The sequence below is a fragment of the Schistocerca nitens genome, chromosome 4 (genome assembly GCF_023898315.1).
Source record: "Schistocerca nitens isolate TAMUIC-IGC-003100 chromosome 4, iqSchNite1.1, whole genome shotgun sequence".
NCBI classification, from domain to species: Eukaryota; Metazoa; Arthropoda; class Insecta; order Orthoptera; family Acrididae; genus Schistocerca; species Schistocerca nitens.
The window spans coordinates 497388539-497676896 of record NC_064617.1 but is presented as its reverse complement, the minus strand read 5'-3'; the positions used below and the strand labels follow the sequence as shown (position 1 = coordinate 497676896).

Genomic DNA, 288358 nt, shown 5'->3' with positions numbered 1-288358 from the left:
TTAAGGAGGTCATCTCAAGGTAAGTAAGTGCCCTGTCTGGAGGTAAATAAACATTGAAATGATGATATCTGGGTTTCTTTTTACACTTGTACTATTATTGCTTCCAACAAGGTTCACAGGGGAATCCACTCTCTGACAACATATGTGCAAACAATAGTGAAGAGCCCTCCAGATGCTCTTTCAGGGCGAATGTAGTCTCATAAGAATGTACAATGTCCACAGTGTGTTGGGGGATGATCATCAGTGAAGTTCATTTTTTTTTGTAGAGCAACGCAATTTACAGAAGAGAAGGAAATAAATAAGATGTTGCAGTTCCAGCAGGTGATGGTAATATCTGTTATATTTCCATTGAATGATCAGGTCATAGACTTCAAGGTTAGACGTGAAGGGGGCAGGACTGGCCAGGCTCCAGGAGCACTACCTGTCACCAATGGGGATGGAACCACATCAATGACCACTGGCTTGTAATACGACAGCACCCAGATTGCCAGAGTAGCCTTGTGCTCATTTCTTCTTCGTCTTCTCCTCCTCCTCCTCCTTGACGCCCTTTGGTGACAGGGATCTGGTTCTATCTGTGATGAGCATGGGGATGGATGAAGAGTGAACAGCCCTGGAACCCATAGGTTCTTTCAGCCATTGACTGGTGTCAGGCCTCTCATCTGTGGGTTTACAGGGAGAGAGGCCCAAGAGAAAACTCTGTAACTGCTAGATGCTGGAGGAGGAAGCTGCTGCTCTGGCCAGGTGTGGAACTGGTTCCAGAAATGGGGCACGGGTGCCACAAGAAAGTAGGTTGGTGGGAGAACAAGTTTAGAAAAAGTGAGGTACTGGGAGCAATGCCTGTGATTTGTGCATAATTGGATGTCATATCAACAGAATGTAGGCATTCATATTTTTTACATCCTGGAAAGTGGATGAAGGAATGCCTTATAAATTCCAAATAAATTGTTGTCATGTAAGAATTGATTTTTTTTAAATTTCAGTAAAACAATGACACATCACGTGATTACATCTCTGTCAGCCAAAGATACTATTTCACAGCAAGGGTAGGTAATACCGAAATACATCATTTTAAACTGTGTCCCTGTTAAAATGACAGTACATATCTTCAATGGGAACGTAAGATCTGTTACTCTTTAAAACTTGTATGTCCACTTTTTTTATCAAATACATCTCTAACCTGAAACAATCACTAATTAAGCTTCACACAGTCTATTGTTGAAAGTAAAGTTCTTGTAATTGTATTGTTCTAAGATTGCTCTTGTATTACCATCAAGATCAAATTTACACTCAAGGAATAAAATTAAACTATTTTGCCATATTGTTCAAAGTTAGTCACTTTAAGGAAATAAAGTTTACACTCCTTCTAATGGTTCAGAATCCTAATTCAAACACTTCTTCTCAAATAAATGAAACTTCAGCACATATTTTGATGTGGTTAATATTTCCAAATTAATTTTCTCATTAACTACTTCAAAGCAGCATTCAATCATCATGAAAAGGTTAAAACTGCAGAACTATTCTTCCATCAAATGCATCAGTCATTGACTTTTAGATGTTATCTCAAAGTAAGTCAAATTGCAATAACTTCTGTCCTGTTTGTTGGTACAATTACTATGCTATTCAGTAGATGTAGTTATCACACATTTAAATAACACACTTTTTATTTACAAAATGTTGAGGTAACATACAATGGACATTACGAGCTCAAGACCTTTTGTAAACTGATACATTTACTTAGATTCACTTCAAACATCAATTTTTAGAGATATGCAGAAAAGATGCTGAAATTGGTGAGATGATGTTCTCACCACCAAGGGCTGGCAGCTTTCTTGTGGTAAGTGACTCACACTACTGATTTCCGTGTCAGTACAACACTAGTGGATCACCTGCCAGGATCTCCCACATGTGAAATGAAACAAATGGAGAAAGCAACATTTTAGTACACGCATGATATTAAAAAGTACACAATTAAATCATACATTTTATGTCCTACCTACTGTTGCTCAAGTGGAAAATAAGGAAGATACTGCTCACTAAAATCTGTAGCACCACAACATACAAAGATGTTTGTTCTCAAGAACTACTCTTACGGAGTGATCATCTGCAGTTACCATGTTTTGAGTTTGCTGTGCAATGTGTTGACATATGACCAAAGCACAAGCATTGGAAGCACCTCATGTGTGGTGAGATATAAAGTTTCACGTCACAGCTGTAGACCCTAACTTTAACTTTTTCCAGGAGAACATTCCTCTCAAAGGCTAAGATAAATGTGCCTGTACCTGTTTATTAGTCTTGGACTTTTCTGAATATATCACTCAAGAGTAGCCTGTAGGTCCTCATTTCTTTGGAGCATAAGGTCTCAGTGAAAGATGATTTCTTGGACCATATTCAAGTCTTGTATTGGTAATGGTCACTGGTATATCACCTAGATGTTCACATGCAAAAAGAACTGTAGACTGTGCCACCAGAGGAGGCTTTAATCAATAGTAATCCATTGCACATATTTCCCAATGACTCAACTTCTTCAAATTTGTCTTTAATATCTTGCACAAAAATAATGGCTTTGTTGTACTAAAAGAATCTTTATCAGTTTGAGTACATACCAAGTAAAAATTAGAAATTTGTGGTAAGGTCTTATGTGACAAAACTGCTGAGGTCATCGGTCCCTAAGCTTACACACTACTTAATCTAACTTAAACTAACGTACGCTAAGGACAACACACACACCCATGCCTGAGGGAGGACTTGAACCTCTGACGGGGGGAGCCGCGCGAACCGTGACAAGGCGCCTCAGAGTGCTCGGCTACCCCGCGTAACTACATGCTAAGTATTGGATAAATTGTTTCACTAGTAGATGTCTGGATTGTCTCTCTTTCCATGGGATAGCCAGGGTAGGGAAATCAGTAGGGTTATAACCAACTGCATTGAATTTTCTATACCTGTCTGATGAGATGGCCGGGCCAGAATGGCCAATGTTTCAGTGTACTTTAATATGTTTCACGTGCAAAATGTCCCACCTGATGCCACCTACCCCAGTTTCAGGCTCTCCCCAAGGGGGCCACCCAGGTGCAGTGAAGGCCTTCTGGCGCTATAGCCATTGCCAGGAGTTCTGATGCCCCAGGAAGATGGGCATCTACTCCTTGACATGCATGAGGAGCTAACAGCCTAGGCAACAGCAGTGTGATCCTGTGTTCCATGGGGGCTCAACAGCAAATGTACATAAGGACCCTACTACATCAGATTGGCTACTGCATCCACTTTGAAGTGCAAGTAAGAGTCTACACTGGTATTGTGCACGGATGATTTTTAACACTGCATACAGAAGGTGCTATTTAAAAATTTGTAAAATGAAAGTCAAACCCAGAACGAGACCACAAATTACTTCAGCCAAAAGGTGGTGAATGAAATAAGATTCCAAGGAGAAAAAGCAGAACAAAGGGAATAACCAGATCAATAACAAAGTTTGTCACTGTGAGAAAGAGAGCAACTATAATGTTGTGTGCGAGTAGTTAATCAGTTACTTTTCTTGTCAATGGGAATTAGTTTCAGTCACTCAAGCTCCCTAAATTCTGATGAGTACTGTGGTCAGTTTTGAATAAATGTCCTAATATATGCACACCCATTTAACTGGAGGACAAAGAGCCTCAGTAACATATTTGATTTTACTAAATTGTCATGTTCTTTCTTTAATGGTGTACTGACCCTTTCACAGGTGTACTGTTATATTCAATTAGTTCACATATTGAAGTTGAGCATGAGGACAACTGCAGCGCAGATAAGGGCAGGTAGGTTAACAGATGGACAACATGGGGCTGGACTTCAAGTATATGGCATCAGAAGATAGATTTGTGTTGTTACTAAGTCACATACCCCAGATGGACCACCACTTAATGTTCCAGGCAAGTTGTTCAGTGTTATATTCCAGAAGTGAGTTTTAGGCTATTTCTCCCTCCTGATGTAAACTGATGTATATACTAATCTCAAATTGTTAAATCATGAATTCTGAAACTTCCTGACATATTAAAACTGTGTGCCAGACCGAGACTCAAACTCAGGACCTTTGCCTTTTGTGGACAAGTGCTCTACCAACTGAGCTACTCAAGCACGACTCACGACCCATCCTCACAGTTTCAATTCTGACAGTACCTCGTCTCCTACCTTCCAAACTTCTCATTTTGCATATTAATTTTATAAACCACGTTCCACAAACGTGTTAAGAGAGCACACTAGTCCCTCTGGAGCACTGTAGATTGTGCACAGCTGGTACCAAATGGTCATGTGACCTTGCAATACCAATGTAAGTTTTAATGGCAGAAAGGAGCTCTCATGTTTGGATGTGCCCGTGACCACACCATGAATGATGTTGCCTGATTTGTTGGTGTATCAATGCACGCAGTCCAAAGTGTCTACAACTAATTGCGTACCATGTGTAAGAACAGTGTTTGTAAAAAGAGTCTAACCAACAGCGATCAGTCTTGTCAGCGAGAATCAGTTTCAAAGCCAAGACTAATCACCATTTTCAGTGAATGCAGGTCCATCTCAACCAGTTTTTGAGTGAACACTGGAAAGGGAACCGCATGTAATGGGCATTTTGAAACCCAGTAGTTCATGTAAGACCATTTCCAATAGCAACACATAAAGATTTAGATCTTCAATGGGAAAACAACACAAACTGGACAGCAGCTGACTGGAGGCATGCAGTGTGGTCCAACAAGTCATGGTTTCACCACTTTTCAAATGATTCAAGGCACTGAGTGCACCAATATTCCAATTAGGCATTTAACCCATAGTGGGTGGAATATATAGTTTACCCTGGTGATAGTATTGTGATGCTTTTTGTACCATGAGTTCAGTGCACTCATTAGGTTTATCACAAACATGAACCAGGACATTTATTTCAACAGTCTCAGTCAGCAACTATTGCTGTTTTTTCTACATCTTCATGATAGGTTCACTGTGGATGCTTCTGTCTTCCAGGGTGATGACAACCAAGTTTACATGGCTGCACACTCAGGTGTCCTACTGCACTCTAGTGGCCTACTGTATCACCCAAACTCAATCTGAGAAAAAATGTCTGTGACTATTTGGAGCAATGGGTGAAATGTAGCAATCAACATCTCCAACTTGGTTAACTCAATGAGATCTAATTGTCAATGAGTGGTTTCAGCTGGTTATGGCACACCTCAACAAATGAGGGAAGAGGCCATTATCAAGGTTAGATGGTGGCCCACGTGTTAGCATATCTTCTAGTGGTGACTATCTTTTCATCCAGTGACTTTGTACATTTATGATGCAATAAGTTAGTTAAAAAAACAAGGTGGCAAGCCCTGCCCACAAAAAGGCTTATTCAGGACACCAGGCATATCAGATTACTAAGTTACAGCATAAGCGTCCACAGGGAATGGTGGTCGTGGTGGACAGGGGCAGGAGGGGCGGGGGGAGAGGAGAAGGCACTTTCCCCCTTCTGGAGTCTGAGAATAGGATTTTTATTCACTCCAGAATTCTCTAGAATTTTTTTAGCAATGATTGTATGCTGTACAACTAAACTGTGCCATTATTGCCTGTTGTGACGGCATGTACTGTGACCTTAAAGACATCCTATCTTGAGAATTATTATTATTATTATTATTCACACCATTCATGAGAAATCATCCTGACAGCTAGGCATGGCAGCTGTTTCAGTGCTATTCTGCAGTCAAGATGGATGCGAACCTTTACATAACATTACTGAAATGGTGTCACAAAGGTTTCTTCTTTCCCTTCTTTTTACAGCTCTTTTCAAATAGAAGAAAGGGTTTGATTCAGTATTCTGTGGTATGGATTCAAGAAATACACAAGCATAGCAGTACTGCATATATCTGTCATCAACTTTTTGAAAAATGTTTCCACCCCTTATTGCGATCTCAACAATAGATTACGTTTTGTCTGTGGAGAAAGGTGACCAGTGAAGGCTTGCAAGTTCTAAACTGAGTTTAACATGGCAGAGCTACCGCAGTGGACTCCGAAGAACACAGCGTTCTGTGCTAAATCTGTGACACTAAATGCTTCTGTCAAAATAGAAATAATCTCATTTTATGCAGTAATAGTCCAATTTTTAAGATGAAAAGATGTCCTCTCCAGAAATTCGAACTTTCTGCAGGCTGTAATACAGCTTCTAATGCAGTCGTGGAGCAACGAATTCTGCGGTCCAGTTGGCCTGGCTGCACAATAATGTGACAGACTAAGAACAAGAAGTGTCTTGGTTCTGTTCTAGGCTGTTAAAAGTAGGTTTTACTGGACATCTGAGTGTGATTTTCAAGGATTTCTCATGTTCATCTAGTCACTTATAAGTCCTAGATTACACTTTACATCACAAACCCCAAAAACGTAGTTTTCAAAACACATTCTGTTCAGTTTCATTTATGTCAAACAGTAAAAAAAAAAAGTATGTCATGAAATAAAACCATTAACACAATCAAATGTGTTTTGTAAGCTAAGAAAATGTTACAGATGACATCAAACCTAAAAAGTCTTGTTTCAAAGGTTTTTTATTGATATTTAAAGGGTTTTCTCCGTTTCAGATTTTTTTTATTTTCATTTTGCACACTGTGGGCCTATAACTAAATTTTTTGCAAACATTTTCAAGCTGTACTTCATAACTTGTCAGGTAAACTGGATTTAATTATATAAGGATGGAATTTTTGAAGGTCAGAACAAAATACTGGCATCCATATTCAATTGACATAAAAGATGTACTTTGCATATTCAATTAAATATGGTTACATAAACATATCAACTTTATCTATCTTAAGAATGCTAATTATGTAATTATCAATCATTTGAAATATAATAAGTTTTGTGTAATTCTTGTAAAATTTAGTTCCCGGGGCACAGCACGTTTTATAGCTCACCTAATCAGTTATACAGTATGGTCCATTGATAGTGACCGGGCCAAATATCTCACAAAATAAGCATCATACAAAAAAACTACAAAGAACAAAACTCGTCTAGCTTGAAGGGGGACACCAGATGGCACTATGGCTGGCTCGCTGCCATAGGTCAAATGGATATCAACTGCATTTTTTAAATAGGAACCCCCATTTTTTATTACACATGCATGTAGTATGTAAAGAAAAATGAATGTTTTAGTTGTACCACTTTTTTCGCTTTGTGATAGATGGGGCTGTAATAGTCAGAAACATATAAGTACGTGGTATCACGTAACATTCCGCCAGTGTGGACGGTATTTGCTTCGTGATACATTGCCCGTGTTAAAATGGACCATTTACCAATTGCGGAAAAGGTTGATATCATGTTGATGTATGGCTATTGTGATCAAAATGCCCAATGGGCATGTGCTATGTATGCTGCTCGGTATCCTGGATGAGATCATCCAAGTGTCCGGACCGTTTGCTGTGAAACATCAACCACGACCTGCAACAAATGATGATGCCCAAGTATGTGTTTTAGCTGCTGTCGTGGCTAATTCGAACATCAGTAGCAGACAAATTGCATGAGAATCGGGAATCTCAAAAACATCGGTGTTGAGAATGCTACATCAACATCGATTGCACCCGTACCATATTTCTATGCACCAGGAAATGCATGGCGACGACTTTGAACGTCATGTACAGCTCTGCCACTGGACACATGAGAAATTACGGGCTGATGACAGATTTTTTGCACGCGTTCTATTTAGCGATGAAGCATCATTCACCAACAGCGGTAATGGAAACAGGTATAATATGTACTATTGGTGAACGGAAAATCCAAGATGGCTGCGACAAGTGGAACATCAGCGACCTTGACGGGTTAATGTATGGTATGGCATTATGGGAGGAAAGATAATTGGCCCCCATTTTATCGTTGGTAATCTAAATGTATGCTGATTTCCTACGTAATGTTCTACTGATGTTACTACAAGATGTTTCACTGCATGATAGAATGGCGATTTACTTCCAACTTGATGGATGTCCGGCACATAGCTTGCGTGCGGTTGAAGCGGTATTGAATAGCATATTTCACAGGTGCATTGGTCGTCGAAGCACCATACCATTGTCCGCATGTTCACTGGATCTGATGTCCCCGGATTTCTTTCTGTGGGGAAAGTTGAAGGATATTTGCTATTGTGATCTACCAACAACGCCTGACAACATGCGTCAGCACATTGTCAATGCATATGCGAACATTACGGAAGGCAAACTACTCGCTGTTGAGAGGAATATTGTTACACGTATTGCCAAATGCATTGAGGTTGACAGACATCATTTTGAGCATTTATTGCATTACTGTGGTATTTACAGGTAATCACGCTGTAACAGCACGCGTTATCAGAAATGATAAGCTCACAAAGGTACATGGATCTCATTGGAACAACCGAAATAAAATGTTCAAACGTACCTACATTCTGTATTTTAATTTAGAAACCTACCTATTACCAACTGTTCGTCTAAAACTTTGAGTCATTTATTTGTAACTATTACAGCACCATCTATCACAAAGCGAAAAAAGTGGTCCAACTAAAACATTCATATTTCTTTAAGTACTACACAAATATGTAATAAAAAATGGGGGTTCCTATTTAAAAAAATGCAGTTGATATCCGCTTGACCTATGGCAGCGCCACCTAGCGGGCAAACCATAGCGCCATCTGGTTTCCTCCTTCAAGCTAGACAAGTCTCATTCTTTGTAGTTTTTTCGTTTGACGCTTATTTCGTGAGATATTTGGCCCGGTCACGATCAATGGACCACCCTGTATATTAAAAATAGCTATTTCAGAATTTTGCTCCCCCCCCCCCCCTCCCTGCTCCTCTTGGAAAATTTTTTGTGTATGCTCATGAGGCACTGATAGATATTACTTTCCCCACAAGGTCGCCAAGGCTGTGCAAGCATTTGTTTCATCAGTAAACCAATCTGTCTCATAAACCAAAAATGCTAGTATATAATGCCAATTGAACAGTAAGTTTTTGCAAGATAATGCTGGGTACGACACTGATCAAAATGTGAAATTTCATCAGTGGCACTCAGCTGGAAGCTTGAGTGATCAGGGATATGGTAAAAAACTCAGATGTTGAATGTATTTTTCAAAAGTTTCCTAGACGAGTGATGAAAGTAGATCACTGTGTTCTATAATGTGACTCCTGGGGTTTCTCAGTGCTTTAGTGAAATCGTAGATTTCAGAAAAATTATGTGATGACACTTGTTTCCTTTCACTATAACTTGTTTGGTTGTCATCTACAGCCATATTTAGATCTTTGTTGTGGTGAAAGAACAGTTTCAGCACAGAGGTGCATGCCGTTTCATACAATGCTAGTGCCTCTGTGTTACTATGCTTCTTTGCCTCAACAATGATCTGGAGATGGCTGTATCACAACCAGGGCATGCTATAGAGAATATAAACCAGTGATTGTTGTATGAACCATTAAAGGATTATTCAATTTATCACTGATTTTATTCCATACAACATATGGTGACTTATGAAAAGGTTTTTCACTTCAAACTGATACTCTCTTTTTTGCTTACTTTTAATCCCGTTTCAGGATTTAAACTCCAAGGTCAAGTAATGACATTAGGGCTTTTGTTAATATTTGCTGGCCTGAGGATTTGGAGAGTACAGAATCTAAGAATACCTACATGCCACCATCCTCAATAATTTTAGGTACTATAATGTTATCAGATCATCATCTGGCACATAAATAGCAAGTTGCAAAAAGAAGGGTGCCAGAACCAACCCGTGTAGCAGTTTCTTTGTTGAGATATATCCATCGAGAGGATTCTGTGTAGAAAACTGATATTTATGCCAATATTTTAATCAACAACACATCAAGAACAGACTGAATGAAACTGAACTTCTAACAACACAGTAAAGATATGGTGCACAGTTAAGAATGCTACTCGCACGCACATGTGCACTGGGTCTGTGCACTAGCACCTGACGAACACGAGCAGCAGTCTAGCTCTGGTGAGTGGTGTGGGTAAGGAAGAGGCGTGGGTCAGAGAGAGGGACCGATAGCGAGACAGGTATGGGGAAACATGCTAGTTTTGCTTGAGGGAGTGTACGATCAGGGCTGCTAGGTGCGGATGCAGCAGTGGGGCCTCTATGCAGCGGAGAGGGGAGGGGGGGATAGAGATTGAGAAAGGACTATATACATGTGTTGGTCAGAGGGAAGGACTCTGTAGTACTGAAATGGAAGCAGGAAAGGGGATAGGCAGGAGGAGGACAGGGACTAGGGAAAGTCAGAGCTATGGGAACAAATGGTACATTGCACGGAGAGTTTCCACCTGTGCAGTTCATAAAATCTGGTTTGGATGGGAAGCATCCATATAGTACAGGTTATGAAACAGTCATTAAAGTCAAGTACATTGTGTTGGGTGGCATGTTCAGCAAATGGGTGGTCCACCTGTCTCTTGGCTACAGGTCAGCAGTGGCCATTCAGGCAGACAGACAGGCTGTCAGTTGTCATATCCATGTAGAATATGACAGAGTTATTGTTATTACATCCTAGTTTTTCCAATTGTTGATTTTGCTCAATGGAAAGATATTTCCAATGACAGATGTGGCTTACAGACACACAATGCCTTGATTAAATTGGGGAATTATGAAGTAACATCAGCGTTCAGTATCTTATCAATACTGGAAATTAACAACAGCTCATATAGCACAAAGATGGAAAAAAGAATTATTCTTTTCAAAGGCATAATTCGAGCATTCCTTTCAACCAGCTTATGAAAACCAAGAGAAACCCAAATTTGAATGAGGATTTGCACCCTAATTGTCTCAAATGTAAGTGAATTCTTAAGCTCTGTGCCACTTCAGTGTGGTCCAATAGTACAAGTCATGAGATATTTCTTGACAAAAATAGTAATTGCAGTAGAAAAAACTGCAATTTATATACAGCTGCTGCGAAAATGGCCACTAAAACAAACGTGTTAAAAATAGTAACTTCCATGTGCACAGACAACACACAAAAAATCTAGCACCCTGATTAATGGATCAGATGAGAAAAGAAGTAATAATGTTCAAACTGACACCAAGTTTCATTAAACTTTATCACAAAATGATCTTATCAGTGGAGAGCTGGACGACAGTTATATGAGTAAATTAGCTTGAAGAGTGATGCAAGTCGCATGTCAATCTACATCTCCTGGTGTTCTTTATTCTTAACTGTCATTAAGTAGTGTTCCTTGATTAGCTCAATGTTGCTTATGGTCTATTAATGTTGTGTCTGACAAGCTTTTACAGTTAAACACAAGATAAAACCGGTCATAAAACAGTGGCCAATCTATCTATCTATCTATATCCGAATCCCGCTCCAGCTACTGCCAGGTCGGGGTGCTGACGAGTCCTCTCCATTTGGCTCGGTCCTCCCACCACTTTTCTTCCTCCACTTGCTGCCAGGTCACACCTCTCCTTTCAACAGATATTCTCACTCCCATTTTCCACCGTGTTCTTGGGCGCCCTCTAGATCTTTTCCCATCCATCTTTAGTTCTTCCATAATTTTGGGGAGTCTCTGCCCATGCATCCTCTTAACATGCCCATACCATCTTAATCTCTTTCTTTCAATTTCTTCTCTCATACTTTTTTGTTTGAGGTCCTTTCTAATCTCTACATTCCTTACTCTGTCCATTCTTGTTTTTCCCTTAACTGCTCTGAGAAATTTCATTTCCCCTGCTTGCAGTCTGCTCCAGTCCCTTTCTGTCATTGTCCATGTTTCTCCACCATAGGTGACAATAGGGATGTAATAATTCTTATACATAAGGAGTTTTGCTCTTTCTGAAACTTCATTGTTCCAAATCAGATGTTTTATTGTTTGGTAGAAATTGCCTCCCTTCTGTAACCTCCTATTAATTTCGTTAGTTATTCTTCCATCCCTAGATATTTCCCTCCCTAAATAAGTGAAACTTTCTACCACTTTGAGGGGTTCTCTATTCAAGGTAATATTTCCGTTGATTCCTTTCTCCCTTCCAAATACCATTACTTCACTCTTATCTTTATTTATTTTTAATCCATACCTTTTCATTATTTCCTTCCACACATCAAGCTGTAACTGTACATCTACCTCTTTATCACCCCTTATTACCATATCATCTGCAAAAATCATCTTTTTGTCTTTTTCTTTTACTATATCTTTAACTGCCCTATTCATTCCCTCCATCACAACATTAAAAAGCACAGGAGATAGAATAATTCCTTGCTTAAGTCCTTGTCTTATTTCGAAGTATTCAGAGTTCCCCAATGGTGTTCTAATGGCCTCTGTACATTGTCTTTATAACATTAATGTATCCATCTTCTATATCTATCTTCTTCAGTTCTTCCCAGAGTCTTTCCCTGTCAACTGAGTCATATGCCTTTTCTATGTCTATAAAAACCATTATCATCCTTTTGTTATACTTCCAACTTTTTTCCATCAGTTGACGGATAGAAAATATCAGGTCGATCGTGCTCCTTCCTTTCCTAAACCCATGCTGTTCTTCACTCAGCTCCTTTTCTATCTTTTCACTTATTCGATTTAGTAAAATTCTTTCAAAAATCTTGGCTGTATGACTCATGAGGGTTATTCCTCTGTAGTTTTTACAAAGTCTTTTATTGCCTTTCTTGAAGATGGGAACAATGTCTCCTGTTCTCCAGTCGTCAGGTATTTTACTATTTCTCCACACACGTGATAGTACTCTATACAGCCACTGCATTCCCACTGGACCTGCTGCTCTTATGTCCACTGATACTTCATCAGGTCCTGGGGCTTTCCCCCCATTCATCTTCTTCACAGCTTTTTCCATTTCTTCCCGTGTAATTTGTCCTAATTCTGCTTCCCAACTTCTCTCAATTCCTTCATTATTTGTTGTTTCCTCATGTACCTGGCTCCTCAGCGTTTAACAGCTTCTTAAAATGTTCTTTCCAGAGATCTTTTATATTCCCTGGATCTTCAATAATGGTACCGTCCTATGTTTCCATCTTTACTGGTACTTCAGAAGCCTTCCTTTTATTTTTCATCGTTTTATAGAACATTTTCTTATTGCTTTTCACATCTTCAAGTTTTTTTGTAAACTCTTCCCATGCCTTTTTCTTTGCTGTTTCCACTATTTCTTTGCACTTCTTCTTTTCCTCTATATATCTTTTATGGTCTTCATCATTTTTTGTTTTCCACCATTTTCTCCATGCTCCATTTTTTCTACTAACTGCTTGGATTGTGGTATCATCCCAGCAACTTGTCTGTCTTATTTTTTCCTTTCCAGATGTTCTGCCACATACTTTTTGTGCTGCTTCGACTAAAGTGTCTTTGAATAAACTCCATTCTTTTTCTACATCGCAGAAAACTTCTTTTGGAAATTTTTGTGTTATTAATTCCCTGTACTTCTCAGCACATTCACTCTCCTTCAATTTCCAATCCCGTATCCTCATCACTTTCTTCTGTTTTCTATTTTTCACACACTGATTCATTTTCCATTGTCCCACCAGTAATCTATGGTCTCCATCTGCACTCACACTTGGAATTACCTTCACATTTGTTACTTTCTCTCCCCATTCCCTATCTACTAGAATATAATCAATTACACTCTTCGTTCTTCCATCCCAACTGTATCTGGTGATAACATGACTTTCTCTCTTCATAAACCAGCTGTTTGGCCAATGTAACGTAGAATTGTACTTAGACATACAGAGTAGCTCCAGTGTAGGTACTGATTATAGTTCTGGACAAATACTAGTGAGAACAGGATACAAGAAAGAGGAAAAGCCACAATCATAATAATGGCAATCAAGAAATATGACATCAACAGATGATGAAACAATGAATATCATTGATTGTGGATTAAAAGCAACATAAATTTATGCCAGACATTTGTTCAAATGGAAAACACAATTTCATGAAGTGTGAAATCCATTTTTGGCCTGAAAATGGTCCCTGCATGGAGAGATGGAAATATTCCTGTAACATAACCATCAAGGAGGAGAAGACAACTCTTTTAACTTATAGCATTTGTCTCAACAGGAGTCTGAACATTTGAAGATATTGAATATCCTGTAAAAGAAATGCCCACTACACAATCTATAGATAGATCTAGATCACAGAGAAAAATTTCTGTTATGAGGAGTTTGGGGAGCATACAAACATGGAGGAGAAACTGTCAGAATACCAGGTCAAACTATGCCTAATGACCCCATTCTTTCCATCCACAGTGAGCTGTAGACGATTTTTAAAAGCTTAGGCCCCTGGTAAGAAAACTTAGGTGCTTCCATAGAAGTTCTTCCTCTCCAACCATCCTCCAGTTATTTCCAAAAGTACACCAAAACACAGAGACTAACATCCTACATAAAAAAAAAAAAACACCAACCACTTCTGGGGATGTCTCAAATCAATTCCAAACCCTCTCCCACCTGAAGCCCTCCTTGTCACAAGCAATTTGATCTTGCTCTACATAAACATCCCCCACGCACATGGCCTCTCAACCCTGGAATGCTACCTCTGCCAATGGCCACCTGAAAGTCTTAGTATAGCTCTGACAGTTTCTATGACCTCTCAATGGAGCCAAGTGTTGATCCAGAAAATTTAGTTATGAATAAATTAGCAGCACTTACCGTTTAGGAGGCAGTTCAGCTGTGCATAAGTTTTGTTATAATTTGAAACTTACTTAGCTCTTAAAGTAAGTACATTATACTGGTACCTATGGCAGTTTGATGGCATCCCCATTGTAGTTTTAACACAATGGCAGCATGCATAGCAATGGATGTTTCACTGCTACGCCATACCAGGCGTGGCCAGGGCAGGACATAAGGCCCTGCTGTGATGGGAGGTGACCTTGTAACAGTCCATGTGCTAAACAAACCTACAGAGCCAAAAATCTGATTACAAACTGCACAAGTTGTGATAAAAAAAAAAAAATGGGAATTTTTTAACTACACTTGCTTTCTACATTTTGAATATTTAGTTTACTATTGACACTTGGAAAGGTTACAGCATTTTCGAGTGCTCAGAAAATTTTCACATTAAAAAAAGATGGTTCAAAGAATCTGCATTACATTTTGCTTGAAAAATGGAGTAAAGTGCAGCACTGCATTCGAATTACTGTCTGCAGCTTTTGGTGAATCTGCTATAAATACGAGAAGAGTTTACAAGTGGTATAAATGTTTCGAAGATGGTCGAGAAGACATTGAAGACAACCATCACCACAGACATCACAGCACAGGTTTGTTTTATTTATTATTTGGTAAGTTCCTACAGGACCAAATTGCTGAGGTCACTGGTTCCTAGGCTTACACAATACTTAATTTAACTTAAACTTAACTACACACACATCCATGTCCGAGGGAGGACTTGAACCTTCGACAGGGGGAGCTGCACGAACTGTGACTAGGTGCCTCAGACCGAGCAGCTACCCCATGCGGCCAGCACAGGGTTTCTTAAACATTTTCCATTGCACCCCCTTCTGAAACAAAAATTGTGACCCATTGCCCTATTTTTCTTTTCTTCTTCAACGCTTCTGTCTAATTATTTTATCTGTCAGTAACAAAGTGCATTAAACATCTTTTTAAACATTGTCATACATTAGTATTCAAAGGTAGTGAAAGTTAACAGTTACAACTAGTTTATAAATGACTATGGCTGTGTGTAATGTTATTGGAACTGAGCAAATGTGTGTATCTCACTACATATCTTTTTCTTAACAAATTAGTTAATTGTTTAATGTATCCATCTGTATTGCGTTCATTTCGAATGTTTCCATATTTGGAAGATCATGACACACAAATGATGATAGAACAACAGTCAACATTTAAATGTCCATTTAGAAATTGCTATATTCAAACTGGTGCTCAAGCATGTGGGACTTTCAGCAAATATGACTAACAAGGGGTTGGTTGGTTGATTTGAGGGAGGAGGCCAAACAGCAAGGTCATCAGTCCCGTTGGATTAGGGAAGGAAGTCTGCCGTGTCCTTTCAAAGGAACCGTCCCAGAATTTACCTGAAACAAATTTAGGCAAATCACAGAAAACCTAAATCAAGATGGCTGGACACGGGTTTGAACCTTCATCCTCCCAAATACGAGTCCAGTGCACCATCTTGCCCGGTATTAACATGGGATATTGAAGGTACGCAGAGAAAGGGAGCATAAATGTTCAGAGGTTGGTTTGACCCACGAGATAGTCACAGAGATGCTGAAGACACTGAACTGGCAAACTATCAAAGAGACATTAACTAACCTGAGAAAGCCTACTTACAAAGTTTCAATCACTGGCTTTAAATGACTCTAGGAATACAGTACAACCACTTACATGTCAATCCTGCATGGATCTTGACGAGATTAATTATAGCATGCTCAGAGCCATTTAAATAATGTTTCTTCTTGCTCTCCAAATGTGTATGGAAACAGGAAAACCAATAACTCTTACAATGTGATGTACCCTCTGCCATGCACTTCACAGTGGTTTGCAGATTATAAATGTAGAATCAGACTGTCGACTGGCAATGCACTTGAAAAGATCAAAAGAAATAACCAATTCCCTAATGCCAGAATTCTGGAGGCCAACTTCACATCTCTAATATGGAAGTTGATGAGAGGGAGATGAGTTTTGCACTTACAAATACCTATCCTGGTAACACGAAGCATCAGCAATACAGAAGAGTTACGTATATATTTGAAACAAATATCCATCATGCAAACTCGCCTTGAGGAATGGAACGAGACTCAGACTTGTGCCACAGCTATCAAACATTAGCAAGCTTCAAAGCAAATTATTTGGAACAAGGTCTCATCTAGAATTCAAATTGCAAGTGCGGTGTTACTTCTGTGATGTCACATGTTACCCAATGTCTGCCGAACCAATGAATAATTGCAGTAGTTTAAACCTTTTATTAGTTAGTCGAAAGCTGTTCGGAAGTTTTATTTTTTGCGCATGCAAACTAACACAGGTGGGCGTTGCGCATCTTCAAGGTGGGATGGCAACTGCAGTATTGCCAGAGTTAACACTGCTGGGAGTTGGGATTTTGTGTGTTTAGAATACTGGCTTTGAGAAGTGGGTCATGTCCCTCAGAAAAGGGCATTCTGTGACAGTGGCACTGATGTTACCGGAAAATGTAAGACAAGGATTTATCTGTCAAGTAGGTGGGTTTCTGTTGTTTCTCAAGCTGTCAACTGGAAATTTAGAATGAGAACAAACAATTATGTTATTTGTGATAAAATGTTAATTTGTAAGATTATTGTAATTGACTGCAAGAATGAATGTCACATTACTTGGAGAAGTACCACACTTATTTATAAAACTGGACCCTGTGCTGGGTCCGAGACTTCCAGCTTTTATTGTTAAACCTTAATTGTAAGCCAGAGCTTCATCCATGGTCAAGCACAAAGGTGAGCTTAGATCATAATATGAAATAACCATTCAAGAGAAAAAGCCAAGCTTCTACAAAAACTATGTATTAACATGAGAAACATACAATGTGAGGAACATATCTGTAGTAGAGAGGATTCCACCTTACTTCACTGCTGCAAAGGGTACATGTACTCAGTGACTATTGGGCTACAATGTATTTAGCATCACAGCAGTTCAATCCGAGTCAAGAATTTTCAGACATATACACTGAACCTTGGGAGTAGTGCACTGTGTATCCTGGGCAGAAGTCACTCTGAAGTATGTGTAACGGCAAATTCCCTGAGCAGTTCACTACCAGAAACCTAAAATCACAATTCTATTGCCACTGATGTGACAGAAGTCTACTCATTTTTTGGTGTCATCAATGTAGAATAATTCCATTTAACAGCAGAAGAAACTAACATTCAAATACTGACAAAAGTGGACATATTAAATCGATACAAATCTGAAGACTAAAGGTAAAATATCAATAATTGGGATCAGCCACGTATGATGTGTAACTGAGCTGTACGATGGAACAAAGCGAAGTTGCGACATTTAGCTCTTGCTAAAGATGAATAAAGGGGGCAAGCTAACTTTCATTACTGTACAAGACTTTGAAATAAAAACTGCAACTCAGTTGTGGATACACAAGCAAAGAGGTCAAAATTGATAAGACAGAATAAGACTTTCGAGATATTTTGCTAATGAACTGATCAATCACTGTTCAAATGGGTGATGAAATACCACATAACCATGCCAAGTTGATGAGCTGTCTGCTACTGGAATTATTTTGCCTTAAAAATTGCAGCTTTGAGTAGAATCCAAACAACCTAATGCCTGAATGAGTAGACTGCAGGTATTTCCCATTAATTTATGTTTTTAACACACTATTTTCAAAATCAATCTTCACTTGCACACCAATTTTTACTCTGACATTAAATTAAAGCACGAATCATGTTTATCTTATTTATTGACATCACAATATGTACAAATAAAATATTTTTATTAATCAAATTCTGAACAGGGCAAACCATCCACCCACAGTGAACACAAAAAAATACTGTGTAGGTATAATAATTTCTTTCATTGTACAATGTTCCCTTGTCTGTAGATTTTGGGCATATAAATACAATCACTCTAAAAAACTCAGTATCTTTTACCATTTTTACAACACATAAATACTGATGTTTATTACATATTAACATTTATATACATTTGTTCAGTAAGCCACATGTAAATGCAATGGAATGCTTAACATGAAGATTTATGATGGAGATCAAACAAGGCAATGGAAACTCATCCATCAAACTATGATGATGGCAGGTACTAACATCCCAAGGATCTGAAGGAGTATAGTATTGTCTTAATTTTTCAGCACGAGTAATTAATAGCTATCAACAACAATGCAATAAAATATCACATTTTTCCAAATGCACACAACAATGCTGAGACTTACTACATTTGTAAGGAAAAATGTAACTGGCATTTCTATTCTTGACATCTCATCTCATTGTACAGAATGATCTTTACTCCTGGCCACTTACAATTGAAATTAGTGGACCAAAGTTCCGTCTTACAGCAAAGTTCAATGTTCCCTACTCCCTCTACACAACCACCCTAAGATATTTTAAAACAGTGATGACAAGATGAATTCCAGACACCTTATATCTATTTAGTTTGTGGGTGTCGTGAATCACGTGGATAGAATTCTGCAAGTATTGCTGCTGGGATCCTCTTCAACATCTCCTTCGGGAAAATTCGTAGCAGTTGCCAACCAATATCCAATGACTCAAATACAGTACGATTTTCATAGTTACCTGTAAATAAACAGTTGTTACAAATGCTGTTCAGGACTGTAGCTAATAGAATGTTTTACATAATTTCAAATTGCATGGGGGTAAATGATCACCATATGCCATAATTATGGTTCACAGGCCAGTTTGTGGTAAACATTGATTTATGTTCATTATAAATTGTAGACACTGAAACCAACTGTTTCCTATATCATGAGTTCTGGAAGTGCAAATCAATCCACATTTCATTTGGCTCTCAGACACAAACTGAACAGGCACTTTTAAGATATCTATTTACAAACCAAAACCAGTAACTTTCATCCTTGTTAAACTAGCACTTTTTGAGTCTTACCTTGAGATATGAAATTTTTCTCAAATTTTGTGAGGAATTCAAGGTACAGAAGGTCATCAGGGGTAAGAGCTTCCTCACCAACAACAGCCTTCATTGCTTGCACATCTTTCCCAATTGCATAACAGGCATACTGCAAGAGACAATTAATGTAATTCTTTTTTTTCGACATAGATTACAGCAACCAGATAATTAAGACATTTTGTTGCTAACTGACCAGTTGGTTCGATACATCAGCATGGTCCTTGCGAGTCATGTTTTCGCCAATAGCCGACTTCATGAGACGACTAAGTGACGGCAACACATTGACTGGAGGATATATTTGTCTGTTGTGCAACTGACGATCTACGTATATTTGCCCTTCTGTGATGTATCCTGTCAGATCTGGGATAGGATGTGTAATATCTGTAACAAACGAAAGTTGCTTACCAGTTTTGCTAAAACAAGTGTACAAAAATGTGTGATTTCTGAACTTTGTCAAAAGAACAACTCTAAAATGACAAACAGTTACTAATTAATATTACAATTCTGCTTTTATTTAAGTTTGTTACTGAAGCTAGTGACTTATCTAGTTTCTCTTTGAATTCTAGTCATTTTTTTAACAGTGATTTAAGACATGAACTTGTTTTAAGGAAAAGGGAGAGTCAGCTGTATCCACTAGGAGCACTGAAACAAATGCTCTTTGAAATATCCCCTGTAACGCAGCAGCAACCAACAAGACAATTTTGGTTAAATAGGATGAACTTAAAATTGTCAAATCTTATCTATATAAATTGGGAAGCAAATACAAAGCTCTCAGTGACAAATCTAAAATAAATTCAGTGTATTCAGACACTAGAATCAACCATGTTCACTTCTTCAGATTTAATATCTTTAAAAGTTCAAATCTAACTCTGGAATTGTTTTTTTCTGTATAAATTGTATCATCCATACCATCATTAGGCATAGTTAGAATGGGTATCTGTGTAATGGAACCACTTCGACCTTCCACTCTCCCAGCTCTTTCGTATATGGTGGCAAGATCAGTGTACATGTAACCAGGGAAACCTCTTCGCCCCGGTACTTCCTCCCTAGCAGCTGAAACCTACAGAAAGGAAAGGAATTTTGTTAAATAGATCTCATGAGACAATTAAGTAAATAAGTCATACGCGGAAAATTACATGTTTTGTATAGTTCAATGTTTGTGAAAAATGTGTAAACTTGAGATATACAATGTCAAGTATTTATTATCAAACATTGTAAAACTGGCATCAACCATCTCACCTCTCGCAAAGCCTCAGCATATGAACTCATGTCAGTGAGAATAACCAGTACGTGTTTCTCACACTGATATGCTAGAAATTCAGCAGCTGTCAATGCAAGCCGGGGTGTGATGATACGTTCAATTGTTGGATCATTGGCCAAGTTCAAGAACAGACACACATTTTCCATAGAACCATTTTCCTGAAATATTTATTAATTTAGAGACCAGTAATAAAATTTGTTAAGTCAGAATATAAAGTGAAAATGATCACATGGAATGCTATTCAATACATTACACTTGCATAAAATTTACACATATACTGTACCTCGAAGTCTTGTTTGAAGAAACGAGCTGTCTCCATGTTAACACCCATAGCTGCAAATACAATAGCAAAGTTGTCCTCATGATCGTCCAGGACTGACTTCCCTGGGAGCTTAACAAGCCCAGCTTGACGACAGATCTGAGCAGCAATCTGCAGAGACGATAACAAGCATTATATATATATTTTTTTAATCTGGTGCATTATATTAACACACACACAAATCCTACTTTGAACAAAAGAATTGTTTTAATCCAATGAAAAGTTGATACGTGAACGTACCTGAACCCCACAATTTCAACTGCATTTGCCAGAGCACTGTTAGTTGTGTACTGTATTAGGAAGACTTAATTTGGTTTATGTCACTGCCTTACAAACTTTTTCCTTCTGGTGATGTCATTATGCTTCTCTCTCTCTCTCTCTCTCTCTCTCTCTCTCTCTCTCTCTCTCTCTCTCTCTCTCACACACACACACACACACACACACACACACACACACACACACACACACACACACACACCAAAATTAATAAATAAGCAGACAGTGTTACAAGATTCCTATTCCTACATACTTCATTGTGTGGCAGGCCAGCAGCAGAGAAGATTGGGATCTTTTGCCCACGGGCAATGGAATTCATCACATCAATGGCAGATATTCCTGTCTGGATCATTTCTTCAGGGTATATACGGGACCATGGATTAATAGGCTGACCTGAAATGTAGAGGAAAAAAAATTTAAAGCTCTGCAGTATGCTGAATATCTAAGCTATTAGATACAATCACTTCATCTCTCAAACAAATCTACCGCTGCACCCCCTCACAGATTCAGCCGACAGTACAAAATTCTATTTAAGCACTATATCAACTGTGGCAGTATGGAGGACAACAGAATCAGCCAAAACAGTACATACATAAGCTTACCTATCACATTTCCTAAACTTAAATCTGGTTGCATAATGAACTAAATACAGCATACTGAATACGTATGTGTGTGTAGGGAGGTGGCGGTGGGGGAGGGGGGGGGGGTGCAGGGAGAGGATGATAAGCATGTTGCCCAAAGTCTCAGTTGTTAAGCACTGTTTACGTTTCTGTTCATACTGAAATGGAATAATTCAGTGTTACATATAAATGGAATTACCATTAACACATCAATTCTGGGAACATGAGAAGATCTGTGTTAATGGAAATTTCCTAAAAGCTTAATAGTTGACTGTGTCTTTACACCTGCATGTACAAAAAAATTTCAGTGTTAAATGTCATTTGAAGGAGACCCTTCAAAGATCTAACAAAATATCAAAGTGATTTACATTTACAGAACATCTAAAGGGTAACTGCATCTGCAGTATTCCACACTTACTTGTGCCCAGCTTCCTACAGTTTTATCTGCAGATGTTAGAAGCTTCAGGCAAATTTTATAATTGTGAAAACCACAAAAGTATTCAGTGAAATTGTGCTTATGCCCAATACCAAAACTTATCTTTCTGGTTTCTTTCAATTTTCTAACTAAAATTTTAAGGGATATATCCATTCATTATTAGCATAGGCCAATTTATTACACCTTCCTTAAGTGAAAAGCATTTTATTTTCCTGAGTACTCAGCTCTACAGCTAAATCAGTACATTTTTCAAGACTTCAGACCTGCAGTATTCCATACAAGCATCCACTTTAAGTGATCAAAACAATTCCATTTAAGCTAATTACCGAGTTCCTTAACAGACAAAACTGAGCCTATTGCATTGTTTAACCTGCTATGAAATAGCACTATCTATTAAATGGAACAGGAAGAATGAAAATATAGCATTTCTATAATATTTTTAGTTTAATAACAATTCAGAAAGTATTATCCAATTTTATACTGACATATTAAAAATAAGACACTGTAACTAAGTTGCGTGTTAAAAGAGTGCACTGAAAAGTAATGCCACCTAATTGATATGAGCACTCAAATCACATTCCACATGCATATTATTCATGTCTATGTATCTGCAGCCCTCTGCAGCTAGAGGGGTTCAAATTGCAGTGTGTAACACAATGGTGTTTAAAGTAATTATGTCAGTGTGTGAGAAACAATGTGCTGTAATATAGTTTTGAATTTGAGGAATTTGTTCACTTATGGAGCATCCTCTCATTCTGCTTGACAGTAAATGACTATATATGAGCACCGAGGCACCTGAAAATTTGACAGCTTGGGCTCACTGTCACTGACCACCCTCCAAGTTCCAAATTGGCCCCACTCAAAGTTCATCTGCCCCAAAACGTAAAATACTTTTGAGGGCCTCACTCTGATGCCACTAAATTGGTGCAAGCAGAGGAAGTTCTGTCTCCATCAAGATTGACACACTACAGTGATGGAATCAACAAACTGGCCTCTCTTTGGGAGAAATGTGTTCATTGCCAGGGTGACTATGCTGAAAATTAAAGATGTAGAAGTGAAGAATAAAGAGGCCAAATGTTAATAACATGTTTTACTTAAAAAGCTTCAAGAGTTTACACTCAAGATTTCCGAGGCATTACTTTTCAGCATGCCCTCATACATATAAACGAAACCCAACTATAAGTAAGTTTTTTAAAACTTCCCGGGGAAGCAGCCTAAAACTGATTAATGTGTTCAAACTTTATACATAAAGTGGAAGAAAGAACCACTTAATACCCAATACAAAAGAAAAATACTCTAAATAATTATATTTAATTCCTACAGTTTTTCAGTACATGTAGGCTCTATTGACATTTATCCCCTGGATAAAACATACTGAAATTCTTGTCTTCATGAAACCTAAATCTAGTGATTTCAATGTGTCTTTCAGTGGCTAAAGTAAATTGTCCGTGCCACTTTTCCTGAGAAAGTGTCTACCTACAAAATGTCTATCAACGTCATTGAGCTTTTAAAACTCAATTCACCACATGTAACATGCTTAAGTAATATCGTTTCTTGGGTGGAACTTAACCCTAACAGTCAATGTACCAAATCAAAAAGTTTACATTTTAAACACATTAACGTTAACTACAACAACATTTGGAACAGAAGTTAGTGGTGGTTCCTAAACACACATCTTAAACTATTGCAAATTGCTGATTTGTGGACTTATAATTACTGTAAGATTTTTGCTTCTATCATCTTTTACCTATATCAATTTTCACTATTAGTATGATACACCCTGTGTGAAAAACTTCTCACTTTGGCAACACTGGTACTCTGCACTCACCATAAGCAGCTTGTATCAGTTGGGCTTTAAACCAGCCTTGGGTCTAGTAGTGGCTGCATGACATAAGTGTGCTGGACACAGCTTAAATCCTTAAGTTCCCTTTTCTCTTTAATTAGCACTCAAGGAAAAGTTCACATACTATTCATTATGTGAAATAAAGTAAAAAGAATGACATGGATATCACAATGCAAAACTTTGCAACATGTGTTTAAAGTAACATTTTATCAACCCATTTAATTTGGAAAATAATAAAAAGTATCAATAAGAAGGTGTTGGTTTCAGCCTGAAGGTTTGATGCAGCTCTTCAAGGTGTTTTAACATATATCTACAAAACTACTGCCCCAGCTAAAGAGAAATACTCAATATTGTCATCAGTTTTGTCCAATGATGGAGAAAACATGCAACATTGTTAACATGGTAACTTTAAGGTGATAAGAGTAGCAATTTTCTTCAAAAATGCTAAGCTTCAGTTCAGCGTGTCACCACAACCAGGTCTTTTGCTTCCACATTCATTGGCTTTGCCAACTAACCAAAGTAAGAAAATCTGCACCAGAAGGTGACACCAAACATCCATTTACATGTCAGTGGTCAAAGTCAACAATTAATATCTAATATTCCTCCTAGCCCACTACATACATACATTAGAACATGCTTAATGTACAAGCCTGATCACCCCTTACATTTTCCTCCATTACCAAAGTGAATTCCTTCACACCGCAATGCATCTTATCCACTGACTGTTTTACTGATGTGCCGCAAATCCATGTTTCCCAAGAGTCAATGCTGTATCTTTTTGTTGGTTAACCGAGACACCCATCTAATCTTCAGTATTTGTCTGTAACAACCTACTTCAAGATCATGTTACTTTCAAACTTGCCAGTACTGTTCATTGTTCATGTATCTTCTGCTACATGCTACACTCCAAACAAATACTTTCAGAAAATAATTGCTAGTGTTTGTATTGATGTTTGATGTTAAAAGAATACTAGATAGAAATTATTTGAAGTACTTTAGTGAATCCAGTTAACATGTTCCTAAGTAGATACAATCACTTCATCTCTCAAACAAGTCTACTGCTGCACCATCCCACAGACTACTAATGGTCAGAATTCAGTGTGCTAAGTTACTACAGATGGAGCACAACTTTAAAAGTATGACTAAGGAAATCAAACAGAACAGCAGTAAAGCGCATATTTCAAGTGACATTAAGAAATCACAGAAACTCTATACTTAACAGGCCAACACAGATTGCAGCTGTATTTCTTTCAATTACAATTACAGTGTGTCATATAGGGAGCTGAAGTTTTAACTGATCTGGGTATATTTGTGTAATATGTACCTGTACAAGTGAAAACCCACATCACTTAATGTTAACCTACACTAGACACAAAAGTTGGTTTCAACATCATATTATCAGTATAGTGTGAATATAAATATCAGGCTTCGCTACTGGTTAATTTGTTACCACAGTCAGATTTTCTGCTGTCACATTAGTTGGCTTTGCCAACTCACAACAAAACTGTCAGCTTCCAACCTAACCTAGACCTCAGGCTGCGCAACAGACCCGTCACACACGTTTGCTGAACATCACAGTAATTTACCATGCTTGGGCCTATTAGGGGTGGTATTCCACTGTCTTCTTCTGACCCACTGACTTGTTAAACTAGTTTTACACAAATCCTAAACCATGGCACTAATTGTTATTTCTTAGGGTTCCATGCCTTATCTGATAGCTTTGTTGCCCATCTGTCCGTCCTACTTAAGAACCCTTTTTATCAGCAATGGGTAGACATATCACATTCAAATTTATGCTGCATAAGGTCTACGGTCCCCTGTAGACGTAAAAGTTTTTAAGTAAATGCGATTAAAAGATACAGCCATTTATGCATAAAAGATATGGCCCTTTATGCCACACATTCTGACTCTAAAACCCACTCACAGAAACCTATAGCGTACCTCCCATCGACCTAGAATAATGAAATTTTGAGAAACAAAGTTTCACAGCATTGGTAAAAAAATCGAACTTGTTAAATTTTAATTATATCACTTATCTCTCGTCACTTGAACATACACTGCATTCATCATCCATCAAAAGCATAACAGATGAACATTACTGCATACTAACATACAATGTATGTAGGTAAGTGAAAAAGTTTTAATAAATTATCTCTCTTTACATATATATCTTCTTCTTCTTCTTCTTGTGTCTTTGTCCAATATTTATGCAGGGACGGTTGGCATGGTTATGGTCAGATTTGGCATGGTTAATTTAAGGGATGGCCGGATGCCCTTCCTGTCGCCACCCTGCTACGTGAATGATGCCCGACTGGGAATTGAACCCAGGACCCCGTGATCCAGAGGCAGCAACGCTAGCCACTAGACCACGAGCTGTAGATAACTTGCCCGTATCAATATCAAAACAGGTAAAAATCATTAAGATGATCTATTCCAAGGATGGGTGAACTACATAAATCCATAATGAAGTCTGTACCGAGCCCTCAGTCTGTGAGTCTTACCTGCACTTGACCAATTTCTTTTTCCACATTCAAGCTGTTGGCAGAGAAAGCATATGATCAACTGGCCCTGAACTCCAACTCTGACATTTATAATTATACTTACCCACTTGGCCTCACACTATTATTGTACACAAAGCTAAAATAATTTTATATTCAAAATGTTTCACAAAATTCAGGCAAGATTATACTGTCACACATCATCCATTCCATCGTTTTTTTTAAAGGCAAATCGCCTATCAAGTATTCAGATAATGAGTACCATTATACAAAATATTAAGCAAGTGTTACCCTGAATATCAAGGTAATCCTCAGCCAGAATAGGTGGTCCTTTATCAATGGGTTTCCCACTCCCATTGAATACTCTTCCCAACATATCTTCCGATACTGGTGTGCGCAGAATATCTCCTGTGAATTCACATAGTGTATTTTTGGCATCTATACCCGATGTGCCTTCAAAGACCTATAAAAGAAGAACAATGTTTAAAGAAATACACAAAAATTTCAGTAACACTCAGTGCACCATATACCTACACTTTGTCTATTGCAAGATTGCCCTATGTCGTTTCAACTGCCTCCCCCCCCCCCCCACCTCCCTCGCTAAAGGACATAGTTTTTTTTCCCCTTTTTAAAATAAATTATGCTGTTAACATTATATTTACGGAATTCTACCGAATAAGGCAGAACATTTGAAAAGTCTTGTAAAAGTTCATGAAAAACCTTACTTATCTAACGTACCTGCACAACGGCTTTGGATCCACTGACTTCCAAAACCTGCCCTGACCTGATGGTCCCATCTGCTAGTTTCAACTGCACTATTTCTGCAAACTTCGGAAACTTCACTTCATCAAGTATAACCAGTGGTCCATTGACACCAGATACAGTTTTATAAGCTGGAAAGATTTACAGGGCACTTGAAACACGAGAACTTGTAAAATACATAAATTGATGCAAGTAATCCTAATGACAGAATAAAATCTTAAACACGAAATAGTGAGCGGAACATCAGTCACCTGACCTCTTTCGGAGCTGCACATCGACCCGCCCACAAACTACGATCCTCCAAAACTTCCAATAAAGCATGATATTTAACGAAATTAACGTTACGAACGTTTTCGATACTTACTGAGGCGAGGCTGGGATATAAAATCTCTTGAAACTGCCAAAACATGTTCTTTATTCGCCTGATTAGGACTTATAACTTTGTTGTACGACATGATTCCCGTCTGCTTTCCCTGACCCTTCACGTGCCGTCACGTGATGAGTGTTGTATATATAATCTCTGGGTTGATGTAACCAGCGAGTATTATATTATGTAAAGTAATTGGAACTGCGAGCAGACTTCTCAGCAGCAGCTGGAGAGACTCGTTGTGACTACTTACATGAAGACTGAACAAAGCAGCGATCTGTCTGCTCAGATAAAAACAGTGTAGACTAATCGTAGCGTGTGAACTGGAAATCGCCGCAGTCTGGCGCGTGAAACGTGTTTGAGTCAGCTGTATGTTTCTTCACCGACCTAGTGTTTCTCCGTTGTGAGTTCACATTGAATTCTAAAAATGGCTCTGTGCTCTAAGATTAGGCTTAGTTGATTAATTTATTTAAATATATAGGAGTCATATATGTTCGTAGAAATTTAAGAACAAGAAATACAACGAGTGATATGACAGCTGCTTATAAATTAAAAAGCTGTAAAAGATTGCTAGTATACTCAGACAGGAAACAGAAAAATCCCCCTGGACTCAGAAGCAAAGTAAAAAATGTTTCATGTCGTCTCCTATAATTTATTAGAATACGCGGAGTTCCAAACACGTCCCAAAACGGAAAAAAGGTTATATGTCGCCTTATATTAACTAAACGGAACACTTTTTAAGTAGAATTGAAATCCTCTTTCTGGAAGTGTAAACGTTCGCCACTGAAATTACCATCATAGATCGGTAGATCGCGGGCCAGAAGCAGATTCCAGTCAGTTGTGTACTTGAAAATGGGTCAACAATCCCAAACAAAGGTGATACAAAATAATAAAATTTTATGAAACCAGGCAGAACAGTGTTTGAATTGGTCAGTACAATATACAATGTTTCACCAGGAACACACAGTTCAGTTAATTAAAGTTAATGGTAGCCTATCACAACTGAATTATTAAACAGCTGAAATAAATGTGAGAAGCATCGACTTGTGACAAAGATTTTTAGAGTATATTTTGTTCTTTGGTCTAGTGACCTAAATTTGCTGATGCCCATGTTTTCTTTTAGTTTTTTGGCAGTTCCTTGCTTACTTACCGTTGTCGAATACTGAATACAAAATCAGTTTTTTCGATTATGAGAGTATTAGTGCAATGTTACTGTGGGTATTATGGAAGATTCCTATAAAAGCTCGCCGAAACCGGCGTAGTATCCACTCTAGGAATGAAAGTACAAATCCTGGAATTCATACCAGAGAAACTAGAACTGCGGTTTGCGGTGTTAGATTTGGTGTTCACACAAAACGATGTTAACTAGGGAGTCACAAAGATTGCCATGGTAGTTAACAAATTAGGTGCCTGAGCAACTGCAGTTGCTTTGGACATAATATTAAAGCAACTCTCGCAACAGCAATATTCCTACTTGTGGAACATGTTAGCCAAATCTGTTAATCAGTGGGCCAATGCAGGCAACAAATATTGCAATCTGAACGTATCAGAGGTAGAACAACGTCGGAATTCTGGTGTCACTTGAAAAACATCGTCAAGGAAGAAGCATTTTCGGGTACAATATTACATCATGTTCAACTAACAAATCTATCATTACTAGTAAAACAGCTGTGGTCAAGTGTGAGAAAAGTGATATTAATTCTTTCCTGTCAGCAACAGACAAAGGTCATGAAATGTTGAAACAGGCAAACACTTTCGTGATGATTCAAGAAAGTAACGATGTCAGCTCACATGAGACTGCTGGTATGTGGCTTGAGCAGCCACAAAACATTAACAAACAGCTCCGAAGTCTAAAATGTTAAATGGACACACTTTAGAAGCAGTTACTGGTACTGACAGTAAACAAGTGGACTCACACCAGACAAATAAAGAAAACAGTTGCTCATTCTGTTAACAGAAATGGCCCAAGGGATGCAACCTCACATGATGAGCTGGTACTGCAGGCGTTTTGGCGTTTTCTGTTGTATCAGAATCCAGGCAGGAAGTATATATCTATTATGTAAACTACAGCATATCACAGTATACCATATTAAGGCAACACTCACCCAGCCAGTCTCTCAGTGACTACAGAGATTGGCACCCAATGTCTTTGTGCATGTTCCAAACGGCCTGCAGTATGTGCAACAGGCCGCACTAATCCACAAAAGTTCCAAGTCATAAACAAAGGAGCCATCATTAGTACAGGAAGCACTGCCTATCATATAACCAAAATTAACCAAAACAGCGCACTCAGAATTGGCCCAGTTATCAGCAACAAATCGACCACGGCCACACACACACTGCAAATCAAGCTTATCTGTTTACAACTTTATGCCATTTGTATTTTATTGTCTGACAAATAAACTGTTACAACCTTATCAATTAAGATTTAGATGTAAATACACTACCATACAAACAGAACGAAATTACACCAGTGGGCACACTTCTCCTCCTTATGGGGAATGTGAATTAAAAGTTGTCCTGGACTTCAGACGAAAGTTAAAATGGAGACTCATGCTAGGAAATATTATTGATCCTATATTTGGAGTAGATTTCATTCACCACCAAGGAATGGAAATAGAGCTCCATATGGCGCAGATCAAGACGGCCACTGAGGTGGACACAGGTGAAATAGACAAATGTATTATCAATACTGTCGTCACACCCAATAATTATGTTCTCCAGATGCCAGATAGAATGTAAAGCACAGCTTATGATGGTGCTCTATATTAAGGCAAAAATCACCCAGCCGGTCTGTCAATGGTTACGGAGATTGGCACCCATTTGCTTTCCTATCTCAAAAGCAGAATTTGAGAAAATGTTACAAAAGAGTATCATACATATATCCGACAGCCAATAGGCATGACCAATACATCTGGTGAAGAAAAAAGACATCTGGAGTTCCTGTGGAGATTACCATGATTTGAATGCACATACCATTCCCAACTGCTAACCATTCCTCAATATAAGGGGTTTCACCAATGTATTGGCCAAAGCTACAATTCTTAGCGTGATTGACTGTAAAAAATTTTATAAACTGATTCCAGTGTCAGAAGTAGACACCCATAAGTCTTTAATGATAACACCTTTAGTCTTTCTCAGTATATATACGAGCTACTCAGACTAAATATGCAGTGTGGTCATAGCAGCCTTTTGTAGAAGAAGTGCTATGAGGAATGAACTTCTCTTTTGTCTAACTGGACATCATTTTAGTGTTTATCTAGGCAGCAACATCACTTGAAAAACAACTCAGTGCAGTGTTTGACAGGATACAAAAAGACTGTTTGATAGTGAATGAAACAAAATGTATTCTGCACAAAGCAAGTAACATTCTTCAGCCATGCAATTTCTGCAGCCAATATTTCTCACTCAAAGAGAAGATAGTGGTCTTTACAAACAACTCACACCCAAAGGATTTTCAGCAGTTAAGAAGATTCCTAGGAATCGTTAACCTCTACTGCGAACACCTGCGTGGAACTCAAGGGATACAGGCGCCACTGACAGCAATAGTGACAGGTAACAACACCAGAAACCGACGCCCGTGCCACAGATGTCAGTGATGCAACACACCTTTGAGAAGATAAAAGCCAGCTTACAAAAAGTAGTTCACTTGTATGGCAATAGTGATAGATGCTAACCAACATGCTATTGGTACAGCTGTCCATCAGTATGCTAAGAAATGTTGGAAATCTTTTGATTTTTGTCCTGGAAACTGGCGGTGGCACATGACTGAGAGATGCATATGACTGAGAGATGCTGGCCATCTACGAAGCTTAGCATCAGCTCCACCCTTATCTGAAAACCAGACAATTTGTAGTCTGTACACATCATAAACCTATTACTTTTGCTTTTAAGAAATCCAAGGAGGGTTGTTCTCCATAATAATTGTGTCAACTAGAGTTCATTAGTCAATTAATGATGGACATAAGACACATAAATGGGCAGAAAACGATGTTACTGATTTTTTCTAGGGGATTGGTGCTGCCTCTTGTACAATATATTGCAGTTGGCCATTGACAAACAGTTGCAGGAGCTACAATTAATCTCAAAGCTCAAACAAATACAGTTAACTGGTACAAAAGACTTCATTTGATGTGATGTGCCTCGACCCTCTACCAGACCATTTGCGCCTGAAATTCTATGGAAAGCAGTATTCTGACAGCGCTCATAACCTCGCTCATCTCAACGCAAAAGCCAACAGGCTGTTTCTTCCATGTATGCATAGGTCTTGTGAGCCCACTTCCTGCATTAGGTGGGTATCGTGGCTATTGATAGATACATTTGTTGAGCTGATGCAATGCTAGCCACAGACATCTCAGTGGAAACAACAGCAAGCACATCATTAACAATGTGGATTTTCCAGTTAGGCTGTCCAGCTCATGTCACTATGGATCAAGTGCTTCAATTTGAGTCGATGTTGTTCCTCAAACTGCACAAGTTGTGTTGGTTCCAACACTACTATACGACTAGCCACGTTCCTGCAGACAACAAGATGGTCAAGGTCTGTCGTAAGACGTTAAAAGCAGCATTTACATGCCCAGAAAACAGCTATACCTCCACATTACCATTGGTCCTACTGTGTCTCCATACAAAAATCAGACCAGTCGTTAGAGCATTGCCAGCGAAATTGGTTTATGGGACCCGTTACTGCTGACATCGGAAATTTTTCAGCATAACAGCTATCAATTGAACTAGAATTGCCATTTTTACTGTAACAGATCAAGATCAAAATCTCTAAGCCATTTTTACCAGCATCCCACCATGAAGGACAGAAAGTTCATACCCGCAGTGATCTTAAAACATGCTTGCATGTGATGCTAAGGACAGGTGCAGTGCACCCACCATTACAACCGCCATGATTTGGACCTTTGCAACAACTCAAATGCGATTAACATACAATGCAAATTATGTTCAATGCAGACCACTAATGGCATCCCTGGAACAAGTCTAACTGGCATACTTGCTGACACCATATGCCCCTACACAACAACCAGAAACCTGGGACTCCAGAAACCAACCCATTAGTTGGCATAATCACTCACCCCTAGTGTCACCTTTGCCTCAGCAGAGAGATATCAGTCGAAAATTCTCAACTCATGTATACAGACAGTGAGTCAATTGGTTGGGATCAGCTGGCCTCTGGTCTGCAGCTCATAGCATTTTCTTGTGGCAAGAATCACAGCTTACATTCGCCTTTAGAGTAGGAGCTGTTTGATTCATTCTGCATGAAATTCAAAACGTTAATTGCTGGAGATTTTAATCTCATATACGTTGCCTAAGCTGCTTATGCAGTTTTTAGGACCTGAAGTTTACGGTACTGAAGGACTTCACAAAAAATTACTCTAAAATATATCCCACATATTATAACTAGGAGTAATTTTTCATGAGAAACATGTTCCAGTACTTATCTTCTTAACTGATCAGTACTATACGATTTTGACTGCAAAGGACTACACAGACATAGTATTCTGAATACCTTTTTTATCGCTGATGGCTGCACAAACGGCATGGACAACGGTTTCCTTCAGTAATCTGGAGCTTAATTTTATCTTTAAGTAGCGCAACTTTATGTAATTCCCTCGACAAGTTCGTATATAGCTACAACAGTTTACGAGTTTATAGTACTTACAGGAAACGGCCAAACCTTGTGACTTCGAAATAAAATATAGGGAAACTTCTGGTCCGCCTAACCGCAACAACAGCCAGAACTTAGAGGACCATTACATAAAATGTCAGAGGCTCCTAAATGCATCGGGGAAAATGATAACCACAGTCTTCAGGGTGCTGACGGCATGATAACACCATAAGTTGTAAAAACAAGAGTGATGTAACTGCAGACAAGGAGCAAGGGTAAGAGAGGAAGCATGGGAGAGAGTCTTTGGAAAGGGAACCTCTACGCCATGAAGAGCCCATAGCAGACGTAGACATGATTTAACGACAGGCACCTCCCTCCCTTCCTTCAGCTCCCAAGATTAGTGCACAGTTAGAGACAAAGAGAAGGTGTCATGACAGAGACTAATGGAAGAGTGAGAGAGGGGGGAACACAGCTGATGGAATCTTAGTCATTTAGATAGGGAATTCTGTATGTCGTGTTGTGGGTATGTGTTTAGTTAGTACTGACAGTTTCATTTTAAGTAGACATAACAGTGGTAGTTAGTCCCGTCTCTACATAAAGATGTAATCTGTTCGTGGATACAGTTCCTGTACAGAAGTATATTAGGAGATGATGCTGTTTTTGGAATAAAGTCAGAAACTGTAAACACTTATAGCGTTTGTCATTTCAGTACTTATTCGAAGCCTCACCATTCATAATAAGAGAATTTTAACAGCGTAATCAGGCCAAGACTCCCTCTCACTTCGGCCAGCTGATTACTTCCCTTCTTCCTGAACCCTGTCGCCCAGTCCCAAACACCACTCAAGCTTGGGACGCGACAGAAAAAGCTTAACTGGTGTCTGATGTGTGGCTAAACAAAATGTTACATAGAAGGTTTACTGTCAGACTGCTACACCTATTGTGGCAGATAGCAGGAAGTTGTGGCGACTCGTAACTTTCAGCCAAATAAAAATTTGCTCCACGAATGCAGAGTCTGCAACAGAGCCCGAAGAGAGTGCAGGTCAACATAGGGCAACAGCAACATGACGCAGAACCACGAGATACAAGGTGCCTGACCAACCAAGTGTCCGTGAGCTTGACACTGAGTGTTCAGTAGTGGCCACTAGAGACATCATCCCAGGCGAACAGCGAAGGGAGGGTGCAAGACCGTATCGTCACCAGCAAGTCCAAGGTGAAGGTTCAGCCTCATCAAGTAGCAGCAACAAGGTCGATACAATGCTGCCGACTCGTCACAGAGTACAGGAAGAAATCAGTGGGACACAGGTTGGAAGAATACGACTATTACTACTATTGGCAATTGCAGCAACAATGAACACATACTTATGAAGTTTAAAAAATAGGTAAGTCTGGATTATATATGGTAATTTAGGAGAAGTAGAAATATATAATACCATATGGAGGTATGTAACATATGTAAACAAAGATGCCATAACTGAACGTTCTCAGAAGGCGCAAATGTATGGAAAACTAACAGTACAGAGATGCAGGGACACTTTAAAAGAACTTAATGTACACACATAAAAAACTTGTTTTGCATCACCTCGGTTCCGAGAGTTCTGGAACCTGTACAGAAAATTGGAATAGATATCAACATAAACATCATTTCTGCCATTTTGATTGCTTATGAAAACCACACCCTACATGTTTCACTACCAAACAGTGACACCTTCATAGGTGATGGTCCAGATGGCTGTACATACCGGTACCTCTAATACCCAGTCGTCTTTCATTGATGTATACCTGTATTCGTCGTGGCATACTATCCCCAAATTCATCAAAGCACTGTTGGTCCAGATTGTCCCACTCCTCAACGGCGATTCGGCACAGATCCCTCAGAGTGGTTGGTGGGTCACATCGTCCATAAACAGCCGTTTTCAATGTATCCCAGCCATGTTCGTTAGGAGGTTAACGTCTGGAGAACATGCTGGCCACTCTAGTCGAGCGATGTCGTTATCCTTAAGGGAGTCATTCACGAGATGTGCACGCTTGGGGCGCGAATTGTCATACACGAAGACGAATGCCTCGCCAATATGGTGCCGATATGGTTGCACTATCGATTGGAGGATCGTATTCACATATCGTACAGCCATTATGGCTCCTTCCTTGATCACCAGTGGTGTACGTTGGCTCCACATGTTGCCACCCCAAAACAGCAAAGAACCTCCACCTTGCTGCAGTCGCTGGACAGTGTGTCTAAGGTGTTCAGCCTGACTGGGTTTCCTCCAAACATGTCTCCATCGATAGTCTGGTTGAAGGCATATGCGACATTCATCGGTGAAGAGAACGTGATGCCAATCCAGAGTGTCCATACGGCATGTTGTTGGGCCAATCTATACCACTCTGCCTGGCGTCGTGGTTGCAAAGATGGACCTCGTCATGGACGTCGCGAGTGAAGTTGTGCATCACACAGCCTATTGTGCACAGTTTGAGTTGCAACATGACGTCCTGTGGCTGCACGAAAAGCATCATTCAACATGGTGGCGTCTCTGTCTAGGTTTCTCCAAGGCATAATCCGTAGGTAGTGGTCATCCACTACAGTAGTAGCCCTTTGTCAGCCTGAGTGAGGCATCTCATCGACAGTTCCTGTCTCTCTGTATCTCCTCCATGTCCGAGAAACATTGCTTTTGTACACTCCGAGATGCCTGGACATTTCCCTTGTTGAGAGCCCTACCTGGCACAAAGTAACAATGTGGACATGATTGAACTGCAGTATTGACCATCTAGGCATGATTGAACTGGACAACAGGAGCCATGACCCTCCTTCCTGGTGGAATGCCTGGAACTGATCGGCTGTCGGGCCCCCTCCGTCTAATAGGAGCTGCTGATGCATGGTTGTTTACATCTTTGGGCGGGTTAAGTGACGTCTCTGAAAAGTTAAAGGTACTATGGCTTTGATACAATATCCACAGTCAACGTCTATCTGCAGGAACTCTGGGAACTGGAGTGATGCAAAACTTTTTTGATGTGTGTATGATTAATAAAACATCGCTTCCAATACGAACAGATGCCACATGACACAGAAAAGCTAATGAAGTTACAGAGATCGACACATCAGTTGAAAGGCATGAGACAAAAAAGAAGAAAAGCATATCTAACTTTATTGGTGAGGTAAGTAAGGTACTATTTGGTATGCTAGATGAAATCTGTGCAATGTGTTACAGGGAACAAATAGAGGAAAGAGAGATGGATTGCAAAGACCTTTTGAGGTTAACTAAGGAATAACTGCCAGTGGTAATAGCCCCATCATTATGGGTAAACAGAAAAGTAAGTGTGATAGGAAACGAAGACACTTTAATATTTGGGATGGAAAGGCTAGAGAGATTCATTAAGTCATACGTTAAGGAGGCAGACATAGGATTTAAAAGAGTTCTAACGTTTCTAACCATTTATGAATAAGAATTGAAACTAGTAAGAAAGTCATATTGAAGCCTTGCACAATAAACCCAATACAAATTGTGAAGTGTCTCAGTCTAACAAATGATGAATTGTTCCTCTAGCTGAATCATCAGCATACCTCTTGTTAAAGTTAATTGTTGTAGATGTATTTAAAGTAGGAAGCATATTAGGATACATGATAAATGCCACTTAGCAGATAATAACATATTTATCTTACACAGAATGTTTCCTTTACCACAATAAACCCCACAGTCGAAAGGTAAGTATATTCTCACTCAGCCAGAAAATGAATTTATACTTATAGACGATACAAAAAGACAGTACAGAAAACTATTGATTGTAAGGGATTAGGTAAGGAGACAAAAATTTTCAAAAGAACACTTGCACTGTTGTCAACATTCGATCCGGGAGAGTATGAAGAAAATTGCTTCAGCCAACGAGTGTAATGCCAAAAGACTGCGGAAAGAGAGTTGTAGTTTTACAGCGTTTTACAGCAAAGAATATGGACACACATAAATAACAATGAGTGGTTATACATAGTGCCTATGGAGGATAGATTGACTGTGTGGGAGACAAGCCTCAAAAGATGTACTACAAAGGAGAGTTGGAAAAATAAGCTTCTGAAGTAACGATGTACTACAAAGAGGAGTTCGAAAAATAAGCTTCTGAAGTAAATGTAAGGGATATGGAACAAGAGCTTTCATACAGAAAAACCGAACAATATGCACCAACGCAACTAACAAGGAAGTAATACAGCAAATAGAACTGCAGTAGTAGGTTTAATAATGAATAAAAAATAGGAATGCCGGTAAGCTACTCCAAACAGCATAGTGAACGCATTATTGTGGCCAAGATAGACACGAAGCCCACGCCTATTACAGTAGTACAAGTTTATATGCCAACTAGCTCTGCAGATGACGAAGAAATTGAAGAAATGTATGATGAAATAAAAGAAATTATTCAGATAGTGAAGGGAGACGAAAATTTAATAGTCATGGGTGACTGGAATTCGGTAGTAGGAAAGGGAGAGAAGGAAACGTAGTAGATGAATATGGATTGGGGGCAAGAAATGAAAGAGGAAGCCGCCTGGTAGGATTTTCCACAGAGCACAACTTAATCATAGCTAACACTTGGTTCAAGGTTAGGTTAGTGGTGTTTAACGTCCCGTCGACAACGAGGTCATTAGAGACGGAGCGCAAGCTCAGGTTAGGGAAGGATGGGGAAGGAAATCGGCCGTACCTTTTCAAAGGAACCATCCCGACATTTGCCTGAAACGATTTAGGGAAATCATGGGAAACCTAAATCAGTATGGCCAGAGGCGGGATTGAACCGTCGTCCTCCCCAATGCGAGTCCAGTGTGCTAACCACTGCGCCACCTCACTCGGTGGTTGGTTCAAGAATCATAAAAGAAGGTTGTATACATGGAAAAAGCCTGGAGATACTGACAGGTTTCAGATAGATTATATAATGGTACGACAGAGATTTAGGAACCAGGTTTTAAATTGTAAGACATTTCCAGGGGCATATGTGGACTCTGACCACAATCTATTGGTTATGAACTGTAGATTAAAACTCAAGAAACTGCAAAAAGGTGGGAATTTAAGGAGATGGGACCTGGATAAACTGACTAAACCAGAGGTTGTACAGAGTTTCAGGGAGAGCATAAGGGAACGATTGACAGGAATGGGGGAAAGAAATACAGCAGAAGAAGAATGGATAGCTTTGAGGGATGAAGTAGTGAAGGCAGCAGAGGATCAAGTAGGTTAAAAGACGAGGGCTGGTAGAAATCCTTGGGTAACAGAAGAAATACTGAATTTAATTGATGACAGGAGAAAATATAAAAATGCAGTAAATGAGACAGGCAAAAAGGAATACAAACGTCTCAAAAATGAGATCGACAGGAAGTGCAAAATGGCTAAGCAGGGATGGGTAGAAGACAAATGTAAGGATGTAGACGCTTATCTCACTAGGGGTAAGATAGATACTGCCTACAGGAAAATTAAAAGACTTTTGGAGAAAAGAGAACCACATGTATGAATATCAAGAGCTCAGATGGAAACCCAGTTCTAAGCAAAGAAGAGAAAGCAGAAAGGTGGAAGGAGTATATAGAGGGTCTATACAAGGGCGATGTATTTGAGGACAATATTATGGAAATGGAAAAGGATGTAGATGAAGATGAAGTGGGAGATATGATACTGCGTGAAGAGTTTGACAGAGCACTGAAAGACCTGAGTCAAAACAAGGCCCCAGGAATAGACAACAGTCCATTAGAACTACTGACAGCCTTTGGAGAGCCAGTCCTGACAAAACTCTACCATCTGGTCAGCAAGATGTATGAGACAGGCGAAATACCCTCAGACTTCAAGAAGAATATAATAATTCCAATCCCAAAGAAAGCAGGTGTTGACAGATGTGAAAATTACCGAACTATCAGTTTAATAAGTCACAGCTGCAAAATACTAACGCGAATTATTTACAGACGAATGGAAAAACTGGTAGAAGCCGACCTCGAGGAAGATCAGTTTTGATTCCATAGAAATATTGTAACACATGAGGCAATACTGACCGTACGACTTATCTTGGAAGCTAGATTAAGGAAAGGCAAACCTACGTTTCTAGCATTTGTAGACTTAGAGAAAGCTTTTGACAATGTTGACTGGAATACTCTCTTTCAGATTCTGAAGGAGGCAGGGGTAAAATACAGGGAACGAAAGGCTATTTACAATTTGTTCAGAAACCAGATGGCAGTTATAAGAGTTCAGGGGCATGAAAGGGAAGCAGTGGTTGGGAAGGGAGTGAGACAGGGCTGTAGCCTGTCCCCAATGTTATTCAATCTGTATACTGAGCAAGCAGTGAAGGAAACAAAAGAAAAATTCGGAGTAGGTATTAAAATCCATGGAGAAGAAATAAAAATTTTGAGGTTCGCTGATGACATTGTAATTCTGGCAGAGACAGCAAAGGACTTGGAAGAGCAGTTGAACGGAATGGATAGCGTCTTGAAAGGAGGATATAAGATGAACATCAACAAAAGCAAAAGGAGGATAATGGAATGTACTCGAATTAAGTCGGGAGATTTAAGTGTCAGGAAGTCATTTCTGAAAGCATTTGTATGGAGTGTAGCCATGCATGGAAGTGAAACATGGACGATAAATAGTTTGGACAAGAAGAGAATAGAAGCTTTCGAAATGTGGTGCTACAGAAGAATGCTGAAGATTAGATGGGTAGATCACATAACTAATGAGGAGGTATTGAATTAGATTGGGGAGAAGAGACGTTTGTGGCACAACTTGACTAGAAGAAGGGATCGGTTGGTAGGACATGTTCTGAGGCATCAAGGGATCACCAATTTAGCATTGGAGGACAGCGTGGAGGGTAAAAATCGTAGAGGGAGACCAAGAGATGAATACACTAAGCGGATTCAGAAGGATGTAGGTTGCAGTAGGTACTGGGAGATGAAGAAGCTTGCACAGGATAGAGTAGCATGGAGAGCTGCATCAAGCCAGTCTCAGGACTGAAGACCACAACAACAACAACAGAACTGGAAATCGATTGTTGTGCAGTAAATAAGGAAAACACAAACATTGATTTGCTAAACTTAAGTTTACCATTAGATCATGTCATACAACTAGATGAATTAAAGAAAAGGGAAGTGCCCTAGCGATTTAGATAAGATGATCACTGAACACCAAGAAAAGATGACACATACTGAATATGTCATGTATTCTTTCATCATTACATATGTGAACATAACATTAATTAAAGTAGTTATAATGACCTGTTATTGCAGACAATGTAAATGTTGTAGATAACGTTTTAGAATAATATGGAATTATTTCCACAACAATAACTACTGCGGCAGGATATGTATGTGAACTGCCATTGTAAATCAAGGTGGAGTGAATAAAATAGAATAAACATCCCTTGACAGCAGTGCTGAGGAGGTAATAATATACGAAGAAATCACAATGAGGTAGAAGACAGTATATAATTTACTCATTCCAGACTAACTAAAGAAAAATATGAAGTGGAAACGTCATTTTCCCAGTTTATAAAAGTATAAGTGCAAATTTATAGTATATATATAACTGCTTCATTTAATGAAGGAGAAAAGGACATGAAAATGCAAACCTCTGTTACAAAATTGGATGTAAAAGTAAAAAAAAACTTATTGTAAAGGTGAGTAAAAGTTATAAGTTGACGCTATGCTGAAGAGTAACACCAAATACATGGACAGGAAGATGTAGTACCCACAGGAAATGGCCAAACCTTGTGACTTTGAAAAGTAACAAAGGGAAAGCTGGGAGACAAGATTTACTTGTCGCCTAGGCGAAGAGAAAAGATGAATAAAACTCAGGAACAGGACGCTCTGAGACGTCTATTAGTCAGAATAGGAAGTTTGTACTAGTATCAGCAAGGGGCAGCTGGAGAGAGTAGCCAAGCTGGGTGAAGCAGAGTTTTCTGCAGCAGTTGCAACACAGCTGATAGAATCTCAGTCATTTAGCTAGGGACTTCTGTATTTTGTGTCACTGATGTGGGCTCAGATAGTACTGACAGTTTCATTGTAAGTAGACAGAACGGTACTAGTTAGTCAGGTCTCTGTGTAAAGACTTGGTCTTTGTGTGGGTACAATTCCTTTAGAGCAGGTATATCAGGAGTTGATATTATTTTTTGAGATAAGTCAGAAATTGTGAAACACTCTTAGTGTTTGTCATTTCAGTATTCATCCCAAGCCTTATCTATTGTAATAAGGGATTTTATCTTCATACTCAGGTCAACACTTCCTCTCACTTAGGCCAACAGACTATTTCTTTTCTTCTCAAACCCTGCCCCATTCCCAAGCAATACTCACATTTGGTATGTGACAGTATTTCTTACAGCAAAAATAGTGTACTCCTTAAACGCACATGTGATCTCTCTCATGCAAAGTAATCATATCATTCTGAATTTCATATGTCAAATGCTATACTCCTTAAACACACCAGTTATTTGTCTGACGAAAAGTAATAATTTCCTCTAGCTCTCTCTCTCTGTCTCTCTCTCTCTCTCTCTCTCTCTCACACACACACACACACAAATGCCCACCTCCTGAAATTTTTTCGTGAGTATTTCACAGACATGCATATAGTGCACATGCTATGAACAGTTTGTGAAGCTTCTCACCTGCTGCTGCTGTGAGATAGAGCCCAGTGCAGAGTGTTACCTCTAACATATCTCAGCTGCATTAATAATATATATCCTAGCCATCTCGGTTAAGACAGAGACACTCGCTAATGTTGTATGCTGTGTGAAGGAAACAAACTATATGGGAAGTAGGGAGGAGTATAAAAAGAACAGAAAATATACTCTACACATAAAACTAATTATAAAAAGTAGTTTTCTCATACAATGTTTTTCACTTACTATGTTTTTCAGATATTTATCTCTTTTGTAATTTTGTGTGTGTTTAAAATATTCACAGTACATTTTCTTGCTTTATTTATATTTTTTCACCATCATTTTTCGAGTATTTACATTACTTAGTATCATCATTTTTGATGCAGTGATATCCCCAAGTCAGATAATTTACATTGTCGGGAGGTACATATCTTTTGTCATCCTATGCAGATGAAGAAAGTTTATGTTTTTTGAAAGTTGCAACATTATTCTGCGTTGACTGAATGACAAACTGTACAGCATAACTGCATAGGCTTTCACGGCCAAAGTCAGTTGACATAAAAGTTTTGTGAGTATCGTACTGTGTCATAATGTGTGATGCAGCATATTTTCAGAAAACTTTTATGTATACTGCACAGCAGTTTTTTCTAATGAATCCAAGACGCAATGTCTGCAGTTATCAATAGTTAGCCTATGTGTAGATGATTATTTTACACGTTTTGCTCTGTACATTATGTGATGAGACTTGGTCTGAAGACCATACATCTTTGCATACAGGACCACAAATCCTGTAATAGGCTCACCACTCAGTTCATCCTTCATTTATTCCACCACCTTTTTATTCACCAGCGGAATACTGTATTCATTATTCGCTGGGAATCTCAAACTATCGAACCTTATACAGGGTGTTACAAAAAGGAACGGCCAAACTTTCAGGAAACATTCCTCACACACAAAGAAAGAAAATATGTTACGTGGACATGTGTCCGGAAACGCTTACTTTCCATGTTAGAGCTCATTTTATTACTTCTTTTCAAATCACTTTAATCATGGAATGGAAACACACAGCAACAGAACGTACCAGCGTGACTTCAAACACTTTGTTACAGGAAATGTTCAAAATGTCCTCGGTTAGCGAGGGTACATGCATCCACAGTCCGTCGCATGGAATCCCTGATGCGCTGATGCAGCCCTGAAGAATCGCGTATTGTATCACAGCCGTCCACAATACGAGCACGAAGAATCTCTACAATTGGTACCGGGGTTGCGTAGACAAGAGCTTTCAAATGCCCCCGTAAATGAAAGTCAAGAGGGTTGAGGTCAGGAGAGCGTGGAGGCCATGCAATTGGTCCGCCACTACCAATGCATCAGTCACCGAATCTGTTGTTGAGAAACGTACAAACACTTCGACTGAAATGTGCAGGAGCTCCATCGTGCATGAACCACATGTTGTGTCGTACTTGTAAAGGCACATGTTCTAGCAGCACAGGTAGAGTATCCTGTATGAAATCATGATAACGTGCTCCATTGAGCGTAGGTGGAAGAACATACTGACGAAACTAAAATGAGCTCTAACATGGAAATTAAGCGTTTCCGGACACATGTCCACATAACATCTTTTCTTTATTTTTGTGAGAGGAATGTTTCCTGAAAGTTTGGCCGTACCTTTCTGTAACACCCTGTATATACATCAAAATTAATATGTTTGTGGATTTCTGGAGTTTTTATATGGTATATGATGTGGTTTATCAGTATCTGTGTACAATATTTTTACACAATTTGGCGTGAATTTTTTCATTATATTTCCGTAACGAAAGTCGAAAAGGAGCATTTTCTAAATATCTAAGATCGTCATTCCACCTATGATCGGTTTATCGAAGACTAGACTAAATGTTTGTTAAGAATTACGTTCTGCAATTAATGCAGCTGGTCTGAATATGCCCTCCCAAATCTTTGTTAGTCTAATGTACCGCATCTTTCGCACATGTTGCATAGTATTGCCGAATATGGCATTATTCGTGCATTTGAAGAAACTCTTTTCACACTCATTGTGTGCACTAATGCTATTTTGTGTGTAAACATCTAGGTATGGTTTCATCCAGGGAGCTTTAAGAAACGTTAAGATTCAATAAATCGTTTTTAAAACAAATTTATTTTGTTTGTTGTTTTAGATTTACTTGACACTCAAGCTCAAAAACATTTTTTTGTGGTTATTTACTGTCTGAAAGTGGCACTACTTTTTTCGGACGTAGGGGTAAACCGAATAGATATTCAAGATATATTTCCAGCATTTACCCTGTGTTTGAATCGTCTGATGCACCCCCCATCCACTACCAAACTTTTTACACCCTCTGGAGGAAGTCATTCAAAATAGGATACATTGTCACCTAGATACAGGCTGTTCACATAGAGATAAATCATTTCAAATTCGTCAATTTTTCAGCATAATGAACCTATTATTATCAACAGCATGTCTACAAGAACAATGAATATTTCCGCTTCTGAAGCCTCGTTCCACAAACAGAAGTATTTAATATTGGTAATAATGTGCAATTCTGCTTTACCTATTTTCAGCAGTACAGCCCATGCCAAGAGAAGTGAGTTAACATAGTGCACAGGATCTAATTCTATGTCCTAGGCAAAGCCTGCAAAAGTTTCTGAAGGTGTCAGCAAGGAGCAGAACATCTATTTTGAAGTACAAAATGGAGTAATCTCTAACTAAATGCGCTCAATACACTGTAGGCTCTCTGGTATTCAGTCTTCGTTATCGTTCCGCTTGTTAGTAGACTTTCATTCTTATGAGTTGTGGGTAGGCTATCTTTCAGGAGAATCGATTTATTGCTTACATACTCATATGGGAAAATTCCATTCTGATTAACAAGGCTCAACTCAAGATTTTTAGGAAAATGTGTCCGAATTACCTCGAGTTCTTCTGGATTGGAATAGGATGCACATTTTTCAAGAAAACACATCAAAAAGTTTAATGAATCAGTAAATCTGAAATTCATGTTTTGGTGCCTTTATTGGTGCATAACTAGAAAAGTCTTTGTGAGTGATTTGCATTTTCCCATATTCAGTGGCAGAATAGAAACGCTATGTGGATTTAATGCAGTTTCTTTATTGCCATCTGTGTCTTTTGTTCACACGAGATCGTGATCAAGAAATTCCCATTGTAATTGAGCAAATTGTGGAATATGGTTGGCACTGTATAGTGAGGTCTGTAACTCAGATTGCACCCAAGATGTGCTGAGCCCTAGTATGCACTTGTGAAATGAAAATTATCTCAGAGCTTTATATTGTTTGCCTCAGGGGTTCCTCGCAAACATAACAGAATTTTGTTAAGCGACAAGCCAGTTCTTCCTCAGGTTTTAATATCATCGCGATATTTTGTAATAAAAAGTCACTTACACACTCAGCGACTGCATAGTGCTGTTCAATGAATCACTGTATGTAACCACTGCCTCTGTACAATTTAATTTCAGAACATTCTTGGCTATAGCAGCAGTGCACGTAATAAACAGAGCTGAATGGTTTACGTAAGTACATAAGATCAGAATATGAATCACAGCCAGTAGTACGATTACAACTAGCAACTGGCTCTGAGATGCATTCCGTATGAGCACAAACCAGAATGGCAGTTCAGTTTGTCACAAAATTTTTTTTGTCACTACGAAATACTCAGTTAACCTGTTTACACTCTGCACAGACAACTAAATGTGCATCTACTTATTCATGTGAACGAAAATAACTCAGGCAACGCTCATATAATACAATGGACTTAGTGCAAGCAGCCATACTACCCTATGAGATCCTCGACAAGTCTTTAATGTTATAGAAATGACGTAGCTGCGTAGCAACCTGCAACATTAATACAAGCACATGACCTCTCGCGATGGTGTTTTGCAATAGGCAGCGGTACAGCACGAAATTCCTTGTCTTTCCTTTGATCTTCCACAATTATTGATTCATAAATCTGAATACTGATTCGCATCTCGTGGTCGTGCGGTAGCGTTCTCGCTTCCCACGCCGGGGTTCCCGGGTTCGATTCCCGGCGGGGTCAGGGATTTTCTCTGCCTCGTGATGGCTGGGTGTTGTGTGATGTCCTTAGGTTGGTTAGGTTTAAGTAGTTCTAAGTTCTATGGGACTGATGACCATAGATGTTAAGTCCCATAGTGCTCAGAGCCATTTGAATACTGATTCTTCGTTCTGTTTCTCGAAAATATAAACATGATTGGGCTCTGCTGGTAACGGTATATTGGCAAAGTTTAATTTATCTTCATATGTAAAATGCACTGAAGTGCCAAAGAAAATGGTATGGGTATGCGTATTCAAATACCGAGATATGTAAACGGGTAGAATACGGCGCTGCGGTCGCCAGTGCCTATATAAGACAATAAGTGTCTGGTGCAGTTGTTAGATCGGTTACTGCTGCTACAATGGCAAGTTATCAAGATTTCAGTGAGTTTGAACGTGGTGTTATAATCGGCGCACGAGCGATGGGACACAGCATCTCCGAGGTAGCGATAAGGTACGGATTTTCCCGTACGACTACTTCGAGAGTGAACCGTGAATATCAGGAATCTGGTAAAACATCAGATCTCCGACATCGCTGCGGCCGGAAACAGATCCTGCAAGAACGGGAGCAATGAACTGAAGAGAATCGTTCAGCGTGACACAAGTGCAACCCTTCCACAAGCTGCTGCAGATTTCAGTGCTAGGCCATCAACAAATGTCAGCGTGCGAACCATTCAATGAAACATCATCGATATGGGCTTTCGGAGCCGCAGGCCCACTCAAATACCCTTGATGACTGCATGACACAAAGCTTTACACCTCGCCTGGGCCCATCAACACCGACATTGGACTGATGATAACTAGAAAAATGTTCCCTGATCGGACGAGTCTCGTTTCAAGTTGTATATAGCAGGTGGACATGTACGGGTATGGAGACTACCTCATGAATCCATGACCCCTGCGCATCTGCAGGGGACTGTTCAAGCAGGTGGAGGCTCTGTAATGGTGTGGTGTGTGTGCAGTCGTAGTGATTTGGAACCCCTGATACGTCTAGATACGATTCTGACAGGTAACACGTGCGTGAGCATCCTGTCTGATCACCTGCGTCCATTCATGTTCGTTAAGCATTCCGACGACCTCAGGCAGTTCCAGCAGGACCATGCGACACCCAAAACGTCCAGAACTGCTACAGAGTGACTCCAGGAACACTCGTCTGAGTTTAAACACTTCGCTGGCCACCAAACTCATCAGACATGACCATTATTGAGCATATCTGCGATGCCTTGCAACGTGCTACTCAAAAGAGATCTCCATCTCCTTGTGCTCTTCTGGACTTATGGACAGCCCTGCAGGATTCAAGCTTTCAGTTCCCTCCAGTACTACATCAGACAATAGTCGAGTCCATACCACGTCGTGTGGGGGCCCTACACGATATTAGGCAGAAGTACTAGTTTGTATGGCTCTACAGGGTATTTAGCTGCACATTGTGCATTCTTTTTTACAGAACAGAATGGTGCAAAAATTGACCACTTAAGATAGGCATTGTCATATGACTCGACGTTTATTACCATGATTTTATTTGCTGTTACCTTAGGCCGTTTCATGTGTGCTCCTGCATAAAATTCCTTTTTTTTCATTAAAATTAACTTGCAATTGAATTATTTCCTTTAGTGCCGAATCTGAATCGTGAACGTGGAAAGTTTGCAGATTTTTTAAAAATCTCTCTGTGTCACTGCTTGAGTACTATTAACTCACATTAGCAGATAGTGATAGATGTGTGTCCTTTGTATTGAGGTAAGTCTGTTTTTCCTCGCCTGAGTTTGGCAAGAGAAAGTTGGAGATTAACAACTAAATTATATTGACAAGTTGGTTAATTTGATGAAATTTTGTTCTAAAAATGTGAAAACAGGCGTCCAAGAAATGTGTAGGCTCCTTCAATCCAATACTGTTTCTACTGCAACAATGCGTATTCGTTTTCTAAATGTATACTCTGCATCAATCAATTAGATAGCATGTAATTTAATGTGGTTTGTGCCAAATCACCCATACTAATAATAGTAATAAAATAATAATAATAACAACAATAGTATGAATAATAGGTTAATCGATGAAAGTTCAGCCTACCAAGGTCGTCTTCTGTAGATTTCGTGCTGCTGTGGCTGCTGTTTTGTCTCTTTGCAGTTTTTTTCAGATTTTTTGAGAGCTGCACGATCATATCACAGAATCTCTGTTGTACAGTCAGGAGGACCACAGATTCTGTTATCTTAAACAAGGAAAAACCATTATTCGTAGATATGACAAAAAGTGCTTGAGTGATAGACTACATAAGAAGGCTTACATTTTTGGTGTATTTCCGACTCCCAGCTCCTTTTTATGTGGGAACTCTGTCCCTCCTCGCAGATTATTTTATATTCTAGCTACTGATCAGATTTCCAGGAGTTCAAAACTGTTTTACAGGTCTGAAGATGAAACAGAGATTACTTCAGCAAGTTTAAAGGCCTTTTTTATACCCTCAGAAAAAGTTCCAGATAGTTCTAAGAGAGCCTTCCTGCTGCTGCCAAGTCAGCATTCTTATCTCATGAACTCGATCAGGAAGACTGCAAGGTCTGTAAGATTAAATGAGAAAAATCATGTATTCATAGGTTTTACAAAAATGCTTGAATGACAGACTAGAGTAGAAGAAGAAGAAGATGAATTATATGTAGACTTTTTGTCTAATTTTGAACTATGTTCTCTCCCTCCCCCCCCCCCCACCCCCCTCTCTCTCTCTCTCTCTTTTTCTCTCTTTCCCCTTTCTTTGTCAGCTCCTAACGGATCAAGATGTTGACAGTTGGGTTGAGAAAATAGAAACTGTTTTAGCATTTTGGAAGCTCTGTTTTTACACCTTCTGAAAAGTTCCAATTGCTTCTGAATATTTCCAAATGCTTCTGAGAGAATCTTTCTGCTACTGCTGAGTCAGAGTTCTTATTTTGTGTACTAAATCAGAACATGTGCACCACAGATTCTCCATAGACTCTATAACATAAACCCTTGAGTTGTCACGCCTAAGTATAAAATGTGCCAATTACAAATCTTGTTCTCTTGTACCACAGCATTGTTATTTCATACTTATGAGCTCATAACAATTTCCTTCATTACTGCTTCAGCTAACACAGTGATAAGTTGCGTTTTCGTACTTACAAATGAAATAAACAGCCAGTTAGGTGGAGAAAAATTTACGATTCATGCAAGAAAATGACTCAGATTCCGAGCTAACATCATAGTCCTACAATGTCACAGTTGTTTACGAGATAAATAGTAATCAAATCAGCAGTTTTCAGGGCTCTGATGCAGCTGTGCAGTTTAACGCTTTGAGTGGGTTATTACTGTGGGATAACACTTGCACATGACAACAGGGTGATGTACTGAAAGTTTATTTTATTATTGTATAATTAAACAGTGATTTGGCTTGTTTAATGTAAGTTTATTTTATCGTTTTTTAATTAAATTAAGATTAAACTGTGATTTTGCTTATACATGATTACCTTGCTAACAGAAAGACAGATATCCTTTGCATGTGTACAAAGTACATCACGCACCCACTGATGTTATGAAAATGGGGCGCCCATTCGAGGGTTAAATTAGGAAAAACATGTATTCATAGATATGACAAATGATTGAATAACAGACTAGATAAGCATAAGAATACTTACATTTTTGCAAAGATAGCAAATGGAATGATGCGAGCTTCTTAGTGAGTCTTTCTACTTTTATATCCTTGCCTCAGTGATGTGGTAGCATGAAAAACGTGATTAGCAAGCAGCAACCAGCAAGTTTTTTTAATATCTTGTTGTTTACAATACCCCATTTCCTAAGGCGGATCATTTCATCCTCCTCAATATATTCCCAGAAATACAATCTCTTTGTGGATGTGTGTGAGTTTAGTCTCTTGAGGAAAAAACAGATAATCGGAACCCACATCTCCATTCCGCAGCTTTGCGATAAAAATAGTACTAAAAATATTCCTTAATGTGCGTTATAATAATCCCAAGGCAGCAGTGCTTCCTACAGTGCGGTAACACAACAAAAGTAGTCCCCAGGCCTTGTGAACCATATGATAATGAGTGTCCGTCTTGAAGTTATCTCTAGACATTGCTCTCCGCTGTATGCACCTCAGACGATGCAACATTTTGTGAGATACCTGGTACATTTTGCAATTGAGCCACCATAACCATTATCCAATAATCGAAGCTCCTATTCAATAGATATTATTGTCTATCGCTTTGATTGGTTCTTAGTATAGCAATAATGTAAAATTAGAATGTACATGCTCAGGCTCTGATTCACAAGCAGTTTCTGCAAGAGGAAACCCTCTTCACAATTTTACAGGGCATAAAAAGCAGCTCAGTCCCAGAAAAGTGATTTCGCTTTCAGCCTCTGAGCTGTAGACATTGTGAAAGGTTGGTATGAGACAGTTGCATTAATTATCAAACGGAATTTTCAATGAAGTGTGATTTTTAAGGAAAGTTTAGTCGCCATTGAACTAAGCAGATCAGTGTAGTCTTTGACAAACCAATTACAGTGGGACTGACGATTCTAGATGTTTCCTTTTCAACATCCACTCCTTCTATACATTCCAGCTCTCCCTATGTGAGGCAAATCTGAGGAGTTACCACGAATCGAACCCAAGGTCTTTTACACTAAAAATAGTGGTGTTACCCATTTGTCTGAGAATGTGGTTGACTTTATTGTGTACATGAAAATATGATAAGAATGAAAAAAAAGCCCTCTCTTTGATTTTTTTATTTTAATGAGATACAACTTTGTGATTTGAATTAAACACTGTAATTTTTACTTTAATGTGTGAACAAAGTTATACTATATTACACTTTTCCACTATGTAACAGCAGGAGATGACATTATAATTATCGATGCACTTTAGGTCAGATGTTTCACAAAGCACAAAACACCAGACTTCATAGAGAGAGTGTTTCATCTTAGTTCCTAGCTTGAGAATGTAACATTTAAGGAATAATAATCCTCGAATGTACTCATCTCTCTGTGTTGTCTCATGTTAGTAATATGCATCTAGTATAAAATCCTACAGCAAATATTAGTTCCAAAAAATTACAATACAGTTATCATTTTTCATGTATTGTATCTTGTAAAAATAGGTAACTTTTGTCTGAGATTTATTTTTCTGAAACTCATACAAATTTCTTTACACAATTGTAAATTCAGAGACATGAAGGTAGGATCCCCCTGATAGCTGACGTAAAACATAAACGAGTTTTTAAACTAAGAATTGGCATGTTTTCACCCATATATTTGTAGGAAGACTGTACAATAATTCTTGTATTACGACTATAGGCATTTGCTCCATAGGATAGGGCAATACTTCGCTAATATTGAATGGAGCACCTTCCTATCCATTCACTGTATAGTGCAGACTGCCAAGAGCTGAAGCCCATTTATATTGTTAGCAGAGAGAAACACAGCAATCAATGGTCTCTCTCGTAAGAATTAGATGTATTACAACAATCATCACAAACCATGGCGGGTGATGGGTTTCGTACCAAGAATGTTTACTGTAGATTGTGACTTGAGGTGAACAACATCTCTCTGATGTTACTCAATTGTATGTAACAAATGCAATTTTCAGCTTGGAGTCCTTTTACCACATTGATTACTATGCTCATACGCCAAATGGGAGTAGAGGAATTGACCGTGCGTACAGTGTCATATCCTGTACAGACGCAGCTTTTCCATTCACCGAATCTGTCGTGTGATATGTTACACGACTGCCGGCTGTGGAATAACAGTTGTACTTCACATTTTTTCCACTAGATACAGCAGCAGCAAATTTTTATTTTGAGAGCATTATAACTTCATAATTCTCTGAGAGCTTGTTCAGTAAAAATCCTGACTAGAGGCATCGATACATTAATCCTCGTTCCATAGATCATGAATACAACATTTCGTAATGATGTGGAACGTTTCACTTTAACATAAGTTTTCTTTACAAAAATTAATTCTTTTTTTGCAGTTACTTCTTCATATCTAAGAATTTATCTATTGAGTAGAAGGAGCTGTCATTCAGAAATTCTTTTAATTTGCTTTTAAATGTTGGTTGACAATCTGTCAGACTTTTAATACTATTTGGCAAATTACCAAAGATTTTTGGGGCAACAAAATTCACCCCTTTCTGTGCCAAAGTGAGATTTAATCCAGAATAGTGAAAAATCATACTTTCTTCCAGTGTTGTAGCTATGCACTTCGCTGTTGTTTTTGAATTGGGATGGCTTATTAATGACAAATTTCATAAGTGAATATATGTATTGTGAAGGTACTGTGAATATCCCGAGTTCTTTAAATAAATGTCTACAAGGTGATCTTGGGTGGGCTCCAGCTATTATTGTGATTACACGCGTTTGTGCAATGAATAGTTTCTCTCTTAACGACTAATTGCCCCAAAATACGATGCCATATAAAAGCAGTGAATGAAAATAGGCATAGTATGCTAATTTACTGATATGCTTATCACCAAAATTTGCAATAACCCTAATAGCATAAGTAGCTAATCCTAACTGTTTCAGCAGATCATCGATGTGTTTCTTCCAATTCAATTTCTCATCAATGCACATACCCAGAAATTTTGAGTATTCTGCCTTAGCAACAGACTTCTGTTCATGGTTTATATTTATCAATGGTGTTATGCCATTTACTGTACAGAATTGTATAAACTGTGTTTTCTCACAATTTAGTGAGAGTCCATTTGCAGAGACCCATTTAATAATTTTCTGAAAGACGTTATTTGCAATTTCCTCAGCTGATTCTTGCTTCTTGGGTGTGATTACTATACTTGTATCATGAGGAAAAAGAGCTAGCTTTGCATCTTCATGAATACACAGTGGCAAGTCCTTAATATATATTAAGAACAATAAGGGACCCAAGACTGAACCCTATGGGACACCATTCTTGATACCTCCCCAGTTAGAGGACTCTGCAGGTTTTTGCAGACTATCTGTACTGTTAATTTCAACCTTCTGCATTCTTCCAGTTAAGTATGAATTAAACCATTTGTGCACTGTCCCACTCATACCACAATACTTACGCTTATCTAGAAGAATTTCGTGATTCACATAACCAAAAGCCTTTGAGAGATCATAAAATATAGCAATGGGTGAAGTTCGGTCATTCAATTCATTTAAGATTTAATCAGTGAAAGCATATATAGCATTTACTATTGAAAAGACTTTCGGAAAACCAAACTGACATTTTGTTAGTACTTCATGTTTACAAATATGTAATGCTACTGTTGAATAAATTAATTTTTTAAGAATTTTGTATAAAGCTGTCAGAAGTGAGATTGAGCAGTAGTTGATAGCATCAGATCTATCCTTTTTTTATTCAATGGTTTAACAATAGCGTATTTCAGTCTGCCTGAAAAATGGCCTGTTTCAGTGTGCTACTAAATATGTAGCTGAGAGTCCTATTTATTTGTTGGGAACAAGCTTTTAGCACTCTGTTGGAAATGCCATCAGTTCCATGTGAGCTTTCACTTTTGAGTGATTTTCTTATTTTCCTAATTTCAGTAGGAAAGGTGGGTTGAAATTCAGTTTTATCAAATTGTAGAGGTACTGCATCTTCTATATACTACCTTGCATTTTCTAATGAATAGCTGGATCCTATTTTCTCTACAGCACTTAAAAATGATTATTAAAATGTTTTCTATCTCTGACTTCTTGTTAATAAACTTTTCATTATGTTTCATAGAAATACAGTCGTCCTATGGTCTCAGTTGCCCTGTTTCCCTTTTCACAATATTCCAAATTGTTTTAATTTTATTATCAGATGTGTCCATCTCAGACATAATGCACATACTTCTGGACTTTTTAATAACTTTTCTGAATACAGTGTAGTAGTTTTTATAATGTTTCACTGTTTTGGGATCAATAGTCCTCCTAGCTATAACATACATTTCCCTTTTCTGCTTACAAAATATTTTTATCCTTTCAGTAAGCCATGGCTTGTTACATGGTTTCTTACAATCATATTTCACAGTTTTCTTGGGGAAACTGTTTCCAAATATACTCACAAAGGTATCATGAAATTGGTTAAATTTTAAATTAGCATCATGTTCCCTGTACACCTCATTCCAGTCTGTTGCAAGCTTTCCCTAAAATTTAGAATTATTAAATCGTTAATGGAACACACTATTTTGGAGGACTGTTTTGGATTACTGTATGGGGCTATATCATGTGCTGAAACTAGCTGTGCATCATGATCAGACAGACTATTCTTAACAGGAAAAGTCTTTATTTGATTAAATTTATCTTGGTCTATGAAAACATTATCTACCAACGTGCTGCTTTCCTGTACCACCTGAGTAGGAAAATCAATGACTGATGCCAAATTGAAAGAACCAAGTAATACTTCAAGGCCAAGCTTTCTTTTGGACTCTTTCAGAAAATCTTTGTTGAAATCCCCACAAACAATAATTTACTTTCCTTTGTCTGACAGGTAGCACAACAAAGTATCCAAGTTCTTTGAAAATAGTTGAAAATTTCCCAATGGGGACCTATACACACCTACAATTATAAAAGTACCATTATTTAGTTTAAGCTCACATGCACATGCTTCTATATGTTGCTCTATGCAAAACTTTTTAGTTTCCAAATTTTTCACACTGTGATTGATTTTAACATATATGGCAACTACTCCTCTCTCCACAGTGCCTCTACTTACATGTGCTGAAAGCTTATATCCACTTACATTTACCATTCCCATACCTGTGACTATATGATGTTCAGACAGGCATAGTACATCTGTTCCACCCTACTTTCTAAATCTTCTAAACAAAGAAGAAGCTCATATACTTTGTTTTTTAATCCCCTTATATTCTGATGCAATATATTAACATTATTTTTCTCTGTGCTTTTATGTGAATCTTGTGACAACTAACAATGAGCAAAAACTATTGCAGCAAGTACCATATGACCACAGGTATTACATCAACTAATACTGGTGACTGGCAGAAACAATGTGCACAGTCTTAACATCCAATATTTCAACTGTCTCTGGAGCCACTTGTTTGGGAACAGGAAGCGACATGATGGATTTCTTCTGAACTTTTTTTAGCGAAAATGTTGTTTGAAGCATAAAGAGTGAGACAAGCCGATATGCAGGTACAAAACTGCACCAATGAGACGGCAGAATTAACTAAAAAAGAACTCTGAATGGTACAAATCGTCTCCTGTAAAAATACGTGAAATGTATTGGTTTATTAAAACAGTTCTGCGTACATATTTCGTGAAAACGCAGAAAATTTGTGACTGTTGGTCTGCTGACCCATTTTTAGGAACCGGATTTGCACATCGATCATGATAGGTTTGCATTTATTCTGTATGTGTTGCACCTGATCATAAAAAAGACAGGGAAACCACAATCCTTTTCATAAAATTAGACCTGTGTTTGACTTTTTATAGACAGTTGTAAAGCTAGTTTCATGCCTTATAAGAATCTTCCATTTTATTATATTTTATTTTATTTTAACTATTTATTCCTTCGAAGATCATTTGGTACAAGAGTATCGCATATGTCAGAAACAAGCAAAAATAATAAATACATACAAAACATTTACAAAATAGGGTAGGATAAGGTGAGGATAGGGCAGGAAATCGACCGTGGCCCAGTCGAAGGAGCCATCCCAGCATACACCTTTGCGACAAGGGGCATGCAAAACCCAAGTCATTTAATCCAATGGATAGGGACTGTCATCCCTGCATTCGGATGCATGCTGAGTTTATAACCATTTGCTCACAGCTGCTGGCGGTGCTGGATTCAGTCATGCATCTTGAGATTGTTGCCAGTGGACTTCCCTGAGGACAACAGGATGTGGGGATGCAATGTACATGAGCATTTCCCTCATGTCCCCCAATCCGTTCACTACTGTTACCGCCCCAATTAATTGCTGCATTGACAATGTCATCTCACTCGTGGTCGAGTGGGAGCCCATATTAATACAGCAAGCAGCAGAAGACTTTCTGTGGGCCAATCAAAGGGCTTCACCATTTCATCCGGTGAACATGTTTCAGGCACTATCTGTGGCTGATAAAATTCTGGTCCAGGCATAGTCCCTCACCCTGTTGCATAGGATGCCTCTTGGTCCACAAGATTTGGGCATTACCAAAGGGTGGGATTATTGGTAGTGGCAGGCTCCAATGTCAGGCGCATTATGTGACCCCTTAGGTATAGGACTGTCAAATATGGGAATAAATCCAGTGTGCATTCTGCCTGCATACTGGAAGGAGTCATTCTGGATGTAGATTGAGTGTTTCTGGATGCCATAAAGGGCACAGAGTGTAGTCAGCTGGAAGTGGTGGCTCATGCTGGTACTAAAGATGTGAGTCACTTTGGGGAAGAAGAGACTCTCTCTGGTTTCATGTGGCTAGCTGAAGTGGTAGACTGCCAGTATTGCTTTCAAGATGAAGACAGAGCTTTCTATTCCTAGCATCATCAAATGGATCAATTGCATACTTCTGATACAGGAGCTGAATGGCGGGGCCAAATCAGAGGCTCAGATGCCCTCTTAACATGTAGGCTGTAGATTCCTCGACTTGCGCCATAGGGTGGTGCGATTTCTGGTTTTACTTAACAGATCAGTGGCCTGCTCTACGTAGGAGGTGGCTACACGCGTAGTAGGGCTGTTTGGAATGGACTAGGACTTTTTTTTAGTTTCGAGTGTCTCTGGAAAGTACAGGAAGGGCTTCGCTCTCAAAGGCTGCAGGTGGAACACAGGAAGAGGAGGGACATAGTAACAGTCAGTAGTGTAGTTGTAAACTGTCATAGCTGTGATAGGAAAGAACCAGAGCTCCAGGCGTTAATAAGGAGCAACGTGCCAGAGACTGGCTAAGGCCAGCGTGAAGTTCAGAGATTTTTTTACAAAATTTTCAGGAAGGGTAAATTAAATGCACCTGGTGGCGGCGTGTTTGTTGTAGTGAAACTAAATTCGATAATTCCTGTGATGCAGTATGAGTAGAGGTTTTGCTTGACAACCGGAGTAAATTAATGATTGGTGCCTTTTACTGACCCCCAACTCGAATGATTCAGTTGTAAAACGGTTCAGAGAACACTAGGGCATCTTCTCAAATAGGTACACCGCTCATACAGTATTATTACAGTTGTTGATGACTTCAATTTACCCTCGATGTGTTTTTCGGAAATACAATTTGAAAGCTGGTGGTAGGTATAAAATATTGACAGAAATTGTACTGAATGGTTCCTCCGAAATGTGTTTTCGGTAATTAGTTCAGGAGCTCACTCTAAGGGCAAGTAATTGTAAAAACATACTTGGCCCCGTAGCAACAAATAATCCTGGGCAAATAGGGAGCGTAAGGACAGATACAGGGGTTAGTGATTATGAGGTCATTGTAGCGAGACTGACCATCGCAACGTCCAAATCCACCAAAGGTAAACGTAAAATATATCTATTTAAAAAGTTAGATAAAAATTCGTTTGATGCCTCGCTAAGTGGCAGTCTTCATTCCTTCCAAACTATGCAAGTGCAAACCAGATGTGGGTTAAATTCAAAGAAATAGTATCTGCAACTTTTGAGAAATTTATACCAAATAAATTAAGAAAAGATCATACTGATCTCCCACAGAACACAAAACTGTTCAGAACACTGTTGCATAAGCATTGAAGAAAGCACACCAATTTTAAAAGAACAAAAAATCTCGAAGATTTGCTGATGTTTTACGGAAGCTCGAAATTTAGCATAGATTCAACGTCAGATGCTTTAAATAGCGTTCACAACGAAACTTTGGCTCGAAATTTGACAGAAAATGCAAAGAGATTCTGATCATAAGTAAAGTTCACAAGCGGCAATTGCAATCAGTACCTTCACTGTACCGAGCGCGGTGGCGCAGTGGTTAGCACACTGGACTCGCATTCGGGAGGACGACGGTTCAATCCCGTCTCCGGCCATCCTGATTTAGGTTTTCCGTGATTTCCCTAAATCGTTTCAGGCAAATGCCGGGATGGTTCCTTTGAAAGGGCACGGCCGATTTCCTTCCCAATCCTTCCCTAACCCGAGCTTGCGCTCCGTCTCTAATGACCTCGTTGTCGACGGGACGTTAAACACTAACCACCACCACCACCTTCACTGTATGATATCAACGATAATATTACCGAAGATAGCACCACTAAAGTAGAGGTATTAAACTCAATTTTCCGAAATTCCTTTATGAAAGAAGGCGAAGAAAATGTTACAAAGTTTGAATTAAGAACAGTTACCAACATGAGTAACTCTGAAGTAAATATCCACGGTGTAGCAAAGCAACTTAAATCACCTAATAACGGCAAATTTTCTGGTCTATATAGTACACCAAGTAGGTTCCTTTCGGAGTATGCTGATACAATAACCTCATACATAGCAATCATACACAGCCACTCGCTCCATACCAAAAGACTGGAAAGTTGCACATTTCACACCAGCATGGAAGAAGGGAAATGGGAGTAAAGCGCTGAATTACAGATTCATTTGTAGAAGCATTTTGGAACATATACTTTGTTCGCACATTACGAGTTACCTCAAAGATAATGGTCTATTGACACATAGTCAGCAAAGATTTAAAAAATATTATTCTTGTGAAACACAACAAGCTATCCATTCACACAAAGCAACGAGTGCTGTTGATAGGGAATCTAAAACTGATTCCATATTTCTGGATTTCCAGAATTCTTTTGACACCGATCCTCACAAGAGACTTCTAATCAAATTGTATGCCTATGGAGTATCGCTTGAGTTGTGCTACTCGATTTACGATTCCCTAGCCGGCTGTAGTGGCCGTGCAGTTTTAGGCGCTACAGTCTTGAGCCGAGCGACTGCTACGGTCGCAGGTTCGAATCCTGCCTCGGGCATGGATGTGTGTGATGTCCTTAGGTTAGTTAGGTTTAATTAGTTCTAAGTTCTAGACGACTGATGAACTTAGAAGTTAAGTCACGTAGGGCTCAGAGCCATTTGAACCATTTGAGCCATATGATTCCCTATCAGAAAGGTCACAGTATGAAGGAAGTGATGGAACTTGTTATAGGATTGCTGCTGTTCATAATCCATATAAACGATTTAGGCGACTGTCTGAACAGCCCTTTTAAGTTGTTTGCAGATGATGCTGTCATTTACCGTCTAATAAAGTCATCAGAGAGGCAAGTTACAGATTGAATTTTATTGGCAGAACACTTAGGAGATGCAACAAGTCTACTAAAGGGACTGGCTGCACTACACTTGTCCATCCCTGCTAGAGTACTGTTGTGTGATATGGGTTCCTTACCAGATAGGATTGATGGAGGACATCGAAAAAGTCCAAAAAAGAAGCAACTCCTTTTGTATTATCGCGAAATAGAAGGGAGAGAATGATGTATATGATAAGCGAGTAGGAGTAATAATCGTTAAAACAAAGGCCTTTTTTGATGTGGTGAGGTCTTATTACGAAATTTCAATCACCAATTTTCTCCTCTGAATATGGAGATATTTTATTGTCTCCATCTACATAGGGAGAAATGATCATTGTAATAGAATACTAGAAATAAGAGCTTGTACGGAAAGATTTAAGTTTTCACTTTTCCCATTCACTGTTAGAGAGTGAAGTGGTAAAGTGATAGTGTGGAAGTGGTTCAAAGAATCCTCCGCCAGGCACTTACGTGTGCATTGCAGAGTAGTCATGTAGATGTAGATGTACTTGAAATATTTGTGAAGAAATGTAAATTTTTTCCAGGGGGAGTCTCTTCACGTTTTTTGGCAATGCTAATACGCGAGTACTGTTGCAGACATATATATATATATATATATATGTATAAGAAAGTATACTTCCTACTTTCTAAGGTACAGGCTTTCAAATGATGCAAGATATGTGCCTCTAAGATAATTGATTATTATGTAATTAGTCTTTAAATTTGCTAGAAATTCGCACAGTTCACCTGTGCAATAGAAGAGAAAGTACAGCAGTGTTTAATGTGTTAATATTACACCTGAGGTATGCATTATATGTTTAGACATTTTTTATTTTACATGTTAGTTATTAGGTATACAAATCACGAACGGGCTAGTTGGATTTTTTTCTGATAACTTTTATATTTCTCACAAATGCCTTCTTTGATTTTTTGAATTTCTTACAATTCTTCTTAATTTCCCACCACCTGCCCCCCCCCCCCCTGGATATTTTAAATTTTCGACCAATTTTAAAATTTCTCACCGTTTTCTTACATAGGGCATTTGGTCTATTTTGAATTTCCTGGAATTTCTTTAATGTCCCGGTGTGCACCAGCTTCGATTTTTTAATTGCCTCCAAAAGCGGCTGAAACTGGAACTTCAGGCTTGAACATAAGTAACGATACTACTGGCATGGAAATTTCGTTTTTGTAATGTAATATGTTATAGGATATTGAATTTTTTATTTATTTATATTACAGACTGCACAACATGGCTAGCACATTGGCAAGGGAGGAAAAGTTCATTTTAATAGAGGTAACGTAGGTATTTTACACGCATCCATTTTCGTAAACAAGCTGTGAGGTTTGCGAGACAGATAAACTAACAATTGCCGCTGGAGAGCGCTACAGTCGCAAATCGCGATAGCTAGAACGTTCCATGTGATGTTTGTACTGCGTTTCGTGCTGTTGGATTTCCTGCCCCTTTCCATGTCAACGTAAGCAGCCCCATCCCTCGTGAGGACGGTGTTAACGAAAGGAAATTAGTCTCCTCTCTAGTTCCTCCTCTTCCTGGTTTGCTCACCTTTTCTTGAGTGCCTTACTAATCTGTGCTTTACTGTGCCCATTTTTATGGAAAGCTTTCATCAGGCATTGCAGTTCGGCTGAGAGGCTTTTTTCATTGTAGTTGACGTATGCACTATGTGCCATGGTGGTTAGCACTGTCTGCCATTGTGCTGGATGGTGACAGCAAGTTGTATACAGGTAATGGTTTGTTCGGGCCTTCTTCCTGAAGATTACATGGCCTCGTGTACCATATGTGCTCTTCTTTGATAGTATGTCCAAGACAGGATGACAATCAATCTTCTTTATTCCTATGGGTGCTGTTAAGGTGGTTCAGAAACTCATCCAGAACCTGTCTGCGATGCTTCCACATAGCGAAAGTATCGTTGACATAGTGGAAGAAGTGCCTGGGATTTTGTTAAGCAGTTTGGTGGTCTGACTCTTCAAAGCGTTCCATCTAGAGATTTGCAATTTCAGGAGCCAGGGTGGATCCCATGGCAGTTCCACTGATCTGTTCACAAAACTCGCTGTTGTACCTCAAGTAGATGGTCGTCACTGCATGTTCAGAAAGTTCAACGATTTGCGGCTCGAAACGTTGAGTCAGGAGTACTAAGGAGTCTTAAAGAGATATTTTAGTGAAGAGTAATGTAGTGTCGAAGCTCGTAAGCAGATCATTCCTTGGTCGTCAAGTGAGAGGGGCGTTCTATATGCAATGCAACACATTTTTTCTCAGCCAATTTCGGTTGAAAAATGCAGAATTTATTAAGGGCCATCCTGCAATATTCTCGCTTCAGCTCCTATAGTTTCACGAGTTTCAGATAGTTCGCTGTGCTGTAAGTAGCCTTCAAAATGGCGTCTGTAATTGAGTTGCATTCCAGACAGAGAGCTGTCATTGAATTTCTTTTGGTGGAAAACCAGAGCATAGCACATAGAAAGTCCATCGAGATCTGGCAGTGAACATAAATACGGTGGGGCATTGGGCGAGGCGTTTGTCATCGTTGCGACCTGTCCGATCTCCTGTGTGCTGGATACCTGCACACAGCTGTGACTCCTGCAATCTTGGAATGTGCGGAAACTCCCAGTCGAGTTGATCGACATATCACAATCTAACACCTCGCTACTCAAATGGACGTCTCTGTTGGTACTGCTGGCACACTAGTCCACCAGCTGAGGTGCTCAAAGGTGTGTTCCGTTAGATTTCTCGCCGCCTGACAGAGGACCACAACGACCAACGAAGGAGAATCTGCGCAGAATTGCTTGTGCGTTACGAGGCAGATTGTTGTAATTTCTTATCGATCATCGACACAGGCAATGAAAAACAGGTTCATCAATTCGAACCGAAAACAAAATTGCAATCCATGGAGAGGCGCCACACCACTTCTCCTCTGAAGAAAAAGTTCAAATCCGCACCCTTGGCAAACTCTGAGGGTCTTCTCGGAATCTGAAGGCGTTATTCTGTTTGATGTTCTCCCTTATGATGCAACGATCAACTCTGAAGTGTATTGAGCTACCCTCAGGAAATTGCAAAAGAACTTCACCTACCCCATGACGACGCAAGGCCTCACAGAAGTCTACACACCCGAGAGGTGCATATGGAACTTCATTGGGCTGTTCTTCCTCATCCACCCTGTGGCCCAGATCAGTATTGGAACAACACCAATTGTGGAACAAAGTACCGTTATCCTACATGGCGGCGATGACTTAATACAAGATGGCGGATTTTGGTGGGAAGTTCGAATTTTGGAGGGAAAGTGCCACGCCCCTCTCCCCCAGAAAAATCACACGAAGTTCAAATTCCAACATGATAATGCGTCACAACTAGGAAAATGGCGGGAAAAATGGGCTTCTCTTTATTATTTAACCAATTTCAAGCATGTGCATTCGCCACTGGGTCTGGACTCCAACTGGCTTAGTTCATATCATCGCCACCAGAGAGCGCCACCGTGACGTCAGATCATGACGCAAGTACCGTTATTCAAGATGGCTGCACCCAGTGTATCCACCACGTGGCATGGTACACAGAGGACGCTGTCTTGACGTCAGCTGATGACGCGAGTACCGTTATCCAAGATGACGATAATTTTTTTTTTCGCCACTCAGATGACTGGAATTGGTGGTGCACATTCAGTCTTTGCTGAGCTGTCGTTGTCAAACCATCGCCATGTGTTCGATCATCGAGATGAATGTGAAGGATAGAGCAGCTTCCAATAGTTGCATTACATGTAGACATTCGAGGGAGGACTGTAGCTATAGTTCACTACATCACGTATGGAATGGTATGATAATGGAGGTGTGTAGGAGGAATAAGTACAAGAATTCTGTTCAGCAGATTTCGGCAATGCAGAGGGATGGAGCCAGGATGCATATCATAACCAGCACATACTCATGAGCATGCCCAAACTGCTGAGATATTCATCATGAAACATTCACTCTCCCAAAATTGAAAAGACGTCCAGCTGATTTCAGTTCGCTTCAGTCTAAGCATATTCGTATACTCTGTATATACCATTGAAGATCAGCTACCCCCCCCCCCCCCCCCCATCCTTCTGACCATGCCGAATGTGTTCTATCGAAGAGTTATTGGTGTTTGAGCGGAGTGAGTTTAACACCTACGTTGTTTGTAAGCATACAGTCGAGGACTGCCCCCATAGCCTCCTACATGTGGAATGGAAGCGCGCATTAATGCTCGAACATAATAAGAGGAAAAATACGGTCCTGTAAATAAATGCGTTCCAGTGAGATACTTTAAAGATGCATTACCCATCTCATGGAAACATCTGCTATTGTTTGAACTGTCTGCCTTTTCTAAAAGCACCATATAAGCTCCCAGTCCACAAGAGACGTCGCCTCCGATCCAGCAGACCGAAAACTGATCTAGTTCACGAGCTCACCGCTAGAGGGTGCTTCAATAGATCATGTAATCACACGATTCAGCCAATATGAATAAGGCATCATGATAACGTAGGTGGATGGTATATAAGGAGGACTCAGCAGCTGCTCGATCTCTGTTTAGGTCAGTCAGTCAGTCAGTCAAGATGAAATGTCAGGCACCACAGCAGCAGCAGCAGCAGAATAGGAGGAGGAAGCAGCAGAAAAGTATCTATTTCGCAAAATTACTATTATTATTATTATTTCTGTAGCAGCACACGTGGTGACCTCGGACTCTTCCACACAGGATCCTGTAGTACAGCTTCTCAGCATGCTAGAGCAGGATAGCGAGGTGCTAGTGTCGGTGCCAGAGACTGTGTTTGAGGTGGCTTCACAGTACTGGACTCCTTAGCACATGCCGTCCATTGATCATCGCACAAGAGACGTACAACCATCAGTGCAAGAACAGCAGGCTAAGCGTGCTGGTGTGGATGTTGAGGATGAGAAGAAACCGACCTCCAGTGCACCACAGCCTTTACCGTTCGCCTCATGCTGTGTGTTAACAGTTAGTGGTTCAAAACGTCTTCATGTACGACTTGAAGTTTCACAAGACGGGAGCCTGTCAACTGTGCTAGCGCTCGAAAATGTGCACAAAGATATTAAAGTTATGTTTTCTGGCTACAAGTGGGATGAACTCTGTCGTGTAGAAACATACATCAAGAAGCATATGACTACCGAATACGCTCCATCCCACTCCTACCAGGACATGTACTGCGGTAGTCTAACTGTAAGTATTCTATCAATGTATGACGGTGCTACACAAAGAATTGAAAGTGCTCAGGGTCATAGTATTTTCATTTAGACATGGCAGTAACTAGTGCAATAGAGAGACTAAATTGATGGCACCGATATGTTAAAGCTGTATACACTGACATCATTAACTGGCTCCACACATGTAGCATTCACATAAAATATACAGATCATTGTTTTAGTACCTGTGTAACTGCAGTGCCGAAGTCTTGTACTATTCCTCGAATAGGTGTTGAAAATGTTGAACTCAAATTTGCTGATGGAATACTAAACTATTGCAAGGCGCCTATAACATTACGAGATATACGTGCTGAATTTGAGGGATACAATAAGCAGCTATTTTCGAAATACTGTACTTCTGCTGCACCGCTTAAAAAAGAATGAACTTATTGTTTCCCATGCTGATCATAATTGTACATCTTGTAAATAAATATATTTATAATCTTAAATTTCTGTTTGTCTTTTTTATTTCTCTAGACAAAAATGTCACATACATTAACGCATGTTAGTATACGTTTATGTACGTCAATGTATGTGACACTCTTCCCTTTAAATGTACCGCTTGGAGTTCATTCTATCGTGTAGCCGTTGTAGCTCAGTTGGTAAGGTGACTGTGCTATAGTGGCTACACACACATATTATTTATGATGTTGTTGTTGTTGTGGTCTTCAGTCCTGAGACTGGTTTGATGCAGCTCTCCATGCTACTCTATCCTGTGCAAGCTTTTTCATCTCCCAGTACTTACTGCAACCTACATCCTTCTGAATCTGCTTAGTGTATTGATCTCTTGGTCTCCCTCTACGATTTTTACCCTCCACGCTGCCCTCCAATGCTAAATTTGTGATCCCTTGATGCCTTAAAACATGTCCTACCAACCGATCCCTTCTTTTAGTCAAGTTGTGCCACAAACTTCTCTTCTCCCCAATCCTATTCAATACCTCCTCATTAGTTACGTGATCTACCCACCTTATCTTCAGCATTCTTCTGTAGCACCACATTTCGAAAGCTTCTATTCTCTTCTTGTCCAAACTGGTTATCGTCCATGTTTCACTTCCATACATGGCTACACTCCGTACAAATACTTTCAGAAACGACTTCCTGACACTTAAATCTATACTTGATGTTAACAAATTTCTCTTCTTCAGAAATGATTTCCTTGTCATTGCCAGTCTACATTTTATATCCTCTCTACTTCGACCATCATCAGTTATTTTACTCCCTAAATAGCAAAACTCCTTTACTACTTTAAGTGTCTCATTTCCCAATCTAATTCCCTCAGCATCCCCCGATTTAATTTGACTACATTCCATTATCCTCGTTTTGCTTTTGTTGATGTTCATCTTATATCCTCCTTTCAAGACACTGTCCATTCCGTTCAACTGCTCTTCCAAGTCCCTTGCTGTGTCTGACAGAATTGCAATGTCATTGGCGAACCTCAAAGTTTTTACTTCTTCTCCCTGGATTTTAATACCTACTCCAAATTTTTCTTTTGTTTCCTTTACTGCTTGCTCAATATACAGATTGAATAACATCGGGGAGAGGCTACAACCCTGTCTCACTCCTTTCCCAATCACTGCTTCCTTTCATGCCCCTCGACTCTTATAACTGCCATCTGGTTTCTGTAAAAATTGTAAATAGCCTTTCGCTCCCTGTATTTTACCCCTGTCACCTTCAGAATTTGAAAGAGAGTATTCCAGTTAACGTTGTCAAAAGCTTTCTCTACGTCTACATATGCTAGAAAAGTAGGTTTGCCTTTTCTTAATCTTTCTTCTAAGATAAGTCGTAAGGTTAGTATTGCCTCACGTGTTCCAACATTTCTACGGAATCCAAACTGATCTTCCCCGAGGTCCGCTTCTACCAGTTTTTCCATTCGTCTGTAAAGAATTCGCGTTAGTATTTTGCAGCTGTGACTTATTAAACTGATGGTTCGGTAATTTTCACATCTGTCAACACCTGCTTTCTTTGGGATTGGAATTATTATATTCTTCTGGAAGACTGTAGGTATTTCGCCTGTCTCATACATCTTGCTCACCAGATGGTAGAGTTTTGTCATGACTGGCTCTCCCAAGGCCATCAGTAGTTCTAATGGAATGTTGTCTACTCCCGGGGCCTTGTTTCGACTCAGGTCTTTAAGTGCTCTGTCAAACTCTTCACGCAGTATCTTATCTCCCATTTCATCTTCATCTACATCCTCTCCCATTTCCATAATATTGTCCTCAAGTACATCGTCCTTGTATAAACCCTCTATATACTCCTTCCACCTTTCTGCCTTCCCTTCTTTGCTTAGAACTGGGTTTCCATCTGAGCTCTTGATATTCATACAAGTGGTTCTCTTCTCTCCAAAGGTCTCTTTAATTTTCCTGTAGGCAGTATCTATCTTACCCCTAGTGAGACAAGCCTCTACATCCTTACATTTGTCCTCTAGCCATCGCTGCTTAGCCACTTTGCACTTTCTGTCGATCTCATTTTTGAGACGTTTGTATTCCCTTTTGCCTGCTTCATTTACTGCATTTTTATATTTTCTCCTTTCATCAATTAAATTCAATATTTCTTCTGTTACCCAAGGATTTCTACACTCCTGGAAATTGAAATAAGAACACCGTGAATTCATTGTCCCAGGAAGGGGAAACTTTATTGACACATTCCTGGGGTCAGATACATCACATGATCACACTGACAGAACCACAGGCACATAGACACAGGCAACAGAGCATGCACAATGTCGGCACTAGTACAGTGTATATCCACCTTTCGCAGCAATGCAGGCTGCTATTCTCCCATGGAGACGATCTTAGAGATGCTGGATGTAGTACTGTGGAACGGCTTGCCATGCCATTTCCACCTGGCGCCTCAGTTGGACCAGCGTTCGTGCTGGACGTGCAGACCGCGTGAGACGACGCTTCATCCAGTCCCAAACATGCTCAATGGGGGACAGATCCGGAGGTCTTGCTGGCCAGGGTAGTTGACTTACACCTTCTAGAGCACGTTGGGTGGCACGGGATACATGCGGACGTGCATTGTCCTGTTGGAACAGCAAGTTCCCTTGCCGGTCTAGGAATGGTAGAACGATGGGTTCGATGACGGTTTGGATGTACCGTGCACTATTCAGTGTCCCCTCGACGATCACCAGTGGTGTACGGCCAGTGTAGGAGATCGCTCCCCACACCATGATGCCGGGTGTTGGCCCTGTGTGCCTCGGTCGTATGCAGTCCTGATTGTGGCGCTCACCTGCACGGCGCCAAACACGCATACGACCATCATTGGCACCAAGGCAGAAGCGACTCTCATCGCTGAAGACGACACGTCTCCATTCGTCCCTCCATTCACGCCTGTCGCGACACCACTGGAGGCGGGCTGCACGATGTTGGGGCGTGAGCGGAAGACGGCCTAACGGTGTGCGGGACCGTAGCCCAGCTTCATGGAGACGGTTGCGAATGGTCCTCGCCGATACCCCAGGAGCAACAGTGTCCCTAATTTGCTGGGAAGTGGCGGTGCGGTCCCCTACGGCACTGTGTAGGATCCTACGGTCTTGGCGTGCATCCGTGCGTCGCTGCGGTCCGGTCCCAGGTCGACGGGCACGTGCACCTTCCGCCGACCACTGGCGACAACATCGATGTACTGTGGAGACCTCACGCCCCACGTGTTGAGCAATTCGGCGGTACGTCCACCCGGCCTCCCGCATGCCCACTATACGCCCTCGCTCAAAGTCCGTCAACTGCACATACGGTTCACGTCCACGCTGTCGCGGCATGCTACCAGTGTTAAAGACTGCGATGGAGCTCCGTATGCCACGGCAAACTGGCTGACACTGACGGCGGCGGTGCACAAATGCTGCGCAGCTAGCGCCATTCGACGGCCAACACCGCGGTTCCTGGTGTGTCCGCTGTGCCGTGCGTGTGATCATTGCTTGTACAGCCCTCTCGCAGTGTCCGGAGCAAGTATGGTGGATCTGACACACCGGTGTCAATGTGTTCTTTTTTCCATTTCCAGGAGTGTATTAGCCCTCGTCTTTTTACCTACTTGATCCTCTGCTGCCTTCACTACTTCATCCCTCAGAGCTATCCATTCTTCTTCTACTGTATTTCTTTCCCCCATTCCTGTCAATTGCAACTACTGAAAAGGCTGCTGCCCCTCTTCAGGAACCACATGTTTGTCTGGCCTCTCAACAGATACCCCTCCGTTGTGGTTGCACCTACGGTACGGCCATCTGTATCGCTGAGGCACGCAAGCCTCCCCACCAACGACAAGGTCCATGGTTCATGGGGGAAGATTATTTATGATATAAAAGCCTATTCCACGCCAGTACCTAGCACAGTAGGTATCGTGGCAGGCTGGGTGAAGCACCCTCGCCGCAAGGTCTTTGTTGGAGGTGACTGGTCCTGTGATGATGACCAAGACCAGAAGACCAATAAGAAGAAGAAGAATGGAGCACTCCTTCCTGACAGCATACTAGCGATAATTGTAAGTCCTTCCAACTGTGGTAAAACAAATGTCCTCATGGCTCTGTTAACGCACATAGGCGGAGTCCGCTTCCAGCACCATTTCGTCTTCTCCAAAACACTCTTTCAACCCAAGTACCAGTTACAGCAGAAAATATTAGATGGGGTAGATGGTGTAATGTACAGAGCATTCAGTGAAAGCGACGACATCCCCCCACACGAAGAGGTGAAGCCTAACACTGTCTTCATATTTGACGATGTGGCTATTGAAAAACAGGATAAATCAGAAGATATTTCTGCTTTGGTCGTCATATTGGCGTTGCGTAATTTATCTGGGCCAGACATATTCCAGGATTCCAAAACAGTTGGTGAGGGATAACGTCAACCTCATTATAGCCTTCAAACAAGACAATCCCAATTTAAAACACATTTACCAGGCTCATGTAGGGACCGACATGTCATACAATGAATTTGTAAAGATATGTGCTGATTGTTGGAACCGCTCACAATATGGGTCTCTCGTTATTGATAAAAGTCGGAAACTGAATTATGCTAGGTGTAACCAGAACTTCCAGTAGTTTCTCCGTATATAAACGTACAAAATAGCTGAGTGTGTCAGTAGACACTACGCCATGGACAAATTCGCACGCATGGCGGACGCACAGTCTGAGAGGTTAGGTGTGCATAGACAGAATGCTCGCATGTACACCGATATGAAATTTAAGAATCTTGAGGGAAGACTCGATAAGGTTGTAAGGGAATTAAAGGACACGCAGAAACTTCTTGCGCTTAACCAAAATCGTCTAGAGAATACAATTAGCGCAATTGAGGGGAAGATAGAAGCTGAGGTTGTTGTTATTGAAGAAGGAGGTGTAGGAAACAAGAAGAAGAAGAGGAACAACAACAGAGCATATATAAAACCACGTGATATGCAGAGCTCTGATTAGTATGCTCCGAGATGTCGACAAAGCATGAAGCCATTCAGGCGCGCAAAGCATGAGAGGAATTACGTTTGCTGAGGTTGGGACATATGGATCACGTGTAAACACTATGAGAAACTTTTAAACCTGCTACCGAATCTAACAGTAAGATGGCTTCTCGTGATAATGATTCAATCGCAGAATTTATCAACCAGTATGGGGTGGGTAAGATAGATAGAACATTTGGTGTCAGCAGGGAGAGACCGTATAGGATAGGCTCTCAAACTATAAGCTTATGTGATGGCACAATATGCATCGAGGATACAGAGTTTAAAAGAACACCTGTCTTAATGAACCTTATCTTCCTAAGGCCCTCAAAAAACTTAAAAAAATGATCTCAGAGTGTATGGTGAAATACTACAACTGACTGAGCTGTATAAAAATCCTGACGGAACACTGAGAAACCCGCAAAACTCTAAATTCACAACCATTATAAAACCTTTACTGAATGAGCAACCTAAAAGCATTGATGAGGTTGTAGACTTTCAGCATAAATGCTTGAGCAATCACCTCCAGCAGTATATATATTACGATGAGCCGGATGAACTAATAGACAGACTTCGACTGTTGATGGCTTCGGCTGCTGCGGGCAATACAGCTCATTCGAATGAGGTTGTTTCGATAATCTCCGAGCTTCGAGAGAGAGGTATCATCGATTAAGTATGGAGACAGTAGTTCGAGAATTGCACAAGCCAGCGCGCAAAACATACCCTCGCAGGCATGTTATGATTATAGGGCTGGATGACTTATAGTAAGCCAATACTGTAGGTATGAATAAATATTCACATGAGAATAATGGATTCAAATACATTTTAATGGTTATTGATATATACTCTAAAGTCGCATGGGCATTAGGCTACCTGTGAAAACTAAAGCGGGTAGAGATGCTGCTGTAGTGTTTGAGCGTTTGCTGCAGACAGGAACGAATCGATACCAACACATCTTCAAACCGATCATGGTGGTGAGTTTTACAATGAACATTTCAAGACTGTCATGGAGCGGTACGGGATACACCACTACTCCACGTTTACCCACCTGAAAGCTATCATCGTGGAGCGTTTGAACAGAACAGTCAGAGAGTTTTAATCTTCGCGGTTCGCACAAGTGGCTAGATATCATTCCACAGATAACTGCAAGGTATAATCGAACCAAACATAGTACAATAAAAATGAGACCGATCGATGTTCGCGATAATTCACTCAATATATTTCCGCATTAAAATGCTGAACCCGCGCAAACAGAGGCTCAATGTAGGCGACTTAGTACGTATTTCAAAACACAAGACAGTGTTCGAGAAATCGTACTTACCAAACTGGTCGGCGGAGATATTCACAGTATCCAAATTGCAGAGAACGAACCCTAGGACATATATGTTAAAGGATAGCCAGGGTGAAAAAATTACAGGATCCTTTTACACAGAGGAATTGCAGAAGAGTCCTGAACCAGATGTAGTTCTCATCGAAAGCATGATAAGACGTCGCGGGAATAGAGCGCTAGTTAAATGGTTAGGATTTCCATCATCAGAAAACAGTTGGATTGACGCTGACCAGTCAGTATATAACAGGGAGCGTACCATGCATGATAGGAGGCACAGCATAATAAGAGGTGGAGGTGGTACTCTCGACAAATTGCCTGTTGAACTGCCCATTCCGGGATATAACTTCTGTGGGCCTGGAACAAAGCTTCAGAAACGCCTGGCACGCAGTGATAAAGGTATTAACCTACTAGACGAAGCCTGCCTTGAACACGACCTCGCATACGCTGCAAATAAAGATCTCCCAGCACGCCATGTTGCTGACCGAATATTAGCCGATAAAGCCAAGCAAATAAGACGAAGAAAAGATATCGGAATAGGTCAGCGCGTTGCTTCATTCGTAGTTGATAAAACCATGCGTGAAAAAATTAAGTTGGGCTAGGGGGTGATGAATTTCTAACGAATTATGAATGCAGCGCAAACAACTTTGGGGACGAAGAAGAAGAAACCCGGTTGTTTGAAAAACTGTATTCTCACTTCGATGAGTGCAGCTAAACGTACGTTGAAGGGCGGAGGAAGATGAACAAGAAGAAGAAGAAGACTGCAGTTACACAACCTGGGGTCCTACCACTACCAAAGAGATCAGGTGGATTTATTCCGTTCCTCGTTCCAGCCCTTGCAGATCTGTCGGCGGTAGGTTCACTTACAGGTGGGGCTGCAGCTATAGCCAAAACGGTCAAAAACGCACAGAATGCACAGGCGCAACTAGAGGAAGCCAGAAGACATAATCATGCCATGGAAGCAGCAGCTATCGGGAAGGGTCCGTACTTGATACCATACAGGAAAGGACTAGGTCTCTTCATAAATAAAAAAAAAGTCCATTAGTTATCCTACCTGATCGAGCGCTCACGAATACAGACCTGGTTAATATTGTTAAAGAAAAAGTTCACATTCCTGGATTCCGTGGCGTCTTTATGCTGGATACATTACCGAAGACCATGTGGTGGAGTAATGAGTAGGGATTTGTAAATTTAGATGTTGCTGGGGGTCCAGGGAACCATTGGGTGGCGTATGTTAAGAAAAGTGCAAATACCGTACAATATTTCGTTTGATTTGGAGATTTACAGCCGCCTGAAGAATTACAACGCTACTTCACCAGCAAAAGACGTATCTTCTACAATTTCCGGTGATATCAGGACTTTAACACATACCTGTGTGGGCATCTCTGCGTTATGTTCCTCATCACAGCCATGGCAAATTAGCCTTCGCCTGCATCAGCGAACCTCTGGAATGCGCGCTATATTTAGACCGAGTGGTGAGAAGTCTGGAATATGCGTTTCCTCCTCTCCTTGTCAGAGCAGTGGTGCGAACATCCACATATATAAAAGAGCCATCATTGAATGCACGCCCATCATTTGAGGTTTAGATGCAATGTCGTACACTCTGACTTCAAAAGAGCGAGGATCAGTATTAGGTGCAAATTACTTTCCGCCGCTTTATTTAAGTGCAAGGGACTGGAGTATTTCGCTGGAGACGTATAACAGCATTCCAAATATCACAAAGAACAACAATAAACTGCATCTGGAAACTGACGGTCGGAAGGAAATTCTACAAATACAACCTGGTGCCTACAATATTGATGATTTAAACGAAGTCTTAAAACAGTCAGGAAAAGGTATTGAACTACGGGCAAACATTAATACCCTTAAATCTGAAATACGGACAGAGAGTGCTAGAATCGACTTTAGACAGAGAGATGCAATAGGTCCACTGCTAGGTTTTGCAAAGGATCGTGATTTGGTGAAGGACACCAGTAAATTTTACGCATCGGATCAAGCTGTAGATATACTTCCAGTCTGCACAATCCACATTGAGGGCAATATTGCCACAAACTCATACCTCAACGGTAAGTTGATTCACTCAATTTACGGATTCTTCCCTATAGTCGGTACTGGGTGTAAAATAGTTCAAGCCCCCACAAACGCTATGTATCTCCCAGTGACATTGGATTACCTAGAACTGCGTTTTGTTGATCAGAATAATCAGCTTGTTAACTTTCGAGGAGAAGAGATCATTGTATGCTTGCATCTAAGGCGAGATGGGGGTAAGGTATAAAGCTAGCACATCGAGCTCACAATCCGTCAGTGCATCACGGAAGTGCAAGGTGATAACACGCCTTAATTACGAATTACTTATTTCAACAGGTTTCAAACCGCAAAATGACGTCGTTCAATGTAACTCAGTCAGTAGAGTATGATGATGGAATTATACGTCATGAATACCACTCACACAAACCCTACACTTCATGCACATTTAACAAAACTGATGAAATTAGGATTGTTATCCAGCACCCAGACGCTGTAACACTGTCTTGCAAGAGCTTCCTGTATCTGGACTGTGGTAACGCTCTCGAAGCTCACGCGAAATGCTCTAGCATTCCTGTCTCAAGAGATACGTTATGAACTTAGCGGTATCGAAATCGACTGCACACGCAATGTCGGCATAACATCAACCCTTAAGACGTACGTCTCTGCCTAAGCCTCTGATTCAAACAGCTTGGAAAATGTGGGATGGTTCATATATAGGCCAGATGGTGAGGGGGGATACAGCCGATTTACCACGTGCATGCCACTAAAAATGCTTATGGGTTATTTTGAGGACATGCAGCGAATTATTATGAACACTAAACAGGAGCTTATTTTGGTGCGGAGTGCAAGTGACACGAATTCATTCTTTCAAACAGCTGCAGAGAATGTTGAAATCAAGATTATTAGTATAGTATGGAAAATGCCTCACATCACTGTTGGTGACAAGGAACGCTTGAAGCTCTTAAAAGTTCTGATTGCCAGCACCTATATACCATTAACCTTCTGATCATGGGAACTTTTGAATACCCAGTCACACCTACAGAATCAACACATACTTGGGCTATTAAAACATCAGTGCAGTTGGAAGCACCTCGATTCATCATAATCGCATTTCAAGCTGAATGGCATGGAAATGTATCAAAGGGCTCAACTGAATTTGACCATTGCAAGTTAACTAACGCTAGAGTCTACCTGAATTCTGAATACTACCCATACGAGAATCTACATCTGCAGTGGGACAGCAATGTATACAGTCTGGCATTTGACATGTATGCGAGATTCCGAGCATCTTACTACAAGGGCGTTGAAAATGAAGGATGCCTACTCAGTCCACAGAGTTTCAACAAGCTAGCACCAATAATCGTGATTGACTGTTCAAAATAGAATGAGATAATTAAAACAGGGCCTGTAGATGTACAGATTGAATTTGAATCTTCAACAAACTTCCCAGATCACATTGCAGCGTATTGCATGTTGTTAACTACTGCCCGCTCACTGGTGTAGTGCAACGAGTTGTATAAATTAATAGGCGCTCTGCTGGCTCTAAGGCAGATCGTGATGTTACTGCAACGTGTGAGGATCGTAGCTGACGTTCAAGGATTTTACTGTGATGAACGCAGGCGATTCATAATTAGAAACTGTGCATTAATAGCACTCACACAAAGTGATGGAATAATAGGAACATTTCCATCAAGAGATGCATCGCCGAAATCATTCAAGGATGTGAAGTGCATTAAAACATGTAGAAATGCAATGTGGTTAACACACTTCTATCATGGAATTCACTGGGATGACCCTGGCATCTCTTATAAAGATTTGGTGCGAGTGCTCCGAGTATTTGATCACAAGGAGACAATCATCTACGTTAAAGGTGATGTGAAGATTACCTGGGTGTGTGGAACATTTAAATTTGCTTCTATTCAAGACCTGGAATTGTACAGATGTCCATCTATCCATCGACTGAAGAACATTTACCAAAAAAGTGCTTTTGTATCTGCATATGAGAATGTAAAATTACTTTTAAGTTGGATTGCAAATAAAGAATCATTTATAAAATTTGCTCTTTTTCTTTCTTTCCGTGTGACGCCCAACATCCGTAGAATGTAAGTTTATTGGGGGATATTGTATATGAAGCGAATTTCAATGGAACTGTCTGAGACACATACCTCAGCCTTGACGTGCTGAGTAACGTTACCTGAGTCAGTAATAGACCAGCTTTCATCTCAACTGTGTGGCGATGTGTCAGATGCCAGCCGCGTGGCTGCTGGTGCCAGGGGCTGAAAGAGAGTGCTGAGGCATACTGTGTGTTTGTGACTGCTGTACGATGTGTAGATTTGTCATTCAAAAATGATTTGATTTTAAAGCAGCAAACCTTATAGGTCTGTGCAGTGCAATGTAGCTTTATCCATGTCTTGTAGACACACAAAAATATATTTATAATATTTTTTTAATAAAAAGAATTATGGTGATTGAGGGGTGAAATAATAACAAAATTCGACATTTTTACAATAAAATAAGTGAATTTATTACTGAATTCAGATTTTTTAACAGTGTTTGCAAAATATCAGATTACAGTAACATGATTCAGTTTTCACATTTATATATGCGTTTACAGATAAATGATTGGTTTTTGATGAAAAATATCAACCTTATGCTGTTTGCAGATACGTGTTTAACATTTTACGTTATTGAGAAATATAAGCATTCTCCTCACATAAATTATATATATAATTTTACAACTAATGCAGAGGTACCACAACCTAATTACACTATCTTAAAAGGTAAATACTATGGCTGGTGAAGTTCCACCTGCAAAAGAAAAAGAAAACACTTTTAACTAAATGCAAAGGTAGTTACTTCAAGTGGGTGGCTCTAAAACATTTTCCACTACCACAAGCAATTGAAAATATATTTCTCTGAAGTAAGTGGCACTAAACATTTTTCACTACAAGAACAAGGTGAACATATATATATTTTTCGTTGAAGTCGATGGCTATAAACATTTTTCCACTACAACAAGCAAGTGAATATATATCAAAAATTTAATTGGTGGAAGTCACATTCTTATAGATAGTTCTGACTGGATGGCTAGTGGTAGGTGAAACTTACAAACTAAAATCTAATCTATATAACCACTCACACAGAAGCACATATGAAGTGCAAAAAGTTTATTTTTTCTTCATATAGAAAGTACAAGTCAAGTAGGAAAATTTATCTTTTGTTCATATATTATGTACTAATAATGGTCAAAATATATTTTCATAAATATTCTCTTGAAACTTCTCCCGAGTTCGAGTCTCGGTCGGGCACACAGTTTTAATCTGCCAGGAAGTTTCATATCAGCGCACACTCTGCTGCAGAGTGAAAATCTCATTCTGGAAACATCCCCCAGGCTGTGGCTAAGCCATGTCTCCGCAATATCCTTTCTTTCAGGAGTGCTAGTTCTGCAAGGTTCGCAGGAGAGCTTCTGTAAAGTTTGGAAGGTAGGAGACGAGGTACTGGCAGAAGTAAAGCTGTGAGTACCGGGCGTGAGTCGTGCTTCGGTAGCTCAGATGGTAGAGCACTTGCCCGTGAAAGGCAAAGGTCCCGAGTTCGAGTCTCGGTCGGGCACACAGTTTTAATCTGCCAGGAAGTTTCATATCAGCGCACACTCTGCTGCAGAGTGAAAATCTCATTCTGGAAATATTCTCTTTTTTGAGTTTTTAAATTTTTAAATTTTTCATTTTTATGATTTTCTTTCAAAAAATAATTAATATACTTACACACACACATAAGCATAACACAGGCTCCCACACTCATTCACACATTCAGACATACATGGAAGCATGCAAAGTGATACACACGACACAACACTCTCATCCAATATTTACACTATGATAAAAGAGCCATACTATCTCCATGCATAACCCCCATTCACCGCATTTACATGCTCATTCCCTCTCTATCAATCAACCAGAGTCTCCCATCCCTACTTTCGTTTCAAGTAAACAGTGTGAGTATGGAAGGGTTTCCCCCTCATCCTCACAAATGACTCTTTTATCGTCATGAGGAGACAATCTGATTTCAGACTGTAGCACAGTGTACACCTCGTGACCTCGTGATCGAATGCTAGTTTGTTGAACCATGTGTGGACGAGTGCCTTGAACACTGCAACCATACAGACATTACAAATAGTCCTCGACCATAAGAACACGAGACGCCATGCATCTAACACCTTTTGCCCGCCTCTGAGTGCCCCCATCCATTGTACGATATGCATATATTTGGGCCCTCAATCCCACAAATTCTACAATTGGTAAACCATTCGACTCGTCTGTCATCAGATAGATAACCTTCTTGTTCTGAGGAACAAAACCATAAGGTTTATCGGCCCCATAAGAAGACATGTCGAATTCTTTACCATTGCATATAATTACTTCATATGGATCGCAGTTCTTCATCCGGTAGATAAAACTCTCTGTACGCATATAAAGTAACTTTGGTTCTATGAAATGAGATTTAGCAAAGTCATAGTGGAATCGGTACATGTAGAATTTGAAGATATCCAGTATGCACATCCCCAAATAGATGGGCTTCATAAACTCTACTGCAGTCTTCGACATCCCCACAGCAACAAAGTTTTCATTGAAGATTGTGGCCCGCTTAAAATTTGGCATGGCTATACATTTTCTCACGGTATAACGCCCTTCCTATGCAGCTCTAATCACAATATCACGTTCATTTCTCACATTCTGCATAGTTTTCCCGAAAATGGAATTATTCTTTAATTTATAAAAATCTTTTTCAAAATCATTACTCGCTACCGCCCTCTTTCCGATATTTAGTTCAATATCCTCCATCAGCCATGGGGATTGCTTGAAGGAGATTGCCCAGGTGACTCTAACAAGCTTCATCCTTATTCTGAGGCACTGCTGGCGGTTACGATAATGAATGATATACTCTGCTTATCGCCAACAGTAGCCAAGAGTTTAGGGATGGTGCTTCCTCGTGGAATTTGTTGCTCTGGACATAATGGCAAGTCGCTTGTCTCTCCATGCGAATTATTAGGGTATGTCATGTCTGCCTCAAGCACATCAGAATCAGCCGCAAGACCCATTATTTGTACACCTAATCCCTTCAATTCATCTTCGGACAGCCACCTAAACCCACCAACCAGTAGTGGTTGCATCATGGCGTGCCTGTATAAGTTGTTAACATCTAAGTACAAAATGTAACTAGAATCAAGGGATGCATTGAGCTCGACACCCACACGCGCGATATTTGCCTTGGCCTGTCTGTGAACACATTGACAAAGTCCACCACGGATCACTCGCTCAAAAAATAGAACCATTGCAGAATCAGTCAAAAGTTAAATGTTGTGGTCCATTTTTTTGAGAATAGTGTCCCAGGACAACCCAGGTGCCGTGTAATAAAAGGCGGGGTCCAGAGAGTAAGTGGTCATACATACACTCCGGAACTTTTCGAAAATATCTGCAAGCAAACGCACGTCCATGTCCATGTATATCCTTGCATATTCTCCCAAATTGAAGATGTTGAATTCCCGCCAGACATTCATGGCATGCTCATAATCTGCGGTGGTTATGACATCGCCTGTAAGAGTACTGGTAAAAGCAGATATGTCGGGAAGCCTGGTTTCATTGAGTTTTGCCATACTATCAACATACTCATATGTGAAAACTCCTTTCCTAGTCGTAAGTCGGAACCTTCCCTCATCAGAAAATGCTGATTGACTGATTTGCATATCATTCTGAGGTAAAGTCTAAACCAGTTTCTGGAGTGAAATCTGCATAAAGAGTGAAGAGCCAAGGAAGTGCAGCTTAATTTTTGGCGTCATTCGTTTTGAAAAAGAAATGTACTTCTCAACACTTTCAATGAGGTCACTGACCTGATCATTCTTCTTACCGAACTTAGCCAAGTGTTCAACAAGAAAATGAGCGTCATACCCGCTCAAATTATGAAAAAAGACGGGTATGTGTCTAGGTAACTGATAATTCAAGTTGCATGCATTGTGGGCTGCACTGCACAACTTACTCATAAGATGACAGTGGTCTCGATGAGGAGTTTCCACTTTTCTATCTAAGGCGAGCCCACAAATATGACAATTAACCGCCTTTTCATACATTTCATCATATTCCTTTGATTTGTTCATGGGAATGTTGGCGCTGTAGAGCCTGTCAACTTCCCATGAAAGTTTTTCAAGCTCAGTGAGAAGCCAAACTGCTGGATCGTTCCCTACATGAGACCGATAGCAGTTAAGTTTAGAATCTTATCCACATACAACTTGTAATGCTGCTGCATAAGGTATGTGTTTTTGTGTGAAATTTGTGTGTGAGGCTAGGGGATTCCCTTCACAACGAGTAATAGGAGACAGCAAGCATTCAAAATCGTCATACACAACAAAAGGACAACGCTGCTGGTGATGACCATTTTGAAATTTAATGACGTTATTTTCCTCAATGGGCATAATCACACGTACTGGGTCCTTGGAAGCACAATCTAATAGATGTGTCGCTAATAACTCTTGAGATGAAAAATAATTCAAACACCTTAAACAAATATGCTCTTTATGGCCATAGTTATTTAGTTGGGAGGAAAGGAGTCGGGACATGTCCTTGATCCAGGTGTAGTGGTAATTATCACCTTCAGAGAAGAGCAGCATGTTTACATGCAACTCTCGCTCACCCGCAAATTTTGAGAAATGGAGGGGGCCTACTACTATATGCTTGTCCTGCTCATCTTACTTGTCCTTCTTCTCCAGGCCATAAACGTGGACCGATATGCCAGTATTCTGAGCCTCAAACTTATGTATGTCCTGGGTCTTTACAGGGAACTCTATTCCATCAAAGTTATACTGTCTCTTAATATCTTTGACTTTGTAACTGCGTGGACGGTGGGGATTGTTTTTGTAATTTCTCTGACAAGCCAGGACTGACCATGCAAAACAAGCATTATCATACTCATTTTGAACATTAATGCACACGTGTTTGTTCTTAATATCCTCAGGAAGTTTAATATAACTAGACCCTCCATTTATTGGATCATAGACATTTATATGTATGTCGAAGTGTGGTATACTGCTGAGTGCTTTAGCGGACCCACATACTTCCATCTCGGAAAATCGGGCCGTAATAGCGCTCGAGGTGGATTCTCGGTACCACTCAGTAATCGATGTTCTCCGAGAATAACGTCATTATCACCCCATATATAGTGCAGAGTCGTTGCCTCCGCCTCACCTTGATGTTTAGGTGAGTGACTCATTTCGCGGCATAACACTGTGCTGCATTTAATGGCGTTAAATCCCGGATCTTGTAGGACTTTGAGGAGATCGGTCTCTAAGACAGGGAGGCACGCTTGTAAAACCCCGACAGGGTCACGATACCTCCCACCCGGATTCTCAATTCTAGTGAATGAGATTCGCCCTCAAAAGCCCTAGCTACTGCTGACTATTCTAAGGGGGTCATTACGCGATTCTGATCCAAATCATTATCGATAGGATGGTGGAGAGAACTACCACTAGCCACAGGATCATTACTATTACTACTACTACTACAGCTAGGGGTCCACCCGGTAGATAAAGGGGCCAGCGATGGTGCGTCATCATCATTTGCAGGGAGGGGTATACATGTAGGAACGTGTACATTGCGTGGACGACGGCAACGAGCTGGTTCGTAAGAGGAGACAGTGACAGCCGACTTGAAGGGCCGGGCTGCGGCGACGGCCCACAGGGTGCGTTGCTACTGCCAGTACATGCCTGTATCGATGGGGGCCATTGTTCTTCTTCTTCTCGGTCACGGCCAAGCGGTGCCAGAGTGACTGCAGAGGTGCTGGGGCGGCGCTTGCACGCCTTCAGCCGCTTCTCGCGCTGCCCTGATTGGGGCTATACAAGACACTGCGTGTCTTTGCGGCTGTGCACCTTGGATTCCCGCCCCTGCAACCGCCGCTCTAGGTTCACGGACTACGCCATGTGATATACCTGTAACATAAATAAGAAAAAAGAATTGTTTAGTGATTCACATTTTTAAAGAGTGATAAATAATATAAGAGTAAATAATGGTAATTATTTGAAGTAACGTTAATCTTCAAAACTATGCACCTCTGCACTCTGGCTCCATGGTATGAGCAACATTCAACAAGGCCCCCAAACCAGTCAGGCACGTCGAGCTCCTCTTCCTCCTCCTCCTCTAAAAACTGGGTGCCCGTGGAGTGGACATCATTTCACTGCTGTCGCCTTCTACGCTTTGGTCGGTACACCCCTCCCTGTGCGAGGAATTAGGAACATGTACAAAGGAAAGACAAGAATATGAATACTGAATATATAAAAACGGAAAATGGATATATATATATATATATATATATATATATATATATATATATATATATAAGAACTACGTTTTTATTAGAAATGTACTTACATTCGAGCTGCGCTTGCATCCTCTCCATCTCAAGCTGCTGGTCTAGAGCAGTCAACATTTGAGGAATGAAAACTAAAAAGATGGAAAGGACTGAGTATAATATCGAGTATGGAAAGGAAAATGTGCAGTGACTTAAATGATACAGAAATCAGCAGAGTAGAACATATAGGCAAAAAACGAAACAAATGAAACATTTATAGAGACCATACAAAACAAATATGACACATAAGACAAAATGTGTTAAATGATACATCAATATTGGCAGAATGCACTACAAAACAGATATAAGATGGAGACACACAAACATAGAACCTGTTAAATGACACAGCATTCAGTTTAGAATGTGGTCCAAAACAGATACAACACAGAACATAGAGACACACAACACGAGTAAGCTCAATGTTTATAGAGAGCACTCGAATACAGATGTAGCACTCATACACAGAGTTAAAGAGTACAGATATGGGAACATTGAAAATGTACTTACCAGGTAATGGAACTCCCTCTAAGCGGGATTTTTTGCTGCTTCCACTGGCACTGTCAGTGATGCTGGCAGATCCTGATCGCTTCATATCGAAAGTTTGCTAAAGAGGATAAATGCACTGGACAAAGTATAGGAGCAGAGTGAGGGCGAGTTGGGTTGTGGTCTGGTTTATATAGGTTCTGTGACAAAGAGTGCAGTAGCGAATAGGAGAGCAGCATTCTAGGGGTGGGGGTGGTACATCACGAAGGACCACAGCACCCCTTGTGGGAAAACGTGAAACTTGTCAGTTGTTCATTGAATATCGAAGTGGTACATTAAAATTGAAATGGAATTAAGTACTTGGATAATTCATACGTTAGATGCGGGATGTGAGTGTTAGAATATTTACGAAATACTATGTCCAGAGCGTATATTGGGGGAGCGCTCGGCCACTCGTGGGCCTGTGACGTCAGGAGATGACTAAAGATCATCAACTTTCTCTCTTGCGCCCCGTCACGGTGGCGATCTCTGATTGCACAGATATGAACTTAGCCAGTTGCAGTCCAGACTCAATGGCGAACACATCTGTTTGAAATTGGTTAAATAATAAAGACAAGTCCTTTTTTACCACCGTTATAGCACTGGAATTTGAACTTCCCGCCATTTTATGGGGGGGGGTGTAGGTTAGCGGAGGTAGGCCAAGTATCCAATCTTACACCATGTGGTGGATACACTGGGTGCAGCCATCTTGAACAACGGTACTTGCATCATGATCTGACGTCATGGTGGCACTCTCTGGTGGCGATGATATGAACTAAGCCAGTTGGGGTCCAGACCCAGTGGCGAACATACATACATACGTGCTTGAAATTGGTTAAATAATAAAGAGAGGTCCATTTTTCCCGGCATTTTCCTAGGTGTGATGCATCATCTTGTTGGAATTTGAACTTCGTGCCATTTGTCGGGAGGGGGGGGGGAGAGAAGGGGGCGTGGCACTTTCCCGCCAAAATTCAAACTTCTCGTCAGGTGACATCATCGCCGCCATCTTCGATAACGGTACTTTGTTCCACAATTGGTGTTGTTCTAATACTCAGATCTCGCACCTTTTGAGAAGCATCTGTTTGGCCCAATGAAGGATACACTTTGTGGGAAGCTGTATGTGGATGATGGGGAGGTTATTAATGCAGCAGTGCGTTGGCTCTGACTTCGACCAGTAGAGTGGTTCCACGCAGGCACAATGTGCTCTTAGTAAAGTGACGTAAGGCCGTCACATTGAAGTGAGACTGTGTTGAAAAAAAGTTTTTTGTAGCTAAAAGTGAGGGGAATAATATGGTGTATTAGAATCCTAAATAAAACAAACCCAATTTCAGAAAAATGTGTTGCATTACTTATTGATCACCTTTTGTACATCCATGAAATTTGCAGAGGTGTTCACATGATGACTGCAGTGCCCCACAAGGTGTTTTACTACACGTAGACAAATTTTCCACACAAAGACTAATGTCACGCTGTAATGGAAACAGTGTTGTTACTTATGACCTGTTTTGATTATTTTGAATAAACAGGAGTAGTGAAATTTTATTTGGTTCATAATGTCCACCACACACAACTGATAGACCAGCGATGTCTTCTTCAGTCATATGTAACATTCAAGGAGTTGAGAGACCTACATCTAATTTTTAACACTGGTATTGAGTCGATATGAACTGAAAATTTATGTAACTGATATTGTGGGGAGAGTGATATAAATTCTATGTTACTAATTCTGTAATACTTACGGAATTCTTAGCACTATGTGAAATTAACTTCCCCTTTCCCCTCTACTACCTATGGGATAAAACCAATTGGCCACTACCCAACTAACACTGACAGTCTACTAAGCAACTACTCGGGGGACTTTGTTCTGCATGTAGACTTTAGGATTTATACATTAGAATCTGAAATTATTGAAAGGTAAAGCTTGTATTGGGTGTGAAGGTTAAGGCCAAAGTAACTGAACAGAACTTTGGTGCATATGTGACAGTAAAACTGCCTGGAACAGAAAGTACATTTACAATGTTATGGATGTGAGTTCAAATTAATTCTTTACTATCTACAGCGAAAAAATAGTTGACTCTGTAAGCAAATGCCTACTAGAAGGCTACACAATAGTTGCAGAAGACTTTTAACTTTTTAATTTACATAAGATAAACAAAAACCTAGTAAAAAATGTGTTTGTAACTATACTGATAAATTTTTGTACCATGCAGCACAGAACATTGCTGTACAAAACGTGAGAAGGTGCTTTATGAAATTGTCACAGTGAAATGTGTGAGGATGAACTGACAGAGATAATGCACTATGGAAATTCAAATGATGTTACAAGGAGCCCACCAGTAGAACATTTCAACTGTGAATGAACTTTCGAAGTGGTAGAGCTCATGGAAAGAAAAACCACCAAATCTTTGTACATACACTGTAAATGTATGTGAACCTCGAAAAAGTGATAATGTGCATTTTTCAGCTGTTAAACATACATATTTACTGTCACCATAGTATGTGACTAATGGACAACAATCAGATTGTTTGGGAACAAAATTCTTTTAGTCAGTCTGAGAGTGCTGCATTTTTATTTGATATTAAAGATTACAGAATGTAACACTTCACTGGGGGAATGAAAGTGGGGTTTAGACATCTACCTTGGCCACTATTATTCCTTTTCTAAAGTGACAATACAGTTTGATTTCCAAATATGGGAGGTACTTTAAAGGCACATACAGATATTTTTTTCATTGTGGATTTCTAACTGTGGGTTTACATATGGCATATTTTCATTTTATACTGTAATTCGAACAGGAAACTTACAGGAGCACCTTACTGTCTGGCCCTCTTTGATTTTCTTCACATTCACAGGATTTGTACGTCAGTTCCCGTATATCAGATTACTAAAGCAGTACTATGCAAATCTCTAAATAACTTGAAAAAATCACCTTCAAAGATAAAAAGATTTATGTATGCTGTTAAGTGCCTAATACAGGGTGTATGTTATTGAATTCATCAGTAGCTGAGAGTGCAACACAATTGGATTTTAGACTTCAGATCGATGGTTCGAATCTTGCTAGTAGCATACTTTTTTAATTCATTGTTTATTGATGAACAGAAATGTTGATTAACAAATATGGAACCATAGTTTTTATACAAGTAATGTCTGTTTTCATTTTAGTACTGCAATATTTGTGTGAAAATGGAGTATTCACGATACATTACAATTTGATACAAAAACATCAAATAGAAAACCAAATACTTTTTTATTTCTGGTTACTGCTCAGTATTACAGATGTACATATTTTTTCAACTGACTCTGAGCACTATGGGACTTAACATCTGAGGTCATCAGTCCCCTAGAACTTAGAACTACTTAAACCTAACTAACCTAAGGATATCAGAGACATATCCATGTCCGAGGCAGGATTCTAACCTGCGAACATAGCAGTCGAGCGGTTCCAGGCTGAAGTGCCTAGAACCGCTCAACCACCCAGGCTGGCTTTTTTCAATTAACAAAGAATTGTATCACATATCTGCATCAAATTTAAATTCAGTTTCGGGTAACCAGTAATTAAAAATTAAAAGTTTTGTTTTTATTCAAAAAATGGCCTTTTCCCTCCAGCTTTTCCTGTTTATGCGTTCAGCACATATAATGGACACATCTCTTCTCCCTCTCTGTATCCACCTCTTCCTATCTCTGACTTCACCTCATCCTTCCACCTGTATCTGTCTACTCCTCCTCCCCTCTTTATCCATTTTCTCCACCCCTCCCTCTGACTATATCGTCCTACCCCTTCCTCTGACCATAGTCTCCTCCTGCCCACTGCCTATTTCTCTGTCTCTGCTCTCTTCCTTTTCCACTTACCCACCACCACTCTATACATTCCACCTGCCACATGCATCCCCTCTCCTCTCTCTGTCCATTTCCTCCTCCCCTCACTCTCTCCATCTCCTCCTCTATCCACCTCAACCTGCCCTAAGTCATGCTCATTAGCATGTGCAGCCCCTGTCATACAGTTCAATAAAACAGAAAGTGGGCCAATACTATTCCTACAACACACCTATTGTGCAGGACAGGCTACACTTCAGGGACTTGAAAATCGTTTATTTACCCCTGATGCACAGACCACCATGCAAAACAGGTCGATAAACAGGCTGATACTACTTCAACACTATATGACTGTCATGCAGGGCAGCCTATATGTTGGGACCCAGAAAGCCATTTCTTGCCCCTAATATGAAGGCTGCCTTGTTAATTAGGTTGATTTGACAAGTAAATACTGTTCCCACACAACATGCCTCTTGTGCAGGCAGTCTATATCGCAAGGGCTTGAAAAACGTTTTTACCTGTATCTCTACTCCTATTTTGAGCTAGAAAGTTATACACCCAACAACCCTGATGTTTGTGAACCCTACTTTTTATGTCTAAATTTGGCAGAAGTAGATTCAGGGGTTTGGAAGGAGGTCCTGAATGTACATTCGTACATCGTGCTACGTATATAACAGATTGTGATCCCACATTTGCTAATTAACATCTCCAGTGTTTATAAATACAGAATAAAGAAAACACGAAAAATGTGCACCACCAGTGAACTTCGAACCATTACTATCCAGTTTTGCTACACGCTGACCTACCAATGATTACTTTAATACACTACAAATATTTTTTTTACTTAACAAAGCTTGAAAATATTCCAACCTTCAAAGGCGATTCTTTTTTAAAAAATGCATCTTTTTGATTTAGAAAATTGATGTCCAGGCACCGAATTCCAAATTCGGTGAAGGAAATTCTAAAGTCCGTTCGTAGATAAACCTTCTGACAGAGAAAACTGTTTGCTGGGAAGAAGTACACCCAACGAAACTTCTATTGTCTTTTTCTAAAAAAAAACCTATGAAATGATTGAAATGGAAACTGTTGATAAGGTGTGATCGAAGCAAGGTCTCCCAATGGAATAAGTAGTCTACTGTGAACAGAGGACAAATAAAATAGCGCCCTGTCTGCCATTATAGTGGTAAACTCATGCTTCTGCAGTTTTCACTTCCCTTTCTTTGCTTACAACTGTTTTTGCATACTCCTAATGACGCAGTCCTGCTTATCTGGCATTTCGCTACATTGTCTTTTGCATGGCCTTGGACTTTTTTGCTGTACATAAATGTGGTTATTGTTGACACTATCAGTACTTGTTGTTGGCTTTGCTGCCATCTCTTACTAACCCATGCTACTGGAATTAGATGCTTTATATAATATTTCTGATATTCATGGTGTGTTTGTCTAAAACAGAAACATTGCTCCACATTAAAAAAGAAGACAGCGAGGGCCAAAATAGTTTTATTAGTTAGTTGCTTGTTTCATGATTTATGAACCTAATAAGCATTATGATAAAACTTTAGGGCAATATGCTGAGTATTTATGGACATACCACAAACATTCAAGGCACACACACACAAATGTACTCACACACTCAGTTACTATCTTTCAAAAGTATTATACAGGTACATAATCAGCTTTTAAGCCTATGAGGCTTTCTTTTGAAGTAAATTATTTCAATTAGTAGGCTATGAATAATTTTGTATCCAAATGTTTTGTAACTTTTAAGAGAATGATTTGATGATAGCATACCTAAATCGTTTTTTTTCTTGTACTGAATTTATTTTTGTCTCAGAAAATACATGGAAGAAAGAATATTCAGCAACACAGGTCATCCTACAGCATTTGTGAAATCAGCTCAAGATCATATACAGCTAGTAGTATTTACAACGATAAAAAGCCTGGTAACCTGCTTATATCTCCAGGTGTCTGCTTCTTCATCTATTTAAAGTTCTATATTTAAAATAAATTATGATAGGACTTATGATTTACAGATATAATTTACCTTCTGCTCTTATATGGTATGGAAATAGAAAACAGAATAGTATAACATTTCATGATTCCGCAATTTGCATAGTTCACAATGGTAAAAAACCCATCAAAATGTTCCAGACATAGGAAATTGGGTTTTTGCCAGTAAGAGTCCTTAACGCCTGACAGTGTTTAATCATTTTCATAAAGGCTATGGTTTTAAAGTGAGGAACACCACATTAAATGCACGATCTCTATATATTAATATCATGTAGTACACACGTTTGTCAGGCAAGTACGTTAACATGTAAAGAAATTTTCAAAACTATACAAATACCTGTAAAAGGTAATAGTGATCCCTTTCTCGAATTTATTTGTGTAATTAAACACAGTACAACTCTTTACCATTCTTTTTTATGTAAACTGGAGTGTGTAGACAGTACAATTACATATATCAATTGCTGTGTGGGTGTGGCGAGTAGTCGGTTTGTGGTCTTTATGGAAACAAAACACTTTACTTACCAGACTCTTACTAAAAAATGGTGTTCAGCCAAAAGTTCAAACCGGGGCTGCTGAATTGGGGCAGTACTCATTTCATAAGACCTCATGCACACATTACACCATTTTTGACATCACACACAGTATCGAATGAGCATGAACAGCTTTCGACTTCCATGAGCATTTGTTGTGGGGTGCTTGGGAATCGCCATATTCGATTTGATAGTTGGGAAATTTTATCATCATAATTCGCTTGTTAAAATATATGTCGTTTAAAGGAAATGGCACATAGAATATTTATAAAAACAGATCATCCTTGGTATGATTTGAGTAATTAAACATGTTATATCAGCTGTAAAAGCTTTCATGAGACCTTAGTTACAGCATAAAGGAAGACATTCTGTCAGGTCATAGTGGTGTAGTGGTTATGTGTGTGGAATTATGAAGCATGAAGCAGTGAGTTTGTATCCTGGCATTTCCCAACAGCTTTTATTTCGCTTTCCCGTTTCTGAAAGATTCTGAGACTTTCTAATTAATTCATTGGAAATTTGTTCTGTAATAATTGATGTTATACTGTATATATATAAGAGTCCTTTCTCAGGAGTGAGTCAGTATTGTCAATAATTCACAAATTAAGCATGAAACACGGAAATGTCAGTAAATATTCAAAACGTGTTGATCATCTGCGAAAACAAACCAGCATTCAGATTAAAATCACAAGAAAGACTGACACATCCACAAAGAATTAAAAGATAACTTATCTACAAAGTATAAAAGAAAATTTATGACCTAGTTCTGTCAAACAAGAATGTTTTAAATTTAATACCTGTATTGAACAACAAATAAAGTGTCATACTCTTTCAGAAACATAAAGGCATAAAAAATTGAAAAAGATTGGATGCAAATCCACTACTTCACTGTTTATAACTCTACACTCATCACAACTACACCATGATGATCTGATGGGATGTTGGACTTTATGCAGTAACTTAGATCTCATGAAAGTTTCAGCTGCTGATATGATTATGTGAAGCTTGATTAACCAATTCATACCAATAACGACATGTTTTTATAAATCTTCTATGTGCTCTTTCCAGGCTGTGGTGCACACGTAAGTAAAAAAAATATCAATGGTAGCAGAACAATACAAACATTTTATGGTACATCTTCAACCACGAATATGTAATTTTTTGTAATTTTACTGCGGCAAATGTACCAATACCGACGCGTTTTCGAGAGATTCTCGTGTGCTGGTGGTCTGGCACAGCATCTTTTCATCAAATATATCAAATGAGCTACCACTTTAATTCCTCTACTAGAATAGCTACCTATCTTCTTTAATTAAAGACCAAGTCCTGAAACTTATTTTCAGAGTTTCTAAAAGTAAACTTATGTTCTTGAGATATTTTGATGAACAATGTCGAATACACCGATGGAAAAAAATTGCAACACCAAGAAAGAGTTGTGTCACATAAACGAAAGTTGGTAGGTGTGTTCCTACATCTGGAAGATGATGTCTACTCACATTTTACTCCAGTCGCATAATTGTGATGCTAGTAGCGCCACTATGAGGATGCAAAACAGGTTAGCTTCAAATAGGTGCTGTAACAGTTGTGAGCTTTAGTTGCATTTGAGATTGGACATGGTGAGCAGATATTAGTCATGAATGCCTTTAAGGTGACAAAGACACTATTATTAAACCTCACTGATTTTGAACAAAGTTGAGTAATAGGACTATGAGAAGCTTGATTCCTTCTGTGATATTCCAAAAAGAGTGTAGCCACTGCACATGAATACTGGCAGCAGTGGTTACGAGAACATACGGTCACAAGAAGACAGGCTTCAGACGGCTACATACCACTGCCGAGAGGGAAGATCATCGTCTTCAGCATGTGGCTCTGGCGCTTCATACTGCATCTGCAGCAACCTAACCAGCAGTTTGCATAACAGTGACACAACGAACTGTTACAAATTGGTTACTTCTAGGACAGATGCCCTGTAGTTTGCATTCCACTGACCTCAAACCACCTCCATTTGCGTCTTCAGTTATATCAAGTAAGAAGACATTGAAGGGGAGACTGGACATCTATTATGTTTTCTGATGAAAGATGGTTCTACCTTGGTCCCAGTGATGTCGGTGTGCTGGTTAGAAGGAGGCCAGATGAGGGTGTGCAACCAACCTGTCTGTGTGCTTGACACACTGGACCTACACCTGGAGTTATTTTCTGGAGTACGATTTCATATGACAGCAGGATCACTATCGTGGTTATCCCATGCACCTTGACTTCAAATTTGCATGTTAGTCTAATTATTTGATCGGTTCTGCTGCCATTAATGAATAAAGTTCTAGAAGGTGTTATCCAACAGGATAACGCTCTGCAACATAATGCTGTTGTAACCCAACATGCTCTACAGGGTGTTGACATGTTGCTTTGGCCTGCTGGATCACCAGGCCTGTCTCCAATTGAACATGTACGATACATCATCGGACGAGAACTCCAGTGTCATCCACAAAAAGCATTAACCATCACTGTTTTGACCGACCAAGTGCAACAAGCATGGAACTCATTCCCATAAACTGACACCTGGTACCTGTACAACACAATGTCTGCACATTTGCTACTTGTATTCAAGATACTGGCGGTTACACCGATTATTAATGTACTAGCATTTCACATTTGGAACGGGTTTTCTTGTGCTTAGATTAATCTATGATCTTGCAATGTTAAACACTAAATATGTTAGCTACACAAGTATTTCCCTGATATGTCATTATTCAGCACTAATTATTTTTTGGTATTGCGATTTTTTTCACTCATTGTATACACATTAAACGAATTCAGTGCCAGCTGACTTCAGCTTGTTTCTTGTTTATAAATCAGAAGGTTCTCTCACATTTGTTGTTGATGAAGATGTATTTGGAAAAATAGCTGGTACAGTTTTTTCAGCAAGTTTCTGAATTAATTCTTGCAATGTTTTAATCTCTCTCTTATCCACAGCTCAGTCCACATGATTGCAGAAGTTTACACATGTATAAACAACGTAACTTTGAGGTGAACATACCTCACAATAAAGAAAAAGTGTAACGTCCAGTCCTCTCTAGTTGAGGTGAACGTTATTGTTTTGGAATGTCATGTTTGCCTCATGTTTAGTGAACCATACGTACTAGATAGTCGATGGACAGCTCTTTCTATCTGCCATACAGCTCTTATTGTTAATATGATATTACGTATGAAAGAAGTATTGTGAAATCACAAAACAACTATACATGAGTGTTACCATTAAAATTATGCTGGCACCGCAGCGCCCTTGGGGAATTTACTTATTTTTAGTGTGTCTTTCGATATTACAATCAGTCAGTAATTTGGTTGATAACTTGAGAAGATTTCATCTACAACATTCAGTGTGACTTCAAACTTGTGTGAAATATTATTATTAGAGTTGTGTTTTGTGGAAGTGTGCTTATTTGACCATATGGTTCTCCAATAGGTGAATGGTCACTGTACTATTGGAAAAGTCCTTCAATTAATGACTTCTTACTCCAGTAGATGTAGAGTAGGTGTGGCAGTGAACTTTGAGTACAATGTAAAGGCAGTCATTTCCGTTTAAACATCTTGTAGAATTAGTTCTGATTCAATTTAATAAAACAATGTAGAGGATTTATGGAGTAAACTTAAAATAGTAGAGACTGTTCTTTTTAATTGTCCATTTGTGTCTTCATAATGAAACTATAAATGCTACAAATTTAGTTAATGATATATATATATAAGTTCAATAATTTTTGGTATTGCTCTAGAACTGCAACAGATTAAATATCATGACCTTGAAGAATGTCTAGACTATAGCGTTTCAAACACTGACAAATTATCAGTTCAAAACTACCAGTTGTTTTATTTCTTAAATGTAAAGACGTCGAGAAATAAGTTTTTAAGCCTGTTATGAATTCATCGTGCAAGGCATCAAATTTAGCTGTAAAATACAAAGATATTATTCTGCTAGCCAAATCTGCTTTCTCTTTCTTTCGTGATTCTTATCGATATGGTAGTGTCGACGTGATGTATTTTGCTTGCGCTCTGTTGGGTAAGTGCTACCAGGAGTCTTATTATTTTGGCCTTTGCCACTGTTTGGATAAAACTAACGCCAGTAGTAGTGAGTCTGATTATATCTTCGACATAGCTACATCGAGAATCGAAAGTTGCATCGATAGTGCGCATCGATACCTGCTGACATCACTCGCAATGAAGTAGTTGACGTAACGTAAAGGGGCTAAGGTGAGTTTGCGTGGTTGTGTCAGCTCGACGGGCGGGGGATAACTGAAAACTTTGTCACTGTTTTTGTTTTTTAAGATTTTTTTCTGGAGTTCAAATGGCGGCTGTTGTGCAAAGAGTGTCGGCGTTGTTTTGTGGACAATTGAACAGAGGAGCTGTTGTTACCTCCAGAATAAATCCACGATCTTTCTATACGTACAGCCCCGAACCCTCACAACCTCTTCAACGCGATCCGAAGTGGTGTTCACCCGAGGAAGCGGTGCAATGCATCAAATCTTGTAAGTTCTCTTGCAGTTTTTTGAAAGTTTTTCTTTTGTTTATTGGTTGGTGATAGTAACTTTATTAGCAGTTTGTCATTTTTACGTGTTATTCCCTCCAGTTGTGGGCTTTTCTTTTACTTTTGGAATATACATTTCGTGATTTTGTTGCTCATGCTAATTTCTAAAACGAGGAGGAAAAAACGCAAGAGCAGTTGCTGTTTTGGTGGTGGTAGTGGTAGTATAACCTCTTTCGATCATTGTTTTGTCTAAACAAAATGGTCAATTTAATTCTGTTTTCAGATCGAAGCCCGTAGTTGTTTGATGGGTCTCTGGGTATTATGTTTATGACGACAGTATGTAGAAGTACTGACTACTTACGTGCTTTAGTTGTTAACCTAAAAGTGGCCATCTTTAAATGACTGTTTCAGATGTAGACGGTTTTGTTGACATTACCCATTCAGTTGCAGAAATATCAGTGCGATGTCTAAAGACCAGTTCATGTCAGCTGACGCTAATAACATAACCTAACTTCTACACAGATGAGGAACTGTGGCTTCTATTGACGTAATTAGTTCATACATTGTGTGTGCAGCCGTGTATTGATAATCGTGAGATTAATCGTCAGCTGCTTGGTAAAGAACTGTTACACTATATAGTGATTTAACGAAACCATGTACAACATGGAGGATCATTGGTGATACAGAAACTAGGATTTATGGCTGTGCACCCTCCATCAGCGACTACTTTTTGCTACGAGAATTCAGAAACATGTGCTTTTGGATCTCCGAATGTGTTGCTGTTTCGATAATTACTTTTATATAGTATTTGTTTAAAGGAGGCTTGAGAGAATTAATTGAAAAACTTTCAGCATTTCTCCGCATCGCCACTTCGTCATTTTTATACAGGTATTTTGGGTCGACAGAAGCGTCCGATCCCACGCGTCGGCTTTGACCCGTGGCGTAAGGGTGTTGTCGTGTGTGACGTCAGGACGAAGAGGAGTTTGGTTTGTAAGTGTGGCGTGTTTGTAGATGTGTGTTGTGGTTTGTTGTGCTCTCTGGTGGTATATTCAGGGTTTTCGGTTGTGTGGTGTAATGGGCTCAGATTGCTTTTGCTCATTAAGTGGAATTCGTTTCAGTGAGTTAACGATTTTGTGTGAAGGTTAATTTAGTGTTCGCTGTACATCATGTGGTAATTTTAGTAAAATTAATCGGTCGTTGTTTTTGTTCAGGAATGGATATGACGGATAAAATTAACAGTGCGCAGGTCAAGGGAAGTGTTAGATACCAATGTGTGGCTGTGTATGTTGATATTGGTATCTGGAGATGTTTTTGAGCTATATAGGCCAAGGGAAGTGTTTGATCCTAATTTATGGGATCGGGAGCTGCTGTTTGTGTGGTTTTGTGTGGGGGTGGGTGTCTAAATTTGCTTATATTTAGTTTGCCTCCCACCCAAAAACACCCCATTTCCCGCGCTTGTCCCGTTAGTGTCATTAGGCTTTTTGTGGAAAGTGTGTGTGTTTGTTTTTCGATGCATTTTCCTCCTCATATGTGTACGTACAGACTTCATATGCGCCATATTGGAATCGTGGTTTCCGCCATATTTGTGACGCCATGGGTCAAAGTAGACGGACGGGATCGGACGCTTCCGTATTTCCGGTATTTTTCGTCACGGCTGAGGCATTGGCGAGTCAGAGATATAACATTGTCATTGAGTAGTTTGGCATCAGGGCAGCGCTGCTTGAAAAACTCAAAAAAATTGTGATTATTCCTGAACACCGGCTACAGTATTTCCGTTCTCTCGTAAAGCATATTTCATCGCTGATATCCTGTCATTTGACCACTACTGCCTTCCTGTCGTTGGTTTCTCATACGTGCAGTTTGTCAGATCAACAAAACGGTAGTGATGATTTTTACGCTCTCGTCGTCACACGAGGGCAACGCCTTGGCGCAGTCATGACCGTTTATGTATTTGCCACTACGCAGTTCCCTTCCTCTGCTTCATCCTTAGGTCTTCTGTATTTCCTAAGAAGCTTTAATGCATTGGGACTTTTAGTAACTAAAATCTTTTTCGTGCTGCCAAGTAGAGATAGGTTCGTGTACTATCCCTAATATAATTTCTTTTATATTTACGCAAAATGTCTTGACGATTTGTCTCCACGCCTACGGTTTCATTAACTGGTGTTTTTCCTGTTGCGTAGCTTTACAACACGAGAATATGCTTCAGTTAATGAGTACTGCTCTGAAGTGTGGGGACCGTTAAATAGGAAGGGTTAATTTTATGAAAAACAAAGAATAGCAGTGCATTTCATCACTATTAACACGGTTAAAATTTCTTGGCAGTTGACACTTAAGCTGCTGGAACTGGTTTCCTCCAATCAGAGCGCCCGTCACGCTCGAACCGTTTGCCGTTGCCAAACTGTCACAGTTGGTCTGTTCACTTCCAATTCCTTGGCCGGCTTTCGTTCTTGACGTGTTTGGATCCTCTTTTCTGGCGCCGATCCTTTTATTTTGTAGTTCATCACACGCCTAAAAAAACAAACGACGCTAACGAAAATACACGTTTGCACTAACCAGGCAGTACTGGATCCTTCCACACAAGATGCGATTCATCACCACATTCAGTTATAATCACAGAGATGGACTTAAATTAGATAAGCTTCGCTCGACAATGCGAATTGTTGAAGCTGCAATTCATCGTTGCAACTGGTTACCAGAGTCATTAATGTAACGTACAATTGCAGCGGAGTGGCGTGGCGCATGGTTAGCACATAAACCAGACGGTTTCGAATCTTATCAAGTACAGCGAAATTTCTTATTTGTAAGTTGATCAAAATACTTTGATATGTTTTCAATTAATGGTTTCACTTTTTTATTTTGAATGCTTTGGCAATTTTCGTTATATCGATTTTATGTCCTCTTATATTTCTTCCTATAATTTATTCTTCGTGTGGTATCTGCCTATGTCGCTGACAAGCAGCAACCAAGTGCCAAACAGGACCTCATCGGTTGATAACGCGGCAGCTAAGCTGAGAATAGTTTCAGGTAAGCATGAGCGAGAAATTAGCTTTCATCGCTGAAACTGATTTTTTTCTGCCTTGAGTTTGCTCGTAGAGATTAGCTTTAATCACCGTGAACAAAGCGATCGTGATTTTATTTCTACGGCAGATTGTTGACCGCCGTTTTCACAGGTACATTGCACATCACGAGGTTGTGGTTAGGATAGGACTAAGACATTAGTTGAAATTCAGGGCTACGAAACTCGTTGCCTGCCGACAGTGCTCCTTGCATTTACGTCATACGTCACGGCGACCGCTCTCAACATTGCTCCGCGTTAAACAAACAACATTTCTGAAGTGACCCACCGTGTTAGTGCGTTGCCTATAGCAGAGCGGTAGCCTGCAGTCTATGTGGCAACACTACAGCGGCAAGTGATGCACGTCAACTCTCAAGTAGTTATAATCTGACTGTAGGGTTTGTAGTAAGCGCGCAGACGTCACAGGTTTGCTTATAAAACTCCAGTGATAGGCACAGTCGCGGGTATGTTCGTAAAACTCCAGTGGTAGACTGTAAAAGAGTTGCCCATAGCAGATTCAAATAAATTTTTCTGTGAGATATCATTAATTTAAAAAGTTTACCTTCCAAACATTATGTTTAATTTAGTTGTAAAGCTTACAAGTTTGCCTTATAATTTAATTGCAGGTTTAAAATTCCTAGAGCGTTAATATGGAGAGTTCGAGTATTACTTCCGCCTACAAATCTTCCGAAAACACTGACGACAAAATTAGCGCTCAATTGATAGTATTCTAGCTGAGTAGGTAGTTCTTCCTGCAGACCGTTCGCGAATGGAACTCTTCCAGAATTCGGGTTTACACTGGTTTACAACTAAATCTTTACCTGCCATCTGTAAGAACTGAATGAATTCCTAGACATTTAAGAGTTTGGATATGCTAAAAAGCAACACTGCCGTATCCAGCAGGATGCGGAACCATTCAAGTAATTGTAATCCTTCGACAGTATAGTTACAGTGGTTCTCAAACTTTCTGAGCTTCGGCCGCATTAAAAAGGCCGCAAATAATTGTGGGCGCACTGTATACACATTGCTGAAGAATATTTTACAACGGTCAATATAGAAAATACAGTGATAAAATAACAATTTAGTCATTTTATTTTGAATTGCGCATCCAGACTACAGAAAATACAACTTGTATTAATAAAAAAATACATTATCACAATATGAACAAATAATTTTTGTATAACAAATGTGAGATTCATGAAGCACGGTTGTCACCCAAATGCGACTGCAGAGTGCCCGTTGCCTTACCCTGCCAAGACGAAAGGCAAGAGAAACTATTAAGTGAAATGTATTGAAATAAAATAGTGCAATAAAACTAACCATTACTTCAAATTATAGATAAAAGCAGTAATGCAATTCAAATGAAACGTACCTTACATCCACTCTTTCAGGTGTTTATGAGAAACATGAGCCTGATGTGTTCCCGCGATTTCTTCAGTGTTTGGAGATATATTTGAAAGACAAACATTTTCCTCGTCAATACATTGAAGAGTTCCTCTCGTTTTACATTTGTGGCGAGGGCAGAAAATCCTAATTCACATAAATATGACACAGAAAATTGAACTAAGACGTTCAAAGCTGTTTTATGTGTCGGTGCTTAGTCTTCTTTTATAGAAATCGAAAAAGCTTCGAGAGACAGTTCCTTATGCTTAATCACCAGTCCACAATCGGTAGATGCTGCTGCCAGTTTTTCTTCTGTTAATGTTAATCCAAAATCAAATCCAGTTGTACTGTTCAGTGTCGAGGGATGGAAAATATGAACTCAGTTTCTCTTCTAAACTTATTAAATGATCTACTTCTGTTGGAAGTATTTCATTTATGCACGTGTTCCTAATCAACGGGAACATTTCCAAATTATCGTGAACAGCTTTTCTTTTCCATATTTGTAGTTTTCTGTGAAACGCTTTAATTTTGTCGGTGGATGTGAGGATATGTTCTTCTTTCCCTTGCATGCTAGTGTGCAAAATATTGAATTGCTGAAATATATCGGCCAAATACTGCAATCTGGCACCAAAATTCACTCCGAAGAGGTTGCAAAAACGTAAATGATTTATTTCTTCGAAAAACAAGAGAAGTTCTTGTCGTGGCTCATGCACACGGGTAAGCACTTTCTCCCTCGATAACCACCTGATTCCTGTGTGTAAAAGCAACCATCTGTGTTCTCAGTATCGATACAAAGTTTTTCGAATAAACGGCTTTTGAGAGGTTTTGTTTTAATAAATTTTACCATCTGAACAACCTGCTCTAAGAATTCTCTAAATGTTTCTCCCAATGCTTTTGCTATTAAGGCCTCCCTATACAGAAAATAGTGAGTTACAATAACATCCTCAATCTTATTTATTTATTTTTTACAAAAGAAATAAGGCACTTGACACAGCCAACCGTTGAAAGGACACTATGTGTACAAATTCCTACACACGACTTCCAAGTGGCAGCCACTTATTAAAATAATCATTTAAAATGTTGAAAATGTCGTCACCTTCAGTAGACACTCTTAATTCTTTGCAAAAAGAAACTGATTTACTATTTGATTTTGATTAATGAAACGGAAAAATGCTAAGGGCTGCGATTGGTTGCTAATATCTGTTGATTCATCAGCATGCAATGCAAAGTTTGAGTGCCAGAGTTTATTACTGCACACATTTTCTCAATATCAGTCGACATTTCATATTGTATTCTTCGACAAAGGAATCTTAATTTCGTAGTCGCTTCATTTCCTGGCATCGTCTTGACCATTTTTTTGCAAGCAGGCAAAGTGAGTGACTCACCTATAACATTGAGCCGTCATACTCTTTGCTATTAGTTCTGAGACTTGGTAGGAAGCGATCAGAGCTTTATCAGAAACAAACCTTACACTTTTAAAAGAATTTGCTACAATCGCTTGAAATAGCTTACAGGTTTATCTTGCAAATGTGAATGCATTTGTTTAAAATGTTCGTTCAGTTTACTTGGAAGAAGAGATTCATTTGCCATTTTATACGCACATACTAAGCATAGTGGGAAAGGACAATCTTCACTCCCAGCCAAAGTGAAACCATAGCTTAAGTAGCTTTCATTGTACTTCAGAGTAGGCCGCTGTTTTGCTTTTTTTACTTGCACTTAGCGTTTGTTCACTTCCAGCATCTGATTCTTCGACAGCATGCTTGTTTTTCAGAAATCTATCCATTTTATTAGATTGTATTTTGCATATAAGTTTCACATCTACCTCGTTTTAAAAATAAGCAGTATGCTGTACACGTCACATTAGCCCCACGTACGCTAACACCGCCTTAAGGTAGCTAGACATATCACCTGAAAGCTCTGCTACAACGTCAAGCACACATCAATGGAAACGCGTTTTCCATCTGGGCTTGGATTCTCGTGCCTTTAGCTGCTGCCAGCGATAGTTACAGTTACGTTAACTGCTCTTCGAAGTAGCAAGGCTTCATGAACAATGACGATCATGTTCGCATGCGCTACTCATCTGTAGCAAAAAACATGAAATGAAATTCTTTTAGTCACGGACACCTTGAGGTCAAACAATAAACAGCTGTCATAGATAACTTCCTCTCCCAGTTTCTCTTTTCAATAATGTTTTATTGAGTACAGAAAGGTATGCATTTTCAATAAAATATTATTAAAAAGTGACTGGTTGCGGATGTTATTTATAATTTTTTGATACACTGTCGCGGTACCTAAATAAATCATAATGTCCAATAATAATAATAATAATATACAATTCACTTCCTACGTGCTGTTGCCGCGCCACTCGGAGGTATGTGGAATAGGTTCGCAATCATTGGGAACGACATGAAACCTTCCGAATTCTATGACCAAGTTGTGATCACGTGCATAACGCACAAGGCTCAATTTCAGCATGGCTACCACCATAAAAGTAAAACTTCAATAAGCAAATCAACTGCGAAACAGTAGCACGACACGATCAGATAATATCCGTAGGAGTTTCCGTCGGAAAAATCCGTCAGTCGTCAAATATTTTTTTCACCGTTTTCTCCTGATTCTGAACGTTTGGATCTGACCAGAAATCCATTAACGCTTGGCAACCCTTTGGATTAACTTAATGTTTATTTACAAACTTTAAGAGCGATACAAGTGTCGTAGCGTTTGGTTACGGAAAGAAGGCACGGAACGAGGCGTGCGAAAATAATTAGCACGGCACCTACGGTGGCGAGAAGGGGGGGTTGGTTAGGAAAATTTCACGACCAGTGCTAGTCGTCCGCGGATTCCTGCGCGCCTGGTGCCGACCAGCGACTAAGATAGTTATATTTTACACACAAAAGTAAAAAGGGTTCACTAAAGGCACATTGTTTCAATCAAAAATTGTGAAATTAAGGTAAGGCTGTTGTAATGCAGTTGTAGTGCAAGGAGTTGAAGAAAATGGCATTTGAGGTATTTATTAATTATGAATGACCATGAAGCATTATGTTGTAAGAAACTTGCACTCCATGGTTGCAGTCTTGGACTGCAAGTTTTTTTTATTACTTATCAAATGAATTACTTTGTTGGCCACACCAAACTTTACCATGGATTAAGTGCTACATTTATAAATACAGTTAGGTCTATATTCATTATAAAATGAATTACTTACTCCCACCACTGCATATTGTTATGATTGTAGCAACGTGACAATTATCTGACCATTCTGTTTCTCCAGGCCGCATCTGCCATCCGAAAAATTTTTCTCGCCCTACTGCGCCTAATTCTCTGATAATATCTCTTCACGTGCTACAGCGAAACTCGGATAAAACTTCAAGCACATATTGTTTCTTGCTCTCGTTTTGCGTTTATGATTTATTGTAATACTCCACGAGCTTGGCGCCTCCTGCAGATCTCAGTTTGTGGTTAGATATAGAGCGCTGATGAAATTTTCATGCTGTTGCGAAGGATCTGCCATTAGGAATTTGTCACTCGAAACAAATTTGCTAAACAGTAGCCCTGTATTATTATAAACAATTTTTTCGGTCCCATTATTGATGATTTATGGGATTCGATCAGTTCCTATTTGAACCTTTCTAACGGGTCATTCCATGTCCAGTGGCCTAAATTTAGACACGCTCCCCACTCGACCATCTCCAATTTCAACGAAATTTTTACAGTAGGCCTATGTACATATAGACCTTACATGAAGCACTGCCAAATTACAGCTTCATAAGTGGTATGGTGGGGGCACTAGCCACCTTTTCGTAAAGGCTCGTTTTTTTTTTTTTTTTTTTTTTGACATTGCGACTGAAATGACTAATGATAAACTTTGTTTTACCATTGTTCAGGATCTAAGAGACCTGCCATGCTGAAACTTAGTGATCCTGTCCAACTTTTGGGTACAATAGCTTAGTTGTAGTACAAAAAGTCAAACTATGGTAAATTCATCATAGTGTGCTATCAAAGTATCTCCTAAATCTTGTCGTACCAAATATTGGCTCTACTTTATTGCCTTGTATCTACTGAAAGAGTAACTTTCTGAAGCTAATACTTAAGTTATCTACAGCGTGCCAGCATGTCAAAGCTCTGCAAGTGGCACCCAGATTGCTCAAATAACTGAGTTATCGAAGTTCAAAGTTGTGCTAAAAAGAATTAGTCAATTTTGGCTCACTTTCAAAAGGTTATATCTCAAAAGGGATCACTCAAATTTGATTTTTCTCGGCACCATTGAAAGAGCTCACAGGTGTGATGTGAACCCATGTCCACCGCCTATAAAGTGCATCACATGTTTACACTTTTGGAATATGCCCTTTCTGCTTCGTGGCAGACCCAAAATGTGGCAATTGTGGTCACTCCATCAAAGGTAGTCATTTTGAACATCCATGTTTTTGTGTGTGTGTTGACTACTGTACGGATCACCATCCTCGACATTCACCAGTTTGCCCAGTTTTCGAGAAAGAACAGAATCAAATCTATTGAGGACCTGTCGTGTACTGAGGTATGGGAGAAATATGAACACCTACATCTTTTGGAAATGGCGATCAATTACGCTAAAATCACTACCAACAAATCAGATCTATCACCAACCACCTTTTCTGTGGTTCCCGCAGAATCTTACTTTAGGTGGTTCCCGCAGAATCTTACTTTAGGAACCATTTCTCTTATCTGGCTGGAGGGGGATTCTTCTTTGGTGTCTACCAGTGGCAGGACTTACTCTCTGTATCTTCCTGCCAACCCTTGGATCGGAGGCCCATCGCCATGGCCTATGGGTCTCAGGGCTGTCTGCTCTTCATCTGTCCCCATGATCAATGTGGATAGTTCTTTGAATGAACCTTGCCCACCAAAGGTTACAAAGGACAAGAAGAAGAATAATTGGGCCAAGGCTCCTCCATTACCCATTGAGATGTCATATCCTCCCAAGCAATCAGATTCTGAGCCATGTTTGTGGCTCTGGTTCCATCCCCACTTTTGGCAGGCAGCGTGACTGGTCCTCCTGCCCACTTCACACCTAACATGGCTACCAGTCACATGATGATTCAGTGGAATTGTAATGGGTTCTGCTATCACCTACTGGAGCTACAATACCGCATTTGTTCTCTTAAGAAACACTTTTCACTGATGATCACTCTCCAAAGCCCTGTGGTTATCGTGTGTTCTGTCTGAACTGTGCTTGTCCTAAGATGTCACCTGGAGGGGTTTGTACTTCGGTTCTTACAGATGTCGTCAGTGAATGAATTCCCCATTGTATTTCATTAGAGGCAGTGGTTGTGCAGGTGCAAACAACTTCAGCAATTACCATTTGCAGCGTCTACCCACCTCCAGACCGAGTGAAGTGGCACAGTGTTTATCACATTGGACTCGCATTCGGGATTATGACAGTTCAAACCCACGTCTGGTCATCCTGATCTAGGTTTTCTGTGATCATCCTAAATCGCTTCAGCCAAATGCTGGGATGGTTCCTTTGAATGGCATGGCCGATTTCCTTCCCCAGCCTTCCCTAATCCAATGGGACTGATGACCTCAGTGTTCGGTCCCTTACCCCCAGATAAACGTACCTACGTACCTCCAGACAGGCCACTTAAGTTGAGTTGACCACATTAATCCAACTACTCCCCCCCCCTCCTTTTCTCCTGCTTGGGGACTTAAATGCACACCAGTCCTTGTGGGGTTAATACCACTTCATCTGGTATAGGTCTTTTTAGTTGACCAGCTTCTCACAGACCACAATCTGAGCCGCCTCAATCATTGTTCTCTTACCCCCTGCAGTATCGCCTATGAGACCTTTTCAGTAATAGATCTAACGATCTCTTCCCCAAATCTTGTGGCTCTGACACATTGGTCACTACACTGTGACCTTTGTGACAATGATCATTGGAACTGCTATTCCCCTTTCTACAGGTTTCCCCCTACCATTAGCTGGTGCCATGGTAGACTGAAGGCATTGCAATAGCTATTCAGGATCGCCAAAAGAGGAGGATATTAGGAGATACAATCATTAATTAATCCTGGTACTCTGAAACTGTGTGTACGTAACAGACCTACTGCAGAAGGAAGCGCTTGATTTTTCTCTAAGCACACATTTCTGCATATACTTCAATGTGTTACTTAGGCACTTCCTATATACGACGCAATTGTTTCTCTAGTACCATTTGCAAAATTGTGACATGTGTTATACTAGTACACACTGATCAGCCAGGACACAGTGACCACCTACTAATAGCCGGTATGTCCACCTTTGGCATGGAGTGGTGCATAGTGGCATGGATGCAGTGAGGCATTGGTAGGTCACTGAAGGGAGTTGGCACCACATATGTGTACCCAAGTCCCCTAATACCCGTAAATTCCAGGGAGAGGGCAATGGGCTCTGACACCTCGTTCAGTCACATCCCAGATGTGTTAGTGGGTTCAGACCTGGCAAGTTGACGGGCCAGCACATCAGTTGGAACTCGCCACTTGTTCCTTGACTGACTGTCACCTTCTCGGCCTTGTGATATGGCCCATTATGATGCGGAAAAATGCCACACCAGTCGGGAAAATGGTCGTAATGAAGCGGTGTAAGTGGTCTGGATCCAGTGCATGATACTCCTTGATCGCCATGGTGCCTTGTATGAGCTCCCTGGACACATGGATGCCAACGTGAATGTTCGCCAGAGCATAGTGGAGCAGCCGCCAGCTTTCCTCCGATCCACAGTAAAGATGTTATGGAGCTGTTCCCCTGGAAGACACCGGATTCCCGCCCTCCCATTGGCATGATGATGAAGATATTGGGATTCATCAGACCAAGAAACACTCTGCCACTGCACCGATGCGTACTGCCGATGGTCACTTTCCCATTTCAGTCGTAGTTGCCGACGTCGTGGTGTAACGTTGGCACATGCACGGGTGTCGGCTGAGGAGGCCCATTGTTGGGAGTGTTCAATGTACTGTGTGTTCACACAGACTGGTACTCTGCCCAGCGCTGAAGTCTGATATAGGTTCCTCCCCAATTCGTCGCCTGTTCAGTATTACCAGTCTGGCCAGCATACGAAGTCCGACGTCTGTAACGAGGAGTGGCTGCCCAGCCCCACGACTACTGTACATAGTTTCACCTTGTCTTCGCCACATGCTAAAGACACTAATCACAGCACACCTCGAACCCCCGACAAATCGTGCAATTTCTGAAGTGCTCGTTCCGAGCCTCTGGGCCATCACAGTCTGCTCTCGGTCAATTTCAGATACATTATGCGCCTTGCCCATTCTACGCCCAGCCAGCACGCTCATGATACATGCACCAGCGTGTTTCCAAGTCATTCCTCAGCAGGTGCTATTATCGCCTGGACGCTTTATATCGATAGTAGGTCGGTGGTCATAACGTTCTGGCTGATCAGTGTAAGCGGCCGTAATTAATCAAATCTGCTTGCAGTCCCCATAGGGGAGACACATAGCCTTGAAAATGTTCTGCTCAAAGAAATAAAACTATCTACAGTCTAAACTTGGTTTAGTTTTTCACTACCTGCCAATCTAGAAATTAAATTTCGCAGTAGCACGCACACAGAGCCGGCCTCGGTGGCCATGCGGTTCTAGGCGCTTCAGTCCGGAACCGCGAGACTGCTACGGTCGCAGGTTCGAATCCTGCCTCGGGCATGGATGTGTGTGATGTCCTTAGGTTAGTTAGGTTTAATTAGTTCTAAGTTCTAGGGGACTGATGACCTCAGTTGTTAAGTCCCATAGTGCTCAGAGCCATTTGAACGCACACAGAAGTGCCGAAGTGTGACTACTGGTTCTTACGCGCGTTGGATATAATGTTGAAGTTCACATCGAGCGCAGTGACTAAGATATTGTCTCCTTATTTGGGAGCAGCTGATCAAAAATTTTGTCGGGGTATCCAGACTTAATTTCCCGTGGTTACCACCAGCCATTTCATCTGACCGCCAGTTGGTCTTCTTTCCCGTCTTTCTACACTTGAGTTCGTATACCATCAGTAGCCATCTTACAGTGGAAACGGCAAACAATACCAGCTGTTTCTGCTACTTCTTATCTTTAACTGAGATTTTGCCAAGCTTGCACAAATTTTAGTGCCTTTTGTCCTTGGTTATGGTTCTGGCAGTTTCTCGTGCCGCGCTCCACGCGAGTACTGCGGGAGGAATGAGTCGGGGAGCGGAAAGGCAGTCCTGCCGTATGTTCAGTTCGGCATGGCGCATATGGACAGTGGGAGTAATGCCCATCCGAAAAATACGGCCTTGCTGTACACTGAATTTTATCATCACTGAGTACTGTTTCGCTTTTCGCTGTTAAAGCGCTCCATCTCTTTTCGTTAGTACATAATAGTTTTCAGTTACATATATCTCTACAGTTCTCTTGTTTTATTTATTCTTTTGTCAAGAACAGTGCACAGTTCAATAACTGGTGAGCCATTAGTCCTGGGATAATCTTCTGCCTCCACAATGTTTTCAGATTGTGAGAAAATGGTTGAAATGGCCCTGAGCACTGTGGGACTTAACATCTGAGGTCATCAGTCCCCTAGAACTTAGAACTACTTAAACCTAACAAACCTAAGGACACATCTCACAGCCATGCCCGAGGCAGGATTCGGACCTGCGACCGTAGCAGTCGCGCGGCTGCGTACTGAAGCGCCTAGAACCGCCCGGCCACAGAGGCCGGCGATTGTGAGAAGGGACAGACGATTCGTCGTGAAGGTAGTGAATAAGGAAGTAAGGAATATAAAATCGCGTGACTCAGAAGCAAGGTAGGAAAGTAAAACAACGTTATCTACGTGCTGCCTGTTATGCTGACGTCTCTCTATGATCTGTTGCAAAAAGTCGAAAAGGCGTAATTTCCACAGATATGGCCCCTTTGTGCATTAGATAAAAAGCGTCCAAGGAATGAAGCACATAAGTTTCACTATCGTTTCTTGGATATGGATTAATAAGAGACATTATACTATATACATGTGGACATGACATTTCCACTGCAAGCTAGAAACAGTTCAACACACAAATAACGTTTTAAATGGTTCGCAGTGTTGAGAAAAAGCATTTCAATTGTTGCATACACATTTTCAGCATTAATAAACCAACAGGCCACACAAATGATAGAAAATGGTCGGTATTATTACGATAGTAAGAGTATCCTGAAAGATTGTGGTGATTAGATGTATTTAATTTGTTGAAATGTATTACTGACATAGGCAGATCTACTTTCATGACAATGTTTTTCGAACGACGTGAACTCCCACTCACAAGACACACATGGCTAGCTTCCGCATTCCTATCCCGCACATTACGCTCAGCTGCTGACAATGCACTGACCATTGTGTTGTGCGACAGATCAACTGTTTATTTTTCTCAGTAACAACTATTTTATTCGCGAATCACACATTGGCAGTTTGTCAAGCCGTAGGTGAGTAATCAGCATCTGGCATGTGCCTATCATTCCGCCTGAAGGGAGCGTTCGTCATTATTTTAATACTACTCAGATCAAGAGAAGGAATAAAATCCTTCGGTAACTTCCCTTTCCAGTCGTTCAGTGTTAAAAATACGATGGGTTATGGGGATTCAACCAAAATACCAACAGAATTGGCGATTTATTTTTGTGTTAATTGTTAACCTTTTCTCATTCGAAGAAGCAACACCATTTATGAGTAACGGCCACATTTCTCTTGCTGACAGGTTTAATTGTACTTCCTGTGTCAAAACACAGTGCAATTTGCACAAACTCATCTCACAGCAGCTATTGCGACAGAATTCTGAAACAGTGCCTCATTACACAAGTAATTGGCAATCGAAGAGCTCAATAGTTTACGAAAAACCTCATACTGTCGGTTTGCAGTAACATAAGAGAAGAAATTTCATTTTTATTTCCATACTAGGAAACTCTTGTTTCACTAGCTGTCGATAACTCTTAAAAAATTAGTGACTGGAGTGAAAAAAATAAAAGGGGAAGTATAACTACTGGTATATCGCCAAAGTTCCGTGTGTTTACGGATTGACAAAATACTCCCCTCCTTGTGTGCTATCATACGCCAAACTCTCGTTTCGATGTCACGAGCGATTTAGGAGATATGATAGATGCGAATATTTTTTATTCTCGCGCGCGTCAGATCGGGAGTGAGTGCGCTACATAGGTTCCACTTTCTCGAGATCGGAGGCAGTTAGACTTCCTCCCAAGTCTAACGAAAAATTAAACATGTTAGCTACATTTCATACGCAGTAACGTATCGTGTAATACGTACCAAACGCAAAACCATAGCGACCCCTATTATTCATTGCAAACTTTTCGAATTTTGCGTAGCGTCTTACCAAAATGTGCATACCACAATAAGTATAACCATTAGCGAAATTATGGGCACTTCGCCACGAAGCTGACATACAACACTACAAGCAGGGTAAAAATGAAATATTTGTACTGAATGTTGTTGTTGTGGTCTTCAGTCCTGAGACTGGTTTGATGCAGCCCTCCATGCTACTCTATCCTGTGCAAGCTTCATCATCTCCCAGTACCTACTGCAACCTACATCCTTCTGAATCTGCATAGTATATTCATCTCTTGGTCTCCCTCTACGATTTTTACCCTCCACACTGCCCTCCAATGCTAAATTTGTGATCCCTTGATGCCTCAAAACATGTCCTACCAACCGATCCCTTCTTCTAGTCAAGTTGTGCCACAAACTTCTCTTCTCCCCAATCCTATTCAATACCTCCTCATTAGTTACGTGATCTACCCACCTAACCTTCAGCATTCTTCTGTAGCACCACATTTCAAAAGCTTCTATTCTCTTCTTGTCCAAACTATTTATTGTCCATCTTTCACTTCCATACATGGCTACACTCCATACAAATACTTTCAGAAATGGCTTCCTGACACTTAAATCTATACTCGATGTTAACAAATTTCTCTTCTTCAGAAACGTTTTCCTTGCCACTGCCAGTCTACATTTTATATCCTCTCTACTTCGACCATCATCAGTTATTTTGCTCCCCAAATAGCAAAACTCCTTTACTACTTTAAGTGTCTCATTTCCTAATCTAATTCCCTCAGCATCACCCGATTTAATTCGACTACATTCCATTATCCTCATTTTGCTTTTGTAAATGTTCATCTTATACCCTCCTTTCAAGACACTATCCATTCCGTTCAACTGCTCTTCCAAGTCCCTTGCTGTGTCTGACAGAATTGCAATGTCATTAGCGAACCTCAAAGTTTTTATTTCTTCTCCCTGGATTTTAATACCTACTCCAAATTTTTCTTTTGTTTCCTTTACTGCCTGCTCAATATACAGATTGAATAACATCGGGGAGAGGCTACAACCGTGTCTCACTCCCTTCCCAACCACTGCTTCCCTTTCATGTAACTCGACTCTTATAACTGCCATCTGGTTTCTGTACAAATTGTAAATAGCCTTTCGCTCCCTGTATTTTACCCCTGCCACCTTTAGAATTTGAAAGAGAGTATTCCAGTCAACATTGTCAAAAGCTTTCTCTAAGTCTACAAATGCTAGAAACGTAGGTTTGTCTTTCCTTAATCTTCTTTCTACGGTAAGTCGTAAGGTCAGTATTGCCTCACGTGTTCCAACATTTCTACAGAATCCAAACAGATCTTCCCCGAGGTCGGCTTCTACCATTTTTTCCATTTGTCTGTAAATAATTCGCGTTAGTATTTTGCAGCTGTGACTTATTAAACTGATAGTTCGGTAATTTTCACATCTGTCAACACCTGCTTTCTTTGGGATTGGAATTATTATATTCTTCTTGAAGTCTGAGGGTATTTCGCCTGTCTCATACATCTTGCTCACCAGACGGTAGAGTTTTGTCATGACTGGCTCTCCCAAGGCTGTCAGTAGTTCTAATGGAATGTTGTCTACTCCCGGGGCCTTGTTTCGACTTGGGTCTTTCAGTGCTCTGTCAAACTCTTCACGCAGTATCGTATCTCCCATTTCATTTTCATCTACATCCTCTTCCATTTCCATAATATTGTCCTCAAGTACATCACCCTTGTATAGACCCTCTATATATTCCTTCCACCTTTCTGCTTTCCCCTCTTTGCTTAGAACTGGGTTTCCATCTGAGCTCTTAATATTCATGCAAGTGGTTCTCTTTTCTGCAAAGGTCTCTTTAATTTTCCTGTAGGCTGTATCTATCTTACCCCTAGTGAGATAACCCTCTACATCCTTACATTTGTCCTCTAGCCATCCCTGCTTAGCCATTTTGCACTTCCTGTCGATCTCGTTTTTTGAGACGTTTGTATTCCTTCTTGCCTGCTTCATTTACTGCATTTTTATATTTTTTTCTTTCATCAATTAAATTCAATATTTCTTCTGTTACCCAAGGATTTCTACTAGCCCTCGTCTTTTTACCTACTTGATTCTCTGCTGCCTTCACTACTTTATCCTTCAGAGCTACCCATTCGTCTTCTACTGTATTTCTTTTTCCCATTCCTGTCAATTGTTCCCTTACGCTCTCCTTGAAACTCTGTACAACCTCTGGTTCTTTCAGTTTACCCAGGTCCCATCTCCTTAAATTCCCACCTTTTTGCAGTTTCTTCAGTTTTAATCTACAGTTAATAACCAATAGATTGTGGTCAGAGTCCACATCTGCCCCCTGGAAATGTCTTAAAATTTAAAACCTGGTTCCTAAATCTCTGTCTTACTATTATATAATCTACCTGATACCTTCTAGTATCTCCAGGATTATTCCATGTATACAACCTTCTTTTATGATTCTTGAACCAAGTGTTAGCTATGATGAAGTTATGCTCTGTGCAAAATTGTACCAGACGGCTTGCTCTTTCACTTCTTAGCCCCAATCCATATTCACCTACTATGTTTCCTTCTCTCCCTTTTCCTACTGTCGAATTCCAGTCACCCACGGCTATTAAATTTTTGTCTCCCTTCACTACCTGCATAATTTCTTTTATTTCATCATACATTTCTTCAATTTCTTCGTCATCTGCAGAGCTAGTTGGCATATAAACTTGTACTACTGTAGTAGGCATGGGCTTCGTGTCTGTCTTGGCCACTATAATGCGTTCACTATGCTGTTTGTAGTAGCTTACCCGCACCCCAATTTTTTTTTTTTTTTCATTATTAAACCTACTCCTGCATTACCCCTATTTGATTTTGTATTTATGACCCTGTATTCACCTGACCAAAAGTCTTGTTCCTCATAGCATGATGCATTACAGTTCGTGAGATGAACTGTGACCGGGGTTTACTCATTACTCATTTCAAGGGGGCTGACATTTCAAATTTTATCAGGTCATTTAGTGTATGGTGTCACAAAATAAACTTGATTTACATACGGCGCAGACCATAATAAAAAAGCGAGCTACAAAAGCTCGTATAAAAAACAGCATATATCCAGAGAAACACTGTGCAATTTTTATGTCCTGTTGCATCTTGGGTCACAGTGATGAAGCTGATGACGGTAACTCGATAAAGCGGCGTTCGGTTGACATGTCGTACTGTGATTTGTCTGTTGGTACCACATTAACATGCCAGTGAAGCTCTCATTCTTCATCGGTGATTTCTTTTTATTGTGTTCAGGCTGATGCCATTTTTCCGATTTTAGTGGAACTAAAAGGTTTTTTTTGTGTTAACGGTCTTCGTTAGGCGTTGCCTATAGCTAAAGATAATGGAACATGAATGCAGAAAACCAACGCGAATAGTACGTGCCTGCAAGTGATTAGAAATGCCAGCGAAAACTGATAGGGCAAAGTAGATTAGACTGCACAGGTTTTAATACAAGTATACAGGGATACTTCCTTCCACATTAATTTCCTTACAGCTTTCTGAGCCACCACTGCTCGCACGAACACTACATAATGCAAAAGTAAAACGAGAAACATTGAGTGTTTTAAATTCCTAGCGACAAACAGTTTGATAGCAGGCCGTCGTGCAATATCAGCCTTGAGTGTTCTTTACTTGGAGAATACCGATGCACGGTGATGAAAATATAGATTTGACTATACTTATAATACCGGTACCAGACTTATTGCAGTCCAATGTCTTTACCTGTGAAATATTGCTTTCATCTTACATGATTTGACGTATAACTGTGTGGTGCAATTAATGGCTACTAAGGTGACGTAAAGATTAACGAATTCGACCTGCTTTGGGAAGGAGCGATGCTCACGTTTCTGTCTGGCCATCCGGATTTATATTTTCTTAGTTCCAGTAATTCGATTAAGGCCATGTTCAGAATGGTTCCTTAAGAAAACGATACTTGATTTATTTCCCCATCTCTATTGTTCAGAACGACATGTTGCACCTGAATCTACCTTGAATAGCGACATCTTGTGAAATAAACATTGTTTCAAAATGTAGAAAAGGTTATCACTCACTCTGAATAAAGCGTACATCGTATCCAAAACAACAGCACTTAATAATACCGATAAACATTATTATTAAGTAGTTCAGTGGAAACCCAGGAAATCATTTCTAGAGCTATATGGGAATTCTGTAATGAATAAAGTCTCCACTACAACGACTAGTTGGAAAGGGGGGGGGGGGGAGCGGTAATTACGTGTTTCCATCGTATCCTTTCTTTACAAAACAACGGTCAGTTGTTTTGGGTGATATCTTACGGTAGATCGTGTTGTTTACTAGACCCATAAAGGTCTAGAGCTGGGTTTCCCAAACTGTGTTGGGTGGAACACTGGTTTTCTGCAGGAAATGAGTAAGTACTCCACGAGAGACTACTCATATGCCATTTTTCGACATTTTAGCGGTACTAACTATTTCTTAAAATTTTATTATGATTTCTGTGTTATCACACATGATTTAAAATTGAATAAACCAATTTTTTCTCATTAAAAATATATGTACGGTAAAAATAAACTAGGTGTCCATCAAAGTGCCAGGATTCTCAGTGTTCCTTCAGAGAACAAGTTGGGGAATCTCTGGCATAGAGGAGAGGCTAGTGTATTGAAGATATTGATATTGCCATACTGTTCTGACGAGGCCCACGAGCCAGCAATCGTATCCGGCGGGGAGTGAGCAATTATTTCAATAATTCTTGACTGCGCGGTGAAATGTACGCAGCTCTCGATAGCACACGACAAAATTAATACCTCAAGTGGATACCTTCTCAGTTACATATTGATTTCCCGTGGGCACTGCACGGAGTCGAGCATTCGAAGTGTGGCGAACAAGCAGACTAGTGTCAAGTAACAAGTTCGCTGAAGGGCCCGTATATCTCGAAAACCCCGTGCTCTGAATAGTGACGTCACTGCTGGCTCCCTCTTTTTTTTTTATTTTTTTTATGGGATTGCGTTTACACATTAATCTTTTACTTAGCCCAAGACCTAGATTAGGTTGTAAGGTGATAGTACGGTTGTAAGTTGTCGGAACTAACAAATCTCATTACGGACATTGTGAGTATTGCATACGACAGAGTTATATTTACATCCCTGATGAAAACCTCTCTCTTTCCACTACGGTCTGATATTGTCGTTTTAATATGTTTGAAGACATTAGTAACAAGAACATGCCCACCCCCACCTCCCCTTCCAGCTACCTGTTGCTGTGTTTTACGTGAATTTTCCAGTTTTGCAAATGTTTCTGTGTCACTGATATTAGTTTGTCGTTTCTTGAGGCTCATATTTCCGCCGCATTAACGTCGTCACCGAATTATCGGTTGATTATGCTTTACTGCCCTCCCTGTCATTATTCCTTTTTTCTCAGATTTAAATTTCTTTTAGGTGAGGTTAGTTCCTTTTCTGCTGCACCCAGTTTCACTTTTTAAGAGTCCCCCTTCATATGGCTCGTTGGTGAAGAAAAGACCTTAGGGATTCCGTATCCTTGATGCTAGCTGAAGACGAAAGAACAGTTGAGTAAACTTTTGCATCTCTTCTGGTAAGGTGGGTTCAATCCTTATCTTCACACTTTCACTACAACAGATTATGGGAGGCTTGTGGGAGGGATAACCCTTCCTTGTGCTAGGGATAACCCTTCCTGCCAATTGCTAAATGCCAGGCGACCTCAGCTGCGCGCAGCCTCTAGTTACCTTATAATTTCTCTTACCTTATTTTACTATACTATTATCAATCTCCCAGCTAGCAGACATTATTTATTCTGTTACTCTCTAACACTTACATGAGGTTGGCAGGGTCAGATGTGAGGCGCCTCTTGCAACAGATGAGACCAGTGTCAGTCCTCAGGTGCTCTCCCACCTGCTGACTTAACAGACTCGTATACTTTTACCTCTCTTCAAATTGTCATCACTGTCATCATTGCTGCTTTCAGGGCCACGATGTTTACCACTCCTACACGACATTAAATTTAGGTGGTTAATGGGCTACCCCTTGAAAGAGGGAGTGATGATTTATCTGATTAGTTGCTTAACCCACCCCCCTTTCAACCAGCCGACCAACCAGTTGTCAAACCCAAAGCAGCATCTATGGACTGAGTATGTGTAAGGACTCTGTCAACTTTCAGGTATGTTATGTATTGTAAGCTCTGTTAGACAGTAAATGAATCAGCTACTAGCACAAATGTTTTTTTGATTGGCGACTCCATGGAGTGCTGTGTGCACGACGACCATATACGTTAAATTAAAAGGAATGTCAGCGTTGGCCGTAATATTAATGTTTTATTGATTGGTTATTGGTTATTGTGATCGCTTCTCAGTTTTGGTTATTGATAACTTGATACCAGTGTCTGAGTTTAATTTGTACATATCAGCACTGAAGATGATCACTGTGTGATCGAAAATAGATTCTGCCATCAATAAAACATCAATATTACGGCCAACGCTGACTTTCCTTTTAATTTAACAGATGTTTTTATTGTTTGCAAGAAGCGTTGGCCATGACAGTTGCCTTTGGTTTTGTGTGACAGGTGACACCGTATTTGTCCAGGGGGCGGCAGCAACGCCGACCATCCTGGTCAATGCAATGACTGAGCATGGCAAAAATAACTGTCTGAAGGACATTACTGTCTGCCACATGCACACAGAAGGCAAGGCTCCCTACGTGGAACCTGACTGCGAAGGTAAGTACTGATGACAGACCTGCTTCTAAATTACAAGTATGTAAATTCCTCTGTACACAAACTAAGGAAGAAAAGGAAAACACAGGAGTACCAGCTAATTATTGTTATAAGTTGTCATTGTCGTAGAAATGGGATAACGGACTGGTTTCAAAAATTGAATGTCCTGTTGCTTGTTCTTTCATTCAGTCTGTTTTCTCAGTCAAATGAAACTAGTCTCTGCGGCCATGTCAGCTATATGAATATTTTTCTCCCACTCTGGGTTTATGGTTTCACTTTTGAGACAGTCAACAAGTCTGGGATGGTCACTTGACTCAAATGAATGCTTTCACTGCATCTCCAGGTAGGAGTGTTTCCTCTTAGCTACTTGGTGGATCTCTTTCGGGGCATAAATGAGCCATGACTAGGGTTGATAAATTTTGTAGAGACAAATACAGATCTAAAAAATGAAGTGTTCTCAGAATGTATATGTGTATTGACATGAACAAAAAATTTTCATTCTTCCGACACTGAATTTAAAGTTTTGGTTAGTTTATTTATTTTATTCATTTATTTATCGTATCCAAGACATCACCATTTTACAAAAAAAATTATATTACAATGCAGGAGAAGCAGTTATAATACAATAATACATGGTTATAAGGTAAATTAACTACAATAATATAGAAAAGTATGTAACATAATGATAAGCGCTAAGGATGCGAAACAGAGCGATTTTCATATCCCACGTGAAGCCCAATACACTGCAGCTTGAATAGCCTTGTCATTTGCTTCAAATAGGTCTTGAGTCGAACACGGGTTGTTTAGTTTCCTGCAGACCAGTAGGTGTTGTGGGTCTTGCTGTTCTCCACACTCGTAGGGCTCGTCTGCACTGATGTAGCCCCATTTTTCCAAGTTGGCTCTGCATCTTGATATGCCTGTTCGTAGTCTATTAAGGGCTTTCCAGGTCGTATATGGGAGTTCAGAGCCAGCTGTGGGTACTTCCCTGGGGCTATTCCCTGGTCTTCCTGGGTCCACATTGTACCACAGCTCTTCTCGTCGTGCTCTAGGCGATAAGAGTTGCTTCAGTTGTTCGTAGGAAACTCTTCCTTGATTTAAGTCAGCGAGGTCGAAGATTGTATCCGAACATTGGCTGCCTGGGATCTGTCTCCTGTTTATGTTTCTCGATTTCTGCGGCAGTCCTTCTTCTGATGTCTGGCTGGGCTATGCCCATGAGGTGGTACAGCTGCTTTGTGGGAGTTGGGCGGAGGCATCCTGTCACGATGCGTCCAGTCTCATTCAATGCTATATTTACTTGTTCAGCGTGGGTGGAATTTTGCCAAACGGGTGCCGAGTACTCCGCAGTGGAGAAACATAAAGCTAAAGCTGACGTCTGGAGAACTGTAGGTTGCGCTCCCCATCTGCTATTTGTTAGCTTGCGGATGATTTTGTTCCTGGCACTCACTTTCATCTTTGTGGCCAAACAGTGTTCCTTGTAGGTGAGAGCACGGTCAAGTTTAATCCCAAGATATTTTGGTGTGTCGCAGAGAGATAGATGTTGTCCCTTCAAGCTTATGTTGAGTTTCCTCTTTGCTTCCTTATTGTTGTTGTTGTTGTGGTCTTCAGTCCTGAGACTGGTTTGATGCAGCTCTCCACGCTACTCTATCCTGTGCAAGCTTCTTCATCTCCCAGTACCTACTGCAACCTACATCCTTCTGAATCTGCTTAGTGTGTTCATCTCTTGGTCTCCCTCTACGATTTTTACCCTCCACACTGCCCTCCAATGCTAAATTTGTGATCCCTTGATGCCTCAAAACATGTCCTACCAACCGATCCCTTCTTCTAGTCAAGTTGTGCCACAAACTTCTCTTCTCCCCAATCCTATTCAATACCTCCTCATTAGCTACGTGATCTACCCACCTTATCTTCAGCATTCTTCTGTAGCACCCCATTTCGAAAGCTTCTATTCTCTTCTTGTCCAAACTGGTTATCGTCCATGTTTCACTTCCATACATGGCTACACTCCATACAAATACTTTCAGAAACGACTTCCTGACACTTAAATCTATACTCGATGTTAACAAATTTCTCTTCTTCAGAAACGTTTTCCTTGCCACTGCCAGTCTACATTTTATATCCTCTCTACTTCGACCATCATCAGTTATTTTGCTCCCCAAATAGCAAAACTCCTTTACTACTTTAAGTGTCTCATTTCCTAATCTAATTCCCTCAGGATCACCCGATTTAATTTGACTACATTCCATTATCCTCGTTTTGCTTTTGTTGATGTTCATCTTATATCCTCCTTTCAAGACACTGTCCATTCTGTTCGACTGCTCTTCCAAGTCCTTTGCTGTCTCTGACAGAATTGCAATGTCATCGGTGAACCTCAAAGTTTTTACTTCTTCTCCATGAATTTTAATACCTACTCCGAATTTTTCTTTTGCTTCCTTCACTGCTTGCTCAATATACAGATTGAATAACATCGGGGAGAGGCTACAACCCTGTCTCACTCCTTTCCCAACCACTGCTTCCCTTTCATGCCCCTCAACTCTTATAACTGCCATCTGGTTTCTGTACAAATTGTAAATAGCCTTTTGCTCCTTGTATTTTACCCCTGCCACCTTCAGAATTTGAAAGAGAGTATTCCAGTCAACATTGTCAAAAGCTTTCTCTAAGTCTACAAATGCTAGAAACGTAGGTTTGTCTTTCCTTAATCTTCTTTCTACGGTAAGTCGTAAGGTTAGTATTGCCTCACGTGTTCCAACATTTCTACGGAATCCAAACAGATCTTCCCCGAGGTCCGCTTCTACCAGTTTTTCCATTCGTCTGTAAAGAATTCGCGTTAGTATTTTGCAGCTGTTACTTATTAAACTGATAGTTCGGTAATTTTCACATCTGTCAACACCTGCTTTCTTTGGGATTGGAATTATTATATTCTTCTTGAAGTCTGTGGGTATTTCGCCTGTCTCATACATCTTTCTCACTAGATGGTTGAGTTTTGTCATGACTGGCTCTCCCAAGGCCATCAGTAGTTCTAATGGAATGTTGTCTACTCCTGGGGCCTTGTTTCGACTCAGGTCTTTCAGTGCTCTGTCAAACTCTTCACGCAGTATCTTATCTCCCATTTCATCTTCATCTACATCCTCTTCAATTTCCATAATATTGTCCTCAAGTACATCGCCCTTGTATAAACCCTCTATATACTCCTTCCACCTTTCTGCCTTCCCTTCTTTGCTTAGAACTGGGTTGCCATCTGAGCTCTTGATATTCATACAAGTGGTTCTCTTCTCTCCAAAGGTCTCTTTAATTTTCCTGTAGGCAGTATCTATCTTACCCCTAGTGACACAAGCCTCTACATCCTTACATTTGTCCTCTAGCCATCCCTGCTTAGCCATTTTGCACTTCCTGTCGATCTCATTTTTGAGACGTTTGTATTCCTTCTTGCCTGCTTCATTTACTGCATTTTTATATTTTCTCCTTTCATCAATTAAATTCAATATTTCTTCTGTCACCCAAGGATTTCTATTAGCCCTCGTCTTTTTACCTACTTGATCCTCTGCTGCCTTCACTACTTCATCCCTCAGAGCTATCCATTCTTCTTCTACTGTATTTCTTTCCCCCATTCCTGTCAATTGTTCCCTTATGCTCTCCCTGAAACACTCTACAACCTCTGGTTCTTTCAGTTTATCCAGGTCCCATCTCCTTAAATTCCCACCTTTTGCAGTTTCTTCAGTTTCAATCTGCAGTTCATAACCAATAGATTGTGGTCAGAATCCACATCTGCCCCTGGAAATGTCTTACAATTTAAAACCTGGTTCCTAAATCTCCGTCTTACCATTATATAATCTATCTGATACCTTTTAGTATCTCCAGGATTCTTCCAGGTATACAACCTTCTTTTATGATTCTTGAAGCAAGTGTTAGCTATGATAAAGTTATGCTCTGTGCAAAATTCTACAAGGCGGCTTCCTCTTTCATTTCTACCCCCCAATCCATATTCACCTACTATGTTTCCTTCTCTCCCTTTTCCTACTGACGAATTCCAGTCACCCATGACTCTTAAATTTTTGTCTCCCTTCACTACCTGAATAATTTCTTTTATCTCGTCATACATTTCATCAATTTCTTCATCATCTGCAGAGCTAGTTGGCATATAAACTTGTACTACTGTAGTAGGCATGGGCTTTGTGTCTAGCTTGGCCCAATAATGCGTTCACTATGCTGTTTGTAGTAGCTAGCCCGCACTCCTATTTTTCCCCCCCAGGGGGTCCACAACTCTTTTGTGGACACGTGCGTAGCGAGCACTGGACCCCGAGCTAATGTGGCCCTCCTTCCTTTCCGGGCTGCATACCTTCCCTTTCCGCATCCTTCCCCGTCCCCCATCTTCGTCCCCCCCCCCCCCCTCACCTCTGGCTCTTCCCTTACCTTTCTCCCCCTCTGGGAGTATAGTTTGTGCCTACGTCCGGAGACGGACGCTCGAAACTGTTCCAAATTCCTTGATTTCTACGCTTGCAAGTCCTTGTCCTTCCTCTGTCCTTCTCTTTTCCTTCCCTTTTCTCTTTGCCCTTTTCTCCGCTGCGGCATTTGAGACCCCCTCTTCTTTCCTTTCCCTTTCTCTTTTTTCCTCCCTGTGCGTGTCTGAAGGCCGACCCACGCACTTCCATGCGTAGCCGGTGACGGGGTAATGCGTAATTCCCCGCCCCGGGTAGACAGGTAGGACACGTACGTACCCCCTGGTAACGGCCAGGCCCAGGGAGGGGTGATTACCCGAGCTGATAACTTCCGAAAGTGCCGATTGGTCCCTCCGTCCGTTTGTCGGGAGGTGTGACCTGAGGTGTGAGCAATCACCTAAGGCGGGTGTGCCCTCAGTGAGGGCCCCCACAAGGGAGGAGCGCGCCATCGGAGACGCCGGTAATCATGGGGGATTCTTCCGCAATGGTTTCCTCACCTTCCACTATGTCTGCTCACAAACGTAAGTTCACTGAGTCTCAGCCACAGACGGTTCTTCCATCGTTGCCACAGTTCCTTGTTGTTTCTCGGTCTGACGAAGGTCACTTCTTCTCCACGGTCAACCCTTTCATTATTCAGAAAGGTGTCGACGCAATTGCAGGTCCTGTAAAGTCTTGTTCCAGATTACGGAATGGCACCCTGTTGTTAGAAACACACAGTGCCCTCCAGGCACAAAAATTGCTGCGTACTTCTCTGCTCCACACCTTCCCTGTCCGGGTGGAACCGCACCGTACCTTAAATTCCTCACGTGGAGTCGTTTATACACGCTCCCTCGATGGATTGTCTGACGAAGAAATTCAGCACTACCTGTCTGACCAGAGCGTAACGGCTGTTCGTAGAGTTAGGAAAAGGGTTGACACGAAGATCATTCCAACCCGCACTGTCTTCTTGACATTTGACAAAGTTCAACTCCCATCGAAAATCAAAGCAGGCTATGAGATAATTTCCGTTCGCCCTTACGTCCCAAACCCTACGCGTTGCTATCGATGTCAGCGGTTCAATCACACCAGCCAGTCCTGTTCCAATCCGGCCAAATGTGTTACGTGTGGCAAGGATGCCCATGAGGGTGTTTGTCCAACTGCATCCCCTCGCTGCATCAACTGTATGGGTGACCACGCTGCTTCCTCTAGAGATTGCCCAGTTTTTAAGGACGAAAAGCTCATCCAGGAAATAAGAGTGAAGGAAAAGGTGTCGACCTTTGCTGCTCGAAAATTATTCGCCAGTCGACAGCCCACTGTGCCTCAGACAGGCAAATACAGCACTGTCCTTGCTTCCCCTCGGCCAACAAAGGAGGCGGCCACGCAGACTTGCGACCTCACCTTTAGTGGCACGGTCGTCCGATCGGCCAGCGCAAAGATCGCCCGTTCAACTTCACCACTTTCGCCTACCCACTCTATGGCTCACCCTTCGTCGGGTTCTGCTAAATCTCGAGCCCAAAAGTCAGACACCAAGTCTTCGAAGAAAGAGCATACTCGTGAAGAGTTTTTACGTACGGCAACTTCACCACCATCGGTTCCTCCTTCATCTAAACCTCATACTTCCAAGAAGGCTACAAAGAAACCCAGTTCCTCTCCTTCTCCGCCAAGGCGTGTCCCATCCACAGCGCCACCTGGCGGAAATCGCCCTCGGCCGTCTTCTGTGTCGCCGAGGCGCACTGCTGGTGGCCGGTCAACCGGCCGATCGCTGGTGGCAGGAGCTGCTCCTGACCAACCTATGGATCAGGATCTTCTGCCTTCGGCTGAATGCCATTCCCTGCTGTCGGTCGCAAGCTCTGAGCAGTCGTTGAGTTGACAGCACCCTTGGTCACAATCCTCCATTTTCTGTTCACCCTATGTCCATTATCCACTGGAATATCCGCGGCATTCGAGCCAATCGGGATGAATTGTCGATCCTCTTACGATCCTACTCGCCGGTCATCTTCTGTCTTCAGGAAACAAAGCTGCGTCCTAATGACCGCTTTGTTTTCCCTCATTTTCAGTCCGTCCGATATGACCTCCCCTCTGTGGAAGGCACTCCAGCCCATGGAGGACTCATGATTCTTCTCCATGATACTCTCCATTATCATCCAATCCCCTTAGACAGTTCCTTCCAAGCTGTCGCCGTCCGTCTTTCCCTTTCTGGATACACGTTCTCTCTTTGTACTGTATACATTCCATCGTCCACACCAATGGCACGAGCTGATCTCCTTCATCTTCTTGGTCAGCTTCCACCCCCCTATTTGCTGGTTGGGGACTTCAATGCCCACCACCCGCTTTGGGGATCTCCACATCCTTGTCCACGTGGCTCCCTATTGCTAGACGTCTTCCACCAAGCGGATCTAGTTTGCCTCAACACTGGGGTCCCCACGTTTTTGCTGCCTCCACGACAAATTTATCTCATTTGGACCTTGCGATCGGTACTGTTCCGCTAGCTCGGCGCTTCGAATGGTTCGCCCTTGATGATACACACTCGAGTGACCACTTTCCATGTGTCCTTAGGCTGCAGCCTCAACTGCCATACATGCGCCCGCCACGCTGGAAGTTTGCCCAAGCCGATTGGACACTTTTTTCGTCTCTAGCGACATTCGATGACCGTCGCTTTCCCAGCGTCGACGATGAGGTCACACATATTACCGACGTTATCCTTACAGCTGCGGAATGTTCAATACCACGCACCTCCGAATTGCCCCGGCGCCCCCCAGTTCCTTGGTGGAACGAGGCATGCCGTGACGCAATACGTGAGCGGCGACGTGCTCTTCGCATTTTCCGTCACCATCCTACTTTGGCAAACTGTATCCGCTATAAGCATCTCCGTGCGCGATGCCGTCGCGTCATCCGCGATAGCAAGAAGGCAAGCTGGAATTTCTTTATTAGCTCATTTAACACCTTCACTCCCTTCTCGGAAGTTTGGAGTCGGCTTCGACGGTTCTCAGGCACGCCTAGTTTCTCCCCGGTCTCTGGGCTCACTGTCGCGCATGATACCTTAGTGGACCCCGTCGCAATTTCTAACTCATTGGGTCAGCACTTTGCTGAGATTTCGAGCTCTTCAAATTACCCGCCAGCGTTTCTCCCGAAGAAACGTGCAGCGGAAGTGCGACATCTTGCTTTCTCCTCTCAAAATCACGAAAGCTACAATACTGTTTTCTCCATGCGGGAACTCCAACATGCCCTCTCTTCTTCTCGCTCCTCCGCCCCAGGATCGGATGGTATCCATGTCCAAATGTTGCTGCATTTATCAACCCATAGTCTGCGTTACCTCCTTTGCCTTTATAATCGAATTTGGACCGACAGTACTTTTCCCAGACGATGGCGGGAAGCTATCGTCGTTCCCATTCCGAAACCTGGAAAGGACAAACATCTCCCCTCTAGCTATCGCCCCATTTCTCTCACGAGTAGTGTCTGTAAGATTTTGGAGCGTATGGTGAATTACCGTTTAGCTTGGTGGCTGGAATCACGCAGTCTTTTAACACCTGCCCAATGCGGATTCCGAAAGCATCGCTCTGCAGTTGACCATCTTGTTGCTCTCTCCACTTATATCATGAACAATTTTCTCCGGAAACGCCAAACGGTAGCAATATTTTTTGATCTGGAGAGAGCATACGATACCTGTTGGAGGACAGGCATCCTCCGCACACTGTTCTCTTGGGGCTTTCGAGGCCGGCTGCCCCTTTTTCTTCGCGAATTTATGGCAGAGCGAACATTTAGGGTGCGGGTGAACACTACTCTCTCCCGTACTTTCTCTCAAGAAAACGGGGTACCCCAGGGCTCCGTGCTGAGTGTTGTACTGTTTGCCATCGCTATAAATCCAATTATGGATTGTCTCCTTCCTGATGTCTCGGGCTCCCTCTTTGGGGACGATTTTGCGATCTACTACAGCTCTCAACGGACCAGCCTTCTTGAACGACGTCTTCAAGGATGTCTCGATCGCCTCCACTCTTGGAGCCTCGAAACCGGCTTCCGTTTTTCTCCCAGTAAGACCGTTTGTATTAATTTTTGGCGACGTAAGGAGTTTCTTCCGCCCTCCTTACATCTAGGTCCTGTCAACCTTCCGTTTTCAGACGTCACTAAATTCTTGGGTCTTATGTTTGACAGAAAACTGTGCTGGTCCTCCCACGTTTCCTATCTTTCGGCTCGCTGTCTGCGAACGCTCAACACCCTCCGTGTTCTGAATGGTACCTCCTGGGGAGCGGACCGAGTGGTCCTTCTCCGCCTCTATCGCGCCTTAGTGCGCTCGAAATTGGACTATGGAAGCATAGTCTACTCCTCTGCTCGGCCGTCTATTCTTCGGCGTCTCGACTCTATCCACCACCGTGGATTACGTTTAGCGTCTGGAGCTTTTTACACTAGCCCTGTGGAAAGCCTTTATGCTGAGACTGCTGAACCTCCGCTGTCCAATCGACGAGTGGTCCTTCTGAGCCGTTACGCTAGCCATCTGTCTTCCATGCCTGCTAATCCAGCCCATGACCCTTTTTTCGACGCCTCCTTTGATGTAGGGTATGCAGGCCGCTCCTCCTCCCTACTACCCCCGGGAGTCCGCTTCCGTCAACTGCTCCATTCTCTTTCCTTCCGCTTTCCTAAAACCTTCTTGACAACTTGGGGTGCAGCACCGCCTTGGCTCCGTCCCCGGATCTCTCTGCTCCGTGATCTTTGTCAATTTCCCAAGGATGGTACACCTTCACTTGTTTATCGTCGGGCATTTGCTGCTCTATGTGCACAAATGACGGACGCCACCTTTATTTACACCGACGGCTCGAAAACATCGTTGGGTGTAGGGAGTGCCTATATTGTTGGCGACGCCCCAAATCACTTTCGGCTTCCCGACCAGTGTTCGGTTTATACTGCGGAGCTTTTTGCTGTTCTCCAGGCTGTCCACTACATCCGCCGCCATCAGCGGATACAGTACGTAATCTGCTCAGATTCTCTCAGCTCTCTCCTCAGTCTCCAAGCTCTTTACCCTGTGCACCCTCTGGTCCACCGGATTCAGGACTGTCTGCGCTTGCTCCACCTGGGGGGCGTCTCGGTGGCGTTCCTCTGGCTCCCGGGACACGCTGGTATCTGTGGGAATGAGGCGGCTGATATAGCAGCCAAGGCTGCAGTTTCTCTTCCTCGGCCAGCTATTCAGTCGCTTCCCTTCACCGATCTACGGAGCGGTTTATGTCGCAAAGTTGCTCATTTATGGCATGCGCATTGGTCAACACTTCCCCGAAATAAATTGCGGGAAGTGAAAGCCCTTCCTTGCGCTTGGACCTCTTCCTCCCGAACGCGTCGTCGGGAGGAGGTAATTTTAGCTAGACTCCGGCCCCCCTGCGGGTCCGGGGATTAGAATAGGCCCGAGGTATTCCTGCCTGTCGTAAGAGGCGACTAAAAGGAGTCCATCCCCCTCACGGGGGTAGTTAGCGCCTGCGTCCGGAGACGGACGGTTTCACGACCTATAATCGTGGTCTTTTTGGTTTTTCACTTCTCGTTTCTTCCTTCCTTTTGTTGGTTCCTTTCTTTGCTCTTCTCCACTTCACTGTCTTCCTTACTCTTTCCCTTGACTCCTCCTTGCCTTCTCATTGCCTTTTTCTCCTTGCCTTCTCATTGCCTTCTTCTCCTTGCTTTCTCATTGCCTTCTTCTCCTTGCCTTCTCTGGTCTCCGCCTCGGCGTTTGAGACAGTCTGTCCTCTTTCTCCCTCTCTCTTCTTTTTCCTCTTCTTCCTTCCTCCCTGTGCGTGTCTGAAGGCCGACCCACGCGTTCGCACGCGTAGCCGGTGACGGGGTAACGCGTAAGTCCCCGCCCTGGGTAGACATGTAAGGCACGCGCGTACCCCCTGGTAAAGGCCAGGCCCGGGGAGGGGTGATTGCCTGAGCTGATACCTTCTGACCATGCCGATTGGTCCCTCCGTCTGTTTCTCGGGAGGTGTGACCTGAGGTGTAAACATTCACCTAAGGCGGGAGTGCCCTCTGAGAGGGTCCCCACAAGGAAGGAGCGCGCCATCGGAGACGCTGGCAATCATGGGGGATTCCTCCGCAATGGATTCTACTCCATCGCTTTCGACTTCGACCCACAAACGGTAACGTGACCAGCCAACAGTGACAAAAATACTACCGCCTGCCCCACAGTTCCTCGTCGTTTCTCGATCTGAGGACGGAAAGGATTTTTCCTCTGTCAACCCTTTCGTTATCCAGAAGGGCGTAGATGCCATAGCCGGATCTGTCAAATCTTGTACCAGGTTGCGTAACGGTACCTTATTACTAGAAACTGAGAGCGCCTTTCAGGCACAAAAACTGCTTCGGGCCACACTCCTGTACACATTCCCTGTCCGGGTGGAGGCTCACCGAACTTTGAATTCGTCTCGTGGTGTGGTCTACACTAGATCCCTCGACGGTTTGACTGACGAGGAGATTCAATCTTTCCTCGCTGAGCAGGGCGTGACGGCTGTCCATCGGGTCATGAAAAAGGTCAACAATGACCTTGTACCGACCCGGACACTTTTCTTAACCTTCGATAGTGTTAAGCTGCCATCGCGCATCAAGGCGGGCTACGAGGTTATTTCTGTTCGCCCCTATGTCCCGACACCTACGCGCTGCTACCAGTGTCAGCGTTTCAATCACACTCGACAGTCTTGTTCCAATGCGGCTAAATGTGTCACTTGTGGCAGGGATGCCCATGAGGGTGACTGTCCACCTCCGTCTCCTCGTTGTGTGAACTGTCAGGGTGACCATGCCGCATCCTCCCGCGACTGTCCTGTCTATAAGGAAGAACGCTGTATCCAGGAAATTCGAGTCAAAGAGAAAGTGTCCACCTCGGCTGCTCGCAAGCTATTGGCTAGTAGGAAGCCCACGCTGCTCCCAGCGGGGAAATACAGCACTGTCCTCGCCTCTCCTCGGACTACCCGGGAGGTAGCAACCCAGACATGCGATCTGCCCTTCAGCACCACGGTCGTCCGTTCGGCCAGTGCTAAGATCGCGCGGTCGACGTCTCCTCTTCGTCCCATCACCCCACAGACACCAGCCCCTTCATCAGCTTCTGCTAAGACGAAGACCCAGAAGTCAGATGCACGGGCCTTCAAGAAGGAACCGTCCCGTGCAGACTTCCTACGTACCTCGACCTCCCAGCCTTCGTCCGGTACTTCCACCAAACGACCATCCAAGAAGGCTAATAGGAAGCACAGTTCTCCTTCTCCGCCACGGCGCATTTCTTCTCCTGCGCCACCCAGCGGTTGCCGCCCCAGGCCGTCATCCCTTTCGCCTGGCCGCACCGCTGGTAGCCGACCATCTGGCCGTTCACCGGCGGAGGAAGCTCCCCCTCCCGGCCATCTTCCCAAGATGGCCGATGAACCTATAGAACCAATGGACGATGACTGTCCGCCTACTGATAGCGGCGGCAGTGCTCGCTCGAAGCCAGGCCCTCAGCGGCCTTCGAGGTGACCCCTTCTCTCATCTTCCTTTTCTTCCGATGGCACTTATTAACTGGAATATTCGCAGCGTTCGCTCCAACCGAGAGGACTTGAAGTTGCTGCTCCGCTCGCATCGTCCGCTCGTCGTAGCCCTCCAGGAAACGAAGCTACGCCCATGCGATCAAATTGCCTTGGCACACTACACCTCTGTGCGTTTTGACCTACCCCCTGTGGTAGGTATCCCAGCTCATGGAGGGGTTATGTTGCTGGTCCGGGATGATATTTACTACGATCCCATCACGTTGCACACCGGCCTGCAGGCAGTTGCCATCCGCATTACTCTCCCCACTTTTACGTTTTCCTTTTGTACCGTTTACGCTCCATCGTCATCTACCGTTACCAGGGCAGACATGACGCAACTTGTTGCTCAGCTACCTGCACCATTTTTGTTAACTGGAGACTTCAATGCCCACCATCCTCTTTGGGGCTCTCCAGCATCCTGCCCGAGGGGCTCCTTGTTAGCAGACCTTTTCAACCAGCTCAATCTTGTCTGCCTCAATACTGGCGCCCCTACTTTTCTTTCGGACACATCTCATACCTATTCCCATTTAGACCTCTCTATATGTACTCCCCAACTTGCACGCCGGTTTGAGTGGTATGCCCTTGCTGATACATATTCGAGCGACCACTTCCCGTGTATTTCCATCTCCTGCAGCATACTCCCTCTCCGTGCTCCTCTCGTTGGACCATCTCCAAGGCAGACTGGGGGCTCTTCTCTTCCAGGGCGACCTTTCAGGATCAAACCTTCACAAGCTGCGATCGTCAGGTCGCACACCTCACGGAAGTCATTCTCGCTGCTGCTGAATATTCCATCCCTCACCCTACCTCTTCTCCACGTCGCGTACCGGTCCCCTGGTGGACCGCAGCATGTAGAGACGCTATACGTGCTCGTCGACGTGCTTTACGCACCTTTCAACGCCACCCTACAGTGGCGAATTGTATTAATTATAAACGATTACGTGCTCAGTGTCGTCGTATTATTAAAGAAAGCAAGAAAGCCAGCTGGGCTGCTTTCACCAGCACCTTCAACAGTTCTACTCCTTCTTCTGTTGTCTGGGGTAGCCTGCGCCGGCTATCTGGCACTAAGGTCCACTCCCCAATTTCTGGCTTGAAGGTCGCGAATGGAGTCCTTGTGGCCCCTGAGGCTGTCTCCAATGCCTTCGGCCGCTTTTTCGCCGAGGTTTCGAGCTCCGCTCATTACCACCCTGCCTTCCTCCCCCGCAACCAGGCCGAGGAGGCTAGGCCACGTGACTTCCGCTCCTCGAATTGTGAAAGTTATAATGCCCCATTCACCATGCGGGAACTCGAAACCGCACTTGGCCGATCACGGTCCTCCGCTCCAGGGCCTGATTCTATTCATATTCAGATGCTGAAGAACCTTTCTCCTGCGGGTAAAGGTTTTCTTCTTCGTACATACAATCGCATCTGGATTGAGGGACATGTTCCCGCATGCTGGCGCGAGTCTATTGTTGTCCCGATTCCTAAGCCGGGGAAGGACAGGCACTTGCCTTCCAGTTATCGACCTATCTCGCTTACCAGCTGTGTCTGTAAAGTGATGGAGCGAATGGTTAACTCTCGATTGGTTTGGCTGCTCGAGTCTCGCCGCCTACTTACCAATGTACAATGTGGATTTCGAAGGCGCCGCTCTGCTGTCGACCATCTGGTTACCTTGTCGACCTTCATCATGAATAACTTCTTGCGGAAGCGCCCGACCGCGGCTGTGTTCTTTGATTTGGAGAAGGCTTACGACACCTGTTGGAGGGCGGGCATTCTCCGCACCATGCATACGTGGGGCTTTCGCGGTCGCCTCCCTCTTTTTATTCGTTCCTTTTTAATGGATCGACAGTTTCGGGTACGTGTGGGTTCTGTCCTGTCCGACACCTTTCGCCAGGAGAATGGGGTGCCACAGGGCTCAGTTTTGAGCGTCGCTCTCTTCGCCATCGCGATCAATCCAATAATGGATTGCCTCCCAGCTGATGTATCAGGCTCCCTTTTCGTGGACGATTTTACCATCTATTGCAGCGCGCAGTGTCCACGTGTCTTGGAGCGCTGTCTTCAGCGTTCTCTTGACCGTCTTTACTCCTGGAGTGTCGCCAATGGCTTCCGTTTTTCTGCCGAGAAGACGGTCTGTATTAACTTCTGGCGCTACAAAGAGTTTCTCCCACCGTCCTTACGACTCGGTCCCGTTGCTCTCCCACTCGTGGAGACAATCAAATTTTTAGGCCTTACCTTTGACAGGAAACTTAGCTGGTCTCCACATGTGTCATATTTGGCCGCCCGTTGTACCCGTTCTTTAAATGTCCTCCGTGTTCTCAGTGGTATGTCGTGGGGAGCGGATCGAACCGTCCTACTTCGTCTATATCGGTCGATCGTCCGCTCCAAGCTGGATTATGGGAGCTTCGTATACTCCTCTGCACGGCCATCCATCTTACGCCGCCTCAACTCCATACAACATCGGGGTTTACGACTTGCGATCGGAGCATTTTATACCAGTCCCGTAGAGAGTCTTCATGCTGACGCTGGCGAATTGCCACTCACCTACCGGCGCGATATACTGCTTTGTCGGTATGCCTGTCGGCTACTGTCAATGCCCGACCATCCTTCTTATTGTTCCTTTTTTGACGACTCTCTTGACCTTCAATACGGGTTGTATGTCTCTGCCTTGCTACCCCCTGGAGTTCGCTTTCGTCGCCTCCTTCAACACCTTAATTTTTCACTCCCTGCAACCTTTCGAGTGGGCGAGAGCCGCACGCCACCTTGGCTCCAGGCTCAGGTCCGCGTTCACCTCGACCTCAGCTCGCTCCCAAAAGAGGTCACCCCCGGTTCGGTCTACCACTCCCGTTTTTTGGAACTTCGTTCGAAGTTCAACAACATGACTTTCATTTATACAGATGGCTCTAAGACCAATGACGGGGTCGGGTGTTCCTTTATTGTCGGGGCACAAAGTTTCCAATACCGGCTCCATGGCCATTGTTCGGTCTTCACAGCTGAGCTCTTTGCCCTCTACCAGGCTGTTCTGTACATCTGCCGCCACCGACATTCTGCTTATGTCATCTGCTCAGATTCCCTGAGCGCCATCCAGAGCCTCAGTGATCCGTACCCGGTTCACCCTTTCGTACATCGGATCCAACGCTCTCTTCAGCAGCTGGTGGACGTCGGTACGCCGGTTAGCTTTATGTGGGTTCCTGGCCATGTCGGTATCCCTGGGAACGAAGCTGCAGATGCCGCGGCCAAGGCTGCGGTCCTCCAGCCTCGGACAGCTTCTTGTTGTGTCCCTTCGTCCGATTTTAGCAGGGTCATTTGTCGGCGCGTTGTGTCGCTGTGGCATGCCGATTGGGCTGCACTTACCGACAACAAGCTTCGGGCCTTAAAACCTCTTCCCGTGGCTTGGACGTCCTCATCACGCCTTTCTCGGCGGGAGGAGGTCGTTTTAGCAAGGTTAATAATTGGACACTGCCGGTTCAGCCATCGCCATCTGCTGACGGCTGCGCCGGCGCCGTTCTGCCCATGTGGGCACTTGCTGACGGTTCGTCACATTTTAATGTCCTGTCCCGATCTTAAAACACTGCGCCTCGATCTTAACCTGCCTACTACTTTAGATGCCATTTTAGCGGATGACCCACGAGCAGCTGCTCGTGTTCTTTGTTTTATCAATTTGACAAACCTCGCTAAGGACATTTGATGATGTTTTTTAATCCTATGCCTGTCAGTCTGTCTTTTATTGTGTTTTCCCTTTTAGTTGTTGTTGTCAACTTGTGCCTCGCGGTGCATTCTTAGAGTAGTCAGGGCGCTAATGACCATTGAAGTTGTGCGCCCGAAAACCACAAAAAAAAAAAAAAAAAAAAAAAAAAAGCTAGACTCCGGATAGGGCACTGTCTTTTTAGCCATCGACATCTTTTAAGCGGCGATCCTCCCCCACTCTGTCCCCACTGCTCTCAGCTGTGGACGGTAAGACACCTTTTAATTGAATGCCCCTATTTTAATCCGTTACGCTCCCGTCTACAGCTATCGCCTGATCTATCGTCGATTTTAGCAGATGACACGCGCTCAGCCGACCGCGTTCTCCAGTTTATTAGTGACAGTGAAATGACGTCAGTCATTTGAAGTTTTATCGGGGACCATCAACCCCTCTCTGTAGTGGACTTTTAAGCCTTGTTTCTGCTTTTAGTGTCTCCAATTATTTGAGTTTCGTTCCCATTTTTGCTGTTTTCCATTTTCAGTTTTTATTATTTCCTCAGTCACGGACCGGGCGCTAATGACCATAGCAGTTTTGCGCCCTAAAACCACAAAAAAAAAAAAAATCCTATTTTCTTATTCATTATTAAACCTACTCCTGCATTACCCCTATTTGATTTTGTATTTATAACCCTGTAATCACCTTACCAAAAGTCTTGTTCCTCCTGCCACCGAACTTCACTGATTCCCACTATATATAACTTTAACATCCATTTCACTTTTTAAATTTTCTAACCTACCTTCCCGATTAAGGGATCTGACATTCCACGCTCCGATCCGTAGAACGCCAGTTTTCTTTCTCCTGATAATGACGTCCCCTTGAGTAGTCCCCGCCCGGAGATCCGAATGGGGGACTATTTTACCTCCGGAATATTTTACCCAAGAGGACGCCATCATCATTTAATCATACAGTAAAGCTGCATGTCCTCGGGAAAAATTACGGCTGTAGTTTCCCCTTGCTTTCAGCTGTTCGCAGTAGCAGCACAGCAAGGCCGTTTTGGTTAATGTTACAAGGCCAGATCAGTCAATCATCCAGACTGTTGCCCCTGCAACTACTGAAAAGGCTGCTGCCCCTCTTCAGGAACCACATGTTTGTCTGGCCTCTCAACAGATATTCCTCCGTTGTGGTTGCACCTACGGTACGGCCATCTGTATCGCTGAGGCACGCAAGCCTCCCCACCGACGGCAAGGTCCATGGTTCATGGGGGGAATATGTAAGTGATAGGCTGAATTCTTACACAATTTCTTCTAGCTTAAAATCCAGTGCAACCCATTGCTGCTGTGAGGTTTCAAATTCCTTACAGTTATATCATTGTTTGGCAATCAGATTTGTGCAGCATATGTCACCAGACACACCAGTCAATTTTAGTGTCTGATGTACCTGATCAATACTTGGGAAAGACAAATAGGAGGAAAATGAAAACAAAATTTAGTTAGAATCCCAAGTGTATTTAGGAGAGCATAACATAATATTAGGTCTACAACTTTGCTTCCACTATTGTGCAGTAGACGGCAGTAGTGGCAAGTGGTGGTGCAGGGGGTAGGTTGTAAACTTAAACATAACACCATCAAAATATTAGTCAATTGGTGATTGCATCTTTAAGTTCTTATCGATTGAATATCCAGGGCAGAAGGAAGGTCAGCATCAGCCGTAATGTCAGTTTCCTTTTTTATTGTGGTGCAGATCTAGATTTCAGCTGACAGTGCTGCTTTCATCAGTGTGTTATAGATAGTCATATAGACTGAACACAATTATAACAACACATACTCCAATCTAACTGAGGCAGTATAAGCATTAGTTCAACGAGGCTGCTGTACGTGACTGAGTTAGATTGGAATGTGTGTCATTGTAATTACATTCAATTTGCAAGACTACTTATAACATACTAATGATAGCTGCACTGCAAGTTGGAATCTAGATGTGCAATGCAGTAAAAGACAGATGACATTACGACCAATGGTGACATTCTTTTTGTCCTGGATTACATCAGTCATAGGGCACAGTCATTCCAATGGAATCATTTGAATATTTCAACATACAAGCCCAATCCTTGTCATCTGTGAGAAGTTTTAACTTTCTGCTTTAACATGAAGAAATCTGTGGATGAGGCTAAGAAAACGCTGAGTAAGACCTACCATGAGGCACCTATCAGTGAAAGGACGTGCAGAGAATGGTTTCATCACTCCAAGGACAGTGATTTTGACATCAGAGACTGTTAGGGTGATGGAAGGGAGAAGGTTTTTGAAACTATTGAAACTGATGGAAACAGTGACAGTAGATTGTTATCGAAAGCAGTTGATGCATTTGAGCCAAGCACTGAAACATAAACAACATTGAAACGGGAAGTCTTACCCTAACTTCAGTATACTCCAGACATTGCTCTGTCTGACTATAACCTTTTTCGATCAATGTCGCACTGTCTTTGATACAAGGTATTTGTCTAAAGAGCCTTACAAGTTAAAGAAGGAACTCTTCATATCAAAAAACTACTAGAAATTTGCTGCTGGCCTTAGCTACAACTCTTTACCTGTGTTCTGGAACAAACACCTCCTTATGACATGTTTTCTTAGAATTTTCGATAAAAGCAGAACCCTGGTCACACTCTATAAGTGAACGACAAGGGTACAAAAAAATTGTGATAAACACAATCAGTCTGGGTATTGGCTACAACATAATGACAGAGACCTAATGACTACAGTACTCTTACTTATTCCTCCGTAGTTATGCTAAATGGGACAGTGTGTTCGACAGTAGATGGTAAGTTCTCAATATGTTTTAGTAAGCAGGTTGCAATTTCTTGGAAACCTTGCCAAACTTGACCCTTGTCACGTGGACATTGTGGCCATAGAAGTTTTTAACTTGTGGACACACAAATTGTACGTCCACAACTATCAGACATAAAAACCTTACTGCAAATAAGTATATGTTGCAAGGTTCTTCTCTAAATCAAAACATATAACTGCAATAGCCTCATCATCTCTAAAATGTTAGACATCCTTAGTTTTTGCGTATTATACAGCTTCTGCCATACTGAGATAAAAATTTTCATTACTATAGTGTATTAGGTTTCCCAGTCTGTTGCAAGTCGTGCACATATCATTGGGAGATTTTTTGAACTTACGATTGAAATGCTTTGCAAATATACATCTATAAAATTAATCTCTTACAGGTTCATCATTTCTTATTTTACAAAATTTTTTATACAGATTAACAAGTTTTTCAATGCTTAAATTTGAAGAAAGAAACTTTATGGTTGGATGCTTTGCTCTGGTATATTGACACACATACTTAAGGGAAACTCATGATGTGTTAAATTGCTGCAGTAAAAGAAGAGAAAAATAAATAACTAATAAAATTAAAATGTGCACTACACGCACGCGCACGCACACGCGCACCCCTTACATCAACACGTCTGGGTTCAAACAAAAAAAAAAAACTACCTGTCTGAAAGAACAGACACCATTTTTGATCCAGCAGCCATAAGGGATTACAGACATTACAGCCAATGTCTGCAATTCCTTTGTGTCTTAAACACTTAAGAGGTTGAAAGCAAAACCTGGGAAAGTTTGACACAGTTGTTCTTGTGGTCCTCAGTCCAGCGACTGGTTTGATGCAGCTCTCCATGCTACTCTATCCTGTGCAAGCTTCTTCATCTCCCAGTACCTACAACAACCTACGTCCTTCCGAATCTGCTTAGTGTATTCATTTCTTGGTCTCCCTCTACGGTTTATGCTATCCATGCTTCCCTCCATGAATAAGTTGGTGATCCCTTGCTGCCACACAACGTGTCCTACTAAACGATCGCTTCTTCTAGTCAAGTTGTGCCACAAATTCCTCTTCTCCACAATTCCATTCAGTACCTCCTCATTAGTTACATGATCTACCCATCTAATCTTTAGCATTCTTCCGTAACACCACATTTCAAAAGCTTCTATTCCCTTCTTGGCTAAACTATTTATCATCCATTTCACATCCATTCATGGCTACACTCCATACAAATACTTTCAGAAACGACTTCCTGACACTTAAATCTATACTCGGTGTTAACAAATTTATCTTCTTCAGAAACGCTTTCCTTGCCACTGCCGGTCTACATTTTATATCCTCGTTACTTCGACCATCATCAGTTATTTTGCTCCCCAAATAGCAAAACTCCTTTACTACTTTAAGTGTCTCATTTCCTAATCTAATCCCCTCAGCATCACCCGATTTAATTTGACTGCATTCCATTATCCTCGTTTTGCTTTTGTTGATGTTCATCTTATATCCACCTTTCAAGACACTGTCCATTCCATTCAACTGCTCTTCCAGGTCCTTTGCTGTTTCTAAAAGAATTACAATGTTGTTGGCAAACCTCAAAAGTTTTTGAAACTTCCTGGCAGATTCCAACTGTGTGCTGGATCGAGACTTGAACTCGGGACCTTCGCCTTTCGCGGGCAAGTGCTCTACCAACTGAGCTACCCAAGCTTGACTCGTGGCCCGTCCTCACAGCTTCATTTCTGCCAGTACCTCATCTCCTGCCTACGAGATACTTGCAGAAGTGAAGCTGTGAGGACAGGGCGCGAGCTGTGCTTCAGTAGCTCAGTTGGTAGAGCACTTGCCTGTGAAAGGCAAAGGCCCTGAGTTCGAGTCTCGGTCCGGCACACAGATGTAATCTGCCAGGAAGTTTCATATCAGTGCACACTCCACTGCAGAGTGATAATCTCATCCTCAAAGTTTTTATTTATTCTCCATGGATTTTAATTCCTACTCCACCTTTTTCTGTTATTTCCTTTACTGCTGGCTCAGTATACATATTGAATAACATCGGGGATAGACTACAGCCCTGTCTCACTCCCTTCCCTACCGCTGCTTCCGTTTCATGCCCATCGATTCTTATAACTGCCATCTGGTTCTCGTACAAATTGTAAATTGCCTTTCGCTCCCTGTATTTGACCCCTGTCACCTTCGGAATTCGAAAGCGAGTATTCCAGTCAACCTTGTCAAAAGCTTTCTCCGAGTCTACGAATGCTAGAAACGTAGGTTTGGCTTTCCTTAACCTATTTTCTAAGATAAGTCATAGGGGCAGTATTGCCTCATGTGCTCCAACATTTCTATGGAATCCGAACTGATCTTCCCCAAGTCACCTTCTACCATCTGTAAAGAATTTGTGGTAGTATTTTGCAGCCGTGACTTATTAAACTGATAGTTCAGTAATTTTCACACTTGTCAACACTTGCTTTCTTTGGGATAGGAGTTGTTATATTCTTCTTGAAGTCTGAGGTTATTTTGCCTGTCTCATACATCTTGCTCACCAGATGGGAGAGTTTTGTAATAGCTGGCTCTCCCAAGGCTATCAGTAGTTCTAATGGAACGTTGTCTACTCCTGGGGCCTTGTTTCAACTTAGGTCTTTCAGTGCTCTGTCAAATTCTTCACGTAGTATCACATCACCCATTTCATCTTCACTTACGTCCTCTTCCATTTCCATAACATTGCCCTCAAGTTCACCGCCCTTATGTAGGCTCTCTATATACTCCTTCCACCTTTCTGCTTTCCTTTCTTTGCTTAGAACTGGTTTTCCATCTGAGCCCTTGATGTTCATACATGTGGTTCTCTTTTCCCCAAAGGTTTCTTTAATTTTCCAGTAGACAGTATCTATCTTACCCTAGTGACACAAGCCTCTACATCCTTACATTTGTCCTCTAGCCATCCCTGCTTAGCAATTTTGCGCTTCCTGTCGATCTCATTTATGAGACGTTTGTATTCCAATTTATCTGCTTTATTTGCTGCATTTTTATATTTTCTCCTTTCATCAATTAAATTCAATATTTCTTCTTTTACCCAAGGATTTCTACTAGCCCTCGCCTTTTCACCTATGTGATCCTCTGCTGCCTTCACTTACTCATCTCTCAAAGCTACCCATTCTTCTTCTACCGTATTTCTTTCCCCTGTTCCTGTCCATCGTTTCCTAGTGCTCTCTCTGAAACTCTCTATAACCTCTGGTTCTTTCATCTTCTTAAATTCCCACCTCTTTGCAGTTTCTTCAGTTTTACCCTACAGTTCATAACCAATAGATTGTGGTCAGGAATCGACATCTGCCCCTGGAAGTGTCTTAAAATTTAAAACCTGATTCCTAAATCTCTGTCTTACCATTATATAATCTATATGAAACCCTCCAGTGTCTGCAGACCTCTTCTCTGTATACAACCTTCTTTCATGGTTCTTAAACCAAGTGTCAGCTATGATCAAGTTATGCTCTGTTGGCAGAATTCTACCAGGCGGCTTTCTCCTTCATTCCTTATCCCCATTCCATATTTACCTACTACTTTTCCTTCTCTTCCTTTCCCTACTGTCGAATTCCAGTGCCCCATGACTATTACATTTTTGTCTCCCTTCACGATCTGAATAATTTCTTGCTTCTCATCAGACATTTCTTTAATCTCTTCGTCATCTGCAGAGCTAGTTGGCATATAAACTTGTATTACTATGATAGGTGTGGGCTTCGTGTCTATCTTGGCTACAATAATGCATTTACTACGCTGTTCGTAGTTGCTGACTCGTGCTCCCATTTTTTATTCATTATTAAGCCTACTCCTGCTTTACCCCTATTTGGTTATGTATTTATAACCCTGTATTCACCTGACCAGAAGTCTTGTTCCTCCTGCCACCGAACTGCACTAATTCCCACTATAACTTTAACCTATCCATTTCCCTTTTTAAATTTTCTAACCTTCCTGCCCGATTAAGGGATCTGACGTCACAGTAATGAATGAAATTTTAAACACGGAAATGGCAGGTACAGCGCTCTATTTTGAAAACAGTGAGCACAAGGAAAACTGCAAGCTACAACCACCTTCCCATGAGAGAGAAAGCTGTTTGGCTTTCTAATAATGAATTAGATGCTGATTAGTAAGTACCTTTAGATTTTATTATAAAAACTTTAATGAACTATTTTAAGTCTATAACCTGTATGTGCAAATGAAAAAAATGTATATTAGTTCAGGATACCCACTGAAGATACCTTGTATGCTCAGTGTTTCATTGCACAAGTTAAATAATAATAAAAAAATACAGCAAGCAGGAGTAGTTCTTATTTTAAACTACAGCAGTATATATTCATTTGCTGCGAAGATGGCCACAACAAGAACCAATCAGTTCCTTCCTGTGGGAGTTGATTAGTTGCCTCTTTCCTCTATGATACGCTCCTGGAAATTGAAATAAGAACACCGTGAATTCATTGTCCCAGGAAGGGGAAACTTTATTGACACATTCCTGTTTCAGATACATCACATGATCACACTGACAGAACCACAGGCACATAGACACAGGCAACAGAGCATGCACAATGTCGGCACTAGTACAGTGTATATCCACCTTTCGCAACAATGCAGGCTGCTATTCTCCCATGGAGACGATAGTAGAGATGCTGGATGTAGTCCTGTGGAACGGCTTGCCATGCCATTTCTACCTGGCGCCTCAGTTGGACCAGCGTTCGTGCTGGACGTGCAGACCGCGTGAGACGACGCTTCATCCAGTCCCAAACATGCTCAATGGGGGACAGATCCGGAGATCTTGCTGGCCAGGGTAGTTGACTTACACCTTCTAGAGCACGTTGGGTGGCACGGGATACATGCGGACGTGCATTGTCCTGTTGGAACAGCAAGTTCCCTTGCCGGTTTAGGAATGGTAGAACGATGGGTTCGATGACGGTTTGGATGTACCGTGCACTATTCAGTGTCCCCTCGACGATCACCAGTGGTGTACGGCCAGTGTAGGAGATCGCTCCCCACACCATGATGCCGGGTGTTGGCCCTGTGTGCCTCGGTCGTATGCAGTCCTGATTGTGGCGCTCACCTGCACGGCGCCAAACACGCATACGACCATCATTGGCACCAAGGCAGAAGCGACTCTCATCGCTGAAGACGACACGTCTCCATTCGCCCCTCCATTCACGCCTGTCGCGACACCACTGGAGGCGGGCTGCACGATGTTGGGGCGTGAGCGGAAGACGGCCTAACGGTGTGCGGGACTGTAGCCCAGCTTCATGGAGACGGTTGCGAATGGTCCTCGCCGATACCCCAGGAGCAACAGTGTCCCTAATTTGCTGGGAAGTGGCGGTGCGGTCCCCTACGGCACTGCGTAGGATCCTACGGTCTTGGCGTGCATCCGTGCGTCGCTGCGGTCCGGTCCCAGGTCGACGGGCACGTGCACCTTCCGCCGACCACTGGCGACAACATCGATGTACTGTGGAGACCTCACGCCCCACGTGTTGAGCAATTCGGCGGTACGTCCAGCCGGCCTCCCGCATGCCCACTATACGCCCTCGCTCAAAGTCCGTCAACTGCACATACGGTTCACGTCCACGCTGTCGCGGCATGCTACCAGTGTTAAAGACTGCGATGGAGCTCCGTATGCCACGGCAAACTGGCTGACACTGACGGCGGCGGTGCACAAATGCTGCGCAGCTAGCGCCATTCGACGGCCAACACCGCCGTTCCTGGTGTGTCCGCTGTGCCGTGCGTGTGATCATTGCTTGTACAGCCGTCTCGCAGTGTCCGGAGCAAGTATGGTGGGTCTGACACACCGGTGTCAATGTGTTCTTTTTTCCATTTCCAGGAGTGTATTTAGGTGAAACACCGGTGTTAGTTTTTTCAATACAACATTGTCAGTCCTCTTATTAGACTCATCCAAAGTAAATAAAATTCTTTCCAAAGTCTTTCACCACATAGGCTGTATTTTGCACCTAATTTCTTATTTTTTTCTTTCACTCCTTTCTTAATTGTCTCTGGGTTTCTCAATGTGACTGAAGAATGTATAAAAGAAGTTTGTAAATCATGGTTTCTCATTTTCCACTAATCAATAATTTCTTCCCACTTCGTTTGAGGTACTTCTATCATATACCTGCATTTACATGCATGAGGATAATTTTTCAATGTTTTACCTGCATGACACTTTCCTTTCCAGGGTCAGTATAACCTTTTGAAAAGTTTCTATTTATGTGTGCTTTTGTCCACTTCCACAAATGTTCTATCTGAACTTTTTGCTTTAGTGCCTTGTCCTGGAACAGTGATCCATTATCAGTCTGGAAGAGTAAGCATCATCTTATGCAGTCTCATTGACATCTCTTCAGTCAGTTGGTGAAGATTCCGCAATAAAACAACACTTATAGGTTAAGTTCACTCTTGCAGCATTAACAGTTGCTATTACATTAGGTCATAATTAGTTAAATTCATTAGACAAGTAGTTCTTCCCACCATCCAAAACAGGAAGAGGAACCAAGCCAAAATCAAATCCCCTCTGTTTACTTCTTGAGTCATTCAATATCTAATCACCAGGTACATACATTTTATCTTTGTCACTATCTGTAAATAAATAATAATCCGAAGTTCGCTTGCAGGTTATTGTATTTATCAAAGAAAGTTAGATTTGTGTGTCCATTTAAAATTTTAGTGATTACTTACCATCAGAGCACTGGTTATGTTCTTCAGAAGAATGTTGATGACCTCCATTTTAAACCACTTAATACCCACTTAAACAACTTTTTAAATAATTAAGCGACAAAAAAAAATGCTTTTTCTCACTGTTCATTTGTAGTTCAGTGAGCTAAACAGACATGACACTCGTTCAAAGAAAATATAACAAAATCAGCAGCATTCACTACGGCATCTTATGAAACGGCTGTTTTGTTAGAAGCTGATTGAATAATCTGCTTTGTTGACACATTCACTTCTAGGTATGATGTACACACTGCATTGCAGCTGTTGTACAGTTAACGATAACTGTTTAAATAAACTCCCTCATTAACTTCAGTGCATTTGTGCACACTTGGGAGAGCATGTTGTGTTGCTTGTCAGTGCCTTTGCCTCATTCCCAAATGAGGACTACAGCTCCCAGGTGCAACCAAGCAGTTCCTTTTGTTTAGTACAACTCAGACTTCATTTAACCAATAAACAAAAATCTAATCATGTGAGGTCTGGTGATCCTGGTGTTAATTTTACTACCACGACCAATCCAGTGATTAGGGTAAGTGCAGATAAGATGTTCCATAATATATCTGGTAAAATGTGGAGGCACTCCATCATCTTGGAAGTACAGTGCAGTCCGCATGGCCAAATCAACATTCTCAGTATGTGGTGGTGGTGGTGGTGGTGGTGGTGAAGTAGTCCCATACTCCTTGTCAGAGCATAGGGGAACGATGTGGGAGACCCGCACCGCCATACTAGGCAAGGTCCTAGTGGAGGTGGTTTGCCATTGACTTCCTCCGACCGTAATGAGGATGAATGATGATGACAAAGAGGACACAACCATACAGTCATCTTGAGGCAGGTGAATATCCCTGACCCAGTGCTCAGGAAGCGAGAACGCTAGTGCGAGACCATGAGCTGCGAACCAGTATGTTCTACAAATGAATTTTCCAAAAAATTAGGTAATTCTATCCCGTCATTTCGTCTTCTGAAATGAGTCACTTCTCAACATGTTACTGATTGTGTCGCCCTAAACATTGATCGAAAAACGAACTTGGAAATTGGTTTCCTCTGCAGCAAGTGGATTTTCCTGTGACGATTTATAATAGGCGTCGTTGATTCTCTTGTGTGTAAATGTACTGCATCAATAAATAATATTAATAGAAGTAAATGAAAATTGTCACTTGAACGGTGAAAAGATTTAGGTTCGTGTAGCATTACTGCCAGTGTTAATATTGTGCGCGTGCTGGATGTGAAATGGGTAAAAGTTTTGCGCACGTAAATTCGCCATACCATTACACACGTTTGTGGGAGAAAGTTGTCGTGTGCTGGTAGTGGGACTATGCTGTACCCTTTCAACAATGTGTTGCTATTCTTGCACAGGTCGCTGAACTACAGGAATTCGGCATGTCTGAAAATACCGACAGTGTTCTTGGACAATAACAGGAGCACTACCATGTGCAGAAGCCTTAAACTTACACCATATATGCATATTCTGTATTAATGTGCATGTGTGGTATTTTAGCCAGCATGTGTGCAAACACAGTTAACTTCACTTTTCCCTGGAACTGTCCTTCACACAGTTTCACCATGGACAACTGCACGTTCGGTGGGCTAGTTTAGTGAAAGAAATGTAAATGCTAACCAAGCCTGCAGTTTGCTCTGTTTTTATTTGACCACAAACGGCACGTGTGCAGTGTCCTCAATATGTTGCAGGAATAAGTTGTGGTTGGAATACATTTCTGTTTAGCTGCGAGTAAATTACGTCGGAGCTGCGTGACATCGAAGTGAGCAAATTGTTGGTGCTGGCAAGGTGGGTGTTAGCGTAACCAAGGTAGCCGAAGTGTTCGGTGTTGCAAAAGGCACCATATTGAAGATTTATACTGCAGACAGGCAGAGCGGAAAGCTATCATCCGCTAAGTCACAACTCTGGCGACAGTGTATTGATTGATCGTGACAGAGGGTCACTGAAGAGGCTGGGTGACGAAAAGTAAAGAGGAAAACATCTGCAAAAACCGTTGCAGGATTGAACGTCGCACTCGCTAAACCTTCTAACACCAGCAATTACAAAACCACTTATCAGTGAGGCAAATGCCCGTACCAGAAAGACGTGGTGCCTAATCCATAAAACTTGGAATATGGAGCAATAGAATTATGTCATTTGGTCGAATAAATCTTGGTGCAAACTGTTTGCAACTTTTGGCCGCCTTGATGTCCCAAGTGTGACACATGCTAGGGGTTCGGTGGTGATTTGGCAGCCATTTTGTGGTATTCCATGGGCCCCATTATTACTTAGAAAGGTCGTATTACTGCCAAGGATTGTGACCATTTTGGTGATCGGATCCATCCCATTGGTACAAAGTTTGTTCCTAGTGGTGATTCGGTGTTTTCAAGACGACAGGGCCCCTGTTCAGATAGCTCGCAACGTCCAGGACTTGGTTTTGTGAGCACAGGGATGAATTGCCCCATCTCCCTGGCCACCAGTCACCAGATAATATTGAGCCTTTTTGGTCTACTTCGGACAGAATGTGATCGCTATTCACTTCAGTCATTGTAACGCCACTATTTTTGCAGGATGAGCGGTATAACATTCCCTTAAAAAAACGTTGGAACCTGTATTTATTCGTTCCGAAACGAATGGAAGCTGTTTTTAATAATGGCTTTCCTACACCGTATTGTTTTGTGATTTTGGTTACGGTATTTATGTTCACCCGTTGTATTTGTAGAGTTTTTTTTTTTTTTTTTTTTTTTTCGCTGAACGACTTTCCTGGTTTATACATAAAACTTTTACATGCGTGTACTGAACCCATTCCAGAAGTAATTGTAGTGTACACAGTAAAGAGTATTGACGTGAAAGTTAAACGCGGAAAATGGCGCATTGTGTAAAATAACATAAACAACCAAAGGAGAAAAGTCCAGCCATAGAGGCCATTAATTCAATATTAGAATTGTTTTGTCAGGATGACACTCCCTTAAAACCAAACACACATCCGATTCAAGTAATGTTAGTTGCGCAGTATGACCTTAAAAATTACCTACAGATGCTAAAGTGGCACGACGTCAATACATTTCTTTTCCATAACCATTCTCAAGACTGCATTTGGTTGGTCTGGTAATGGATAAACCGTTAGAAATGCGCGCCGGCGAAACTAAAATTTGTGTACTACTACTAGATAACAATACGAATTCCACAAAGTGTCAACAGAGTGCCGATCTCTTGATGTGGCAGCAACAGAAAGACATAACGGAGACGAACACCTTAGTTCTATGTAGTTCTTAGAATGCTAGTGATTGTGGCCATTCGATGACAGTAAGCAGTTCATTCTCAGAGATTAGCTAAGCGTTTGTACTACTGTAACATTGTTAATAATGCGTTGAAAAATTGTCTGCAGTACTTAGATGAAGTAATAGAATTGTGCTAAAACTGTAACAGGCGCAAAAGTTTTCACAAGCAGTCGAGATTGTGTTGAGATACGATGCATTGCGAATATGACTCATTGTCGTAGTATATCGTTTTGAACGGAACTGGGGAAATGTAAGATTTCTTGAGTAGTTCTGAAACAGATTTGACGTCCATTAGACGCAGTTTTATAATATCTATCAAGTAACGACCATTTAGCCTTTGAACGAACCTCTGTCAGATTGCAGTGTTCAGACAGGCGAGTGGTGATGTTAAACTCCTTATCTGAGATGTTAACGTTTTTGTGCCTACCAGTCACAATCTCTCTCAAAGGTCTTTGTACTCGAGCCGAACAAAGGTGCTTCTGGACAAAGGTCGTATTAGACAAAGGTTGAGACGACCTCGGTAGCTGACCAGCTGAACATACAAGAAATCTTGCTGAGGCATTGAGAAGCTGTTTACGCCGGGATCGGCAAGAATAATTCTAATTAAGTCCTGCTGATAATTAATAGTGGTTATTAAACTTTCAAATTTTACAAGCGGCTTACGAGTAACGGGTCTTCTCTTAAAATTTCTTTCTTTTTACATGCCTGTTTTAAGTCGTATATACCATTTTGTATCCAATCATACAACGTCTGAGAAATTATCTGTACAGATATCATTCTGCTGAGCGAAGAAAACAGTTTCAATAATGCTAGAAATATAAATGATTGATGGTGTACGATAATTAATGTAACTATTACTCTGGTGTTACTAGCATTGTCACAAGTGATCTAGCCAGAAAAATTATTAGTAACCACAGAAACAGAGCATATTGTTTTATCTTGAACGTAGTGGGTGGGCTTAGAAATGACACCAAGCGGCCATGTGACCTACCACTACGGTCCTAAGTCATTACTGTGAAATTCTGTGTCCGTGAACAGTTTGGTAAATCTTGTAAACTTCCATGAAAGAGTGGAACATACTTGTTGGGCCTTCAATGTTGGGAAGTGTGAGTATTCCAAGAATTGTATAAAGAATTTGAACAATACCCAGCATACAGTTCATCGTTGACACCCATCTGAGTTGGTCAGCTTGGTCAGTGTATGGACTGTAATTGAAAATCGAGAAAACAGAGTTTCGTGCTTTTCCTAAACATTTTAATTTGAAGGGTTGAACTGCCTCACAAATCAAAACACAGCTGTATGACGTTCACGCGGACTCTGCACCATCTTTAAAGACCATTTACTAATAATGAATTTAAACGTGGTAGGACTAGCACCGAACACGAAGTGTGCTCCGACCGCCGTAACTGAGGCCACCACAGAGGAAACGATTGACAAAATCCATGATCTGGTAATGCAAGACCGCCGAATAAAAATTCGTGCTATTGCTGAGACTTCAGGCATCTCAACTGAGTGCATAATATCCAGCACGAAGAACTGGCTATTGAGAAGCTGTGTGCAAGGTGGGTGCCGCAACTGCTCACAGGGGACCAAAAGTGCATCTGGCATAACTTTTTAACATAATGTCTGGCTATGTTTAATCGCAGTCCGCAAGACTCTTTGCGCCGATTTGCAACTGTTCATGAAACCTGAATCTATCATTACACACCAGAGTCAAAACAATGGCCAAAGGCCGGTAAAAATGTTTCAAACAAGACAATGACAGTTTTCTAAGCTGATGGCTCCTGTTTTTTTTCTTTTTCGTTTCTTATTTATAGTATTTCCAGGGAATAATCCTTAGTTTGCTTGGAAAAAGGCAGAACCCTAACTGCGACCTTATTATGCTGCATTTTTGGATCGTTTGGAACTTGCGTTGGCTGAAAAAGACCAGGACTGGCACGCTTGAAAAGTGCTCTTTCACCAGAATGCACCATCCCACACATCAATGGTAACAATGACGGAATTGTGTGAACTGGCCTTTGCATTGGTTCTTCGTCCACTCTATTCGCCAGACTTAGCCCAAAGTGTCTTCTTTCTGTTTCCCAACTTTAAACTTGAGCTTTCTGGGAAGAAATATTCATCAAATGAAGTGATGGCTGCATTAAACAAGTATTTTGCAGAGTTAAACAGAATATGTTTTCCAACAGAATGAAAACGCTGGAGGATCTCTGGACCAAGTATACGTCCCTCAAAAGAGACTACATCGTGAAGTAAGGTGAGCTGAGTGCGAAACAAACATTTTCCTTCTTTTTTTTACCAGTCTTATGAAAGCACCTTCGTAAGTGTCAGTCGGCCGTATAGAATAACCACGGCAAGAAGGGCTGGTGTGGAGACCTAACCGAATGGCAGAAAGAAACTATAGTTTTCGGACGTGCACGTGACCACAATGTGAATGGAGGTGCCCGATTTGTTTACTGTATCGACACGAAATGTCTAACGTGTCTCAAAGGAATGGTGTAACACTCGCAGCCGTGTAACAGTGGTCGTAAAAATATGCTAACCGACAAAGACCGGAGAAGAGTGCCACGCTTTGTCAATGACAACCGCATTCAAACCTGAATGGAGTAGCTGTTGTCAGTGAGACGGCGGCGCATTTCAACCAGTTTCCAACGAAAACTGCAAAGGTACATGTATGAAATGGTCATTTCGAGTAGGGTACCGTGCAAAAGGCTATTTCTCACCGTGGGACACGAAGCTGCTAGTCTTAACTGGCCCAAACAACACACAAACTAAACAAGAGCTGATATGGGTCTTGCTTTTTTCCCCCAAATGGTACAAGGCGTATGCAGCGATGGCCCCTACGAGAGGCTCAGCCACCTGTGCGTGGAAGATTTGGTTTAGGCCGTATGTGGTTCAGTGACGTTTTGAGAATATCTTTCGTACCATGATTTGGAACCAGTCATTCGGATTACCGAAAACATAAATCACAATGGTTGGACTGAGGTGACACAAGTCATGGTGTAGCGTCATGCTCATGTACAGATCGCGGTAGTATCGCGTACACAAGGTATTAAAGGGCAGTGCATTGGCCGAGCAGTCATTTTGTACTCGGGTGATTCGTGTGAAAAGCTTTCCGACGCGATTATAACCGCACGACGGGAATTAAGGCTTTGAAAGTGAAGTGATAGTTGGAGCTAGATGCATTGGACATTCCATTTCGGAAATCGTTTGGGAATTCAGTATTAGAGTTCCACAGTGTCAAGAGTGTGCCGAGAACACCAAATTTCAGGCATATTACGACTCAGCACGGACAACGGTTGTCAATGCCTTCCGTTAACGAACTAGAGCAGCGGTGTTTGCGTTAAGTTGCCAGTGCCCCGTCGAGTTCCTGCACTACGCTTGGCGAAAGTCTGTCCAACACGACATTAGGAGGTATCTCATGACTTCTGCACCTCATTGTATATCAACATTCTCGATGATCAGATGTTGTCCTTTCTTCTACGTCTAAGTAATGAGCACGCTGTGGACAGATCCATCTTATTAGGTAAGCGTGCGTTCCCGGTTTGAAGAATTGTCAGGCACCCTATCACACTTAGATTGGCGCACTAAATCGCCCAGTTTTAATCTCGTATAGTGTGTCTGGGACTATTTGGGTCTGTGACGATAAATAATTCTCATGGTACGTTAGAAGAGGTCCGTTGTTGTGATCAAGAAACAGATGTAAACACTGCGTGTGAAAACGTTCTTTCTTAATTGGTGGTGGTCGTCATAACAGAGAACGAGGACGAGTGATGTTGAGGAAGCTCGTAAATCACTAATAGGCAAGAATGTATTGTACTTCGAATTTGGAGCAGAGATGGTACAGACATATCTTACGTTTTGTTTCATGTTGGTATATTTTGTGCAAAAACGTATGTCAAACATCAGTTTATGAAGGTGGTGGTGTACACATCATTTAAATTTAAAAACTGAAATGCCAGGTTGTCTTAGTATTGTTTTAGACGGTTTAACGCCAACGCCAATTGAAGATTTGATTATGTCACTTAATCTGATAGTTGGGACTGAATTCAATAGTTGCACAAACTTCTCTTGAAGATGATCCCCGCGAAGGATGTCGAAAGATTGCAACTACGAACGAAGCAGTCGAGAAAGTGCACATATGGTAGTGGACAAGTAAACTGCATGAAATTGCTGACACCTTCTCTATATCAGAAGAAAGAGGACACTGCTATTTACATGAAACATTAATTTAGAGAAAGCTCTGTGCTGCGTAACTGCTGATCAGAAGCAAATATAAACAAGAGCTTCTTAACAGTAGACAGTTTTAAAGGTAGTAGAACTCATTATGTGTGTGGATTTGTGAGTGAGTCACGCGAGTTCGGCGTTTCATACTGTAGATAGTGTCGGAAGTTCCATGTGACTTTTCGCGGATGATGCTGTAGTATACAGAGAAGTTGCAGCATTAGAAAATTGCAGCGAAATGCAGGAAGATCTGCAGCGGATAGGCACTTGGTGCTGGGAGTGGCAACTGACACTTAACATAGACAAATGTAATGTATTGCGAATACATAGAAAGAAGGATCCCTTATTGTATGATTGTATGATAGCGGAACAAACACCGGTAGCAGCCAGTTACTTCTGTAAAATATATGGGAGTATGCGTACGGAACGATTTGAAGTGGAATGATCATATAAAATTAATTGACGGTAAGGCGGATGCGAGGTTGAGATTCATTGGGAGAGTCCTTAGAAAATGTAGTCCATCAACAAAGGAGGTGGCTTACAAATCACTCGTTCGGCCTATACGTGAGTATTGCTCATCAGTGTGGGATCCGTACCAGGTCGGGTTGACAGGATATAGAGAAGATCCAAAGAAGAGCGGCGCGTTTCGTCACGGTTATTTTGGTAAGCGTGATAGTGTTACGGAGATGTTTAGCAAACTCAAGTGGCAGACTCTGCAAGAGATGCGCTCTGCATCGCGGTGTAGCTTGCTGTCCAGGTTTCGAGAGGGTGCGTTTCTGGATGAGGTATCGAATATATTGCTTCCCACTACTTATACCTCCCGAGGAGATCATGAATGTAAAATTAGAGAGATTCGAGCGCGCACGGAGGCTTTCCGGCAGTCGTTCTTCCCACGAACCATACGCGAGTGGAACAGGAAAGGGAGGTAATGACAGTGGCACGCAAAGTTCCCTCAGCCACACACCGTTGGGTGGCTTGCGGAGTATAAATGTAGATGTAGAAACGCTGCGACAGCGATGTGGGGAAATTTGTGGCTCTTTCAAAAAAGTGTGAAGTACTACGGAGGTCTTTCGGACAAAGCGGATGAGTAAATAACGCGAGAGGACAGAGCTGCCTTGCAAAAAGATTTTGAAAATTTCATCCACGAGATCTATTCAAAAAATTCTGGGACTTTCGTAATTTCACGTAAATGGTGTGTTGAAGTGCAGTGCAATTGGCATCCCTGCACTTGCGTGTGTTTATTGTGTAACTGCCGGAAGTTTCATTATTGTTTGTCTGTTATTGTTCAGTGCTGTAGTGAGCAGAACGTTGTGTTCCACAGTTTGCGAATTTCGAGATCACAGAGTTAGAGGAGCAACGCGTGTTCGTTACATTTTTCTTGAAACTTAAGAAAACCTTTACAGAGACACACCAAATGATGCAGGAAGCCTACGGTGATGAGTGCTTAAGCCGTACTGGGTGTTATGAATGGTTCAAACAGTTTAAAAGTGACCGGACGAAAGTTAGAAACGACCCTCTTTCAGGATGCCCATAAACGTCTACCCACTATTTATTTATTTATTGATTTATTTAACCTGGCAAGATTAGGGCCATCAGGCCCTCTCTTACATCTAACCAGGCATTCTACTTGTTTTACATTCATATGTTTTAGTAGGCATGTTAAACTACATCTAGTACAAAAAGTGAAATAAACAATTAGAAAGGTACACCTGGAAAAATACATACATATAGAGTTTATATTCGTAGATCATAGGTACTGTTATAATTAGACATTATTGAAGAGACAGATTTTAGATACGAGTGCAGGAGTGCTGGCAGCAGGGAGTATGAGGGAGACTCATGGTGAAGGGAGGAGAAGAATAGAGAGACATGATGAAACATAATTAAGGAACTATAAAGGAAAAGAAGATTGCGTGGCTAATAGAGATAGATGAAGAGGAAGGCATCTCAGGAGCAAGATAGGATACGCTAGCTTTGCTATTTGACAGAGGAGAGGATTGGCCTTGTACACGCTCACGTCAGGAAAGTCAAGGAAATTGTGCGTGCCAATCGAAGACTGATTGACCGAGAGATTACAGAACATTTTAATTGAAACATGTCATGAAATCTTGACACAGCAACTTGGAAAGCATCGTGCTGCCGCAAAGTTCGTCCCACGGCTCATGAGCCAAGACCATAAAAGACCTACGCCTCGCAATCTGTGAGGAGCTTTTGGATCGCGCAAATGTTCCTTAAGAGAATTATAACAGGTAATAAGAATGGGTCTACGGTTATGATGTTGGGACCAAGGTCCGGTCTTCACAGTGGGTTGGGAAAGGTTCTTAAAGACCAAAAAAATATCGTAAAGTCAGGTCAAATGTCAAAGCCATGCTGATTTTTTGTTTGTTTTTTGTTTTTGTTTTTTCGTTGAAGGATTAGTTCATCATGAATTCGTGCCGCGGGGACAAACTTAACCGATGGTATTATCGGGACGTGTGTTGACGCATGCGAGAAAATGTGAGAAGGAAACGGTCTGAAATGTGGTGAGAAAATTCATGGCTCTTGCGTCACGTTAACGCACGCACATTCATCCCTGTTGGTGTGTTACTACTGCACAAAAACGAAATCACCGTGCTGCTTCATCCTCCGTGTTCTCCAGGCCCGGGCCGTGCGGACTTTATTTCCAAATTGAAAACCCCATGAAAATACGAAGACTAGCAACGATAGACGAGATGTATGTGTCTTGGAGAGTATTTCGTAGTAGACCATGCATAGAAAAATTTTGTGGACAAAGTTCCGGAATTTTTTGAACAGGTCTCGTATCTACAGATTGACAGTGGAGTCAACTGAGATTTGCAGTCTGAGTTGTTCTTACGTCCTACGGGAATAGGCATGCGGACTTGTACATGTTGCCGTACGTAGAGACACTTGCAGCTAAAAATTTTTTGATCCCCATGAACAGACTGTCATCCATAGATGAACATTCTGCCACCCTTTCACTCGAGGGATGGAATTCATTCACTGAAGAAACGTAGGATAAGATTTATTGACGCCAAAGGAGACTAAACTGGAAAATGTACATTTTTACCTAAGACATTTTAATTACTAGGGTCCTCAATTTTATTTTTTCTTTGGTAAATATAGTATCACAGATGAAGTATCTCTTACATAATAAGAGAAGCTACTTTCCGAGGACATCTAGAAAGAGTCCTCAGATTACACTTACACTTAGTGAATTCTCCGTTCCACCCCGACCAAAAGGTTGGTTTCTCATAAATTTGTGTACCCACATTAGAACATTGCTCAAGAAATCATAGTTCTGTTGTCATAAGTAAGTTGCCGGTATTGTTAACTAAATCAAGTAGCTTGCTGAAACCATTGTTAACATTATTGCTTCATAGTCAATAGAATTCTTCTGGGTTCGAGGCCGCCTTGTCAATAAAATTCCGACGGCCTCAAAACCAGAAGATTTTTATTGACTGTGACAACGGCCGCGGAAGCCTACGTTTGCAATAATCGCTTCATATCTGTCCAAAGATTGTCAAAGACCGTGATTCTCTTTCATTACTGCAGTTGTTGAGCGGAAGTGTTTTCGAATACCACGATTAAAATTTATCGTGGATGTCATAAGTGTTACGGTTATCCATCAGATCACGAACAATTAACGTACTCCAAAACTTTTGACAATTCCAGTAATAGACTAGTCGGCTTAGAAACAAGAAAGATGGGATACAAAACAATTCTCCCAATTAGATTTAATTTTTCCTTGGATTTCCTGAACCACTTAAATCTCTGAACAAAACCACAGTACATACTAACCCTCGCGTCACATTCGTAATAGAATCTTCGAGCGAGTAAAATTCTCATACTGACTGCTGCAAACGCTGGATGTCCTTCAGTCCAATAGTACAGTGTCGTGTTGGCATCAAAAGAAGATAAGGACTTGCTCCTTGAGAGTGGAAAACATCATCCCACACCTGCTGGCAACAACCCAATGCCATCGGGAGAGAGAGAACGTTGTTTGTCCAGTCGCTTTACGAGGCGCAAACTATACTGTACTGCCACATCGTGAAATATCCAGAAAAGCCGAAAATACATTCGTGATCCAACAAAAATTTTTATAGGACATAGTTTTTTCCTATTTTGATAATTATGTTTGGCCATACAACCGCAAAAAATTCAATAAGTTAACATTATGTGAAGTTTCAATTGGAATAAAATGTTGACCGCTAGCAGCTAGAAGTAATAATAAAACTCAGCACGTAAAATCCCACAAACCGCGATATTTAGCTTTAGTAATGCGTTTGCTTAAATTATTAAAGAAAATATCTGCTGACATTCGCTTCTCCCTGAAAAACAGATACCACGCACGGAAATACGCTGTATTCATTCTGTGTGCGAATAAGTGGCTTTATTATTTGATCTGGATTAAGATGGATCGATCAGGAAGAGCCTGGGAACCTTTGAGCCTCTGGCTCTACTCGTGCATGAGAGTTGTAGACTTCCACGTATTTCTACTTACTGTCATTGATGGGAAGTGAGAGTTATCAGTGACCTTGAGCACACGTTCACTGTTGCTGAGTCGTTTGTCATGATTTCATAACGTTCGTATTTGCTTCCCATCTCCGTACAAACGTAATGCTTAGAGTTAGCGTGTGACGGTACGCCGTCGCGTGTTCTTTCGTAAGGAGCGTATATTACTGAAGTAAATAAAAGGAAGTCGTTTGAAGAAAAGAGGACTGTAGTGCAGTAGCTAGATTTTACATTGTTAATGTACATAGTGGAAAATGTAGATTTTATGTAACGAAACAGAACAACCACCACGAATTGAGTCGTCGACCGTTGACGTCCTAAAAACGAAGAGTTTTTAAACTTTCTTGCACCTACTTTAATTTTTCTGCCGTTTCCGTAGATCATTTCATAGGACTTTAAAATCTGAATCATTCTAAACGAACATAATTGTGAATCGTCCCTGGAATATTCTTAGTATTTACGAAAAGTGACTATCACAGACTGATCCATTTATGCAAACATTTTTTAAGCGAAGAGCTTGACCACAATATAAAAGTATCGTTCCACGTTGTGTATGTCATAGAACGTAACTGGGAATAGGTGATGTATTGATAGGAATCCACAACATCGGGTCGGTATAATGATTTTTAAAAATAGAAGCAAATGGCCCTGATGATCGTACTGTGTACCGTAACCGATAGCCAGTAGGCAAAATAAAAAATTAGAACCACAGGCTAAAAAATGTATTAATTATAGGGTGTGTTTGTCGCCGTTCTAACCTGCAGTATGTGGAGAACGTGTTTCAGTAAATGGGAAGTTAGAGGACGGTTTTGTCATGCAGTCCTGTTGGATTAATTTATAAAACTGATGCTAGAGGAAGACTGCATGACATATCCTCTGCCTCCGTCGTATATATCAGGTGCGAGGGTAAGATAAGAGATATTAGGGTGCGGCCCGAGGTATGTAGGCTGTCATTTTCCCTCGTCTCCTAAAGATAGGAACAGGGAAGGGAATGACTAATTTTTTAATAACAGTTTGGCACACTGACTGCTACCGATCGGATTAAACTATCCATTCATTCTATATTGTTAACTAACACGTTTAATGAAAACGAGACAGGGGGAAGAAGTAAATTGTTTATTTCTAAAGTAACCGCCGTAACTGGTAATAAATTTACCCCACGGTGAGACAAGGCGCTCAACGCCTTGGAAATCTATTTGCGTTTGCTTATGAAACCATGATTGATTGTACCAAGGTGTTGATCTCTTCGAAGCGAATCGATGCATACGAATGTCTTTCTTGTGGGCTCCAAAAATATGGTAATCGCCTTGGGAGATTACTGTATGGAGGATGTGTACGGGTTTCCCAGCGAAACTTGGGCAGCGTAATCGAAACAGTGATGGCAACATGTGGGCGGGCATTATCCTGCGACAGAATGATGCAGTCGTGGACATTCTTGGCCGCTCGATCTTAATGAAGCGCTTCAGTTTTTGCAAAGTGTCCACGTCCCGCTGTGCGTTAATTGTGACGTTGTGTTCCAGATAGTGAATGAGTAGCGGGCCCTTGCAGTTACAGGAAAAGGCAATTTTGACTCCCGGACCTGGCGTGAGTGTTGGTTCGACTGGGCTGCAGTAGTTTCGCCGGGAAGCCCTTACATATCCTTCATACAGTCTCGACCTTTCCCCGTGCGATTTTTATATTTTTGGAGCCCTGAGAAACACACATAAGACCGTAGATTTGCTTCAGATGAAGAGGTACACGCCTAGGTGCTATCATGGTTGGCAAGGCAATCGTAAACAATTTTCCATAAAGGCGTTGACCGTCTTATCTCATAATGGGATAAAGGTATTGCTACGTGACCTGCGGTTGCTTGCACCTTAGATAATTGGGCAATGCACGGCTCTTCACAAAGGATGGCCTGAAGTAGTTGTAGGGTTGAGCCGTGCTGTATACGTCTATTTTCATGTCCAGCAGCCAACTCGCCACAAAAAATAACCTGAAGCTGTGATCCTGCCGTCAAATACTCTGTGCATTGGCTAGAATTGCGAATTAATAAAGTTAACAGAAGTTGTAAATAAAAGATAAGCGAATAATTAATAAGAAAGGTTATAATATAACGTCCAAAATTCATGTAGATGACACCGGAGATTTCTGTTGAATAGTGTTTAGTCAGTTAAGTAACGTCAAATAAACGGAAAGTGGTCCCACAATTTCCAATAAAAACAGACAGAAAGATAACTCCATTAAATGTGATTAAGTTACTTTACATGTATAGCAAGAATGGTAACAGATCCCCCAATCAAGGAGCACAGAAAAACTGAGTCCATTTCGTGATAACGGTGCACGAAATATCCGCCACCTTAAAATAATTACGAGGTCACCATGACCATTAACACACCAAAACATGAAAAATGACGAGCAAGAACTCATACTCCGACTAGTCTGTTCTGTAATGCCAGCCGCGGTGGCCGAGCGGTTCTAGGCGCGTCAGTCCGGAACCGCGCGACTACTACGGTCGCAGGTTCGAATCCTGCCTCGGACCTCAGATGTTCAGTCCCATAACGATGAGCCATTTGAGCCATTTGAACAGTTCTGTAATGCAAGTGGGAAAGTAGTTCTGCACTCTAGCTCATTCACACCTCGCGGAAGTTAGTCCTTTCAGAAGTTAGTTTTCTTAACGGCCGTTCGTCGCCCAGAATTAAACACTCAAATGATCGAGTCTCACACGTTTACTTCAGCAGGTCTGCCTTCTTCCAGATCTAACGTAAAAGTGTCCTGAATAACTCTCTTGGGCGCATCACTCAGAATGTGTCAGTCCTCAATTAATGCCAGTAGTGTTCGCTGCCAGTGTGTACTTCTCCTTTGGCTGAAGGCCATCCCCACCAAATATACATCGTTCTTATGTTCTACAAAATTGATTTGTCTCAACTTGACCACTTTCGCACAAAACTAGTGTTGTAATGATATTTAAATAAAATGTTACAACCAATCCGTCTTCGACCATATACAATAAATATAAATAATAATTTGATCAAACATAACTAAACCACTGTTCTTGCACATGTGAACTCATGTTAAATGACAACCAGATCTTGTTCACTATTGTTTAAACAATTACTTCTGTCTGCCATTTTGACACTCTTTTCAACGTTGGTGTCAGCTAACACATGAGATTTACACTTTTACGTCACCACGGTTTTTAATGTCGATTTTCAATAAAATATTTGGCAAAAATAGTAACAGGTTCCTTACATAACTACACAAATATGACAAAGTATTCTCGCTGCAGTCAGGTCCTGTGTCATTGCGGAGAATCCAATGTTCCGACAAACATTTGCATATTAAAAAGTATATAAATATATAATCAATAAATAAAATAGATACCAATGTTTGGCTTTCAGGGATATTTGCTGTAGTTCATTGCTATCATCTGAGACATTATTTTTTGAAATCGCATAAAGTGTTTAAAAGTTAATCCCCTAAGGTTCATTGTGAAAATATTGTCATCTTTCGTAGCTTATATGATATTCACAATCCTATTACTTGATTGGATGTGCCTCATTTTTCGGAGCTCGCAGGTGCATTCAGATTTGCTTTATTATGGACCTGTGATTTGTTGCTGAACTTCTGAAAGTTTTAAGTAAACTTCAGACTGTCTTAAGCTCCATTTCTGGGCATCTACTGCACACAGGGCATGCTGGCAACTGCCATCCAGATTCCCTGCTCCCGATACTCGTTTATATTTATTGTATATGGTCGAAGACGGAATAATTGTAACATTTTATTTAAATATCATTACAACACTAGTTTTGTGCGAAAGTGGTAAAGTTGAGACAAATCAATTTTGTAGAACATAAGAACGATGTATATTTGGTGGGGATGGCCTTCAGCCAAAGGAGTAGTACACACTGGCAGCGAACACTACTGACATTGAGGACTGACACATTCTGAGTGGTGCGCCCAAGAGAGTTATTCAGGACACTTTTACGTTAGATACGCCTTTGTACCTGGGCAACCTCGCATCAGCAGCTCGGTCGGTGGGAATTCACCTCACCTCATCATTCTAGGCGACCGAATAACTCGCCTACATACGCATAACATTACAAAATTAATTTGCGGCGAGTACTTCTACAATAATAAACGGTTTATTTAATTCTTTCCATCTGTCTCGTTTTCATTTGACTGCCCTCTGTGGTTTCGGCTGTTCAGCCTTTCTCAAGTCAAGTCCAGTAAACGCACGTACTTAGAGCGTGGTCGACTGGATTTGAGTTACAGACATGGCATCAGCTTTTACGTAAACACTAATTACTAAAAATGTCCGACCCCGGTAGCTGAGTGGTCAGCGTGGCAGACTGTCTATCCTAAGGTCCCGGGTTCGATTCCCGGCTGGGTCGGAGATTTTCTCCGCTCAGGGACTGGGTGTTGTCCTAATCATCATCATTCATCCCCATCGACGCGCAGGTCGCCGAAGTGGCGTCAACTCGGAAGACGTGCACCAGGCGAACGGGAGGCCCTAGCCACACATTTCATTTCACTTACTAAAATACGCTATGTTGTACAGTGCACATTTGTAGATGTAGGAGGCTACTCATCCGTAATCAGCAGTAGGGCATATTACTGTCCAGCAAATGTCTTCAAAAGACTGCTCTCAGGGTGATTAACTGAACTGACATGATGGAAGACAGTGTTTACCACCCAGTTTATTTAGGTGGTAAGTTGTTTCATTGTATTATGTTGGTTAGCTTTCACTCACAGACTTCATCTCCGGTATAATGTCTCTTGTAGACTCAATTTTCGTCTAAACTTAGTGTGATATCAGTAGCCCACTTACCATACGCTTTCATCACTAACATTTGTGAATACGTCTACATGGCAGTTTCAGTAAGTTATGAAGCAATTTTACGCTTCATTCACTTTTTACTAATAATTAATGAGCATGACACGTTTCGGCAGTCCTATACAGAAACATATATACACTGAAGCACCAAAGAAACTGGTTTAGGCATGCGTGTTCAAATGCAGATATATGTAAACAAACAGAATACGGCGCTGCGGTCGGCAACGCCTATATAAGACAAGTGTCTGGCACAGTTGTTAGATCGGTTACTGCTGCTACGATGGCAGTTTATCAAGATTTTAGTGAGTTCGAATGTGGTGTTACAGCCGGCGCACGAGCGATGGGACACAGCATCTCCAAGGTAGCGATGAAGCGCGAATTTTCCCGTACAACCATTTCACAAGTGTACCGTGAATATCAGGAATCCGGTAAAACATCAAATCTCCGACATCGCCGTGGCAGGAAAAAGAGCCTGCAAGAACGGGAACAACGACGACTGAAGAGAATCGTTCAAAGTGAGAGAAGGGCAACCCTTCAGCAAATTGCTGCAGATTTCAGTGCTGTGCCATCAACAAATGTTAGCGTGCGAACCATTCAACGAGACATCATCGATATGGACTTTCGGAGCCGAAGGCCCACTCATGTACTCTTGATGAGTGCACAACACAAAGCTTTACACCTAGCTTGGCGGCCCATCAACACTGACATTGGACTGTTGATGAAGGGAAACATGTTGCCTAGTCGGACAAGTCTCATTTCTAATTGTATCAATTGAATGGACGTGTATGTGTATGGAGACAACCTCATGAAGCCATGGACCCTGCATGTCAGCAGGGAAATTTTCAAGTTGGTGGAGGCTCTATAATGCTGTGGGGCATGTGCAGTTGGAGTGATATGGGACCCCTGAACATCTAGATACGCCTCAGACAGGTAAGCATCCTGTATGACCACCTGCATCCATTCATGTCCATTGTGTATTCCGGTGGACTTTGGCAATTCCAGCAGGACAAAGCGACTCCCCACACGTCCACAATTGCTGCAGAGTGGCTCCAGGAACACTCTTCTGAGTTACACTTCCGCTGGCCACCAGACTCCCCCAGATACGAACATTACTGACCATGTCTGGGATATCTTGCAATGTGCTGCTCAGAAGAGATCTCCACCCCCTTGTACTCTTACGGATTTATGGACAACGCTGCAGGAGCCATGGTGTTATTTCCCTCCAGCACTACCTCAGACATTAGTCGAGTCCATGCCACGTAGTGTCGCGGCACTTCTGCATGCTCACGGAGGCCATACGCGATACTAGGTAGGTGTAACGGCAGAATTGTACGGCTATAGCGGACAGCGCCAGAGTCGCCGCGCTGTGCGCTTATCATGCGGAATGCTGACGGGAAATGCTATCTGAGTCGCGCGCCGTGCCGTGTACACAGCCACCGGCTACGAAGAGCAGTCTGAGACCGGCCGGTTGCGAACATGTATCGCTCTCGACACAGTGATGACGGGTTACCAGACGCGCATAATGCATTGTCGCACCGTCTTTATTAATAAATGGTAAAACTAGGTTTTCCGTGTTCCACATTCTGCACTACCCGGAACTACCGCCCAAGCACCCCATCCTAACAGCAAATGGACGCAATAACATTTTACTCGGCCGTCCAAAAGACCCCGTTAGATAGGTGTAAAAGTTTCTTTGGCTCTTCAGTGTATATAGGTTTGTGTGTACATTAATTTGAATTTTTTTTGAAAATTTAGTTGTATGGGATAGAGAGCACTGCGATAAGCACCTCACAGCCTAAAGCTTCCACATACAGATACAGCGAGTCTTAACTGGTAAGGTAAACTCGTTTAAACTGCCAATACAGTAATATACAGTCAAGATGAAACGTTTTTTGTCTAGATACATTGTGCCTGGCACATTTTATATGGCATATGATTATTTGGTGAAGACAATTTTCTATTGCTAAACACAATATTTTCAATAAATATTCAACATAGAAGTTTTTAAAGAACATTACTCCGCACAGAAAATGAATCCATACCACATAAGATTAATGTAATGTGCATATAACTGGAATGTACCTGATGATGGTAGCATGATGCTGAAACGCGTCGTGCTAATCAAATTTTAGTAAAAAGCGACTTAAGCAGTAGAAGTTATTTCATAAATTTGCAATACTGTCGCAGTCCTCAAAACGTTCCATATGGCGTATACCATAAATTTAAGTTTGTTTCAGAAATACTTGACCGGAGAGACGAGTAGCAGCTTCCTTTCCCATGACAACAGTAACAGAAATGCATACAAACAGCCTGTAATGTCCCTTGTCTAAATCTTGAGCTGGTGGACAGCGCTTTACGTAACGGCATTAACTTAGCACTGTAGGTGTTATATCCACAGAGAGGTCATAATGTCAGCATGTTACTCCGTCATATTGTTCCTTTATAGGATAGCGATACACAGGTTTTCAAAATACAGCGGCACGAACTCTGGCGAATTATGTCGTAAAGAATTACTGATGCTGTTACGAGAAACTAATTAAGCTTAATGGCCTAAAGTCGTGAAAGTTTGTTTCATTTGCACATGAATCGTTTATGACGCCCGAATGTTGCGACTAGATGTTGCGCATGGGGCGACTGTGTACTCGTTATCTACATTCGTATTCTGCGATCCACTGTGAAGTGCGTGGCAGAGGGTATGTCCCACTATACCAGTCATTGGGTCGTTTTTCCATTGCATTCACATGTGGAGTACGGGAACAATATTTAAAATCCTCTGTGCGTGCTGTAATTAGTCTAGTCTTGTTCTCACGATTCCTGTCAGAGTGATATGTTGAGGATCGTAGTATAACCTTGGAATCACCATTTAAAGCCGGCTCTCGAAACTTCGTTAGTGGACCTTCTAGGGATAGTTTCTGCCAATTCAGTTCTTTAAACATCTCTGTGGCACTTCACCGCGGGTCAAACTAACCTCTCTCCATTATTGCTTCAGTGCTCTGTATACGTTCAATATTCCCCGTTAGTACTATTCGTTAGGGATCCCACACACTTGAGCAATAATCGAGGACTAATTACACTAGTGATTGTAAGTAATCTTCTTTGTAGACTGATTGCATTACCCTAGTATTCTACCAATAAACAGAAGGCTGCTACCTGTTTAACACAAGATTGAGCCTATGTAATCGTTCCATGTCATTACCGTACTGAGTTTTACACCAAGGTATTTGTATGAGTTACCGATTCCAGTTGACTCACAGCTGATATTTTTTATTCGTTTTCTGAAGTGCACAATTTTGCATTTCTGAGCTAAGCAGGTTGCCAACACATTTCCGTGGGACACACCTGAAGTTACTTCATTTGTCGATGATTCCATCCAAGATAACATGCTGCGTCCTCCCTACCATGAAATCCTCAATCCATCACAAATTTTCCTGATACCCCATGCGATCTCCTTTTAATAATAAGCGCTGGTATGATACTGAGTCAAGTGCTTTCCAGAAGTCTTGAAATACTGCTGTATCTGACTTGATCCATAGCTTGCAGTATGTCAAGTGGGAAAAGTGCGAGTTGGGTTTCAAATGATCCATGTTTTCGAAATCCATGCTGGTTGGCATGGAGGAGGTTGTGATGATAGAGATATCTCATTTATTTTATCTCAGAATGATGTCACGGACATTGGACGGTAGTTCTGTGGATCACTTTGGTACTTTCTTTGTAAACAGATGTGACCTTTAGTTTCTTGCTGCTACTGGGCACGGTTCTTTGATCAAGCGATCTAAGATACAGTTAACAGAGGGGCTAACTTATCCGCAAATGGTGTAAAGAATCTGATAGGGAGTTCATCAGGCCCTAGGCTTTGTTCAGTTTTAACTATTTCAGTTGTTCCTTAACCCCACTGATACGAATATCTATTTCTCTCATTTTTTCAGAAGTACAAAAATTAAATTTGGGCAGGTCCCCTGGTTATTCCTTTCTAAAGCAGCGCATTTGGAAACGGAGTTAAGCGTTGCTGTTTTTGGTTAGCTATCATCAATTTCAGTTCCTGTCTGTCGTCTACGAGTGTCTGGAACACCAACTTTGTTACTACTAATAGCCTTTACACACGATGAGATCTTTTGGTTTTGTCGAACATTTTTCGAGAATATTCAGCTACGCTAGTCACTGAAGTCCTTGTGGATTGTTCTCTTGACAGTCGAACATGTTTCATTCAGCACATGTCTGTCTATAATCTTATGCTTAGTTTTGTACCCATTATGTAGTAATCTATTCCTTCAGAAGTTCCTTATAGCGACTGTATACCATATGTCTGTTATAGACAGGTTCGTAGCGAACACGATAGCAGATAGCACGTTGAGACTTTCAATGTGAGATGACGATCGGTGCAAGACGCAAAAACTCACAGCTTATCAGATTACGTGAGAATTCGGATTTCAGAGGTCAACAGTATCTTGAGCATCGCAGAGACAAAATTTCCACAGGTGTAAACCGCCGCACAGGGCGATTAAGGGTATTTAACGAACGGACTTCACGTAAGCCCTCCACCCCCTCCTCCCACTCCCCACCCCAGCGCACCCAGGGTATTACAGGTGCGAAAATCGTTCTATATTTATTTTGCGAACTGCTTATGAAATTGATTCCTGGCAACGAGTGAGCGTTGCGAATGGGAAACCACGTCTTAGTGAAGGTGATTGATACAACAATATGTGCCACCATTTCAACTTGTCGGTACAGTCAAGACGCGGAGTAGGTCGGCGTAGATTATTTGCGGAAATTGTTTCTTGACGCCCAAGTTCACTTCTTAACAGTGCTGGAGCTATGTTAACAGACGTCGCTATTTTATAAACACTTTGCCCACAATAATATGGGAGTTGGCTATAACATAAATATAGGCATTATATGCGAACCGTATACATTGTGTGTACTCGCTACCTGCACGCTCTTAATTGTTCATTATGGGCGTTAATCGAGACTGCTGTATTTCCAATGCAACTACATGGTAACGACGAGTTACTTGTCGAAACCATTGATTATAAACCAAATTATTTTTGAAACTGACTTAATTACATTAAATTACGCCACGAGGATTAACAAGACTTTCAAAAGCTGGGGCGGTATTTTAGGTTCAGACAAGACCACGTAAGTTCTCAAGTACATCTGCGCAGTGCAAACTACAGCAGGTTCCATGGTAAAACATAGGTTTTATTGCACCATACATTAATTTTCAGACCCTGCTCCATTCACGGAGCGGGCGTGGGCAGATAGTTTATACGACTGTGTGTGAGATGCTCTTAGCATATCCTCACAGTATCTGTGGGAATTACGCATAGGGGACTGAAAAATATTCTTAGACTCAGCACTGGTTCTTGGAAATCTCTGAGCAAGTTTTCGCGAGATACTGTTCATTCGTAGTGTGTGCCAACTGAGATTTTTCCAGCTTGAATGTAACTGCCGGTAATCAGACAAACTTGTGACAAATATTTTGCTATTCGTACATCTACAAGGACACTTAAACGATTTATTTTTATTTTGTAATTTTTTAAACTTGCCATTGTATTTGTTAGCCTCATCAGAAAACTCTTGAAAAGTTTGAGTGTTGTGGAATTGTTCCTGCCATGGTTTCCTTTTGAATTCTTTGCAACAACATGTGGCGATCGTGGAAAATAGGAAGCGCGGGACTGCACGCATAGGGAAAGTTTCACCTGTTACGCTATGTTATGCACAGGAGAGTAGTTGAAACGGTAGTCCTGGCTTTCATATGATCCATAACAACCATAGTTGGTTCAGTATCGCAGCAGATTCAATTAGAAGCTTTCATCTCGCAACAAAACACAGTGCACGTCATTTTTGATAGTTATAGTTTGTCCAAAACTTTTGTACATCTTGAACTATACCTCAAATATTAAGGCTATTCATTCATTTGAGGCATCTTGTCTGCGATTTAACTAAAAACAGTCTAGGTAGCAAATGGCAAAAAAAAACAAAAACACAATTTGCGATTTAGACTGTTCTTTTTTTAAAAAAATACCTTAAAAAGCGCTGTTCCTGTTGTGACTTCAAAAATCATTAACCGTCTCTTTAGCCTGTGACTACGAATCACGGAGATGACGTGGTTTATATCGTGACAGTATCTTCGAAATAGATGCGTCGACATGCTGAATAGATGGTGATGAAACGCACTTCCAGACGGTTGCTATAGTAAAGGCCACGGAGTTGAGCATTAGGTGACAGATTAGTATTTTAAGCTATACAAACAGCAGAGTTGGTACACGTATGAACACGGCCACGTGAAATAGTAAAATTCGCAGAACAGTATACTTGCCGCGCACAAATACCGTAAGACCGCATTCATAGAAAAGGTAATATATTGTAGCAGGATAGAGTAATGTCAAGTGCCTCTCCATGGAAGGCTCATTTTCTGTAAACAACAGTGATCGTTAGAAACAGACGGCGTTATTCGCCATTCCGATGAAGCTCAGTGTATTTAAAGTGCTCGCGTGTGGAACCGCACAATTTGTGACTGGATTCACTACTCCCTTGCAGACAGAACTCAACACGTCGCTCTAGAAGTATCTATCCGTAGCTACCTTAAGTGGAATGACCACATAAAAGAAACAGTAAGGGAAGCAGGTACGACACTGAGGCTCATAGGAAGAATTTTAAGGAAATGTAATTCATCCGCCAAAGAATGGTTTACAAGGCGCTTGTCGACCGAGTCTTGAGGACTCTTGTTCATCAATCAACTGGTATATGAGAAAATCAAGCGAAGAGAGGCGTATCTCGTCGAGTGATCGTTTAGTCGGCAAGCATTAAAGAGATGCGCAACAAACTTCAGTGTCAGACGCTCCGAGAGAGACTTCGTGCATCACGGAGAGATTTACTATTGAAATAGCGAGAGTACTTACGGGGAAGAGATGGACGTCGTATTACTTCCTCCCACATACCTCTCGCGAAATGACAACACCGAGAAAATTCGAGAATTAGAGCTAATACAGAGGCTTACCGACAAACATTCTTCACACGCGCCATCCGCGAATGGAACAGAGAAGGGGCGATTAGTTAGTGGCACTAGAAATTCCCTCGATCACACGCCGTCTGGTGGCTTGCGGAGTATTGATGTGGAGTAGAAATGGCCGACTCCAGATTGGATCGGCTTGCAGGTAGAAGCAGGCTGCCGTAGCCCAGTGTGGCGTGCGTCACCTGGCGCGCTGCCAGACCGTGTGCCCCCCTTTGGGTAACTCGCCTTAGTTATTGGCAAATAAACGTTCAGACGAGTGTGAACGGATTACAGCAACTGCAGCGGAGCGCCAAGCACCACAAATCTGGCAGCAATTTAAAGCACTGTAGTGCAGTCGTGTGCCAAGTTTCCGGCGTATTACGTGGATGCCTCTTACAGTAGCACCATTCGCCAGCTGTTTTCAGGGGATTGTAAAGCAAAACGCGCGCGCCGCGCGTCTTTCTGTGTGTGTGTGTGTGTGTGTGTGTGTGTGTGTGTGTGTGTGTCATACTTGCACTACATCCATAAATCAAAACTGTTAAACTTTACATCATTCTTAAACATCAGACACGTCAAGGATGTATTGACTCGTGTGTTGTTAATCCTTAAATTGTTGAGAATGTACGTTTGTATGGAACTGAATCGTGGACTGTATGAGATGTAAGATAGAACCGAAGCGTTTGACATGAGATGTGATGTTCTAGAAAGATGTTGAAAGTCAGGTGGACTAATACGGTTCTATGCAGAATAGACAAGAAAATGATGTAGAAAGTACAGAAGGGTCAGAATGATCGGTAAGAATGTTGTGTTAAGATAACAGAATAACTTTAGCTGTTTTAGAGGGAGCTTAGAGGATAGAAACTATAGAGGAGGACAGAGATTACAATTCATCCAACAAAAAATTTAGGACTTAGGGACTAAGAGCGTTGCGAGCTGAAGAGAATGGCGCAGGAGACTTATTCATGGCATACTCCATCAAACCAGTCAGAAAGTCAGAAGACTCAATTGACATTGGACTGTTGATGACTGAAAACATGTTGCCTGGTCGGACGAGTGCCGTTTCAAATTCGATCGAGCGGATGGACGTATACGGGTATGGAGACAACCTCATGAATCCATGGACGCTGTATGTCAGCAGGGGACTGTTCAAACTGGTGGAGGCTCCGTAATGGTGTGGGGCGTGTGCAGTTAGAGTGATGTGGGACCCCTGATACATCTAGATACGACTGACAGGTGACACATACATAAGCATCCTGTCTGATCACCTGCATCCATTCATGTCGACTGTGCATTCCAACGGACTTCGGCAATTCCGGTAGGACAGTGCGACATCCCACACGTCCAGAATTGCTACAGAGTGGCCCCAGGAACACTCTTCTGAATTCAAACACTTCCGCTGGCCAGCAAACTCCCTAGACATGAACATTATTGAGCGTGTCTGTGATGCCTTACAACCTGCTGTTCAGAAGAGATCTCCACTCCCTCGTACTTTTACGGATTTATGGACAGCCGTGCATGTCAGTTCCTTCCAGCACTATTCCAGACATTAGTCGAGTCGATACCACGTCGTGTTGCGGCACTTCTGCGTGCTCGCGGGAGCCCTACACGATATTAGGCAGGTGTATCAGTTTCTTTGGCTCTTCAGTGTATTTTACTTTTACGAAGAATGCTTTGAGGTACATGGAAATACTAATCATTTGTGTCAATTTTAGACTTTGGCAGGAACCAGAGAGAAAACGTTGCGAATTGAAATTACAACGCCACTGGAAGAATTTACAAGCCGAGTCATCTGGAATTTTATGTTGCCAGGAGAATAACGGCGACAGTATCCTTTACATATTCAGACTTCCTTCACATAGTGAAGTTGTAGATCTGTCTGTGTAGCGGGGCAGGATTAGAGAGACAATTTTCGAAGATCGCAATTTACATTTTTGAGGGTGGGGGGTGTGAGCTGCGTTTACTTGGTACTCAGTGGGTACTGCTTTGCTTTCGGAAATAAATGCTTTGTAGCTAGATGTAATTCACGTAATTACTTGATAACAACTTCGTTTTAACGGCAAAGCCCAATTATAAAGTCGATATGCATCAAAAATATTTAATTTGTTCCGGTTAGCAAGAAGATACAAAATTTAGAAAAATAATTATTAAACTGAGACAGCAGATTATTTCCAACAGATAGTGTGGCTGTAGAAGATTCATTAAAAAAACTATCTGCTACGGGCATGCAACAATGTTATCTCGTGGTATATTGCTGAGTGGGCAGAACTGAGGTGAAGCAGCTTCTATGTCGAGGGAGGCAGCAGTATTCGGTTTACCTTTGTTTTATTGTTATTTTTGAATTTCTTCGATAAAAGTTCACTGTAACCTATCAGACGTTTCTATTCTTTCGAATCCTTAAAGATCATTGCCTTCTGGCGTACTACTACAGTGTAATGGCGGTAACGGCCATACAGTGTTGAATACAACGGTTCTCGTCCGCTTGGGTGGGTGACTGCCTGCGACTTGTATTTGGGGGAAATGGATTTCGGATCCTCACCTACTCATCCTGATAATTTTCTGCTTGTTCCCGTTGAAATTTGCTACGAATACTGCAATGGTTCGTTCAGTACTCAATGGCTGATCCCTGTCTCCACGTTCCCCACTTAAAAGCTTATGCACCCTCTGTAAGAGACCATATTTCTTGACAGTTACCGAAACTTTGTCTTTTTGGAAACGTATCGACCATCTATATATGGTGATATTTCGTGTCACTTTCCCCATCGCTCGTATTTTAGACATACTGACCATTGTTTTTATCTATTGTCGTCGTCGTCATGATCATGATCATGATCATGATCATGATCATGATCATCATCATCATCATCATCATCATCATCATCACTCATCAGTTGTGTTGTGTGAGTACGGTTCTTAGTTTTATTATGGATGTGAGAAGCCATCGTAATCAAATTGTGGAAGACGCTACGCATTAGAAATAAAATGTAACTTTCAGAGTTGCCTAAGTTGCACTACTCATGACAGCGAAACCTGATAGATATGCTAATGTATTAATGCGGAACCGATTTATGTTGGGGAAAAAAGGTTCCAGTTTTGGCCTCCAGATGCAGATCTGACGCTGTGAATGCAAGAAAGACGTATAGTAATGTGTTCCTTTGTAATGGATTAGGAACGGGACATGGGCAGAAAACGTCAAACAAGTGAGAAAAATATAAGGTCTATTTTATTATTAACCGTTATGGCGTGTCAAATGGTAGCGTGGATGTCATACAAGCAGTGCTCAGCGCCAAATTTTCACTTGGTGGACAAAATTGGAACTAATTTCCAGCGTGAATTTGTTCCGCATTAACACATTAGCACATCTACCAAGTTTCGTTGCAATGCGATAATTACAGCCCGCCCTGGACCGTCGTGAGAAGCTGCACTTCAGTTGTAACCACCTGTTACATACATCCATTAGGTCATCGACTAGTTCTTACGGATGAGCGCTTCAACATTTTCAGTGGCGTTAAATCGTCTGGGATCGTCCTATACATTTGAGATGCCTATAAAATTTTCCTAATACTTCTGAGTTTGCTATCTGATTTTCTGTGGCTGTGATGTGATTCGTGTAGGAACTTGGCTGGCACCAGTTTTCTTGAGCTCAGTCCAAGCTCTGCTCAAGCGCTCGAGGTTAGTATTGTTCTCGTGTTGTAGGATCGATTGATGGTTTCCACTGCAACTCAGACTTAATGCTTTAAGTTCATTATCCTAGTTACATGTGTTTTTTCGACAGTCGTTGACATACATCCGAAGACCTTTTCTAGATCTCCCACAAAGATATTCCAGAGTGCTTCCTGGAGATTCCACCTACATTTTGGAATATGATGTTTTTATTGGCTTTTGGATATCAATCTGTGATGACTGGACGATGTTAAATTTTAGTTTAGCCAGTCCTTGTCTAGAAATGAGGGGGAGTGCTTCTTTCCTCTTTGCCCCAGATTCAGATCAGACTTTAGTTCCATCCTCGTAAATCGAGAAATTAATGTTCTTTGCCTACGCGTCGAATACTACAGTATATCTAGCTCCGCTGATGATGAAGAGATTGGAAGAATGTATGCTGAGGTAAAAGAAATTATTTAGGTAGTTAAAGGAGATGAAAATTTTTGATGGATGACTGGAATTCTGGTGTAGGAGTAGTAGTAGTAGTAGTAGTAGTAGTAGTAGTAGTAGTAGTAGTAGTAGTAGGAGGAGGAGGAGGAGGAGGACCTGGACTGGGAGAAAGGAATGCCTTGTAGAATTTTACACATAGCAAAATTTAATTGTAGTTAACACTTTATTTAAGAATCATGAAAGGAGTGTTTATACGTGGAAAAGAGCTGGGAACCTTGGAAGATTTAGATAATTGTAAGACAGATTTCGAGACAAATATTTTACACTGACATTTTCAGGGGCACATGTGGACCCTGACTGTAATTTGTTGGTTATGAACTGCAAATTAAAACTTCAGAAACTGCAAGAAGGTATAAATTTAAGGAGATCGCATCTGCATAAACTGAAAGAACCAGAGGTTGTTGGGTTATAGAGGGAGCATTAGGCAACGTTTGACTGAAACAGCGGAAAGGAATATGCACAGAAGAAGAAGAAGAGTGGGTAATTTTGAGAGCTGTAAAAGGAGACAGTATTACAGAAATCCCTGGATAACACAGGGGATATTAAATGTAACTGACGAAAGTAAGTACATAAAGAAAAGATGCTAGCGAAATATAATATAAACGTCTGAAAATGAGATTGACGGAAAATGCCAACTTGCTTAGCAGGAATGCCTAGAAGCCAAATGCAAGGCTGACGTAAGATAGAAGCCTCCCATAGGAAAAGTAGAGAGACCTTTGGAAAATAGAGAAGCAGCTGCGTGGATATGAGGAGCGCACTCGACTGTATCACCAACGATCTGATCGGACAGACTTAGGAACGCCCCGTTTAGACACGGCTACATTTAATTCGTAATACCATTTGATGTTCATATTTGCAGCATACAGCATCGTAAATTCTCTGTGGAGCTCACTTCTTAGTACATTACCTGATTTGCAGTAATAAATCGAACAGTGAGGTAGCAGTCTCCTTGCAGTAGTTTTACTCATCCGCGGAGCACTTTAAAAGGAAATTGGACGCGGCGTGGCATTACAGTTTAAGAACAAACAAAAAATAGTTAATGTGTACATGCATTTACATACATGTCTAGTTTAAGAATGTGAAGGGTAGTAGGCCGTGGCTTTACAGTAGGAACCATCCCGACATTTGCCTTAATAATTTAGGGAAAAAAGGGTGCATATTTTGAACTTAGGTGTTAAAACCGGTTTTTACGAGGTTAAAGGGTAGCCGTCACGTGTTGAGTGGCTGCTTATCACGCTTTACATATGTGGAATGAATTACGAAACTCTTTATTTATTGTATCTTAACTTTCCAGCAGTCAGATGCGCTACAGTTAATGTTTTAGGTATCTGAATTCGTTTCCAGAAGAAAGTACGTGTTGTTCAAGATGGGGGAATGAACACTCACAACTAGGCATTATGCTCTGGACTATAACGCGAACAAGGATCATTGCCTTTGCGCTATCCTTGTTCGCCCTGCAAGCCAATTATAACTTTCAACTTTCCTTTTGTTTTCCCTTCATATCCCCGCAAGCACAAGGAACTATGTTACCATAGATGTCATCAGTGTTTTCTCCACTCACTAAAGTTAACATTTTTATTAATGGAGCGTCTTAATTATGAAGCTTCTTCATTGGGAACAAGTTGACAATCATGAGATAAGATGGTCCTTAATCAGATTTGGACCATGAAAATTCTTTCCGCGGTAGGATGGAGGACGCTGTCCCGTCGGATGTTGATGTCCTGCCTAATGAGTTACGGGCGCTTACATAACTTCACTGCTTGTGCTGACGTTGTTAGCGAGGCGCACGTGGCTTTTACTTCGTCGACTTCCAGCTGATTGTAAGTAGATTACGACGCTATAGATTTCTGGCTTCATGACGCGAAAAATTTCGTGAACTCTAGCTTTTATTTGAAATAAAATGAAATTTGGCAACTAAGGGGAGGCATTACTATTCAATTAGCTATTTTGACTGCTCAGAAACTAGACGGAAATCTTTAAGTATTTCATTTATCATTTTGACTGAAATAGCGCGAAGGTTGACAGCTATTTAACCGTCAGTCATTAGACAAGAAAGTTCTCATGGTAACAAATGTTGTAATCTTAAACATATTCATTATGTACCCTAATATACTTTTGATGATTTTTGACTTGCGCTTTCTTTGGTGTTGGAAAATTTTACGGACGAGAATAAGAAAGATGCGCATATAGAATTAACACCGGTGGTGTTTCCTGGAAACTATTTTCGGATGGATATTGGAAAAGCAAATAATAGTCAGGGACCAACTGTGAAGAATGTGAGCAAAGTGCGAAGAATTTTATCATCAAGTAGCTTATCACTGGGGATACTATCGGCGTGTTAAGAGAAAGTGGGCGGTCAATATTCCGGATTGTGGCCTCCAAAGAACAATGGCGTCTACGTGTGCGTATATACACGCACGCTGTGTTTTGACTTACGTCAAAAGTAACTTCTGAGGTGCTCGACAACGAGTGTAACTTTCTACTGAAAGTTCCAATTGCGACATGTGAAACTATTTTATTTGCAGCAGACTTAAATGGAACGTAGATATCACCTAATGTTTGATGTACGTAACAAAATGAAACGCCTACAGCTGTAGGTGTTCCATTTTATTACGTAAGTGAACGGCCGAAGTCGCGCAGACAATCAATCACAAGGATGGTCATACAAAAACTTAATGACTAATGCGTCCAGAGCCATTTACTTCGTTCAGTATCGTGTAAAAACTTTTGGCAATGAAAGCTAGAATGTGCAAAACGAAAACATCAGTTTTCTCGTCACAGACAAGATGGATGATAGGCTACTGGAAACACAGTATCAATCATTCAGTCTTCAGATCGTGAAATGAATAATAGAAAATCTTTGACGCAATATCCCTAATTATCGAAACGATCAATTATCAGTGACCGGATTAGTAACCGTACATTTGACGTTGTAGTTTCCCGAATGACAACATGCACCCAAGAGTTACATATAAATCTGCACCTTATGGAGTATCGCGGAGGTTACATGGCACACTATTACGTCTGCAAACTATCTGTAGCTGTTACGCTACTTTTAAAGTGAGCCGCCCGACACTGGCTTTATGAATGCGTTTGGGCATGAGCATTAGTCTTCAAGAGGGCTCCGTAGTACCAAATTTGTGCTCCAAAACTCTCCTCCTGTGAGTATTTTTGGCACCAAGCATCGCGCAGATGAAATTTACAGGAGGCTTAGTTTTTAGTTTCTCTGCGTTTTGCGTAATGCTTTAGGTCTTTGATCCAGGAAGGACTAACCGAGAGCTACTGACTCTTGTCCAGTGGTCAGTTGCTTGGATTAAAAGGCGATAGAGGGCACTGTGTAGTGACTTACCTCTGGCATAATACTGAACGAAGTGTTGTCGGAAGAGAGTCCATTCCCGCTAACCGCCATAGGCAACTGTTAATATTATGCATAGAAATGTCATCTTGATGCACTGTTCAGTCACATTGTGCCCACCTGTCAAAAGGCTGAATAACTGTGTTTTTGCAGCGGGGACAGCTATGAGACATGCAGGAAGAGTGTCAGTGAGGTTCTGGAAGGTACAGACAGGAATGTGGGGTAATGCCGAATCCAGTACCGTGGTCAGCTGCTCTAGGCTTCTCGGTTGAGGATCCATGACGTGAACATCGAGATTGTCCCACAGATTCTCGATTGGGTTTACATCCTGGGAGTTTGGTGGCCAGGGTAACACGGCAGACACATCCCAGTGCAATTCATGCACGTGCTCTGCAAGTTGTGTGTCACGTTGTAGTGTCCTGCTGGAAGATGCTATCGTGCCGAGAAAAAAACAAACTGCATGTATGTGTAGACATAGATCAGAAGGATAGATACATGCTTGAATTGACCCATTGTGCTACGGAAACATCCCCCTGACCATAACACTCTCTTGTCCGCCCTGGACGCTTGCTATGATAGTTGCAGGGTGTTTGCTTTCAGACGTTTCATACCGTATACGCCAATGGCCATATGACCAGTCTAGCATAAAACGCGATTCATCGGAAAAGGCCACATGTCACTACTCAGTGGACTTTCAGTTGCAGTACTGGTGTGCAAATTTCACCCGGGTTCGATTCCCGGCGGAGTCAAGGATTTTCTCTGCCTCGTGATGACTGGGTGTTGTGTGCTGTCCTGACGTTAGGTTTAAGTAGTTCTAAGTTCTAGGGAACTGACGACCATAGATGTTAAGTCCCATAGTGCTCAGAGCCATTTGAACCATTTTTTGCAAATTCCAGCCTTCATCGCCGATGAACAGTAGTCAGCATAGGTGCGTGAACCAGACGACGTTGCGGAGACCCTTAAGCAGCAACTTTCGCTGAGTGGTAGTTGACACACTGTTAGTAGCTCCTTGATTTGTCTGGGTCGTCGGTTACTCAACAGTTACACGTCTTTTCGCTCGTACACATTTGTGCAACCTTTATTCTCCCCTGTCCCCCTTGACCTGTAGTGCATCATCACAGTTCGCCGATTTTGATTACCCCCCCACGCCCCTCCTCAGGGTGTTCACAACTCTTTGGCGAGTTCGTGCTTGGCTACCATGGGGTCCAAGCCTTTGCAGCATCTTTCCCTTTCTGTGCTGCATGTCTATCCTCTAGCTGCTCTTTTTCTCTTTTCTTGTGAAACATTCTTGGGAAGTTTTGGGAATGTGTTGTGCATTTTTAGTAGATTGAAATCAGAACAGTCCCTCCAATGCTTCTTCGTTCCTTTTTTCCTTCTTCCTTAGCCTTCTCCAATCCTTCCTCCGCTTCGGCGTTTGAGGTTACTCTTTTTTTTCCCTCCCTGTGCACTCCTAAAGCTGGCCTTCAGTGTAACAGGTGACTGGATAATGAGTAATTCCCAGCCCAGGGTCGACAAGCAGGGTTCGCATGTACCCTCTGGTAGAGGCCAGGCGGAGTAACGGGTGACTGCCTGAGCTGCTACCTTCCCAAATTGCCAGTTGGACGCTCTGTTAGGTGTTTGGGAGGCGTTACCTGAGATGTGAACAATCACCTAAGACGGGTGACCCCCTCTGGGGATGGGGGGGGGGAGGGGGCAGTTGGAAGGAGTGTGCTGTTGGAGACACTGGCAATTATGGGGAATATTCTCACAATGAGCCAAATATCTCCTCAGTGTGCGTCCACTAAACGGAAATAAATGAGGCTAATGAATGAAAGACCCTTCCAGCTGGACCTCCATTCCTGGTGGTTTCAGGTACTGAAGACGGACAGTCAATTGCTATGGTAAACCTGTTTATTATTCAGCATGATGTTGATGCAATTGCTGGCTCTGTGAAATACTGCTCTCGTTTACGCAATGGCACTTCGCGTTTGGAGACTACTCGTGATTCTGAAGCACAAAAACTGTTCGCAGCTTCGCTCCTCCACAGCTATCCTGTTTGTGTCGAGGCCCATCGATTGCTGAATTCTTTGTGTGGTGTTATTTACACTGGGCTGCTCGATAGTCAAACTGAGGCAGAAATCCAAACTTACCTCCTTGATCAGGGCGTCATTGCAGTTCACCGGGTGACGAAGAAAGTAGGTGCATCCTTAGTGCCCACATGCACTCTTTTTGTTACGTTTGATAAAATAGTCCTTCCATCGAAGATCAAAGGAGCCTATGAAGTTAACACAGTTGGAAAGTACATTCCGAACCCGATATGCTGTTACCAGTGTCGTCATTACAACCACACTCGAATATCCAGTCGACACCCGGCTAAATGTGTAGGGATGCTCACGAGGGCAATTGTCTGCCTCTTCCTCCCAGCTATATCAGTTGCACTGGCGACCATGCAGACTCCTCCCGAGATTGCCCTGTCTATCTCGCTCAGTGGGCCGTCAGAGACACCCTGGGGAAGTAACAAGTGCCTTACGCTGTTGCTCGCAAGTTGTTCGCTAGTCGGGAGCCCTGTGTCTTACCATCCGGTACTTACAGTACCGTTCTTGCTACCTCTCGCTCCTCGAAGGACGTGGCCACGCAGACATGCGACCTCAAATTCAGCACTGTGGTTGTAAAATCTCCCAGTGTCATGGTAGCATCGCCGTCTCCTCTTCCTCCAGCTGTACACCAAGCCACTAAATGTTCGCCTCACGCAGCAAAATCACCTGCTACACAATCAGCAGGCGAAAAGGACAGGACGAATACGCAGGAATACTCAGATGAAGACTTTTTACGTCCCTCGAGCCAGCAAACATCATATGCCTGTAGCAAAGGCTCAAAGAAATCAAACAAAGTCATCTCCTTCACCTAGTCGGAGATCCTCTTCACAGCCCACACCATGTCGACTGTGCGCGCCATCAACAGTTTTTCTGCCCTGGACTCCGCAGACCAACTGAGGAAGAATGCCGACGCCTCTGTAGGTCTCGTGAAACAGGATCTCCAGCCTCTGCTCCCCGTAGAAGAGTATCTTCGAAGGCTGTCACTCGGCAGCCACCGAGGTGACACCCTTTCATTCTTTCTCTCCTCCCCTTTACTCGTCATGACTCTCCGCCAATGGAACATACATGACCTTAGATTCAACAAAGAGGAGTTACGGCTGCTCTTGGAATCGTAGCGTCCACTTAGTTCTTTGTCTTCAGAAAACAAAATTGCATCCTCATGACCGCTTTCACCTCCTCGCATTTCCGATCTGTTTTGACCTTCCCCCTGAGGACGGCATTTCCTCTCATGGTGGAGCTGTGCTGCTCATCTGGGATGATATTCATAGTCACACCATCTACTGGAACACCTGGCTGCAAGCTGCTGCAGTCAGCATTTTCCTTCCTATCTTCACTTTTTCCCTTTGTAATGTTTACATCCCTCCGTCTTTCAGTGTCACCAGGGTAGACTTCCTCCAGACTATTTGGCAACTCTCACCGTTTTTTGCTGCTCGGTGACTTTAATTGGCACCATCCCCTTTGGGGCTCTCCCAAACCTGTCATACAGGTGCGCTCTTGGCGGACATTCTCAATCAACTCAACCTCATGTGCCTTAACTCGGGAGCACCCACGTTCCTTTCAGACTCCACTCACACCTATTTCCATTCGCACCTCTCATTTTGCACTGCCCAGTTTGCGTCGTATCGAGTGATCCATTTTCTCTGACACGTACTAGAGCAAGCATTTCCCGTGTGCTGTCCGTTTGCCGAATCCTACCCCACTTAACGTGCAAACCCAAATGGCAGCTTTCTAAGGCCGACTGGAGGCCCCGGCGAGCTTCGACGAACGACTTTTCCCCAGTTGTGATGATAGGTGGAACACATCACCAATGTTATCCTTACCGCCGCAGAACTTTCCATTCCTTGAACGTAATCCTTACTGCACTGTGTTCTGGTCTCTTGGTGGACTGAGGCATGCGACGCAATTCGCGCGCGGAGACGTGCTGTCCGCGCCCTTAACCATTATCCTATGATGGCAGACTGCATCCGTTATAAACAGTTGCATGCGCAGTGTCCTCACGCTCTTTGGGATGCCAAAAAAAGCTAGCTGGATATCATTTTCTAGTTCTTTTAACAGTTCCACTCCCTCTTCCGTCGTGAGGACCAACCTCCGACGGCTCTCTGGGACCAAGATCCATTCTCCAATTTCCAGCCTGACCGTAGCAAATGATTTCATACCGGACCCTATTGCTATCTTCAACACTTTAATTTTGCGGAGAATTCGACCTCCTCTCGCTGTCACTCTGCATTCCTCCTCGGAAACGAGTGGAGGTGGTTCGGGTGATACCTTTCTCTTGCCTGAATCGTGAGTGCTGCAATGCAACTTTTACTATAAGGGAGCTAGCTCATGCTCTCGCTTCCGGTCCTCCATCCCAGGGTCGGACAATGTTAACGTTTAGATGTTGCAGAACCTTTCTCATACAGGCAAGCATTTCGTCCTTCATATGTACAATCGCTTCTGTGTAGAGGGCACGTTTCCTAGACATTGGCGTGGAGTCACTGTCATACCCATACCTAAGGCCGGTAAGGACAGACACCTTCCTTCTAGCTACGACCCTATTTCTCTCACCAGCTGTGTTTGCAAGGTGATGGAACGTATGATTCGTGCCTGGCTGGTATGGTGGCTGGAGTCTCGCAATTTACAAACCACTGCACATTGTGAATTTCGAGCGCGCTGTTCTGCAATTGAACATCTCGTCACTTTGTCACCCAAGTCATGAATGGTTTTCTGCGGAAATACCAGACTGTGGCAGTGGTTTTCCATTTGGAGAAAGCCTACATCTTCTGGAAGACTGGTATCCTCCGTGCTCTCTACACGTGGGGCTTCCAATTCCTTCAGGAATTTTTAAAATATCGAATTTTAAGGTACGTGTGGGTTCTACCTTGTTGGACACCTTTATCCAGGAAAACGTTGTGCCTCAGGGTTCCGTCCTGAGCGTCGTCCTCTTTGCTATCGCCATTAACCCTATTATGACCTCTGTCTCACAGAGCATCTCTGGCTCCCTTTTCGGAGACTGTTTTGTGATCTGTTGCAGTTCTCCCTTGAGCGGCGTTTTCAGCGGCGTCTCGATCGACTTCACTTGTGAACCATCGATAATAACTTTCGCTTTTCCACTGACAAAACTGTTTGTCTGAATTTCTCGCGGCGCAGTGGCTCTCTTCCACTTTCCATCTTGGGCTTGTTACTCTTCCGTTCGGTGAAACTACGAAATTCCTGGAGCTCAGGCTCAATGGTTCAAATGGCTCTGAGCACTATGGGACTCAACTGCTGAGGTCATTAGTCCCCTAGAACTTAGAACTAGTTAAACCTAACTAACCTAAGGACATCACAAACATCCATGCCCGAGGCAGGATTCGAACCTGCGACCGTAGCGGTCTTGCGGTTCCAGACTGCAGCGCCTTTAACCGCACGGCCACTTCGGCCGGCTCAGGCTCAATAGGAAGCGTCCTTGGTCCTCCCACATGTCTGGCCACCTGCTGTATGCGGTCCCTCAGTGTCCTGTGTGTTCTAAGCTATAGTTCCTGGGGAGCAGATCGGACCACCTTCCTCGGTTTGTACTGGCCCTTAGTCCGTTCGATACGAAACTAGACTACGGGTGTTTCGTTTATGCATCTGCGCGTCCGTCCATCTTACACTGTCGCAATACAATCAACCATCGTGGCATCCGTTTGGCCACTGGCGCCTTTTACACGGCTCGGTTGTGAGTCTATATGCAGAAGCTGCCGTACCACCGTGATTTTCTCCTCGCCAGATACGCATGTTGTTTGTCTACCATGCCTGGGCACCCTTCCTTTGCCTCCCCCCTTGCCGTCGCCTCCCTTGATCGCGATTATTGCGCGCGTCCCTTTTCTCTGTTACCTCCGGGGGTTCGCTTTCGGCTATTCCTCCAGCAGCTTAACTTCACGCTACCTGCACTTTTCCAGTGGGGTGTGAACCCTTCACTACCTTGGCTTCGTGCGGCGGCCCGTGTTCACTTTGGACTTTATTCGCTTCCAGGCTCACTCTGTCACCGTAAGTTTCTCGACCTTCGCGATAATACCTTTGTATACGTACACTGATGGCTCTCGGACTGACCGTGTTGTCGGTTGTGCCTTCGTCATTGGCACCGACGGTTTTCGGTATCGTCTTCCGGAACATTGCTCAGAATTTACAAGCGGAGCCCTTCGCCCTGTATCAGGCGAGCTGTACTTCCAGCAACACAGGCTTTTTAATTGTCATCTACTCCGACTCTCTCGGTGCCTTTCAGAGCCTCTGTGTGCTGTACACCATTCATCTTTTAGTGCAATGGTCCCAGAAAAGCTTTCACGTGCTCACTCTTTATGGAGCCACTATGATGTTAATGTTACGTCACGTCTGTCTGACGGCCAACAAGTCTGCTGACGCTGCTGCCAAGGCTGCAGTCCTCGCACCTCGGTCCGCTAGTTCTTCCGTTCCCTCCGATGATCTCTATATTGATGCCTGTCAGCAGGTGGTGTCACTTTGGCATCACCACTGGTTTTTCCTTCATGGGAACAAGCTCTGGAATTAAACCTCTCCCAGCAACTTGGCCGACCTCCTCTCGGCCTTGTCGCAGCGAGGAGATAATTTTCGCTAGGTCGCGTATTGGGCCCTGTCTGTTTACCCATCGCCATTTGTTAAGTGCCGATCCCCCCGCCACTTTGTGCTCATTGTCCTCAACCTTTGGAGATTCGCCATTTCCTGACGGAATGCCCTTTTTTTAAACTACTTCCGTATTAACTTATTTGCGTCTGAGATATCGGCCGTTGTAGCAAACGACGCGCGCGCCTGTCGACCGCGTTTTACTTTTTATCCGTCGTAGCAGTATGACGAAGGACATATAATCTTTAGTCCAGGACCTCCGCTGTCCTTATGGCGTATTTTATGGCCCTTTCTCCAAGAGGAGGTCCCAGTTTTTAGCTGCCTTTACTTCTGTAGATTGGGCTTACCGTGTAGTCGCTTTTCTCTTCCGTCTTTATCTTCTACGGTCCTGACATAGGCGCGTATGACCTTAGTTGTTTCTGCGCCCTAAAACAAAATGAATAGCCACATTTTGTCACGCACGGTAAATTTAGACGTTTCGGAAATGCTCCAACCCTTGGCCCGGAAGCAAATAATCATGCCCTTTTGGACGTCAGATAAATCGCTCCGTTTTTCGCAGTACGACAACGACTGCACTGTTTTCCGCGTCTCCCGACAATTCTTTATATACCGTCCTCTGCTGGTGCTGTCACCTGCCGGCTGTGAGTGGTTACTGCACGTTGACGTCGAACACAGGCGGCGGTCACATTAATGTGACTGGGCCGTGTATAATTATTCTGTAACCAGTGTTTAACAGCACATCACGGTACGTACCTCTTCCACGTTCGTTGTGGCTGTTGTTTCACCTCTTCCATGTTAGCCGGCTGTCGTTTGAAGCAGTGTCCTATCTGCATGTCTTACGGCTGACAATGAACACCATGTATTTTGATTCATTAAGTTCTCGAGGTAATTGCCGATATTTTAGAAGCACGAACATTAAATTGATGCTGAGTGAAGAAATGGTCTAAGAAGCTCGGTATATTAACAACTACAGTGTTAACAATGCAAATAGCGAACATTATGAATGTCTTTCGACATTTTTGGCCTTGTTCAGGCGAATTTCTTGGATAAGAGCGATATTGTTTTATGTATAATTTCTGGACCAAGCGACAGAACTACAGTTCCGGCTAAATGCCTCCTGTTTCCTTTGACGTTGGAAATGAGAGCAGGGGCATGGTCTGATCCGACACTAACACTTGCCCTCGAGTCTAAAACGCGGAAGGCGTCTTAAAGTGTGCTGTTCATCCGATGGACTGTCAATAGTTTGAGGTCTGCGCAGTTGGTAATATCCGCGAAATTCCGCTGTCATAATAACTAGGGTTGAAACGTGAATAGCAGTGTCGGTATTACCATTTTCGTAAATCGCGTTACCTCTTATCATCATCATCATCATCATCATCATCATCATCACGAATAATAATAATAAATAATGTACTGGAGTAGTAGTAATTCTTGTAGTTGTTCTTTCGTGGATTGGGTAGATTTGCTGTTATCTGCAAGGGCTGTTAACCTAAAATATTTCTGGAAATAATTGTGTATTCATACAGATGAATGTAAGAAAATCTTCGCTGAACGAAGTATTGTCTCTTATCATAGCAATATTAACTGCAGAGGTATCGATACCACTTTCATTTTCTTTATAAAGTTAAAGTAATTTCTGCTGCTTAGTGCTGCACAGAGCTCTACAGAGGAATGTAAAGCTGACTAGTAGGTCGTCTTCAATCGGCCACCGGCGCCCCCACATTCATGCCGGCTTCATTAAAGCCACTTTATGCCTCGCGCAGCTGCATCCCTGTGTGCCCTGCTCTTCCAATCGCTCGCTGCGGTACTGTGGCCCGCAATCTCGAGAGAAAGTTTCTAGCTTATTTACATATTACACATGTAATTTGATCTAGCTTTCGTTTCATCCTTAGCGTGGACGTTGTGTTACCGGGAAATAACCCTTTGAACAGTATAACTAAATACACTGACGGAAAATATCCCAAAACCGAGAAATAATGAACGCTAGAGTAATGAAATTTCTCAATTCGTTTCTTGAGATAGCATGTTTAAGAAATTAACGTTGCAAGATCACACGTTAAGGTAAGCCGGGAGTAAATGTGAAATGCTGGTACGTTAATAAGCAGTGTAACTGACAGAATTTTGAAGGCAAGCATACAGACGTGCATGCGTTGTCGTACAGGTGCTGGATGTCAGTTTGTGGGATGGCGTTTCATGCCTGTTGCACTTGCTCGGTCAGTACAAGAACTGTTAATGTTGATTGTGGATGACGCTGGAGTTGTCATCCGATGATGTCCGATAGTATGTGCTCGATTGGATACAAATCTGGTGCTGGAGCAGGCCAAGGCAACATGCCGACACTCCGTAGAGCTTGTTGAATTACAATAGCGGTGTGTGAGTGAGCGTTATTTTGTTGGAAAACAACCCCTGAGATGCTGTTCATGAATGGCAGCACAACAGGTCGAATCACCAGATCGACGTACAATTTTGCAATCACGGTACGTAGGATAATCACGAGAGTGCTCCTGCTGTCATATGAATTCGCACCCCCCAGACCATAACTCCTGGTGTAGGTCCACTGTGTCTAGCTCTGACAGATTGCAGGCGCTCACCTGGCCTCTTAAGACACACGTTCATCACTGGTATACCAAGACAGAACCGGCTTTCTTCAGAAAACACAACAGACCTCCACCCTGCCCCTCCAGTGACCTCTCCTTTGTCGCCACTGAAGTCGCAAGCGGTGATGGTTTGGGTTCAGTGGAATATACGCTATAGAGCGTTTGACTCGGAACTGTCCTTGAGGTAACAGATTTGTAACAGTTCTTCGTGTCACTGTACTGTCAACTACTCCTCACATGGCTGCTGCGGATGCAGTGCGATGCGCCAGAGCCATACGCCCAACTTATGGTCTTCCCTTTCGGAAGTTCCACGTAGCCGTCCTGAGCCCGGTCTTCTTGCGACCGTACATTCTCGTGACCACCGCTGCCAACAATCATGTACAATGGCTACATTCTTGCCAAGTGTTTTTGCAATATTGCAGATGAAACATCCAGCATCTCGTAGCCCTATTACAGGACTTCGTTCAAACTTAGTGAGGTGCTGATAATGGCGTCTTTGTTGGGCTAAAGGCGTTCTTGACTAGCTTCAACTCACCACGTCCAATCTCAAAGGTAACCAATGCCCACGACTGTTACAGCGCATATTTGCATCCTCAAAGTGGCGCTAGTAGCGCCACTGTCCAAGCGACTGGTGCGAAACTTGCATAGAAGTTAGACGTCATCTTTCAAATGTAGAAGCACGCCTGCCAATTTTCGTTTATGTCGCACAACTCCTTGGTGTTGAACTTTTTCCGTCAGTGTAGTTACTGGCAGAAACTGTGTTCAAATGTCAGAGCAATATCGCAGTAATTCTCGTCTCAGGTGTGAGTTTCTGCAGGAACAGCTGAAGTCGGCGCCTTTGCAACTGCGTAGCCTAATGATTGGATGTGCTTTGAGCTGTCCTTAGCCATAAAGTGTAATGGTTTCGAGTTCGTGTTAACCGCTACACTGACACCAGCGTTGCAGGATGGGCAGTTCTGCCCCCGAATGACGTATGTGGGAAGGTGTGGGGATTTGATCGGGAAATAGCGCGGCGAACGCTGAGTCGAGAATGCTGACTCAGTAAAGCGTTGCTTATTTTTCGACGATACTCACACAATCGGTCGACGGCTGCGGCCCAGCTTCTGACCGTGGCTAGCGGCAGCGAGTCGGTGCGCTGAGGCTCTGGAATGCCGAGACAGCGTTAATAGCGGCGGCTGCTGCATTACTGGCGCAAGATTGGTATACACTCCGCAGCACAACGAGCTTACGGCTGGACTGGCGTATTCTGCCGCAGCCCAAGGCAGGTGCCAGGGGCATGAAGACGCCTCGAGTCTAAATGGGGACTCTAGAAGGCTGGATGGGGTGTCAGGCGATGGCACTCAATGTAAGGCCTGCCTCGGCGGTACCCGTTCGAAGCCAGGAATCTTCATGGATAGCTGACAGCTCCTAGACCAGCGGTTTCGCTTAGTTGGTGGTGCTACTGGATGAAGCTGTAGCTGCTTCGCTGCACTTCCGACTGATGACTGGCAAGCAGAATGTACCAAACGAATTGCACGGCGCTGACTGAATGAAGCTACTGGCTGACCTGCGAGCATACAGGTATATGCTTCCCTAGCGGGGTGATGATGAACACAGTGATGAAAGAAGAGTTGAGATTGGAACATCGTACTGTCGCAGCCTACTACCCAACCACGATATTATTGCACTTGTCCTCCATTGGCCGTTGTCGGGAACATGCGGTGACGTTACGGTAAACGAAAACACCCGCACTTTCGACTGTCGTACACACTGTTTGTGAAGTCTGAATAGCTTGACGAACAAGTTGTCTGGTTGACAGAAAAGCCGAGCGCAATCTGGTGCGCCTATAAGTGCACAGGTAAACAAATGAGGCGACTGAAGTTGTCTTACTTTCAGGTGAAATAATATTATGGCTAATAATTCTCTCGAAAAGCACTAAGGGGGGCGCTAAGCTTAACGTCCATACAGTAGATGGATCGCCAACAGCGTCGCATGCTAGCTCTGAGAGACTGTGGGCCGGTTTGGGACTTAACTCAGAGTTGACCTACAGTTTTGTGACCGTGGACCTTACATTACCACCTGTCTTCTCCTCGGTGGCGACAACCCCACCATCATGAATTAAACAGGCTTCATAAGAATCTCTCCGTTGGCAAGATATTGCGGAATAGTCCTCCATTCGGATCTCCAGGAGGGGACTGCCAATGGGGAGGTGACCATGGGAGAAAAACTGAATAACCAACGAAAGGATAACGTTCTAAGAGTCGGGGCGTGGAATGTCAGATGCTTGAACGTGGTAGGGAAGCTAGAAAATCTGAAAAGCGAAATGCAAAGGCTCAATCTAGATATAGTAGGCGTCAGTGAAGTGAAACGGAAAGGAAACAAGGATTTCTGGTCAGATGAGTGTAGGGTAATACTAAAGCAGCAGAAAATGGTATAACGGGAGTAGGATTCGTTATGAATAGGAAGGTAGGGGAGAGTGTGTGTTGCTGTGACCAGTTCAGTGATGGGGTTGTTCTTTTCAGAATCGACAATAAACCAACACAGACAACAATAGTTCAGGTATATATGCCGGCGTCGCTTACTGAAGGTGAAGAGATAAAGTACAGGATGATAATAACTAAAGTTAAACGTTCAAAACGCTGTAGAAATAACACCACTGGTCAGAATGACGTCAATTGCAGCGGAATATTATCGGAGAAGGGGGAAAACATACGGCAGAAGCAAAAAAGTGTGAAAAATGATCAATAGATGGCGCCATATGTGTCAGAATACGTAAATGAAACCACCTGTCATGCGCCCGACTCGTTGAAATTGGTATAAACACACCGGGTACACAGCTTTTCCTCCTTTCGCGTCTGCGACGTTCGCCATGACGGTCTCAATGCAGGATCGCGCTCTGCTTGTAAAGCTGTGTTAAAAGGATGATTGTGCACAAGTCGCTCTGCTCAAGTTCCGGACACTGAAGGGTTCGAAAAAAGGCGTTGGTCCGATGACTGCTGTGGATCTGGAGAAAATGATTCGGAAATTCGAAAAGACAGGTTCTTTTGGCGTGCATCCTGGTAGAGGGAGGAAACGATTTGATTCGACGTCAGTGGAAGCAATGGCCACAACAATGCAGAAGGAGACGAGTGGTAGTGTGCAAACGTGTAGTGCACGGAGAATTGCCCAAACATTGGAATTACCCGTGAGCACGGTGCGTAAAATCGTACATCTTTCTTTGTTATCCTTTCAAAATTACCCATGTGCAAGAGTTGCTTCCTGTCGACCTGCCAGTAAGAGAGACCTTTGCTTTTTTAGAATTCCTTGCTCGCATGGAAGTGGACAATGATTGACCGTGGAAGATTTTGTGGACAGACTAAGCCCACTTCCATCTGAGAGGATATGTCAATACACAGAATTGTCGAATGTGGGCAACGGAAAATCCACACACAAATCAGCCAGTACCACTTCATCCTGAAAAGGTCACTGTATGGTGTGGCCTTCCGGCATCATATCAAAGGGTCGTATTTTTCGAAGAGACAGGTGATTCCGGCCCTGTTACCTGTACCATCACTGGTAAAGCGCTATGAGTATTTTTTGTGCAACCACGTCATTTCAGCTCTTCAACAGCGTGAATGGGGTCATGTTTATGCAAGATGGCGCACCTCCGTACATTGCAAATCCAGTTAAACAGCTGCTAAAGTGCCATTTCGGAAATGTTAGAATTGTCAGCCGCCATTTCCCGACAGCCTGACCGTCCCTATCACCTGATCTTAATCCGTGTGACTTCTGGCCGTGGGACTATCTGAAAGATGTTGTTTTCAGTGTTCCGATTGCAAACTTACTGCAGTGAAGGCACGCGTTGCTCAACACGTTCAGAACATGACTCCGGAAACACTTCGATCAGTTGTGGAACATGCTGTTTCTCGATTTCAACTTGTTGCAGAAAACGGACAGCGTATTGAACATGTTTTGCACCAGTCACACGGAAATTAATAATACGATTTGATTCTGATTGATGTTTTTATGCGGTTTTTGGCCTCAGTACAATTAAAAACCTATGTGGTTGATGTTTTTTATGTGGTTTTTGGCATCAGGACAATTAAAAACGGATTTTTCCCATCCGATGTGGTATGACCTTGCCGTGTTGGATGAGCTTAGTAACTAACACTGTCACATCTGTACGCCCATGCACACTGAGTAGTATAGTTTAATGTCCAGCGTAGACCTTAGGCATTGTTGTATGACTCATTTATCATTTGTAGTCGACCACTATTAAATTCTGATGCTTACAGCGTCATCTATTGCTACATTTTGTAATTATTTATTTTTCTTCTGCCGCACGTTTTCCCCCTTCTCCGATGACATTCCGTTGTAATTCGACGTCACTCTGACCAGTGGTGTTATTTCTACAGCGGTTTGAAAGTTTAACTTTAGTTATAATCACCCTGTATATGAGAATATTGAAAGGGTAATACGGTACGTGAAGAGAGATGAAAACTTAAGTCATGGGGGACTGGAATGCAGTTATAGTGGGAAAGAGTACAAGAAAAGGTGGATTGGTCGGTTTAAAGAGGGGGGAAGGGACCAGACTGCTAGGTCATTGGTCCCTAGAAGGAGGAAAAGGAAAAAGGTTTCAGGGGAATGTGCGCTTGGGACAGGGAATGAGAGAGAAGAAAGACTAATTAAGCTCTGTAATAAATTTCAGCTTGTGGTAGCGAATACTCTGTTCAAGAATCGCAAGAGGAGGTGGTATACTTGGAAACGGCCAGGTGGTACGGGAAGATTTCGGTTAGATTACGTCACGGGCAGACAGATTCCGAAATCAGATACTGGATTGTAAGGCGTACCCAGGAGCAGATACGGACCCACATCACAATTTAGTAATGATGAAGAGTAGGCTGATGTTTAAGAGATTTGTCAAGAAGAATCGACACACAAAGAAGGAATAGCTCAGTAGGCAGTATAGTTATAGAGGAATGGACTTCTCAAATAAGGGCAATTACAGAAGTTGGAAAGAAAAACAGAGATACAAAAAAAGGTAACTGCGAAGAAACCATGGGTAACAGAAGAAACACTTCAGTTTTTCGATGAAAGAAGGAAGCACAAAAATGTCCGTGGAAAATAAGGAATACAGAAATAAAAGTCGCTGAGGAATGAAATAACTAGGAAGTGCAAGGAAACAAAGTGAAATGGCTGCATGAAAACTGTGCAGAAATCGAAAAATAAAAGATTGTCGGGAAGACTGGCTCAGCATACAGCAAAGTCAATATTCGGTGAAATTAAAAGCAACAGTGCTAACATTAAGAGTGCAACGATAATTCCACTGTTAAATGCATAGGAGAGAGCAGATAGGTGGAAAGTGCACATTGAAGGCCTCTATGAGGGGTCGGGGGAGGGGGGGGATAAATGTCTGATGTGACAGAAGAAGAAACAGGAATCGATTTATTAAGAGAGAGCGGATCTGGTATTAGAATCAGAATTTCAGAGAGCTTTGGAGGACTTACGATTAAATAAGGCGGAATGGACAGATAGCATTCCATCAGAATTTCTAAAATCATTGGGGAATTGTCAACAAAAAGACTATTCACGTTGGTGTGTAGAATGTAGGAGTCTGGCGATATACCATCTGACGCTCGGAAAAATGTCATCCACAGAATTCCGTAGACTGTAAGAGCTGACCAGTGCGAGAATTACCGCACAATCAGCGTAGTAACTCATGCATCGAAGTTGCGTTCAAGAATAATATACAGAAGAATGGAAATGAAAATTGAGGATGTGGTAGATGATGATCAATTCGGCTTTAGGATAGGTAAAGACACCTGAGAGGCAATTCTGACGCTGCGGTTGATTATGGAAACAAGACTAAAGAAAAATAAAAGACACATTCATAGGATTTGTCGACCTGGAAAAAGCGTTCGACTATGTAAAATGGTGGTGGGGTGGCAAGAACGAAATGATCGGGTTAAAAAGGGTGTAAGAGAGGAATGTAGTCTTTAGACCCTACTGTTCAACCTGTACTTCGAAGAAGCGATGATGGAAATCAAAGAAAGGTTCGGGAGTGGAATTAAAATTCAAGGTGAAAGGACATCAATGATACGATTCGTTGATAACATTGCTATGCTGAATGGAAGTGGAAAAAGAATTACATGAGCTGCTGAATGGAATGAGCTGTCTAATGACTAGAGAATATGGATAGTGAGTAAATCGAAGAAAGACGAAAGTAATGAGAAGTAGCAGTAATAACACCGAGAAACTTTACATAAGGATTGATGGTCACGAAGAAGAGGAAGTTAAGGAATTCTGCTACCTAGTCTGCAAAATAACCAATGATGTACGGAGCAAGAACATCAAAATCAGACCAGCACTGGCAAGAGAAGTCTACTTGTATCAACGGCCTTAATTTGAGGAAGAAATTTATGAGAACGTACGTTTGGAGCACAGCATTGCATGGTAGTGGAACATGGACTGTGGAAAAACCGGAAATGAAGTGAATCGAAGCATTTGAGATGTGGTGATACAGACGGATGTTGAAGTGGACTCATAAGGTGAGGAATGAATAGGTTCCGCGCAGAGTCGGAGAATAAATGAATATGTGGAAAACATTGACAAGAAGAAGGGACAGGATGATAGGACGTCTGTTATGGCGTCTGTTATGGCGTCTGTTATGGCGTCTGTTATGGCGTCTGTTATGGCGTCTGTTATGGCGTCTGTTATGGCGTCTGTTATGGCGTCTGTTATGGCGTCTGTTATGGCGTCTGTTATGGCGTCTGTTATGGCGTCTGTTATGGCGTCTGTTATGGCGTCTGTTATGGCGTCTGTTATGGCGTCTGTTATGGCGTCTGTTATGGCGTCTGTTATGGCGTCTGTTATGGCGTCTGTTATGGCGTCTGTTATGGCGTCTGTTATGGCGTCTGTTATGGCGTCTGTTATGGCGTCTGTTATGGCGTCTGTTATGGCGTCTGTTATGGCGTCTGTTATGGCGTCTGTTATGGCGTCTGTTATGGCGTCTGTTATGGCGTCTGTTATGGCGTCTGTTATGGCGTCTGTTATGGCGTCTGTTATGGCGTCTGTTATGGCGTCTGTTATGGCGTCTGTTATGGCGTCTGTTATGGCGTCTGTTATGGCGTCTGTTATGGCGTCTGTTATGGCGTCTGTTATGGCGTCTGTTATGGCGTCTGTTATGGCGTCTGTTATGGCGTCTGTTATGGCGTCTGTTATGGCGTCTGTTATGGCGTCTGTTATGGCGTCTGTTATGGCGTCTGTTATGGCGTCTGTTATGGCGTCTGTTATGGCGTCTGTTATGGCGTCTGTTATGGCGTCTGTTATGGCGTCTGTTATGGCGTCTGTTATGGCGTCTGTTATGGCGTCTGTTATGGCGTCTGTTATGGCGTCTGTTATGGCGTCTGTTATGGCGTCTGTTATGGCGTCTGTTATGGCGTCTGTTATGGCGTCTGTTATGGCGTCTGTTATGGCGTCTGTTATGGCGTCTGTTATGGCGTCTGTTATGGCGTCTGTTATGGCGTCTGTTATGGCGTCTGTTATGGCGTCTGTTATGGCGTCTGTTATGGCGTCTGTTATGGCGTCTGTTATGGCGTCTGTTATGGCGTCTGTTATGGCGTCTGTTATGGCGTCTGTTATGGCGTCTGTTATGGCGTCTGTTATGGCGTCTGTTATGGCGTCTGTTATGGCGTCTGTTATGGCGTCTGTTATGGCGTCTGAGAATGACTTCCATGGTACTACAGGGAGCTGTAGAAGGCAAAAATTGGAGAGGAAGACAGAGATTGGAATACATCCAGCAAATAATTGAGGACGTAGGTTGCAAGTACTACTCTGAGATGAAAATGTTGGCACAGGAGAGGAATTCGTGGCGGTCCGCATCAAACCAGTCACACGACTGACGACTCCAAAGTCGAGCCCAACAGTACGAGGTGCATTCAAGTTCTAAGGCCTCCGATTTTTTTTCTAATTAACTACTCACCTGAAATCGATGAAACTGGCGTTACTTCTCGACGTAATCGCCCTGCAGAAGTGCACATTTTTCACAACGCTGACGCCATGATTCCATGGCAGCGGCGAAGGCTTCTTTAGGAATCTGTTTTGACCACTGGAAAATCGCTGAGGCAATAGCAACACGGCTGGTGAATGTGCGGCCACGGAGAGAGTCTTTCATTGTTGGAAAACGCCAAAAGTCACTAGGAGCCAGGTCAGGTGAGTAGGGAGCATGAGGAATCACTTCAAAGTTGTTATCACGAAGAAACTGTTGCGTAACGTTAGCTCGATGTGCGGATGCGTTGTCTTGGTGAAACAGCACACGCGCAGCCATTCCCGGACGTTTTTGTTGCAGTGCAGGAAGGAATTTGTTCTTAAAAACATTTTCGTAGGATGCACCTGTTACCGTAGTGCCCTTTGGAACGCAATGGGTAAGGAATACGCCCTCGCTGTCCCAGAACAAGGACACCATCATTTTTTCAGCACTGGCGGTTACCCGAAATATTTTTGGTGGCGGTGAATCTGTGTGCTTCCATTGAGCTGACTGGCGCTTTGTTTCTGGATTGAAAAATGGCATCCACGTCTCATCCATTGTCACAACCGACGAAAAGAAAGTCCCATTCATGCTGTCGTTGCGCGTCAACATTGCTTGGCAACATACCACACGGGCAGCCATGTGGTCGTCCGTCAGCATTCGTGGCACCCACCTGGATGACACTTTTCAGGTCGTCATGCAGGATTGTGTGCACAGAACCCACAGAAATGCCAACTCCGGAGGCGATCTGTTCAACAGTCATTCGGCGATCCCCCAAAACAATTCTCTCCACTTTCTCGATCATGTCGTCAGACTGGCTTGTGCGAGCCCGAGGTTGTTTCGGTTTGTTGTCACACGATGTTCTGCCTTCATTAAACTGTCGCACCCACAAACGCACTTTCGACACATCCATAACTCCATTACCACATGTCTCCTTCAACTGTCGATGAATTTCAATTAGTTTCACACCACGCAAATTCAGAAAACGAATGATTGCACGCTGTTCAAGTAAGGAAAACGTCGCCATTTTAAGTATTTAAAACAGTTCTCATTCTCTCCGCTGGCGGTAAAATTCCATCTGCCGTACGGTGCTGCCATCTCTGGGACGTATTGACAATGAACGCGGCCTCATTTTAAAAGAATGCGCATGTTTCTATCTCTTTCCAGTCCGGAGAAAAAAAATCGGAGGCCTTAGAACTTGAATGCACCTCGTACTACATTCGCTAGCGACCTGGACTACATCGGTTGGTGAAAAGCTGACCCGAACAAATTTTTTTAAAGGAAGGAACACACACACACACACACACACACACACACACACACACACACACACACACAATGCAAGAATTTATTACCGATTCCTGGATTCGGTGACTAATACAGAATATGGCCACTGCCACTTTATATCTGTACATAGTTCTACAGGTTTCGGATTTTTGTTCCTGATAATCTTTTCGTTTGAGCTGAATTCTGCTGTGTGTGTAGTGGACAGTGTCTTGACAAGAAGTTACAGGATGAACATCAACAAAAGCAAAGCAACTGTAATGGAGTGTTGTCGAATTAATTCAGGCGATATGGAGGAAATTACGTTAGGAATCGGACTAAGTTCCCTCTCTCATTGCTGTTTGGGGAGTGAAATAACTGAAGACTGCCGAAATAGAGGGGATATAAAATGCAGTGTGGCAGTGACAACAAAAGCATTTCCGAAAAATAAGTCAGGGTAATATCGAATATAAATGTGTTAAAAAGTCATTTCTGGGGGTATTTATCTGGATTGTAGCCTCGTACGGAACTGAAACGTGAACGATACGTAGTTCAGACAAAAAGATAATAGAAGCTTTTGAAATATGCTATAAAATTATATTGAAGATTAGATGGGCCGGTCAAAAACTAATGAAAAGGAACTACATTGGGACAAAACAATGACACAGCTTGTGTTACAGAAAATACCGGTTATTGGGCACACCTCAGTCGTCAAGGAAAAATCAATTTAATAACAGAGGGATGTGTGAGGCGTAAAAATTACAGACGGACAGGAAGGCTTGTCCCAAGTAAACGACTTAAATTGGGTGACGGTTGCTATACTAACGCAGAGATGACGAGACTTGCACAGGATAAACTATCGTGGAGCTATGTCTCAAATCAGGCTTCTGGCTGAAGGCAAGGTGCTAGCCATCGCAGAAACCAGTTCGTATGTATTTTATCGGTTTTAATTTTTTTCCATCAGTCACAGTGCACGTAACTAACGGTGTCAGTCGGAAAGTTTTATTCTGGATGGAGTGTGTCTTACCAGTTCAGAAGGTAATACAAAGATTATAATCTTATAAATCTTAACAGTGGATGGAATACACACATTGTAGCTGCAGTTACATCTATTTGCGCTGTCGCTGCACTTCTAATTCATAGCGCTATGTTAACGCTAGCGCTGAACTGATGGGTGTTTCTCCAAAGATCGATGAACTATTACACGAAACGATTCTCTCTCTCTCTCTCTCTCTCTCTCTCTCTCTCTCTCTCTCTAAGCAGGTCTCACATGAAGCTGTATTTGCTTAGTAGATCACTGACCTACTTACTGCCAGTAGTAGCGTGTACGATTTCAGCGTTCCTGGGTGGAAGGTTATCAAGGTTATCTTGCGGAAGAGTTCTTATCTCGTTGCGTAAGTATGTTAAAGGGCGGAGTTGGAATAATTTTGTATACAACTGAGCAGCGCAGCACCTATTAAAGTAGTGAACGAAATTAATTTCAACTATATAGTATATATCTCCGTAAAGCACTTTTCTCATTTTACAGAAGCTGTATGCTTACGGTAAACGATATTCTTACTTTCGTGCAGGATATAACTGAACTAATCCTATTTTTACTATTAGTTTATACCTGACAGCCAGTTTAATACCGACCAGAAGCTTAAGTGCCTTAACTCTCTTTAGCATTTGGCTCATTGATTCCATAAGTCCTGGATTTTCGTACAACACTCCTAAATACTTCGTAATATTATTTTCAAGATACGTGAATGTTAATCTCCTCTTTGTGGATAGGGAGCCTAATACACACATCAATAAAGGGTTTGCATCACTTCGGTTCCCACAACTCCTGAAGATAGACATTGAGTGTAGATTTTATCACAGACACAGTCCATTGGCTGTTCAGAGATGTCAATAAACCCGTCCAAAGATGTAAACAACCATGCATGAGCAGAACCTATGAGACGGAGGGGGTCCGACAGCCGATCAGTTTGTCATTCCACCAGGAAGGAAGTACACGGCTCGTGTTGTCTGTAGTTCAACCATGCCTAGACGGTCAACACCGCGGATAGATCGCGTCCGCATGGTTACTTTGTGCCTGGAAGGGCTCTCAACAAGGGAAGTGTCCAGGTGTCTCGGAGTGAACCAAAGTGATCTTTTCGGACATGGAGGAGTTAGAGAGAGGCAAGAACTGTCAATGACATGCCTCGCTCAGGCCGCCCAAGGGCTACTACTGCCGTCGATGACCGCTACCTACGGATTATGGCTCGGAGGAACCCCGACAGCAACGCCACCATGTGGATTAATGCTTTTCGTGCAGCCACAGGACGCCGTGTGATGACTCAAACTGTGCGCAATAGGCTGCATGATGCGCAACTTCACTCCCGACGCTCATGGCGAGGTCCATCTGTGCAATCACGACACCACGCAGCGCGGTACAGAAGGGCCCAACAACATGCCGAATGGACCGCTCAGGATTGGCATCACGTTCACTTCAGCGATGAGCGTCGCATATGCCTTCAACCAGACAATCGTCGGAGATGTGTTTAGAGGCAACCCGGTCAGGCTGAACACCTTAGACACACTATCCAGCGACTGCAGCAAGGCGGAAGTTTCCTGCCGTTTTGGGGTGGCATTATGTGGGGCCGACGTACGCCGTTGGTGGTCATGGAAGGCGCCGTAACGGCTGTACGATACGTGAATGTCATTCTCCGACCGAAAATGCAACCATGTCGGCAGCATATTGGCGAGGCTTGTCTTCATGGACAATAATTCGCGGCCCCATCGTGCACATTTTGTGAAAGACTTCCTTCAAGATAGCATCACTCGACAAGAGTGGCCAGCATGTTCTCCAGACATGAATCGTATCGAATATGCCTGGTGTAGGTTGAAAGAGGCTGTTTATAGACGACGTCACCCATCAACCACTCTGTGGGATCTACGCTGAATCGCCGTTGAGAAGTGGGACAATGTGGACCAACAGTGCTTTGATGAACTTGTGGATAGTGTGCCATGACGAATACAGGCATGCATCAATGCAAGAGGACGTGCTACTGGGTATTAGAGGTACAGCAATCTGGACCACCACCTCTGAAGGTCTCGCTGTATGGTGGTACAACATGCAATGTGTGGTTTTCATTAGCAGTAAAAAGGGCGGAAAAGATGTTTATGTTGATCTCCGTTTAAATTTTCTCTACAGGTTCCAGAACTCTCGGGACAGAGGTGATGCAAAACTTTTTTCGATGTGTGTATTTCATTGTCAACCTTAACAGGCACAGTTGGCCGTTATTTTTCAATTTTCTCTCCTCCTTGAATAATAAATATGATCTTTCTGGTGAAACACTCTTTGATTTCCCAGATTTATAACGTTAGCTCTGCTGCGAAGCTGCGCATCACATCAGATTTTCGCATTATCATTCTGCATTTTATTGAAGGCGAGGCTTCTGTTTTTGTCTAGTGGTACTACGAGGAACAGTTTTCAGAAATTCGTTATATCGATTGTGAACTGCGTTGACATTGTTCATCCGTTTTTGAAGAGAAGTTTTTTTTTTTGTTGCCAGTCGTGCCAATGAGTATGGGTACGTGGATTCTCAAGCATATGTGGTTACGCAAGTTACACCTGTTATTGTCATGACTGTTCGATAATCAGTCTCCTTCGTGAAGAGTTCGATGTAGCTGTTCCCATGCTTTAATTTGGCATTCGATCATCGCCTCTCATTAAATCTTTACTTTTGCTGATAACTGAGTCTTGGCATTTGTCATTATTTGATGTGTTTACGTACATTTTCTTGAACAACATAATTTTCTAGTGTTTATAGTTCGTTCCGGTAATACACTGTTTTAGTTCCTAGATAGTTTTTCATTTGGAATACTAAAATACGTCGAAGGCTCATTGGCATTTATCCATATTTTTTACCGTTATTCGCCACAAGGAATAGTGTGACCATCTTAGTTTTGAGCTGGAAGTGGTAGATTGGAAGCACGTTCCTTGTTCATTATACCACTTCACGATTCTGCACCACACAGTCAAAATCCAATAGTGTTTTTGTTCGTTCCAGCCCTACAATAAAATTTAATGGCAATTATTTTGATTCAGACCTGCACGCCTGTCAGTAAAACTGTCACTTACATATAGACTAAAACTGCAGTACACGCACCGCTGTGAAAGGCATCGGGAAGCCATTGTCTTCCTTAATTCGAAATTTGGCTCTCTTTGACAACTCTTACTTATTACTTACACACACACACACACACACACACACACACACACACACACACACACACACACACACACACACACACACCCGTTGTCACCAATTATTGGTACGGTGACTACCTGAAAGGGAGCCACAGTGCACTAAGAAAGGTTCATGTGAAGCAGCGTTTTACCTAGTTCGGGTTATTGATCGTCGGTCAGGTAAACGTTTTCTGAATATTTCAAGGCATGTTGTCTGACATCGTTGCTTTGTTCCATTGGACTTAGACATATTTTTGTTGCGTCACAATATCCTTTGTATTCGGCTTTGCCTTAAATATATTTATTACGACATCCATCCTAATTCGGTGTGGCCCTGTCTTCGTCTCTCAACTCATTGCATTTACGTATCTCTCCCGAATGTCTTATTTGTGGGCATTACTGCAAGTTGCCAGATTTTTTGCTCGTTTCCAGGTGTTTAATTTGTTCTCAGAATCCATCCATCAGTTGATTTTGATATCTTAACGGTTAGACGCTCTGTAAAGCCTCTTGGATGGAGCTTTTATCAGCACTCTCGTCAGTTACGGTTTTTATGGTGCATATTCTATTTCGCAAATCATATAATATACGTCTGCAAGGTGGTTCGCTGGACTGAAGTATCTGTTAGATAAGCCGCGTACAGATTATACTTTGATGAAATCATCACTGTGGAAGGTCACATATACCTGAATTTAATCTACAGCGGATTCCTCGTGATGTATGATGTTTGTTAGCTTTATCAGATGAAGCCTGTCCCCTGTTGCATAATCCGAACCGTAGTTTCAATGATACATGCCAGGCGTGTCTGCAAGAATCTTCAACGTTCTCATTTATTTTGCAGTTTACTCAGATCGCGCATCCCCGTACGCGCTTTCAACATGTACTCAATCGACAATGCATTAGCGCTCCACACAAATAATGGGTACGAAGAAATAGTACTCTATAAAATACTGTTAATCATCTTTACACACGTAGTTATTTTGAACGAGGTGTTCAAAATGATTAGCTTCAATAAATAAATGGGATGTGCATGTCCAACAAATTTTTCTCCTAAACCGAACTATATTGAGAGTACCGGAGCTAGACAAATCAATTTTTTTTTTTTTTTTTTTTTTGTGTTTGGTGGTATGTGAAGTAGTTTAACGATCAGCAATGAAATATCGATATTATTGAACACAAATTATTTGGTCTTCGATGGTTGCTTAAAGACCCCACGCCAATATGAGGACAACGCAAACTCGGTCCCCGAGCGAAGAAAATCTCTCAGACCCAGCAGAGAGTCGAACCCGGGAACCCCGGCAGCGACGCTAACCATTGGACAACGCACTGCGGGCAGAGGACAGTGTGCAAATATTTCATGTGAAAGAGGAGGACTCAGAGTAGCAATGAGCCAGTCCGTAGCGTGATCCTGTCATAGTTAGATTGTCTTTTTGGTCCGTAAAACATCACAAAACACGAGAACCCAGCCTGTTAAAAAGGGGACATACAATTAGAAGTGGAATACGAACCACAGCATCACTTAATTTTTTCACATACGCAGAAGTTGGGAGTTACGAACTTAAAACCAGAGGAAAACCTTCGACCAAACAGGCATCGAATCACGAACGTAAGAATTTTTTTGGAAGAATTGGTGCATCCACGAGTCCAAGCCAGCAAGCGACACACAGATTTGTCAGTAAAGAAGAAGAGCTATGAAGTATCACTCCAGTTCCAAAGTATGCAGATTTCATGAATACTTGGGATAGCCTACATTTTCCCCTCAATGGGGAACTGTTTCGTGGAGTGGTCGCTATAATAACCTTAAGGAGGAGGAGTTGCAAAAGCAAACTGGTTTCCATGGTGTGGTACATCGTTTTTTTCGTAAAGGAGCTTAACTACATACTTGAAGTCTGAAACTTTCAATTATAGATGAACAAGAAAATAAAGTAATCGGTCCGTGGACGATAGTTCACATTACCAACATGTTACAAAAATCCGCGCGAAACTTATTTTTCAGGGCGTCATGTTCAGAGTTTTGGGTAGCCCTTGGCCTACCGATCATTTGCATACTTACCGGAAGAACGCGCATATTGCAGCTACCCTATAGTACAGTGTCAAAATTTAAAAATTACCCACTTCCACCTCTCCAGGCAAACTGAGCAAATTGGGTGCTTCTTTTGTATTAGGTGTGGTCTATGATGAACCTTATGCGGCTTATAAAAGTCATTTTTTTCATGGGCGTTTTCTGAGAAAACCCCGAAAAGCCATGATTGTTGCGTACGAAAAAGTACCAATTGGCCACTTCTATAGTTTCTATCCATTACAGATAGTCAAACTTTTTACCATACTTTATTAAGATGTTCTCAGGGAATCTACAGGTTTAAAGTTACTGTAAAACGTAAAATATGTAGGTAATAACAGGTCTGAGACATAAATGTGGTTTCAACTTACTTGTGGGCACACGGCAAGGGTTCTAGGGTCATCGCAAGGGTTCTGAAGTCGCCAAGCTATGTTCTCTGTCAGCATTTTCTCTGTGTATTATGGGCCCTTCACGCCTGTACAAATATACTGAAAGTAGCACTGCATTGACAAAAAAATGTGCTGAAAAGGGTCTTAACAAGCCTGAAATGAACTTAAAATGACTGCTAAAAATGATGTAAAATTGGAAAGGCAGTGAGTTGAGCAAAACATTTCTAAAACGGAAGTCGGGCTTTGTCGATTAATTGCGATCAGTGAACTAAGCATAAAAAAATCTAAAGTAAATGATTTTGCGTCAACCTTCCTTCATGCGTACTTATTTGTTATTTATATGCGTCAAATATTTGTCAAAGTATGTAAATAACCTGTCAAAAATTTACTTAACCATAAAATTAGTTCCATATAAGCAGCACACGCTGGTGTAGCAGCTAATAGAAGGGAACCAGCGGAAAAATGGTGCTGTCGGAGTACGAAAAAGGCGAATATGCTGCGAACAGAAAAGGGGAGAATTACCTGTCTCAATCCTTATTTCAGCTTCCTCAGCAAAAATTTTAGCATGCGAACATATTCGCGCTATTTTGTGCTGAAAGGGGGAAACAGAGGGACAGTGAAGGTGGAATACAGAGGAGACAGTGCCAATGCCAGAGGAAGAGCGAGGAGACAGTGATGGTTGGATAGAGAAAGTGGCAGTGAAAGAGAGGAGGCAGTCGAAATGTAAAATATAGATGAGTGGTGGAGACCATAAATCATAGGCTTTGACGGGGTGGGGGGGAGGGAGGAGGGGCGGACGGGTAGGCGCCCTTTGGTCCGAAACGAAACAAACGCATGGGAATTGGGGGAAGAATGGATTGGACCCTCCAGATTTTTTAGCTGCCGAAGTGTGGTGGAGACAGTTGCAGTGGAAAAGATATATAAAAGGAGACATGTAAGTGAGAGAGTAGACGGTGGCAGTGGGATATACTGTAAATCAATGGGAGAAAGACAGTGAGATATACAGTATAATCAGTGCAGTGAGAGGGAGATGCAGAGTATGAACACTTGACTACAAAGAAAGACAGGGTTAAAGGATTTAGAATGTTTTTTTTTGTTAAAAGCGCGCGAATACGTTCGGATGCCAATATTTTTGGTGGAGAACGCGGAATGAGGACTGGCACAGCTGGTTCACATCATTTCTGTCAGTCTTCTAAAGAGGAACATATTCGCCTTTTTGTGCTCCAACAGGGCCATTTTTCCGCGGGTAGAGAATTGATTATATTTTAATTATGAGGTATTAATAGTAGCAACAGTGTATCATTTATATTTTTTGTACCAAATTCTCCCCGATTCCACGGTAACTGTTGTAGGATTATTCAAAGTAAGTTTACGCTCAGTAGCACCGAAAAACCTCTATCATGCTATATTAGTTGGAGGCACTTCTACCTCTTGTGTATAGAGTGGAACGCCTATGAAGTCACTAGCTGTTCCTGGCCACACATTGCTGTGGTTCAGTGTGGTTAAATGGAAAAGAAAGAAAAGAAAAGGGACACGTTCATAATATGAATGGGCATTGAATATTCCTTTCTTCGTTCTATCTCCTCCTCCTCCCCTCTCTCTCTCCGTCCATCACCTCCAGCCCCTGTCTCTGTCCATCTCATCCTTTCTGGTTTCTATGTCCATTTCCTGCCACCCCTCTATCCATCTCCTATTGTGCCCCCCTCCACTCACTGATCGTCAGCTGTGTTTTTTGTTGTTAAAGATTTAGATTCCGTCGATGTTCTGATCATAAGCCGATAGACCGTTAAATACAACGACCCAGTTTATTAACAATATTTCGTGTATACTGAAGCGCCAAAGAAACGGGTATAGGCATGCGTATTCAAATACATGGATTTTTAAACAGGCAGATTACGGCGCTGCGGTCAGTAACGCCTTATGTTAAGATGGGTTACTGCTGCTACGGTGGGAGGTTATCAAGATTTAAGCGAGTTTGAACATCGTGTTACAGTCTGCGCACGAGCGATGGGACACGGAATCTCCAAGGTAGCGATGAAGTGGGGATTTTCACTTACGACCCTTTCACGAGTGTACGTTGTATATCAGGAATCCGGTAAAACGAAAAATCTCCGACATCGCTGGGGCCGTAAAAAGATCTTGCTAGAACGAGACCAACGACGACTGAAAAGAATCGTTCAACGTGAGAGAAGTGCAACCCTCCCGCAAACTGCTGCAGATTTCAATGCTGGGCCATCAACAAGTGTCAGCGTGCGAACCATTCAACGAAGAAACATCTTCGATATGGGCTTTCGGAGCCGAAGGCCCACTCATATACCATTGATGACTGCACGACATAATGCTTTACGCCACGCCTAGGGCCGTCGACGCCAACATTGGACTGTTCACGACTGGAAACACGTTGCATAAAAAGTTGTTTAACTGTGTTTTGGAAAAGATAATTAATTTTAAAGAATAGCGAGAGCAAAAGTCCTGTCAAAATGTTGATCACTCAATCAAGTTATGTAGAAGTAATATTAAATTGCCTCGGCTTTGCAGATGAATTGGCAATTTTAACTAAGGATATTACCTAAGCTAAAAAACAAATTGAAATTCTTAAAGAAGTTGCGGAAAAAAACAGGACTACAAATATCATTCAAAAATGGCTCTGAGCACTATGGGACTTAACATCTTAGGTCATCAGTCCCCTAGAACTTAGAACTAGTTAAACCTAACTAACCTAAGGACATCACACACATCCATGCCCGAGGCAGGATTCGAACCTGCGACCGTAGCAGTCGCGCGGTTCCGGACTGCGCGCCTAGAACCGCGAGACCACCGCGGCCGGCAAATATCATTCGAAAAGACGGAATATGTTACGTGCAACAAACAAGCACCAAAGTTTTAGAACATGAAATATAGAAAAATAAAAAGGGTTTCTCAGTTTAAATACTTCGGTAAAATCATATAAGAAACCGGGGTGGAAACAGCTGCAAACGAATTTCGCTGTCAAAAAAGGACAACTGCATTCAGATTAACACAAAATTACTTTAAAAAATCATTACACTTATGCATTACAGCACTGTAATGAAACCTGAATGTTTTTATGGAGTAGAAACTTTAATTTTAAATAGAAAGAAGGATATTGAAGAAAGTCAAAGAAAGAAAGATCATTAGGAAAATATTAGGCCCCAAAATTACTGATGGAGAAACCTGTAGGCTGAGAAGTAATAAGGAAATAGGAGAATACACAGACATACATCGTGACGTGAAAATGAAGACTTAAATTTTATGACGAGGATCCTGAAGTAGCCGGTATAACTCCGGCAAACGTTGTAGATAGAAAAACAATCAGACGAAAGATTAATGATGCGAAACTTGGTCAGAGGGAAATTAGAAAACTGACTGGAACACCGTGGTGTGATGGAAGAAAGAGACTTCGTTCCGGAAGGGTGAAACAAATTTGGACACAAATGAAGGCCAACCATCAAAAGCGACATTGATTGACTGTACCTCGCGTGGTCCTATTGTAAAAATTTGAAGTAAAACGGTCAAAAACTTTCAGAGATGTCTGGGAATATTTATTTATATATTATATATATTAAAAAGGTATATAAAAACACGAGTGTATTCGAATGAAATATTGCGTCAAAATTTCGAAACAATCTGTAGAAAACTTTCGGAGTTCCAATAATTTGAACAAGCGAACATTGACATTTTATGTGAATTTCCCCTATCATTTTTACATATACATGGTGTCCAAAAATTCAGTGTCCAAACTAACAGGGGTGATAAAGGAGACAAAAACATATTTCCTATAGGAACCATGTGTCGGAAACTTATATTGTGTGAGCACTGAGCATGCGTAGATAATACACGAACGGAGCAGATAAGTCGTTGTCTAATGTTGTTACACCAAATGTTAGCCTGAGATACGTGGTATGTTGTGATGACATGCTCTTAGACACTGAGTCAGTAAACAACGGGTAGCATTAGCGCCTGCATGACAGTTGCAGTGTCAAGGAGGACCGCTACACATGGAGAAAACCCCCCCAGGGGATCCACAACTCTTTTGTGGATACGTGCGTAGCGAGCACGGGACCCCGAGCTGATGTGGCCTTCCTTCCTTTCCGGGCTGCATACCTTCCCTTTCCGCATCCTTCCCCATCCCCCATCTTCGCCCCCCCCCCCCCTCACCTCTGGCTCTTTCCTTCCTTTTCTCCCCCTCTGGGGGAATGGTTTGTGCCTACGTCCGGAGACGGACGCTTGTAACTGTACCACATTCTTCGCCTTCCTTACTTGTAAGTCTTCGTCCTTCCTTTGTCCCTCTCTTTTCCTTACCTCTTCTCTCTACCCTTTTCTCCGCTGCGGCGTTTGAGACCTCTTCTTTCCTTTCCCTTTCCCTTTCTCTTTCTTCCTCCCTGTGCGTGTCTGAAGGCCGACCCACGCACTTCCATGCGTAGCCGGTGACGGGGTAACGCGTAATTCCCCGCCCCGGGTAGACAGGTAGGACACGTGCGTACCCCCTGGTAACGGCCAGGCCCAGGGAGGGGTGATTACCCGAGCTGATACCTTCCGAAAGTGCCGATTGGTCCCTCCGTCCGTTTGTCGGGAGGTGTGACCTGAGGTGTGAACAATCACCTAAGGCGGGAGTGCCCTCAGAGAGGGCCCCCACAAGGGAGGAGCGCGCCATCGGAGACGCCGGTAATCATGGGGGATTCTTCCGCTATGGTTTCCTCATCTTCCACTATGTCTGCTCACAAACGTAAGTTCACTGAGTCTCAACCACAGTCAGTTCTTCCATCGTTGCCACAGTTCCTTGTTGTTTCTCGGTCTGACGAAGGTCACGACTTCTCCACAGTCAACCCTTTCATAATTCAGAAAGGTGTCGACGCAATTGCAGGTCCTGTAAAGTCTTGTTCCAGATTACGGAATGGCACCCTGTTGTTAGAAACACACAGTGCCCTCCAGGCACAAAAATTGCTGCGTACCTCACTACTACACACTTTCCCTGTCCGGGTGGAGCCGCACCGTACCTTAAATTCCTCGCGTGGAGTTGTTTATACACGCTCCCTCGATGGACTGTCTGACGAAGAAATTCAGCACTACCTGTCAGACCAGGGCGTAACGGCTGTTCATAGGGTTATGAAAAGGGTTGACACGAAGATCATTCCAACCCGCACTGTCTTTTTGACATTTGACAAAGTGCAACTCCCATCGAAAATCAAAGCAGGCTATGAGATAATTTCCGTTCGTCCTTACGTCCCAAACCCTACGCGTTGCTATCGGTGCCAGCGCTTCAATCACACCAGCCAGTCTTGTTCTAATCCGGCCAAATGTGTTACTTGTGGCAGGGATGCCCATGAGGGTGCTTGTCCACCTCCATCCCCTCGCTGCATCAACTGTATGGGTGACCACGCTGCTTCCTCTAGAGATTGCCAAGTTTTTAAGGACGAAAAGCTCATCCAGGAAATAAGAGTAAAGGAAAAGGTGTCGACCTTTGCTGCTCGGAAATTATTCGCCAGTCGACAGCCCACCGTGCCTCAGACAGGCAAATACAGCACTGTCCTTGCTTCTCCTCGGCCAACAAAGGAGGCGGCCACGCAGACTTGCGACCTCACCTTTAGTGCCACGGTCGTCCGATCGGCCAGCGCAAAGATCGCCCGTTCAACTTCACCACTTTCGCCTGCCCACTCTTTGGCTCACCCTTCGTCGGGTTCTGCTAAATCTCGAGCCCAAAAGTCAGACACCAAGTCTTCGAAGAAAGAGCATACTCGTGAAGAGTTTTTACGTACGGCACCTTCACCACCATCGGTTCCTCCTTCCTCTAAACCTCATACTTCCAAGAAGGCTACAAAGAAACCCAGTTCCTCTCCTTCTCCGCCAAGGCGTGTCCCATCCACAGCGCCACCTGGCGGAAATCGCCCTCGGCCGTCTTCTGTGTCGCCGAGGCGCACTGCTGGTGGCCGGTCAACCGGCCGATCGCTGGTGGCAGGAGCTGCTCCTGACCAACCTATGGATCAGGATCTTCTGCCTTCGGCCGAATGCCATTCCATGCTGTCGGTCGCAAACTCTGAGCAGTCGTTGAGTTGACAGCACCCTTGGTCACATTCCTCCATTTTCTGTTCACCCTATGTCCATTATCCACTGGAATATCCGCGGCATTCGAGCCAATCGGGATGAATTGTCGATCCTCTTACGATCCTACTCGCCGGTCATCTTCTGTCTTCAGGAAACAAAGCTGCGTCCTAATGACCGCTTTGTTCTCCCTCATTTTCAGTCTGTCCGATATGACCTCCCCTCTGTGGAAGGCACTCCAGCCCATGGAGGACTCATGATTATTCTCCATGATACTCTCCATTATCATCCAATCCCCTTAGACAGTTCCTTCCAAGCTGTCGCCGTCCGTCTTTCCCTTTCTGGATACACGTTCTCTCTTTGTACTGTATACATTTCATCGTCCACACCAATGGCACGAGCTGATCTCCTTCATCTTCTTGGTCAGCTTCCACCCCCCTATTTGCTGGTTGGGGACTTCAATGCCCACCACCCGCTTTGGGGATCTCCACACCCTTGTCCACGTGGCTCCCTATTGCTAGACGTCTTCCACCAAGCGGATCTAGTTTGCCTCAATACTGGGGTCCCCACGTTTTTGTCTGCCTCCACGACAAATTTATCTCATTTGGACCTTGCGATCGGTACTGTTCCGCTTGCTCGGCGCTTCGAATGGTTCGCCCTTGATGATACACACTCGAGTGACCACTTTCCATGTGTCCTTAGGCTGCAGCCTCAACTGCCATATAAGCGCCCGCGACGCTGGAAGTTTGCCCAAGCCGATTGGACACTTTTTTCGTCTCTAGCGACATTCGATGAGCGTCACTTTCCCAGCGTCGACGATGAGGTCACACATATTACCGACGTTATTCTTACAGCTGCGGAACGTTCCATTCCACGCACCTCCGAATTGCCCCGGCGCCCCCCAGTTCCTTGGTGGAACGAGGCATGCCGTGACGCAATCCGTGAGCGGCGACGTGCTCTTCGCATTTTCCGTCACCATCCTACTTTAGCAAACTGTATCCGCTATAAGCAACTCCGTGCGCGATGCCGTCGCGTCATCCGCGATAGCAAGAAGGCAAGCTGGCAATTCTTTATTAGCTCCTTTAACACCTTCACTCCCTCCTCGGAAGTTTGGAGTCGGCTTCGACGGTTCTCAGGCGCGCCTAGTTTCTCCCCGGTCTCTGGGCTCACTGTCGCGCATGATACCTTAGTGGACCCCGTCGCAATTTCTAACTCATTGGGTCAGCACTTTGCTGAGATTTCGAGCTCTTCAAATTACCCGCCAGCGTTTCTCCCGAAGAAACGTGCAGCGGAAGTGCGACCTCTTGCTTTCTCCTCTCAAAATCGCGAAAGCTACAATACTGTTTTCTCCATGCGGGAACTCCAACATGCCCTCTCTTCTTCTCGCTCCTCCGCCCCCGGATCGGATGGTATCCATGTCCAAATGTTGCTGCATTTATCAACCCATAGTCTGCGTTACCTCCTTCGCCTTTATAATCGAATTTGGACCGACAGTACCTTTCCCAGACGATGGCGGGAAGCTATCGTCGTTCCCATTCCGAAACCTGGAAAGGACAAACATCTCCCCTCTAGTTATCGCCCCATTTCTCTCACGAGTAGTGTCTGTAAGATTTTGGAGCGTATGGTGAATTACCGTTTAGCTTGGTGGCTGGAATCCCGCAGTCTTTTAACACCTGCCCAATGCGGATTCCGAAAGCATCGCTCTGCAGTTGACCATCTTGTTGCTCTCTCCACTTATATCATGAACAATTTTCTCCGGAAACGCCAAACAGTCGCAATATTTTTTGATCTGGAGAGAGCATACGATACCTGTTGGAGGACAGGCATCCTCCGCACACTGTTCTCTTGGGGCTTTCGAGGCCGGCTGCCCCTTTTTCTTCGCGAATTTATGGCAGAGCGAACATTTAGGGTGCGGGTGAACACTACTCTCTCCCGTACTTTCTCTCAAGAAAACGGGGTACCCCAGGGCTCCGTGCTGAGTGTTGTACTGTTTGCCATCGCTATAAATCCAATTATGGATTGTCTCCTTCCTGACGTCTCGGGCTCCCTCTTTGTGGACGATTTTGCGATCTACTACAGCTCTCAACGGACCAGCCTTCTTGAACGACGTCTTCAAGGATGTCTCGATCGCCTCCACTCTTGGAGCCTCGACACCGGCTTCCGTTTTTCTCCCAGTAAGACCGTTTGTATTAATTTTTGGCGACGTAAGGAGTTTCTTCCGCCCTCCTTACATCTAGGTCCTGTCAACCTTCCGTTTTCAGACGTCACTAAATTCTTGGGTCTTATGTTTGATAGAAAACTGTGCTGGTCCTCCCACGTTTCCTATCTTTCGGCTCGCTGTCTGCGAACGCTCAACGCCCTCCGTGTCCTGAATGGTACCTCCTGGGGAGCGGACCGAGTGGTCCTTCTCCGCCTCTATCGCGCCTTAGTGCGCTCGAAATTGGACTATGGAAGCATCGTCTACTCCTCTGCTCGGCCGTCTATTCTTCGGCGTCTCGACTCTATCCACCACCGTGGATTACGTTTAGCGTCTGGAGCTTTTTACACTAGCCCTGTGGAAAGCCTTTATGCTGAGACTGCTGAACCTCCGCTGTCCAATCGGCGAGCGGTCCTTCTGAGCCGTTATGCTAGCCATCTGTCTTCCATGCCTGCTAATCCAGCCCACGACCCTTTTTTCGACGCCTCCTTTGATGTAGGGTATGCAGGCCGCTCCTCCTCCCTACTACCCCCGGGAGTCCGCTTCCGTCAACTGCTCCATTCTCTTTCCTTCCGCTTTCCTAAAACCTTCTTGACAACTTGGGGTACAGCACCGCCTTGGCTTCGTCCCCGGATCTGTCTGCTCCGTGATCTTTGTCAATTTCCCAAGGATGGTATACCTTCACTTGTTTATCGTCGGGCATTTGCTGCTCTATGTGCACAAATGACGGACGCCACCTTTATTTACACCGACGGCTCGAAAACATCGTTGGGTGTAGGGAGTGCCTATATTGTTGGCGACGCCCCAAATCACTTTCGGCTTCCCGACCAGTGTTCTGTTTATACTGCGGAGCTTTTCGCTGTTCTCCAGGCTGTCCACTACATCCGCCGCCATCAGCGGATACAGTACGTAATCTGCTCAGATTCTCTCAGCTCTCTCCTCAGTCTCCAAGCTCTTTACCCTGTGCACCCTCTGGTCCACCGGATTCAGGACTGTCTGCGCTTGCTCCACCTGGGGGGCGTCTCGGTGGCGTTCCTCTGGCTCCCGGGACACGCTGGTATCTGTGGGAATGAGGCGGCTGATATAGCAGCCAAGGCTGCAGTTTCTCTTCCTCGGCCAGCTATTCAGTCGCTTCCCTTCACCGATCTACGGAGCGGTTTATGTCGGAAAGTTGCTCATTTATGGCATGCGCATTGGTCAACACTTCCCCGCAATAAATTGCGGGAAGTGAAAGCCCTTCCTTGCGCTTGGACCTCTTCCTCCCGAACGCGTCGTCGGGAGGAGGTAATTTTAGCTAGACTCCGGATAGGGCACTGTCGTTTTAGCCATCGGCACCTTTTAAGCGGCGATCCTCCCCCACTCTGTCCCCACTGCTCTCAGCTGTGGACGGTAAGACACCTTTTAATTGAATGCCCCTATTTTAATCCGTTACGCTCCCGTCTACAGCTATCGCCTGATCTATCGTCGATTTTAGCAGATGACACGCGCTCAGCCGACCGCGTTCTCCAGTTTATTAGTGACAGTGAAATGACGTCAGTCATTTGAAGTTTTATCGGGGACCATCAACCCCTCTCTGTAGTGGACTTTTAAGCCTTGTTTCTGCTTTTCGTGTCCAATTTTTTGAGTTTTGTTCCCATTTTTGCTGTTTTCCGTTTTCAGTTTTTATTCTTTCCTCAGTCGCGGACCGGGCGCTAATGACCATAGCAGTTTTGCGCCCTAAAACCAAAAAAAAAAAAAAAAAAAAAAAACATGGAGAAAACTACGAGAGATGAACTTTGTTCCCGGTGCGGCTATAGGCTGTAGTCGAAGAGCCTAGCCAATGTACTGCGAACATTTGCCTGCACGAAGATGCCACATGATCGCACATTTACTGCAGTCCACGCTCGTCTCGGAAATTCCGACGCTTGATGGTAAGCAAGGCTAATGAGGGCAGACCACGGACACTTCTAAAACAACCCAGGAAGCTCACGAGCAGTTGCTGCTGATCTCGGTATTCACCATAGTTCAGTATGGGGTGTGTTGAGTGAACAGCTGCTTCATTCTTTTAGTCTTACGAGAGTACCGGCCATGGGACCAATGACTATCCGCCTCGTCTTCGACCCTCCAGTATGCTCCGGACACCCTCGTTCTCCTGAAGTTGTTAACTTTACAGATGAGGGTCAGTTTACTCGGGAAGACATTTAAAACAGTCACAATTCGCATGTATAGTCGAATGGAAAGCCACTTACTACAGTTGTGTGAGGTCATCAGAGACGTTTTGCAGTAAAATGTAGACCGGTGTCTTGGGTGACTACGTATGTGGGCCTTAAATGTTGCCTGCTCGACGCAGATGGCCATTGTACAGTGTGTTCTTAGAAGTTAACCTGGCGACGTTATTGTAGGGGGTATCCATAGATATCAGGAGGAGGATGTTGTTTCAGCAAGCTGGGGCCCAGTGCACTTCGCAGAAATAGTTCGAGCTATAATAACCGTACTTTTGGCAGTTGGTGGATCCGCCTAGGACCTGTAAACTGGCCTGTAAGATTCCCGATCTTCATCCCATTAGACTTCTTTCTCAGGGAATAAATGAAAGCCGATCTGTATTTTGCCCCTGTTTACTCGGATGCGGAATTTAGCTGCAGCTAATGGTGCTCATTTTGAACATTTATTGTGATGTCAATAGTGATCAGAACAGTAATGCGGTGGAAAACATTTAACACCGTTTGATTCTCAGTGACACAGTAACCTCCTGACTCAACTCCAACATATGCGTTTTCGACACATCGTTGCTTTACGAAATATATTTTTGTCACGGTCATCATCCCTGTTAATTTGGGCACTGAACTTTTGAGCGCCCTGTATGTTTATATATTAAGTGTGTCGTTCCAACAAACAGACGTGACCTTATCGACATTGTACAGAGAGAGGGATTACTCATCATGATATAATGGTGACGATACGTAATAAATTCATAAAGTAGACTAGGAAAGTATTTATGCTGGAAGGAACAGCATAAACAGATGAGAGCATTTTACTTGGACAGTGAATGGACGTCATTTTGTACGATTATTATGGACGTAGAAGAGTTAGGGGCAAGGTTTAAAGACTGTAAATCGTGTGCTGCGGAGTATGCTCCGAGTAAGTGTACTAAGGATGGAAAAGATCCACCGTGGTTCAGTAATAAAACTTGGAAAATCATGAGGAAGCAGTGATTGTTGCACTCTCGGGTCAGAAGAGAAAATAGAAATGTCGACAGGCAGAAGTTAGCAGAAATTCGTTCGTCAATAAAAGGATCACTGCACGAAGCATACAAGTACTTCCACCGTCATACTTCAGCAAAGGATCTTGCTGAGAACCAGAGAAATTCTGGTACTACGTAAAATCACTAATCGGGTCGGAGGCTTCTATCCAGTCACTCGTCGACCAGTCTGTTGTGGCAACAGAAAACAGCGAAACGAAATTTGAAGTTTTAAATTTCGCATATAAGAAGTTATTCACTCCCACATGGAGTACATAGGAATCGGCATACCTGGCACTGTAAAGTAGCGGAAAGAATTGAAAACAAATGTCTACAGGTCCGGACGGAATCCCATTTCGGGATTACATAGTGTACTGTGCAGCATTGACCCCACAAATCGCTCGCCCAGTGCGAAGTCCCAAACGACTAGAAAAAAGCGCAGGGAACTCCTGTATATAAAAAGGTAAAGGAACAGACTCTCAAAATTACAAAAATGGTTCAAATGGCTCTGAGCACTATGGGACTTGACATCTATGGTCATCAGTCCCCTAGAACTTAGAACTACTTAAACCTAACTAACCGAAGGACAGCACACAACACCCAGTCATCACGAGGCAGAGAAAATCCCTGACCCCCGCCGAGTGTGCTCCCTGCCGCCGTTGGATAAGCAGCTGCAGCAGCAAGTCGTATACTCCTAGCTCACTCATTTGTTACATAGTTTAATTCTTAATTTCTTTGCGTGTTTTTGGTACTTGCATTGTTTAATTCATAAATTTCGGGCGTATTATTGTATTTGAGAGTTGTAGCATCGCGTTTTAGTACCTGAATAGTGTAAAATCGCGTAGTCTCCTTCCGCCGCCGAGCAGTGTGTCAGCAGTGCGCAAGTAGCAGCGTTACTGCATTTACTAGGCAATCTTCTATTTTAATAACCGTTTAAATTTTGTCGATTTGTTTGCGCTCTCTGTAGATTAGTTCAGACGTTCTTTGCACAACAGTTTTTAGCATGGATAGGGACTGCAACTGCTGTGTTCGGATGCAGGCTGAGTTGGCATCCCTTCGCTCCCAGCTTCAGGCAGTGTTGGCTTCGGTCACAGCTTGAGGCTGTTGCCAATGGGCATCACTGTGGGGGTCCGGATGGGGGTTTGTCGGGGACGGCCAGCTCGTCCCACGCATCCCCCGATCGGACTACGACTGTGGTTGCCCGGGATACTGCCCGTGTTGAGGCTGATCCCTCACCTGTGGTAGAGTGGGAGGTCGTCTCAAGGTGTGGCAGGGGGGCGAAAGACATTCCGGAGGGCTGAACGGAAGGCCTCTCCAGTTTGTCTGACGAACCGGTTTCCGGCTCTGTCTCAGGCTGATATTGACCTTCGGCCTGGCATGGCTGCTTGTCCTGTTCCAGAGGTTGCAAGATCCGGGCGGTCGCAGAGGGTGGGCTTACTGATAGTTGGGAGCTCCAACGTCAGGCGCGTAATGGGGCCCCTTAGGGAAATGGCAGCAAGAGAGGGGAAGAAAACCAATGTGCACTCCGTGTGCATACCGGGGGGAGTCATTCCAGATGTGGAAAGGGTCCTTCCGGATGCCATGAAGGGTACAGGGTGCACCCATCTGCAGGTGGTCGCTCATGTCGGCACCAATGATGTGTGTCGCTATGGATCGGAGGAAATCCTCTCTGGCTTCCGGCGGCTATCTGATTTGGTGAAGACTGCCAGTCTCGCTAGCGGGATGAAAGCAGAGCTCACCATCTGCAGCATCGTCGACAGGACTGACTGCGGACCTTTGGTACAGAGCCGAGTGGAGGGTCTGAATCAGAGGCTGAGACGGTTCTGCGACCGTGTGGGCTGCAGATTCCTCGACTTGCGCCATAGGGTGGTGGGGTTTCGGGTTCCGCTGGATAGGTCAGGAGTCCACTACACGCAACAAGCGGCTACACGGGTAGCAGGGGTTGTGTGGCGTGGGCTGGGCGTTTTTTTAGGTTAGATGGCCTTGGGCAAGTACAGAAAGGGCAACAGCCTCAACGGGTGCGGGGCAAAGTCAGGACATGCGGGGACCAAGCAGCAATCAGTATTGTAATTGTCAACTGTCGAAGCTGCGTTGGTATAGTACCGGAACTTCAAGCGCTGATAGAAAGCACCGATGCTGAAATCGTTATAGGTACAGGAAGCTGGCTGAAGCCAGAGATAAATTCTGCCGAAATTTTTACAAAGGTACAGACGGTGTTTAGAAAGGATAGACTGCATGCAACCGGTGGTGGAGTGTTCGTCGCTGTTAGTAGTAGTTTATCCTGTAGTGAAGTAGAAGTGGATAGTTCCTGTGAATTATTATGGGTGGAGGTTACACTCAACAACCGAGCTAGGTTAATAATTGGCTCCTTTTACCGACCTCCCGACTCAGCAGCATTAGTGGCAGAACAACTGAGAGAAAATTTGGAATACATTTCACATAAATTTTCTCAGCATGTTATAGTCTTAGGTGGAGATTTCAATTTACCAGATATAGACTGGGACACTCAGATGTTTAGGACGGGTGGTAGGGACAGAGCATCGAGTGACATTATACTGAGTGCACTATCCGAAAATTACCTCGAGCAATTAAGCAGAGAACCGACTCGTGGAGATAACATCTTGGACCTACTGATAACAAACAGACCCGAACTTTTCGACTCTGTATGTGCAGAACAGGGAATCAGTGATCATAAGGCCGTTGCAGCATCCCTGAATATGGAAGTTAATAGGAATATAAAAAAGGGAGGAAGGTTTATCTGTTTAGCAAGAGTAATAGAAGGCAGATTTCAGACTACCTAACAGATCAAAACGAAAATTTCTGTTCCGACACTGACAATGTTGAGTGTTTATGGAAAAAGTTCAAGGCAATCGTAAAATGCGTTTTAGACAGGTACGTGCCGAATAAAACTGTGAGGGATGGGAAAAACCCACCGTGGTACAACAACAAAGTTAGGAAACTACAGCGAAAGCAAAGACAGCTTCACTCCAAGTTTAAACGCAGCCAAAACCTCTCAGACAAACAGAAGCTAAACGATGTCAAAGTTAGCGTAAGGAGGGCTATGCGCGAAGCGTTCAGTGAATTCGAAAGTAAAATTCTATGTACCGACTTGACAGGAAATCGTAGGAAGTTCTGGTCTTACGTTAAATCGGTAAGTGGCTCGAAACAGCATATCCAGACACTCCGGGATGATGATGGCATTGAAACAGAGGATGACACGCGTAAAGCTGAAATACTAAACACCTTTTTCCAAAGCTGTTTCACAGAGGAAGACCGCACTGCAGTTCCTACTCTAAATCCTCGCAAAAACGAAAAAATGGCTGACATCGAAATAAGTGTCCAAGGAATAGAAAAGCAACTGGAATCACTCAACAGAGGAAAGTCCACTGGACCTGACGGGATACCAATTCGATTCTACACAGAGTACGCGAAAGAACTTGCCCCCCTTCTAACAGCCGTGTACCGCAAGTCTCTAGAGGAACGGAGGGTTCCAAATGATTGGAAAAGAGCACAGGTAGTCCCAGTCTTCAAGGGTCGTCGAGCAGATGCGCAAAACTATAGACCTATATCTCTGACGTCGATCTGTTGTAGAATTTTAGAACATGTTTTTTGCTCGAGTATCATGTCGCTTTTGGAAACACAGAATCTACTATGTAGGAATCAACATGGATTCCGGAAACAGCGATCGTGTGAGACCCAACTCGCTTTATTTGTTCACGAGACCCAGAAAATAGATGCTATTTTCCTTGACTTCCGGAAGGCGTTCGATACAGTTCCGCACTGTCGCCTGATAAACAAAGTAAGAGCCTACGGAATATCAGACCAGCTGTGTGGCTGGATTGAAGAGTTTTTAGCAAACAGAACACAGCATGTTCGTTATCAATGGAGAGACGTCTACAGACGTTAAAGTAACCTCTGGCGTGCCACAGGGGAGTGTTATGGGACCATTGCTTTTCACAATATATATAAATGACCTAGTAGATAGTGTCGGAAGTTCCATGCGGCTTTTCGCGGATGATGCTGTAGTATACAGAGAAGTTGCAGCATTAGAAAATTGTAGCGAAATGCAGGAAGATCTGCAGCGGATAGGCATTTGGTGCAGGGAGTGGCAACTGTCCCTTAACATAGACAAATGTAATGTATTGCGAATACATAGAAAGAAGGATCCTTTATTGTATGATTATATGATAGTGGAACAGACACAGGTAGCAGTTACTTCTGTAAAATACGAGGGCAGTTCAATAAGTAATGCAACACTTTTTTTTCTCGGCCAGTTTTGGTTGAAAAAACCGGAAATTTCTTGTGGAATATTTTCAAACATTCCCGCTTCGTCTCGTATAGTTTCATTGACTTCCGGCAGGTGGCAGTGCTGTACGGAGCTGTTAAAATGGCGTCTGTAACGGATGTGCGTTGCAAACAATGGGCAGTGATCGAGTTTCTTTTGGCGGAAAACCAGGGCATCTCAGATATTCATAGGTGCTTGCAGAATGTCTACGGTGATCTGGCAGTGGACAAAAGCACGGTAAGTCGCTGGACAAAGCGTGTGTCATCATCGCCGCAAGGTCAAGCAAGACTGTCTGATCTCCCGCGTGCGGGCCGGCCATGCACAGCTGTGACTCCTGCAATGGCGGAGCGTGCGAACACACTCGTTCGAGATGATCGACGGATCACCATCAAACAACTCAGTGCTCAACTTGACATCTCTGTTGGTAGTGCTGTCACAATTGTTCACCAGTTGGGATATTCAAAGGTTTGTTCCCGCTGGGTCCCTCGTTGTCTAACCGAACACCATAAAGAGCAAAGGAGAACCATCTGTGCGGAATTGCTTGCTCGTCATGTGGCTGAGGGTGACAATTTCTTGTCAAAGATTGTTACAGGCGATGAAACATGGGTTCATCACTTCGAACCTGAAACAAAACGGCAATCAATGGAGTGGCGCCACACCCACTCCCTACCAAGAAAAAGTTTAAAGCCATACCCTCAGCCGGTAAAGTCATGGTTACAGTCTTCTGGGACGCTGAAGGGGTTATTCTGTTCGATGTCCTTCCCCATGGTCAAACGATCAACTCTGAAGTGTATTGTGCTACTCTTCAGAAATTGAAGAAACGACTTCAGTGTGTTCGTAGGCACAAAAATCAGAACGAACTTCTCCTTCTTCATGACAACGCAAGACCTCACACAAGTCTTCGCACCCGAGAGGAGCTCACAAAACTTCAGTGGACTGTTCTTCTTCATGCACCCTACAGCCCCGATCTCGCACCGTCGGATTTCCATATGTTTGGCCCAATGAAGGACGCAATCCGTGGGACGCACTACGCGGATGATGAAGAAGTTATTGATGCTGTACGACGTTGGCTCCGACATCGACCAGTGGAATGGTACCGTGCAGGCATACAGGCCCTCATTTCAACGTGGCGTAAGGCCGTATCATTGAATGGAGATTACGTTGAAAAATAGTGTTGTGTAGCTAAAAGAGTGGCGAATAACCTGGTGTATTTCAATGCTGAATAAAACAACCCCTGTTTCAGAAAGAAAATGGGTTGCATTACTTATTGAACTGCCCTCGAATCTGGGAGTATGCGTGCGGAACGATTTGAAGTGGAATGATCATATAAAATTAATTGTTGGTAAGGTGGGTACCAGGTCGAGATTCATTGGGAGAGTGCTTAGAAAATGTAGTCCATCTACAAAGGAGGTGGCTTACAAAACACTCGTTCGACCTATACTTGAGTATTGCTCATCATTGTGGGATCCGCACCAGATCGGGTTGACGGAGGAGGTAGAGAAGATCCAAAGAAGAGCGGCGCGTTTCGTCACAGGGTTATTTGGTAACCGTGATAGCGTTACGGAGATGTTTAATAAACTCAAGTGGCAGACTCTGCAAGAGAGGCGCTCTGCATCGCGGTGTAGCTTGCTCGCCAGGTTTCGAGAGGGTGCGTTTCTGGATGAGGTATCGAATATACAGGGTGATTCAAAAAGAATACCAAAACTTTAAAAATGTGTATTTAATGAAAGAAACATAATATCACCTTCTGTTATACATCATTACAAAGAGTATTTAAAAAGGTTTTTTTTCACTCAAAAACAAGTTCAGAGATGTTCAATATGGCCCCCTCCAGACATGAGCAATATCAACCCGATACTCCAACTCGTTCCACACTCTCTGTAGCATATCAGGCGTAACAGTTTGGATAGCTGCTGTTATTTCTCGTTTCAAATCATCAATGGTGGCTGGGAGAGGTGGCCGAAACACCATATCCTTAACATACCCCCATAAGAAAAAATCGCAGGGGGGTAAGATCAGGGCTTCTTGGAGGCCAGTGATGAAGTGCTCTGTCACGGGCTGCCTGGCGGCCGATCCATCGCCTCGGGTAGTTGACGTTCAGGTTTCATAACTAACCTTTTTCGTAGGACTCTCCATACAGTTGACTGTGGAATTTGCAGCTCTCTGCTAGCTCTGCGAGTCGATTTTCCTGGGCTGCGAACAAATGCTTGCTGGATGCGTGCTACATTTTCATCACTCGTTCTCGGCCGTCCAGAACTTTTCCCTTTGCACAAACACCCATTCTCTGTAAACTGTTTATACCAACGTTTAATACACCACCTATCAGGAGGTTTAACACCATACTTCGTTCGAAATGCACGCTGAACAGCTGTCGTCGATTCACTTCTGCCGTACTCAATAACACAAAAAGCTTTCTGTTGAGCGGTCTCCATCTTAGCATCAACTGACGCTGACGCCTAGTCAACAGCGCCTCAAGCGAACAAATGTACAACTAAATGAAACTTTATAGCTCCCTTAATTCGCCGACAGATGGTGCTTAGCTCTGCCTTTTGTCGTTGAAGAGTTTTAAATTCCTAAAGTTGTGGTATTCTTTTTGAATCACCCTGTATTGCTTCCCCCTACTTATACCTCCCGAGGAGATCACGAATGTAAAATTAGAGAGATTAGAGCGCGCACGGAGGCTTTCAGACAGTCAATCTTCCCGCGAACCATACGCGACTGGAACAGGAAAGGGAGGTAATGACAGTGGCACGCAAAGTGCCCTCCGCCACACACCGTTGGGTGGCTTGCGGAGTATAAATGTAGGTGTAGATGTAGGAATCGAACCCGGGCGTGGGTCAAAATTACAGACCCGTATCCTCAACATCTGTATTCTGCAGCATTCTTGAACGTAAGTTCGAATGTAATAAATTTCCTTCAGGCAGAAAGGCTTAGCCTGCAGATCGTCACGGACTTAGAAGGCATCGCTCGTGCTAAACTCAACTTGCAACGCTGCGGTACGAAATGTTCGTTCTTTTCAAACCATCTTATCAGCTGTGTTTGCGTGCATTATTCACTGTCACAGTGTTGACCTTTGACTTGTTTTGTTGGGCGTGTACAGCATGTTCACTCTGATCTCTTCGCTTTGGTTGCTATACTCGAGCTCGCGGGTCGTGAGAGTTCACATGCAATTTGTGAAGAGATTTTTGTTCTCCAGCACAATCTCTACGTAAGACAGTAAACAACACATCATGTTTCTATAATAAACAGTCTGTGCAAAATTGTAGACTACTGACAATTAAACCTTGCATGCGAGGGGTGCCTCCAAACCTGATTAAAGTTCATCCTTATATTGTTGCTTGCAACCGACCCTAGTCGTACAAGAAATTATTCTGCGCAAAGGACGAATAGAAAGAACGAAAAGTCTAGAAACACTCCCACAATTTCTTTTTCCATTTGGCAGCGTACTGGGTGGACGAACTATTCCCTTTCGGTTTGTTTTTGAATGTGTATTTGAACTAACCTCGCCACCATAACGTGTTTAATTTTGGGATAAGTTTCGTTACTTTCTACCTCAGTCCAGCACGCATTGGCGGCGCGTTAAGATGCGCGAGATTTCTATTGTCACGCGTATGTTATTACCCCTCATTCTCCTGTTCATTGTAAGATTAAGACACATAACAGAAAGTGTACTTCACAAGCTAAGACCAAGGAAACTTAATTTTCGTTTACTGTGCTCTTCGAAAACACACACACACACACACACACACACACACACACACACACACACACATATATATATATATATATATATATATATATATATATATATATATATATATATAGATATATAGATATATAGTTTGTTTACTTGATGAGGGCATATGTCAATGTCATGAAATGAATGGAGATTAATATGGAGACAAATAATATGCACACGAATACCACTGAGCTCGCTGGCTTTCATTTCACACCATTCAGCAACAAGTGTAGCAAGAACAACAGTGACAGCAGAGCTGGCACGACGTAGCATCTTTTGATGCATTCCCCTTTGGTCACTCATACTGTGCCGTTAATCAAAACCGAAAATATCTGTGTAGTACAGACAGTTTTGCAGTAGGTATCCAGAACTTCGTTTACTAATCAGGCAGTGTGCACACGTAACACGAAGTGATTTGGGGAGCTGAAGTATTTGCAGATTGATTTCAGGAATAGTTCAGCTATTTTCTTAGCAAAGCGGATCGTTGCGGATGGCGCAACGGGTAAGACAGTTGACCAATAACTAGGAGCAGTGAATGTCGAACATATGCACTGCCACCCAATTCTAGGACTTCTGCTGGTTTCTCAAAGTCCTGAGAACAAGAAATTGGCTGGCGAGATCCACCCCGTCCGTTCTGCATTGTAGAGCTTTGGTAACGTCTCCGGTGTCTTCCATTTTGACGCGGGTTTAGACATACTATCCTACCTTCGTAGCATGCGGCATAGCTACTTAACATCGTGTACAGCAATTTGTGGTGACCAGGTACCGAGCACTATTATGGCAACGTCGGAAATAGCGTTAAAACTCTCGTGCAGCCTTGCGCCCGACTTTCGTGTGGTGGTCGGTCCAGGCCTTCGTTCAGATTGTGTGCTTTCCGCTATGATAAGGCTTGTCCGCTGGCGCCCCGAGACCGGAGGTCAGCCGGCGGACAAATATTGGCGTCTGAAGTACACCGCTAGTTGTTCTGTTCTCGGAGCCTTGCGACGTCCTCTCCTCCCCTCTCCTCTCCTTTCCACGCTGCTTCTATCCCCCTGTCCATCCCTCCCCTCACTTTAATTTTTCATACACTACATCTAATTTTCAAGCTACGTTTTCAGAGCTTCATCGTAAGGAAGTAGTAAGTCACTGTAAGCACGTTCCCATTTATCAGTATGGGCTTAACAGCTTATGTAAACTCTCTAATGGCTCAGTCATCTGGGTTTAACGAAAGGAGCTGATAGTTACAAGGCTGGCAGACTTTTAGGAAGAAAGGATATTACGGAGACGAGGTACTGGCAGAATTGAATAAGCTTTGAGGACGGGTCGTGAATCGTGCTTGGGTAGATCAGTCTGTAGAGCACTTGCCCGCGAAAGACAAAGGTTCCGAGTTCGAGTCTCAGTACGGCACACAGTTTTAATCTGCCAGGAAGTTTCACATCCTCTTTTTTAATTCTAGAGCCTACAGTTGCTTGACTATAAGATACCTAAAATAGGATTTTATTGCCCTTACGGTGTTTGGCAAGACTAGAGATTACTGAGAATTTGTTTTTCTTCATAAAGCACGCTTTTGGTAATAGTTCTGACTTTCGTAAATCCTGGTAAAACACGTACTAAATTTACTGGCGGATAAGGATCGTGTGGGAAAACAAAAATTATTTTAAAATCATTTTGTGTTGTGCCCTGAAATGAAAGTCCCTTATTTTTCTTTTCTTTAACCACTTGGCACTTGCACAGCTTACGGCAAAATGGTTAGTTACGTCTGAGTTGCCGATGGAAGGAAACGAAAGACGTGTTACGTAAAGTAATGTAAAAGGTTTCACCGAAACTCACGACGGGACTCGAACGCGTGACTCCCTTGCTTTCTGGCAAGTAGCCATAGAGAGCAAGCAAGCCTCACCAGATCCACGAAATACGAGTGGAGAGCGTGTATATACTCCTACAGTGTTCGTTTATAATGAACATATGAAGCAAAACTATTACTGGTAATACAGAACAATACACTGCGTAGGTTATCTGTGGTGCTGTGCACGTGTGGCTGTTTTGAAAGCTGATTTCTGAGTGAAGCTGATGTACAGTCTTGATTTCCGTTAGTTCCATATTTGATATCGGTACTTTGTTGCGTCGATAGGTCACGAGTCTACTTGACTTTGGCACTTTCACCAAACCGTCCCATAACATTGATCAGATTCATTAAATAGTACCCACAATACACAATTCATGTGGAATTTTATAGCTTTTGGAACCTACGAAGATTGCGTAAAAAGTTCTGCCGCGGATGGTCATTGATGAAGTAACGAAATCTTTTGAATCATGTCAGGTCTTAAGTCAGCAACTGTCATCATAGCCTACTTCGTGTAACAATGTTCGTATTTGACCTGAACTGATACGTTCCAGTTGCTGAAATCATTGGGACGTGAATTAGCGTCATTGGTCTGTTGTCCAGGATCTGTGAAATAAGAGAAGTACAAACAGAAATTCAGAAAGGATTGTCACTTTACCAGTGGATGAAAGACTGGAAAATACAAAAAAAATTGTTGCTTGAATGCTTGGAAGCAGTTCATTACTTACATAAGATAATCAAGTAAGCAAGGCTTGTCCCATAGTAATAGAACCTGTCAAGAAAAGCCAAGAAACTTTGTGATATTTGTTCTGGCGCACGGAGGAACGACAGAATACTGCATGTCGTACGCAGTCTCACTTGCACTTTAGATTATGATTTATAAATGAGGCGGAAAGTTCTCTGCGTGGTACAGAGATAGCCTATATGTCGATGCTTTTGTGCATTTTGCACAAGCGTCAACAAAATATATGTAATAGTATTCGGAAAGTTTTGTTTATATTTCGTGCGATTGGATAAACTGGTACGCTGTGACGCCGCACAAGTAACTGTTTTGTATCGTTTATTGCCAACTGAAAATTGGAGGTTAAAAAATCTTTTCATTTCCTTCGAGAAAAACAATGATACGTTTCCAGAATGAAATTTTCACTCTGCAGCGGAGTGTGCGCTGATATGAAACTTCCTGGCAGATCAAAACTGTGTGCCCGACCGAGACTCGAACTCGGGACCTTTGCCTTTCGCGGGCAAGTGCTCTCCCAACTGAGCTACCGAAGCACGACTCACGTCCGGCACTCACAGCTTCACTTCTGCCAGTATCTCGTCTCCTACCTTCCAAACTTTACAGAAGCTCTCCTGCGAACATTGCAGAACTAGCACTCCTGAAAGAAAGGATATTGCGGAGACACGGGCACACAGTTTTCATCTGCCAGGAAGTTTCATATCAGCGCACACTCCGCTGCAGAGTGAAAATTTCATTCTGGAAACATCCCCCAGGCTGTGGCTAAGCCATGTCTCCGCAATATCCTTTCTTTCAGGAGTGCTAGTTCTGCAATGTTCGCAGGAGAGCTTCTGTAAAGTTTGGAAGGTAGGAGACGAGATACTGGCAGAAGTGAAGCTGTGAGTGCCGGACGTGAGTCGTGCTTCGGTAGCTCAGTTGGGAGAGCACTTGCCCGCGAAAGGCAAAGGTCCCGAGTTCGAGTCTCGGTCGGGCACACAGTTTTAATCTGCCAGGAAGTTTCAATGATATGTTGTTCGACGGTCGGCATTATGGACGTGTGAAATAGTAGACGCAGTAGATACCGTACATAAAAATAAAGATTACAATAAATTTTGAGAGTTAACTACGACGAAGCTTTCCATTCAACTAAAACGGTGTCAGATTTGCACAAACGTGAATCGCATCCAAAAATAAATTCCCAGCTATGTTTGGACTCTGTTTTAAAAGAATCAATGTGACTTTATTCACCGATATTTTGCTGTGGGTGAGAGTTACCTGAAATGGCAGTCAAATTAGCGGGCGAAACCGGTGGCCGTGCACCAGAAAAGTAGAGGAGTTGAATATGTTATGTTTGTTTTCTAGGACGCATGAAGTGTTTGGTTTTAATTACGGTATCAGGTGCTAATCAGTTCTGACGGACTAACTAAAATAAAGACCTTGATAAGACGCTTGCAAAGCAGAAGGAAAACATATTTCTTTAAGACAATGCATCTGGCAAAAAACGGTTTACGTCTACAGAAACTTCTATTAGGAAAACGTTTTGACTCCAAGTAGTAAAGATAGGATATTCTGCAGACGTTGCAGAATAGCGCTTCAGGAATGGAATCTATATATTAGACGAAAAGTACGTCGATCTGAAGCGGATACTGTACCTTGAAAAAAGTGCATTTTTCATCTAAAGTAAGTGCTTAACAAAGTCTGCAAATTGTTACTTGCCTTCGTAAAGAGCAGAGGGACTGTCTACTGAAGAAATTATTCATTCGTCTTGACCGTAGTCAACAACTGAGCAATGATTGGGCTTGACATATAGTTTTTAACTTCTTTTTCGTATACGTGTTCTACGGTTCTGACACGGACGCATATGACGTTAGTTATTTTTGTCCCGTAAAGCAAAGCAAAAAACTGAGTGAAGAATCTTTAGTGAAAAATTGTAATTTCTTGTAGACGGTTGTGTTTACAACACAATCTAGGTACTTCTGTAATTTACGTGTACTGTACGCATCCTCTTCAAACATTGGTGGCATTTTGTTCGAAGAAAACGTTGGTTTCCTCTTGACCTGTTAAATAAGTGAAATGGCATTTTTAATGAGCCTGCAGTTCATAGGGAGTTGTACCGTAACATAAAGAATTAAGTCCCCTACCTGCTGCTTTCTAGCACCTGTATGAACCCTCACGGAGAATGTTCAGTAATTATTACTCACGTGAATAGTTCGGCGCCGCCGCCGCCGCCGACGACGACGACCACGACACTTAGAACATCATGTTCATTGTCTGCAGACGTGGGCTGTGAAAAGATTTTTAGTTGCACACAGTCATGTACGCAAGTGCAAGCAAAAGCTCTTCATTTAACGTTACTTTACCACATACTGTAAAAGCGTAATTTTGCAGATGTTCCTGAAAAATTCTCGGAGTGGAAGGAAAAAATTGCAGCGTTGCAGAGTGTTAATATCTTAATGGTTAATCGTTTTGTGTATCCTTCTTCCTGCTGTTGTGACGTAGACAGAAATGAGTGCTTTCTGCTCTTAAACCTGTCAGATGACAGTTGTTAAACAAATCAGAAAATTTTCGTGTAGCAGTAGCCACACAGTCCACTGTTGCCGCCAATGAGATCGGGTTGTAGCGAGCGGACTCAACCTCTGACCACGTGGACTTAGTTTATTGGCGTTATTAATAGAGTGGCATTGGCCCTAGATGACGCGGGCTCCTGAAATCCTGTGGCTTAACGTCACGCCGTGGTGGTGGCGTAGGCTCTTGTAAGCAGGTCGGAGAGTAGACTTCCGTGAAGACTGCATTTGATGAATCTGTCTGGAACTGTAATGTTCACTGCCTGAATAGGTGCATGTTTACGTTCCAGGTCCCATGACAGCTTTGATATATTTACACTGTTAGATTGTTGTGCGCGTGAGAAACATCCGGAATAAAACTTTGTTAACGCTACTCAAAATTTTTAAAAGGCTAGGTATTTCCTGAAGAATGAAGGTATGATTCTTCTATTTCAGGAAGTAGAAAAATTATGCTCGTGTTAACTGCTCTTAACAAATTTCAGTGGCTGTCATCTGATGGCGGATTGAGTAACTAGATATATAGTACTGTTACAGAGATATGAGTTCCTGTTGCACGAACATGCGATCAGGTGCTTATGCACATTAACATAGAACTTAGGTGTAGAGTTACAGAATCGCACCTATGTCTTAACACCATATAAAGAAGAATCATGCGGCATAAGCAATAATTTAATTTATTACCTTCTGAAAAGCAGAAGAGGAAGCCGTATGAAAGCATGAGTCAAAAGCACCACAGAGCTGGAAAACTGGAAAAATGTTCAATATTCAATGTACAGACATACTTCTTGCTATAATATGATAAAGGGAAACACCAAATTAACGGGGCACAGATTTGAGTCTTAACGTTTCTTCTCTTACCATTCAGTGAAAACTTCAAACTGATATAATAGAGCATCAACACTGTTAATTTTTTGCTGTACCTTGTTGAAAGTGTAAAAATGTAAGTGGTAACGGCACAGACAGCACGCTTCCATACATAAGAACAGTGACATACTATAGATCACTGGAAAGAATGGTGCACCTGAAAAATCTCTGTACTTTAAATATAATTTTATGTGCTGGCCTTCCTTACTGTGAATAGTGAGCTAACGTATTCACTGTGTATTGCTTTATCAATGTATCGTTCCACTTCAGCAGACATTGCCGTAATTCTGCGTTCTATTCCCATGACTGCTGTTTCTAAATATTTTTAGGGAATGTAAAGTGAGACTCGATGATCGGAATTGTGTCCTTTTCTGTTTAAATGAAAGTCAGCAATGGTTAATTAGCGAACCGACGTCTTTCTGTTAAAGACTTCGTTTGTTGTTAAAAAAACCCTTTCTAATGTTTGTTTCAAAAAAGAAATACCTCCTAATAGATATATTTCTTCATGCCGACACACATTTATTTGAGGTTTCAGCTTTTTCCCAATCGAATAAATTTGACACACACACACACACACACACACACACACACACACACACACACACACACACACACAGAGAGAGAGAGAGAGAGAGAGAGAGAGAGAGAGAGGGGGGGGGGTGTTAACAGTAACGGGTACCACTACTATTTTATGGTCATTATAGTTACAGGAACATAGGCGTTTATTTGGTTGCATAGTAAAATTGATGAAATGTGAGCATTGTAACTGTACGGTATTTTATACCGTCTAAAAGGAGAAAAATGATGAAGGAAGATCAATGATTAGCCTCCTTCCGCCGTGTACACTGCCGAAGCTGCGGGACAAGACAAATGATTTGAGTTACTCTTAATGTGTTCCCTACATCAAAATAAGAAAAGTAAATTATAATAGTCGCCGAATATTGCGTGTGAAATCCTCGCGTTTTCTATGGGCAGAACAGCGGAAGTGTTGAGGAATCTTCCTAGCCTCATTACCGGAGAATTGTCTCTAATGACGGCGGTATCGTTGTAGGCTTGACATTTTTCTTTAGAGGCAGGTTTTTGACTGAATAAAATAAGAGTAATAGTTACAAATAACGGGTAAAACCCCAGTTCAGAGAGGAGGAAGAATTGTTTACATATCACTAAATTACTATTCCATTATCTGACTACAACAATGCCGTTGCTTTCACCTACTTACTACAGCAACAGTGGTGGTGGTGATTTATTTATTTATCGTATGGCATTACAGACGCATAAGAAAGAAACAGACAAATCACTAATATAACAAACGTTAATAATTGCAAACAAACATTACTAATAAAGTCCGCAGCTCGTGGTCGTGCAGTAGCGTTCTCGCTTCCCGCGCCCGGGTTCGATTCCCGGCGGGGTCAGGGATTTTCTCTGCTTCGTGATGACTGGGTGTTGTGTGATGTCCTTAGGTTAGTTAGGTTTAAGTAGTTCTAAGTTCTAGGGGACTGATGACCATAGATGTTAAGTCCCATAGTGCTCAGAGCCAGCCATTATTAATAAAGGATTACAAACAAACATATTCTGGAACACTCTTCAACAGTGTGGCTGATGGTCTGATTTTCTCCGCAATCACACCGAGGGGATGGTATTTTACCCCATTTATACAGGGAGTAAGCACATCTGTCATGACGAGTTCGAATCCTATTTAGAGTGGACCACGTTTTGTGTGGTAGGTCAAAACCAGGTGGCTTTTGTGTGATGCAAGGCATGTTATGATTTTGCCATGCGTTCCATTTTTCAGACCATGCGTTTCTGATACTGAAACCTTGTTGTACACAGGTCCTTGCTGTTCTCGTTGGCGGGTTCCTAGATCGAAGCCTATTAGTGTTTGCAGCCTCAGAGTCTTGGTGGATTGGCATGCTTCGATTTCCCACGATGTTTTTGTATTCACATACAAGGGCGTCAGTACTTCGCATGTGTGGCGGCGGGATGTGGCTTAATATTGGCAGCCATTGCGTTGAAGTGGGTTTAATTACTCCAGAAATTATCCTTAGAGTGTTATGCAACTGGACATCCACCATTTTTATATGTGGGCTGCTTAGTCGGATCGGAGCACAATATTCGGCGGCCGAGAATACAATTGCTAAAGCAGAGGTGCGGAGAGTGGAGGCCGTTGTTCCCCTGGTAGTACCACAGAGCTTTTGAATAATGTTGTTTCTTGTCTTTAATTTTTTGGCAGTCTTTGTTAGGTGCTCTTTAAAAGATAGTGTTCTGTCCAGCGTCATGCCCAAGTACTTCGGAGTTTTATTGTGCCTGAGAACGATGTTTTCAGATCGAATGTTGAGTTCCTTTCCAGCGAGTTTGTTGTTGAGATGGATGCAGCTAACCTCTGTTTTGGAAGCATTTGGTTGAAGTCTCCACATACGGAAATATTTGCCCATTATCTTCATGTCTTTCTTTAGGATGTCCTCAGATGCTTCAATTGCGCTACATCTTGTAGCGAGGGCCCAATCGTCAGCATTCTCGAACTTTTTGATTGTGTTTCCGGCAGGTCTGCAATATAGAGGCTAAACAGCAATGGTGAGAGCACTGATCCTTGTGGTTAGCCATTCTTTAGTTTTTTGATGGAGCTGTAGTCGGTGCCCATACTTATTTGGAACACCCTATCATTGAGCATGCTGTCTATTAAACGTGCTATAGATTTGCAAGGAATTACTCAGAGAATTTTCTACATGATGACCTATCTCCACACAGTGTCGTAAGCTGCTGAGAGGTCAATACAGGCCACTGATGTTTTCAATTTTTTCTGGAATCCCGCCTCAATGTAAGTAGTGAGTGACACCACCTGGTCAGTACAACTTCTTCCTGGCCGTAAGCCTGCCTGTTCAACTAGGATCACCCTGAACAATTCTGGGCTAATTCTGTTATATATAAGCCTCTCCAGTAATTTGTAAATTACAGACAGCAGGACAATTGGTCTGTAGCATTTTGGGTTGTCAGCTGGCTTCCCAGGCCTTAGAATAACTATTACCTTAGAGCGTTTGAGTTCTTGGGTGATGTTGCCAGTTTGCATGATGTTTGCAAAAAATCGAGCCAGCCATACTTTTGTATACTTACCACAGTTTATTATGAATTCCCCACCCCCCCTCCCCCGCCCCATGAACCATGGACCTTGCCGTTGGTGGGGAGACTGGCGTGCCTCAACGATACAGATAGCCGTACCGTAGGTGCAACCACAACGGAGGGGTATCTGTTGAGAGGCCAGACAAACGTGTGGTTCCTGAAGAGGGGCAGCAGCCTTTTCAGTAATTGCATGGGCAACAGTCTGGATGATTGACTGATCTGGCCTTGTAACATTAACCAAAATGGCCTTGCTGTTCTGGTACTGCGAACGGCTGAAAGCAAGGGGAAATTACGGCCGTAATTTTTCCCGAGGGCGTGCAGCTTTACTGTATGATTAAATGATGATGGCGTCCTCTTGGGTAAAATATTCCGGAGGTAAAATGGTCCCCCATTCGGAACTCCGGGCGGGGACTACTCAAGAAGACGTTGTTATCAGGAGAAAGAAAACTGGCGTTCTAAGGATCGGAGCGTGGAATGTCAGATCCCTTAATCGGGCAGCTAGGTTAGAAAATGTAAAAAGGGAAATAGATAGGTTAAAGTTATAGTGGGAATTAGTGAAGTTCGGTGGCAGGAGGAACAGGACTTCTGGTCAGGTGAGTACAGGGTTATAAATACAAAATCAAATAGTGGTAATGCAGGAGTAGGTTTAATAATGAATAAAAAATAGGTGTACGGGTAAGCTACTACAAACAGCATAGTGAACGCATTATTGTGGGCAAGATAGATACGAAGCCCACACCTACTACAGTAGTAAAAGTTTATATGCCAACTAGCTCTGCAGATGACGAAGAAATTGATGAAATGTATGATGAGATAAAAGAAATTACTCAGGTAGTGAAGGGAGACGAAAATTTAATAGTCATGGGTGACTGGAATTCATCAGTAGGAAAAGGGAGAGAAGGAAACATAGTAGGTGAATGTGGATTGGGGCTAAGAAATGAAAGAGGAAGCCGCCTGGTAGAATTTTGCGCAGAGCATAACTTAATCATAGCTAACACTTGGTTCAAGAATCATGAAAGGAGGTTGTATACCTGGAAGAATCCTGGAGATGCTAGAAGGTATCAGATAGATATATAATGGTAAGACAGAGATTTAGGAACCAGGTTTTAAATTGTAAGACATTTCCAGGGGCAGATGTGGACTCTGACCACAATCTATTGGTTATGAACTGTAGATTGAAACTGAAGAAACTGCAAAAAGGTGGGAATTTAAGTAGATGGGACCTGGATAAACTGAAAGAACCAGAGATTGTACAGAGTTTCAGGGAGAGCATCAGGGAACAATTGACAGGAATGGGGGAAAGAAATACAGTAGAAGAAGAATGAGGGATGAAATAGTGAAGGCAGCAGAGGACCAAATAGGTAAAAAGACGAGGGCTAGTAGAAACCCTTGGGTAACAGAAGAAATATTGAATTTAATTGATGAAAGGAGAAAATATAAAAATGCAGTAAATGAAGCAGTCAAAAAGGAATACAAACGTCCCAAAAATGAGATCGACAGGAAGTGCAAAATGGCTAAGCAGGGATGGCTAGAGGACAAATGTAAGGATGTAGAGGCTTATCTCACTAGGGGTAAGATAGATACAGCCGACAGGAAAATTAAAGAGACCTTTGGAGAAAGGAGAACCACTTGCATGAATATCAAGAGCTTTGATGGAAACCCAGTTCTAAGCAACGAGGGGAAAGCAGAGAGGTGGAAGGAGTATATAGAGGGTTTATACAAGGGCGATGTACTTGAGGACAGTATTATGGAAATGGAAGAGGATGTAGATGAAGATGAAATGGGAGATAAGATACTGCGTGAAGAGTTTGACAGAGCACTGAAAGACCTGAGTCGAAACAAGGCCCCGGGAGTAGACAACATTCCATTAGAACTACTGATGGCCTTCGGAGAGCCAGTCCTGACAAAACTCTACCATCTGGCGAGCAAGATGTATGAGACAGGTGAAATACCCTCAGACTTCAAGAAGAATATAATAATTCCAATCCCTAAGAAAGCGGGTATTGACAGATGTGAAAATTACCGAACTATCAGTTTAATAAGTCACAGCTGCAAAATACTAACGCGAATTATTTACAGACGAATGGAAAAACTGATAGAAGCCGACCTCGGGGAAGATCAGTTTGGATTCCGTAGAAATGTTGGAACACATAAGGCAATACTGATCCTACGACTTATCTTAGGAGAAAGATTAAGGAAAGGCAAACCTACGTTTCTAGCATTTGTAGACTTAGAGAAAGATTTGACAATGTTGATTGGAATACTCTCTTTCAAATTCTGAAGATGGCAGGGATAAAATACAGAGAGCGAAAGGCTATTTACAATTTGTACAGAAACCAGATGGCAGTTATAAGAGTTGAGGGGCATGAAAGGGAAGCAGTGGTTGGGAAGGGAGTGAGACAGGGTTGTAGTCTATCCCCGATGTTATTGAATCTGTATATTGAGCAAGCAATAAAGGAAACACAAGAAAAATTAGGCGTAGGTATTAAAATCCATGGAGAAGAAATAAGAACTTTGAGGTTCGCCGATGACATTGTAATTCTGTCAGAGACAGCAAAGGACTTGGAAGAGCAGTTGAACGGAATGGATAGTGTCTTGAAAGGAGGATATAAGATGAACATCAACAAAAGCAAAACGAGGATAATGGAATGTAGTCGAATTACGTCGGGTGATGTTGAGGGTATTAGATTAGGAAATGAGACACTTGAAGTAGTAAAGGAGTTTTGCTATTTGGGGAGCAAAATAACTGATGATGGTCGAAGTAGAGAGGATATAAAATGTAGACTGGCAATGGCAAGGAAAGCGTTTCTTAAGAAGAAAAATTTGTTAACATCGAGTATTGATTTAAGTGTCAGGAAGTCGTTTCTGAAAGTATTTGTATGGAGTGTAGCCATGTATGGAAGTGAAACGTGGACGATAAATAGTGTAGATAAGAAGAGAATAGAAGCTTTCGAAATGTCGTGCTTCAGAAGAATGCTGGAGATTAGATGGGTTGATCACATAACTAATGAGGAGGTATTGAATAGAATTGGGGAGAAGAGAAGCTTGTGGCACATCTTGACTAGAAGAAGGGATCGGTTGGTAGGACATGTTCTGAGACTTTGAGGGATCACCAATTTAGTATTGGAGGGCAGCGTGGAGGGTAAAAATCGTAGAGGGAGACCAAGAGATGAATACACTAAACAGATTCAGAAGGATGTAGGTTGCAGCAGGTACTGGGAGATGAAGAAGCTTGCACAGGATAGAGTAGCATGGAGGGCTGCATCAAACCAGTCTCAGGACTGAAGACCACAACAACAACAACACTATGAATTCAGGATGAAGTTGTCGAAACCTGGTTTGACATGTTTCAGAGCTTTTTCTATGTCTTCGTTTTTTTTTTAAAGTTCTCGCTTCACTTGCATTGTATGTGTTTTACCCTTTGGTGTCCTAGATGTGGTAACTAGATGTGCAGCTATGGCATTTGGTCTTACTGTTGCTTTTTGTAATTGTGCTGGTGGGCTGCTCCTTAGTGTTCTCAGCAGTGACCATGCTTGCCTGCTAGGTGTTTGGAAATTGAGGCTTTCTACAGTTTCTGTCCACTTTTGTCTTCTGGCAGCATCCAAGCTGTGAAGCAGTTCAATCGCTATTTCCTGATCTCTGGATTCAAGGAAGCTCTGGTATAGTTCTCCGCTGGTTTGGGACCGTCCAGAGATGCATTCTTTGCAGTACCCTTTCGGTATGTGCTTCTTGGCTGTGCTTATCATGGCACCAACAAGTCTATGGTAATTTTTTCTAGTAGGTGGTATCCATCCCAGACATTTGTCCAGATCTGTGGAGAACCCATTCTGATTGGTTTTTTTAAAATCTGTCGTGGGCGAGGAATAGAGGTAATTAGGGGAATTTGAGTTCCTACCTCTATTATGATTGGACGGTGTTGACTGTGCGGAAAGTTGGGCAGAACTCTACGCAAGGCCATGAGAGGTTGGTCCTTGTTGCTGGATGAGACGAAACACAGAACAGGATTGTATTCCTGTCTCCAAGCAGCTGATCTAAACGTAAATCGATCCTTAGCATCGAATACATGGTATAAGTATTCGTCTTCAGCCCATTTTGCTAATGCTTCTCCATTTGCATCATTGTCTTTGTACTTACACTGTACATGATGACTATTGAAATCCCCAACATATACAGCAGGATGTGGTTGAGTTTGGAGAACGTGGGCTGGCCAAGGTGTAGCAGGTGGCTTATAAATATTGGAGACAGTAATGCTTCCGATTTTTGTGACAACATTATGAGTGTCTTCATTGGTGGATGTAGAAATTGGGAAAGCGTTTTCAGTATTTTGTTTCACATATGTGGCTACTCCATAAGACCTATGATAGGTCGCTCCCAACACTCATAGCCTGGTATTTTGCCCTTTTATTTAGTTGTTACACTGTATCACTATGGGTTTCCTGTATATCAACCAAGTCAATGTTGCCATTTTTTAATAGTTTCGATAGAAACTGGCACTTAGCACAGCTTATGCCTTCTATGTTTATGTGACAAATTCGAACCACAGGTCCGAGTTTCCTGGTCAGAGGGATCTGAGAAGGGCCGTTTGGTCTGTCTGGTGACATAACTCTTTCTGAAAGTGTCTTATAGTCAGGAGATGCTCAGATTATCTGACTGCCAGTATGTGCTAGATCATTTAGTGTTACCCAGGGTGCACGTATAGTGTTATACTACGGACGCGAACTAGCTTTACACCCTGGTGGTGATAAGAATACACGTTACTGGCATCGAGGCAGATATACAGTTGACAGATAACCCCAAAGCTATCAGATATACAGTCAACAGATAACCCTAAAGCATCTCTTTCGTTTTATGTTCTGTACCGAATGTACATATCACTGTGAATAAGAAAGTGTCACATGGGTTGTAAAACTTCCGCCACAGTAATTCCAAATGTGTCATGAACAGTGCTTAATGAAATTGTAAAAATATCAAAATTATTGCTGTAATTGTCTTAAAGGAACATTGATTTGAATATTTCAAAACATTGATTGCTTCATCTTGTAGACTGAGAACATTTATTCATATCAACTTCTTGAAAGAAAACCATCTTGCTGAACTACGTCTTCCTTTCACTGAGAGCTAGGTGGAGCAGCCCCCCCCCCCCCATTCTGTGTTCAGGAAGTTGTCTTGAAACCATGGGGCAAAAATCTAATTTGTCAGTTTGAAGGTATTGCAACAAATGGATTATATGTGGGAGTCACTTAAGTGAGTGTGAATTTGTTTGTTTCTTGAAGATTAGATCTTGTATACCTTATTTCTGGAATTATTAAGTTACTTGAGAGAAATTTACAACTGGCAGAAGATTACTAAAATATTCAAAACAGGGTGCAGTAAAAATTCATTTAATAGGCTTATAGAAAACAGAATCACTTTTGCTCTACAATGCAGTATTCATACAGTAATACCTGTTGCATATGGTACCTGAAAAATACACCCTGTGTTTGTCTAAGAAAATGAAGTACAGGAGCACTTAATACGTTGCCAAAGTGCATTTGTGCAGAGTATATACTGTTTATTATATTAATTATATCTATTTGTTTCAGGTATCTTTCGCTCATGTTCTTTCTTCATGGCAGCAAATGTACGGAAATCAGTAGCTGAAGGTCGTTCGGACTGTATACCAATTTTCTTGTCAGAAATTCCTAAGCTTTTCCATCAAAAGATTGTCAAACCTGATGTAGCACTTATTCAGGTAAGTTTGGAAATATGAATATTTTTGTCAGAAAATTAATGCTGTCATCTGTATCTCACTTTAATTGGGGAATTCCTAAATTTTTCACGTTTCATTCTTATGTTCAGAGTCCAGATTTTTTCTGGATATTACCATACTTAAAGTAATGTGCATTGTTTTGTATTTGCAGTCAGTTGCTTATTCTAATTTACCAGTACAGTCCAGTACCTATAAAAATTCTTCCACTTGATTTGATAGTCATATGGTTGTGATTTACTAGCTATTGGTATGAAAATGCAGAAAACAATAACCTAAACAAACGTGCTTCCCCCCCCCCCCCCCCCAGTATGTCAATGGCTGATCACTTGCCCCTATGTTGTCCAATTTCAAATTTATACTCCCTCTGCAAGATGAACTCTGCTGCTCTACCTTGCATACTCTGTGGCAAGATATCTGATACTTCTACAAACTTTTGGGATAGGTTCTTTACACCAAAACAGAAAAAAGTTCATATAAACACATGTCCAAAAGTCCTTTGTTTTCTTAGTTATTAATGAAGGACGACATTCAACAGCTTCCCAAGTATGACCAAACTACTTCTATGTGCCTGTTTGATTCCTATTCTAGATGACATTATGTTGCCAGGAAGGCTTGTTAACGTGAGAGATTCATCTGTCTTCAGTGTGTCCAATGCATATGTGTATTGCAGGTAGTGAGTTAACTGAAAGTGTTCCGTTAAAACATAGAAGGATATTAATTCACAAGTAGTCTGACATAATTTTTATGTACGTCCATGTGAATGATGACGGGCATGAGGCCGTTTTTCCAGAGCTATGACAACAAAGTCATCCAACTTTTGGTGCTGTGTATTGTTGCATTGCCAAGACAGGATCCGTAGCACCACAGACTATGGGTCGAGGAAGACCACATGTTGCTCACATGCCTGACAAGGATGTGTGCATTCTACAGGCTGTCGAAGAAGAGCCAGGTGGCCCAGGCATGTTTCACGTTTCCAAGTTCAACACAGAGGATACTCCACAAACAGCTCACGTATCCATATAACCTTTAATGTTTACGGGGCCTTACACTTGACGATAACCCATCCTTGGAGAACTTCTGCGATGATCTGTTGCACAAACTGCCAATCCCTTGTTTCTCTATTCAGTTTTGTTTACAGACATGGCAGTATTTGGAAGAAATTGAGTAACAGATTTTCACAGCCAACACTTCTGGGGCAATTTCAATCCTCAACCTATAGTATAGGCCAGACGTCGGCATCAGTTTAAGATTAATGTGTGGGCTGGAATTGCAGGTGACTGTCTGGTAGGGCCAGATGTTCTCAGAGCTCGTCTTACATGTGCTGTCTACAGGACCTTTATTTGGAGTACCATCCAAGGTCTACTACAGGGTGTGCACCTGCAAATAAGAAGAAACATGTAGTTTATGCATGATGGAGCTGCAGAACATTTCAGTCTGTGTTGGAGATTCAATGGCTGGTATCCACCATGACGGATGGATAGGTAGAGTAGAAACAATTTCATGGCCTGCACTTTCCCCCAATCTCAGTTCTTTAGATTATCATCTCTGGGGGCATGTTAAACAATCTGTCTATGCAGCACATCTCTCAGATGCAAGAAACACTTGATCAACATTTCGTGGAACCATTCAAATCCATTGGGGAGTATTCCAGAGGGTGCGAAAGTCCATGACACGAAAAGTGTGCAGGCGTATTTAGAAGCAAGAGGAGGACAATTCCAACAGTTATTAAGCGTATGTGTTGATGACTTCCAATCACCTAAGTTGCAAACTTTCATTAGCAACTCGGAAATGAAGGATTTTCAGATGTAAAGTCTGCAAAAGTATTCACCTACACCTATCTCCCTTTGATTTTATGACACTCGTTGTTGTCATGTAAGTGTGAGTATGATGGCTAAATTTATCTGGTCAAAAAATTTCAGAGCGCAATCTCTCTAATCAAAATACTCCATAGAACCTGCGTAAGTCACCTACATACAGGTCACATTTGTAACTGATCAGTGCATCACAGTGTGTTAAAAATGCCACAGTTACTGATATTATCGATATGATGTATATTTCATAAAGATTTCCGTTACATCTAATACAGTGCCATTTCGTACCTCCTAAATGCATGTATAAAGATACAAACTACTACTACTACAAATGAAGTGATAAGCAACGGACCTTTTGGTCCAGATGGCAAGTCAACTTGGGCATTAGCTTTCTTGTCATCAGTGATCTTTGTTAGTGCTTACCTGCTGTTGTAATCTCATATAGCATTCTTCGTGTTGAGGTCCAGCTCAGACAAATTTTTATATTTAGGGTCACAACAATGTTTGTTAATGGCAGAGCACTGAAGTCCTGTTTTTTATAGTTGCAGGCCCATCGCTACACCCTTTCGTACATTTTCAAGAAATGATTTTCAGTAAAGAATCTTGAGTTGAATTTTTGTTACGAGAATCACACCACCTCTTTCTAGCATGCAGTCATTTTAAACTGATGGAATCTTTTTGTAGGTATGAAAAGATTGGGTAGGTGGCAGCCTCTTCTGTTAGGATTTGGGTTTTGCCACAGTTTTGACATTGTTGGTACGGAAGATACCCAGTGGTATCTGGGGTGATGTTTCTACCATACCATGTCATAAGAAAACTTTTCCTGAGCTGCAAAAACTTCGTGTGCTGTTATGTCTGGCTGTTTAAAGACACTGCGAAATCACACACTTTTGTCTCCCCTTGTCGAAAAGGGGTTAAGGTAGCATCACACCCACTTTCTGGATGAAGGAAAGGAATGCCCTGTGGATTTGAATTGGTACCATGTTGATGAGTATAGAATTCTGGAACAACAATCATCATACTATTTGGGAAAAATATGTTATTTTGAGAAGAGGATAATGCTGTCAGCAGTAATAGGATATCTAATTCTTCACCAATGATGGTGACACAGTCAAAGTAGCAAATTTGATATAGCAGTGTTCACAATCACCAAATTGGCATCTTCTATTTTCTGCCTAACTATGATGCCCTTACTTCTATTTCAGTCATCAGCATTGAAATAAAGTTCCATTTGTTTGTGTCAGTGGATAAAAATCTTTCTTGCAACAGTGCAGTGGCTATTGTGGCCAAGAAGATGTATTTTGTTAGTGAGTGCAGTAAAGCTCAATGTGTTATGCTATTTGCTGAGTTTGTAATGGATGTCATTAGGATGCCTGTCAAGAACTTCCATAACATTACAAGAGGAAGTGCTCTTGCACATAGTCCACATAGATCTTGCACACTGACTCTGACATGGCTATTGTAGTCATAATCCGTACAACTTTCAGTAGAAGCATTTTATTGCATAAGTGAGCATACCAAGGTCCACATCTTCCTGTATTGGAGTGAATGCTGCATACAATGATTAGTTTGTGCCCTTGTGCCATCCTGATGAAGAGACCCTGGAAAGGTCTCAAGCCAAAATTACAAAAATTTTGCATGATAATCATCAGATTGCTTGGCAACGCACACCCATAGGAAGGGAATAAGAGGTTTGACTACAACTTTTGTGTTTGAAATTTTCAGTGTACATGAAACTGAAGCTAGAGTAACCACATTGCCACATTATTCTTTTGTTTGCACTTCACATCTTAAAAGTTTTCTCCCACCAGTTTCTTCCCTTAGTTGATGAGTTCCTCCAGCTCACCTGTGTGTAACTGATTGTTCCAATTGCAGGTGACACTATCTCCTTATTAAGGAAAGGTGTTTTCATAACCACACACATAACTTCTCAGTTTTAAGATTATCACTGGCTACACGGGAAGGCACCATATCTACATGTTCTTGGATAGACCTCTGTAACTGTCCCTACTTGTCCAGTCTTTTTAGAGATGTAGCATAATCCAAAGTCCATTGAGATGACACAACATCCCATATGCTGCAGCCATGAATCATCCGTAATTCTTAACCACCCCTATTGGAATCTGTTCCAGGGCTGTTCCATTGTCATGTCTGATCAGATGCCTGTTCAGAATTTTCAGTATGTTGCATAGTGAGTCAGCCTTAGCTATAGACATGTGAAAGTCTTGAGAATCCATTGTGTGCTTTGGGCTGATACTGTTCTGCTAGTGTAGATGTGCACTCCTAGCACAGTTGAAATAAGAGGGAATCATTTCTTTGACACATTTGCCGTACAGGTTCCAATCCCCCATCCATTCAACTTTATTGGACTTACCTGTTAGTGTACTCAAGTGAAGTACCCAGTCTGTAGTGTAGCAATAAGATAACGATTTTAAATTGTCTTCAGCATTGCTGGGATTGAATGATGCATCATCTGCCCTCAAAATGATGGATATGTCAGAAGAGTAGATAATCTGACCCAGTAGATGAGTTGTCTTTGTCAAATTAAAGCAGCCAAAACAGTATGAGGGAGGATGTGTGCATGAACAGCCCTGCGGTATATATGGTCATACAATATCTTATCAAAAATGTTTTCAGTATAAATCCTGTAAAACAGTTCTTTCGGCCAGTTCCCAGCAATAATCATCTCTATCAAACCCATAAGACATCAACAGGTGGAGACACCATTCAATTACAACATGGCTTGGTTTTGGAAGTGAATCATTTGTTGACACATTACGAGCCATCCAGTACAATTGCTGATCAAAAGTAAACAACAATGCTAGGAAACTTACAGATAATTCAGGTAAAAAACGGAATAGGAAAAGAAGAGTTCTGCTGCTAGGTACCAGTCATAGGAGGGATGTGGGGCAGCAGTTACATGAAAAATTAAATGCAGAGTACACAGTCATATGTTTGGTGAAACACAGTGTTAAAACACGTAACAGAAACCTTCGAACAAATGTGTAAAAATGCACCCAAGCAGACCGGGTGTTGATAGTTGAGGGAACTGGAAACAGCCTTGCTAAAAACAGAAGTACCAAATTAAAGATGACCTGACCAGAATAGGAGTAGCTATTGAGCGCACAAATGTGGGTTGTATGTAGGTTCTTTAGCACCATGACAAGTGCTGGGTTAACTCTGCTGTTCAGTTTCAGTAGTTGCTATAAGAAGTTGGAAATACCCTTTACATGACCCATCCCTGAGTAGGAGGGGTAAGTAAAAGTTAGAACAACAATCGCCAGGAAACGTGAGAGAGACAAAGGCAAATCACTGTGGTTATTGGTGTCAGGTGAGACGTCGACTTCAGGGTCAGATTCAGAATTCAGATGGAAAATAATAGGAAATGGAATTGACAAAGACTCCCAATTCATCTTATAATAATAGAGTGAACAGTGAAATCAGCGTTCTTCATCACTGTGTTAGAGGGGTCAAAAGTAAAGTAAATGAGGTGTTACTTTGTCAGCAGTATCTGAGTAGGTTGAAAGATACTGATATCACTTGCACTTGTCTGTCTTTACAGCAGATACCCACAGGGTTAGAAAATCATAATGTGTCATCTAACTAGTTTGATGTGGCCTGCCACGAATTCCTCTCGTGTGCCAACCTCTTCATCTCAGAGTAGCACTTGCAGCCTATGTCATAAATTATTTGCTGGATTTATTTCGATCTCTGACTTCCTCTGCAGTTTTTTTTCCCTCTACAGCTCCCTCTTGTACCTGATGTCTTAACAGATGTGCTACCATTCTATCCCATCCCTTTTTCTTGTCAGTGTTTTACATGTATTCCTTTCCTTGTTTAGTCTGCAGAGAACCTCCTCAATCCTTACCTTATCATTCCACCTCATTTTCAACATTTTTCTGTGGCACCGCATCTCAAATGCTTGAATTCTCTTCTGTTAGTATCCCATTGTCCATGTCCCTCTGCCATACAATGCTGTGCTTCAAATGAATATTTTCAGAAATTTAATGTCCTTTTTGTCAGTGCTAGTCTGCTTTTTTATGTCTTCCTTGCTCAACTTGTCATGGGTGGTTTTGCTGTCCAGGTAGCAAAATTCCTTGATTTCATCTATTTATTGATCACAAGTCCTAATGTTAAGTTTCTTGTTTCTACAACTTCTCATTACTGCAGTCTTTTTACAGTTTACTTTGAATTAATATTCTGTAGTTGTTAGACTGTTCATGCCATTCAGTAGATCCTGTAATATTTCCTTTTTTGCTGAGGATAGCAATGTCATCAGCAGCTCTTATCATTGATATCCTTTCACCTTGAATTTTAATTCCGCTCTTGAACCTTTCTTTCATTTCCATCATTGTTTCTTTGACTATAGATGAACAACAGGGCAAAACACTACTTCCCTGTCTTACACTCTTCTCAATCCGAGTACTTCATTCTTGGTCTCCCCCCTGCAGGCCTGAGGTATTCCTGCCTGTCATAAAAGGTGACTAAAAGGAGTCTCACACCTTTTGGCCTTCATGTGATGGTCCCATGTAGGGTTTGACCTCCATTTTCCCGAAGAGCGAGCCAATTTGGGAAGGGCGACTTACATGGTGCATTGTGTCCATCATGCATTGAGATCTTCAGCCCACTTCCTCATAGAGGCATTGCAGTCCCGCTCATCCTCCATCTCTTTGGCGAGGACACCTTCCTGGGAGCGTTTTCCTCCACCCACTACGCAGTGTCGTTTTCTGCGCCGACGATGACCATGGGATTCTTTGCAACTCATATCCAGCATGGTAGCCAGTCTGTTGTGGTGGTGTCGCCATGAACCCTGTTGGTTGTAGCCCCCTGACTACACAGGGATCCCCACGTATGCCAAGGAGTAGATGCCCATCACCATGGGGCATTGGGGCTCTAGGCAATGGGCATCCTGCCAGGTAGCCTTTGCTGCTGCTGCTGCTGCTGCTGCTGTGTGGTGCCCGTGGGGAGGGCCCCTGATTGGAGTGGGTGGCATTAGGGCAGTTGATGCGCGATGAAGCGTACCACGTCATCACTTGCTGGTGATCAAACGCTAGCAGTCTCTAAGTGTTCTAAGTCTCAGTACAGTGCAAAGAAGTATGATCCTAAATCATTCCCCTTCCTGGCCACACCATGGGAGGAACACCAGGCTAAGGATGGCAGCGAACCTTATTCGCCCCGGTACCTCGTATGTGAGAGAGCTGTTGGGGAACCCTTTGTCTTGATGAAGCCTCAGTTTTTTGTAGAGTGTTTAGAGGACAAGTTTGGGGAGGTGGAGGGCCTGTCCAAAATGAGATCTAGGTCAGTCTTGATCAAAACAGCATCCTCTGCCCATTCACGGGCGTTTCTCGGTTGTGACGAGCTGGGCGATGTTTCTGTAACCATCACGCCTTATATGAGCTTAAATATGGTCCAGGGTATTATGTTCCACAGGGACCTTCTTTTGCAGTCTGATGACGAGCTGCTCGCCAACTTAGAGCGACGAGGAGTTCAATTCATCCGGCGCGTCCATTGTGGTCTGAGGGATAATCAGGATGCCACCAGTGCCTTCATCTTGGCCTTTGAGGGTGATACATTACCCAAGAAGGTCAAGGTGGTGATCTACTGCTGTGGTGTCAAGTCATATATCCCTCTCCCAGTGCAGTGCTTTAAGTGCTGGAAGTTGGGGTATACATCTTCCCACTGTACTTGCAGCATCATATGTCGAGATTGTGGACGTCCATCCAGTCCCAATACTCCATGTGCCGCACCTCCCATCTGTGTCAACTGCGGAGACTATCACTCCCCTTGCTCACAAGACTGCAGGATTTAACAGCAAGAAAGGAAAATCATAGAATACAAGACCCTGGACCGACTGACCTACACTGAGGCTAAGAGGAAATTTGAGCACCTACATCCTGTGGCTAGACCACCTCTTATGCCGCCACTACGAGAACATTTGTAATCCCATCAGTTCCAAGAGTTCCAGTTGCCTCTCAGAGCCGGAAGACTACACCTGCCCCCTTGATGGTGGAGTGGCACTTCCCTTCCTGTTGCTCCCGCACCACCTACCTCAGGAGCAGTGTCCCCCAACTATCAGGTTTCTGCTAGCAGGAAAGATGACACCCGCCAGTGGCTGAAGGGCCCAAAAGCAGCTGGTTGCAGGGCTTCATGGTCATCCTCCGTCCCAGAGACAGAATCAGTGACGCCTTCCCGGCCAGAGAAACCCAAGGATCAGTGAGGGAAATCCAGAAAGAAGACCCCCAAAACCAAGGAAATAGCAGTGGCACCCACATCACCGCAGCCTAAAAGCTCTGCATCTGAGGATGACTTGAAGATTCTGGCACCTGCCGAGGACCTAGATCTTGCCAGACCCTAAGACACAATGGATATAGCCTGTTCAGGAACTAAGTCTGTGGCAGCAGGTGACCCTGAGGCGTAGACTACCTCATGGAGTGTTCCATGCCTTCCCAGTCTCACGATCACGTCATCCTCCAGTGGAATTGCGGTGGTTTTTTCCACCACCTAGCTGAGCTAGGGCAACTGTTAGCTTTACACATGATTTCTGCATTGCCCTCCAGGAAACCTGGTTCCCAGAAGTGTGGACCCCTGCCCTCCGCGGCTATAGGGGATATTACAAGAACTGTATTGACTATAATAGTGTGTCAGCTGGAGTTTGTGTTTATGTCCTGAACTCGGTATGCAGTGAACCTGTGCCCCTTCAAACCTCTCTTGAAGCTGTGGCTGTCAGGATAAGGACAACGCAGGAAATAACTGTCTGCAACGTATATCTTCTCCAGATGGTGTAGTATCCCTGAATGCATTGGCTGCACTGATTGATAAACTCCCTAAACTTTTCCTAGTTTTGGGAGATTTTTGCTCATAACCCCTTGTGGGATGGCACCTTGCTTATTGGCCGAGGCAGAGATGTCGAAAATTTACCATCACAACTCAACCTCTGGCTCTTAAGTACAGATTCCTCCATACATTTCAGTGTGGCACATGGCACATATTCGGTCATTGATTTCTTGGTTTGCTGTCCTGGCCTTCTCCCATCTATCCACTGGAGAGCACATGACGGCCTGTTTGGTAGCGATGACTTCCCCATCTTCCTGTCACTGCCCCGTCGTCAGGCCTATGGATGCCTGCCCAGATGGGCTTAAACAAGGCTGACTGGGATGATTTCACCTCTGCTGTCACCATTGAATCTCCCGCACATGGTACATCGATGTGGTGGTTGAGCAGGTAACTGCAACGATCGTTTTGGCGGTGGAAAACACGATCCCTCATTCTTTAGGGTGCCCCCGGCGAAAGACATTCCCTTGGCGGTCGCGGGAAGTTGCTGAGGCAATTAAGGAGAATCAGCGAGCTCTACAGCGGCATAAGCGGCACCCTTCCCTGGAGCACCTCATAGCCTTTAAATGACTCTATGCCCGCATCCACCAGCTCATCAAAATACGGATGCAGGAGTGTTGGGAGAGAGATGTCTTGACCATTGGGTGCCATACGTCACCTTCCCTGGACAAAGATGAAACGAGTTTTTGGGTACCAGACCCCAACAGGTGTTCCTGAAGTTAACATAAATGCCGTGTTATCTGTCTATCAATGCGAATGCGATTGCTGAACACTTCATTGAGCACTATGCTCGCACCTCTGCATCGGAGAATTATCCCCCAGCTCAAATGGTGGATGGAAGGGAAAGTCCTCTCATCATTACACGCCACAGTGAACCCTATAACGCCCCATGTACAGAGTGGGAGCTCCTCAGTGCCATTGCAAATTGCCCCGACACAGCTGCTGGGCCAGATCGGATCCACAGTCTGGTGAGTAAACATCTCTCGTCGGACTAAAAGCGACATCTTCTCATGATCTTCAATCGGATCTGATGTGATGGCATCTTTCCATCGCACCGACAGAAGAGCACCATCATACCAGTGCTCAAACCCGCTTGATGTGAATAGCCTCACCAACATTCTTTGTAAGCTGATGGAACATATGGTGTATCGGCGGTTGGGTTGGGTCGTGGAGTCACATGGCCTATTGGCTCTGTGCCAGGGCGGATTCCACCTTGGTCACTCTACCACTGATAATCTTGTGTCCCTGGAGTCTGCCATCTGAACACCTTGTTGCCACCTTTTTTGATTTACGAAAACCACATGATACCACGTGGCGACGTCATATCCTTGCTACATTATACGAATGGGGTCTCCGAGGCCTGCTCCTGATTTTTATCCAGAATTTCCAATATCTTTGCACTTTCTATGTCCAAGTTAGTGCCTCCCATAGTTTCCCCCATATCCAGGAGAATAGGGTCCCACAGGGCTCTGTATTGAGTGTATCTCTATTTTTAGCAGCCATTAATGGTCTAGCAGCAGCTGTAGGGCCATCAATCTCGCCCTTTCTGTATTTGGATTACTTCTGCAGTTCGTACTGCTCCACCAGTACTGGTGTTGCTGAGCGGTGCCTACAGGAAGCCATTCACAAGGTGCAGGCACAGCTTCCAGTTTTCAGCCGCAAAGTCATGTGTCATGAACTTTTGTCGGCGTCGTACTGTTATTCCAGAACCCGAACTTTATCTTAATGACAATCCACTCACTATAGTGGAGACATATTAATTCTTAGGACTGGTTTTTGATGCCCGATTGGCTTGGTTATGTCACCTTCGTCAGCTTAAGCGGAAGTGCTGGCAGTACTTCAATGCCCTCCGCTCCTGAGCAACACCAACTGGGGTGCAGATCACTCTAAGCTGCCGCAGCTCTACAGAGCCTTTGTTCAATGCTGCCTTGACTAGGGGAGTCTGGTTTACAGTTTGGCGGCGCCTTCAGCATTGCATTTACTCTACGCAGTGCATCACTGTGGCATTCGCGTAGCGACAGGAGCTTTTAGGACGAGTCCGGTGACAAGTGCGCACTGGTGGATGCTGGAGTCCCTACAGTTCAGATCTGACATGCACAACTGCTCACCAGTTATGTTGCACACATTCGTAGTTCTCCTGAGAATCCGAATTACTGTCTCCTTTTCCCACCTGCAGCAGTTCATCTCCCGCATTGGCGGCCTAGGTCAGGGTTCACAATTGTGGTTCGCATGTGATCCCTTCTCTCTGAACTGGAGTCCTTGCCTTTGCCACATCTTCTTTGGGTCCATTCAAGTACACCTCCATGGTATATACCTCGGCTGAAGCTTCATCTGGACCTTCTGCGTGGCCCTAAGGACTCCGTTAACCCTGCCACTCTCCATTGTCAATTCCTCTAGATTCTTGATGTGTTCTGGGGCTCTGAAGTTGTTTACACATGGCTCGATGGCTTAATGTAATGTTGGCTGTGCCTGTGTCCACAGAGGTCGTATTGAACAGCATTTCTTGCCTGCTGGCTACAGTGTATTCACTGCAGAGCTTGTGGCCATATCTCGTGCACTTCAATAGATCCGTTCCTGTTCTGGTGAGTCGTTTATCTGTTCTGACTCCCTGAGCAGCTTTTAAGCTATTGACCAGTGCTACCATTGCCATCCTTTGGTAACGAACATCCAGGAGTCCATCTCTGCCCTGGAATGGTCCGGTCACTCAGTTGTGTTTGTGTGGACCCCAGGACACATCGGAATCCCAGGCAACAAACTTGCTGATAGACTGGCCAAACAGACTACACGGAAACCACTCATGGAGATGGGCATCTCTGAAACTGATTTGTGTTTTGCCTTACACCGCAAGATTTTTTGGCCTTGGGAGTCGGAGTGGCATAACAGCATGCTCAACAAACTGCGTGTCATTAAGGAGACTGCGAATGTGTGAAAATCCTCCCTGCGGGCTTCTCGCAGGGAATCAGTTGTCCTTTGTTGGCTCCATATTGGCCGTATGTGGCTCACACATGGTTACCTTGTCCGCCGCAAAGACCCACCTCAGTGACGCAGTGGCTCCCAAATGACTGTCATCTGCCTCTTCCTGGATTGCCCACTTTTATCCGCTTTGCAGTGGACTTTTAACTTTCCCAGCACCCTACTTTCAGTGTTGGGCTACAATGCCTCAACAGCAGCTTTAGTTTTACGTTCTATTCATTAGGGTGGGTTTTATCATTTGATCTGAGTTTTAGTGCATGTCCTTTGTCCCTCTGTGTCCTCCACCCTAGGACTTTCAGGGTGGAGGTTTTAATGTGTTGCAGAGTGGCTGGTTTCTCCTTTTTTATTATCATTGTCAGCCAGGCAGTGTAATCTGCTTTCTTGCTTCTAATCTCTTCTCCCTGTTTCTTGTGCCTGATTTTCTTGTCATGTTTTGTCCATTGAAGTGATTGTTCCTTTCTCCTGTTATCGTGCTGTACGTCTTCTTTGTTATTTTCTTTTCCTTGGATAATTATTCTACTGGGAACAAGGGACCAATGACCTCACAGTTTGGTCCCCCCCCCCCCCTCCCCCCTCGTAAATCAACTTACCACTTGCACTGTTCAATATTGATTCTTGTACATGTTGTATATTACTAGTCTTTGTCTTTAGCTTACCCCTCTGCTTCTCAGAATTTCAAACATAATGCACCATTTGGCACTCTTTTGAATACTGTTGATAGGTAAACAAATCTTTTCAACATTGTTTTGACCGCAATGTCAGAACTGCTGCTTTGGTGCCTTCGCTTTTCAGGTCCTCAGTTTTCTTTTCCATTCTTCTGTATATTATTCTTGTCAGCAACTTGGATGCATAAGCTGCTAAGCTGATGGTGTGATAATTCTCACATTTGTTGGCTTTTGCAATCTTCAAAGCTGTGTGGATGATGTTTTTTCCGAAAGTCTGAGGCTATATCACCAGTCGCATACATTCTGCACACCAATGTGAATAGTCATTTTGTTGCTACTTCCCTCCATGATTTTATAAATTTTGATTGAATGTTATCAATCCCTTCTGCCTTACTTGATCCTAAGTCCTCCAAAGCTCTTCTAACTTTTGATTCTAATACTGGAGCTCCTATCTCTTCCCTATTTACTTCTGATTCTTCTTCTGTCGTGTTACCAGACAAGTCCTTCCCCTCCTAGAGGCTCTCAATGTACTCTTTCCACTTGCATCTCCATCTTCATCTACATAGATACTCAACAAGCCACAGTATGGTGCATGGTTGAGGCTACCCTGTACAACTACTAATCATTTCCTTTCCTGTTTCACTCACAAATAGAATGAGGGGAAAAAGACTGTCTATGTCTCTGTATGAGCCCTAACTTCTCGTATCTTATCTTCATGGTCCTTATGCACCGTTTGTATTGGTGGCAGTAGAATTGTTGGGCTATTAATTTCAAATGCCAGTTCTCTAAATTTTCTCAATGGTGTTCCTTGAAAAGAACATTGTCTTCCACCCATGGATTCTTATTTTAGTTCTCGAAGCATCTCTGTAACACTTACATGTTGTTCAAACCTACTGGTAACAAATCTAGCAGCTTGCCTCTGAATTGCTTCGATGTCTTCCTTCAGTCCAACCTGGTACAGATCCTAACACTCCAGCAGTAATCAACAATAGGTCACACCAGCATCTTTTATGGCTGAACCACTCTTTCCTAAAATTCTCCCAATAAACCGAAGTTGACCGTTCGCCTTTCCTACCACAGTTTTCACATGTTCATTCCACCTCATGTTGCCTTGCAACGTTATGCCAAGATATTTAAACAACGGGACTGTGTTGTCAAGCAGGACTGTACCCAAACAATATGGGTTTGACCTTCCTACGCATATGCGTTAACTTAAATTTTTCCACATTTGGGGCTAGCTGCCATTCATCACATCAACTGGATATTTCGACTTAGTCGTCGTATATCTTCCCATGGCATCATCAGCAAACAACTGCAGATTGCTGCCCACCCTGTCAGCCAAATCATTTATGTATATAGAGAACAATAGTGATCCTATCACACTTGCCTGGCACACTCCTGATGATATCCTTATCTCTGATACATGCTTGCGGATGAGGGCAACATACTGGGTTCTGATGTTTAAAAAGTCTTCAAAATGCTCACATATCTGTGAACTTATTCCATATGCTCATAGCTTCGTTAACAGCCTGCAATGGGGTACCATATCAAATGATTTCTGGAAATCTATCTGTTCACTTTCTCCTTTGCTTTTAGCTGTGGAATTCCCATTTCACTCTTAATGTTAGCACCCTTGCTTTTAATTTCACCGAAGATTGTTTTGACTTTTCTGTATGCTCAGTCAGTCGTTCAGACAATCATTTCTTTTTTGATTTCTTTACATCTTTCGTGCAATAATTTCATCTTAGCTTCCCTGAATTCCCTGTTTATTTCATTCCTCAGTGAGTTGTGTTTCTGCATTCCTGAATTTCCAGGACCATTTCTGTATGTCCTTCTTTCATTGGACAGTTGAAGTATTTCTTCTTTTACCTGTAGTTTCCTGGCAGTTACCTTCCTTGTACCCGTGTTTTTCTTTCCAACTTCTGTGATCGCCCTTCTTAGTGATGTCCATTCATCTTCAACTGAACTGCCTACTGAGCTATTCATTATTGCAATGTCTGTAGCCTCAGATCTTACAGTACAGCTCATCATTGCTTAGTACTTCTGTGTCCCAGTTCCTCGTGCATTGATTCTCCCTGATTACTCTCTTAAACTTCATCCTACTCCTCGTCATTTCTAAATTGCGATCAGTCGATACTTGCTCCTAGGTACGCCTTACAATCCAATGTCTGATATTGAAATCTCTGCCTGACCATGATGTAATCTAACTGAAATCTTTCCTTACCTCCCCCCCCCCCCCCCCCTCCCCAGCCTTTCACAAGTATACCACCTCTTCTTGTGTCCTTCTCCTCTCTCATTCCGAGTTCCAAGCCCATATTCTCCCATAACCCTTTTTTCTACTCCTCCCCCTACAACAGCATTCCATTCCCCCATGCTATTTGATTTTCTTTTCCCTTTACATATTACTTGTTGAGTGCCCTCATATAGTTCCTCCGTCTCTCTTCATCTTCTGCTTGTGACATCGACACATATACCTCTTTTTGTTATATATTGTTGTTGGTCGTGGTTTGCTGTCAGTTCTGATGAGAACAGTGATGTCACTTAACTGTTCACAGTACTGCTCACTCTCCGCCCTACTTTTCAATTTATTATGAGTCCTACTCCCCTTATTCCATTTTATGCTTCTGCTTATATTACTCTATACTCATCTGATCAGAAGACTTATCTTCTTTCTGTTTTATTTCTCTTACCCCTCCCCCCTATGCAGGGTGACCATTATTGGACTGTGTGAAAAAAACGTGAAATATTTACAAACTACAGAGTGTACACGTTTTATTCAACATGTGAATGTTGCTACAGATACTTGGATTTACGTTATGACATGTTCGATATGCCTGCCATCCTTGATGATCATGTGGCGCAAATGAATGGCGAAATTTTGAATGACTTGCTGAAATGTCGGAACATATATGCTTTCGATGACCTCCTGAATGGCTGTTTCCAGCTCATCAGTGGCTTTGAAATTATTGCTGTACACCTTGTCTTTAATATAGCCCCACAAAAAGGGAGTCGCATGTATTCAGATCCAAAGGATATGGTGGCCAATCGAGGCCCATGCCAGTGGCCTCTGGGTACCCCGGAGCCAGAGTGCGATCCCCAAAGTGCTCCTCCAGGACATCAAACACTCTCCTGCTTCGATGGGGTAGAACTCCATCTTGCATGAACCTCATCTTCTCAAAATAAAGGTCTCTTTGGATAAAGGGAATGAAATTATATTCCAAAACCTTCACATACCATTCGGTGGTCGCCGTGCCATCATGAAGTATCGCACCTATTATTCCATGACTGGACATTGCACACCACACAGTCACCCATTGAAATGCAGATTCTCAGCCCCCTAAAAGTGCCAATTTTGCGTATTGATGAACCCTCCAAATGAAAGTGAGCTTTGCCACTAAACTAAGCCATATTCACATCAAAATTCCCCATCATGCCCCACAGCCAACCGTGAAGTTTGAAAGCCCTAATGCAAAATATTCAGAATTTGACAATTTTATTTCATATAGTTCAATAACTGTCACCCTATATGTAGATTGAGCCTTAGCATTTTCAGATTATCTTGCTTTCTTACCACATTCAAACTTCAGACATTCTACACCCCACCTCATACAATGTTATCCTTTCATTGGTTGTTCAAAATTTTTCTCCTGGTCACTTCCTCCTTGGCAGTCCAGTGTCAGAGATCCAAATGGGGGACTAGTCTGCGAGCTTTCGCCAATGAAGTGATCGTCATGAACTTTTTAAAATTATTTTTAATTTGTAGTGATTTTAATGTAAATTTCTTGAACTGTATCTGACAGGAAAAGTCATCTAGATGTACCATTAGCCACTTAAAGTTTAGTATAAATCGTAAATTTCCCTACCAGAGCTGCTTAAGACAGTAGCAGCTTGATAGATAACAAGTAGAACTTAGAAAGACATGCCTATTCTATGGTGAACAGATGGCCAGATCATGATGTCCCGTTAATCACATTATGTAATTTGGCTTCATGTCCAGGCCAGAAGCAGTTGAAACAGTGGGACTGACTGACAAAATTACTGAAGATTTTTAAAGAAAGCTTAAAATATGTTGGATGCGATGGAGTTTACATTGAACCTGATTCTGGTTCTAAATTCATAATATTTCTTAATAAGCTTGTAGTCTTTGTATCCGTTAATGGAAGTAGTTTCCATGAAAATATAGTGACCTTTGTATCACAACAGGCTCTTTGCAAAGAAAAAAGGACGGGGGCAAAATACCCAGAACACGTAAAGATCCAGAGATACTTCCCTAGAGATACTTCTCTATTTTATGTTGAGAAGACTTGTAAAATAAATAAATAAGTAAATAAATAAAATCCCAGGATTATGCACATCTTGTCTGAAACTGACAGATCACACAATAAAAGAAAATTAGTATGGAATATTTTTGAGACACACAGAGAGAAGCTATAGATGACATTATTCCTGTTAAAGAGAACAGAAGCATTGCCAAAGACAGCTATTGTGTGCCAGATTTTTTAGTCTGTTTTTACTAAAAAGGTGGAAAAATTGGTGCAAGTAGTTCAAAAAAGAAAGAAGAAACAATACAGTGAAGCAGCTATACAGAGAACATAAAATAAAATAAAAATTAAACTGACATCATCTTCTGAAATAAGAAAGATCTTTACTAAAAAGTGAAAGTTCATAGGGACGAATTTCTGGCAAGGCATTAAAAAGTTGCGGTCTGATAATATGTAATGTACATAGATTCTTCTGTAATGCATCGTTAATTCAGGATATTTTCCCAGACTGAATTAAACATGATGCCGATAGGCTGCTGTTTAAGAAGGGCAACTCCACAGGTATCAATAACTACTCTGCACACAAATTCTAAAATGATCTGCATTACCCTTTAATGATCCTAACTTTGACACAGAAAGGGATGAAGTGTGCCACTACAAAACTGTACTGTTTGATAACCTGTCCATCGAAATAAGAGTTTGACAGGTAGCTGAAGTGTTTCCAAATGCAGAGTAAAGAAAAGTATCTCCTTAACAGCTCCTTCTGTACAATAGGGAAAATTTTGAGTAGAAATAGTCTGTCACTTTTACAGAGAAAGATCATGTAAATGGGCTGCATTTAGCCGTATAAATATTTTTTTTCACACTCTGTGTTTATTCCATCTTAATGTCCCATATGCTAATGTTTATTGTGATATGATCTATGGAGCAACAAAGTAACTGATCAAATGGTTTGTAAATGTATATCTTGAGAGGAATAAACTATAATTCTAACTGCACATTCCAATTTCCTGCTGTAAGCATTTTAAAATTCAAGATCATCATCATACGTAATTTCAGTTGTAAAACTACATTTGACTGACTAATTCAATGTTGCAGGTTTCTCCACCAGACCGACATGGCTACTGTAGCCTGGGAACTAGTGTAGACTGTGTGCGTGCTGCAATAACATATTCAAAAATTATTGTAGGTAAGTCAGTGTGTATTTTTTAATAAAATGTAGAACCTGCTGTCAAAAACAAATCACATTATAAAGGAACTGAATTTAAAGACTGTCAAATGGCTGCAGGCATTGACCAGTGTACAATTTATAACATGCCTTCTGTGCTCCCAAGTACTCTGCTGCAAAACAGGACTGAATTTGTTGTGTGCCTAATTTTCTTCAGTGTTGTCAACTGCTAGAGTATTCACATCACTACTTTTACTACCCATTCAGGACACTTCTACGAGAGACAGCCTCATTTACTGCTTTTTGTATTAGTGTTACGTGTAACAAACATTTAGTTCTTCACATAAAGTGTGATGGAAATAATAATTTTTGTTCTAGCACATGTTAATTGCCATATGCCCCGCACATTTGGTGATGCTCTGGTGCACGTGTCCCATTTTGATTATGCTGTGAAAATGGATTGTCCATTGCCTGAACATGGAGGTCAACCACCCAATGAAGAAGAAACTAAGATTGGACAACACATTGCTTCAAACCTTGTTTGTGATGGTGCTACTCTTCAGATGGGTGAGATCTTTCAAACGAAATTTAGTGTTGTTTAGCTACATTAATTTATCTCACACTCTTATGGGATTTCTTCCCCTGTAGGAAGAAAGCAAACTCATTTTTATAGTTTATTTTCTTATAAATACTACCTTGTCTCATAACAGTTGGATAATATAGTACATTCTTGGGAAGAAAAATGTTTGGTTTTTGTTTTTCACTAATGTTTACTTTTTATGAACCTCAAGCATGATACAGGAAAAATGGGTCAGCAACTTACTTGTGCTAAACTACTGTTTGTAATTATGTTAAATTCACTGTGAGAAATACCCTTTATTTGTGGGGGCTAGTTTTAGACACACCATCAGTTTTCAATCAATCACCTCTGTCATAATTATTGAAACATAGTATGACCAATATGTTTGTAAATAGCTACGGTTGGCAATCATGAGTTGTCACACAGCATCAGGGTGGGTGCTGTATGGTGGCAAGAAGCAGTGAGGTTATGTTGTAGGTGATTTTGCATGTGTTAATCATGTTTGCCAACTTGGACTGTTTGCAAATGTTCTGGTTTATTATGTTTCACTATGACTAAGGTGATTGTTTGATAATGGACACCATTTCCAAATCTAGTCTTTGCAAACAAAAGACATTTCTAATTGCAACTACAATAGAGTAACAAATAATAGTTGTAATGTTTATTTTTGTCAGTGAGGTGAAGAAGAAAAAAATTTTTGAATGGACGTAAGATGATGACAGAAACACTTGCTTGGCCACCCTTGCTGGGGCAATCATCATTATTTGAATATTATTCCACTAGATTTTCAGTCAAAAACAAACTTTTTACTTGACATATTAGTTCATATTTAGCCAGTTTTGTTTCTGTAGTAGGATGCAAAAACATTTATTGTAAATGTTTTTCTTAGTTCGTCTACTTAAGTTTACTGTCTGTTTCTGAAAAGCTCAGAGTAATTACAGAGATCCTTATTAACAGCTTGGGTGTTCCATCAGACTTAAATCACACCATGCAGAAATGGTGAGCTTTCAGTACTGACATAGTTTTCTAAAATTGTGTGCGTATGCAAATTCTTGTAATTATATTCATCTGTGTACTTTTATGAAGAGAAAAATTGCACTGGCAGTACCGGTAATGTTTAAAGTTTGTCTTTTTTTTAGTGATGCTGTGTGACAAGCACTTTTTAAAATCTTGATTACCTTGTAAGTGGGCACTAACAGATTTTAACTACAGAATGCTCCATTACTTAAGCTCAAACAATTTCAAACAGTCACTTACATAGTTTTAAAACAAATAAGAAAAGACAAATATTTAAATAGCTATTACAAACGAAAAGTTACATTAAAATGCAGATTCTCTCACACTATTAATGATGGTGAATTATTCCTTTTTCTCTTCAGGTATTGGTAGTATACCGGATGCAGTTCTGAATGCTTTGGGAAACCATAAAGATCTAGGCATCCACTCTGAAATGTTCAGCGTTGGTTTGGTAGACTTAGTAGCGAAGGGTTGCGTTACTAACAATTGCAAAACAATTCACAAAGGAAAAATAATTGGCAGTTTTCTAATTGGAACAAAGAAACTGTATGATTTTGTTGATGATAATCCATTCATAGGTAAGATGAATAAATGGAAACATGTTTTCACATTAGTTTACTATAATGCGAGAAGTTAATAAGCTTTTGGTTACTTACAGAAATGAAAGAAGTGGATTATGTGAACAACACTAAAATTGTTGCTCAGAATCCAAACATGACTGCTATAAATTCCTGTATTGAAGTTGATCTTACTGGTCAAGTAGTATCAGACTCTATAGGAACAAGAATGTATTCAGGTAAGGATGACGTCGAGGAAATTTCTATGAGCCCTATTATGTCATGTTTCAACTTCGAAACAGAAATTCTGGAATAATTTATGTTGCAGGTTTTGGTGGACAAGTAGATTTCATCAGAGGTGCAGGAGAAGCTCTTGATGGTAAAGGCAAACCAATAATTGCTCTCCCATCTGTAACCAAGAAGAATGAATCCAAAATTGTACCTATTATCAAACCTGGTAAGTGATGTTTATACTAAAGTTTGGATTGTTTCTGTTGTTACTGTTTGTGCTTGTTAATAAACATGTAGTTTGATTTAAGAACATGACAGATTTCAAGAGGAGTTATCAGTTTAGATCACTAGGAAGTACTCTAAGAAATTATAAGTGTTTCATGTTCATCAGTGTTGTTCTCATCATACACATGCCTACATATACAGTGCACAGGGCAAAAAGAAAGTATCACCCATTACCTACTCTACGCTCAGTTAATTTGTATTCTTGCATTGTAGCCATGAATAACAAACTGCAGAAACATCAAAATTCTAAATATAATTTGTGATAGATTAACATTTACAAGTAGTGTAATACGCTGCAAAAATTAAGTGTTAAAAATGAGAAACTTTCTATTCTTAGGTGCTGGTGTTGTAACAACAAGAGCTCATGTTCATTATGTGGTGACAGAGCATGGAATTGCTGAACTGTTTGGCAAGACTTTGCGCCAGCGAGCATATGAATTGATTAAAATAGCTCATCCAAATCATCGGCAAGCTTTGGAGAAAGCAGCATTTGACAGATTGAAAGTTATGCCTGCACCCTGAACTGTTAAAAAACTTGTGCATTTACTTGTTTGAATAATAAAGGCATTAGATTGCCACTAAACAGAACTTGCCAGAACAATAGTAACTGCAGCAAACACAATGCAAATGAAGAGGAAGAAATAGTCCATAGCACGATTGCAAGCCAGTGAAACTTGATTGAAATATTTTAGGTTTAATTCATACTACACATCAATTTTTTTAGTTTTATATGAAATCATTTCAAAATGTATGTTTTTGAGTGTAATAGGTAATCATTGTGAAAACTAAATTGTTAAATGTGCAGTTCACTATGTTATTGTTCACTCATGTTATTTTAGGTGAATCATTAAAAATTAAGACTTGGGTATATAATATGTAATTATAATAATTTTAGATCTGAATTTTAATCCAAGGTGATGAAGACTGTCTAGCTGACACAGACATAATAATTCTGCCTCCTACTGTTAAAACACTTAGTTGGTGCTAAAACAGTGTAATTAATGGCTCTTCATGACTCAAGTGTAACAAAGGATACTACATAAAGTTCAAAATGCAGTTTTTATTTCTCATGATCTGGAAATAAAACACTTTAAGGCTTCTACCTGGTTAAGAGCAATAACAGTTCAGTAGATTATTTTGGTCCATAACAATGTTCAGTTTCTTTGCTTAAACATTGTATACCTGTTACAAAGATTTTGAAGAGAACATGAAAATAAGCTTGTCTTAGCCCCTTTACTTGCTTGTTAAAATAAATGTTGGAGCTTTTATGTGATGTTTAATATATTATTTTCCACTGTAAATTATGTGTCATGAAATATAGTCAAACAACTGTCAAACATATTATTGTTTAAATTTTGCTGTAGGAGTGTGCATCTGCATGGAGATGAGGTGGTTGGCAAAATATTTCACTTTGTATTAAATGCTTTTTAGAACCTATAAATCTGGAAGATTATTAATATAAAATTCAAATTCTGAAATATGTAATTTTAACAGCTTCAGTCTTCAAATGAATTAGATCAAAGGTTTCCTAAAAGTAGTTCATAAGACTGTGTGCAACTCCTTACTTATCAGGCACAAGGTAGATGTGAACTTCTGTCACCAACAAAGAGTAAAGGAACATCCTCTTACTACATTCCTATGAATGTTATGAAAAAGTCGAGGAAAGAGTTATTGCGCAGGTTGTGTTCCACTCTTATAACAGTTTGTCTGGTTCCAGTTGTAATGTTATCCTTTTTTTATTGTGTAAGTTTATATATCTTCCTCCTGCAATCAGATGAACAAAAATGAAATATGTGTAGTATTTTTGACACTTGAAAAAAGTGTCAATTAATAAATTTCAGATTTACAGTATATTTTCCACATGGATAGCATTAAGTATTATGGTGCTGCTTCAGAGGCGGGGAGGTGTGCCACCCCTGGATCGAACTGCCCGGCAGATCAACATCGAGGGTTGGTGTGCCAGCCAGTCCAAGTGTGGTTGGTGTGATTTTCCACATCCCCCTAAGTGAATAATGGGCTGGTTCGCAAGTCACGCCTCAGTCACATGATTTGCAAACATTTAGAAGAGTTCCATCCACTTGGACATAGGTAACATTACATGCAGACAGTTCGATACACCTACTGTGACCTGGGGGGGAAATGGACTGGCAACAGCATGGGCATCTTACCATCCCTTTAACTAACCACCCTAAATCCATTCATAACCTTGATAACTCTGGCCTGATGCAGGACAAAGGCACAAGAAAAAAAAAAAAATAGGTGGTTTATAGCATTTTGAAGTTTTTCGTTTTGGATGTGGAGGAAATATGACAAAGTACACCACACCTTAACTTTGAAGGAGTAATCATATGCCGTTTGATGGAATATTGATAAATGACATTTACAGTTTACTTTCTTTGAAATTATGAAAATGTGTGAACAAAAATTAATACATAATGCCATATTTTGTATGAAATGGATCAACAAATTATCATATTGCACAGTGGTCCATGTAAGTGAAAAAAAATTCGAAGGGCGGTATCTGAGGTTGTAAAGGGAAGCATATGTGTATACTTACATGAACAATTTGACAAAGATTAAAAATGTTTATATCTGTCACTAGAAATGTGGAAATTTATCCATATCTGAAATTTCAAAGAACTGATGGTGACAATACTCCTCTATTTTGAGGACAGTTACCACCAAATCTCCTGAGAAACACAATATTATTCAGTTGTCACCAAGATTGGTGGCTATAACAGAGTTTTATACTTGTATCCTGCATCTAGATGAAATTTGAAGTAAGTCCACTGACATGTATTTAATAGAGATCTTGAGAAACATTTGACATACACTCCTGGAAATTGAAATAAGAACACCGTGAATTCATTGTCCCAGGAAGGGGAAACTTTATTGACACATTCCTGGGGTCAGATACATCACATGATCACAATGACAGAACCACAGGCACATAGACACAGGCAACAGAGCATGCACAATGTCGGCACTAGTACAGTGTATATCCACCTTTCGCAGCAATGCAGGCTGCTATTCTCCCATGGAGACGATCGTAGAGATGCTGGATGTAGTCCTGTGGAACGGCTTGCCATGCCATTTCCACCTGGCGCCTCAGTTGGACCAGCGTTCGTGCTGGACGTGCAGACCGCGTGAGACGACGCTTCATCCAGTCCCAAACATGCTCAATGGGGGACAGATCCGGAGATCTTGCTGGCCAGGGTAGTTGACTTACACCTTCTAGAGCACGTTGGGTGGCACGGGATACATGCGGACGTGCATTGTCCTGTTGGAACAGCAAGTTCCCTTGCCGGTCTAGGAATGGTAGAACGATGGGTTCGATGACGGTTTGGATGTACCGTGCACTATTCAGTGTCCCCTCGACGATCACCAGTGGTATACGGCCAGTGTAGGAGATCGCTCCCCACACCATGATGGCGGGTGTTGGCCCTGTGTGCCTCGGCCGTATGCAGTCCTGATTGTGGCGCTCACCTGCACGGCGCCAAACACGCATACGACCATCATTGGCACCAAGGCAGAAGCGACTCTCATCGCTGAAGACGACACGTCTCCATTCGTCCCTCCATTCACGCCTGTCGCGACACCACTGGAGGCGGGCTGCACGATGTTGGGGCGTGAGCGGAAGACGGCCTAACGGTGTGCGGGACCGTAGCCCAGCTTCATGGAGACGGTTGCGAATGGTCCTCGCCGATACCCCAGGAGCAACAGTGTCCCTAATTTGCTGGGAAGTGGCGGTGCGGTCCCCTACGGCACTGCGTAGGATCCTACGGTCTTGGCGTGCATCCGTGCGTCGCTGCGGTCCGGTCCCAGGTCGACGGGCACGTGCACCTTCCGCCGACCACTGGCGACAACATCGATGTACTGTGGAGACCTCACGCCCCACGTGTTGAGCAATTCGGCGGTACGTCCACCCGGCCTCCCGCATGCCCACTATACGCCCTCGCTCAAAGTCCGTCAACTGCACATACGGTTCACGTCCACGCTGTCGCGGCATGCTACCAGTGTTAAAGACTGCGATGGAGCTCCGTATGCCACGGCAAACTGGCTGACACTGACGGCGGCGGTGCACAAATGCTGCGCAGCTAGCGCCATTCGACGGTCAACACCGCTGTTCCTGGTGTGTCCGCTGTGCCGTGCGTGTGATCATTGCTTTTACAGCCCTCTCGCAGTGTCCGGAGCAAGTATGGTGGGTCTGACACACCGGTGTCAATGTGTTCTTTTTTCCATTTCCAGGAGTGTATGACTACAGCCACTGAGAAATGTATTCCAATAACATAGAACAAAGCTAAACCTTGAGGTCATTAGATAAGAGTAACATTTTTGTGGTGAAGTTTCGTTCAAGTCGATGACGTAGCGACATAACTCTTTGGTTCTCTCAAAGTTTCATTGATGCAGTCCAAAAATAAAACTAGACATAAACTAGCGACCACACAGCTTTCAAACAATCCAAGCGGACTCAAGGAAACTTTTTCTGGTTTACTCATTAAATGAATCTCATATCAGTTCTGAAAATTGCACAGGAAAGTGAATAGTTGAACTTTCAAAAATTGCTAGTGAGAGAGATAGAGAATGTCATATCTATTCTAAGAAGCTAAAGGTGCTTGAAAATCAAAATCCATGATAATTCTAAGTCTCCAGAGCACACAACTGTGAAGCTCTTGACAGTGTGGGTACAGAAGTGGCTCCACACTCTGATGAATAAATTCTGAAATATGTCAGTCTGCAGCATTATAAAAGTTACTAAAATAAAAAATGAGCTTGTGTAGTGTCTGCTGATCAGACTGAAAGTGTCTCCAAAGCAATGTTATATGGGTAGTACGGTAAACTTAAACGGCTCAGAAATGTGTTGTCTTGAAAATGTGTAGAGCCTGATAAATCTTCCAGGGTAAGGACTACTCATAATTCCAACAAGTGTGTTCCCTTTTTCTTACATACTCCTCTGCGTATGTAATTTCCAAAGCAGGAAGTACATTTCTGAGAAGAATTTGTTAGGGTTTCTTTGCGTTCCATTCATGTATGGGGCACAGGAAGGAAGACTGTCCGAATGTCTCTGTGTGTACTGTAAATTATTCTCGTCTTATCCTCATGATCCCTATGTGAGCGATACACAGGGGATGGTATTTTATTCCTGGAGCCATCATTTAAATCCGATTCTTGAAACTTCGTTAGTAGACATTCTCAGGATAGTTTATGCATGTTTTCAAGTGTCTTCCAGTTTAGTTTCTTCAGTATCTCTGTGTTAGTCTTCCACAGATCAGACAAACATGTGACTATTTGTGCTGCCTTTCTTTGTATATGTTAAATATCCCCTATTAATCCTATTTGGTACAGATCTCACACACTTCAGCAATACTCCAGAACAGGTTACACGAGTGATTTGTAAGTAATCTCCTTTGTAGAGTGATTGCACTTTCTCAGGATTCTACCAATAAACTGAAGTCTACCACCTGCTGTATCCACGACTGAGCCTATGTGATCATTCCATTCTATATCCCTACAAAGTGTTGCATCCAGGTATTTGTAAGAGTTTACCAATTCAAACAGTGGCTCATTGGTATTATAGTCATAGCATACTATGTTTTTTTTTTTTCATTTTGTGAAGTGCACAATTTTACATTTTTTAATATTTAGAGAAAACTGACAATCTTTACCCCATTTTGAAATCGTCAGAAGATCTGATTGAATATTTATGCAGCTTCTTTCAGACAGTACTTCATTAGAGATAACTGCACCATCTGCAGAAAGATGGACATTATTAATATGGTATGCAAGGTCTTGTGTATACAACATGAACAGTAAGGTTCCCAACACACTTCACTCAGGCACACCTGCATTAATTTTTCATCTGATGATGATGACTATCCATCCAAGATAACATGTTGTGTCCTCCCTACCAGAAAGTCCTCAATCCAGCCACAAATTTCACTTGATACCCCATATGATCATACTTTTGACAATAAGCATAGATGTGGTACTGAGTCACATGCTTTTGGAAATTAAGAAACACTGCATCTACGTTGTTGCCTTGACCCAAAACGTTTGGTATGTCATGTGTGACAAGTGCGAGTTGGGTTTCACATGATCCCTGCTGGTTGGCATGGAGGAAGTCATTCAGTTTGAGATACCTCATTATGTTTGAGTTCAGAATATGTTCTAAGATTCTACAACAAATGGATGTCAAGGATATTTGATGGTAGTTCTTCTAGACAAGTCTGATCTGCCCGTTTTTCCCCCAAGAATGAGGCATTGTTTTTTGTTAAGGTAGGTTATAGTTAGAATGGGCGCTAATTGAGTGGAAAATTCGGTATAGAATCTGGGCCCTTTAGCATTGTTCATTTGCAAAGAGTTCACCTGTTTCTTAACACCACTGACACTGATACTTACTTCACTCTTCCTTTCAGTGGTGTTCCTTTGTAAAGGAACACATGAAAACAGAGTTCTAAACTTTTCAGGTTTTGCTTTACTACTCTCAATTTCAATTCTTGTCTCATTCACTAGGGACTGAACACTAACTTTGGTGCCACTAACAGCTGTTCATATGACCAGAATTTCTTTGGGTTTTGTGAATTGTCATTCGATAATAATCTGCTATGGTACTCGCTGAAGGCTTCATAAGCATGTATCGCTCCCTCGACAGTCAAACACGTTTCATTCAGCATCTCTGTATTTATATAGCATTTTTTTTTTTGTTTAACAACTGTTGTGCAGTAGTCTTTGTTTCTCTAGAAGTGTCTTTACAGAGACTGTATACCGTAAGGGGTCCCTCCGATTATGAACGGTCTTACTGGTTATGTATCAATCCCGTGTGTGGTCAACTATTTTTTTGAATATCAGTCATAGTTTCTCTACATGCTCCTGCCCTGTGCTGAAAGTTTCAAGTTTTTCATTAAGACCTACTGATTTTTATCTAGTTTACCGAATATACATATGTTTCTGCTTGTTCTAGGTGCCCTTTGTACTTTGGTAATCCTTGTTGCCACAATCACATCGTGGTCCCTGATATCAGTTTTGGTGTAGATATCTTCAGAAAGGTCAGGTCTATTTCTTGCCATTAGATCAGATATATTGCCGTTAAGAGTGTTACTTTGAACTATCCATTGTAGGTTGTTCTTCAGTAAAGGCGTTGTTTCACAGGGTGTCTTATCATGCCTACCACTAATAAAACTGTATTTTCCCAATTGTTGGATGATTAAGGTCTCCTCTGTATGACTGGGGAACTCGCATACAAGTGAACTGAGGTTTTCTCTAAAGTTTTTGGTTACATCAGGAGATTATTGTGTTGGGTGTTGGAAGGATCCAATTACTATTTTATGCCAACCCCTGATACTGATTCTTGCTAAACAATCTCACTTGCAACTTCAGTTTCTATCTTGGTGGGTTTGAATTTCTTCTTCACTGCAACAAATACACCACCTCTATTTCCCATTTCCCTATCTTTTTGATATACACTTAATGTCACTGCTGTCAATTTCAGGTTTCGGCCATAATTTCGTACCTAGTCTTATGCGAGCTTCATTGCTTTTGAGGAGCGCGTCAAACTCTAGCGCTTCGTTGTGAATGCTTTGGCAACTGACCATTAGGATTTTAATACACGCACCTGTAGGAGGCATTTATTTCGATCTTACACTGATACTACTTGGTTGACAATGAGTGGCACTTGTCCCAGCTTGTTCTAAATTGGTTTTAATAATGGAGCCTGCCCTGTCATTCAGAACGTTTTCAATAGTAAAATGCGAATGATTGATTAAGCATCTTACACCACTCCACAGGTGCAGTGCTTAGCAGTTGAAGTTATACCAAATTATGTCAAGATCACAGACTAATAGTTTTGTCTAGATGACTGCAGCTGCCACTCAACTGATTAAACTATTGGAAAACATGCTTTTACATAGAAACACACTATACAGGGTGTTACAAAAAGGTACGGCGAAACTTTCAGAAAACATTCCTCACACACAAAGAAAGAAAATATGTTAGGTGGACATGTGTCCGGAAACGCTTACTTTCCATGTTAGAGCTCATTTTATTACTTCTCTTCAAATCACATTAATCATGGAATGGAAACACACAGCATCAGAATGCACCAGTGTGACTTCAAACACTTTGTTACAGGAAATGTTCAAAATGTCCTCCGTTAGCGAGGATACATGCATCCACCCTCCGTCGCATGGAATCCCTGATGCGCTGATGCAGCCCTGGAGAATGACGTATTGTATCACAGCCGTCCACAATACGAGCACAAAGAGTCTACATTTGGTACCGGGGTTGCAAGAGCTTTCAAATGCCCCCATAAATGAAAGTCAAGAGGGTTGAGTTCAGAAGAGCGTGGAGGCCATGGAAATGGTCCGCCTCTACCAATCCATTGGTCACCAAATCTGTTGTTGAGAAGTGTACGAACACTTCGACTGAAATGTGCAGGAGCTCCATCGTGCATGAACCACATGTTGTGTCGTACTTGTAAAGGCACATGTTCTAGCAGCACAGGTAGAGTATCCCGTATGAAATCATGGCGGTGAATCGAGGAAGTACAGTACATACTGACGAAACTAAAATGAGCCCTAACATGGAAATTAAGCGTTTCCAGACACATGTCCACATAACATCTTTTCTTTATTTGTGTGTGAGGAATGTTTCCTGAAAGTTTGGCCGTACCTTTTTGTAACACCCTGTATAAGTTTGAAATTTAAATTTCCATTTTGACCTGTACACAAAAATTTGCATCATTGACCTGAAAATGTTGGCATGTGAACCAGATAAGTGTTCAGATTTGGCCACTTGCCTGAGATGAAAAGAAAACTTGGTCTGTGGGCTGCTCTTATTTGAGCTATTCAGATGAAAAAATAGTCAAACTTTCATACGTATTAGTATGATGATGCACCCTGTATGGGCTGGCTGCATGCAAGGGTTTGTTGGGAAGATTATCATAAAGTCATTAAACCCTCACCTGAGGCAAGTTGTACCACTACTGCTGTAACTTATCCTCGATATCCTGGATACTGGCACAGACGTCCAGGATGGTCCCAACTATGCTGTGCTGGGGACAGATCTTGGGAACTTGCTAGCCACAGGAATACTGTAACATCACTTAGACAATTCACAGTGCCAGATGCCATGTGTGGATGAGCATTGTCCTGTTCAAAAATAGCACCACAGTATTGTCACGTGAGAGGTAAAATATGAGTATGAAGGATGTTCATGACATAACACTGTGCCGTCAATTCTTTTGATCGGTATCAGCAAAGACATGAAATTGTACCCAATGGCTCGCTGCAGTATGACTCGAAAGGAACACTGCTGTGGTTAAATGCCTTTCCAAAATGCTGGAAAAATGTAACCTTGCTCCATGTTGCCACCATACTTGTCAATTAAAAAGTTCAGAACCACAACGCATCACTGAAAGGAATGCGATGGCATTGATCAGCAGTCCATGCTACCTGGTCACAGCCACACTCCAAACATGGCCACATGTGTTAGAGTTCAATGTTGCGTAAATGTGGGGCAATAATTCCCTAGTTCAGCTGCTGCTAGTCACTGACCAATGGTGAAGGATGAAACAGAATGTTGTGGGGAGACTATTACTTGTTCTTTGATGGCAGGCACAGATGTGAAGGGGTTATGGCATGCTTGGTTCCCAGTATTACGATAGGTCCTTCTGGTGGTCAGTCATAGTTGACCGGAATCTTTGTCACAACAGAATCTCCCACAAATCTGGATATTACATGATTTGATCAGGCTGACCAAATTGAGACTCAGAATGAGGCCCCTTCCAAATGATAAGAAGAGCATCTGGCTCCCTCTACCACTAACATTGCCAAATCAAGAATAACGTTCTGAACCTGTGAATGTATGGAACAAGGCTAGGAAATCCTGATTGGTAAATTTGATCTAGCTGCCTTACAAATAATTGGAATTACATCCAAGGAAAGTTCTTATGACAGCATGTTAGGATATACCTCAAATAATTTTGTGCTATCTTCTCCTCTTCTCTCTCTCTCTCTCTCTCTCTCTCTCTCTCTCTCTCTCTCTCTCTCTCTCTCTCCCCCCCCCCCCCTCCCTCCCTCCCACGATCCGCTCCCCTGCAACCTGCCCCCTCCTGTCTTGCAGCTGAATCATTTCATCAAGCTGCCATGGACGGGGCTGGTGGTTGGGGGCTGTGAGAGGAAAATAGAGAGAGCTGTTGGTTTAACTGTGCTAGTCCCATGGATACAGTTTTCATTCTGTGAGCATCGGGCCCCTGCAGTCGAAGGTGGTGGTCATCATGACATTACATGGTGCCAGCATTTTGAGCTGAAGGGCAAACAGCAAAAACAACAGTGAAAACATCCCACATCTCTTTCAGCAAAGAAATACAAAGCTGTTCCCACAAGTTCCAGTAAGGTCATGATGACCTCCTCCTTGGACTGCAGGTGCCTTATGATCGATGAGTTCCTTGAGTGGGGAACCACTGCAGGTGCCTTATGCTCGATGAGTTCCTTGATTGGGGAACCACAGTCAATGTGCAGCACTTTGTAGAAACTGTAACATGCTGTAAAGTCAAAATGCCAGGAATGCTGTCAGCAGAATTATCCTGTCACATGATAACACCTCCCCCTCGTTGCCAATTGGACGAAGTCTATGCTTCAGCAATTTGATTGGGAAACACTGCAACATCCTGCTTTCATCCGGGACCTTTCACTGTGGAGTTTTTCACATCATTGACGACCTGAAGAAAGATGTGTGGACATTGGTTTCAGTCGGACAAGGTGGTGTGAAAATGGGTATGGCTGTGGATCCATCAGCAGCCAACCATGTTCTATGAAACAGACATTGATAAATGTCTCAACACATGGGAAAGCTTACTTTTGAATGGAACCATCCAGTGGTCCCATTGTCCAGGTGTTCAGTTTTCATTTGATTGCCCCTTATACAATTTACAAGAATAACACCTGACCCCATCTAAAATGTCCCTCTCCTACAGCTTTCCTAATTACACTGTTGGTATTGCAAAAGATTTCATTGACAAGGAGCTTGTTTCAGTAGGTTCAGACATATTTCATGTTTGTCATGTCCTTTTACCCTTGACATATGAATATCACTGTTGACAAAGTACACAAAATTCCTTTCCCTTCACATTTGGACAATTAAATTTCATTCTTAAATTACATTTTACCATCCCATGTGTTCTGAAACAAGAATTATAGAGTAAAGGACCCTTTGTTGAATCTTGCAATCCACCATTCCTCTGATAGAGGAAGGGGCCTGATAGCATCTGATTGTGAGATGAAAGGTGAACTTCCAATGCAAGTAACCCTAAACCTATGGGGTTAATATTAGGTAATACTTTAATGCATTTTGAAATGGGATGGACAAATTAATTCAGTAATTTGCATGCAGTGTGAAGGGATAATATTTTCTCATGAAAAACAATGGATTGTAAAGGATGTTAGCACAACCAGTTGCAGAGTATTGCTTAAACTTTAGGAGTCTGCATCAAGTAAGCATGGCAACAGACATCGAATAAATTCAGGAACATGCTACTATAATAGTATAGTATAGCCCAATATTCCTAGATTAAATATTACACTAAAATATGTACAGTATCAACAAACATAACCAACTAAATGAAGTTCTTAGTCCTACATTGCTGACAACCAGAATGGAGCAAAATCTGTTACTCTTAGACCACCAGAAAGCCAGTCAATTTACACTAGATGGAAATGCAATGATCAAGACACATGGAATACAGTATTCTATTCTAGGATGCAACCTACTGCCATTTGAATTGACAAGGAAAGTGAGGCAGAACTGCAGCTAAGAAATTCAACATTCTGACCAAACCAAAGTATCTGTAAAACATTCATTCAGAGCTGCTTCAACCACTCCTGTGCCTCATCACAGTAAAACGGAAATGATCTTAAATGGCCTTTACCAAGATACGGAATTCACATCGGCCTCTGATAGAGGCAATGTCTTCTTCAACCCTGTGCCACTCCAACCATCATTTAACTGTTACTGTCACGTGCAACCTTACTGACAGTAGTGTCATTTGACATTGTCAAATATGGACATAAACAATTTGTGGTGTTACGACTGTGTATTCAGAAAAACCATAATAGTAGATAGCAAATATTTCAATGAGTACTAGTTTTGGCTTATCAAAAATCCATCTTCAGATCCAGAATAAAAGGTCATCATATGTAATGCACACTGACAGAATTAGATAGTTTCCATATGCGGACACTGAGACAATGCTTGCCACATCATGTTATTTTCAATTATCTTCAGAGGTGGTAAAGTTAAGTTGTGATGCTGTAGAGTAGAGTCCATATCAATCACTGCTTGTGAAATTACTTGAGAATAACCACTATGTAAACTGCCAGATTCTGTTAGTGTGCAGTACATATGCTGGCCTTTTGTTCTGGATCTGAAGATGGTTTGTCGATAAGCCAGAAGTAATACTCAATAAAATTATGTTTTCAGTCTGGACAATAAAGGATTTTACAGAATTCACAGCTTATTGAAAGTGATCAATACAGTTTACACCAGTGTGCTGTCCTCATTAAACAGCAAAGTAACTATTTTTTATCCAAGACTCCGGGTCTTCAGTTTCTTCCCAGCTTTCTACACCATCCATTTCTTCCCTGGGAGTCAGTTGGGTCTATGCCCAAAGAGTTTTTAAAATTATAGTATATTATTATCATTAACAATCACAGCAATAAGACCTTATTTATTGGTTAAATAAACAAATTTCCCTGTTTCAAAACATTATGCTAACAATGGAAAAAACCTAGGATGGAATTACGACAATATTATAAAAGGATAGATTGCTGCTCACGATATAGTGGAGATGTTGAATTGCAGACAGCCACAACAAAAAGAATGGAAGACAAGTAAGCTTACACACACACACACACACACACACACACACACACACACACACAAAAAAGTGCGTGCGGCTACTCTCTCCGTGCTGTCATCTGAGTGGTAGCATGCGTATGTGCTGGGCAGGGGGGTGGAGGGGGGGGGGGGAGGGGCCAGTTGGGAGATGGCAGATAGGGTGAGGGCGAGGGGGGGGGGATTGGTTGAGGGAGGGGATGAGTGAAAACAACATCCACTTCAGTTTGTGTCTAGGAACAAGATTAAACAATTCACTATTCGTATCGAGTTCTTAATCCGAAATGGGAAAAATGTGTTGGGCACAAACTAGCATTAGCAACTGAAAATTGGCAACTCTACAAGCATTTACCTTTTTTCCTTTGCTCTCATTGTCATTACTGAATTATAAGCAACTTAGTTCTAAACTTTTCTTGTTGTCCGGAGTGGTCAGTATCACTTGATTTTTTTTTAAAAAAAAAAAAAAAAAGACGATGATATTTTTCACTGAAACAATTGCAGACATACTCTGGGAACACCTCAATAAATGACATCAATAGCATCTCTCTGCAGATAACTGTCAATTGCAAGTGATGCTTTCATAAATAGAGAGAAGTTGTAATACTATAAAATGAAAGTGAAATGCACACAATAATTAGTTGGTGATCCTCGACATAAACAAATGTAATGTATTGTGCATAAATAGGTAGAATGATCCATTATTGTATGATTACAGAACAGTCGCTGGAAGCAATTTACAGTCATTGAAAAACCTTGTATTCATTTGAAAATGCAATGGCAATGCAGTGGGTTGTGGCTGTGGAGTGTTACTGAGAGGCCACAGTTTGCTTTGGCACATACCCCACAACCCAGCTGTTTATTCTAGTAACTGTGGTAGGATGTAGCCCTTATAAAAAATGCAACAAGGATGACAAGGGAATTTACATTGAAATTCATGGAACAATGAAGTTATTTTTTGTTAAACTCTGTTGGCTAAATTTAGAGAAATGATATTGGAGCAAAGTCTTGTCTCCACATCTTCCTGCAGATCATGAGAATGAGACAGAGAGATAAGAGTACTTACCAAGGTTAAGTATCTATACAGTCACGTTTCTTTCATCACCATACGAAAGTCGCTAACAGGTGTACAAAGACTTCATAATATACTGTATAATAGATTGTAGAGTATATTTGTACAGCTAGATTTAGAACTTTACATCTGATGAGCAGTAAAATCATGAAACAGTTGTCTTTGTCTACATAAAATTACAAAAACATATTTTATTGACAAAAACAAATATACCTTACAGTTGGAGTATTTACTGAATGTAAAATCAACATCTAGCTACTTTAAACTGATACCATTTGTTGGTTGGTTGGTTGTTGGGATGTTTAAGGGGGACTAAACAGCTAAGGTCATCAGTCCCCCATACCATTTGTTGTTCCTTACTTTCAGCGTGGTGCAGGGGCTTGCTTGTGTGTCTCAGATACACACATGACTGCGCTGTTGGTGCAACAATGTTGGATGTCTGTCTGTGAAGATGCCAGATTAACATATCGTCACTCTAGAGAGGCAGCAGACTTACCAGTAGTTGCAGGGACAACAATTGGAATGATTAATTTATGTAGCCTTCTAACTTACACTAAAGTGACCTTGCTATGTTATAGTGGGAACGTCTGAAAGTATTAGATTGGTGCATAAGTTCGTAGCATTTTTGTTTTGAATGTTTTTGTTTCAGTTGCTGTGGGTTTATTTGACTGTATTTTTTTATTTGTAGTTCAGTGTTGTTGTTAGTTTACATAGTGCTATTTTGTTATCTGGAGATAGTGGGTGAAGCTGTTGGCACTAGAAAATGGAGTGCCAAGTTTAGAAATTGGGATATTTATGATATATTCTTGTGTTTGAATTCAATAGAGGGGTGGCAGTAGCAGTCAACAGAAATACTTGTGCCGTGTAAGGGGATCATGCCACTGGACAGAGCGTGGCAAGAAAATGGTTTTCTCATTTTAAGGAGGATCACTTAGACATTAGTGACTCTCCACATTCAGCAAGACCGTTGGGGTTTGATGAGGATCTTTTAAACACATTAATCCACAATGATCCATGCCAGTGTACTCGAGAACTGGCAAATGTGATGAAATGTGATCATTTCACTATCGTGTGACATTTGCATGTGATGGTGAAGGTTGAAAAAAAAAAAAAAAAAAAGAAGAAGAAGAAGAAAAATCAGATATATGGGTACCATATGCTCTAAGCCAAAACCACAAAAAACAGTGGGTGACTGTGTGCATCTCTGCTTGCTCGATATCAGTTGCCTCTTGAACACCTACAATCATTCCTATCCTATATTATTACTGGTGATGAGAAATACCATCTTTATGCTAACATAAGAAAAGAAAGGAATTGGTGGCCTCAAACAAAGCACCAGCTCCTTGTAAAAAGACCTGCGTGCATTCTTATAAGATAATGTTACGCATCTGGTGGAACACAGATGGTGTGTTGTACTATGAACTGCTTTCCCGAGATTTAACCATCACTACTACTTTTGTCGACAACTTTGTCTTGTAGACACAAAATGAGAACAATGGCCAGGAAGACTGCATGAAGCGGTGCTGATCTGTGATAGTACCTGTCTGCATTCTGCTAGATTGAGTTGGTTTGGGAAGTCATTCGCAACCCACCTTCTTCATGTGATTTTGTGTCCATAGATTTTCATCTTTTCTTCTCTCTATTGAACATCCTTCATGGAAATTCCTTTCTGGACGAAAATGCTCTCTGAACATGGTTTGACAAGTTCTTCACCTAAAAGCGATATGATTTCTACAGTCACAGAATCAAAAAGTTACCCGAACATTGGCAGACGGTTGTAAGTAGTGCAGGAGAATATACACTTCCAAACAAAAACTTATACCTCTTTTAGTGGTACTCAATGTACTCAAGATTTATTTTTGCAACAGCTTGTATGGAGTATATGAAATGAATAAATTTGCAGATGAATAGCAATTCTGATATACCAGGTACTGACTCATACTGAAACACCCACATTAGTACATAGTACATAGGTAGCCTTCATGGGAGGCAGTGAAGTTGATGACTCGGACATCCAGTCGATTTTACAGATGATGAATACTGTCCTGGGATATAATTTGCCATGCTTGCTTGACCTGTTCACATAGTTCTGTAAGAAATGTTGGTTGAAAAGTCACTTCTCATCTCATCATATCCCACACATGCTTCATTAAGAGACATTGAGCATTATCCTGTTGGAACAACACCTCACCATCCTGTTGCAAGAACTGCAAAAAATGAGTCTAACAATATTCTGCATGCACTGAGCACTGGTAAGTGGCCCCCTCCCTCCCTCCCTCCCTCCCTCCCTCCCCCCTCCCCCCTCCCCCCCCCTCGAGAGTTGTAGCTTATCACACCCCAGACCATAAGGCCTGCAGTGGGACTGTGTGTCTTGGACAAATGCACACCATGAGACTGCACTCACTAGGTCTACATTGTACACACAAAAGACCATCACTTGCAAGCAGGCAGAATCTACTTTCATCACTGAAGACCATGGCATGCAATTCCATTTTCCAAAGGATCCTATGATGGCACCAGTCGAGCTGTCCACGCCGATGCTGTGGCTTGAGTGGAAGATGGGGTAGAGGCGTGCATGCCTATAGCCCCACTGCTAATAATTGGTTTCCAGTAGTTCATGGTGACTCGTGCTCATAAGCCCTCTTATCTGTGCTGTGGTAGCTGTACATTCTGCCACTGATTCCCTTACAATATGATGATCCTGGCAGGCATCTGTGCTATGTGTACGTCCAGAACCATGTCTGTGGGTGTGAAAATATTCACCTGACCACCGATACCAACATCAACAACTGATGCAGCATGTCCAGCATGTGTGGTAATTTTCTGAAAGGACCATCCAAGCACTTGGAAGACCCCTTTTAAACTTGCTCATTTGGCCATAGGAAGCACAAGAGCATCTCCATGACATGGTTGCCCACTTGCTCCATCTGGCTACAAGCATTCTGCTGTCATCGGATCAAAATCAACATTGGCTTTCCAGGTATACTAAATTTCTTTGTTTTTCCGCAGCAATGTATTATTGATGGGTAAACTCTCTCTTACGTGTATCTGTTGTGTTTATTAAACGTATAGACAAACACTATGAATGTGTGCACTAACCCAATAACTAGACACTACAACTGTAATAATTCCTGAAAACGTGCAGCTTTGCTTTGATTTAATGATGATGGCAACCTGCCATTCTGGTCTTGGAGCGGGTACTACGCAGGATGATGGTGTCATCAGGAAGTACAAATCTGCATTTCTACAGGTTGGAGCATGGAAAGTTAGATCTCTTTATTGAGTAGGTAGGTTAGAGAATGCAAAATAAGAAGAGATGCTGAAATTGAGGTGTCCGGAAGAACAGGATTTCTGGTCAGCTGAGTACAGGGCTATAAACGCAAAATCAGATAGGGATAGCTGGAGTTGGTTTAATAATGAATAAGTAAATAGGAAAGTGGGTACACTATTATGAGCAGCATAGTGAACCACATTATAGTACCCAAGATAAATAAGGGTACAAACTGGACATCACAGTAGTACATGATCATACACTGACTATCTCTGCAGAAGATGAAGAGATTGAAAAAAAAGTATGATGAGGTAAAAGAAATTATTCAGATAGTTAACAGAAATGAAAATTTAATTGTGATGTGGATCAGAAATTCCTTAGTAGAAAAAGGAGAAGGAAAGACAGTTGGAGAATGTGGATTGAGTGGGAGAGGAATGAAAGAGGAAGTTACAAGGTACAATTTTACACAGAGAATAATCTAATCATTGCTAAGACTTGATTCAAGAAAAATGAAAGAAGGGCGTGTGTTTGGTAAAGACGTGGAGGAACAACTGGCATTCAAATCATTTATGTAATGACAAGATTCAGGTTTCAGAACCAGAGTTTAATTTGCAGATCATTTTCAGGGGCAGACATGCTTTCTAGTCATAATTTATTGGTTACGAACTGCAGATCAGAATGAATGAAAGGAAGGTAAGAAATTAAGGTAATGGTAAAAGTTCATCAGTCTTTTGCAAACATGATTTATTAAACTGATGGTTCAGTTAAACTAAACTAAATTGTGCTCTTTTAAAATTTTTGAGGACAATAGGCCTGTCCTCAGTCAGAAAAATCTTCCTCTCTAATTTTACTGTACAATTACGTGAGAAATATGTTAGTTTCAGAATTTTTGAATGCTTAAAAAACTATATTTTCATAAGTTAGCACTATAGGTGTTTCTGATACATAATTTAATTCATAGCGAATCGGTGTTTGTGGTTCACAGTTCAGCTAAAGTTTACATCACTCCTGAATTTCATTGTTTATCAATGCTAATAAACGTTTGTTTTTCAGAATTTTTGGAAGCTACCAATGTCTTCTGCATAATCTACGAGCAATCTGTAACAAATCGACATTTGTGATTTAGGTACTGTACCAGATTTTCTAACAAACATACTGTGTTACATCTATTTTTCCCGTAATGAGAAGTAGCCCCATAAATTATCTGCAGTTATCGTAAATTAACTGTATTTTCAAGTTTGCTAGTAAGTATATTTAACATCAAAATGTTTTAGGAAATTGGCAATTTTAACCACTGGTGTTCATGTTGCCTTAATAGTAATTTCGTTTTGTATATCTGCTTCAGTTCTTGTAGGGAATGAGCAACTTTTTGTCTCAACAGATTAAAAGCTATTCAGCAGGTGTAATTTAAAGTTATTTGTTCACTGCCATGTAATACATTATACAGCCAAAATCACCGCCACTGTGAATGCTGTTCTCAGACACAGGATGAGTTGGTTGACATTCATAAGCAACTGGAAATCGCCCAGACCACTGTTAAATGATTAGGAGCTGCTGCAAATCGGTATTTGGAAGAGGTCCCGAGAGTTGAGTACCTGTGATGCCTGTACCAGAGGTACCTCTAGTACTATCCTCTCCTGTGGATCCCATCTCCTCTGTAGAAAAGTATGGAATCTGTCACATCCCATCCACATGACTGTGAGTGGCATATCAATGGTAGATCTACGCATTGTGTACAGGGTGGACAGAGACCAGGGATGTCTCAGGGTGTTGTACTGATCCTCCTAACCAACCAATTTGATGTGCTGTCTTTCCACTGAAACCAAAAATGAAACAGCCAGTGGGACTCACTTCTCCTGTTTGGGGAAACCTGCTTTGGCCTGTGCCAGGAGGAGGCAAATGCAAAAGGGTAGGGGTCTATTAATCATTGGCTGTTCAAATGTATGGAAAAATGATAGTACCTCTTAGGAAAATGGCATCAAGGGACAGAAAAGAACACCATGTGCACTCAGTGTGTACGCATGGGGGCCTCATTCAGCATCTTGAAGACACTATTCTGGCAGCCATTGAGGGAACAGGGTGCAACCAACCGCATATTGTGGTGCACGTTGGAACAAATGATGCCTATTGTCTGGGCTCCAAGATCATTCCAGTGACTGGCAGAGAAGGTTGAGAAGACCAGCCTTGCGTGTGGAGTTTTAACAAAGCTCAAAATTTGCAGTATTGTCCCCAGAACTGATCGTGGGCCTTTGGTTCTGAACTGAGTGGAAGGACTGAACCAGAGACTTCAGAGGTTGTATGACAAGGTAGGCTGCAACTTCTTGGACTTGTGCCATAGGATTGAGAACTGTAGGGTCCCCCTAAATAAGTCTGGCATGCACTGCACATCACAGGCTGCTGCACTGGTAGCTTACTGTGTGTGGGGTGCACACAAGGTTACTCTTTCAGATTAGGTGATTCTTCATCCAATCCAGACATTGATAGCTGTAGGAAACCCAGAAGTATCAGTGCAGGATCAAAAGAAATGCCTCCCACAGGCAAGAGTATTAAAACCACAATGGTAAACTGCTGAGGCATTCATAACAAAGTACCAGAGTTTGTAGTGCTCATGAAAAGCAGTGAAACTCATGTAATACTAGGTATACCGTAGAAAGCTGGTTGAAACCTGAAATTGATAGCAGTGAGATTTTTGTGGAAAATTTAAGTGTATATCGAAATAGGATAGACAAATGGAAAATGGAGCTGGTGCATTTGTCGCACTAGACAAGAAACTCAGATCCACCAAAATAGAAATTGAAGCTGCAGATGAGATTGTTTAGGCAAGACTGTCTCAGGGGTGGGCATAAAACGATAATTGGATCCTTCTATTGTCCACCAGACTCATCTCCTCATGTAACCAAAAACTTTAGAGAAAACCTCAGTTCACTTGTACACAAGTTCCCCAGTCATAACGTAACCATCTGTGAAGAATTTAATAACCTAACAGTTTTGTTAGTGGTGGGCGTGATAACATATACTGTGAAACTTAACTAAATGCCTTCTCTCAAAACTACCTAGAACAGACAGTTAGGAACCACACTCATGATGGAAATATATTGGATGTAAGGGAAACAAACAGACCTGATATCTTTCAGGATGACCACATCAAAACTGATGTTGGTGACTATGATGTGTTTGTGGCAACAATGATTACCAAAGTACAAAGAACAGCTGAAACAAGAAGAAAGATATATATGTTCAGTAAACAAGATAAAGAAAAAAAAAATCAATAATGTCATATCTTAATGAAGAACTTGAAACTTTCGGCACAGGTCAGGAGCATGTAGAGGAACTCTGGCTGAAATTTAAAAGAATAGTTGACCACACATTAGGTAGATATGTACATAGTAGAAGTGTTCATAATGGGAGGGAACATCCATGGTATACAGTTGTTGTAAAAAAAACTTCTACAGAAACAGAGATTACTGCATATGGATGTAAAAGAAAGCTTGTCACTGTAGGTAGAGAGATGTTGAACGAAATATGTTTGCCTGTCAAGGGTGCAGTGCATGATACCTTCAGTGACTAATGTTGCAGAATACTGCAAATGGCATTTTACAAAATCCAAAGAAATTCTGGTCATTTGTAAAGGCTGTTAGTGGCAGAAAAGTTAGTGTCCAGTCCCTAGTGAATGAGAAAGGACTGAAATTTAGGGTAGCAAAGCAAAAGCTGAAATGCTTAACTCCATTTTGAAGTGTCCCTTTACAAAGGAAAACCCAGGAGAATTGCCCCAATTCAGTACTCGTACCACTGAAAAGATGAATGTCAGTGGTGTTGAGAAACAGATGAAATCATTAAAATTGAACAAATCTCAGGCCCCAATGGAGTCTCTGTCAGACTCTACAGTGAATTTGCAGCTGAGTTAGCCCCTCTTCCATCTATAATCTATCGTACATCCCTTGAAAAAGAAAAGCCATGCCCAGTTCTTGGAAAAAGGTACAGGTCATGCAAGAAGGGTAGTAGAAGTGATCCACAAAACTACCATCCAGTATCCTTGACATCAATTTCTTGTAGGCTCTTAGAACATATTCTGAGCTCAAACATAAAAAGGTATCTTGAACAGAATGATCACCTCAATGCGAACCAGTATTAATTTCGAAAACATCTATCATGTGAAGCCCAACTTGCACTTTTCCCACATGACACTGAAAGCTTTGGATCAAGGCAACCAGGTAGAAGCAGTGTTTCTTGATATCTGGAAAGCATTAGGCTCAGTACTGCACTTTTGCTTATTTTCAAAAGTACAATCATATGTGATATCAAGTGAAATTTGTGACTGGATTGAGGACTTTTTGGTAGGGAGGACACAGCATGTTATCTTGCATGGAGACGCATCATCAGACATAGAAGTAACATTGTGTGTGCCTCAGGGAAGTATGTTGGGACCCATGCTGTTCATGTTATATATTAATGACCTTACTGACAATATTAATAGTAAAATCAGGTTCTTTGTAGATTATGCAGTTATCTATAATGAAGTACTATCTGAAAGAAGTCCGCGGCTCGTGGTCTTGTGGTAGCATTCTCGCTTCCCGCGTACGGGGTCCCGGGTTCGATTCCCGGCGGGGTCAGGGATTTTCTCTGCCTCGAGATGACTGGGTGTTGTGCGTCTTTCATCATCATTTCATCCTCATTCACTCGCAAGTCGCCGTAGTGGCGTTAAAGAACTTGTGGAGCGGCGGCCGAACTGTTCCGCGAGGGGTCTCCCAGCCACCAATGCCATATGCTCATCATTATCTGAAAGAAGCTGGATAAACATTCACTCATATCATGATAAGATTTAAATGTGATGCAGAGATTGGAAACTTCCACTAAGTATTCAGAAATGTAAAATTGTGCATGCCACAAAACAAAAAAAAGTAGTATTCTATGACTATAATATAATCAGTCAATGGTGGAATCACCCAACTCATACAAATACCTGGATGTAGCAATATGTATGGATATGAAATGCAGTGATCACATAGGTTCAGTCGTGGGTAAAGCAAATGGTAGACTTTGGTTTATTGGTAGAATACTGGGGAAGTGCAATCAGTGTACAAAGGAGTTTGTTTACAAATCACTCATGTGGCCAGTTCTAGAATATTGCTCAGCTGTGTGGGACCTGTACCAGATAGGACTAACAAGGGATATTGAAAGTATACAGAGAAGGGCAGTAGGTATGACCACATATGTGTTTAATCTGTGGAAGAGTGCCACAGAGATAATGAAGAAACTGAACTGGAAAATTCTTGAAAGATAGATGTAAACTATCTTGAGAAAGTCTATTAACAAAGTTTTAAGAATTGGCTTTAAATGATTACTCTAGGGATATCCTGCAGCCCCCTATGTTTCATCACATAGGGATCATGAGGGTAAGATTAGAATAATTACTACACACACAGAGGAATTCAAACAACCATTCTTTCCACACTCCTTACGTGAATGGAACAGGAAGAAACCCCAATAAGTGGTATGTACCCTCTGCCGTGCACCTCACAGTGGTTTGCAGAGTATAGATGTAGATGTAGAAAGGCAAACCTATGTTTATATCATTTGTAAATTTAGAGAAAGCTTATGGCAGTGTTGACCAGAACACACAACTTGAAATTCTGAAGGTGGCAGAGAGAAAATACAAAGAGTGAATGGGTATTTACAATTTGTTGGAGTAGTAGATGAAAAGGGAGTGAGACAGATTGTAGTAGCATATCACTGATATTATTCAAGCTATATACAATGATCAAGCAGCTAAGGAAACCAAGGGGGAATTTGGAGAGGAATTAATGTTAATTATTTGCTCTTCCTTCAATCATAAATGCAGTGCCTCACTATGATATAGAATGAGTTAATATGACAATATGTTGGCTATTCTCATAATTTCTTAAGCTTTTCCCTCAGTGAGAAGAAATAAAACTGTGAGGCTTGCCATTGACATAGTAATTCTGCCAAAGGCTGCAAAGAAATTGCAGCATCAGTTGAATGGATATTGTGCTGGAAAAGAGGTTAGATGAATATGAATCAAAGTAAAAGAACGGTAATAGATTTAATTCAAATTAAATCAGAAGATGCTAAGAGAATAAGATTAGGAAGTGAGACACTAAAAATAATATACTAGTTTTGCTATTTGGGGATAAAATAATTGAAGGTGGCCAATGTAGAAGGTATGTAAAATGCAGATTAACATTTGCAAGAAAAGCATTTTTCAAAAGGAAAAAATTTGTTAACATTAATGTAAATTTTAGTATTATAATATCTGTTTTGAAGGTATTTGTTTGATGTGTAAGCTTCTACAAAGAGGAACATATACAATAAACAGATTAGACCTGAATGAAATAGAATAGAAGAGAATAAAATGTCCTCAGGCTTCCAGCCACACCAAGCAGTTAAAATGCCACGAGCTTTTCACCAGGCACTGCCTGACCGCTGTCAAATGAAATAACTGCTGATTGCCTGCTAATCTGTCCTTATATACTCTAACTATGACATCACAAGTGCTAACAGCATTGCCATATATGGGCATGTGTTGACTCTGCTTTCACTGTGCCTGCTTCAACCTCCTGATCGCTGAATTCCAGGCCATGCTGAGCTGCAGGATGCCATCTGTATTCAGGATGTTATAGGAGATTTTTATTTTGATGGCTTCTTTAATTACATAGTTCCAGAAGCTGATAGTGCTATCCATGACAGATGTTTTGTCAAATTTGATCTGGTTACCATTTCTCAGAGCACACTGAGCTACAGCAGTTTTTTTTTGTAGCGTAGGTTATAAAACCTCTCATACTCCTTCCTGTGTTGTAAACTCCATTTCACTATAGAAGCTGAAAAAGATGATGTATTGCCCTTCATCAGTGTCCTTGTCTGCTTTTAACAAAATTGATGCCTTGGCCACAGCATCTACAGAAAACATACACACTCTGATCTCTACTTGAATGCCATCAGCCATCATTGCCCGGCACAAAAGTGCACTGTGTTCCAAACATTAGCACAACATGCAAGAATTATACTAAATACCAATAACCTGCAAAATGAGCTGATCCACCTTCAGCATCTCAGCATTTGTTTGCTGGGTATGGGCTTGGTGACCCCAAGATTCCTAAGCTGGGGACTGGTAAGCACTGCCAGTCCTCTGTCACTGATAGCTCAGGGCATGCTTCAGTGAGCTTTGTACAGTGCAGTGGTGGAACATTGTGTGTCAGAGGGACTGGGGATCTTGGCATGGCTGCCCCGGATTCTGAGGATTGTAGAAACTTCTATTTAAAAAAAAAAACGTTGACCTCAAGGTGTGCCATGTACCAGTAAGATGCATGGCTATTGAGGTGTAACAGTCATTAGTGGGCAACTTCTGGGGAAACTGCCAAACCTCAGTTGCATGAGGCTGACCTAGGCATGCTGGGCTCTGTCTAGATGGATTTTTAGTTCCATAGCTCCTCACAGGACCAAGATGAAACCCTCAAAATTCACTTCTCATTCCAGTGGAAAGGCTGGATTGCTGGTAGGTACCAACACCCAATCAAATAAGAGGGCTTGAGCAGCCAATCGTCCAGACTTGGGGATTACACAGCCTTTCAGCCTTTAGTAATAGAATGCAGACTGGTGGCTGGAATGCGTTGCTTACAGTTAAACAGAAAGAGGGCAGCCTTTTTAGAAGGTTTCACCTTTCTGCATACAAAAAGGTTCAGAGGACTTCGCTGGTAATTTAAAAGCTGTCAAATGTTTGTGAAATGGGACCCTGCCAGTAGAAATGTCTAATTCCCAACCAGTGAAGAACATCCCGAAATCTCAGTGCCTTGGGGAGTATGCAGTAGAAGGTGAATTGCACAACACCTTGAACTACAGCAAAGGTATTGTAGCTTGCTGGGGCTTGGTTGACAGTGCTTGAGAACTGAAAGCTGAGTGGTCCCAGGAAGCATAAGCATTGTTGATGTGCAAAACATAATGAAAAGGGTGCATGGTGATCTACTGAAATCAGACTGACTTCCAGCAGCACAAAATTTCCAGAGCATGTTAAGGCCAGTTTCCTTCACCTCAGCATGTGGCCTTATTTTCCTGACCCAGTGTACAGTTTTGCATGCCAGCACTTCGGACACAATACCTTAGATTGTAAGGGAAAAGGAGCTTGTGGCAAATGTGATAAATCCACTGACGAAGGAGTTGGTTGTTCATCTCCTCTGAAGTGTGTTAACTGCTCTGGGGATCATCCTGTCTAAAGTAAGGACTACAGTGTTTCCCTTGAAGAAGGGAAGATACAGGTGATCAAAACAACTAAGCATATCTTGTATGGTGAGGCCAAGGCCATGCAGCCCCCGAAGTTTGCTATCTCCTTTGTGTTTTTTCTTAAACAGTTAATTCAGAAGACTTGCTGCTACACAAACAGAGGTTTTGTGTTAGCTCGAGTGTCTGCATTTATAAATGCACTTGTACTGCTGCAGTTACTTAGAAGCTTGTACCTCCTCCCAGAATATCATAATTGCAGTAGTTGCCACTGTTGTGGAGCTCCCTGCTTCTCCACAGGTTCAGGCTGGTCCACCATCCAGCTCTGCCACTATACCTCCACTGCTGTTGCTTCAAAAACTCACCAGGCAAAAAAACCAAAGTCTAAGAAAAAAATCAGCTGCCAATGGAGGCAGAGAGCAAGCAGTCTGATGATTCAGACATCCCTCTCTATGACATCTCTCATGACTCATCTTCAGTTTCGATGGACACTGATGTCAGCCTGAGGCACACATTCCACCCCAACCCCCTAAAGGCTTACCCCTAAGAAAGTCATGGTGGAAGTGCAATCCTCATGATAGATGTCTCCCAAATTACAGAGGAATGTTGAGTTCAGGACACATGTGGAGGAACTGAAGCTGTTAGTACAGGAATGCCCTCTATGCTTGTGTTTGCAGAAAATGCATTTGGAAGTGTCTGATGCCCCTGTATTATGCTACTGTAAACTCTATTGCAAGGATGGCCTGACTGTGGAAAGGGCTAAGGGAAGGGTTGCTTTTTTTTGTCGATATGCGTACCACTCATCTCTTCACCCCCTAGCTATTGACCTGCAAGCAGTTGCAGTTGAACTTCAAGTGTGTCAGAGGATCATTGTATTTACCTCTGCATGATGTTACTGACTAAGAGGCTCTAACAGATCTTATAGAACAACTACCTTGACCATTTCTCTTACTGGGAGACCTTAGTGCCCATAATGTCTATAATGTTGAATCTCGGAGAACGCCATGATGTCTCAGGAGCTGTGCGTCCTCAATACGGGCAGTCTCACTCATTTCTCGGCTGCTACTGGACCATCCTTGGCCATCAGCCTCTCTTTCTGCTCTCCCACCCATGCAGACTCAGCACAGTGGGGAGCAACAGATGATTTTCTTTCCAGTGGCCACTTCCCATTGAGGATCTACCTACTGGATGGAGCATTAACTGAACAGAAGTCACTAAAATGGATGCTCAACAGGGCTAACTGGACACTGTTCAGCCAGCTGGCTGTGTTTGAATGCTGTGACAGCATCCAGGAATGGGTGGCCCATATTGCATGAGTGATCCGTCTTGCTGCTGACTTATCCATCCTAAAGTCTCCAGACCATAATAGGAGGCAACCTATACCTTAGTGAACTGATGAGTGCCACTCAGCAATCTGGGACAGGCGTGTGGCTCTTTGATGGTTTAAGTACTGCACAACAGCAGCCACCCTCTCAGCCTTTTGGGGTTTGAGAGCCAAAGCATGATGTTTGATTAAGGAGAGCAAGAAAATCATGACAAGCATTTCTGGACACCATCAACCATTCCACTTATTCTACAAAAACAAAGAGGAGCCATCAGGAGGATTTTTGATAAACACAATCATTTACCAATAGCATCAGTGCTGAAACAGGGGTGTCTTCAAGCCTGGAGACATTGCTTAGATGATGGCAGAACATTTTGCAAAGACTATTGGCAATGCCAGCCAGGATCTGGCATTTTGCCGCTACTGTGTGACTGAAGGGAGGGGCAAGTTAGACTTCAGATACAACAGTTCTGAGTCCCAAAATTCCCCTTTCTCCTTGTGGGACCTGGAATTGGCACTGTCTGAGACTTGTGATACTGCACCCAGTCACAACCAAATCAGCTACTGCTTCGACATTTGCCTACAGCATCAAGGGAAATCCTCCTCGAATGTTTTAATTTGGTACAGAAGACAGGTCACTTTCCCAACTCTTAGAGAGAGGACAATTTGGTCCCTCTTCTCAAACCAGAAAAGGACCACACATGCCACAGTAGTTACCAGTGTAGGTTCTGGGAATTTTGGCCCTCTGTCGACAACCTGACCCTGCTAGAGGCAGCTATTCAGCAGACTTTCCTACATAAACATCACTGCCTCAGTATTTTCTTTGACATCAATAGGGCATATGACACTACTTGAAGACACAGTATTCTAGAACAACTTCATCAATGGAGCTTTCATGGCCACCTCCCCATCTTCATACAGTCTTTTCTGTCCAAGCAGTTTTTTTATGTCTTGTATTGGTGAAACACTGTCATATCATTTTGAGTAGGGGAATGGTGTCCCTCAGGGCAGTGTTTTAAGTGATGCCCTTTTTGCCATAGCCATAAACAGTATCATGTCTATGGTACAGTGTCGTGTACATTGCTCCTTATTTGTGGACGACTTTGCTTTTTTCTCTAGTGTTGCAACAGAGACTCACCAGTTGAAACTTATTGTGCAGATTAGAGGAATGGGCTGCAAAGACTGGATTCCAGTTTTCTGCAGCTAAGTGTGTGTGTGTGTGTGTGTGTGTGTGTGTGTGTGTGTGTGTGTGTGTGTGTTTTCATTTTAACCATTCTCACTATACTTTCAATTTATCTGTCTTGCTTAGGGGAGACAGTGTTCTATTTGTTAAAGACTCAGTGTCTGAGGTTTCTGGGCTTCCTTTTTGACTCTAAATTGTTATGGTTGCCACACCTGAGAGGCCTGAAAGGCAGAACCCTGAAGACACTGAATATCATAAAGTGCCTTAGGCACATGTCTTGGGCAGTAAATAGAACACATCTGCTCCAGGTTTATAGCACTTTTGTGCATTCACAGCTAGACTATGTATGCACAGTGTATGGATAGGCAAGGCCTTCTTATCTGAAGACCACTGATGTTACCCACCACGAGGGGATTAGGCTGGCCACGGGTGCTTATAGGACCAGCCCCGTACCCAGTCTCTGTGCTGAGACTGGTGAACTGCCACTTACAGTCTGATGGCAACTCCAAATTCGAATTCACTTGCATACTATTCTGTTGCTTGTCCATCTCTGGGATGCCTTTTCTCCAATCGTCCATGAGTAACAAGGCCATTTGGGATCTGCGTACAGCATATGCTGGAGTGACTTGGTGTCAAGCAAGTACAACCCCAGATCTAGAGTTTAACCATCTGTCACCCTGGTAACTGCAGAGATGCAAAGTAATTTTAGATTTAGTGCAGTACAGGAGAGGATGCACTCCTGCATACCTTTTTAAATTATTTAACTGAGCACCACACCTTTATAGCTGTCTTAATGGATAGGTTGAAAGAGGGGACTCTGTTGGTTGCTCTGTTGTTTTCCCAGATCATGACCTCAAGGTCCAACTGCCTCAAGACTGTACTGTCTCTGATGTGGAATATATGTGATCTTGTGGGCGCTGGAACAGATGAGATGTGATTTGAGTACTAACTTCCTTGTCTGTTATGATTCTCTGAGTATCCTTCACTCTCTACAACACTTGCACCCAGCAGATAAAGTAGTCCAGAACATGTAGGACACTACAAAGACTGGGGAAGGAAGTGTCTTTCTGCTGGGTGCCAGTGAACATGGGTATTGCAGGGAATGAAAGGGCAGGTGTAGCAGCCAAGGAGGCATGTCACGATGTTCAATTAGTTCAGTGTGCCATTCCCTTGAATTCTATCATCTCGCTGTTGAGATACAGAGTCTTGTGTTGATAGGAGTATGAGTGAGTGGCTGGAAGTGACAGACAATAAGCTCCATTTAGTAAATCCCACAATGCAGCCATGGCGTACCTCTTTTGAGCCATATTTGTGGGATGAGATCCTCCTTACTCATCTTCACTTAGGCTGCAGCCCTATGCCACATAGCTTCTTGCTCCAGCCCTCCAATGTGTGGTGCTTTTGGGATACAGATCACTATGCACCTCATTTTATCAGACTGTGTTTTATTTTCTGAACAGCAGGCAGTGGCAGAATTGCCAACAGATCTGCTCTCTACTTTAAGTATGTTCAAACAAATGTAGTGAGATTTTTAAGGTTTTTACACAGTGACTGGCTGTCCCATGTTTTTAGTAAGTTGTCACTTGCTACATTTCCCTGTGCCTTTCTTATAGCTCCTCTGTCATTTTATTTCTGTTTTAATCCCAGGTATAGTCCTTTTACCTTTTCTCCATTGTCTTAAGGCATTTGATACAGAGAGCATGTGTGGTTAATGTGAGTGAGGTGGGAGTGAGTGAATGGGTGTCATTTATAGATTTCCTTTTCACTGTTTGATAACAGTTTTATATGCAAAGGAGCATAAGAGGTTTTATTGCCTATGCTATCCCAGCCAGCACAATCTGGAAAATGGTCACCAGATCAAATTTGGTGAAACCTCCATTGTGGCTCACACTAATGTCTTCTGAGACTGTAATTAAAGGAGCCATCAAAATAAAAATCACCAATAACACTCTCAACAGAGATGGCAGCCTGCAGCTCAGTGCGGCATGAGATTCAGCAATCGCAAGGCTGAAATGAACATGGTGAACGTGAAGTCAACTTACAGCCATATATGGCTATGCTGTGAGACCTACTGGCATCACAGCTGGCAGCTTTAAAAGATCCATACATGATCCCAATGGTCCAATGGTTTGGAACCTGTGATTACATAGGAAATGCAAAAAATAATTTAACAAGTCATTATAGGAACATCACAGAGCTTATTGATAATCCTTTATTTGTAGTGAAAAAACTGAATGGACCCGTCCTAGTTTTAGATGCTCACGCCTCAAATAAAATTATTGAGCTGGAAAGAGGAGGTGCTGGCAAAGCTTTGTGGGCCAAAGTAAATCAGTATCTTGGATCTGTCTGTTGGTTACTGGCAGATAACCTTACATCCAAACTCCAGAAAGTATACAGCCTTCTTATTTGAAGGTAGAGCCTTTCAGTTCAAACTCTTACCTTCTGGCCTGAATATGTCAGTATGAGTCTTTATGTGTACTTTTGAATATGGCCTTAGGAGATGAATTGTTACAGAAAATAATTTTGTATATAGATGTCAGATGTCATATTAATTATTTCTAAGGAATAGATGGATAGCATGTTAGTTTTAGAAGTCTTTGATGAATTTACACAAAAGGATATTACAGTAAAGTTAGCAAAGTTAACATCTGGAGAGAATGAAGAGACATATTATTAATGCCCCCCCCCCCCCCCCCCCCCCCCCATGAACCATGGACCTTGCCGTTGGTGGGGAGGCTTGCGTGCCTCAGCGATACATATAACCATACCATAGTTGCAATCTCAACAGAGGGGTATCTGTGGAGAGGCCATACAAATGTGTGGTTCCTGAAGAGGGGCAGCAGCCTTTTCAGTTGTTGCAGGGGCAACAGTCTTGATGATTGACTGATCTGGCCTTGTAACACTAACCAAAACGACCTTGCGGCTGAAAGCAAGGGGAAACTACAGAAGTAATTTTTCCTGAGGGTATGCACCTTTACTGTATGGTTAAATGACGATGGCGTCCTCTTGGGTAAAATATTCCGGAGGTAAAATAGTCCCCCATTTGGATCTCCAGGTGGGGACTACCCAGGAGGACATCGTTATCAGGAGAAAGAAAACTGGCTTTCTACGGATTGGAGCGTGGAATGTCAGATCCATTAATCGGGCAGGTAGGTTAAAAAATTTAAAAAGGGAAGCAGATAGGTTAGAGTTAGATATAGTGGGAATTAGTGAAGTTCGATGGCAGGAGGAACAAGACTTCTGGTCAGGAGAATACAGGGGTATAAATACAAAATCAAATAGCGGTAATGCAAGAGTAGGTTTAATAATGAATTAAAAAAATAGGAAAGCGGGTAAGCTACTACAAACAGCATAATGAACGCATTATTGTGGCCAAGATAGACACAAAGCCCACGCCCACCACAGTAGTACAAGTTTATATGCCAACTATCTCCGCAGATGACAAATAGAGTGATGAAATGTATGATGAGATAAAAGAAATTATTCAGATAGTGAAGGGAGATGAAAATTTAATAGTCATGGGGGACTGGAATTTGATAGTAGGAAAAGGAAGAGAAGGAAAAACAGTAGGTGAATAAGGAAAGGGGGTAAGGAATGAAAGGGAAAGCTGCTTGCTACAGTTTTGCACAAAGCATAACTTGACCATAGCGAACACTTGGTTTAAGAATCATGAAAGAAGGCTGTATACAGTGAAGATGCCTGGAGACACTGGAAGGTTTCAGATAGATTATATAATGGTAAGACAGAGATTTAGGAACCAGGTTTTAAATTGCAACACATTTCCAGGGGCAGATGTGGACTCTGACCACAATCTATTGGTTATGAACTGTAGAGTAAAACTGAAGAAACTGCAAAGAGGTGGTAAATTGAGGAGATGGGACCTGGATAAACTGAAAGAACCAGAGGTTGTAGAGAGCTTCAGGGAGAGCATTAGGGAGTGAGTGACAAGAATGGGGGAAAGAAATACAGTAGAAGAAGAATGGGTAGCTTTGAGAAATGAATTACTGAAGGCAGCAGAGGATCAAGTAGGTAAAAAGACGAGGGCTAGTAGAAATCCTTGGGTAACAGAAGAAATATTGAATTTAATTGATGAAAGGAGAAAATATAAAAATGCAGTAAATGAAGCAGGCAAAAAGGAATACAAACGTCTCAAAAATGAGATTGACAGGAAATGCAAAATTGCTAAGCAGGGATGGCTAGAGGACAAATGTAAGGATGTAGAGGCATATATCACTAGGTGTAAGATAGATACTACCTACAGGAAAATTAAAGAGACCTTTGGGGTAAAGAGAACCACTTGTATGGGCTTCAAGAGCTCAGATGGAAACCCATTTCTAAGCAAAGAAGGGAAAGCAGAAAGGTGGAAGGAGTATATAGAGGGTCTATACGAGGGCGATATACTTGAGGACAATATTATGGAAATTGAAGAGCATGTAGATGAAGATGAAATGGGAGATATGATACTGCTTGAAGAGTTTGACAGAGCACTGAAAGATCTAAGTTGAAACAAGCCCCGGGAGTAGACAACATTTCATTAGAACTACTGACAGCCTTGGGAGAGCCAGCCCTGACAAAACTCTACCATCTGGTGAGCAAGATGTATGAGACAGGTGAAATACCATCAGACTTCAAGAAGAATATAATAATTCCAGTCCAAAGAAAGCAGGTGCTGACAGATGTGATAATTACTGAACTATCAGTTTAATAAGTCAGGGCTGCAAAATACTTAAATGAATTCTTTACAGATGAATGGAAAAACATAGAAGCCAACCTCGGGGAAGATCAGTTTGGATTCGATAGAAATGTTGGAACAAGTGAGGCAATACTGACCCTACGACTTATCTTAGAAAATAGATTAAGGAAAGGCAAACCTACATTTCTAGCATTTGTAGACTTAGAGAAAGCTTTTGGCAGTGTTGACTGGAATACTCTCTTTCAAATTCTTAAGGTGGTAGGGGTAAATACAGGGAGAAAAAGGCTATTTACAATTTGTACAGACACCAGATGGCAGTTATAAGAGTTGTGGGGCATGAAAGGGGAGCAGTGGTCGGGAAGGGAGTGAGACAGAGTTGTAGCCTATCCCCGATGTTATTCAATCTGTATATTGAGCAAGCAGTAAAGGAAACAAAAGACAATAAGAACTTTGAGGTTCACTGATGACATTGTAAGTCTGTCAGAGACAGCAAAGGACCTGGAAGGGCAGTTGAACGGAATGGACAGTGTCTTGAAAGGAGGATATAAGATGAACATCAACAAAAGCAAAACGAGGATAATGGAATGTAGTCGAATTAAAACGGGTGTTGCTGAGGGATTTAGATTGGGAAATGAGACACTTGAAGTAGTAGATGAGTTTTGCTATTTGGGAAGCAAAATAACTGATGATGGTCGAAGTAGAGAGGATATAAAATGTAGGCTGACAATGGCAAGAAAAGTGCTTTTGAAGAAGAGAAATTTGTTAACGTCGAGTATAGATATAAGTGTCTGGAAGACTTCTCTTAAAGTATTTGTATGGAGTGTACACTCCACATACATACATCCATGTACGGATGTGAAACATGGACAATAAGTAGTTTAGACAAGAAGAGAATAGAAGCTTTCGAAATGTGGTTCTACAGAAGAATGCTGAAGCTTTGATGGGTAGACCACATAACCAATGAAGAGCTATTGAATAGAATTGGGGGAGCAGAGATGTTTGTGGCACAACTTGACTAGAAGAAGGGATCGGTTGCTAGGACATGTTCTGAGGCATCAAGGGTTCACCAATTTAGTATTGGAAGGCAGTGTAGAGGGTAAAAATCATAGAGGGAGACCAAGAGATGAATACACTATGCAGATTCAGGAGGATGTAGGTTGCAGTAGTTACTTGGAGATGGAGAAGCTTGCACAGGATAGAGTAGCATGGGGAGCTGCATCAAACCAGTCTCTGGACTGAAGACCACAACAACAACAACAGCAACAACACATTATTAATGCTGATAGTGTGTGACCAAGTCTGCAAGGAATAAAATCTATTGCTAAGTGTCCATACTGGCAAAACAGAAAACGGATGAAGTCTTTTCTCAGAATAGTGAAATTTCTTAGAAAAGTTTTTAAGACAAGTACTATTACACAGCCTGAGATATGCAATTGTTCAAGCAAAAATTAAAGTGGCAATGGTTTGAAAGGGATTGTATTGCCTTTGATGATATTTAAAATAATCTAGTTCAGTCTAGCATATGGTTCTGTATTATCCTCAGTTTGAGGAAGTATTTATTTCACACGGATGTTTCAGATTATGCAGTGGCCAGTGAGATATTTCAGGATGATTTGACTTGTGAGAATGCCAACCACAGAAATACTACTTTTGCAAGTAGAATATTAAACAAACCTGAGTGGAGTTATTTGGTTATGGAATAGGAAGCTTTGGATGTGGTATGGACCTGTAAGAGATTTCAATATTTATTGACTGGAAATAGAATTATACTATATGCAGATCATCAGGCACTAACATGTTTAAGTAATGTTAGACTAATGCACCAGAAATCGATGAGATGGGTTTTGTTTCTCCAGGAACCCAATTTCAGAGCCAACTACATTGAAGGGTCAAAGCACACAGTAGCTGGTGCCTTGTCTCAATTGCTTATAGAATTCGATTATGAGCTTAATTCTTTGAAGAACAGAACAAATCAGACTCTGAAGAACAGAACAAATCAGACTTTGAAGAACAGAACAAATCAGAATTTACTTTCTGAAAATGGGATCCCATAAGAGACAGGTAAAAATGTCTAGCTAACCTTATTATGAAGGAACAAATGCTAGATCTCCACTAACGTCATATTATTACATCTCTTGTCAGTGGATGATGGAAAGGAGGAGCAGGGTAGCGGGTTGTTAAGTTATAACATACTATACTGGAGACGTATTGCCCAAAATTCTATGTGGAGGATTTGCATGCCCAGCCATGCCGTGGTTACACTTATGGAGTATATATATATATATATCAGGGATGCAGTCATTATGGAATACAAAAATGTTTGCAACATATGTTGAAATATTACTCTTTTAAGAATATGGGAGCATCAATGGAAAATACTATTAGAGCATGTAAAATATTCCATTGTGTATAAGAGGTGATTTGATCTATAGAACATAAGATGGATCCAGTCATACCAAAGAATTATGGGACCTGGTATCATTGGATATTTTGAGACCTATGCCTCTGGGGATGGTAGCTCTATAATACGTATACTGTAGAATGCTGGCTGAAGTTAGTAAAATTGTACCCATTATGCATGTAGGTATTCCTATGAGGATGCTATCAGATAATGGTAGTGAATTTGTAAGCAAAATTATTAAAAGCTACAAATATGATATTAAACAAGTTAATATATCTAAATAATGTCCTCAAATCCTCTTAAACCGATTATGAAGTAATTGGGTAAACTCTGTCATACATATTGTTCAAACAGGCATACACATTGGGTAGACTGTGTATGTGAATTTGTAACTATATTGAATGAACTGCCCCCCCCCCCCCCTCCCCCACCAGTACAGGTGTAGCACTCATAGAAGCTACAGCGACAGAGTTAACAGGAGAACATTTACTGACCATGTTAAAATGGCCAGGGGGCAGGAGAGGTAATACAGATATCTCTGCAACTTTGGTTGAGAGTGATCTAGAACATAATGCTGAATGGCAATTACAAAAGTATAACCGAGATACAATAGTACCTACTTTTAACACTGGTTCAGACATATGGGACAAGTTTGAAGTTAAACAAAGCAATAAGAAATTTTTTCCATTATTTCAGGGAACTTCGGTGATTGTTGAAATCCCTCTGTCTGAAGTGTAGTTATAACAAGAGCCAGTGAGTAGAGTAGTCAAGAGACTTTATACCATTTCACAAGCATGTAGGTATCAGAAGTGATGACAGTTAGTCATAAGTGGTACTGTGAGGAAAAAAATGTAGAACTTTATCTATACACTATTTTACTATAATAATGGCTATAAACGATAGAAGTGAGATATGTAAGAAGTACCATAGAATCGGGTAATACTGATAAAGCAAGGCAGTAGTCATTATTTGGCCTGTAGTTTGTAAGTTGAACTCTCCCACAAAACTGCAATGATAATGGAACTGGCACACAATGTGTTAAAGATAACATTATTGTTTACTTGGCTGAATGGCAAGAATTTGCTCAGTTGTCACCTACAATTGGCCAGTAAATGCTGTGAGAAACAGTCTATTGTATGTAAAAAAAGTTAATAGAGTAAGTTAATATTGTTAATTACTCCTTAGTTAGTTGGTTATCATATGAACATTTACATAAATTCCTAAGCAATACTGTTGTAAGTAATACTGTTGTAAGTAATACTGTTGTGAAGTTATAAGGCTTTATATGGAAAGTTGTCTTGTTATAGGATGATAATCATCACTGTGAGAACAAATGCCAAGAAGCTTGGGTCCAGAGGAAGGTGCAAATAAAACTCCATTTTCCTGGAAAATGCAGTAAAGGCCAGGTGTCAGGAGAAAATGAGCATCAGCAGAGCATCAGAAGACTGTACTGTCCACAACCCTGAATGATAAGTTACGCAATAAGTAAGAGGAGACAACACTTGTTGAGAGTTTACTGATATGTGCAAAGTGTGGTTTTTCACTGAGAAACACAGGTGTACATCACATCATACTGGACAGCCTTAAACACACAAAGAAAATGGAAAAGAGATTTAAAGACAGTCAATCCAGGATTAGTATAGGTTCATACATTTATGGGAAGAAACTCCAAACAGACAGTGAAAATCAGAGAGAACACGGAAAGAGTTAGAGCAGTTGTTTCGAGGGAGATCATAATGGAAAATTATGATAACCTTAGGGAAATGTTGGCTGGAGTTCATGACTCTAATGTAGTTAACTATGATGAAACAAAATTTTCTGATGGCTCAGGACAGGTGAAGGTGCTTGTCAAAAGAGTTGTGAAGTTTCTGAGAGAATTTTAGACATATCTAAAACTAGTATCAGTGTTATGATGGCAGCCACTAGAGATGGAATGTTGTTACCCCTATTTACTGTTCACAAAAGTAAGCACCTGTACGATACTTATGCTGAGGGAGGTGTCGATGGGGCTGGTCACAACAGGAAGAAGAGTGGTTGGTTCGATCTTAATGTGCTTGACTCATGGTTCATGAAAATTTTGTCGCCCTGTGCCAAGAAATTGCAAGGACCCAAGATTATGATCGGGGATGACTTATCCAGTCACCTCTCAATAAGTGTCATTTAGCTTTGTGAGGAATATGACATTAGATTTGTCCTCACACCTCCAGATGTGATACACTGTTGCCAGGCTCTTGAGACTTGCCATTATTTCACCCCCTAAAGATTGCCTGGCAATATGTGTTAGATGAGTGGAAGAAATCCAACAGAGGAATGATCGAGATGCCAGTATTCCCTAAACTGTTGAAAGAAACTGATGAAAACAGGTATGAATTCTGTGACCAACATAATATCAGGGTATAAAGAAATGGGTATTGTGCCATTCTGTCCTGAAGAAATGTTTCGTCAGATTTCACAAAATGAGAATGACATTGCAGTGATAAACCTTGCTGGACTGCATCCTTTGAAGAACATCTACAGTGAGCCCAG

At 42.0% G+C, this 288358-nt stretch overlaps 2 protein-coding genes across 2 annotated transcripts; one reads left to right on the top strand and one right to left on the bottom strand.

The window, feature by feature from the left end:
- Window positions 1-18279: 18279 nt before the first annotated feature.
- On the bottom strand, window positions 18280-28027 carry LOC126251877 (V-type proton ATPase subunit B). Its single transcript, XM_049952567.1, has 10 exons — window positions 27873-28027; window positions 27485-27639; window positions 27038-27209; window positions 21603-21742; window positions 21038-21184; window positions 20733-20912; window positions 20403-20553; window positions 19687-19874; window positions 19473-19602; window positions 18280-19144 (listed from the first exon to the last, which is right to left on the bottom strand). The coding sequence occupies exons 1-10, from the start codon at window positions 27961-27963 to the stop codon at window positions 18996-18998; spliced, it is 1503 nt and encodes a 500-aa protein (XP_049808524.1). The 5' UTR covers window positions 27964-28027; the 3' UTR covers window positions 18280-18995.
- A 64714-nt stretch (window positions 28028-92741) lies between these two features.
- Window positions 92742-252215, top strand: LOC126251584 (4-hydroxybutyrate coenzyme A transferase). The gene is made up of 9 exons (XM_049952116.1): window positions 92742-93063; window positions 114350-114502; window positions 230228-230376; window positions 248035-248125; window positions 248483-248671; window positions 250064-250279; window positions 250360-250497; window positions 250587-250715; window positions 251112-252215. The coding sequence occupies exons 1-9, from the start codon at window positions 92883-92885 to the stop codon at window positions 251294-251296; spliced, it is 1431 nt and encodes a 476-aa protein (XP_049808073.1). The 5' UTR covers window positions 92742-92882; the 3' UTR covers window positions 251297-252215.
- Window positions 252216-288358: the final 36143 nt, after the last annotated feature.

Bases quoted from the DNA above. Each gene is read 5' to 3' on its own strand.
- LOC126251584 (XM_049952116.1), top strand. From the start codon at position 92,883: ATGGCGGCTGTTGTGCAAAGAGTGTCGGCGTTGTTTTGTGGACAATTG. The intron at 114,503-230,227 runs GTAAGTACTGAT...TATTTGTTTCAG, and splicing joins CGTGGAACCTGACTGCGAAG to GTATCTTTCGCTCATGTTCT. The intron at 250,716-251,111 runs GTAAGTGATGTT...TTCTATTCTTAG, and splicing joins TGTACCTATTATCAAACCTG to GTGCTGGTGTTGTAACAACA.
- LOC126251877 (XM_049952567.1), bottom strand. From the start codon at position 27,963: ATGTCGTACAACAAAGTTATAAGTCCTAATCAGGCGAATAAAGAACAT. The intron at 20,554-20,732 runs GTGAGATGGTTG...TCCTTTCTGTAG, and splicing joins ATGCTGAGGCTTTGCGAGAG to GTTTCAGCTGCTAGGGAGGA. The intron at 19,875-20,402 runs GTATGGATGATA...CGTTTGTTACAG, and splicing joins TCTAACTATGCCTAATGATG to ATATTACACATCCTATCCCA.